The sequence below is a fragment of the Aulonocara sp. 'chitande type north' Nkhata Bay genome, linkage group LG9 (genome assembly GCF_057382095.1).
Source record: "Aulonocara sp. 'chitande type north' Nkhata Bay isolate Kocher_YH1m ecotype deep benthic linkage group LG9, A_spYH_male_GT1.1, whole genome shotgun sequence".
NCBI classification, from domain to species: Eukaryota; Metazoa; Chordata; class Actinopteri; order Cichliformes; family Cichlidae; genus Aulonocara; species Aulonocara sp. 'chitande type north' Nkhata Bay.
In genome coordinates this window covers 21373433-21583026 of record NC_141352.1, presented here as the reverse complement: position 1 = coordinate 21583026, position 209594 = coordinate 21373433, and the positions used below count along the sequence as shown (strand labels likewise).

Genomic DNA, 209594 nt, shown 5'->3' with positions numbered 1-209594 from the left:
TCGTCTGCAGCAAATATGCAAAAACAAATGCCAGGATGGTTACAGCCTGGTTAAGGGAACTATTTTTGGGAATGCCATGCTGTCAAAATATGTTTGGTGTCCTTTTGATATTAATAAAAGAATAGCAAAGTAATTTTATTTAAACGTAAACACGGCAAAGCTCAAAATTAGAATGCACTGATGTACCAGATTTCCCTCCAACCTTTGGACAGCTAGTTGCTTACTGTAGAGTTGTCCGCAGTGCAAAAGTGTTACTGCAATTCATTGACAGTGTTTTGATGTCAGTGGAGGAGGGACTTCTTTCCGTTGTTCCACTTTAAAATACCCTAAAAGTTTCTGCTGAATTTTAGTCAGGCAACATCTTTGTCCACCTCATAGTTTTCTTTTTGCCGTCTTTAGAAGCTCTTGGGAGATTTTGGCCGTGTGCTGTGGATCATTATCATGCTGGAATTTTCCTCTTCGGCCGAGCTTCTGGAATCTCTGAGTCATTTTCTCAGCCTGTATTTTGGTATATCAGCAGACATTCATGGTGCTAAGTGTAAATGTCATCCCCCACCCACAGCTGCTCTAATGGAGCGGCGTAACACAGCATCTAATTGCTCCATCTGACCAAAACAACAACAAAAAAAAGGGAGCTTCTTTTTGTGTACTGTGAGTTTAACCCTGTGATGAAACCCCACCCTAACTCTATGCTTTGGAGAAAGACCGTTAGATTATTTAGTCTTTTGACTAAAACATCATTTAGCCAGGTGTACCGTTTCTCAGGAGGAGAACAAATGTGTGTGTCTAACCTTGCTGCATGAGGAGATTACGTCTGATTGGATCACTTCAAAACTTGTCCCGCCTTTCAAGACATCGTTAATTAGTTCTGATTGGATCTCATCTTTCCAGAATATTTGCATCTCATTTTTATTCATTCGTAAAAGTTTTTGTTGTCTTGTTTTCATAAAAAAAAGGCAGTTGAACTATGACTAACGTCATTAGTCAATGAAATTAACACCGCTACAAAACAAATATGACATTTTCTGATAGCAAAGCGTTTGTCAAGGTTAGTAAAAATGGAGGACTCCAAATTCAGAGTCTGAGGCAGAAAGATTAAACTCATACGTGGGGAAAAACCAGAAGGCAGGGCAAACTGAAAGAAGTAATATGATAAATACAGTAGTAACTGCAACAGAAGATACCATAAACAACCTAAGAAAGAAACAGAAAACAAAGTCCAAAGAAAACCTAACATGTTAGGTCAATAAAAACCTCGACCCATGACGGCGTTAAGGTTATGGTCATCAGTCATGTTGACCTCACAGGCCTAATCTTTCTGGGTTTTGTACCAAAAAGCAAGCAGAGTGATAACCCGCGTGTCGGTTTGAAGCACTCACCCCGTCTGTTTATGAGCTCGATTGTGCGAGTGCTCCGAGGTGGAGAATAGCCACTGCAGCTCTGATTGGTGCCACTATGCTTGTTCTATACCTCCTGATTACAGTTTCCACTGATTTTTAGTTGGCCACAAGTCTTCCTCAATGCTTTTTCATCTTTATGAAGTCTCAAAATCACATTTTTCTATTTCCTTTGGCAATTACTTTCAATGCAGAAGCCACGACACAGACATGCAGCCCAGGGGCCCTGTATTAAGACAGCCCACGGACTTCACAGACTATTTTTGAGCCATGTGTAGGTATTCACACTTACTGGAATTGACAGGCGATCTTACTTTTATTGCATTAAGTTTCTTCCTCTGAACCTCTGTTTTAAATATCTTTTTAAAAGTGTTTGTTTTTGATTGTTTATCAGAAGAAATATTCCACTGTCAGCTCAGAATTATACCAGGTCTCAATCATGACGTTGCACCGGGTTGTACTCACTCCTGGTGTATACTGTAAATGTGCCTGCAACTGTTCTGACTGCATTAGTCCTTGTTTTGTTTTTTTGTGTGTTTTTCTTTTTTGAGAAAACATTAGAGCCTCATTCACATCGAGTTCATTTTAAGATTCTGTTCAGCTGCTCTCCGAGCCCTGTCAGCACTCCGTGTCAGTGAAGGCTAATGGCAGATGGACGGATGGACGACTCCATCCATATTCATTCACAGGATACCTCATGTCTCACATGTGAAGATCTGTCTGTCAGCAAGCAGCATGTGTCAGTGAGTCAATGGAAAGGTGAAGAAAAAAAAAAGGAATGTTTGAATATCCGGACATGAGGAACGAGTCCAAAACAGTCACTGAAGGAGAAAAAAGGAGGGATATTAACAATTTAGGTGTCAAAATGGCTGACAGGTGGATGGCAGCAGGCAGGAAATCACTCTTTGCCAGATTTACAAATCTTTTGGCTTTGTTGAGCAGAAAGATTCATGACAGCTCTCTTTTCTTACCCCCCTCCCGCTGTTTTAGTCCTTCTTTTCGATTTATAAACTTCATAACACACTACACTAGGAGACTCGCACTGGCTCATGGAAGCAAGGTTCATTTGAGACAACTTTCACTAAGGATTGCTTTACATATCTTGATATTTTATTCAGAAGCTTTTCTTAAATTTTTTCGTGGTGCATGCTCAGTCATCCAGGTAAGGAAATCCCAAAAAGTAGATTTCAGATGAACAGAATCTACTTTTTGGGATTTCTGAAATGTTATTTCTGTGTCAGCGATGGGTCATGTTGCAGCAGACCGGATAAACTGCTGCAGGGAACTGCACTGTGAGAGGAGTAAACAAAATTATGGACTTTTGTAACTCTGTGGGAGGATGTTCAAATCATTGCGATGCCAACGGCAGCTGTTTAATACAGACGATAGTCGAGACTCATTGTGCGGGTGAAAACAGATGAAGTAGACATTGTTTGATTGTAAAGCTCAATGTTCTAGAGAGTCTTTGTGCTAAAATAATGATTTGTTAGAAAGCGAAGTGGAACTTCTCTGCTGAATTAACACTAACGAAAGGAATGGAGTAACTTAAAGATGCACAGTATAGATTTAAACAAGTGCAGTACCCCATTAATTGAGTGTGGCAGTATTTCCCTGTTAAATCTGGATCAGGATAGTGTTTTGTTTCATGTTTCATGTTGTGTCTCACACAGTGTACAGTACCCCTGTATCAGTATTTGAAATTTCACCCTTGAACAGTCACATTCGGCAACAACAATGGTTGGAGACTGTAGTGCGACCAAAGTTATTGCAACAGCGTTCAGTGAAGTTGCAATCTTGTTGCCTTTGAAATCATTCCTTTGAAGATAGGAAGAAGTCTTGGATTCAGTTGCTGTCTTCAAAGCAACTTTGGTGTGTCAATATGGCAATTAAGTCTGCAAGTTGGAAATGATACTGTCTGTTTGTGACACCACTAATTAACTCTGATAAAGTGTCAAAAATCACAAAGAAATTCATTCCGAGTCCAGCCAAAACAAATTTAATTGTTTATTTATGAGAGTTCAGATAGGTCACACATAAAATGTTGCACAGTGAAACTGAATTACTCACTGTGGTTCACCATTATATATTATTATTATTACCTTTTATTGATTGAAGTGAACTGGTTATTGAAAATATAGTATATGCAGTCTTTATATACTGAGTCATAAATCAGAATTTGTGCATGTAGATCTCCATGCCTGGTTGGTTTGTGAATCTTCTGTATTTTCTGGAAGAAGGGAGGCATGTTATCAGTTTCACCAGCAGAATACCAATCAGCAAACTCCACTGAGCAAAGGTCAGCAGTGGTAGTAACATGACGCAGACCATTCGTCTCTTCAACTTGCCACATTTTGCATTAAGATCCTTCTACCTTTGTTGTGTTTGTAGAAGGCAGAGGGAAGAAAACCAGATAAATGAATGCAACATTTCAGCAGATAACTGGACTGAACTGAATTGTTGCTGACTGTACAAAGTCTTGCTGCGTAGCTAAATAATAAAAAAGCTGTGCTCCTTACAAAAGTAAAACTATCCAACTGTGTGACAAACATTGTCACACTTAAATGTTTCCGATTATCAAACAAATTAAAATATTAGATAAAGATAACACAAGTAAACACCAAATGCAGTTTCTAAATTAAGGTCCAAACCTTCACAAAGTGATTGTCCATAAGCCTAATGACTGATTGGGCAACCCTTAGCAGCACAACTGTAAAGTGTCATCTTTGCAGAATTGTTGTAATCTAGCCACATTGGAGGTTAAGCTGTGGCATGACCTTTTTAATGTCATGCCACAGCATCTCAATCGGATTCAGGTCAGGACATCGACTAGGCCACTCCAAAGTTTTCATTCTCTTTTTCTTAAGCATTTCAAAGGTGGGTTTGCTGGTGTGGACAGGTCATTGTCCTGCTGCAGAACCCAAGTGTGCTTCAGCTCGAGGTCATGACCAAAAGGAAGGACATTCTCCTTCAGGATGTTTTGGTCGACGGTGGAATTCATGGTTCCGTTCACCACAGCGAGTCTTTCAGGTCCTGAGGCAGAAAAACAGCCCCACATCATCACACTACCACCATATTTTACTGTTGGTATGATGTCCATTTTCTGAAATGATGTGCTAGTTTTATGCCAAAAGTAACAAGACTCAAACCTTCCAACAAGTTAAACCTTTTTCTTGTCAGTCCACAGAGTTTTGGGGATCATCAAGATGTTTTTGGCAAATGTGAGACGAGCCTTTCAGTTCTTTTTGGTCAGCAGTGGCTTTCTCCTTGAACTCTCCCACGGATTCCATTTTTGCCCAGTCTCTTTCTTATTGCTGAATCATGAACTCTGACCTTAACTGAGACATGTGAAGCCTGCGGTTCTTTAATGTTGTTCTGGGTTCTTTTGAGACCTGGATGAGTTGTCGATGTGCTCTGGTTCACCACTGCTCCAAGTTTTCTACATTTGTGTAGAACGGTCAGATAGGGTCTATTTAAGTGAGTCAACTGGTCTGCCAGTAATCAGACCTGACTGTATCAAGTGAAACTGAACTTGGCTTTCCAAGAAAATATGATAAATCACAGTTAACTAACTTAATTGAACAACAGAAGATCAGAAAAATATCGGCTTCTCTAATAAGTTTAATTTCTGCTGTACCATTTGTCTCTTAGAGTCAGAGTTTAGTGTAAACAACATGAAAACATGCATCCATTCTGTCTTGTGTTAACAGTTTGGGATATTGTTGTTGGTGTAACTCGAGGAAGAAACGTGGGGAATGTTTTCTTGGCACACTTTAGTGCCATTAGTACCAACTGGGGTAGATTTAGACTCTGAGGAAAAAAGTTACCAGTTTTTCATCTAATTAAGAAATGCAAAGAATAATTCTGCAGAATTGTTCAGTCTTTCAAGCACTAGACCCCACACCCTGCTTCTTGCCCAAAGCCAGCTGATGCAGGCTTCAACACCTCTGTGACCCTAGTTGGATAAGCAGTTGAAAAAGTGGCTGCAAGAGGGATAGGTGGATAAATATCATTCTTTTCCTCCTCATGTAACAGGACCAGTCATGCAGGCCATCTTGCACACTTCAGTAAGTGTAAGTGAATCATGCAGAGAGCTTTGAACACATAAGGATGAGTGGTATCCTTTGGCCCTGCCCACTGCCTTGACATTGCTGGAAACAGATTTCCGTGCATGTGGCTGGGGAAAACCCAGGAGAGAACACACCTGGAGTATTTTTTATGAGGATTATAAATAGAGCAGAAGAAGATGAGAGAAAAAATTGCTTCAGTCGTAATACCCATGAAATATTAACAGGGTATCAAGAGAAATAATGACGACTATCTCTGTGGCACTGGGAGTTTGGGAAACAGTAAATTCGTGAGTGTAGGATGTGGGTCTGTGTTGATGAGGCTGCAGTGCTGGCAGATTGCTGCCGGTGAGAGCCAGCTTCCCAGTCCTTTAGAGGAGCTTCCATCAATCACAGTCCAACTGGCGTGTCTGCAGCTGCCTAAAGTCCCACCTCTACGACACAGAAACAACAGCCTCTATTTCTTTTTATCTTGACCATCAAGGAATACATAGGCACAGAGAAACACGGGCGAGATTTAAATAAGAAAAGAGTGATATGTAGTTTGAGATCAAAACACATTATAATCATAACAAAACATTTATAAATGTGTTATAGTCAGCCTATGCCTCAAAGGTGGAGTGAATAACTTTTGGGGACATAAAAATAACTTCAGTTCAATAAACCGTTGCACAAACAAAGCCAGCAGTAGGCAGAGTGTTTAAACAGGCTAGTCATACAGAGGTATGGATCGGAGCTCTATGGAAGAGACTATGATGGCTAACCTTTGTTGAGTATTGACTTGGGCTCTCGGTTATTGAACTGACTGCTTGGAAAATGATAAAATAGAAGTACAGTAGGGCTAAATGAGTTTTTTATTTGTTCAAAGGAGACTTAAAACCACACTGGACAAAAATGTACAGCAAACAAAACAGCTTTTTCCTGTGTTACGATGCATGCCTTATTTTTAAGTATACACTCATTGGCCCATATGGCATGACAACATCACATAGTTGGTGCACATTTTTCAGCCCCACATTCATGATGTGGATATCCAGTTTCACCATATCTGGTGACTGTAGAAGCCATTTGAGTACAGTGAACTCATTATCATATTCAAGAAACCAGTTTTAGATGCTTTGAGCTTTGTGACATGGTGTTATCCTGCTCGAAGCAGCCATCAGAAGATGGGGTACACTGTGGTCATAAAGGGACAGACATGATCACCAGTAATACTTGGGTAGGCTGTCACTGTGAAACAATGCCCAAAGTTTTCCAAGAAAACATCCCCCACACTAGTACACCTCTACCACCTTCCTGAACTGTTGCTATAATGCAGGATGGATCCATGCTTTCATGTTGTTGAGGTCAGATTCTGGCCCAACCATCTGAATGTTACAGCTGAAACTGAGACTGAATAGATCAGCCAATGCTTTTTCAATTTTGTGCTGTCCTGTTTTGGCAGACACCCTCTCTTCTACGTACCTTGGTTGTAACCAGTAATTATTCAAGTTGCTGTTGCCTTACTATCAACTTGAGACAGCCTGGCCATCCTCCTCTGACCTCTAAATGCTAATTACAGTCCATTCTCTGTAAACTATAGAGATGGTTATGTGTGAAAACTATAGTATACCTATAATTGCTTCTGAAATACTCAGACCAGAACATCTGGAACCAACAGCCATGCCACATTCAAGTCACTTAAATCACCTTTCTTTCCCATTCTGTTGTTCAGTTTGAACTTCAGCAGGGCATCTTAATCATGATGACATGCTTAACTACGTGTAGTTCCTGACTTATAATTGGCTGATTAGTTACTTTCATCAACAAGAATTTGAACTGGTGTACCATTGAGTGTACTTTTGTCTTTTTTAAAATGTCTTTACATAAAGCAATAAGCAGAAGTCCCAAGTGCGCAGAAGTGTGTGTGTGAGAGAGACAGGGCTTCAGTTGAAATCATGAAATCTGAATTCATAATTATATTTTGATATTTTGAGGGGAAAAAAAGATTCATTGAGTAAAACGAAGATAGCTTTTGAGACACTGTTTCCTCCCTGTGTAAAATGATTGCAGTTTTTCTAAATATGCCTCTTTGCTTCTTTCATGGTTTTATTGCATGCCCCATTCATCTACTCTGAATTCTACACCTGTGCTTAAATCATTAATTGCTATCCTGTTTTATTAAAGTAAGTTAGACAGCTATTCATATTCCTACATTAAAGCCACGGGTACGTTAATTAATCATAATCCTACATTTTACAACAATCAAAATGTTCAGGAGTTTAGAAATATCTCTTTAATCTGTGTTAAAGTTATCACCAATAAAAACATCTCCACCCAGGAGAATAGCTGAGGACACACTGCTCTCATCTTTAAAAAGACTTGAAGAAAAAAAAAACCTGTAACTATTGCCATTTATAATGCCAAGGGATGATGAATACTCCACAGTGAATTTAGTGAGATGCAATGTAGTGTGTATCTTGAATAGCAATGAATAGCTAACAACACTGCTGAGATAGTCTTTTATGCTATCCAATGCAACTGCTCCGCCATAAAGATAACTTTTATGGTGACTACAATGATCAGGCTTTTCTGATCTGCTCCTTTCATGAGCATAAATAAAGACGAAAATAAATTAGAAACACATCTCAGTATAATTGTGTCTAGTACAACACCTTTTAACTATGACGTCAAGTAATAAACGTCCAGCGGCGTCAACAAAAACGGAATATTACAGCTTTGTAAAGTAAAAATTTATTGCAAAGCTGTTGTATTGAATTGCAATAGATTCCTAGGGTGTACTTAATGTGCTCATTGGCACAGTGTGTCGATTTCAGAACTGAAGAATGAATGATCCTCTGAAGTTTAACACAATTCTTCATTCCTTTTAAATTAATTAAATCCAAGACAAGAGGTTTATACAGAATCATAGTCTGAGTTCAAAGAAGTCGATGTAGCTTCTGGGTGAAACCAAATCAGCCTTAAACCTACATTACTATTCACCAGCAGGGGGCGACTTCACTAACACAGCAGAGGTTTATGTGAAATTGCTTTTACATTTCACTTTTTTTTGTTACCTTAGTAAACATTTACCTAATGCACTTTTAATCATAATTGCTAGTTTCTGGTCTCCTTAAATACAGCATGACTGACAAGCTATACATGGGTGTGCATAGTGTCCTTGGGTCCCACCTCTTTAGCTGCAAAGCACTTGCAGTTTTGAGATTTCAGAACAACAGTGGACAAACCAATGAGGGGTTCATTCTGTGTTTTTATTAAAGTGTGTGTTTCTCGTCTAAAATCTAACAGTTCCGAGGTCTAAGGTTAACATGTTCATAAATCAGTAGTTTTAGTTTTTGGAGTGAGAGTTTAAAAACTTAAAAAGAACATTTGAGAAAGAACATTGACTATAGAAACATTACAGTTAGTAATGCTGGTTTTGTTCTGTGTTATCTTTTGTGTTTTTCATACATTCAAATAAAGAAATGGAACAAAATTATATGTTTTTGTGATTGGCTGTTTGTAACACAATACCTGAAGATACTAATTCTCCTCTGTTATCTGTTATGGGCACAACACTGGTCCATCCCTTGAGTTTGGTGCCTTTTTCATACTTCCACAGGTCACTGTTAAGTGGCCTAACAAACCTTTGCTTCAGACCACTTTCAGAAAGTTAAAGACAGTCTGGTTCCTCAGAAGCAAGACATAAATAAATGATGGGTAGCTAAAGACTTTTGCACAGTACTGTTATTTTACTCTCTTTGATATCCATGAAAAAGCAATAATGGCAAGAAGTAAATGTACTTGTGTAAACTTGAACACAACAAACAGTGAGTTACACCTATTACTCACGTTTTGAGTATCAGACATATAACAGCATCCAATAATATGTGAAGGATCTTAAAGCTAATGCAAAAGGTTACATTAAATTAAATTGTTGCTGCTTTGTAAATTGTGGAAAATCTAAATTTCTATAGCAGATGGTGAAAAACTGTTTTTTTTTTCTGTCATTTAATTCTTTACCATTACTTAATTACATTGGAGTACTATGAATGTTCACTCTATGTTGTGAAAATTTCCATCACTGCACAGCCTCCCACAGCCTCTTTTGTGTGTTCTATTAACATGAATTACCATTTCAAATATTTTGTTTTGGGGTCCAGATGCCCTGCAGTATCTGCCAAAACACATAAAGCTTTTCTTAATTTGGCTTACTTACATTTTTCACTTGCCTCCTTATTCCTTTATTCCTGACAGCTTGCAGATCTGTTATAATTAGTTTCCTCTAATGATGTAACATTGCTTCCAGCAGTTTAGGGAAATCCACCTCTTGGACTTTTGCAATTAGTCACTCGGGCTTGGAGGTCATATTGGCATGAACACATTGTATTTGGTGAAGGCTTGTGGTGAAAGGATGCTCAAAGTGACATCAGGAAAGACACAGATATTTTCAAGGTCAAACTTTCTCAGGTGAGGTGTGGTTTTTTTTCCTTTAAGCTGGTGTTAACAACAGTGAGGTGGTTAGACATCACGCTGCCACCCGGTCCACAAGAGAGAGCGACAGGCCGGTGACAGGCCGGGGCACACGGGCCTCAGTGAGTCATTGATATGGGACAGCGATGACATGCCGTCAGTTCAGCATTCGCTCTCCAGGGCTCTGGAGCTCTGAGAGGAGGGACTTGCGTAGAAACTGACGACCATAGCAGGGTTAAGCATGAGAGGGACAAGGGAGGGCAAAAGGATACAGGAAAAGTTATATTTACATGTTAAAAAAGGGAGCTCTGAAAATAAAATAAAGATGGGGTAATACTAGAAAAGTGAAAGTCATGCATCTGAAATTACAACATCAAAATTTTAGCAAAGCGCTGTACACCTCAAAAGAGGAGGAACTGTATGATGTTACTCTAAATTTACAAAGTTCACAAACAGATGGGTTACTATTTGTTTTCAAATTGCTGTTGACAGTCAGCGTTGCCAAAACTACTGTTAATATTGTAAATGCATCACAATGAAGGTCAAGCTGTCATAACAAGAAGTTAAATCTTGCCAGTTATATCATATTTCCAACAACATAAACCTCGGATGAGAGGTGAAACATCTTCAAGCAACTTAAACAAGTCCAGATGCTTTTCTTTCCAAGCTCCTTAGACTACAATGACCTGGATGACTGAGAACAGACAACAACATAAACATGTTTTTTCTAAAACTGTGAAAACTTTCACTATAGGCCATGCATCTGATCAGATCAATAATCCCTGTACTGGGTGGAGCATTGGCTATTGATATGTTTGGTGCACAGATTATGTCTGCCATTGTGGTTGTGTCTGTGGGGATACGGACATGTGTTGCTGCTGTTAGTATTAGCGTGTATTTGAATTTAGAAAGTCGTGGCTGCAGAGTGATTCTATGATTCAGTCATGACATCACAGTCATGTGAAAAAGGAATTTTTCACAGGAAAAGCCAAGTTCACACCATGATCCATGGTGTGTAGTACCACCTTTAAAAGCAATAACATGAAGCAGCGGTTTCTGTACGACTTTATCAGTCCCTCATGTCATTGTGGAGGAGCTGTGGTCCAGTCTTCTTTATCACTTTACCTGAGTTCATTAATGTTTGTGGACATTCATTTATGCACAGCTCTCTTAATATTATCCACAGTATTTTAGTCAGGTTAAAGTCTGGACTTTGACTGGGCCACTGCAGCACCTTCGTGCTGTTAGTTGAGATTTTTGTGCTGATATGCTGTTGTTTCAGAAGTATTTCCGAAGTCTTGCAAAACTTACACGATGCTGACGTGTCCTCTTTTAGAGACAAGAGGTTTTCTTTTGCCGACCCTTAATGAAATTTAAGATTTAAGAGCTCTGTAGAGGCTGAGATGTACCTCTTGAGTTTTTTGAAACTTCTCTGAGCACTGCACAGTCTGAGCCTCAGGTGAATTTGCAGGAACATCCACTTCTGGGAAGATTGTGTCTTTGTGTTAATACACACCTGAATGCTCCAGGCCACCAAACTGCCAAAGTTTTTGCCTTTATAAAGCTGCTCACGCTCGCTGGTGATCAATTAGTTTATCAAGTTCATCTGATTATCAGCACCTAGCTGCTACTTACACTCTTAATTCCTATGAATGCAGTAAGGATGTTCTTAGACTTTTACAGGCCTTTTTATTTTACTTTTACTTAAATTCATACTTATTTACTTTATAGTTTTGATTTTAAATGACTCTTTACCTCATTTAGCTATTTACTTTATCACTGTTACATTGTATTGTATTTTCACATAGTCTGTGTTGAACTACTCTAACAAATGAATTTCCTACTGTTTGGGATATATTTTTATAGAAGTCACATTTCCTTCACAGCTGTAAAAACCATGCCTCCTCACACACAGATGACGGGTCTGTAAAAAAAAAAAATCACCTGGATCGGCTTCATTGTTCTATAAGAGCAACACACAGGGTATTTTTTTTTTCAAATGCCAGCAGCAGTTTATACTGGAAACATAATGACTCTAAGCCAGATGGTAACACGCAGCTGTTATGACTCAGTAAATAATTTACATTCAGCAAAGTGATCCTCGGGAGTTCTCGACAATCAAAGCCACGTTAATGAATGACTTGATTTGTGCTAAATAGTTTACAAAAATAATTAAATGAGTCAGACAGGAGCTGGCTCGAATCCAGGCTATCATGAATAAGCAGGAGCTGAATCTGCTCGGTGGCTTTGCTCCTCATTACACGAAACATGTTTAATATCAAATATCACCTATTTGAGTTCATTTTCATTCTAATAAGCTTACAAATTCCTCTTGTGCTGAGATCTGAAACCACAAAGCGCACCGTGACCACTCCTGGCAATGGCCAGTACACTGTTCATAATGTGTAAATGATATGTAGTCATTTAAATATGTTACTTTCAGTGTTGGTCAAGTTACTTGAAAAAAGTAATCAGTAACTAATTACTGATTACTTCCCCCAAAAGTAATCCAGTTACTTTACTGCTTACTTATTTTCCAAAGTAATTAATTACTTAGTTACTTTTTAAAAACACGATTTACAACCTGAAGAGGTGATAAAGCGATAGATCAATTCTACTTTTTCTGCATAATCCATCATACAAAATGTAATCAAATGGAAAAGTCTCTTTTTTTAACTTGTTTTATTAGTTTTCATCTTTTAACTTTATGCATCAAGCAAACATTAAATTATATGCAACATTCGCTGACTGGAAGAAATTTGTTTAACATTTAAACCTATTTTCTGCACATTCCAGCACATAAAATAAAATATTTTTTGTGTTTACACTCAGTCTTTCAAATAGATGCAAGTAAAACACAGCAGAAAATAAATAAAATCAAAGACTAGCGGTCCTGTTGCTCTATTTTCACCTGTAAAGCAGGACTGCGGTAGGCGGAGGTTTACCCTGGTGCAGGTGTGCCGCGGCGGTCAGTGGAAGAATCTGTGTTTCTCTGTGAATTTCCCATTACATGGTAGCGCACTCGGTGCTTGCTTGGAAGTTTAGGGATTTTTTTCGCTGTAAAAAGACGTTTTCTTCCCACGCACAACGGACGCTAATTTTTTTGTCACTTTTTATGGAATCAAACTCAAAATAAGGTCAGTACTTCCACGCTTTAAACGCTGCACGCTCATACTCTCTCCGCACTCGATATATTATCCATTGTTGATCTGCACACAGCTGTTGCCACGAATGTTGCACTCGCTTATGTCACTGTCATGAGACATTCTCGCAAAAAAAAAATCACGGGTTTAGTAACGCAGGAACGCAGCATGCTTACGGGAAAGTAACGGTAATCTAATTACCGATTTTGCAATAGTAATCCCTTACTTTACTCGTTACTTGAAAAAAGTAATCGGATTACGCGTTACTGCCCATCTCTGGTTACTTTCAAATGCAAATAACCTGCTTGTTCTGTATGGAAGTGTATTTATCTACATATTTATTAGCGGAACAGACAGAGAAATACTTAGGCCAGCTGGACCTTATATACTTTTATACAAATACCAGTTTATTAAAATACTTATAGCATGTGTGTGTGTGTGTGTGTGTGTGTGTTTGAATGCACATAAAATATAAAAGTTTGACTATTTTCCTTAAGCAAATAAGACTGAAAAACATCTCAGCATCATAACTATAATATTCTAACAGATTGTAACTAGTTTGATCCGAGATTTCAGGTTTTTCACGGACATGCTGAAGCCTCCCATCTTTGGACAAACTCGGTCGATACATGATTGATGATGAACATGGTGGGGTATTTCCTCAAGGACTCATCCATAACCTTTTGGTAATCATTCCAGTCTTGCTCTCACACCAAAGGGGGGATCAAGTGAAAGGTGATGATATAATGGTTTGACCAATATGCTCTCTTTGCAGCCAGTCAGGGCCTTAATTAGACACCTTTTGGGCCACATTGGCATTTACTCTTTCCTTAAATAAAGTCTCGTCCAACAGGAACAACTGCCTAGAAAGTGCACACAGACACACACACACACACCTCCAACACCTGTCTCTCTTTGATTTTCCAGACAGCAAAGTCTAAACCTGTTTGTGCAAGCTAATGGGATGGGGAATTTGTTCACCCCATTAATGGGGATCTGCATTAATGTTTAACTAATTCCTCCATCAGCCACTGAAAGTTTGTTAGGAACTTCACTGATTACCTTTATACTAATTTTTAATCTTCCCATGGATCGGAGATCTCATTTACCAGCATATTAAGGTCAGGCTCACATTAATATGTTTGTGTTTTAAGACAAGGTGCATTTTATTTGAAATATACTCACCAGACACTTTATTAGGAACACCTGTTGTACCCCTCGTTAATGAAAACATCTAATCAGCTAATCACATGGCAGCAGCTCAGTGTATATCAGCATGCAGACATGGCGAAGATGACCTGCCAAAGGTAAAACCGAGCATACAAATGTTTTGTGGATGTTGATGTCAGAGGTCAAAGAAGAATGGCCAGATTGCTTCAAGCTCATAGGAAGGCAACCATAACTCAAATAACCACTTGCTACAAACAAGTTATGCAGAAGAGCATGTCTGAACAGACATGGTTACCCTTGAAGCAGATGGGCTACAACATCATACAACACCACTCCTCCCAAATAAGAACATGAAACTGAGGCTATGATTCCCATTGGCCCACCAACACTGAACAACAGAAGATTGGAAAGACTGCCTCAAGTTGATAAGAAGGCAACAGCAACTAAAATAATCACTGGTTACAACCAAGGTATGCAGAAGAGGGGGCTCACCAAAACTGGACAAGATAAGATTGAAAAGATTGAAATATTTATTTCTGGCAACATTCAGATGTTGGGTCAGAATTTGGAGTAAACAGCTTGAAAGCATGAATCCATTCTGCCATTCAGTATCAAGGTAAAGATGATGTTTTCCTTGCAAGTTCTGGGCCCCTTTGGGTACCAACTGACCAACCTTCAAGCCTACCTGAGTGTGATTCGGCATCCATCCCACTTTGGATGGAGCAGCTCTCATTTCTAGAAATATGGACAAATTTATTAAACCCCCCAAAATATGACTATCCAGAGTTGGGACCAGGAAGCAGAGTTGCAGTCTTACACGCTTCTCTGCAGCTTCTCTCCTCCTGCTACCCCCCCAAAAACCCATCTCCATAGAGACTGTGTCAGCTTCCAAAAAGACAAAAAACAAACTAAAAACCAGCAACAAACAACTTAAACATAAACAATCACAAAGAAAGAACAATACAGTATCCACATCTGAACCAAAGAGTAAAACAGTGAAATGTGGATTATTAAATATTAGGTCTCTCTCCTCCAAGTCTCTGTTAGTACATGACTTAATAATTGATCAACAAATTGATTTACTCTGCCTTACAGAAACCTGGTTGCAGCAGGATGATTATGTTAGTTTAAATGAATCAACACCCCCGAGCCATTCTAACTACCAGAAATCTCGAAGCACAGGCCGAGGGGGCGGTGTGGCAGCAATTTTTCACACCAGCCTATTAATTAATGAAAGACCAAGACAGACTTTTAATTCATTTGAAAGCCTGATGCTTAACATTGTCCACCCCAGCTGTGAAACTCAGAAACCAGTCTTACTTGTTATCATCTATCGTCCACCTGGGCCTTACACAGAGTTTCTGTCTGATTTCTCAGACTTTATATCTAATTTAGTTCTGAGCTCAGATAAAATAATTATTGTGGGTGATTTTAACATCCATGTAGATGCTAAAAATGACAGCCTCAACATGGCATTTAATCTGTTATTAGACTCAATTGGTTTCTCTCAAAATGTAAAAGAACCCACCCACCACTTTAATCACACTCTAGATCTTGTTTTAACATATGGCATAGAAACTGAACATTTAACAGTGTTTCCTGAAAACCCTCTCCTGTCTGATCATTTCCTGATAACATTTACATTTACAATAATTGATTACACAGCGGTGAAGAGTAGACTTTATCAAAGTAGATGTCTTTCTGAAAGCACTGTAACTAAGTTTAAGAATATAATCCACCCACTGTTATCATCTCCAATGCCCTGTACCAACACAGAGCAAAGCAGCTATCTGAACGCTACCCCAACAGAGGTCGATTATCTTGTTAATAATTTCACCTCCTCACTACGTACGACTCTGGATACTGTAGCTCCTGTGAAAACTAAGGCCTCAAATCAGAAGTACCTGACTCCGTGGTATAATTCTCAAACACGTACCCTAAAGCAGATGACTCGTAATCTGGAGAGGAAATGGCGTGTCACAAATCTAGAGGATCATCATTTAGCCTGGAGAAATAGTTTGCTGCTTTATAAGAAAGCCCTCCGCAAAGCCAGAACATCTTACTATTCATCACTGATTGAAGAAAATAAGAACAACCCTAGGTTTCTCTTCAGCACTGTAGCCAGGCTGACAAAAAGTCAGAGCTCTTTTGAGCCAACCATCCCTTTAACGTTAACTAGTAATGACTTCATGAACTTCTTCACAAATAAAATTTTTATCATTAGAGAAAAAATTACCAATAATCATCCCACAGATGTAATATTATCTACAGCTACTCTTAGTACCATTGATATTAAGTTAGACTCTTTTTCTCCAATTGATCTTTCTGAGTTAACTTCAATAATTACTTCCTCCAAACCATCAACGTGTCTTTTAGACCCCATTCCTACAAAACTGCTCAAAGAAGTCCTGCCATTAATTAATTCTTCGATCTTAAATATGATCAACCTATCTCTAATAATCGGCTATGTACCACAGGCCTTCAAGCTGGCTGTAGTTAAACCTTTACTCAAAAAGCCATCTCTAGACCCAGCAGTCTTAGCTAATTATAGGCCAATCTCCAACCTTCCTTTCATATCAAAAATCCTTGAAAGAGTAGTTGTCAAACAGCTAACAGATCATCTGCAGAGGAATGGTTTATTTGAAGAGTTTCAGTCAGGTTTCAGAGCTCAGCACAGCACAGAAACAGCTTTAGTGAAGGTTGCAAATGATCTTCTTATGGCCTCTGACAGTGGACTCATCTCTGTGCTTGTCCTGCTAGACCTCAGTGCAGCGTTCGATACTGTTGATCATAATATCCTATTAGAGCGATTAGAACATGCTGTAGGTATTACAAGTACTGCGCTGCAGTGGTTTGTATCATATCTATCTAATAGACTCCAATTCGTGCATGTAAATGGAGAGTCCTCTTCACACACTGAGGTTAATTATGGAGTTCCACAGGGTTCAGTGCTAGGACCAATTCTGTTTACATTATACATGCTTCCCTTAGGCAGTATCATTAGAAGACATAGCATACATTTTCACTGCTATGCAGATGACACCCAGCTCTATCTGTCCATGAAGCCAGATAACACACACCAATTAGTTAAACTGCAGGAATGTCTTAAAGACATAAAGACCTGGATGGCCGCTAACTTTCTGCTTCTTAATTCAGATAAAACTGAGGTTATTGTACTCGGCCCTGAAAATCTTAGAAATATGGTATCTAATCAGATTCTTACTCTGGATGGCATTACCTTGGCCTCCAGTAACGCGGTGAGGAACCTTGGAGTCATTTTTGACCAGGACATGTCCTTCAACGCACATATTAAACAAATATGTAAGACTGCTTTCTTCCATTTGCGCAACATCTCTAAAATTAGAAATATCCTGTCTCAGAGTGACGCTGAAAAACTAGTTCATGCATTTATTACTTCCAGGCTGGACTACTGTAATTCATTATTATCAGGATGTCCAAAAAACTCACTGAAAAGCCTTCAGCTAATCCAAAATGCTGCAGCAAGAGTCCTGACAGGGACTAGAAAGAGAGAGCATATTTCTCCTGTTTTGGCTTCCCTTCATTGGCTTCCTGTTAAATCCAGAATTGAATTCAAAATCCTGCTCCTCACATACAAGGTCTTAAATAATCAGGCCCCATCTTATCTTAATGACCTTGTAGTACCATATCACCCTATTAGAGCGCTCCGCTCTCGCTCTGCAGGCCTACTTGTTGTTCCTAGAGTATTTAAAAGTAGAATGGGAGGGAGAGCCTTCAGTTTTCAGGCCCCTCTTCTGTGGAACCAGCTTCCAGTTTGGATTCGGGAGACAGACACTATCTCTACTTTTAAGATTAGGCTTAAAACTTTCCTTTTTTCTAAAGCATATAGTTAGGGCTGGACCAGGTGACCCTGAATCCTCCCTTTGTTATGCTGCAATAGATGTAGGCTGCCGGGGGATTCCCATGATGCATTGAGTTTTTCCTTTCCAGTCACCTTTCTCACTCACTATGTATTAATAGACCTCTCTGCATTGAATCATATCTGTTATTAACCTCTGTCTCTCTTCCACAGCATGTCTTTATCCTGTCTTCCTTCTCTCACCCCAACCGGTCGCAGCAGATGGCCGCCCCTCCCTGAGCCTGGTTCTGCCGGAGGTTTCTTCCTGTTAAAAGGGAGTTTTTCCTTCCCACTGTCGCCAAAGTGCTTGCTCATAGGGGGTCATATGATTGTTGGGTTTTTCTCTGTATCTATGAAGCGCCTTGAGGCGACTTTTGTTGTGATTTGGCGCTATATAAATAAAATTGAATTGAATTGAATTGAATTGAATTGAATTGATTGCTGACCATGTCCATCCCTTTATGACCCCAGTGTACTGATCTTCTGATGGCTACTTCCAACTGGATAACGTACCATGTGTCAAAGCTCAAATAATCTCAAACTTGTTTTTTCAACATGACATAGTTCACTCTACTCAAATAGAAATCTAATTTAACAAGCCCCTAGGTGGCTGCCTGAAGAGATTCACCCATAAGTCAAGAAAATTTTCAAATAACAAAACAAATAAGTAAATAAATAAAATCAAATAAAATTATTACATTTACCTAATTACACTTTTAATTTTCATATAAGGTAGACAAAAAATCAGTATGCCATGTCACGGTGTAGTGGTTTTCCTTTACATTATAGTCTACTTGTGATACTGAGATTGAATTATGTGCAGTGTCCTTAATGAGCAGTATATTATTTTCGTCAGGTTCAATAAACACTTCATTTTTAAAAAGGCAATTATGTCATGGTTCAGGGGTTAAATGGTTGCTGAATACTTTTGAATAGAGCCTTTTTAATACCCACAATAAACAGGACCAATAGAAGCTTTTTCTTCCAGTGGCAGAAAGTCTGGAAAGTATCTAAATTCCATGTAGAGGATTTTAATTGTCAATTTTGTATCTTCTTTGGTGCTTTAAAAAGGGAAGCTCAGCCCATTACTCTAGTTTGTTTGTTTTTATCCAAAAGATGTCTGAACAAAACAAGAGGCTCCCGCATCAAATGAGAAAATGATTAGTTAGCCCAGAGGAAACACCACAGCCGACAGCGCTGCGTGGGATTTCATAATGTGTTGAATTATCATGAACTACAAAATGTGGTGTACAAAAAGCAAACATGCCAGAGTCAATTTAAATGTGGAGAAAAAAATAGTTTGGATGAAATCTGTGCAGAGCCTACAGCTAAATCTGAAGATCTCCACGATGTTTCATATTGATCAAGATCAGACTTTAGCGAGAGAAGGGTGTGCATGATAACATGACTTATCGGCCTTTAAAAGAAAGCCCTCAAACAGATTTATCTGATAATGTGAGTTAGCAGCAGTCGGGGACCTGCAGAGAGCAGCGTCTCGTGCCCTACTTAACCTGTCAAGGCCAGTCTGAGAACTACTCAATCAAGTCTCTGTAGGTGTAAAAAGCAACACAGTGCAGAGGGGAATGAAACACTGAGGCATTTGTATATATTTTTACCAAGAGGTATTTACCATTTTTGCTCGAGTCATCAATTAGAATGCAAGAGGTTTTCATGTGGACTATTTCACTAACGCTTTAGAGAAAGGACTAACGTGGACGGCAGCAGGAAATGACAAATCCTCTTCTGAACTGTGCTGGGGCTGATGCGAAGTTGGAAAGAAAAGAAGAAAGTGCTCTCAGAATAGCTGCACCCATGGGAAAGCGTGTGGGTGATGTTTGATCCTGGCTGCTAAGTGGTTATTTCTGGAAAGTATTTCATAACGTTTCGAGGGTATCCCTTTGATAACAACTAGAGATGGACCGATCCGATATCACGTATCGGTATCGGTCCGATACTGACCTAAATTACTGGATCGGATATCGGAGAAAAATAAAAAATGTAATCCGATCCATTAAATATCACGAAAGCACCTCACAAAACTTGCAACACGCCGTAACTCACCTCAGAAAGTTAGCACGTCGGAGCAGTATGCATCACGTGATAGAGCGGCTGTGGCATGCGGGACCTGTCGGTGGTCTGGATAGCATTTGGAGCTTCGCTAGCAACCCGGCATTTCATCTCCGACAAAGTTATCCCGAGAGAAGTAAAGCAAGTGTGTAAGTCCATCTCTGAATGTTTGTAAAGCATTCCTGCGTTAAGCTTAACAAGCGACTGCCTCTCCGGCTGCTACTTCAATCATGAAACTGATTAATGATCAGCTGATCGGCTTTTCTGTCGCGAGTCCGTCTCTCTGGTTTGTTTTTGGCCCACTTTGCACCAGAAAGAGGAAACCAGCGGCTGAACAACAGCAGCACGTTTAAGCTTGATCAGCTATTGTTAGAATGTATTTAATATTACTTTCTACACCAGGATCTTTTTCTACGTAGCTGACGCTGGTAACTGTGCAGGGGCGGATCTAGCAAAGTTTAGCCAGGGGGGCCGATAGGGCATTAACAGGGAAAAGGGGGCACAAAGACATAGTTTTCTTTCTTATTCTCATTTAAAATGTCTAGCTTTTAATAAATAATTATCCGAATCTTACACCCAAAGTTTTAATTTGATGTAAAATGAATAGAAGTCAATTACTGTATATAGTGACTATTAAGTCTAATATATATACCCTAGTAAGCTATAGCACTTTTTCCTTTGGGAAGGTACCATCTGTGCAGTCTGCAATTTTGTTGAAGAAAGATGTTGAATCTATTTAATATTTCTTGAAAAATAATTGATTTCTGTGCATTTTTTTTTACACTGCATCAAATTAAGGTTGATTACGTCGATTAAGCATCATGAGGTGGAGCGTGAGGGGTGGTTCCCTATTTTTTATTTATTTATTTTTGTTGTTGCTGGGAGTTGGAACCCTATTAGTTAGGTTGCTCAATATTTACGCTAAGTACTCTTTAAAATACCAGAATAGGGAGGATGGTGTAGGCTTAAGTTTATTAGATTGATCAGTATTGCTGAACTATGAAACATTTTTTTTTGCATACAGGTATAACAGAATAGCTTTAGTGTAGTTGTTGTTTTAAACTTGAGTATGAACTTATACAAAATGCAGCAAGATATTTAAAAAAACAGTTTTGTTGATTAAAAAACATTATATCGGATTCATATCGGTATCGGCAGATATCCAAATTTATGATATCGGTATCGGTATCGGACATAAAAAAGTGGTATCGTGCCATCTCTAATAACAACAATCACAGTAAAACAGCAACATCAGCCTGAAACCTGTAACTCTTTACTTGTTTTTTGGAACAGTGCTCGTTTCTTATTGCTCCTTCTATTAAAATCAAGCTGATGTTTGTTGCCACTGAAACTGATGCTATGAAAGCTGTTAAGACATTTAAACTGAATAATGATCTGAAACTATAAGGACACAAAGAACCAGAAATTAGTTAACAATACTCTACAGGTGCAAGCACCTCTTTCATACTGTATTTATGATGGAAATATGGATTATGGCCATTACAGAGGTTAAAAGGCATCAACAGGACACATTAATTCAATAGGGAATGCAATAGATTTTACACAGTTTTAGAGAAGAACTAAAGTTATTTTCTCTTGCTAAACTCAGTCAAAGTGGAGATGGAGAAATGTATTTCCATAGAGTTGATGACTCACAAGAGACAGATGTTCTTTTTATCCTTTTTATTATATTTAAATATCCATCCATCCATCCATCCAGTTCAGGCTCATGGGATGCTGGAGCCTATCCCAGCTGACACAGGGCTCTGGACTGGATGCAAAGTTATGGATCTACAGGGACAGCACACAAAAACCGGCAAATAAGCATGTACTTAGAGTTTGAAGTAAGAGTACCCAGAAGGAACCCATGCAGGCACTGGGAGAACCTACAAACTCTCCAATGAAACGTCCCAGCTGATCAGAAACCATGAACCCTTTTGCTATGAGGTAACAGTCCTAACCATTGTGACACGTGCTGAATAATACATTTTGAAATTCTCAGGGTTATTGTTTTACACTCTTGCTCGCACTCACGTTCATAACTATGGCCATTTTAGAATACCTAGTTACAGTAACTTGACATGCATATCTTTGGATATAAGGGAGAAAGCAAGCAGCAAAGGAAAGGCCCTCGGGCCTTCTTCCTGTGAGGCGACCACTGTACCAACTCGCTATGTAAGTCTCCAGACCCCACAACCCTGACATGGTTAAGAGGAAGAAACTGATAGATAGATAAATGGATGAATGTGTGGATGGGTGGATAGATACTGGAAAACTTCTTTTTGTTGGGTAATAAAAGTGAAGCCAGTGCAGAAGGTTCTTAACTTCTTGACATTTGCAATAGTGGTCTAGCTTCGTCTCTTACTGAATATCACATCATATAAACCATATAAACCTAAATTATGGAACCTATTAGAGTCAAAAGTAAATTAAAACAGGGTATGCTTTGCAGTGGGAGTGCCTTGTGATGTGATGTGAGTCCCCTACCAATGACAATGCAGCGCAGTCCTCTGTATCACAGTCAGATCTGCTCCTACTACTGTTTGGGCCAGATCTGGATCCTCCCCTGAGTTTTTCCCTATCTGTGAAAAGTCTGTCAGGCTACTGCTTACCTATTAATGCTGGAAGAGAAGCGTCCACCCTTATTTACTCTGGTAAAGGCTATAAAACTTTGTGAAAGTAGTCAGACATGAGCCAGTGAGTCAGAGTAACTCGATTCCGACTGATGACAGACATACTGTGGTGAGTTGTTGAGGATATGCTACATTTTACTGCCGGTAAACACTGCTGTTTTTGCTGCTGTCGGCTGCTGGCATAATGTTAGCTTATAACCAGCTGTTGTTGTTTTTTCGGCTCTTGTCAGCTGTCTGGAGGGTCATGTTGTCTCTTTCCTTCATATTTCCTTTCTCTGGTGAATAGGACCTGTTCTCTAACTATAAAACATGGGTACCATCCTTCATATTTTGAGTCTGAAGTCATGATTTTAAATCACACATCTAAGAGTTCTCTTCTATGTGCCTGGTCACACTATTCTGTGTATAAGGACTGACTGTACCTTTAAAGTAATTAAAGGCTTGTGGGTTTTTGTGGCACACCTGTTCAGGTAGGTATTGTGCCTACACAGATTTGTGTGCGTTCTCTGTTCCCCTTGAAGCTTTTCATGTTGGTTAGAGTACATGGAGGAGGAGAAATGGAGGTTTATATGGTACTATGTATACTATATTAACTCTGGATATGGCAGGACTATATAACAACATCCCAAAACAAATCCAATCACGTGTTATCTTCTGATTACCATTGTGATTACCACGGCAGAATGTGATGATCAACAAAGATTTTTAAAAGTTGCCCAAAACACCACATAAATGTTCTGATACTTATTCACACAAATACATCACCAGAAGCTGTTTGCACTTTGATAACCATTTTTTCTTGTACATTTTTCCAAAAGGGATAAGAGTTACCCACAGTCATCGCAGTGGGCAGCGACAAAAGAATGACACTCAAATGCTTCAATGTCTGGAGGTGTAACCTGACACAGAGCTGGCATCACTCGGTGAGGGGGTCTAGGTGACATTTGACTACAGCTCCAGGAGGGCCAGACGTGCCGTTTTGATGGGAAGGAGACGTGTCAGCTCAGAATACCAGCATGACAGAGATGACACGTATGAGGGGAAGACCCAGCGTTGGGATGCCGCTGTCTTTTTCTAAAAGCCAGAGGAGAGTTTAAAATGAAAGCACTCCCTGAAAACTCTTCATACAATTTCACGAGGCCTATAGTTGTATTTAATACACTGTTAAATCTGCACTGGAGAATCTTCCATTGTAGGAGACGATATAAAAGGAGGAAATAAATAAAGGCAGCCTTATCACTTGCTTGCTGACAATTAAAGCAGCGTCTTATCAAAGCCCTTCAGCTTTATTAAAATGCCATGCACTGACAGGCCAATAACCTCTGACAAATTAATTGATTTTTGACAGACAGTTCATGGTAAGAGGAGGGCGGTGGAAAAGATCAAAAAGACATCGATAAGCTCAGCTGTTTGATGGCTATAAAACACATTACACACGTATGTTTTCGCACATTTTGCATTTATTATGTTATAAATTCCAATAATAAGATGAGGTTTATGAGTCAAAGGAGATACTGCATATTATGCTCACTCCAAGGGCTGTTTTTTACTTATAGTTTTACTTAGAAGTGTTGCTGTGCATAATAGGTATTCTAAATTAATTTTTAGTTTTAGCTCAGTGTGATGACCCTCTTTAGTTTATCCAGGTAGTTTCTCACATGACCCAAGGATGTAGCTGAGGAGGTCTAGCCAGCTGGTATCTCCCAGTCTGTCCTCTTCTCTCCTCTGAATCATGTGACCTACTGTACCAAGAAAAACTGATGAGGGTTATCACAGCAACTTCAGTTACTTTCTACGGTGGTTGTGCTCATTTCAGTTTAGCGTTTAGTGTTTATTTAATGTTTAATTTTGGTTTACTTTTTATTGTTTTTTTGTTATTAGAAATTGGGTGGAAATTGAAAACCTTCAGAATAGTGAAATTCTCTCTGTTTCATATAGACATCCAAAGTCCCAATAAAAACTATTAGGACAAAATATATCTTATTTTATTTTAAGCCGTTTTAGGGGTGATTGTCAGTCAGTTATTACTTTTTTCTCCCAAAATATATTTTTTTATTTCAGTTAACTGCAACTTGGATCTGTTATGAACCTTCTCAGGAGTGACAGGCCAATCAAAATTACTTCACAAGTTCATCAACAGCCTTTAGGGGCGATCGTGGCTCAAGAGTTGGGAGTTCGCCTTGTAATCGGAAGGTTGCCGGTTCGAGCCCCGGCTTGGACAGTCTCTTGCCTACTGGTGGTGGTCAGAGGGCCCGGTGGCGCCAGTGTCTGGCGGCCTCGCCTCTGTCAGCATGCCCCAGGGTGGCTGTAGCTCCAATGTAGCTTGGATGACTGTTTGTGTAAAGCACTTTGGGGTCCTTAGAGACTAGAAAAGCGCTATATAAATCCAGGCCATTTAAAAAAAAGTACATTTTGTATTTTTTTTTTTTTGTCTAAAATTAAAAATCTAAAAAATCAGAAGCAGAGTAAATACTTTCTCACAGCACTATAGATATGTGAATGGTTGCTGTGATTGCAGACAAATTGAAATATCTCATTTTCTCCAGCTCTTATAACTCGTATCCTGTGAATAGGTGCTGTGAATTAAGGCTCTCACGCCATTTCCTTGGATACAGCTTCAGCCGCATCAATACCTTCAGACACACTGGGTTATCTTGTCTGTCCTGTCACCCAGCTGTCTCCAGAACATTTTACAATCCTCACTCTGAATGTGCTCATCCTCTTAAAAGAAGGATTGAATGGCACTAGTGCATAATTAAAAACACCCTTCTAACTTTATTTTAAAAGGCAGGTCTCAATACTTCTGTAAATGAGAGTTCATATGGAGGCTTGTGTTTCTCACCTTGTAAAAGAAATGCTGTCTTTAATTCATTCACTTCGACCGAACAAACTTTCAACGCGTTCTCATTTCCTGAGACAACCTTTTTTTTAGCCCTCAGGGAGACCTACGGCCATGTTTTCGTCCTCAGCGTTTTTTAATATTAGGCCATTTTCACTGTGTTGAATAGAATATAGCCAAACCTTCCAACCCTTTTTTTTTTCCTTTTTTCTTTAGAATTGCAGTCTCCGTTTATTCGATTAGCTTAAAGTGGCTAAGCTACAAACCGCCATCCACTTGAGGTCCTAGAGCCATAAATCGCCCCATTGACTTCCATTATAAACGCTATTTTTCACTGCAGAATTATTACCGTTAACATCTGGGTGATGGCTTAGGTTTCATTTTTGTTTTGGACAAGAGGCCTTAGAATTGTAATTTTTTTATTTGTCCACCGGGTGGCGCCCTTGCTCCACATTTGACCCGGGGCTGGAAAACAGCGGGCCGCTTGGACAGACCTGCGGGGAATGAAGCCTCATTTCCGGCGTGCAGCAGCGGCTTCACCCGCTGATCGGACGGGACCATTTTCGGCCCCTAGGACCGTATGAGGGTGCTTTTTTTTTGTAGTCAACAGGAAATGACGTATTTGTTGTCACGTGGTATCGGATGTGTGTGCTGCAAAAATGAGTCCCCGGTGATCGTGCCCCGGTAATCGTCGCGACTTACCCCGGCAAGAATGCACTTATTTCGACCTAGAGGAGGAGCATTTGCCGCCTGGAGACCATTTTCTGGTCCTGAAAAAAAAATAAAAGGCGATCGAAATGACTGTTGGTGCCAATCTTTAGTCCATCTAAAGGCCTAATTATAATAACAATTGAATATTACCTCAAATGGTTTTTTTGGAAAATATTCAAGTTTTATGTTTTTGGGGCAAAAAAAGCAGTGCGCTCATGTGACGAAACCGGGATATAAAGGGTTAAAATCCGCGAAATGTAATTAAAACTTGACATGAATATTTCAAGGAGAAGTAGGTCTAAAAGATTGGCTAATTTAAAGTGGAATAAAATATTAATATATAAATTTTTTATAGCACTTTTTTGGGCGTGGTCGATTGGGACCGATAGTGTATGCATTTTATGAAATGCGCTCCTGCAAAAAAAATAAAAGGCGATCGAAATGACTGTTGGTGCCAATCTTTGGTCCATCCAAAGGCCTAATTAAAAGTACAATAAAATATAACTTTCAAATGTATTTTATGGAAAATATTTCATTTTTTCATTTTTTTCGCCAAAAACGGCCGTGCGCTCATGTGACAAAACCGGGATATAAAGGGTTAAAATCCGCGAAATATAATTAAAACTTTATATGAATATTTCAAGGAGAAGTAGGTCTAAAATATTGGCTAATTTAAAGTGGAAAAAAATATTAATGTATAATCTTTTTATAGCACTTTTTATGGCAAGGTCGATTTTTGGCTCTAGGACCTCATAAGGGGTACTTTTTTTAGGACCCCCCCCAAGGGTTAATATCTCTTTTCACTTGAACATATAAGAAAGAAGAGGTGTTATTGTAGCAGCGTAACACTCTCCTATTATTCTCTGCATCACTCTACTATGGGTGTCAGAGAGATTTCTTTTGTTATGGAGGGTGGAGGCTAGAAAAAGACACTTTATTTCATTTATTAAGTAACAACAGCAAAAAAGTGAATTTAAAAAAAATTGCCCCTCTTTATGCAGTCCAACAATTGTGCTATTAACTCTGATTATGGAGATATTTATAGTGACACCAAAGGACAATGGAGTAAAATAACAAGTGATTGCACTGCATATCACAGAAAGACAGGAGACAAAAGCAGGGTAAGTGTGTTTTTAGGAAAAAGAAAGACTAGGAAAAAGAAAGACTATCTAATTTCTGCTTTTGAATAAAATACTTGATGTAGGGGTATTATGGTGAGAAGTACCTGACTGGTTAACCTTTTAAACAATTCCTTACGATGGATCTTGTTTTCCCATGTATTACATCTCTAACTATTACTTTCTGCATCAGTCTTCACCCTTAACTTCAGTTTCCATCTGTAAATGTGCTTCCAAAACTTAAGAAGCACCTTTTCTGTGTCTTTAAAGGCCCCTAAAGGCACATGATTTCTAACCCTGTGTGAAGGTGTGGATTTGAAACATGTGGGCGGAGTGTCCTTGCAGCCATGTTTGTTTGTTTGTGAAGGTACAAATAATCGTGAGTTACCTGCCTTGAGGGCTGTGATGTTACCTGCACTGACCTTTTACCCCTGCAGGTGACAGGATGTGGATTGGCGGGAGAGCGCGGCGGTGGCTCCATGATTAGACCAGATCAGAACCGCAGGGTGTGGTGTTCCCGATACCACTGTCGCACACATCAAACAGTCGGGCGTCCCCATCAGGTAAGAAGGAACAGCAGGACACAGAGAGAGTGGAGGTGGAGAGTGACTCAAAGCTTCGCTCCTCCGTTTTTCCTGTGTGTGTGTGTGCTATCCCTATCACCTCGCAGCTTGTTTATATCCTTTGCTGTATGTGTGTAGGGGAGTAGGCGTGTAAGCATATGCAGGTGTGTGTGTGTGTGTGAAAACTCGTGGGAGGTAGGGGTGAAAAATGAATGAGTGTGAATTAATTAACCCTGAGCGCGAGCACTTGCACCAGCAGAAAAATATTTTTACACCCTTTTCACACTAACCTGGATACATGAACTTCTCTCATAAGAGACAGACATTTCTATTAAAGCTGTAATTTACATGGAGTAACTCGTTACTCCAGATAAAAGTGATGCTGTTTTGTGAAACACATTCACAGTGCTGAACCGTGCTTCACGTACACTACATCCCAAAGATGCTCCGTTGAATTGAAATGCGGTAACTGTGAAAACCATTTACACTGTCATGTTCAAGAAACCAATTTGAGATGATCTGACCTTTGTGACATGATGGGTTATCCTGCTGGAAGCAGCCATCAGAAGATGGATACACTGTGGTCATAAAGGGAAAGGCGTGGTCAGCAACAACACTCAGGTAGGCTGTTGTTTTTAAACAACGCTCGGGTGGTACTAAGGGGCCCACACTGTGCCAAGAAAATACCCAGCACACTATTACATCACCACGAGCCTGAACTGTTGATACAAAACAGAATGATTCATGCTTCATGTTGTTTATACTAAATTCTGACATTACCGTCTAAATGTCATAGTAAATATTCTAAACTCATGAGACCAGGGAACCTTTAGCCACTCTGCTGTTAGTCAGTTTTGGTGAGACTGTGTGAATTATAGCTTCAGTTTCCTGTTCTTGGCTCACAAAAGTGTCACCCAGAAGGCCGGCTGCTTCAACGATCGACATGTTCATTCAGAGATGCTGTTCAGCACACCTTGGTTTTAACAAGTTGTTTAATTACCCTTTCCCTCCTATCAGCTTGAAGCCGTCTGACCTTTATCTGACCTCTAACATCAACAAGGCTTTTTCGCCTTTTTCTGATCATTCTCTGTAAACCCCAGAGATAGTAGTGAGGTAGAAACCCAGTGAATCAGTAGATCAGTTTCTAAAATACTCAGACAAACATGCCACAATCAGAGTCGCTTAAAATCACTTTTTTCCCCGATCTGATGCTCAGTTTAAACTTCAGCAGCTCACCTTGATCATGTCTGCAAAACTAAGTGCACTGAGTTGCCTCTATATGATTGGCTGATTAAAACAAGTTGAACATGTGTACCTAATAAAGTGGTCATCAGTGTACAGGCAGTAGCAGGACTTTTCTTTCTTTTTTTAAAAAAATGAACCCAAACAAATCAAACGTCATTTAAACTAAGAGTTCTATAGCAGTAAATGTGTGAAGTCAAAAGGAGGACCCAAAGAGGTTTTAGCTTGTTAACCAGAGATAAATGGCTAACAGCATTTGCCAAGATGGCTGCAGAGCGGCAATATTTCTGTGTCCACTTCGACTTTGGTGTAACATCAGGAAAGTGGGAGGACTACTCCTAGAATGAAAGGAGATACTGTAATACCACTGGCAGGCACAATTAATTAGCAGAAACCCAACTGAGATGAAGCTGAATCCGTGACAGATTGTCCACCTTTTCCTTGACAGCTTCTCTCTCCCTCTCAAAAAAAAAGAGTCTTAGATGAGAATTAAACAAAGCATTCCAGGAAGTGTTAGTTAGACAGTTGGTGTTGACTTTGTCAGGACAAATGGATGAATTGATATCACAGGAGGTGTTAAAAGAGATTATCTTACTTATCGTGTGAAGTCTGAATATTTGAGCTACACTGTTTCTGAAGTGGAATTTAAAACTCAAATCCTGCTTTCAGTTTTCTTCCATATTTTGGTGAGTCATGTTGCTAGGCTGACCTAAGTCCATTTTCTATTTGAATCAACATCCTAATGAAAGTTCCCAATGTTCATTTTGCATGCACCATAATTCCAGTCTGCCCTCAAGCAGCATGTTTTCTCTCTATTGTTCCCTTTGTTTCTTTTGATTACCGGACGGCAAACAATCTGCCTTTTTTGTATACGACACTAATCGTGTCGAGAGTGAAAGCAATGAGAATAAAATATTAGTGAGAATATGAGAGGAAGGCATTTTTATTCACACATGCAAATCCTGGTTCATTAAGTGTGAAGGGTGAGGTGAAGAGAATTTCATTTTCAGACATTCAGAGCCCATCAGGAGTTTTCCTCTGCATGCGAGTATGTGGGTGTGTCCCCGAGTGAGACTCAGCATCTTCTGGCCAGCAGAGTGTCGTGCCAGAGCTCATCTGTTACACCACAAATGTGAGACAGTCACAGGAACATCTGGTCACACTGTCAAGTCGTGAAATTTTAAGCCGCCGGTCTCTGCTTGGATCACCGCGGGCTCCGTCTGTGCCAGACAATGAGAGCTGTCACAAAGTGTTTGCTTTAACAGGCTGAAATAAATGACTTAATGCTCTGTCCAACTCTGAATAAAGAATTAACATTTGTCTGAGCTGCACGGTGCTTGGAGGTGCGGGGAGGTAAAGGAAGACGTCATTTGGGAGGGGCTTAACACAAATCACGCTGCCCTCTTAGTCACAGTTCACACAGTGTTTACAGAAAGGCTCGGCCAAGCTACTCCCAGGTGAGAAACAACTGATTCTCTATTACAGAGAACAAAAAAATGAACATTTATAGAGAAGAGAGTTTGGTAGTGTGGCTTTGATTAAATGTCTCTGAAAAAGTGGATGAAGATAACAAAAAGATTAAAATTGAGAGTGCATTATCTTTTGCCAGATTCCTGTCCTCATTTAATAATCCAACTAAATGTCTCAAGCCGTGTTTTGGAAAGGGATAAAGATACAGCATAAAAACAGTCTGGGGACAAAGAGACACAGAGCTGCCTCACTAAAGTTCATCCAAATTCCTGGAAAAGGCATACTCTCTTACCCACTCTCCATTGAATCTAATGGCACAGGTAATTTTTGTTTTATTTTTACAGCTAAAATTGAGTTAAAAACAACAACAACAAATTAGTGCAGCTGAACCAGAGATATCCTTGTTTTTATTCAACTCATGCTTTATATTTGTCGAAATTTTGGCTACATAACACAAAGAAGCTTGAACACTGACATGCTAAAGATTTCACTTTATTATGCCGGAAGGAAGATATGACAGAGATGAGAAGCAGTTTATACAGGGAGGTACCACAGACGCTATAAAGGTACTATAAGAATATCAGGTTTACTAATCAATGTGTATGTGATCCTTCTGTAATTCCTGGTTGCTGGAGGTTACTCACAGTTGCTTGGGGAAGTTGGTCACAAAGAGATGAAAACCTCTTTGTGATGGCTTTGGTCGAGGTTGCCCATAGTTTGCACAGAAGACAATGGCAAACATTCTCTGTCTTTGGATTCGTGTTGCGCTTTTTTCAAGTTTTACTAGCTAGTAGTTTGCAAGTGTTTGCTTACAAGTTGGTTTTGTCCCTGCAAACTATGGGAACTGTGGAAATATGTTAGTGACCAAAGCATAAACCACAAGCTTTTTGGTGCAGCCCTTTTTGGGACCAGCTTTAGCTAGTGACATTCAGCAACCACCTGCTGACCAGTCCGGGAGTCCAAATTTTTAAATAATGACCAGAGGTTGCCAAGGAATCACTGACTGTGTCCAGTTCTGTGTGACTGAGGTCTTACTCTGTTTATCATCACTCCTCTTTGGTAGAAGTGGCTGGATGTTGAAGAACAATAAAAAAAGATTTTTAAAAATGAACAATCACCTCAACTTTATTGATATCTACAGAATGGACACACGGCGTAGGAGAAAACAGGAAAAGGATAGGAACCACCACTCTCTTATACAGTCAGTAATTTCTTCCCCATACTCAGGACAATGTGTGGGGAAACAGGACCAGGCGTCTAGCACGTGTGCCAGGAGGAAGTGCTAACATGGTTAGCAGGATTGAGTAGGCAGATTAAATTATCTTACACATGCTCAATGGATCCTTTCAGCTCCTTAGTACAGAAATCTACATAAAAACCTTAATGTTAAATTTGTTCTGTTATTAGATTTGTGTTCTCACTTACACCACAGCCAGGCATGAAAGGTGGTTCAAGGCTGCAGTGAATGTTTTTGAAAACACCGTATGTTACTAAAGAGTCAACAGTCAAAGCCATCAACAGCACCAGTCACCGGGACATGTGTCAAGCAGCTCATCTGCATTTGAAGAATGCCCGTTAAGCTCCAATCGCATGCGACCAGCTGAGGCCCTGACTTTATCTGACGGGTGAGTGGACGAGACGTGACGAAGTGGGAGCTCAGACACAATCGCTGCCCTGTGATGTGCGGTGTGCCCTCTCCCTGTTCTCATTATCCTCTCTCTGGGTGTTAAGGAGGAGTGGAGATGGGAGGGAGGAGGGTTGTGGTGGTGGAGACTGGTTGGCTGGCCCAACATCCCCCGTGGACAGGGAACAGATGGGACCTGACTCCCTCCACACAAATCACTGCCAAGAAAGCTTCGGCCTGCTCCAGTGACCGTTTCAAAATGACGACAACTGTTTAGTCAAACAAGGGGAGAGTCCAGGGTTGAGGGAATGAGGGGAAAAATAGAGAGATTACAGTCCAATACAGGAAAAATAAACTCAAAGTTGGCATTATCCAAGGAGTATTACCCAGTTTGGCATTTAGGCTTGAACTGAAATTTGTTTTTGCACTGTTTGTGAAAGGGAGTAAAATGTCATGTTAAGGAAATAGGAGCTTGTTGGTACATTTTTAGTGATCATGGCTGGCATTTGAGAGCTGTTAAGATGCACTGTCATCTTCTGCGGTGCACTATTGTGAGGAAAAAATAAACATATAAATGTGTCCACAAATACATCTTGCTGTGAAGTTAGTGTCAAATTATATCAACCATGTGTCATTAATTAAGCATCATTAAAGTAGGCTTTTCTAGCCCTTGGTTACTAATGATTCATTGTCTTTCTCAAGGCAGAAATTTGTAGAGACAAGGAGTTGCATTGCCCAGGATATGAACCTTGAACAATATCATGGTTCAGTGTAATTAGTACAACAGTAATAAAGCAATAGGAAACGTATATTGGGAAATTTGATTTGCCAGCCACTGTCCCAGTTGGGGCACTAATAGTCTTTCTACTAAAAACAGCCTCAAATTCTGTATCATACACTGTGATACAAACAGGCTGAGGTGAACCCCGAGTCCCTAATTTTTTTTTTCCAGCCAGCCTTTTCACCTTGTAGTCTCAACATTTTACACTAAAGGAAGAATGTGAGCCTATTAAGAGAGAGGAAACCCAAAAACGAGGCAATAAAAACGATGTAAGGTTCATCAAATAGATGTTTGGACACTGTAAAATGTAGACAGGACCACACATGTTAGTGCGAAGTACAGTTCGACTGATATATCAGCCAATATTAGCTATTTATCGATATATCGGTATTGGCAAAAACATTTCATTTAAATGAAAAAAGTGAAGATTATAGGTGTTGTATGATGTTTCATAGTTTGTCCACCAGAGGGCACTGTGTAACCTCCCTGCTGGCACCATGTAGTTGGAATGCCACAAACACAACATCCAGCTGATGAGAGCACAGTCAAGCAAACTGGAAACAAGTGATCTGCAACTTTTTGTAACAACAATAGAAGTTTGTTTTTGTTATCTGAGTAAGGACTTATAAATAACTACACATAACTAATGTTTGCTTTGTTTGGCGGAAAGAAAAAATATTGGCTCATATATCGGCTTTTTAAAAATCACCAAATGTCGGTATTGGTCTTAAACATCCCATATCAGTTGGGCTCTAATGCAGAGTATTACAAGATTCACCTAAGCAGTTTTTTTGTCTTTTTGAACAAGAACATTGACAGAATTGGTGATAATTATGGAGCTGTTGTGGTTATGATTTATGGTCAAGCTGCACCTCTCTTCTGTTTGACACAGCAAAAGATGCAGCTTCACATCAGGGATGGCGAGGTCACAAAACATGGGAGATAACATTTTCTAGAAATGACAACTCATTATACTCATTACTGCATTACCTTTAAAGGTTAAAATACAATAAGAGCCCTTCAGCCACAGTAAAAACAAGCAAAATCAAAAGCTTCACCTTTATCAGATTCTTACAGGTAGCTGCAGTTTCTGTTTCTCTGTAGCAATGATACCTGCTACATGCAGGCATGTGCCTGAAAAGTGGACAGGATGTAATCCTGATGGATTTGAAAGCTTATTGGAGGATTCATCGCACTGCATTTGTGTCCAGTATTTGGCTACTCAAAGCAAAGGAGTTTTGCTGCACAACCTATTTAGACATGCTTGTGTGCAGTCCTCTAAAAACACCAACAGCACTTAACGCGATGTTGATGACAATGTGTGTAAGTTGAACAGTGATTGGTTGAAATGTGGGACTCAAGAGGAAAAGGAGTGACAGGAGTGTTCACATAAAGTTAGAGGTGAAATACAAATACAAATGAATACTCCTCTTGAATGTTTAGCTTTACAGGTGATTCTTTCCCCACAAATGTGTTTTAATATTGTTGTCCTATATAACCCACCATCACATAGTATCTCATTTTATGATCAGTTACAAGATGCAGTAAAATAATTGAATTGTTGTAGAGAAACAATATTTTATGGTGACTTTAACATCAACTGGCTGGATAAAACTAATAACCAAAAATTAAAAATTATTATGCCAAAATTTCAATTTAAGCAAATAATTAAAGAAGAGTCACCAAAAATAGTAGAACTCTAATTGATATGGTATTCACTAACATAATAGATCAGATAACAAAAACATATAATTTATTAACTGGTCTGTCTGATCATAATATGATTTCAACTGTTAGGAAATTGACTAAAAAACGATTGCAGTCTTATAGTACAAATAGCCCTGACCACGTAAAGACATTTATTCCCTGAAGTCTGAAATTGTAAAGTTTGAACAGGAGCTTGCAAATTGCAACTGGGATCATCTTATAAAAATAGATGATTTGGAGTTGTGTTGCAATTCCATGACTAGCTCTTCGACTGAAGTAATATCTAAATCTACCATGGTTAAATAGTGAAATACATAAACTTATGAAAAAACGAGATTTGGCTTTAAAAAGAGCCTTAACTACTAAAGGTAATATGGATTATATGATCTATAGAGGCTTAAGAAATAAAGTATGGAATTGTGTAAAGCTAAGGCTTTATATTACACTCACATTATAGAAAATGCTAAAGGTCATAATGTCTCCCTCTGGAAGCATTTAAACGATTTAATTAACAGATCATCTAGCAGGAAGGAAATTGAGCAAGTCAATATAAATGGCACAATTATTATCGACAAGGGTTCCATGGCATACGAATTTAACAAATATTTTATACAATCTGTAGAAGAACTAATGCAAAATTTCAGCTCTCCAGTTGTAACTATTAAAAATAGCTCATTTTTTATTCAAGAGGTTAAGAAATTATCAGATTCTAGGGCAAAGGATATTTATGGCTTGGATACTTGTTTTATTAAAAAATAGAGAGTTTTATTGACAAAACCATTAACACATCTTATAAATTTATCGATAAGAAATAGGACGTTCCCAAATGACTGGAAAAGGGCTGTAGTTACTCCAGTCTTTAAAGGAGGCGAGCGTGATTTGATATGTAATTATCGTCCAATTTTCATTCTCCCTGTTCTTTCGAAGGTGCTTGAGAAGGTTGTGGCAGCACAGTTAATTGATTATTTAGAGACTAATCAACTGCTTCATCCAATGCAGTTTGGTTTCAGACCAAAATTTTCCACAGAATTGGCAAATTGCTATTTTGTTGAAAATATTAAGTGTAATTTGGATAATGGTAATGTTGTGGGTGCAGTGTTCCTTGACCTAAAAAAGGCTTTTGACACTGTCAGCCATGACATACTTCTTTCCAAGTTGATAAAATTTGACTTTTCAAAGCAAGCAGTTGATTGGTTTGAGTCCTATCTTCACAAAAGAGAACAGTGTGTGAGGGTTGATAAAGACAAGTCGTCTATGTTGGAAAACAGAATTGGTATTCCCCAAGGATCTGTTCTTGGCCCATTGCTATTTAGTTTGTTTATAAATGACCTGCCAGTTGTCCAAAAGCTAACTGCCAACTTTATGCAGATGATGCAGTTATACACGTACCAGCTAAGTCACCTGGTGAAGCAGCAGACACCTTAACGGTACATCTAAATGATGTCCAAAAATGGCTGGAACAACATCATCTTGTATTGAACTAAAAAAAAAACCCTGTTTCTATGTGTTTTTCGATTAGGAAACAAAGTTCATCTGATAATTTTAAAATCAACCTAGGGAACGAAGAAATAAAGGAGGTCAAAGATTTTAAGTTTTTAGGAATAATCTTAGATTCACATCTTAAATTTGACAAGCATGTAAAGAAGATCTCTAAGACGGTCAAGGCTAATCTGAATTGTTTTAAGTTAATTCGGCACTATATACCCACTTCAGTAGCTCAGTTATTTATGCATTCTGATATTTTCTCATTTTTCATATTGTATGACAGTTTGGACCCAAGCAGCACCATCTACAATTCAGCCTGTGGTATCCTTATATAATCAATCTTTAAAAATAATGGATAAAAAATCTGTTCGGTGGCATCACTGTCACGTTTTAAAGAAATATAAACTTAGTTTTAAGAGTTTTAATCATCTGTGTTTTCTTAAATTAGTTTTTAAATGTATATATAGGATGGCCCCAGAGTGTCTCAATAGATACATCCAGAGACAAGTTAGTATTCGTATTACTAGGAGTAAGGTGAACGGCAACTGCAAGATATTATATCGCAGATCTACATTCGGTCAGTCAGCTTTTTCTATAAAGGCTTGCCATCTGTGGAACACACTTCCAACCGATATCAAAATGATTACAGACATTAGATCTTTTATATTGAAGTGTTGTTAAAGGGAAATCAAAGATGTAGTCATTTTAACTAATGATTTTAATTTTATTTAAAATTATTGTCGAGTAACTGTGATTGTATTTATGATGTAATTTGGTTTTATGAAAATGTATGTTTTATTGTAAAATGTATCTATTTAGATTGTAAGCCCAACAAGGGACAATTGTTGATGATGGTGAGGTAAGTGGCCTCCAAATGTAGACGATGGTCTGCAGGCTCCACATTGGACCAATGCACAACCGATATAGATACATTTGAGAAGTTATTAATTAATTAAATAAAAATCTACTCATACAGTATGCTACATTATTACTATCCAGCATATATAAAATAAACAAAATTTGATTTTTTTTAAAATAAGATTCCAGTAAATTGGTGGCTTAGTAGCCTTTAGGGAATAATATTATGCTGGACACAAGCACACAACGAGTAACCATCTGTGTCTGTGCATCATTAAGCATATGAGAGGACAAACTGTGCTCTTAAGTTTTTATTCCACAAGCAAGGAAACTTCAGCACTGACTCTGTTACTTTTTGTTAGTGGATTTTTTTTAACACCTACTTTGTTGTTGTTGTTTCCCTCCCACAGCCTTCAAAGGTGTACGTTCTAGTTAGCGTTTCCATCTCTGTTGTGGGTCCAGATGTTGATTCAAATCACAAATAGTTCACACAAAGCATTGCAGTGAGCACTTTCTTCACAGGTGAGACTAAACAACAGCTAACAATGCCAGTCAGCTGTCGGATGGACCTGAAGTGATATTAGAGCCATTTCACAGCCTACCCACGCAGATACTGGATAACTCAATACCAGTATAAATTATATAAAAAAAGACTGCTTCCCAATGATTTTTGTTTCAGCTCTGCAGAGAAGACAAAAGCACAAAGTGATAAAAATTTCTGTTGCAATTAACAGAGGAGAAGCAATGGCCCACGCCCTTCCCTAATGAAATAACTGAGAAAATGAATCATTAAGATTGTCATTCAACCCACTGATTGTGCATCTCCCATCCACCCACACCTGTCACAGGCCTGGGGTACCTGGGTAATGTAGTCATCCACTTGGGACATAATTAGAGAGCTGCCACCTGTACTTCCTTTTCTTTCTCCTCCTCCAGAACTAGACAAGCCTCATTAGAGAGACCACAGCTTATCTGTGTGTGGGGAGAAATGTAAATTAATCTACAGTGGGAACCTGACACTAATTAGTATTTTTGGCCAAAATGCTTTAAAGGTCCACAGACACAATAGCATCGAATGACTGAATACATTTTAATTGTGCTTGTTGAGTGCAAAAAGCAAAAACACTTCAAGACAGAGCAACTGGATTTTAATGAACATCTATTAACAGGACAAAACTGCCAGAACAGTGAAACCCCTAAATCTCCTGAGGGCAGCAAATCTCACACCAGTGTAGTCCATAAATAAAACATCAACTGTGCACATAAATAATATACATACAGTAGGCTTCCAGTTTAAAATTATCCCATCTTCACTGAAAAGTTAGAGGGTTATGCCAGTCTGTTGCCAGACATTCCCAGTTCATCTAATTTGTATCAGTTCTGAGAGAAAACAAAAGCCATGTATTATATTTCATGATGTGTTTCCTGTTAGGTTATGACGCGTGTCATGGCACATGGCTGCCCCTCTCTGAGCGTGGTTCTGAGAGGTCTCTTCCTGTTGAAAGGGAGTTCTTCCTTCCTACTTTTATCAAGTGTTGCTAGAGTAAAAGGTGATTTCCTGATTATTGGGGTTTTCATCACATTACATGACAGCTGTTGTTGTGAACTGGAGCTATATGGATAAAACTGAAATGAAATGAATTCACATCTCCATGATTGGTTTAAGTTCTTAGATGCACCCTGGTGGTAATTTATTTAGGATGTCCACTTATGATCAGATCAACCAAAATCCTAATGAAGTCTGGATCCTCTGAATTTAAGTTTAAACTTCCCATAGTGCGATGTACATGTGACTCATCACAAGTTGAGAAATGCATGATTTAATGCGTCTCAGTCTGTATGAGGCGCAGTGCTCCTCCTCGCGGGTGAAGTTGCTTTCTACGTCACAGCTCCACAACTGTTTTCCACTGAGGAATTTTCCATCACAAGCGCAAGCTGCTGATCTGCTTCTTTAAACCTGTCATGGAAAAAAAGAAAGTTCTTTACAAAAGATTTCAAATGTTGCAGGTTGAGTGCCCGGTTTAAAAATATACAGTAACCAAACACCGTAGTAGGATATTGGGCACAATCAGAGACATCAATGGCGTCATGACAGCTCTAAGTTTAGCTCCGGCGAGAAGCCACAAATCACCTCCTATGCTGTCAGAATATTTTATCAGAGATGAAAAAGGCTGAAGAGTGATGATTCCTTTCATGAGAGCTGTTAAATGATGGTGTAATCGGTGCATTGTGGTACAGTCTATAGACAAGATGTTTAATAAACGAACTCCACAACAATACAGTGTTGACAGATGATTCAAATGTCTCAGGGCTTACTGGATTTGTTGTCTATATTACACAGCCAAGACAAATCTGGTAACTGTTTCTTTATTCATCAACCAGTAAACCAGCAGTGATGGAACAGATGCTGCAAACATGCACACAGAGATGGAGACAGACTTTGCTCTGTCTGTTTGGTATCTCCTGCGAGAAACAGAGATCATGTTGTAGCTTATTGTAGTCCTGAGAGCAGAAATGGAGAAACAGTGAGAGCATTACTGAAAAATAATTAAAGAGCAAAAGGAAATGGCATCTCATAATTAATTTAATAACCACAGAGTAGAAGCACTGCCCATCATATAGTGCATATGGACTGATTCTCTCCATTGTCTGACCCGCAGCAACATAAAGCCAGCTGCATGCTGGTTTGAATTAGCTGTGCAGGGTTACTGTACTGCGGCATGAGAATATCAACAGTAAGTTAATCGATCTAAAAAGAAGTGATTATTTCAACTTCCGGTGAAACTCCCTAAACATTAACCCAAAAAATAATATTTACCTTGACAACCCATCAGTCAAATGAAAAGTTCAAGTTCAGTTCATACAAATTAATAACAGTAATATTAACATGATACGGTTTCTGAGTGGATTAGAATATAAAAATAATTCTTAAAGATCCATCCATCCATTTTCTTCCACTTTTCAGGGTAGCTGGGTGCTGGAATCTATCCAAGCTGTGATGATGACAGGTTACCAGTCCATCACAGAGCTCTGTCATTCAAACCTAGGACCAAATTACAATCAGCAATTTAAGTTAATGTGTATGTCTTTGGCTTGGGGAGGAAACTTGAGAGAAATCACATGCAAACCACGCAGAAAGGTCTCAGCAAATCAGGAGGTTTTGAACCCAGAGCAATCTCACTGTGAGGCAAAGGTGCCGATCCGTCCACCACTGTGTGTGAGGCTGAGACTGGGACTGTGGTCCGGCTGCCTTGGATGAATTCATGCCACACTTTTTTTCCATCAACACAAATATTTGCACAAGTTCAACAAATATCAAACTGTGGCACTGGTATTTTGGTTGGGTTAGGGCTAGCTGACAAACTGTGATGGGACAAAGGATAGCTAGGAAACAGAGTTGCTAGGCAACAATTAATCAGCATGCCACATTAAAAGAACAAAAATAAACATCTTTAGTTCATAAAAGTGGGAAGACTGTGAAAATTTGTCGTAAATTTAATCAGCGATACTTAGTCTGCATATGACAAGAATAATTTATGCACATTATTGGATACATTTACATTACAGACTTCCAGATATTTAATACCACGAGATCACTGGCAGAGTATGAGGCAGGCGTCTGCTCTGGGTGACACAAACAAATCAAACTGCAAGAACAACCAGAGCAGGAGTGAGCGCTTGGTTAATTAACACTCTAAATTTAGTTTCGGCTCACACAATGCAGTTGTCAGCAACATTATGAATGCTCAAATGATGTGAATGAACTGCAAACTCAATGAAGACGTGAACAAAAAAGAAAGCGTGCTTGATAAAGTGTCCCCAAAACACTGCGTGTTCCACAAAATGGCCTGAAGAGTTGATTTATGGTGCGTTAGGATAGTTTCCATCTTTTGTACACACGCGAGCAGCTGTCTCTTTCTTGTTGTGGCATCTGGAGGTTGAGGAGGGGGCACGGAGAAAAACAGCCATCATGCCAGCGAGAGGAGAGAGGCAGCAGGGTGGCTGAGCCACTACAAAGAGAGCTAAAGATGTGGGAGGGGAGCAGGAGGTTTAGCCGAGGTTAAACAAATGTGTGAAGTAAGATGAGTTACATCAAGATGTCCACGTTATTTTTCCAACAGCAAAGAGACAATCCCAGTGAGTCTGCCAAAAAGTTGTGACAGAGTGTGAAACAGGGTGACTAAGTCTACATCTCAAGAGGAACACACTAATGATTTTTTGTTCTTGTGTAAAGATTTATATCTACAACGAGAGTGAACACACACACAGTCCTTAATATCCTGCACACTAGGACGCTGTCTGTTCTATTTCAATGCTGTTTATTCAACAAAATGTCAGTGGATGACTTCTTGTTGGCATTCTGCATAACTGCTATCAGTCCTTCAGTTCCAGGTTGTCTAAAGCTATATTTCCATATCCTTTTTGTTTTGTTCCTCTCATAACTATTACCAAGATGACAACTAAGCCCAGCAATATATTGAGCCATGAAATATCACTGCCTGCAATTCTATTGAGCTTAAAATGTTTTGGAGTCAAGCAAAGAGATCTTGAACATGATTCAAAAGGATCTCCCCTGAAACTCAGTAACTCAGTTTGAAGTGTGTTCACGGGGTGTTACCACATGAGGGAATGTCCCACTTCCCAGCACTGAGAGTGCAGGATGGATGATTGACAAGCCCGCTCCCCACACTGTGCAAACACCTGATTGGACAAACCCCTTACATGGGTTTTTTGCAAAATGTTGGAAATAAGAAATTTAAGCCAGCACAGTTAACGACAGCAGCTAGCTGCAAAGTTGTTTCTAAATTAGTTGAGCTAGATCCTCCTGATTTTTTTAGGCCCCGTGTTCAAATCCACTATCTAGCTGGAGCATGTGTGGAATTTGCACGTTCTCCCCGTGTCTGTGGGACTTCCTTCTAAGTATTCCACCTTCCTCCCACAATCCAAAGACATGTAGTTAGTGGCCTTAGGTTAACTGCTGATGCTAAACTGCTCATAGGTATGAATATGAGTACAAATTGTTGTCTTTCTCTCTGTGTTAGCTAATTGACAACCTGACGACCTGTCCAGGGTGTAACCTGCCTCTCATCCTATGGCAGCTGGATAAGCTCTAGCCCCCTGTGACTGAATTTTGAACTTCTAGACTTCATGCCAATCCGGTGCAAGAATTATTGACAATATTTCAGTAAAGAGAGATGATTTGAAAGAACTGATCACAATTTACTGAAGTAAGAGTTTAAGTAATAAACTATTTGTTATTTTTTCAACTCTGATGAAGCTCCATAGCAGAGTTGCAGGAAGTAGGACAAGACACTCTGGAGTCTGGTGTTGGCACAGATGAAGCAGGTGGAGACTTGAACGAAGATCTTTAACTGGTCAGGGAGAGCCAGGCATGAATGAAGAGTCTGATATGCAAAATGACATGAATGATGAAGAGCACATGGAACAGAAATGATTGGCTCATAGAAGGCAGACAGAAATGAATTACTAGTGACCATAACACCCAGGACAGATGAATACAAATCCTCCTAGCTACACTAAAGCTTCAGTTACACAGACAATAACTGGGAAAAGTGGAACAAGTGGACTGTAGAATTACACACCTATCCACTATCCTTACCTCCATACCTTTTCCTCTTCTCAGCTCTCTCATGGATCACTAAGTTGGACAAGATTCAAACAGGTTCTCAGTTGACCAGGACGAAAAGGAGCAGCATAGTTTAACGCCATGCATTCAGAGGAGAAAACATAAGTTGCATTTGAACATTACTTTTTATTCTGATGCTTCCATCACGTTTAGTGCAAGAAAGTGCAACACTATGGGTGCCCCTGAGGACACACAGTCTAAAGGTTTGTGTTGTTTTGAGTATTCATCTTTAGTGTAAACAGAAGGCTCAGTGGTAAAAGGAAAAAGACGTTTCAGATTTTTGTTGGTTAACTGTTGACATAGTCTGGGGGCAATGTAATATTACAAATCTTAAAAAAAGAATTTTGTTTTGAGTCTGAATATTTTCCTGTTTCCTGCTCTTGCAGCGCTGCTTCCACCCACGAGCGGGGGGCTTCCTTTCTCATTTCACATGTTCTGAATCCCTAGCTTGAGGTCAACACCAGGCTCCAGATCTTATTAATCCCCTCTCCTCTCTGTTTCCCCAAGTGCATCACTGAGCTGTGTGTGTTAACAGCCCAAGAGCAGAAAACCAGAAGATAAATTGGCAGGTGAAAGGTGCTTTAAAAGGTGTGTGGAGCAGCACAAAACTACGTCATTGTACTGGGTTTTTTTCTCTCATGCTGAGGGCTCCATGTCTCTAAGGGTTAAAAATGGGCCAAGTCGTGAGTACAGGGTATGACTGGACTTTCTTGCGTCACTGTTGTTGTATGCCATTTAGACAGTGTTTATTTCGGGTAAAATAAATATTGAACGCATCACAAATTTTCTAAGTAGATTTATTTCTAAAGGTTCTGTTGACATGAAATTCTCACCTGGTGTTGGTAAGAACCCATCCAGTCCACATATGCAAAGAAATCAAACCATAGATGTCCATAAATTAAGTTATGTGTAATATAACTTAAGGTAGACCTGCACTGCCCATACTTATTAACATTAATGTTTGGACACCTAAAAAATGAAGTAAGCAACATTAAATACACATAAAATCAAATTTCTCATAATCCTGTTCTACTCACTGCCACTCATGCCCTGAATCATAATTCATTCTCTTTTAATCAAAACTTAATATTTCTCATTTTTTATATTCCTGCACATCAAAAAACGAAATTGCTTTTTCACTGAAAGACTTGTATGGACAATCAAAGAGATCGGACTCGCTCTGGTGCCTGGCGGGGACATGCTCATACATGCAATAAACAGGATTATGGAGTCTGAGATGGTCTGGTCTTTGGAGAACAGAGGGTATTTAAGAGGGATACTCACAGACATGCAAAGACTGCCATAAATGGCACTCTGTTAATGGATGGTATAGGAGTCAGGCTACAGTGACACTAATGTCCTTACGCCTGATTTAGACTTGCTGTGACGTAACCTATGTAAGTGGCTAACATTATTACCGGCATTTGTTCTTGTAGCGTGTTCGGTGTGTGTGGTGCATTTGGTGTTAAATAACTTGTGGTTGTATCCTGATGTTTTACATGTGGTACCAGCCATAACAGAAACAAATAAAATATCAGGACTTTGTTTCCTCCTGGGTCACCCACTCCTTTGTTTGTTATGATCAGTATTTCCTCAATTTTTTGAGTCCGGTACCTAAAGGTTTGCTTTGCTTAGTTTTAAGAAATAACATATAAGAGTGGACATTGTTTACTAAAGTTGCTCCCATGGTTACAGTTTCTTGCACCTGAATTGCCCTCCGTTTGAGTCACAACCAGACCGATTAGCATTTATTCATGAGGCTGTGTAGAGTACCACGGTCCCCTTTTTTTTTAACCATATGAGATCATTAGCATGTCTTTGGATCCAACACTTCCCTGAAAGATGAAGTGACAATCCAGCACAATGAGCCTCACAGTAAAGTAATTAAAGCTTAACTGAGGTGGTGTGTGCAATTAACAACAACTAGGCTCAGTCGTATCCCTGGGTGGTTCCTGACATGAAAGATAAACAAAAATAGACTCCCCCAGCCTCCCGGCTAGTACCTAGTTCTTGAAAAGAGCGCTGCTGAGGCTGCTTGACGTTCTCTGCAGGTTTCCCTGATGTAAGGTCAGCTCTGCGCTCTGACAGCCTGTGCCTAGACCACAAAGCTTTAGCGAGCCCTCTGCCTCCACAACATGTCAGCAATCAACGACAGGTTTGAAACTCTGTACACACATATGGTAAGGTGTGTTTACCTGGAAAGTCAAATGCAATATCCAAGTGTTTTTGATTGAAGAAAAACATGCCAGATCTTGAATGGGGAAGACACTGTGCATGTCTTAAAATCATCTCATAGATAGAGCTATTTACAGTATATGAAAAGTCTTCAGTTTAACAATGTCTGTGGACTCATGGACTGTGACCAACCCATGAGTAATTACATATCTCCCAACAATACAGTTGCTTTCAGTTCAGTCTGTTACAGCTTATTTTTCAGTTTTATTGCTCTCAAACCTTTTTTAGTCAAATGATCAAAGTGATCTTATTGAGTTAACTCCTACATAGCCAGACCTTTCACTAGGGAGTAGGTGGAAACTAATGGTTTGAATACTGGTAGAAAAAAGTACCAAATGAAAAGTAATAGTGCTCTGTGTCTACCAAATGTATAATTAAGCAAATATTTGATAAGATGACTGTCCTTCACAAGAAAACAACCCCCACAGGTCATTTGTGCAAGCTCTTTCATGGCCTAAAGGTACCCATTCACTATCAACGTAACCTGTCATGGTTCGGAACTGGTCTGGAGGTCCTGTGCATGTTCTCACTAACCTTTTCCTTTAAGTAAACCAGCTGCAACATGCACGCTGGTAGAATTTTGAGAGATAGGCTGTTGAGCTGACCATGTTATATTTACATAAACTTACTTAGATGTTAATTAGATGTAGCACGACTGCATAAGTTCATCTGAATCCTGACTTAAGTCGTGTCCGACAGTAGGAGTCAATAACTGATATGATCGTTTAGTTGGAGGACTTCAATATGTGGTAGCTCCAGCTGTGACTTTGAAGTTTAACTCTGAAGTCATTGCTGCCATATCCAATAAGAGCTTTGCACAGATAATTGCTTCAGTAGACCTAAAATTGTGCCATTATGTACCCATGAGATTCTCAATGACAATATGTGGATTTATTAAATCAATATCCTTCTGATGAGATTTGCGAGAAGCGTTGTATAAGACAGTTGCCGTTTTGAGAACCACTCAGCCAGCATGACTTTTAGAAATCAATTCTGTGGCTTAAATGTTTCCGGAACTTAATAAATATTGTAAATAAGTAATTGACCCCACATACTAAGTATTTAGTAAGCTTTCACTATATGGCCACACATCACTGAACAGATTCATTTTCAGTAAAAGATCTATCAAGTTCTGTGTTGAACTGACCATCAAGTATTTTCCATTTATTATGTTTTAGTGACTCAACAATCAGAACAGTGAGTTTGTGAAGTTCAAGAAGTTCAAGCTGGATCAAACAGAAACATTGTCATCCTAACGAACTCTTAAGAATGTGTGAAATAAATATGAATTTTCTTTTCCTCCTGAGACCACGCATCCTCATATAGTGCAAGAGAAGCACATCACATTGTGGCTTTGCTGCCGCTAATTATAATTCATGCTATTTTCATATGTTGTAACTTTCATAATACGCAGCTTTACTGTGTTATGCTATAACATGAACCTGTTGTTGCCATGTGAGTTTTTTTATGTATGTAAAAATGATGTAATTAGGTAAAACTAATCCCAAGAAATTAAAAATGTACCCCAAACAAGAGGTAGGTCTAAGAAAGATTAGATTATCTTTATATTAAACATGGCTAAAATTAAAAAAGCTTAGTTATCAGGCCACTCTTGGCTCTTTATTACATCAATGAAAGCGCTCATTTCCTTATCATGGTCCTCTCAGACATACCAACCTTCTGGTGTTCAAACATTCTGTTTGTTATAGGCAGCCAATCAGAATAAGGGAAAGATAGGGAAAGAGAGAGGTCTTAAAACAATTTGTGCCATATTCACATATTCACTAAACCCAGGTAACTAGTTTCTCAACGACAGACAATTAACCTAACATCCATGTTTTTGGACTGTGGAAGGAAGCTGGAGTACTTGGAGGAATCCACAGTAAGAAAGGCTTCACCCAAAAAGCATGTTTGAACTCAGAGCCTTCTTGCTGTGAAGTGAGAGTGTTAACAACGGCACTAATGTGCCCCCAAATCTCCTCACCTTAAAGTTTAAAGTACTATAAAACCTTTCCAGTCTCTCGCTGATTCAAATGCCTCTTTCTAATAAAGTCAAAATGCAAGAAAATAAATATTTCATTCACAATTTTTATAGTGTTATTTGTTGCAGTTGAAGTGTTGACAACTGGGTTTCAGTTCATATCATCACTGCATAATAATACCGTAGATAATTCACAAAGAAACAACACAGATATTTGTTTTTTGTATGGTTTTCCAACCCCACCCAAGTGAGCTGTGAAACTGCAGACACTTTTGATATGGTAATTGAACAGCTAATTTGGTCATATATTTTAGTCCTGCGAGATTTTACCCCACTATTCAGTGGTCACGTTGAAAAGATGAAATATTTAGTAAACACTGACATTTCTGCCATGCAGCTCTTTGATCTGCGTTGAAATGCCAGAGGCAACACTGGTAGGGTACTCTTTCTTATTACGGAGTACTTGTATAAACTATATTTGGATGTGAATGACGGATGCAGAGTTCTGGTCTCATCTTGCACTTGGAAAGTGTCTGATTTCAGAAAGAGTAGATGTGATGACGAGTTTTTTGTCAAACAGAGACATCCAACAAAGCCCAACCAATCAAGAGAAAAAAAAACCTCCAACCCTGACAATTTTATACACAAACCTTCAACAGCCTCATTGTGACACTAATAGCAGCAATTAAATTTATATTACTGGAGTTAGCCACATTATGTTTGCTATTCAGGCCAACGGAAAATAAAGGGATTATGGGGACACTTTCAAATTTCCTGTTGTGCTTTGTGTGGCTTATTTGAGCCACTGAAAACCCAATAAACTTTGGTGATATGATTGCTTATTTGATCCCCAGGATTAGCACACATCTTTATCAGTGATGGAAAGTAAATACATTTACTCCTGTGCTGTGGATGAGGTCATTATGAGGAACACTGAATTTCCAGTTCCCCTCAGCTCTGAAGAGCTTTTTAATACCTCCCAGCTAATACTGTCGCTATAGCCAAGTGTCTGAAAAGTGAAGCCAATGTAGAAATTATAAAAGCTACAATTCTTTGAATGGCCAACATATAAGACTGTCTCTGGCCCTCACAGAGCTCAAAGTAAATTGCACAACTTTACGGTAGAAATAAGTATGCCTACCATGGTTTGGTATCTATAGCCGATTTCCCCTCATGACAACTGTATGGGGTATTTTTTTAAAATATATTTATATAATATTTTTCTGATAACACACCAATTTAAATGTTATTTAGGCCAAAAGTTAGAAGTATGTAAGCTTTGACTGAAGGTTGATGAAGATACAGGTGGTGCAGCTACCTGCTACCTGTAGATCACCAGAATGCAGCTTGCTACACTCAGCTGCTATCCTTGGCTAATAACTTAACAGTTTACCCTCATCCCAATATGACCACTTGTGCCTCCATGAAACTAAAACTCAGTAAAGTTTCCTCAGTCCAAACACAATTGCCCTTCGTCCCCAGGCCAGGGTACTCATCAGTTTGTCACAGCTCAGCTCCTCTTTGCGTTGCATTCCCTTTCAAACATGTTCTTAATAAGTACCCTTGTAGAGCACAAAAACATTCACAGTTTTATCCATTCTGCGGCTTAACTTGGGAAACAGTGACATAGTGTTCTCTAAGACAGTGTATCCCAACCACATTTCACATTAGAAAAATCATACAGCACACCACCAAACAAAAATGTCACAAAAAGCATATTGATAGTTTTTCCCCACACACCAGAATTGGTTCAGTTTGTCCCTAGTATACCTTTCTTGCTTTCTTCTGATCACTACTCATGCTACGGCCTTCATCTGGTTCAGAATCTTTCTCCAGGACCCAGGTCACGTTGACTACTTTTTTCCCCCAAATATTTGTTGTCTTACTCACAGCATGACTTTTATGTAATTTCCTTCTTCGTCTTCTTCTGTTTTACTCGCAGTTGGCAACCCTTTTAATTAGAGCAGGTAGTTGTACTGCCCTCTAGTGGAAGAGAATGTAATTGTTCTGCCCGTTACTCAGCCAGTCGCTTAGAGCAGCGGTTCCCAACCCCCGGGCCACGAACCGGTTTGGTACCGGGCCACGAGAGTTGAGACTCGGGTGTGAAATGTATGGTTTTCAGGGTTTTTATCGGTTTTCAGCATTATTTTGTTATCGTTTTTTTCCCCCCCGTTAACTCTGTTTTCCTGGGTCTTTTCACGTGTGTTATGAATAAATCTTCTTTTTTTCGGTCCTGGTACTAGTTTCATTTTGTTGTATTTATCTGCAAAACCTTAAAGGCCGGTCCGTGAAAATATTGTCGGGCACAAATTAGGTTGGGGACCGCTGGCTTAGAGTAATCAGGTGGAACCAGATAATCTTCCACACCTGATCATTTCTCACGGAACACCTATGTGGTGGGGAAACACTGCTCTAAGATATCTATTCAATTTTAGAAATCATACTCAAACTAACCGAATGTTGGTGGCCCAGTGCACTTGGGTAGAATGTGCATTGCTATAGTATAACAATTTCATAGACAGCTGTGACAAATACACTACTTCATATCACTATATCATAGCACTTCTCCTTGTCAAAAATAACATGAATAATATGCTGCTGTGTTTGGAACTTCGCTTGTATTGATCATTTTGGGGTGAAAATGGGCAATTTATTTTCTTCTGTGCAGTTTTTTTCTCATAACATCTGTGGTCTGACAGTGACCACTGCATCAAGCTGCTGATGGACTTGTGAATTTCATTAGCTGAGTGAGTGCTCCCTCGCTGCACAGAGAGTGCCTCAGTGGCGAGGGAGTTCTTAACCTTTGGGGTCATTATAGACAAATAAAAGCTCATTTTGATCCTATAAGTAATGTCTCATATGAAATATTCAAGGATCCAAGCCTTTTCCAATTAGTCAGACTGTAGGTGGTCGATAATGCTGGTATGACTGCATTCATTGTGGATAAATGTGACCATCATCCCGTCAAGTACAAGGCTGCTGTCTGTGTTTGTGACAGGGTAGGAGGGAGCCTTTAGTGTAAAGTACATCTAACAAATGGGCCAATGAGTCAGTCACTGATGCAAAAGTACCATTTCATTCTGTGCAATTTAAGGTTTTTAGAGTCACATATGAACATATTTAATAGTTTTGAATTTTCATTTCAAAGTGACACATTGCTAAAAAAAACAAAACTAAACAAATAAAATAGCAGCTGAAAAACATTCCTGAACTGTAGCGATTACCTGACTAAAGTGTTGAGTCAAATGTCTCATGTAGTTGGATTTGATATTCAGTCTTTAACTTCCCAGGTCTCTAGTACAAAGTCCAGTTGATGTGTCACTGTGAACACAGGAAAGGTTAATTGTTGGGTAGTTGCACGGCTAATGAGTGCTTGTCCTAGGTTTTCAGGGAGTTCCTCATCTATAACAAGTGGCTTATTCCCAGTAGTGAGAACTCAACTGCTCTGCTGGAAAACTTTTAACAATGTCCTCCCAACATTTTCTGGAGTTTGTGTCTGAAAATGGCTTTAGTGATCATCCATTTGGAATCTTTTTTTTATGCCCCAGTCACACAGGCTCAGTAACTCACTGGCAACCACTGGTTGCCCAAAACCTCCTTGCAATTGCTTTGGTTGCTAGCAGATTGCCATCGTCACCTATAGTTTGTGTGGAAGACACTGACTCCCATGAAAACACTGGCCAACTACTTCCAAGCGGCAGTAAAACTGTAACCATAAACTGACTGTTTTCCTTTAAGGTAAAAGGTGCTGTGTTGAAAACATATTGGCTGCAGCAGTAAGGGAACTTTTACTTTAAAGGCAGATGTTCTTCAGTCCCAATATGCAATGCGCTTTATTGACTTTCGCTACTGCTTGGGGAGTAGTTAGCCAGTGTTTAACAACACAACAACATTTAGAAAAATCTGCATCAACTGGTTGGGGAATACAATTTTTTCTCAGTAGAAGTTTTCAGTAGTTACCAGAAGTGTTTGGCTGCTGCTTCACAGATCATGCATTAAAATGTACATCTTCAACAGTGCCTGGTGCACCTAAAACCCTCACAGATTTGCAGTTACCTAAAAACTCTTAAAAATACCATAAAGTCAAAAGGAGCTGTAAAACCAAATGGTTTAAAACATGATTTATAGCTTTTCGTTAAATGAACAGTTTAGAATTATAGTATTTGTACGATAACGTTATAACGACATAGATATATGAAAGGTTAGTGGGATCAGTGTAAGTGGCTTCTAACACCAGTTATACAAGTGCACAGTTTCGCATGTTTTCCTAGAAATTTAATGCTTTTGCATGCTTTATTCTACATTACACTATGTCAAACTTTTCTCTCCCCTCCCAAAACAGTTGGTGCTTATTACTTCATAAACTGAAATAGAAGTAATACATTAAAAAACATTTTTTTAGATGCCCTTCACAGACTAATCCTGTAATATACTTTGCTCAAGTTCTTCTGGCTGTGAAAGTCGCACTTGCTATTGTTAAGAAAAGTGTCTAATCTTCCCACCGTATCCCTGAAGTCACCTCAGTTGGTGCAGGGTGGAGCAGGTGACAGCTGAAGCCGAGGGATTGGTGACGGTGACTTTGACGTGGGAAAATATCGTGCCACTGCTGAGATTAAACAGCAGCTGAATCAATGGGGAGTTTGCCTTATGAATATTGCATGAGGGGCGTGTTCCCGACAACTCTCTTCAAAGCCCTGAAAGAGGAAGCACAAACAAGGTATATTCAGCTGGAGGTCAGCTTGTTGGCCTTTGGACACGAGCATAAAGAGTGAAATAGATGAGGGATTGATGCAAGGACACAAAGAGTTGCAAACTTGCGATCAGCGTGACATGGGTATGGATTATAAAAGTTGAAATAGATCATTTACTTCACTTTTCTCTATTGAAGACAACATTTCAAAACTCTCATTTTCTACACTTGTAATATCTAAACTGAATTCAGCGTCTGTGGACCTTTCAAGGTGATGGTTAAATAAAAGAAACAAAAGGAAAAACCTCAAAAGTGACAAAGAAAACTTTTGTTCAAACAGAGGCAGTTTTCATGACGGATTTATGGCACTACAGGTCTAATAATCAATTATCTATCCACAGTGCGGTCTCTGCAAAAAGTTTTCATCCCTGCCCACAATTCCACAATTATCCATTATAATCGCAGTGTACCAATACAGACTGAAGTTTATGAAATACATCACATCAGGAATGTGAGAAGGCAAACCAGTCAAGGTCAGCAAAAACAAGATTCTCCCATGTAGTTTATTTTCATTTAAACCACAAAACATGCAACAAATATTTGATAAAAATTAACTTTGATAAGTTATTCAAACTATAACGGGACCACGGTAAGTTGTGAATGGTAAATTGTGACTGAACAGGCAATCCATAACATATGTCATGGATAGTATTTTTTCTGGTTGAATGAGGACAGATTTTTGGACATTTTTCACCTTTAAAAAAAAGTCACAGTAAATGTAATTGTCACTGTCTGATGTATGAGTTAGGCTGCCTACAATATGCTTTAAGCAGAGTCCCCCAGAACAAAGAAACAAATGTAAAAAAATATGGGATCTGCTGTTGCCTCTGGGGCAAGGGTTTTTTGGGCTGAGCCCAGACCTGCCTTGTGCCTCGCCACATTGGTCATGGCAATGCGGGGAACAGAGAGGTAACTGACCCTAGGCTTGTGGCTTTGAGTTTTTTGTATTAATTTTTGGGTTTGGGACAAGTTTAATTGTTTTGCTTTATATGTAGCAGATATTTTCTGGATGGCTTCTTTGTTTATGATTAGAGACTCAGTTTAGGCTTTAGGTTTCATAGTTTTTGTTTTTGCTACCTTTCACAGTCTAGTTCCCGTTTGTGGTTACAGTTGTAGTTTATATTTAATTTTTTGATTTTCAGTTTATCCTGACTTCCATGTGTTTTTCTGCGTCTTGTATTTAAGTCTCTGTCTGTTTTAGTCTTTATGTCTCTGTTATGTTACTTCCTGTTTTATTTCAGTTTTTGTCTAACAGTGTTATCATCTTATCATCTAAGTTCATATCCAAACATCCTTGGACAAAATATTGATAACAAGTTGCTCTCCAATGCATCTGTTGCAGTGTGAATGTAAGATATGATGCACACAACAAATGTTTGTATGAATAGGTGTGAATGGGTGAATAAGGTATGTTATATAAAGTGTTTTGAGTTCTCAGGCAGTGCAGAACAGCTCTATAGAAGAACCAGTCCATTTACCACTTTTATGCTTGATTAGTTTCAGCCGTGTCTGGTTAACCTTATGTTTCCAATCTTCTTGATTGCCTCTAGAGAGTTGGATTCGGTGACTTTGCTTTTTCATAAAGACTTGGATTTGGATTTTTTGTAACTCTCTGGACAATTAAACATTAAATGTTTACTTTGTATTTGACTCCTTATCTCTTAGGTCTGCAAAAGCAATCACCATTCTACATTTTTAAAGCGTGATGATCTGCTGCCAGTGCAATATGGCAAAAGTCTGTGGCTCAGAATCATTATTTTTATTATTATTATTATTATTATTCAGATTATTATTTTTTGTGTGTGTGTTTTAACATTTGCTTTCACGTTAAGTTTGGACACCCAAACCTAAAAGTTAAAGAAAATTGTGGTTTATGTTACAATATACTGCTACAGCTGCAGTTATAATTTCTCCTTGTGGCACCACCTGAAATGACTAGTGGTATCATTCTTCTTAAAAGCACCTAGACAGAATAAAAGTCAAAGGTTAAAATGAGGAGGCCAATATTCTAATATAGTAATTAATTTAAAAATTGTTAATCAATGCAGTCTTCTGAGCAACTGACCAACACTGCAAACTGTCATTCAATTTTTCCACACTCACCTTTTGAGTAGATTTTTTTCTCCTGTGATAACACTCCAATCAACGACTGATTTACTGTTTTACGTTTTACTAGAGCGGGTGGAGCCTGTCACCTCTGGGTGGCCGTTTTCATGGTGAGAGGTTGCTAGCAGTTTTCTGGCATGACTGTTCAAAAGCTACAGTACTGATGGGACTGATCTTTAAAAAGAAAATCCAGCGTGCACCCCATTATTCTTTTCTTTTATCCATTGGCTTCACCAAGTTCAGCTTAATAGATTTTGTCTAATTCTGTCAGTAGACTAACATCATGTGATAATGTGTTAACCTTAAACAGCTTCAGTTAAAACACAAGTATCCAAAGAATTTAATGAGAGAAGAAAAAGAGTCCCTAAACTTGAACCCTGTACAACATCCTTAAGGATTTATTAATGTTATGTGTTTTTCCTCAGAAATGTTTTTAACTTAGCTGAAACTAGTTTCTATGGTAACGTGTAAATACTTCCAATGGAAGCTGAGGGAGGTTGTCTGTGTCTTGGAGACATCCCTCTCAGCACATAACAACAGGTTCACTATGTCATTGTGAAAACCACTAACAAGCAGCCTGTTCATTAACACCTAATTCCAGTTTAAGAGCTCTGATACCAAATGCAAATGCCTCCTATTTAATAAGAGGACGAATATTTATGATGCCAGAGTTCCTGAGTACGTATAAAATAAAACACGTCACTGTTTCTTTTTCAGAATCCAGAAATCTTTGGTTTTTCCAAAGTAAATCTGGCATTAATTGTATTGATTCAGCTGAGCAAAGTGCATTTAATGAGGCTACATGTCTTTCTCTTTTTTTAACTGATGTGTTTTGGGTTTGTTTTTTTTCCTGGATAAAGCTAACCATTAGCCTACTTTGGTTTTCAAGCTTCAAGCCGCTTGAGGTCTATTAAGTAATAATAGCTTCTTGCAATTGGTTTCAAATTCAGAAGTCTCTGAAGTGGGAAACTTTAGTTGTAGGTATGTGGCAATGATAGCAAGTGCTAAGTTACCACAATTTATGAATTAAAAAGTGGGAAAGCACTGACTCGCTACCTTTAGCTCTACAGACGTTTTAAGGCCTTTACACAAGAACAGCTTTTTCCTGAAGCGGGCGAATCTTACAATATTTCTCAACACTGGAGTTATATTACTTTGGTGAAGCACCACAGATAATATACTAAGAAAACACACACATGCACAAAAACCCACTGTAATATTGTTTTATACAGGCACAGTTTCACAATTACATGCATGATAGAGGAGCTCATTGAATGTACATACTCATTGTCAGGAGCAACTTGCTCTAAAGGTAGTCCAACGCTTAATGGGTGTTCTGATTTCCTCCTTTTTTAAAATTTGAAGGGTTAAAAGTTTAGTCCTTAGTTGACAAACAGACTAACCACAAAACCCAGTGAAACTGCCACTGAAAGCTAAAAGCTTTCAGTTCCATGGCATGCAATTAAAATGTCTCAGACTGCTTAGTCTTATTTATTATTTAGGCTCATCTTCTCCCACAAGTGCTCAATTCATACATGTAGTTTTCCATCATAAAATGCTAAAGTGTCGGTGATACTCACAAACCACATCGTATTCAGGCTGCATTACAGCACAGCCTTTGTTCTCACGCACATTTTTGTAACTGAAGCCAGTCGTGTTACAGGACCCATCAAAAGACCCTCGATGCAGCAGTAGTTTAGCAAGTTTAACGTCCTGTCCACGTAGAGCTGGAACACCTGCTTAGTTTGGACCTGGTGATATAATTCTGTCCTCCAGTCAAGTCTGTTGGGAGCTTGATTTCTGAATACCATGGCATATGCACACAGTTATTTTTCATTCAGAATGACACCAACAAAGGGCTGACCCTGAGCTTCTATTGATTTCAGCTGAATCATATTCAGCCAGTTTTATATAATTTCTATTCAGCTTTGTTTGGTGCTTTCTTTCAATGTTGACTGCTGGTATTTAAACCCACCGTTTCACAATCAATGTTTTATTATCAGGCAGATGAATATTTCTGGCCACAAAAACCTGAAGTTGAGACCTTTATAAATAAGCCTTGTATGTCCTATTGACAGCCCTGTGTGATTTTTACATGCGTGTGTTTCTTTCCCCCCATTTAATCATTAAAAACCCTCCCTTGGATGTTCCCATTTGGTAGGCAGATCCATTCTCTGCTGATTAGATTCCACTTGCCTTCAACTTAAAAGAACAGGGAAGCATGGGAATTCATTGCCGCTCTGGCCTCGATCAGGGAGCTCAGCTGTTGCTTGTTAATAATCACTGAGCACACCTGAGCTCCATCTCAGTGATCACCCAACGTAATTTAAAGACTCTAAATGCGACCAGTTTGTTTTTAATTATGTCCCTTCTGCTCAGATTAATTAAATCTTCATGTGCCTCCACAATATTTTCTCAGACTGAATGTTTTGCGTGGTTCTGCAAGTGTATAATCAACTGAAGATGAAGGGAGTATTAAACACAGCTCCACCCACCTCTTACTGCACCACCACACACACACACACACACACACACACACACACACACACACACACACACACACACACTTTATTGAGCTTGTTCCAATTTGTTCTGTTAATTTACGAGGCAGTATTATGATGTAGAAACAAAACTAACATGGTGATACAGTATCATACTCACATACAGCCATTCCAACTAATCTGTGCCCCTTAACTAGCAAACATGTTAACATGGTCAATACTGTTATACAGTTGGCCAGCTCGGGTGGAACTGTGGTGCCATGCTCTCTGGCTCTTGTGGTCCAAAGACAAATATCAGGTTAACTGGTGATTCTAAATTGGCTGTAGGAGTGAAGTGGAACTAGACTTGTCCAGGGTGTATCCCAACTTTTGCCCTTTGACAGGTCATATGGGTCTTCATCTCTCCCATGACCCTGAATTTGATAAGTTCTTAAGAAAATGGATAGATGCAAGGAGTAGATGAGTTTAAATACCTGATTTGAACCATGAAGAAGGATAGCAGCAAGGTTTGCACGATGGTAGTGAGACCTGCTGCGATGTTTAGTTTGGTACTAGCAAATGTATAGGAGGCCAAGCCTGAGTTCGCAGGGTGGAAGATTTTCATTGGGAGTGATTATGGTCTGGACATGTGCAGAGGATGCACACTGTATATACTGGACAATAGATGTTGAAGTTGGAACTACTAGGCAGGAGGAAAAAGACGACCACAGAAAAGGTTTATAGATGCAGTGAAAGAGGACTTGCAGAGGGTTGGCGTGACACTAGAGCAGAGGTAGGCAACTCCAGCCCTCGAGTGTCGGTGTCCTGCAGGTTTTAGATGTGTCCTTGATCCACTACAGCTGATTCAAATTGCTAATGATCTCCTCAACATGTCTTGAAGTCTCCAGAGGCCTGGTAATGAACTAATCATTTAATTCAGGTGTGTTGACCAAGGGTGAGATCTAAAATCTGCAGGAGGCCTGGAGTTCCCACAAGAGAATAACAGGGAGAGTAAGATAGAGGCAGATGATCCGTTGTGGCGACCCCTAAAAGGAGCGCCTGAAAGAACAATGATAACTATAGCCACCTTACAAAGGTGGCTAGAATGATTGGTCAGTTGCGATGTTAACCTTGAAGCAACAATATGATGTTACTAGAATGTTAAGATCATATCAGGTGGCTAGCTCAGTTACGTCCTCATTTAGCGTTATCTCTATATACCAAACTGAGGCAATTTTATACACCACACTAAGCAGTACAGAGTACAGAGTTTGTTTGGACATTTTGGGGTGTGCACCATTGCTCCTTCTTGTAATAGCCACCACCCCAAAGCGATACACCTGCATAGAGACAGCTATACCCGAGCATCACCTCCTACGAGCACCTATTTACGTTATTTCTCCCACAGCGTTTTAGTTTTTTTTTTTTTTTCAGTGACGATGAATAATAGTGAGCTCAAAGCCGTATAATGCACAACATTCTTTACCGGTCTGATCAATAGAGAGCGGTACGTCTCGGTTGAATGGATGAGTGTGTGTGGGTTCAGTGGGATGATGCTGTCATTACAGAATGCATGTTAATTGACTGTGCTGCATCTTCTTTTCTTCTCAGGGTTGATGAAAATTGCTGCCATCTACTTCTTTCCTAATTGGTTGTTTCTAATGTCTTCCTTGAGAGGTTGTTGAAACTCAAGACTGAGCCTGACACTGACTAAGAGGTTAGCCAGCCTGGAAAAAGATAGGAATAGCAATGATAGGTATTAAATATGTATGCAAGTAGGGCTTACTCATGAACTTGAGTACTTTGACGCATTAATTTGTATTTATCTTTTTTACAGATACTTGAGATTTTGAATAGCTCTATTGTGGTCCATTAAGATGCTCCTGCATATGTGCTATTTTGTATTCATCCATAAGCAACAATGTCTACTTTGCAGGGGCCAACTGGTCACACGTTCTCCCATGAGGCCACAGTGCTATGCTTATTGCAAGCTAAGTAGCAAGTCGAAATAACAAGCTGCTAATGAGCCAGAAAATGTAGCAGGTGGACACAGATTAATAAGACAAAATTATTAATAACAGATTAATAAGACAAAATACGAGGAAAGCACTGAAGATTGTTCTGGATACCTTCTTGAATTTAATAACTGATGATTAGAACGGCGCAGTTTTAGTTTCTAAATCTAACTCATATTAAAAAATAATGTATATTATTGAAAGGAAACATATATATAATTACTAACAATGCTTGCAGCACTTTGCGAACTTTAATTTGAGAAATGCCCTTTAATACTGCATGTATTACTTGTTTATATGACTCAGAATGCCTTATAGTTTGCCCGTATTAAGTTATTCAACAGGTTTCATGGTGTTGTGATGTGCATTAATCTCCAGGTCTTAGTGCCACCATCCGAATAACTTGATCCTTTAATTAAAGATGTTGGTATTTGAACTTTAGAAAGGACAGGCTGACATCCAGCTTAGCTCATCTATTCCTCTTCACCCATAATGAGGCATGATGTATATTCTGCTACAGCCTTTTTAAATCGCTGTTATGAGATAGTTTTATTTGGTTTTAGATAAAACTATCGGTGTTTTATCAACATATGTATGTGAGTATCATGCAATAAATATTTTGGTATGAGCAAAGCGTCACGATGGTCTATAAATCTTAGAGATCAGTGGATTTTTATGAGGAGAAAAAAGAAAAATAGTTGGGGTGGAAAAAAAAAATGAAACAAAATGCAGCATGAAAATACTTCGGGGTGTCCAGCTTGTCATCTCGATGATTTTGACTTCACTCTAAACTAGCAAGCCTGTCTGTTAGTGTTTCAATATTTGATGAGCCCTGTAGTAAATGATGAAACGATCCAAAAGAGATTTTATGAGAGAAACAGCCCTAACGAATTTATTGACAATCACTGTGATGAAATAAGGCAAACTCAGATGAAATAGTGCATGATGGGTGATGAGGACTGAATTAAAGTGAGGATTTAAGATTCAAGAATGAATATTTCTTTTTGCTCCGACTCGTTTATCAAAGGTTTGAATAGCAAAAGTGAGCATACCCCCCAACTCTCTCTGTACCAAGACTCTATTCAACATGTAAGACTTGTCCTTGGTCTGCAGTTGCTCACATACGGTGTGGTATGCTTTGCGCTGCATTTGCAGAATACATAATACTTTTAAAAATAATTGCATTTAGCTTTAGGGTCTATATTCACAGTGTATTATTGCACACAGTCATGAAATGTAGGAGCTTACATCCAAGAGAGGATTTCTTAAAGCATTGCAATTAATGTTACCATATATTTAAAGAATACACTCAGTGTTGATGTCACAATGGGTTCTTTGCTACCTTTCTGTTAGCATGCTGTCTGTGCATATGTTTGCAAAGATGCAGTTGTTTCAATCCTGGATGCAGTCTGCCCTTTTCAATCATACTAATGCCATTTTATGCAATAAAAATAAAAGTAATGTCCACATTTCCACTGCTAAAAAGCTGTCATTTTCCTCCTCCCTACACACAAGTTTAAATCAGCTGATTGTTGTGCAAGTGGGCAGGAAAAGAAAAAGGCATGCTTGATGTTTTTTCTGTCTATGTATGTGTTATATATGTTCCTTCTTCCTGATGTTGCTGTCATTCGGAACCGCTACATCGATGACTACGGCCGTCTTCTTCCGTTTGTCTACCACCACTATGTCCGGTTGGTTAGCCACCACCATTTTGTCCATCTGTATCTCGAAGTCCCACAGGATCTTAGCTCGGTCATTCTCCATCACCCTTGGGGGCATCTCCCATTTTGACCCCGGGACTTCCAGGTTATACTTGGCACAGATGTTCCTGTACACTATGCCGGTCACTTGGTTATGGCGTTCCATGTATGCCTTGCCTGCTAGCATCTTGCACCCTGCTGTTATGTGCTGGATTGTCTCTGGAGCATCTTTACACAGCCTGCACCTGGGGTTTTGCCTGGTGTGATAGACCCCAGCCTCAATGGATCTTGTGCTTAGTGCTTGTTCCTGTGCTGCCATGATTAGTGCTTCCGTGCTGTCTTTCAGTCCAGCTTTGTCCAGCCACTGTTAGGATTTCTGGATATCAGCCACCTCCTCTATCTGCCGGTGGTACATACTGTGCAGGGGCCTGTCCTTCCATGATGGTTCCTCGCCTTCCTCCACTTTCCCGAACGACATTCCGATGTCATGTCCAGTGTTGTCCGCCACATCCCCATTGAGTTCCTGATGAAGGCTCTCAGGGTCCTGTTGATCTTATAGTTCTAGGCATCCCAGGATCCAGGTGTGGGGCATTGAGTCATAGGCCTTCTTGTAATCAATCCAGGCAGTGCACAGGTTGGTCAGTCAGAGACAGCCATTCCAGGTGTCTCTCGTCAACTAGCAGCTGGTTCATTTGTGCTGCCAGGTGCTCGTGGAGTGAAGTCAGCTTCTTCAACCAGTAGTCCAACTCTTCATACTGGAGACCCTTTCTTGAATATCTGCCACTGTGATGGCCTCAGGTATGGACAGCTTCCTGTACTTCTTAGGCACCTTCCTCATCGCGCCTTTCAGCAACTCCGATAGTTGGCTAACCTCCCTCCGTGCTACCTTGATCTTAGCCTCTAGCCTCCTTGTGGCTGTTCAACTTGTAGCATCTCCAAGCATCTCACTGATCACTCCTGCCGTATTGTAGATCAGCTTGTTAGTGTCGGTAATCATGGCTGTAGGTATCGTCCGTAGTGCTGCATTAACGTCATCTAGCAGACCTTCTGAGGGTACTTCACGTAATCTTGGTAACCGGCTACGGGGGGGTCCAGGTTTCAAACTTGGCCATGATCCTATCTTTCAGGTCAGTTCCTCTCGCACTCAACGATCCTTCTCCTATCGCACTTGGGGCTTGGTACCCAATCTCGGGTGGGGGTGATGATATCTCCCCCCTGACCTGGCGTCCTGGCTCCCCCTTGCCGTAGCATTTATGTTGTACCTCGTCAATCTCTAGCTGTGAGAGCAGTCCCTTCTTTCGAATGTTGGAACACTGAGATACTAGTTGTTTCGCCGTCATTGTGGATGTTGGGTATCGAAGAATCCATAGGTCCCTCATCCTATTCATGTAGCCCCTTCCGCCAGGGTTACTTGCGTAGTAGCATTCCAACAACACCCTGTTTTCGTCTCTTATTATATTATTGTAATGGTCTTTTTACTTGTTTCACCAAATCAGCTTTGGATTGCCTTCAGACTGTACAGAATGCTGCGGCAAGAATTTTAACTGGCACTAACAAAATGTCACATATTACTCCAGTTTTGGTTTCTCGTCATTGGTTGCCTGTAAATTTTAGGTTTCATTTTAAAATCTTAGTTTTAACTTTTAGAGCTCTACATGTCATGTCTGTGTGTAGGCAGGCAGGAAGAGAGGACCCAAAACGCAGGACTCACGGAGGCAGAAGTAACTCAAAGCACACAGCTTTATTGCTGGTATGAAACTGAACAGGAAAAACACTAACTAAACTGGGTGAAGAGAATAACTATAGACAGGCTGGCAAATGAACACACAGAGGACGTGAGGGTGAACAGACGTTAACGACGCAACACTGACACAAAGACACACTGGGCTTAAATACACTGAGGGAGTCATCAAGGAATTAGAGATCTGTTGAAACCTCACGCTTCTTCCCGAGCACTTAGGTCTTCAGGTCAGAAGTTACTGTTAGTTCCATGTACTAGGATCAAAACACGTGGGGATCTGGCTTTTCAGGCACCAAGGCTGTGGAATTCTCTTCCATTTTCTTTACGCTGTGTAGACTCCATTGATTCTTAAAAGCAGCTGAAGACATTTCTATACAAAAGAGCTTTTAATTAATTTTTTCATTGTTTTATAATATTATTTTATTTATATTTCTGGCTTTATTGTGAAGCACTTTGTGATTTTTTTTCGATAAAAAGTGCTATATAAATACATTTTACTTACTTACTTACTCTTTTTAAAAATACATTAAAAAGTTTGTAGTGCAGTGAAAATAACACATTTTGGGATAAAAGTCAAGGTGCAAAATATAAATCAGAGATAAAATGTGACGTGATATTTGAATTCAAACTATAATGTGACATTTAAATTCCCCTTATACCAGTATCATTTCCTACTTGAGGCCAATACAGCCAAAGACAGCAGAACTGAAGAGACATTTTGTAAAAGTTTGACTTTATCTTTTGGACCTTTAAGGTCCAAAACATGATAGAATCCCCACTTATCATTCCCTATATACCTATATGCTGTCAAAATATAACATTATTATCATTATGACCTTCAGATCATTATATTGACCTTGAAGGAAAGGTCAGAGGTCAAATGTGACACGACATTTTAAATCCTTATAGCCATACTCTCTATATGTTGACACTACACACACACACCAAGCACCAAGGCTTTTTGTCAATATTTGACTGATATATCATGAAGCTGACCTTGAAGACCTTGGTGGATGTAAGCCAAATTTTAATGGCTTGTGAACATGACCCTACTCTACACCTCTACAAAGTTTTATCAGAATTCATTCAAAACTTTTCAAGCTGACGTGTTTACAGACAGAATGGCCAAAAGACATGGAAATGCTACCAAAACCATAACCTCGCTGGTGGAGGTAAAAATGTAACAGGATTGTAGCAAAGTGTTACAACCAAAACTTTAGTTCTTCAGAGGCAAGAAATGTTTTATGTCACTTGTGATCGCCAGTTTGTTTGTTGCAGAACAATTTAAGAGCTACCAAACAGCAGACTGATAAACTAGCTGCCAAGCAGCTATTATGGAAATGTGTTACACAGTTACGTAGATAATTATCATTAGAGAGGCTGCCTAGGAACAGTGGTTCTAGTGAGAAAATGCTTCCAGGCCTTTAAATGCTAAACAAACAAAGAAAACCCTAAACTATTAAACACACACAAAAAAAACTATGATATGGGCTTGTTAATGATCCCAGTAACACTGAGCTGATTAAAGAGACTCTGTGGAAAGTGGTGACACTGAGGGAAACTACAGTCCAGACACACATGACTCAGTGAGATCCCTGGTGCCCAGCATGGGAGGCTGCAAAGAGCTGATCTCTTCTGCTCTGCCTCCATGAATACCAGCAGGTCAAGCCAAACGGCACTGAAATCTTGTGTGATATGTGCACTGTGAAAGAAGAAAGGTACTCATCGTACAAGCTGTGTGTTGTTGCTTTAGCTTGAGATGAGTAGAATTCAAAAATATAGTCAAAGTGGCCACCGATTGTCCTTTTGCCATTATCTCTTTTTGGCTTCGTTAAGAAAATACATATCTTGACTGTTTGGGATTAAAATTTAAAAACGCATTTTTGTGACACTTTCCAGCTTCATGCATTAAGAGTTTTTAATAGCTTTGAAAATTAGTAAATAAAAACTTTAGCAGCTTATGAGGTGGTCCTTATCAAAATCAATCTTTCGCTTCTTTCAACATAAAAAAAACCCACAGCTACTTCAGCAATGCATAACAATGAATGGTTAATAAGATCAAGTATATGTGTATAGGTCCGGTGTCCTCTAATTGCCCTGGTTGGGATGTATAAATTACACTCCTCTTTTCATGCTGTTCTCTGCTATTTTATGCAAACCTGCAAGTCAAAGCACACGGGGCAATGTGTCTGTTCACTTCAACCGACAATGTGCTAAATGCCAAAGACCAATTAGCCTCCTGTGGCCGTCACCGCTGGGTCTTCCAGCAGAGCCTTAATTCCAATCAAGCTCTCCGCCTGACATCCAGCTCAGTATCAAGGCCATCGGACACAAAAGTGCTACTGTGCTGTGTGTTGGGTGAGTTTCTGCAATGTGTTTGTATTTCTATTCTTCACAGTATTATGCTTACATGGAAGAAGAATTTAATGGAAGAAGTATTACTCAACAGGGCACACGGCATTCATCAGAAACTGTGTGCTCATACACTATGAGTGTTTTCTACAGAAAGATAACTGAGGTTGCAGTGTTATGTTAAAAGGATCTGGCTGCTGATGGACACGTAAGAAAAGTGAGATGTCTTTCATACAACAATATCCATAAAACAGAACAAGGACAAAAAAATGAGGCGGTGCCTTTAAAAAAAAAAAAATCGTAGCTCATCTTCTAACACAGCGCTGCTGAATCAACAATTAAAGCACTGAAATATGTCAGGCAGAAGAAGTCAAAGCAGACCCAAAGTTTATGGGATACCCTGTTGCATAAATGAGTCAGTGATCTAGACTCTGATTGGAGGAGGGACTGTCCGATCATTACCATGATTGACAGAATAAATAAATCAGAGAGTCGGCATGTACCTAATGAACGGACACGAGCAAATTATCCCGCCCCTCTCGTGTTGTTGCCCTCTTTGCTCAATCACCCCTTTCCCTCCATCTCCATCAGGGAAATTCACTATAACATGTGAACCTCTGCAAGCACCTGATCCATAAGTTACATCAGTCATCGCCCGGGGGACTTTGCGAACATGCAGAACGTGAACAGCTATGCTGCCCATAAAAGTTTCAAGTAGTTTTTACAATCTATATTTGGATTTTTGATATGCAGTTCACATAATCATTGCTTTTCACTCTGTCAATTTCTTATACAAATCACACCTTCCAAAGGTAATTTAACTGCCTTAAATACATTATAATATACACTATAATACATTTTTTAACTAACAAGTTTTAAGTAAGGAGAAAAATGTTTAAGCCAGGGCAAGAAAACAACATGATGCTATATCATTGCCCAGTTGGCCGTTACTGTAATTAAATCTTTCTCTGAGAAAGACTTCTATTAACATAATTTAAGATAATGAACAACGCTGATGCATAATTTCATGTCACGTTTAGAAAATTAGCAAACCTCCCAATTGCTAAATTCTTTAACACAGATTCAAAGATTTCAAGACAACCAGCCTAGGAGCTAGATTTTAAAAATAAGAGCATGGTGAATGATATACAGGATGAGTCTGTTCTCTTGATAGTGAGTGGCTTGTTCCTGTGGTTAGCTTTGCATAAATAACAGACAAAACTGTCGTTCACGGCGCAGAAATAAACTTGTGTCTTCATGTTTCACGTTATATTTGCCAACGTCCACCTATAGTAGCCTCTAAAATAGAATTGAACAACAGAGCAGCAGAAGTCAGCACTTATCAGCATATTCTTCTCTTTTTATAACAAGTTCATGTTTTACAAACCACAACCTATTTAAAACAGTTTCTAAACATTATATTCCCAAGCCCGCTTCTCTGTATGAAGCTGTTCCTGAAATGCTGCAAGGTCATGGCATAAGTAAACCTCATTGTTAGATGCCTGCCAAATTATTTCACAAGGTGAAGGACGAATGTCATGAGGACAGGAACATTTTTATCGCTAAATCATTTGTGACATTTTTATTCAAATTCTATCCCTAAGCTAAAAATTTGTGAGGCATGTATAACCAGGACACTGCTAGCAGACAGTGAAGGACTCTGATGTGAGTCAAGGCTATCAATATACCATGAGGGCCTGTTTCCTTTGTGGCTCGCTGCCAGGTGAGCTACAATTTTCTGTGCTGCCTATAGAGAATGTAGTTTAACAAGTTGGAGGCACAAGGCAAAATACCTTATAGAAAACGAACCTTTTAAGCAGTGGCAACAAGCAACCCTATAAATACCAATTTTACAGATTTTTTTTATTATTATTATTAAACTGCTCTCTAATGATGGGTAAAACAATAAGTGAGCTGGCACAACTCCTAGAAATAATTGTTATTTGATGATAGGTCTAAGAACAGTTTCAGCTCTGGCACCAGATGTCAGCCTAATGTGCACCTTAATCAAGCCATGTAATAACAACATGTGCATAATAGTGCAAAAGTAACATGACAAAACTCTGTTCAGACAGGGAATGGACTGATTCGTATATAATGCTTTTCACTATCCCAGATTACTGTAAGTGCTCTATACAGCATGCCATATTCACCCAATCACACACTTTCTCTAAACTGAGTGCTTCCTACCCATATGGAAAAGATATATATAAATCTTATAAAGTTTGTATCTGTCTTGTGTGAAACTTGTATGAAAAGCATATAAGAGTGAAAACAGATGTAAGATCCCTTGAAAAATTATATAATGACACTTGTATGTTTTGGATACTTACTAAAACAATGTATGAAAGTAATGAGAAAGTGGCCACTTTCATGAGTAATCACATATAAGTTTTTACTATTTCTTTTCTGTATGGGTAACTACATTCATACAGTTGCCATGCAGATTGGAGGAGCCAAGGATTGAATCACTAACCTTCTGATTAGTAGGTGACCTGCTCTACCTCCTGAGCTACAGCCACCCGGTGACAGTGAGTAAACCCTCACTAGGTTTTGGATAAAGTGTACACTCACAAATCTGTCAAACCTGCATTTGAAATGTTGGCTACCATAGCAGTATAGTATTGAAACATGCCATTTGGTTGCTCTAACTAAAATAGGAAAATAGGAACATAAATAGTGCCATTACTGCCAGACCTGGCCCACATCTGGTTGACATACACCCTGCTATGACACCAGTCAGTCAGAAGTGCCAGCTTGATACCAGATCCAGGAAAGACCTGTTTTCTATGGGCCTGGGCCATATACACCAAACCACAATCGAGCCAGATGTGGCATGCCATCACATAAACATGGCCATCTACGCCAGGCCCAATCTATATCTGGATGACATACATATTATCATGCCAGAAGTCAGCCAGCAGTGCCGGCTTGATACCAGATCCAGGCCAGACCTGCTTGCTATGTGGGGAATATTGAAGATGGAGCTGCCAGGCAGGAGGAAAAGAGGGAAAACCACAGAGGATATTCATGGATGTGGTGAAGGAGAACAGGCAGAGACTGGTGTGACACAGGAGGATGCTAGGGACTGGGTGAGATGGAGGCAGATGATCCCCTGTGACGACCTCGAAAAAGAAGAGTTTCACTGAAAACTTGGGGTTATTTATTGAGTTACGTGCCTCTATGCTGTCCACTGTGTCCCACTAATCAAATTCAGCATTGAATTCTTGGTCAAAATGAGATGCTTTCCAGCTCACCATTAAATCAGTAGCAACAGATTAGTTATTTTAATGTGCTACTTTTTGAGCAGAATAAAAATAGTCCGTATGAACTGAAAAAGTTATATCTATTTATAGGATTGTGGGTCCTCTAATCCTTTTCTCTCTCTGAATGACCCTGAAAATGACAAAGGTTTTAATTTTGGGTTCAAATATTATAAGTTTGTGATTTACTGTAACAACCCACATGGTGATAAATGATGATCTCCAGACGAGAAGAAACCGCATAAATATATTTTCCATTTTAATATGGCTCACATCACCTCATCAGTATACAGTGATGTTATTCAAGCGGGCTCTATGGGGGGGGAAGTACTGTGGCTCTATATTATTAAAATGTCTGTGCGCCTGTGTTACCCATAGTGCTGTGAGGTTGTCTTATGAAAACATTATGGCCATTAAATGAGATTGTGGAATCATTCCCCTTCATTGTTTATCACCAAGAGGCTGCGCTGCGGTTTGGGAGTTGCCTTCATGAACACAAACTCGCCAGAAGTGAAGTTTGATTTCAGATAATATCCTGGCAGAGCGCATTCGAAACCAGCATCAATCCTTATTACCACATCAAATATTTACTAGTTTGTGACGTTTGCTTTTATACCTGCAAGCATTCCTACTGACAAATAAACAAAGTTTGTAAAAAGCAACGACAAAAAAAAACAATTCTAAAGAGATTCGGCCGCAAACAAGACATCACTACATATCAAAACAGATGAGAATTTGAGCGCTGTGGTTTGAGGATGGTTGTCCCTTCAGCTGCAGGGGTCCGTGCTCATGTTGCCTGTAACAGTTGTGAGCCAGACAGGAGCAATTATTCACCATAAAGCAAAGTAGCGCTGGCTGGGAGTAAATTACTGAGAGAGCCTCGGCCAATTACTTCTTGTAATGGTGAGAGACAAATCTCATTTGACACTAAAACAGCCTTGCATTGAAAAGACCAATAATGAGCAAAGCCCTTGTATTCCTCTAAAACAAGAGGAGGAAACACTCATCCTTGCGATGCAGCCTCTCAATTAATAATCACTTCAAGAAAGGGTTTTGATATAATTTAGCTCAGTGAGATTTTTTTTCCTCCAAAAGCCGTTTAATGACATTTTCCCATGGTCCTTTTTGAACCATTATAATGCAGAGCAATTTATACCACAGGTCAACACGACAGCTGGTGGTTAAATGGGCTTTTCCTGGGGAGGTAGATTTTTGTTTGACTGGATACCCTCGGGGTGTATGAGACGATGAAATTCAGGGTGGGTTCAGCCGCCGTGCCCCGACTGTCATAAGAGAAGCGTCAGCACGCTCAAATGAAAATGTGTCCCCAAGAACACACAGACCCTGATGAGCACTATTATTAGCACGTCCACCTTTCTGATCATGGCACATCACCTGTGGGGGGGGGGGCTTTACTGTGATATGAACGTTACCTTTATGTGATGATAATTATTTGTTAAAGCTCAAAAATTACAACAGAGCTGCAGTTAAAGGGAGACTATTTATAACCGATCACTTAAGCTTCATCGTACTTTTAAGAGAGTGGCTTTTTCATGCTTTCTTGTTGCCAGAGGTTAATTGTTTAACACCTCAGCTTTGAGTAAAGTGTTAGATCTGCATTCCACTTTATTTTAATTATCATGCTTTGATATATAAATATATTTAGGAAAATGTGTGTCTTTTTAAAATATTTGTGTACATATATTAATATACTTGCTTATATATGACCTCAAATTCTACTTCCAGTAATAGTTAGTAACTAAGTTTATAATAATGATATCACTGATTAGTATCACCTATCTATATTTACATGTTATGTGTTATAAATGCATTGCCCCCTCGTCCCAGCCCTGGATAAGCAGAAGAAGACGGATGGATGGATGTCCAATTTAATACTATATGATTATTTATTAGTTTTTGCTTCTTTCCTAAAATCTCCCTGTCCTACTGTTTTACCACGTTGTCTTGTTTCTGTACGTATTAACTCTGTCTTCTCTCCTAATGTCTTGTTCCATTCTTAGTTTTCTTGTGAGCTACTGTTTTATACTCACAAGTAGCTAAAGGGCAAGAAACACAGAGCCACTGGTTCCTGAAAAGAAAACACGGGACCTGTAGATATTATCCAAAAACACCTTAACCAGTATCTATGGCTAAGCATTAGTTCAGTTTGAGTTAGTTGCTTTTTTAAATAATCTTACTTTTGGGAACTAGACAAGCTTTACCTTTTGACATTTTATAAAAGAACCATATATCTGTTGAGAACTTGCTAAGCTCTTGGACAGATAACTAACCTGTGAGAGTTTCACACCAGCCCAAGCAGATCACTCATTCTGGGAACCTATTAGCTAGTCTGCTGACTTACCTGTAGGGCTTTTCATGTAGTCAGCAGATATCAGCACAAGTTTTCTTGATACCAAAAATATGTTCCTTGCATACAGCTTCTGCATATTCATGTGCAGAATGTGTTTAAGGACGTTCATAGTTAACATCGAAGTGCTGCAGTAGTCATACAAAGGGCAGAGGTTTCAATATTAAATGAAACCAATACATATATTTGGCAGAAATGATATAAAATGATGAAATTCTTTAACCTCAGGGGCCACAAGGGGCTATAGCGTGCCCTCCTGCATTCTCACTGAATAATATTTAATGCTGATATTAATTCAGTGTGAATACATAAGTAAAAGGTGAACTGCAGGCTCCATATTAGCATGTGTTGAGCAACTGTGAAACTTTCACGCTTAGAGGTACATTTAGTGCACCTTTTACAAAGAAGGAGAAAAAAACATGTCACAGTTGGTGGACTTTAGATTTCAGTTTCAAGTTCATTTTAGTAATATTTCTAAAACAGTGTAAGCCCAACAAACCAGAGCTCCTCCAGAGACCCATTAATGTCCACTATAATGGAACCATTAGCAATTGTTGTACACTCTGTCCTGATATATGAACTGCAGGAACAGGCTCATAATTACTGACACTCTGTTTCATCCTCTGCAACATTTTGAAAATCAGCTCAGACATGTCATATAATCCGTTATTTATCCATCCATTTTCTTAACTATGTATCCAGCTGAGGGTCATGCTGGGAATTGAGATTACCCACCTGTTTTAGGGCAAGAGGCAGGTTGTCTGTCCACCGCAGGGTTATAATCTGTTACATTATTGTTCACAAATATAACTGATCGGCTATTAATGTGACTTTTGAGTGTGAAATAATTATTTGGAAGTTGGATTGAGGCTTGTTCGGAACTCTGTGTAGTGAAACACACACAGACATAAACAGTGATAAAGACAAAGGAAAGAAACTAGTGAGGCCTCTCACATCCACTGATTGTGTTTACATCGTTTATGTGAAGCTGTTTTACTTGATATAACTGTGAGTAATACAGTACAGTAAGTCCTGAGCCCTTTGTAATTTCTTTTTATTTAAATTCCAGGAGTCAGACTTTCTTGTCAGCTTTTTAAAACTAAATATTCTTGTGCAACACTTCTCCAGTTTTTCTGAAGGTCTTTCAGAGGTTTTTTTTTTTCACAGCAGCAATTTCAAATTTTGTTTTGAGGACTTTTGTTACTTGCAGCCTGTCACAAAACATATGGTTTGTTCCCATTTCTTTAGATGAATGTTAAAAATCACAAAAATAACAGTTTATATAGTATAGTATTTTAGCAAAGAAATATTAGCTGAAAACATGGCATATTTGGTCCTTGAAGAAGCCTGAAGAACTATTTCTAAAGACTACTTAAAGAAAGACAAGAAAGAACTGAACTAGGAGAGTTTAGTATGTTTTGAGCAATAAAGGTGGTCGTACTCTACCAATAATTGACTTCCAAGCTTGTTAGAATTTGTGTTTCTATGTATTTTTGAACATATTCCAATTTTCCTTGCAAAATATAAAGAAATGAGGCTTGGCTCAAGCTGATACATATACCTAAAAGCAACATGAAACAAGCATGTAGCATGTGACGTACACACTTTTTGTCCTAGTTAAGAATAATTTGTTGGATTTCCTAACGCTCAGTGTGGTTGATGATGTTATTGGATAAAATACCTAATGACATAATTCAATTCCTTCAAAGAGGACACCAACAAAGACATAAGGGCCAATGAAAGACCAGAATGTACACTGGATGACACCCAGGTGCACAGCCCCTTCATGTGTTCCTAAACACTAAGAAAAATGAAGGATTCTGGGCTGTCTGAAGATGCGGTGTGCTCAGTCTTTTTTAATAAGCTCTGAGCTTAACACTACAGTTCACTGTTAGACAGTAATGGTGCTGATTCTGACAGAGGAGGCTGTTTGCTGCTCAGCAGAGATTTTTCAGCATGTGCAAGGGACAAATAAACAAGTATCATGCATTTTTCAAGACACGAGGAAGACCGTAGACCGTAACTTTTTCCATCCTTGCACATTTTAAAGTTTACAGCAGCTGTGTTGCTGTGTTTTTTGCATTTTCTTCCTTTTCTATTTTCTTACTCTGGAATTATTAAACAGCTACAAAATGATGATGTCATTGTTTTTCAGTTCCTGAAAGTCTTCTGGTTTTTCTAAGGAGACTAACAGGGACGAGAGAGAGATCACATTTCTCCCAGGCTTCACTGGCTCCCTGTTAAATCCAGAATCAAATTTAAAGTCCTTCTCCTCACATACAAATATTGAATAATCCCCATCTTATCTTAAAGACCTCATCGTACCGTATTATCTTAATAGAGCTCTTCTCTCTCAGACGGCAGTCTTAGCTGTGGTTCCTAGAGTTTCTTAAATTAAAATGGGAATTTTATCTTTTCAATTTTCTCTTTCCCTTCAGGTTTCTTCCTGTTACAAGGGAGTTTTTCCTTCCCACTTTTCAGTGTTGGGATTTTCTCTATATAATTTTGAGGCTCTTTACCTTACAGTAGAAAGCAGCTTGAGTCGACTGCTGTTGTGATTTGGTGTTGTATAAATAAACCTGAATTGAATTGAATTTCTGTGATTCGCTCCCTGCTGCTTCATCAACACTTCCACCCGGCAGCGTTACCTCGGGAGGAGTCTGACTAGACAGGACGCTTTATTTCAGGAGCAGTCACTGTCTGCTAAGATGAACTGTGAACAGCTAAAGATAGAGGCTCTATTTTAGTAACTGAAGATATTAAAGATACATATGAAACAGGGAGCAGAAAAGACAAGAATGATAGTGAGCTCATTCTTGTAGTAGCTAACTCTAATGAACCACCCAAAGGTTATCTTCAGTCAGTGACCACCAGCGTAATTAAGGTATTTAACTTACCGTGGTTACTAAGTTGCAGATTAGGGATCAGGTGAAAATTAGGTCAACCTCTGTTTTAGGTCATTAACCTACTTACTCTTTATGTAAGGACATCAAACAACTTGGCATGTTGTGAATAAGACCTCTAAAACCTGCACGGCCCAAGAAATGTACTCTAAAGGACTGTAAAATATATTAAAACAAATGTTTGGCAACATTTTAAAAAGAATGTTGATGGTCTATAAAATCCAAACACGATGAATGAATCATTTACTCAAGCGTAAACAGGATAACATCCAAAGCAAGCTGTCTAATCGCATATGACAGAAAATTAATTTCTTCCGCAAACCAGATTGAAATGGTCACGCAGCGAATGCTCAGCTAATTTACAAACATGTTTCAGCTGGAGTCACATCTAATTACCTTTCCTATTCATCACCTGTTTATCTGTGTGTCATAAAGAAGGTGGTCACTAAATGGTTTAAAGGAATCCATTAAATCTTATTAGGCTGCCCCGCAACCAGGAAGACCGATGAAGGAAATTTCCAGTAAAGATGGATAAGAGGAAGTTGATATATATATATATATATATATATATATATATATATATATATATATATCCAAGAAAGGGTCTCCAGTATGAAGAGTTGGACAGCACCAGGGCCCGACATGGTTCACGCCTACTGGCTGAAGAAGCTGACTGCACTCCACGAGCGTCTGGCAGCACTAATGAACCAGCTGCTAGTTAACGAGAGACACCCGGAATGGCTAACTGAAGGCCGGACGGTCCTGATCCCCAAGGACCCCAAGAAGGGACCGGTCCCCTCCAACTACCGACCAATAACCTGCCTCAGTACTACATGGAAGCTCCTGTCAGGCATCATATCGGCTAAGATGAACAGGCACATGGGTCAATACATGAGCGGGACACAGAAAGGAATTGGCAAGAATACCAGAGGCGCAAAACACCAGCTACTGGTAGACAGAACAATCAGCCGAGACTGCAAGACCAGACTGACCAACCTGTGCACTGCCTGGATTGATTACAAGAAGGCCTATGACTCAATGCCCCACAGCTGGATACTGGAATGCCTAGAATTGTACAAGATCAATGGGACCCTAAGAGCCTTCATCAGGAACTCAATGGGGATGTGGCGTACAACACTAGAGGCCAACTCCAAGCCCATAGCACAAGTCACCATCAAGTGCGGGATCTACCAAGGAGATGCTCTGTCCCCACTGCTGTTCTGCATAGGCCTGAACCCCCTCAGTGAGATCATTAACAAGACTGGCTACGGATACCGACTACGGAACGGAGCAGTTGTCAGCCACCTCCTGTACATGGATGACATCAAGCTGTATGCCAAGAGTGAACGAGACATCGATTCACTGATCCACACTACCAGGCTATACAGCAATGACATTGGAATGTCGTTCGGACTGGAGAAGTGTAGTCGGATGGTATCAAAGAGAGGGAAGGTAGTCAGAACTGAGGGGATTGAACTACCAGAAGGCAACATTGCAGACATAGAGGACAGTTACAAGTACCTGGGGATCCCGCAGGCAAATGGGAACCATGAAGAGGCCGCTAGAAAGGCTGCAACCACCAAGTACCTGCAGAGGGTCAGGCAAGTCCTGAGGAGTCAGCTGAATGGTAAGAACAAGATCCGGGCCATCAACACATACGCCCTGCCCGTGATCAGGTACCCTGCTGGGGTAATAGGCTGGCCAAAGGAGGAGATAGAAGCCACTGACATAAAGACAAGAAAGCTCCTTACCATGCATGGAGGGTTTCACCCCAAGTCCAGCACCCTGAGGCTGTACGCTAAGCGGAAGGAAGGGGGCCGGGGACTGGTGAGTGTTAGCACCACAGTCCAGGATGAGACAAGAAACATCCAAGAATACATTGGGAAGATGGCCCCAACTGACCGAGTGCTCAGTGAATACCTCAGGCAGCAGAAACCCAAGAAAGAGGAGGGAAACGAGGAACCATCATGGAAGGACAGGCCCCTGCACGGTATGTACCACCGGCAGATAGAGGAGGTGGCTGATATCCAGAAATCCTACCAGTGGCTGGACAAAGCTGGACTGAAAGACAGCACAGAGGCACTAATCATGGCAGCACAAGAACAAGCTCTGAGTACAAGATCCATAGAGGCTGGGGTCTATCACACCAGGCAAGACCCCAGGTGCAGGCTGTGTAAAGATGCCCCAGAGACAATCCAGCACATAACAGCAGGGTGCAAGATGCTAGCAGGCAAGGCATACATAGAACGCCATAACCAAGTGGCCGGCATAGTGTACAGGAACATCTGTGCCAAGTATAACCTGGAAGTCCCGAGGTCAAAATGGGAGATGCCCCCAAGGGTGGTGGAGAATGACCGAGCTAAGATCCTGTGGGACTTCCAGATACAGACGGACAAAATGGTGGTGGCTAACCAACCGGACATAGTGGTGGTAGACAAACAGAAGAAGACGGCCGTAGTGATCGATGTAGCGGTTCCGAATGACAGCAATATCAGGAAGAAGGAACACGAGAAGCTGGAGAAATACCAAGGGCTCAGAGAAGAGCTCGAGAGGATGTGGAGGGTGAAGGTAGTGGTGGTCCCCGTGGTAATCGGAGCACTAGGTGCGGTGACTCCCAAGCTAGGCGAGTGGCTCCAGCAGATCCCGGGAATAACATCGGAGATCTCTGTCCAGAAGAGCGCAGTCCTGGGAACAGCTAAGATACTGCGCAGGACCCTCAAGCTCCCAGGCCTCTGGTAGAGGACCCGAGCTTGAAGGATAAACCGCCCGCAGGGGCGTGCTGGGTGTATATATATGACAGCCCTGAGCATCTGCTGCTGTGGAGCAAAATGAATGAATCATAGTGAAAATACAAACATTGCACAAATTAAATTTTGATGATGAAAGCTGCATTCTACCATTAAAGCTCTAATCAATATTTTTATATTTACAGTAGTGATTCTACTACTACATATTTTGAGTCCAGCAGCAATAGGCAGATATTTTCTGATAAAGAACATACAGTCAAAGAATATAACAAATCTCTCAAATAATTTATATAGAACTTCTTCAGTTCAGTAGTTCTTTCTTTTATGTTTTGGGTATCTAGGACATGTTTATCTATATTTCAACACAACTTAGCTCAGCAAATATGTTGTGATAGATGTGAGCGTAGCACCAAGAGCAGAGTTATAGTTTCTGTGTCGGTGAGTTTATGAGGTTCTACTTGGATTTGAATGATGTAAAAGTTAGTAAATACGAGGCTCTGTGCAGTCAACACTATGACCTGCAGGATTTTGCAAATTAGTAAGTTGTTCCTGACTGGTTCTCTTTTCCCCTCGGACACCTCAGCTCTGCAAATCAGATCAATGCGTACTGATGTTAGAACCTATTACATTTTAAAAGATATCTAGCTAATAGTGTAGGTTTGACATGAATGACAGGAACAAAATTCTCGTTATATTCTAGTTGCTGTCTGTATAAACTTTTCTAACTTTCCTTCATAGCTTCATTGGTCCTGTAGGACAGAGCTTAAAGTGTTTCACTTGAAATTCCTCATGAATGATATATCATTGAAGACTCTTCTTCGCTCCTTTTATCTTTGTTCTTTTGTGTGGTGCATCACCAAGAAAGCCAAAATAAAGCAGACAAGAAGCTCCAAATACACACAAAGTGTGGCAAGCTTTAACTTTCTATTTACTATTTTAAGTTGATACTAGGGGTGCAACGATATTCGTATCGATATTGAACCGTTCGATACAGTGCTTTCGGTTCGGTACGCATATGTATCGAACAATACAACATTTGTAATTTATTGTATCAACTTTCCTTCTGACGATGCTGTCTGTGTTGAGCGCTCAGTGAATCTGCGTTCGACTACTCCGCCTAGGCTGCACTGTCGAGCGCAGATCCACTGAGCGCTCAACACAGACAGCATAGTCAGAAGGAAGAGCGCAGGGCAAGCTAGCGAGACAGAAGTTAAGCTCTCAGCAACATGGACCTCCCCCACCCTCATTCAGATCTGGCGTTTGGAATTATTTTGGTTTTCATGTGACGTATGACCCTGAAGGTAAGCGAGTCATGGACTAAAGTAAAACAGTATGTTGGATGTGCCACGCAATGCTCAATTACATGGGTGGGAACTAGTGTGTTAGCGCAGTTAGCTCGTTAACGTGTTGGCCGTCTAGCCCCATGCACGGGGCGATCGGTAGCTCGTTAACGGAGATTTGCCGTGTTGTGGCGTTAAGGTCATTTCAACGAGATTAACCTGAAAGCACTAGTGGGAACACAACGAATATGACTGCACATTTACGCCGACATCATCCTAGTGCAAAGACAAAAACAACAAGCATGCTACTAACTTTAGCCGAGTCATTTAGACAGCTGTTAGCACATGATTCTCCTTATGCTGCTGAGAATATAGCCCAGAAGAAGCAGATAGTATAGCTTTTATTTTGGAAAGAGACATTTCTCTGTAATAAACTCTCTTTTCCAAAGATGAGTGATTCCTCAATCAAATACAGGGCTCGCAAAATCGCTAGCCCGACGTCCCGGGGCTAGCGATTTTTTTCAGTCGGGCTACCAAAATCTATCTCTTCCCTGCCCGTCGGGCTATTGTAGGAAGGAAAAATATATGTCAATGCTTTTGCATTCTTTCAGAAATGTAGCTGGGTAATTATGTCATTGGCATCGGTGAGCTACTGTCAATATGTGACATATTGAAATCGCGTTTGAATTTGCGCTTGTTTTTTTGCTTTCACTTTGCAATCGTGCGAACTGTGTATAGAGAGCGACAGCACTGATCTGTGAGTGATGATAATTTGTGCACCAATTCCTCTGACATCGTCTTATTAATCGTTAGCTTACTATGCAAACATGACAAGTGAAATCTCCCGCAGCAAGCTTAAACATGTGAGAGGTTGATCGCGCAGAGAATCGCTGAGCTTATGTGAGTGCGTGTGTAAAAGCAGCAGGATATATATTTTAGTTCTGCTGAGCCAAATAAGACAGGTCAGGGTGAAGAAGTGACAGCCAAAGAAAAGCTTACCACAAAACGGAGAAGTTATGACAAATCAGACTATAAGGCAAAAAGAAAGTGCAGCTTTATGGTTTCATGGACAAAAGAATTTCTGTGGCTGCAATATGACGAGCTAAATAACCAGGGGTGCACATAAGTGGTCCGCAGGTGCGCATTCGCTGTCAAAATAAAAAACACACACAAGGGTTAGGGTTAAATTTAAAAACTGTACTTTTGAGTTAAAATATATATTTATAATTTTAATAAATGACAAATTAAAAAGGCATGAACATTTTTTTTGTATCGAAAAAATATCGAACCGTGACACCAAAGTATCGAACCGAACCGAACCGTGAATTTTGTGTATCGTTGCACCCCTAGTTGATACATAAGTACATTTTTTTGTATTTCTATTCATTATACATGTTAAGAAACAAACTGACTCAAAGTTGCATCTACAAAGTAAAACCTTATTTTCTCTTGCACCCTTTTCTCTGATTATTTATTTCTTTGAGTAAAAATGTGTTTTCATTGAGCTGCAGGAGGAAAAAAAAGAGCAAGGCTAAAATAGCTTGTGTACGTAAGTATTTGATGTTGCTTTTCTAAAAGATGACTGGATGTACTATTCTGGTAGTGAATGATTTATATATGCTCACCAGGTACATTTTTTTTGCAACAACAGAATACGGGTACATCCACGTCAGCACAAGTGAGATAAATTAACTCTCCCTCTATCTTTAGCAGGATTTAGAGAAACTGATTTATTACCACTATCTTTCTGGTGGTGGATGAATTATGAGCATCCAGATATGAAAACTACTACAAAAAGGACTTTTATCGCTTTCATCGTTGTCAATGACCTCCCAACACAAGGTTGAATCACCATAGTAGGATGGAATTGTTAATTGTGTACACATTTGCCCAGTGTCTGCAACCTCCTTCACCCTGTCTGCTTGCAAAGTTACAACCACTGTCCTGCACACGGATGACTTCATGAGGTTATACTGTCTTCTAATACATAGATCGATAGCGTGACGGCAGTAGATAATGGCGCTGTGACGTGAGTGTGGATAAGTCCGGTTTAGCTCTGAGATCTGCAGCATCTCTAATGATGTGAGGAAAATCACATCAGAGGTCAGCTGACAAGTCCAGTAATGAGTACAGCGTTCAGTCCAAATCCAGGGAACATGCTGTCCAACCTCCAGCCTCTGAACCTAGACTGCCATGACGTCTGAGGCAGAAGAACGCTAATTGGGCTGTGATGTACTGTAAGGGTCTGTGGAGAGTTAGTGAGGTGGAGGGTAGGGAGAAACGTGGGAAATGGGCTGGGTGCGTGCTCCAGATGCAGGTTTAAATTAACAATATGGACGTAAAATATTGTGAAGTTGTGATTGCGATATGAATCTTTGTTCTGACGGGTTCTTATAGATACAGTGGTTAGTAAAAAATGACTTGCCTCCAGCACTTAATGCTTCTGCTAGAAAGGTGGGATGAAAAGCAGAAATTCCAACCACTTAACAAGGTGAGCTGTGAACTGCTGTCAGTGCTGTCTATTCCTTCGTTACTACACACAGAGCGGAACTAAGATACCACACAGACACCCATATGCATGCACACTGGGACTCAACGCAAACAAATTCCTACCTTTGCTTCTCCTACCTTTGCTTCTATCAGAAATAACATGTTCACAACCCAATTTCACAGAAGAGAAATTAGTCTTGAGACTGGAAAGTTAATTCAATCTCAAGTTAATCATCATCTGTCTTTTGAAGGGAGGAGAACGAGAAGCTCATAAAGTGAGTAGCACTAGTTTTTGAGGGTGCTCCTATTTATAAACTTCACAGAAAAAATATATTTTTGTTGGTGGTACTGTGGTAAGAACACTCTCCAACCGCCTTATATGGGTATATGTGTTCAACTACTCATGGCAGGAACTTTAAAAGAAAGGTGATTTTAAGTGATGTTCAATGTGGAATGCTTGTTGGTGCCACACGGGCTGGTGTGAGTATGTCAGAAACTGTTGATGTGCTGGGAATTTCCCAAGCAACTAAGTCTAGGGTTAACAAAGAATGGCCCGAAGACGAGAAAATATCCAGTGAGGATTAGTTCTCTGAGAGAAAATACCTTGTTGATGTCAGAGGTCATCGAAGAATGGCCAGACTGTTTGAAGCCAACAGTAACTCAAAAACTGAGGCTACAATTTTAATGAATTCACCAAAATTAGACAATAAAAGATCAGAAATGTTACTTGGTCTGATGAGTCTTGATTTCTGCTTCAACATTCAGATGGTAGGGTCAGAATTTTGTGTGAACAATATGAAGGAATGGATACTGCCTTGTATCAGTGGGCTGCTGGTGTATGTGTGTGTGTATATATATATATATACATATATATATATATATGTGTGTATATATATATGTGTGTATATATATATATATATATATATATATATGTATATATATATATATATATATATATATATATATATGTTTATTGTTCTGGATTCTTCATCTGGAAGAGTAGAGTATAGCACAGCTTGCAATCACACTTTCCTTAACCCTGACAAACAAGCACAGTTGCCAAAACATCTTGACCAAACATCTTGGGTTGGTCTTCTGTCCAAAGAACATTGGTCCAGAAGTCTTGTGATTTACTCAGATGCAACTTTGCAAACCCAAGCTGTGCTGCCATGTTTGTTTCAGAGAGAAGAGAATTTCCCTTGACAAGCCATACATGTTGAGGAGTTTTAACATGCTAATTGAGGCCTGTAGAGTCTGAGATAGAGCTCTTGGGTTTTTGCAGTTTCACTATTAGACATTCTGACCTCGGGGTGAAAAGTTTCTTTTTCACATGACTCAAAGTGTTAATTAGATTTATGTCAAAAAGACTTCAAAAATATTACTCCTATTACTACTGCCCCAGAACACTGCCAACAATGACCCTGAAAACTAACAGCTGATAGATCAGTGTTCCATAGCAAGCTATCTCACCTTTGCTTTGACAAAATGAAAGCTAGTTTCTAAACTGGATGCACTAACAAGTCTCTCAGTTTTTTGACAGCTACTAGCATAACATAGATTCAAGGATTACATGCAAAAACACTTCTTTAAACCCTCATATATACAAGTAGACAATACAGAAATGCATAGGCTTATTTGTTCTTCTGAACATTTTCCTTGCACTTTCCTGACTTGGTTGTTTTTTGTCTCTTTTGAGAGAGGAGCTCAGTTTTCATAGCTTGAAACCAAAGACAGTGTGAAAGATGGATGTCGTAAGGTTGATGCTACCCATTGCTTTCATGAATCTCAGTCACCAAAACTTTTTGGATGGTCAGTACCACACAACACAAGCGTCTACACTGTGAACAGACTCAGTTCAACAACTTGAAATAGTGGATGAAGCCTAGCAAACTACAATCAGCTCCATGTGTCTGTGTGGGACGTGTGTCCATTAATGTGTCCACACGCCTAACTCAACTATCCAAGTGGATGACTTATAAAAATATATAAATAACCCCACGTAGAGTAATCACGAATGACAAAACTAATCATAGAAGACAGGCTGTAGATGTCCTTTTTAATGCTGTAAAGTTGGACATTTTAATGCGTAACACAATAGGGATTAACTGTTTGGAGGCAGCCTCAAGTGGTCACTAGAGGAACTGCAGTTTCTGCCACTTATCTTTTGGCTCCCTTTCAGCTCTGGAGGTTGCCTGTTGCTTGAAACAGATGGAAAGTGGCAGTCGTGTACTGACGTTCTATGTTCAGGATATTTAAATTATGTTTTGCCCTCCAGAGCTTTGCACTGGTAACATGACTGACTGTTAAGAATGCAGTTTATCTCCCTGGTGCTATCGCCCTCTCCATTATGCCAACATCTTCTTCAAAATCAAATGCCAAGAGTAGTAGGAGTCCACTGACCAGTGAGTGACAGTGACTTTCTTACACAATTAAATACAACCACACAGAGTCTTAGTATGGCTGCAAACTTATTCCTGGTGCTTTATTCTTATTACCCGTCATATCCTTAACTTATTCAGGACTCAAGTTTTTCATATAAGATGCATTTTCACTTTCATTTTCTTATTTGCTCCTACAGTGATGCTACTTTACCACATATTTACGTGTTTTGCTTTTGTGATTTATTTGTGTGAGTGCCCATTATGGATCACTACCCATTACTCAACCTCTGCTCGCCTATATGAGAGCCTGTTTATCAGCCCCTCCCTGCGCCTTGCAATTTCAGCCTGTAGAAGACAACATAGCTGAGACTGGTGCCATTTGAGTGAAATATATCCACTGTGATCTTTTGGTACTCAGGAAAGCCACTGGCACCCCACCCACTTGCAACGCATCCTCCTGGGACTGGTTGCCTGGCAACACTGGCTGATTGGGTTAGCAGGGTTAAGAAAGGGTCTGGCACGGGCCAAAGGAATCAGATCACTCCCATTGATCATCCTCTCTCTGCGCTCCGCTGAGAGCTGAGGCCGCAGCCATGAAAATCAAAGCCCTGCCTTCATGTCTGAGAGGGGGTTATTACGCACACAAGGGAGCCGAGAGAGACACAGCAGGCTTTGTGTGGTCGCACTGTCTAACATCCCATAACGCGCAAGGCGGTGTCCTGCTGCAACTACTCACTGTCGCAAGTGATGTGATTGTAATTGATGCCCTTTAAAGAGATTTCAGGCAATACAGAGGGCCGGTCTGGAGAGCGGGGGACGTGCAGACAAGCCTTCAATCTATAGAAAAGGTCCTTCTCTCTTCTGCGCTATTATCAGGTATTATGAAATATGGGGATCTATTTAAGGTCATTAGCTGGCATTGAGACAGACACACAAGTTTTAAAAGGTGTCACTTGTGAGGAAAAGACGAGAGATGAGGACGACAGGGTGGGTGGTGGTATTCCAAATGCCATCGGCTGCTCCAACAACGCAGGAGTCTCAGCGGGAGTGAGACACACTGGGCTGATAGAGATTCACATCGTACTATTTTTATCATTCATGCATGTAGTGGTTATAGTGATAGTCACCACATAGATCATAAACATGGGCATTCTGTAGATTTACAGTAGCATCCTGCTGACGCCTTTATTAAAGTTTACCGGAAACAACAGACGTCTTTTGCAGCAGATATTGAAAACTTTAACAACTCAAACTGCACTTTGCAAAGCTCAGAAAAAGTGTTAGGACCCAAACAAGGTCTACATTTGGCCAGGAAGGGGTACTGAAGATAAACTGTGAAGTCCACATCTGCTAACATGTATAGCTACTGGAAAATGTGAGCAAGTATTGGAAGAGTTGTTAGCAATGTTTAACCAAAAGCACTGGTCCATATACATTCTAATGATACACTGTGTGAATATATATGCATATCAAATGCCATATAATTGTGCAAATTTTATGTTGGAGTCTCATTTTGGGTTTTTTTTAAATAGTCTTTTACATATTGAAAATTGTTGCATCACCCTGGCCTGCAGCTATTTCGAGGATTCCTTCACCTTTATCTTACAAGGAAGAAGATTTTTAGGGATATAAAAGGAAGCACCTCCCATATAGGTTTGGACATTTCATTTTTTAAAAAAACATGTGGATGTATGCATGTACCCTGTACTTTCTGTTCAAAACCAGCCCACACCAGTTCTTCCTTTCACAGAGTGCCAGTACCAGTGTTCAGACAGCCCAACTGTTCCACCAGTCCTGCAGGCCTTTGGTCGCAACTGCTGAAGTCCCAGAGAGGTGTAAAGTGCAGCGAAGCAGTGTGTGGCGCAGGCTGGGTGATCCCTCCCACGTCTCTTTACTCATGCTCTCCCAAGGGGAGGTAGTCACCCGGCCAACTGGTGTCACAGTTCCTCCGCCAAACTGACTGAGTCACGGTGAAAATGGGGCAGAGACTTGGATCTTTTGGTCTCCCTTTCACCAGCTTTCCTTTGTTTCTGCAGTTTGGTGGGGTTTTTCACAACAAAATTAAACCCACTGTTGATAAAGAAGCAATGTCTGTTTCCTATTTTGGTTATTCCAACATAAATTCCACTCTTTGGTTCATTTGCATGATGTCGTTTTGTCTTATCTGGCTATGTGCAGTTTATTTGATATTTCATGCTGTTAATATTTCACCATTGTTCTTTGACCAGATTTTTTCTTTTAATTTGTATGTCCTTTCTCATGTACCGTAACATCCCTTCAAAACTGTCGAGCGGATAGTCTCTTTCCTTTGAAAGAATGTGGTGATTTAGGTTTTCATCACTAGTTAGGGTCCTCTCAAACGTTATGAGTTCTGTTGATACTGGCTTCAAAGATTAGACGAAATTTTTTGTTGTTTACAAAAATTTATTCATACAAATCTTACAACACGTTTTTTTTTTTTAAACATTTATTGACTTGACCCTTGCAGACGGCCATTCGAAGAAGTAGTCTAATATTCACTTTCCACACAGTAAATATATATATATATATATATATATATATTTATATATATTTATATATATATCTTTGAAGATTATTTCATTTTCGTAAGGCTATTGGCGCTTTGAATTACCATACATATAATGTTTTATGGAGTGCGGAAAACTGCTTCTTCGCTTTATTTTCACAAAAATCCACATCTAGTGCTCTAAACACAAAGTACAAAAAGAAAGCAGCGCAAGCAACAGTGCTTGACGTCTAAGATGAATGATGCTTAAGACTATATCAAACATCTGTGCAACACAAAAACAACAGCAACAACAACAACAACAAAAGGGTGAAATGTAAGCTGATGATGTGCAGCATTGTAGGGCCACTAAATAGCCATCTAGGATTCATGGCGATTTTAAAGTCGATGCAAGGCACCACAGCCGCAAACTGCTTCCTGCGTCACAAACCCTAGAGGGGAATGCAAAATTAAAGAAAGATTGATACAGTAAACACAAATTGGAAACGTTTACCCTGCTGTTATTCCTTCCTAACACATTTGGTAAGAAGTGTGCAGATTGTAGGGGCGGCGGGGGACCACTAAGACTTTGAGTTTTTGGTCTAACCATGCTGGTTGTATAAACTTGCCCTGATCCCTTTCAAAATCAGCATGTTCTTTGTCATTTGACCCACCCCTGCTTCCCTTACTTCAGTTCTCTTTGTGTGTTTCTAACCCTGCTTACATCATATCCTCACTCTCTCTTTTTTTAATATAATCAATCATTGTGGCTTTTGCCGTATAAAGATACTAGAAAATGAATCGTCCACAGTTATTTTTTCTCGCACACAATTCAACAGTAGATTACAAAAATCTCCCTTGCCTAAGTAACAAACCCATAAAGTATGACATTAGATTGGGAAACTCTCGCCAGTGCATTCAGAGAGGACATACAGCTTTGTGTAGAAATGTGAGGGAAAAGTGAAGAGAAAAGAACACAAAACAACATCCAGAAATGAAAGGCGTGTATGTTTGTAGTAGTCAGAAAGCAAGCAAAACCATCTAGTTGGAGTCGTCTGCACAGATGCGGTGGCTAGTGCAATTACTTTAATCATGCAATCTACTGTAGTTTTTACATCGGTTCACATGACAGAGAATGGAAGCACAATAGACCCAGAAGGTTCAAACACAAAGCTTCAAACTGCCTTGTTATGTCTCTCACAAAGAACAAACTGATGAATAAGTTACCATGTAACAAGTATCATTTCTTTTTTTTTTTCTTTTAAATTTGCCTGATGGTGCTTGAGATGTTCGTGATACTTATTAAATGGGCAGAGAGGCGTGAGAAAACCTTTAGCAGGATAAGAGGTTTCCAAAACACAGAATCCAGAAAACACAAGATTGGCACTTTACACGAGTCAAAGGTGTGTGTGTGTGTGTGTGTGTGTGTGTGTGTGTGTGTGTGTGTGTGTGTGTGTGTGTGTGTGTGTGCTCACTTTGTAAACACCAAGGAAGAAAAAGGGCAAGAAAAACCTCAAAAGTACTCTGGTCTTCATCTCAGATTTGGAGGCTTTTATTTTGACAAGCCTCTCAAATTTACTTAAACAAAACTGGCATTTTTTCCAGCCAACTAAAATTACTTTTTTTCCATCTCTCCACACTTTTTTGTGGATAGATGGGTTAATTAAAAGTAAAAATCTGTGAGAGTCTAGAGAGACAGGAGCACAGATGAGGTGGAAGAAGAGGTTGAGTTTTGAGTGTTTGAAACGAGAGCTGAAGGTGAGGAGGGGGAAAAAGGAGGGGCGTAAGAAGCCCCTTGCAAGGACACGGCCTCAGGAAAGAGCCTGAAACTCACCGGGATTTCGGGAGAGAACTGTTTCAGCCATTCTCCCAAAAAAGCCTCAAACTCTTCCCCGTCCGGGAGGGCATCAAAGTCTATTTCTTGTAGGATATGGTGAAAACCTATGTCTTCAAGGCTGTTGTGAATAAAGACAACTAAACTCTTAATGTCACGTCACAAAAAGCAGCATTCAATACATTGATTGTCTTTTAAACTATTTATTTTCCTCACATTCATGTCTCTTTGCTAATTTTTTAAAAGACAGGGCTGTTGGAGCATATGAGTCACGTCAGACAACTGTGTCCCCTCAATAAATTAGCCTAAAATAAGTAAATCAATGAATACAGAAATAGAGGCTAAATTTTCTTAAATCAACAACAACAAAACAAACAAACAAAGAAAGAAAAATTGGTCCACAAAGTAGATATGTGCGTTCTCAAGTGCTTTAAGTACAAAATAAAAAACAATATTATTATCAAAATATTCATTTTAATGGCTTACTTCATACATAAATACATGTTTAAGAACACAAAAGCGATCCACTGATTGGTCAGATTTCAAAATGACTTCATCTGGGGCTGCACACACTTTGATTTTGGTTTTTTTTTGTTTTTGTTTTGTTTTTCAGGAGAGGAGGAGGAAGATGCTACAAATATGCCAGCCGCCGTCCTTTGTTTCTAATTCTCTGTCTATACCTTTTCCCAAGGACCGCCGCCAGGTATTTCTTGACTGCCATTTGCTTTCTGTAGCGGCTGTAGCTGTCTGTGAAGATCCCATCTGAGTGTCGCTTGGAGAGGGGCTCTGAGCTGTCATCCAACATTTTCCCCCCGCTGTGGGAGAGACGAGAGGCGGGTCTCACTACCAGCACACGGATACATGATGCATTCACAAGACCCACCCATATGTACAGCCTGTGGTGCTAAATCTATTTTGTTTGTGTTTTTCCTTAAAAAGGAAAATCATTGTATAACCACATTCCTCCTTTTTTATCACCAGCCAGGAGAGCTGTGGATACACTCACTCTGCATCCTCAGTTTAAAACATTTGTTGGAGATTTACTGACAAAAACAGGCAGCATGGTAGTGAGCACAATAGTGATCTCACAAAGGCTTTTTCCACACTGATTCATGTTCCCTCTGCTTAACATTTAACCCACCCCTTCACTATTTTTCATGCCTGCACTGAGATGTGATGGGCCTGCTCATAAGGCTATAGAGGAACTGCAACCCCCTCCATCACACCCCACCCCTCCTTCCACCGGGAACCACTGGGACTCAGTCCCCATAAATAATTCATTTGGAGATAAATTTAAACTTGTGCGGCTTAATTCTTCCCTTTGCGCCTTTAGATTGCAGCCAGCTCAGAAAACGACACTTCCCAAATCAATCAAGTGCCCATTTGTGTTCCCCCTGACGATTTTTTTTATAGCATTAATAAAGGCTGATTCAGAGGGCGATTTATTTAGCAGCACGCTGGGAGATAATGGGACCACAGACATATACAATACGTGTAACAGCGTGAATTATGAGTTTTTAAAGAAAACCAACGGGGGAAAAACACACATAGGACAGACCACATTTAATATAAGAAAAGAAGAGGTGACAACCAAGAAGAAGCTCTTACCCTACACGTTTTGCCATCAGAGAATGAAGGTATTTCCTTGCTGATAACTGACCCAGCGCTTTCCTGTAGGCTTTATTAAACATGCCGTCTGCATGTCTTTCCGTTCTGGGATGATAGATAGCCACACAGTAAAATCACCACACAATGTCAAGTCGCTACACTGCAAAAATATCCACCTTAAATCGATTATTTAGGCCTAAAACGGGCTTTTTTTTAAACCTCCCTCCACCCTTTAAGTAAAAACTCTACGAGTCACTATGAGATCATTTCCTTTGTGATTTACAGTGAATCCGTAAAAAGCATTATTTTCCCCAAGACATTCCTCTTGATTCAAAATAACTAATTTTTTTTAGCTTATTTAAAGAAAAACAAGCTTTTGAGTCTTCACGGGAGATAAATTCAGCGCATCCTGACGCAGAGAGACGTTGCTGATCCCCCCCCCCCCCCCCCCCCCCCCCCTTTTTCTTGGAAAGTGAAGATATTCATCATCGTCTCTATTCTTTCATTAAATTTTAATGACTTTAATCGATGACTTTTCCCTCGTTTCAAAGCAGACTGATTTTTTTGTTTTGTTTTTGTTAAAGCTTCAAAACAAAAAAAATGATTAAAATAAAACCTTCGTGTTTGAAGTTACAAAATCTCGACAATACATTGATTAACACGTAACATACACATACATGGACATAAATAGGGACTGTACGGCGATGAGATGTTCAACATGGATGTCTGCAACGTTGAGCGAGAGAGAGAGAGAAAAGAGAGAAGGGGGGGGGGGGAGTTTTTCGTAGCCGACATGAAAGTCACCTTTTTTCCGGAGGGTAGTATAAAGTGTAGACGTCGTCAGCGACAGACGGAGCGCTCCTCGCCTCAATTTGATCTCTGTCGTAATCCAGGGACGGTAAGGAATTGCCGTCCTCATCATAAACATCGCCATCAAGTCTGAATAAAAGTAAGAATGGACAGTTTTTCCCAGTTTCTCTTCACATCTGCACTTCATGTAGCATATTATTCGCATATTCACATGAAATTCTAACTCAGAAAGAAGATCAGACATCAGGAGTTTCAGGAACTCTTTTCACAACATTTGTTTTTTAAATGTTGGAATTATAAGGATTAGTCACACGAAATTCTCTTAACTAATTGGGATTTAAACTTGTTTAAACCCAGTAAACTCGTTTCTATTAATCATTCAATCACATACATCTGGTGTATTAATGGCTGCAGGTCAGGTTGAGACGCCGTAGTTCACTGCCTCAGTAGCTTAAATTTCATTACCGCCGCTCCCTGGTGAATGTTTCTCAGCCCTATGGATTGGCTGTCAGATGATGTTATCCAGTAATCCAATCGGCTATTATACTCCCAGACATAACTAACTCTAAAGCAGATAAGCTCGTTAGCCTGTGCCCTGCGGGTGCTCGGTGCCCACCAGGAGCTGCACATGAACCACAAATCAGCGACTGAAAAGGGAAACTTAAAGACGGATAAGAGCATACATACCTAAGACTGGGAAAGCTAAGCCCCACAGGTGAGCTGTTGACGCTGTAATGCATTATGATTCCATAGATGAATAGTGCTAAAGTCGCTTTACTAGACATTGTCCTGCTGCAAAAGAAAAAAAAAAAGCGGCATCAAGTCAGGCAACAGTTAAACGAATCTACTCACAGCACAGCTCTACGATCAGGTAGGTTCACTTTAGCTGCTTTCACACCACACCTGAGTTTCAAAGCAAACAGACAACCACACACCAGGACTTTCATCTAAACTCGCCTCACTTTTACCCAGAATAAAAAGAAAGAAAAGAAGAAGAAAAAACTCCCCAAAAGTGGCTCCTCTTACCAGTTGCGAGACGCTGGACGCGATCCGCTGAAAACCTCAACTGGGAGAGTGAGATAGGATCTCTATCTCAGTCTCTCTCTCTCACACACACACGCACTCTCTCTCCCTTCCTCCTCTCTTCCTCTGTTACTCAGCGAAGAGCTTCTTCGGTGCCCTTGTGCTTGGTCGGAGTGTGCGTAGCCCGCTGTGCACCTGCGGCTCAGTTTTGGGGAGTTTCTAAGCGGACTCGGTCGCGGTGGAGAAGAAAAGCGGCAAACATTTGTCTGCAGAAAACTTTCCTGCGTCCTGCGAACTGTACTCCCTTTGGTTTTTTTATGCATAATTCCGAAAGCATGCCTTTTTCACTTGTCGCGTAGGTAAGGGGGGGTAAGGGGGGAGTGGTGGGGGTAGGTGGGCGGCTGCGTCATCCCCCCCACCCACCTCACCAGTCCCATTAGAGTACATCCCTCTTTCGCGTCAATGAAAGACACCCCCCCCCCCCCCCCCCAAGCCACGCCATAAAAAAAGAAGTTTGAATTCAAACATTATAATTCATTAAACAGTGAATTAATGTCAATATTTGACGTCATGCCATAAATAGGATCACATGACGGGCCTAGTGGAGGTGGAGGTGGTGGGGAGCTGTCCAGTGCTGAAGTTTGTGTTGGGGGTGCTGAAATATGAGTCATGCTTTCTTCTAGAAAAAAAATGGATCGTTTCTCTAGAGGCAACAAAGAGATGTTTCAAGGACTTAAAAAGCTGCAATGTGCTAATCGTTTTTCCTTCCTGTTTTTCAAATGTCCGCCTCTGCAGAGGAGATGAGGTTCAGTTACACAACCACATATCTAAGTATTGTTCAGAGCCTGAACGTGAACTTGCTGAAGGATCCATACTGAATGGACGTTTTGGGTTGTACTCATAATTTTAGCTTTTTGCCCCACAATCTGACCTCTACAGAATAATAGCACAATTCTATTGATAGATAGATAGATTTTTGTGACAGTGTTTCTTATTTTTACTCATAAACTTTCTAAAAGGGGTTATTTAACACATATTACAGATAATCAATTGGAAGTTTCCTCAACCACAAATAAACCATTGGTGCAAAGACACGGGATATCTGAAAACTTACAATTCAGGGACCCTTAATGACAACTTGGGGTTTCACTGATGAGCAAAACTGTGTACTATGAGTACTTTTTATACATGTTACATTAAGTTTCATTAACTATTGTCTTTGGGAGCTATCCGGTGCTGAAATATGGTTTCACGACTCTGTTGAGAAAGCTACCTAACTGCACAGAAAATAATGCTTAACTCTTTACTTATTTCACTTTGCACTCACAATATCAGACATTTTATTAAGCATTTGAGTCAGAGTCACATTGTTGAAGCAGAGCTTTGGCTTTGCTTGATACAGTTACTTGAAATTGTTTAAGTCATAAGTGAAAAACCTGATTGTGGAGAGAAAATAAACTGCTTATATTCTCCACTTAAAAATATAATTACAAAACAACAATATTGATGCAACACCATACTGTTGAAGCTTGTCAGCGTGGAGCTACTCTGTGTAAAGGAATTTGGTTGAGTGGTTCTCAGCCTAGAGGAAAAGACACTCCAAAAGGTCAGAAGATAATGAGGCAGGAAAGAAGAAAATACAGAGTTCTGCTCTGCTTTATTCTAACTGGTCCTTTTGTGGTCACACATTTGATCCTTTTATCTATTTAGGGCTTTAAGGGTTATTTTAATGAGATCATCTGACAAACATACACCCTAAAAATGTCTTTCTGATATACTGTATTCAATCTGTATTCAATGAATGAGAAACGTGTGACATAAAGAGGGTGAATCTACAACAGTATCTGAATTTTAAAGAGAAAAACATTACTTTTTTGGGTAAAGTCTTGATCTGAAAATTTAAAACTGACTACAGCTGTCAGAGAATTAAAAATTTAGAATAATTTTCTGTGAAATGTAAAGTTGCTGAAGTGTTAAAAGTCCTTAAATGTGCAACTCTATAAGAGATTTGTGGTTTTCTTCTCATTGAGACTACTTTTACCGTTTGGGCACTATTCATTTAGAGTCAGCTGTGTCCGCTGTCCGCAGAGGAATCAGAAACATGTTGAATCTGTATTGGGTGATTCGGACCAGTTGATGCTCTTGACGTCATGTGACGGTGGGCTTAGTGCAAAAATAACACAATGAATACATAAAATTTATAGCAAAAAAATCCCCATTTTATCTGAAAATACCTATTGGATTCGGGTTTTCTTCTTGTTCTTGGTGAGCACTGCGCCCCAGTGGCTATGAAAAGACAGTGCACTGTGTCATATTAGGGGCCCCAGTGATTGTAGATTGGCACAAAAAGTCAAATGCACAAGAAATCTCAACATAAATGCAGACGTGTCATTGCAATTATTTGTAATGTTGTTTCAATCATACTTTAAGCAATTGTTTTACTGTATTCCTGTTTGCTTTTGAGGGGTTTAAGAGTGGATCACCTGCCTTTCTAACCTTTAACAGTTAAGATCCTTTGAAGCTCCTTCCTGTCATAAACACGGTGGAATATTAATAAACTTGCTACCCTGAACAGTCATTTAATTCTTTACTGTCTGTATTTTATGTTCAACTGTAAACTGTTTAAAATTATTGTTTTCTTTTGGTCCAGATTTTATTGTAGCAAACAATCATTAAACCCAGTTTCCAGTATTCAGATAGCACATATTATATTTTATATACTGTAAGTAGCGAACGAAGTTACAGTAAAAGAAAATATGCTCTTGTTTGATTAGAAGGGTCAGCAAACAGGAGCTTCCCTTCACACTGTTTAATATCTCCTGCTTGGAAAGAGAGATCTGAACAATCACAGCGGACCACGATGAGCTTTATCACCCCAAACAAGACAAGAGAGGAACATATGACTCATTCTAATTTTAGCACTGTTAGCTTTTTATAGCACCTTCTGGTGCTGACATGTTGTGTTGAAAGAGTTTTATTAATGTTACAGTCTCACAGTTCAAGTAGGCAGTACTCAGCTTTTACAATGACAAGTGTTGACAGAATGTGGCAGACGTGGATTTTGAAAATCTTATTTGTAAGGTGTACATGTCTGTATCAACAGACACACTGTACAAATTCAGCTTCCTTATGTTAACAAAAGCTGATCCTAATACTGTAAACCATAAAGATGTAAGGTTCATTCCTTGGACATGTCCTTATGCATGGGCTATAGTTCCAACTAAAGGGGTAATGAGTTATCCCTCATTTCTTTATTTTTTGCAAGGAAAATGGGAAATGGGTGCAGAGATGTGCCACTCTACATGGAAATATAGTATATAATGCAAAAAAAAGATATTACACAGTTCTAATGAGCTTGGAAGTCAATTACCACTTTTATTCTTCAGTACAGCCTGAACTCTGAAAAAGAAAGCTTTAAATCAGAAGTACTTGACTCCATTAGCAAACCCTAGCTACTAGAATAGAAAAAGTTTTAATCCACCCAGACCGATCCGGTTTCATCAAAACCAGAAAACTTAGTAAGTCTCACCTCTAAACACCATATAAAAAATTCTATCATCAGAGGCAGAAAAGGCATCTGATAAAGTTAACTGGACATTTCTATTCAGCACTCTACACAGACTGGGTTTTGGAGAGTAGTTCATCGACTGGATAAAAATATTTACACTTCACCCAAAAGAACAATCGCTACAAATGGGGTCACATCACAAATTTCACTCTTCACCGGGGAACCAGACAAGGTTGTCCACTCTCTCCATCTTTATTCACCATTTTCATTGATCCATTAATGCAGCAATATGCCAAAATATCCCAATATGCCAAAATTACTCTATCTACAAGACCCACATAACTCATTACAGGAAACTTTCAAAATAATTATCAACTTCTCAAAAATCTCTAACTACACAATAAACTGGGATAAATCGTCCATTCTGATGCTTTTTGAGGAGGCCTGGGATTCTGCAGCTCAGCACCCCTCCCTCCCGCTTCATACTGGCAATATTAAATATTTAGGTATTAACATTTCAAACATTTTAAAAAATTACATTTCTTTATTTTTTTTAAATTTTTTTTTTTTTTTTTTGCCTGTCCCGTTTGGCTCTTTTGCCATCAGAATTATTGTCTAAAGGCAAAGAAAGATGCCCAACGGATTTACTTTACCAAATCGACCAAACCCAGCCTTGCCGTATTGGTCTATTTGATTCGCCTTTTATTGTTTATTTTATTTGAACCTGCTAAATACGGGAAAGACTTGACTGGGGAAAAGAAAGGGGAGAAAGAAAGGGGGAAAGAAAAACAGCGGGGAAGAGGGACGAGGATAAAGGTCAAAAAACAAAAACCAACAAAATAAGAAGACAAAAAATACATATATCAATCACGTGGATCACCTGTTGAGAAAGAAAAAAGAGAAAACAAGCAGAAAAAAAGAGCAACATAATAAACAACATCACGATGATCTATGGGAATATGACAGTAAATACTAAATATTAAACATTATTGTGCAGCACGTAAGATCGACAGCACACAGTGTGCTTTGAGGTAGGAGCCAAAAAGGGTGTAGTTTGTGTGTGTGAGCACCCGTGTGTACACCTGTGAGCATGAGCGTGCTTGTATTTAAAAGGTTCCTTCATGTAATGATCTGCTAGAGGGTGTGGGGAGCCACAGCCCCGTCCTTACTTACTATTCATCACTGATTAAGATAATAACAGCCCTAGGTTTCTCTTCAGCACTATAGCCGGGCTGACAAAAAAGTATATCTTTATTTTTTTGATCATAGAGGGTTTGTTGAACCTTTAGACAAAATATATGAAAATATATCAAATTTTAATCCGCATATACAAGTTTTAATTTGTATCCCATTTGCTACATAAGCCATATTTTTGCAATTTAGTCATTAAAAATGTGTCATGCAATTTATTTCATTTTTTGAGGGTAAAAAAAAGTCACAATGATGATGTAGAAGACTCAAAAACTCACAAAAACACATGTATCAAATACGATACGCTTGGCTTTAATGGTTTAACCATAACCATAACTAGTAACGACATGAATTTCATCACAAATAAAAATGTAACCATTAGAGAAAAAAAATATTCATATCCATCTCACAGATTTATAATTAGATGATTACATGCCTCCCTTAGCCTGGTTCTACCAGTGGTTTCTTCCTGTTAAAAGGGAGTTTTTCCTTTCCACTGTCCCCAAATGCTTGCTCATATAGGGTCGCTTGATTGCTAGGGGTTCTCTTGATTATTGTAGGGTCTTGACCTTGTGACGGGTGTTGTTGTGATTAGGTGCTATATTAATAAAATGGAATTAAACAGAATTTTTCTAATCAGGTTTATTTTTACTGCAACCGCAGTGTTTTGGGGATCAAGAGGTCAGGAAGTTCAGGCTAATAGTAGTTAAATGCAGGATCAAGTCAATTTCCCATGAAGGAAATGGAAATTTTCCAGCTTCCATAGGGCAAGAGGTGTTATACACGTTCACACTTATGAGCAGTTCAGAATCACAAGTTAACCTAACCTAACCTCATTAACTCCATATCTTTGGACTGTGGGAGGAAACCAGAGTACCCACGTAAACACGAGGAGAACATGTAAACTCCTCACAGACAGGCTCCGGCCTGCTGGTGGAGTTGAACTCGGGATCTTCTTGCTGTGAGACAGCAGCGCTAATCACTGTGTGGTTTACATACACGAAACAACATTTTGATTTATTTTTATAATTTCTGAACCAAAAATTAAATAGAAATCATAACTTTCACTACTTCAGGAGAAACATCTGTGTCGCTTCATAGCAAAGAACAGCGATGCTTGTGAGCAGACACGAGTATAATTTATGCACCATCTATTTCCAGTTGCACTTATCAGGAACAGCTATGTTTACTTTTACTTTTTAAGCAGAAAATCAGGTATCGAGTTGCTTGTTTTCACACACAGTAGTGTGATAATCTTGGAAACAGTTAATGAATAATGGTGGTAGTTCTACTACTGCTGAATGTCTTCCTCTACGCCTAAATGAGTTCAAAAACTATCTGCCTCAACTGACTTCCAGTAAAAACAATAACAACAACAAAAAAACATTTAACTGAAGTAGCTGAGTGATATAATGAATTTACAAAGTGTGACGAGGAAGCAATTTCAGGACTGGGAACCTGTGTGAGGCGTGAATCATCAACCCTCTAATGAACCAGTGATAATAAGACTTAAAATAGGAACATATAGAGAGTTAGGTTTGATTTGAATACTATCAACACTTGTAATTTTTCTCACACAAAAAGATATATTTTGGGTTATTAAGATAGAATGACTATAGACTAACCAAAGCAGGATGGTTTGTATTCCTTGTATTAACCACCAAAAAGCAGTAATTAGAAGGTTCAACATGAAATAACTCAAAAAGTAAAGCTGTTATGCAGAAAAAGACATTCATAAGTATCATTACTAATTAAGTATATTAATATTTAATCACCTTATCTTTAGGTTAATCGCAAGGTGCTGTTGCTTTTCTTGCCAAACCTAATTAATATAGGATTTGTACCACATTATAAAAGTGTTAAAAATAGGAATGTACCATATGTAGGAGGCAAAGATAGAGGAGTCCAAAACTGAAGAGAAAGGACATCCTGTGGTTAATTTAATGGTGTAAAAAAGGAGGCAGGAGTGTTCATTATAATAACAATCAATGTTCCCTCTAATTTTTCATGTGTCACAGAGCGAATACACAAACTCCCTGAGCGGTCCCTTGGACCACTGTGAGCAACAGCAGACATGTGCACTGTGGTCACGCCAGCATCACATCCATCCAAGTCACATGGTTTATTAAAATAATCAGATTACAGTATTTACATTTATGTTAGACTTTTAATTAACTGCTTTAGCCCACTTACAATGAAAATGTAAAAAAAAAATGAAAATTTTGAAAACAAAACTTTATTTTTTTTTATTTTTATTTTTTTTTATAAAGCTCTGACTTGTATTATGAGGTTGAGTCTGTGGGTCTGGGAGAGAGTCCTGTAACTCTCTGTCTGCAAAATACAGTAAATAATGACCAATGTTGGGCAATTAATTATATAGTTACTTCTTCAAAAAAGTTACTGAGTTTTGCAAACAACAACGTTTTTTGCAGCTGTTTACCTAAAAATGCAGCCAAGGCGTTTTTTAAATAAACATTTCAAACTATTTACAGAACAATCAGCTGTTCTGCATCAAATTTGATGCCACACAAATTATTTGTGTCACTCCAAAAAATAATTTCTGTCCACTATGAGATAAAGGAGAACAACGGCCTGGTACCTGCAGGCCTGACAACAGGAGATGTATCACTCCTGTAACATTCAGCAGTTGCCTCATTGTTCTGACACACACAACAAAACTATTGACTACACTACACACTAACTACACAAGATTCGTGCTAAACGTTGCAAATCTGTCACAGCTCAAAACACCGCTGTCACTCCTAAAACTTCCCCCCTTCCTAATCAACTAAATACCATGTTGCCATATCATTTTTTGATTGGTCGACATGGTACATTTTTCCACCAATAGGAAAGGCTGAGGGCAGGGGTTTGCTCACAGGCGGAGAGTGCTTTCGAGGTTTTCCTTATAAAACGCCGTTTTTACCGTTTCTTCCTGCAGTAAATATAAACAACGATAGTATTCAAGAAGGAAACCAAACATTGCATTTATTTTTATCATAACTCTGGTTTTACGTGGCCTATCAACACAATTTAAAAACTGGTATAAAGTCCACACTTTTTCTGTCAATTGTTCCGTCTGTCCTGCTCACATCTCCAATGGTTCTACACGTCATCAACGTGGCTTCACTCCACATCAGCCGCTTTGCCAGCTAAAACACCGGTGTCAGCACATAAGGACGCTGTCATAGCCTGTCAACGACGTTGATTAGCTGCGTATAGATGAACGTGAATCGCATTATTGGCTGGACTATGGGATAAGGTGGCACCGTTCTAATCCCATAAGGGAGCAGCCAGTCACTTACTGACTAACACTGCAAAACAGAATTGTTAAAGTTTTAATTTTAATTTCAAGTCAAGTTAGATTTTTTTTTCTGTGCGCAACGCAGATTTTCTGTGCGCAGAGACCGTGCCAGCAGTGCGCAATTGCGCACGCGCGCAGTTTAGAGGAAACATTGATAACAATAGTCCATTAAAGTGGATAGAATTACCACTGCAATACAAGAGCTTCACATTTTACAGACAAACCATGTGAAAATCACAAACGTATGCCGAAATGTTTCACTAAGTACTGTTAAAAGGATTCAAATAAACAGAAACATTTCACCTTAAAAACTTTTTTTTTAATCAGTAGGAATGTAACAAATAAGATCCTGTTTCCGCAGATTAAATGTAGCTAATTTTATTATTTGAATTACAACACACGAATTAATCAACATCCTCACTTCTGTCTTTGGTATAAACTGAGTTATATTAACATTTTAAACCTAGATCATATAAATGTGGCAAGGTTGAGTGCAACACTGCACAGAACCACGTAGAATATTTCTATTAGCCATACTGGCACTGTAGTTTTGCATTGACGATTGTAAGAAAAGAATATAAAGAACAAAATGCAATTAATTAAAAAAAACACATTCAGTAAAACGTTGAGCGAACTTTAAACGATAAATGTTTTTAGGGTTAAAGCGTAAACATGGTGGGAGGCAAGTGATACAAATTAGCTTATCGTAACACCATATTATGTGAAATGCATCCCTGTGAAAGTTAAGCGTGATACAACGGGTGCGATACAGCAGTTCTCCCCCTGAACTGTAATAAGAGATGATCAACCAGCAGGGGGCGTCCAAGACCTGTATTTGTGATTGAAAGCGCTGCACATTTAGTCCCTTTTGTAAAGGAAGCCTTCCTTCACTTCACGGACCGGTCTGTTCTTAGTCGCCTGATTTTGTTTCTTTCTTTTCTTTCTATTCTTATTTCCTCTCTCCCTCAGTCATCATCTCTTGTCTTGGCTGATCTCAGACCAGCTGCAGCAGACGGATCTCTGTCTGTAACTCCAGCTGTGTGGCTCCAGTCCCGCAGGCTGGGTCGGCCATGTTGTTGTGTGGGGGTTGATGGAAGTTTAGTAGTAGGAAGTGGAGGCTACAAAGCGCTGGGATACTTCAGGGTCTCACTTTTTTTTTTCTTTGCTTTTTTTTTTTAAATCACTGTCATGCCGATGCAGGACTCATCCTCGCTGACCCGTCCGCTCTGACAACAATGACCGTCTCCTCCATCGCCCCCGCCATCCTCTCCAAGACTGCAACACTTAAGCTGCTTTGATTTAACTTCACAAAAAAAAGAAAAAGAAAAAAATCTGACCACAGTTGACTCTGCTGGATGCGTAAAGTGGGGATGAAGGCGACTCGGTTCCGTTTGAAATAACTCGGATATTTTTCTTTTGCTTTTTGCTGATCTGACTCGAGGGGAACAGAGGGGGGAAAGAGAAAACACCCACCGAGGACTCGGATTTGAGAAGGTAAATGAAAAGGGAAAAAAAGAAAAGTGGTCTTTGTCAGAGCAGCGGGATCAGATAAAGATGGGCCGAAGCGCAGCTGCTCGCCTGTCTGGGCTGTCAACAAAGGAAATTAGATGTCCAATAATAACACAGACATGCTTGTAGATTTTCTATGTAGTGTGTGAATGTTCCTTTATCCTGCAAACCAGCCGCTTTGTGTCATTTTATAGGACATCAGCGAGCAGTCGGCATGCTTTCAGTCCCAGAGGAATACGGTATAAGTATACTGGATTGCAGATGAATAATCAAAGTAACACAAGCTGAGTGTTCTGCAGTTTGATAAAATAGCAGGGGTCTAATTATCATTTCACGGTTTAATTATCATAAACACGAGTCTTAAATTGTCATCGTGGGATTATAGTGGTAAATTAGAGATTAATTGCCAAAAACCCGTGTGAGAAAAAATGGATTAAATCCTTATTTTCTCCCATTTTCTATGTGTTCACTTGTCAGCGTGTTAATTAGATTAAATAACTGAGAAAAGTTGATTCCACAGTGCTGGATTCGGATAAAGATGGGTTGAAAGAGAAAGAAGAAGAAGAGGAGGAAGAGGTTCGGGTTCTTTTTGTGATGCAGAGTCACTCATTTAACAGCTGAGTCACACTTTGAGGGGTTGCTTATTCTTCTCTCACTCCAACCTTTCAGTCTCCACTTTTAGGACACGGGCTTTACTTGCACACATGTTCTTTGAAGTCTGTAAACTGTTAAGACTTCAAGTGACTCGGTGTGGTGTCATATCCTGAACAGCTCTGCACTTTTGCACAACTATGTAAGTGAATCATAGCAGCTCTGAATCCTTATAAGGTCTGGCGAGGTTGGAGAGAAGGCAGTTGTGTTGTTATTCGGGCTTTGGAGTGTGATCTTTCACCCCTGGAAGGTTCCTGTGAAGACATTAAAAAGTTACAGCTTTTAATGTTACCACCGAAGCTGCTAGAAGTACTTATTGAATTGATTCATTTGTTGAAGTTTGCAGCTGTTGTTTTGATGTTTTTAATGCACAATTCCTACAGTTTGATGGTCTGAGTCATCAGTGGTGATGCAACAGCATCAGCGTTCTGGGAACACCTATGATGGGTTGGATGTCAGAGGGTTAAAAAGACAGTTGACAGTTTCCAGGCTGATCTGTTTGTAGAGAATATACTCAGTGGATCATTTAGTTTGTGTGTTTTTAGACTGATGTTGGGCTTAACAGCAAAATATTATTTTCTTTATAGCTCAGGATACCTGAAGTGATGCCATTTCTTCTTTCGACTGACATGAAACTTCCCCTTCTTTAAGGTCTTCACTGAACGAAGATACTAATAGTAGAAGATGTGAAATTTTGGAATTTCATCACATGATTGGTTAATAAGGTCATCTTCTAGCATATTAAATCAGTTCACCACTCTAAGAATGTTTCTTTTCATTATTTTTTTCTTTTTCAAACTCAGGACTTCACTCGCTTCTTTCTCCAGCATGTGAGGGAGTGAAATCAGAGCAGTGCTCTCCATGCGTGAAAAAAGAAGGCGCATGAACAAATATCTAAGAGTTGCCCTCTTATCAGCAGTCTGTAAGGGAGAGTTAGTTCTGATATTGCGAACAAAGCGCTCCAGTGTTTCCTAAACTCTGCTAATGCCACAGTCCACATGTCAAATACAGCTTTTGTTTCTATCTCAGTGAAGAAGACTCTAATCTAGGCTGTATTGGGGGTTTTGGAGTCACCTTTTGTTTTTCGATGTTGACACTTAAAACAATCGGTCCTGTTATGTGCTGGCAAAAGGATGATTCCCAAAAATAGCACGCCATTCAGGATTTCTCATGAGAGCTTTTATTCTGAAAAATGTGTGATGTCTATTCTCTGGCAGCACAGTAACTGACATGAGCACAACCACAAGCTCTTCATTGAAGTTTTGAGACAGGTTAAATAAAGTCAGTTATGATAATAATGTAAATAACCAAAACTGATCTTTTTCCTTTTTTCTGTTGGACTGAAGTCGAACACTGATGAGCGAGGAGGCTCTTCAAGCTAAACTTGTTCTCAGATCGATGTCAAAGTGTTGTAAGCCTCAGGATCAGCTTACTGTGAGCACGCTTGCAACAGAACTCAACACCCAGTGCAGAGTAAATCTCATTATGAACCATTTATTGATGTTTCTCTTGATGCTGCGGGGCTTCAGATCTCCACCGTCACATGACGTTTCTCCAGACCCAGATTTAACTCTTTGGCATCAGAGGAATGTCGCAGGCTGCATCTCTTGAAGATCTGAAGCCCATTAAAGCTCCACAGACCCGCCCAGTCTGCATCCGCAGCGACAGCAGCTAACAGCTGCCCGGCAAGATGCTGGGCAGTATTTCAGTAAGACCTCTGATGACTGATGGAGGAGGAAAACACCACCATACTACCCTTCAGCTAAGCTGCCAAGCTCTCACCCAGCCAACTATCAAGATCTAGTTAATCTAAATCTCAGAAGATTTGAGCCTGTTCAAACTACTGAGAGTCTTACTGTATCTTAGAATATCTTAGAATCAGGCTTCAATTCATGTATAATGCATGGCATGCAAAAGGAAGATGTAATAATTTATACTTCACTAGCACAGCTTTATCTTGGGTAACTTATCAGGCTAGCAACACTTTCATGTATCATATCTGCATATGCAAATACTTCAAAAAGTTGAAAATTAAAAGTTAAAAACATCTAATGAAAGAGGTAAATCCAGATTTATTTCTATTTATTGCCACGGTAGCAGGCAGACACTCCTTTTGTAGCCATATATTAAATATGCATGCAGTGGTTTGAGGATTCCTCTTTTGAGTTTCAGCATTTTGACTCCCACCATATTGTTTGTTTGCTTTTTGGAGTCAGAAGTGACCATATTTAGATGGGAATCTTGAGTGTTAGGTTATCAGCAAACATTATCTATTCATACTCAGAGGTACTGGCTGCTAAACTACTAGTATCACTCAAAGACTACAACACACACTTCTTGGACGGACTCTTTGTTAAATAAACACACGCAGTCATGTTACGGTAAGATAATGGCTTTAAACATAATCCAAAAGATGAAACACCAACACAGTTGTGAGGTCTGTACTACAAAGCAAGATTAGTGTGATAGCGAGCTATGTCGGGGTTAAAGTCGGAGTTTTCTGTGTCACTAAAGTGGCTAAATCACCATGGTAACCTAACCTAACCTGGTTGGTTATGTGTTTGGTTTAAAATGTTTTAAAATTCACTAGAAGCGCCGTGTTTTCACTGAATTTTATTTACAGCATGTTTTATGTTCAATGTGTTTTATATGTGCAAGTTGTTAAGCTGTACCTTATTATCATACCGGTTGCTTCAGGAATGTGCATATAACAGTGAATTGAATTAGCATGGGTAAAAACTAGCAACAACTGCAGCTCTCACATTAAATAAAATTTAAAAAAAACATGAAACAATTTGTCCAATTATAAGTTCTGAATTGGATTTTTGATGGGGATGTCTCATAAAAGTTTGTGTAATGCTGCAGGTTATTCTTTGCAAGCAATCAGTTCTTTTCAAAGTGACTCTTTGGTCTATTTAACAATACAAAAACCAAAAGAAACAAGTTAAAATTCATATAAAAGCATAAAAAAACAGCAAATCCAGGCATTACTATAGCAGTAATAGGTAAAAATCAGATTTTGTTCTGGTTTCTGATCATGGGACTCCTCCACATTCAGCTTACTCATCTAAACATTGTCTCTGCAGCCTTCTTAAACACTCTGAACTGTGATCCCTGTAAAACTCTTCAGTATAATCCAAGAGAGTGACGGAAAAATGCTCTCCTCTCTGTCTTATCAGCGTTTTGTGAAGCCTCTGTGGAATTATCACTTTGTGGTCAGAGTCAGGGAAGGAAGCCAAAAGAAGGTCGCTGATAAGAAGTGTTCAGGTTTGAATTATCAGTCTTACAAGAGATCATGGAAAAAACAGGAGATGGGTTTTAACTGAAACTCAGATCACGTTAGCTTACGTAAATACACAAATGAAACAAAGCAGGCAAAAGAGTTCTTCGAGAAAAGAGTGAAAGCTTGAAAACGCTAAATACAAAAGGTTAAGGGTCTGAGTTGCTGTCTGAATCTCAGATGTTTATGGAGGGATGCAGTCCCTCGGGGGAACATCTGGAGCTGCCTCAGATGTCCAAAAATAGTCGTTTTTTTGGTTTATTATGTATTTCCTGTAATACTTGACAGTCTAAGGGAGCGCCAAGAAGCTCTCACATGCAGGCAGGCAGGTTTCGGCAAGTATCAGCTTTGTTGATGTGTCCTTGAGCAACTCACTGAATCCCCTGTCAGCTGTCTGTGCCACAGTAGCTCACTTGGCAATCTGACCTCGCTGGAAGAGGAATATTAAACAGAGATAGTGTCTAGTCTTTGGGTCTTTTGAGACTCTGTGGAAACAGAAGGAAGCTCAGCAGTGATGGAAAACATATTTATGTTTCTGTGTTGCAGGTATTTTTCACCTCTCTGTCGTTCACGCTACAGAAAAGGCTTCTGCTGGTGATATACAAGTGATATATAGATAATTTCTCAGTTTGTTGGGCTGGAAAATGACAATCTTTAATCTGAGCAGAGCATTTTAGATTAGATTAAATTAGATTAGATAGAACTTTATTAATCCCTCGGGTGGGTTCCTCTGGGAAATTCGATTTCCAAAAAAGCACAGCACCGACAGAAGTTACAGAGTTACAGAATATTATATATATATATATATATATATATATATATATATATATATATATATAATACACACACACACACACACACACACACACACACACACACACACATATATATATATATAAAAAAAAAACACCCAGCACGCCCCTGCGGGCGGTTTATCCTTCAAGCTCGGGTCCTCTACCAGAGGCCTGGGAGCTTGAGGGTCCTGCGCAGTATCTTAGCTGTTCCCAGGACTGCGCTCTTCTGGACAGAGATCTCCGATGTTGTTCCCGGGATCTGCTGGAGCCACTCGCCTATCTTGGGAGTCACCGCACCTAGTGCTCCGATTACCACGGGGACCACCGTTACCTTCACCCTCCACATCCTCTCGAGCTCTTCTCTGAGCCCTTGGTATTTCTCCAGCTTCTCGTGTTCCTTCTTCCTGATATTGCTGTCATTGGGAACCGCTACATCGATCACTACGGCCGTCTTCTTCTGTTTGTCTACCACCACTATGTCCGGTTGGTTAGCCACCACCATTTTGTCCGTCTGTATCTGGAAGTCCCACAGGATCTTAGCTCGGTCATTCTCCACCACCCTTGGGGGCATCTCCCATTTTGACCTCGGGACTTCCAGGTTATACTCGGCACAGATGTTCCTGTACACTATGCCGGCCACTTGGTTATGGCGTTCCATGTATGCCTTGCCTGCTAGCATCTTGCACCCTGCTGTTATGTGCTGGATTGTCTCTGGGGCATCTTTACACAGCCTGCACCTGGGGTCTTGCCTGGTGTGATAGACCCCAGCCTCTATGGATCTTGTGCTCAGAGCTTGTTCTTGTGCTGCCATGATTAGTGCCTCTGTGCTGTCTTTCAGTCCAGCTTTGTCCAGCCACTGGTAGGATTTCTGGATATCAGCCACCTCCTCTATCTGCCGGTGGTACATACCGTGCAGGGCTCTGTCCTTCCATGATGGTTCCTCATCTCCCTCCTCTTTCTTGGGTTTCTGCTGCCTGAGGTATTCACTGAGCACTCGGTCAGTTGGGGCCATCTTCCCAATGTATTCTTGGATGTTCGTTGTCTCATCCTGGACTGTGGTGCTGACACTCACCAGTCCCCGGCCCCCTTCCTTCCGCTTAGCGTACAGCCTCAGGGTGCTGGACTTGGGGTGAAACCCTCCATGCATGGTAAGGAGCTTTCTTGTCTTTATGTCAGTGGCTTCTATCTCCTCCTTTGGCCAGCCTATTACCCCAGCAGGGTACCTGATCACGGGCAGGGCGTACGTGTTGATGGCCCGGATCTTGTTCTTACCATTCAGCTGACTCCTCAGGACTTGCCTGACCCTCTGCAGGTACTTGGTGGTTGCAGCTTTTCTAGCGGCCTCTTCATGGTTCCCATTCGCCTGCGGGATCCCCAAGTACTTGTAACTGTCCTCTATGTCTGCAATGTTGCCTTCTGGTAGTTCAATCCCCTCAGTTCTGACTACCTTCCCTCTCTTTGTTACCATCCGACTACACTTCTCCAGTCCGAACGACATTCCAATGTCATTGCTGTATAGCCTGGTAGTGTGGATCAGTGAATCGATGTCTCGTTCACTCTTGGCATACAGCTTGATGTCATCCATGTACAGGAGGTGGCTGACAACTGCTCCGTTCCGTAGTCGGTATCCGTAGCCAGTCTTGTTAATGATCTCACTGAGGGGGTTCAGGCCTATGCAGAACAGCAGTGGGGACAGAGCATCTCCTTGGTAGATCCCGCACTTGATGGTGACTTGTGCTATGGGCTTGGAGTTGGCCTCTAGTGTTGTACGCCACATCCCCATTGAGTTCCTGATGAAGGCTCTTAGGGTCCCATTGATCTTGTACAATTCTAGGCATTCCAGTATCCAGCTGTGGGGCATTGAGTCATAGGCCTTCTTGTAATCAATCCAGGCAGTGCACAGGTTGGTCAGTCTGGTCTTGCAGTCTCATATATATATATATATATATATATATATATATATATATATATATATATATGTATATATATATGTATATATATGTATATATATATATATATATATATATATATATATATATATATATATATAAATACAGAGACAATATAAATAAAATATACAAAGGGGATAAATAGAATAAATAGGAATAAAAAATAGAAATACAAGTGAATGAATTGCACATTTCAAGTATTGAGTCTATTGCACCGTTGACTATTTACAAAAGTATTGCACAAAAGGTATTGCACAGTGAGGTGAAGAGGCACTACAGCTTAGTTGTTCCCCCCTCCTTTGTCCTCCTGTTTCCCCTCCCTCTCCCCTCCAGGGAGGAGTTAAACAGTCTGATGGCGTGTGGGACAAAGGAGTTTTTAAGTCTGTTAGTTCTTGTCTTTGGGAGAAGCAACCTGTCACTGAACAGACTCTTCTGGTTGTTTATGGCCGTGTGCAGAGGATGTCTGGCATTGTCCATAATGTCCATCAGTTTCTTTAATGTCCTTTTCTCTGCCACTGTCACCAGAGTGTCCAGCTTCATGCCGACCACAGAGCTAGCTTTTTGTACCAAATGAAAAAGCTTTTATTCCATATCAACACCAATAGTGACACTGATACTTTTTACTAATAAAGCCAGGTTAACGTGGCTGTCTCTGAAGCACTTTGGGTCAGCTTCTGTTGTTTAAATGTGTACATGCTGTAAATAAAATAGATGTGAAAGTCAACGCAAAAAGGTTCTGACGTGTTTTCGAGGTGCATTTTTTTTATTTCTCACTTATTTAGCACAATTCAGTCAGCTAGATATTGAACTCAGAGGATAAAAACAAAGTATCAGTCCTATCGTACTAGTATCAATCCAGTACCAGCATTGGTATCGATACTGTCGATATTTGGGTCTATCCGCCCGCATCTAGTGATATGTCAAGCTTTCTTACTTACTGATCTTCTGTCTGTCTGTCAGAACATAGCAGTTCTTAGACAATAGCACCAAACCTTTCCAATCAGATAGTAAAAGAGGCCTTGGTTTATATGTGCATGTGCTGACATGTAAGCTTCCCCATTTTTAAACCCTTCACCTTCCTCTCTCATTGTTCCTTTATGGCTCCGACTGGTGCTACTGGGAGTCTTCTCGTGTTTGCATGCTGTTGTAGGTCATGTTAGCATCCTGGGGGCAGTGGGATGTTGTCCGCAATTAGAGTAAGTTACTATAATTAGCAGCAAGGCAGATTTTCCTTCTGGCTTCATGATTCTGCTACAGATCTTGTGTTGCGCTGAGTGCAAAAGAGAGTGAGGCATTTTGATGTTAGAGTGTGATTTTTCTTGTGATTGTGGAGGTTTGGGGGGGGTTCATGACAGCTATGCATGCTCACTGGCCTTAACATTGTTGCTGTTGCATCTTTTATTTTTGTGCCATATTTTCTCCTAAAGCTCTCGATTTTCAGTGTAGACAAAGCCTGTGGTGTCAGTATGTGATGACTGGCAGACTGACAGAGAGCTAACTGAGCTGATTTAGAGGCTTCAGGCAAAGCCAGTCCTCTTTGTATCGTCACAGCAAAGAGCCCTTAAGAGCCTCCTCTTCAGCTGATAGCCCTCATAATTCTGCTCATGTAAGAAGCCCATGAACACAACAAATATTTAATAGGCCAAAGTGACTGTAGAGTCAGAAGTCTTCTGTGTTTCAGCTACTGCCACCGGTGGTCACTCCTCTTTTTTTGTTTTCTGTTATTATCCTCTTAAGTTAAATCCACCATCCTCATAATCCTAGTAATTTAAGCTGGTAAAGCTGGCTATGAGCCCGTTTGGCCCCCTCCTCATTCAGCACAAGCATTCAGCAAAACTCTCCCTGTACCCTACATTTCATAACATTTCTTTCTTCACACAACCAGTAACAGGAATCGTATCTGAGTTTTTATCATTGGGGTTTTGGAAGGATATTGTGACACTGAGATAGGAATCTATCTGTTTAGTATGCTCCACTGCAGTTATAGCCCAGCCTTCAGTTAAACACCATATATCATAGTTATTGCTTCTGTATTAATACAAATAGGATGAGGAAGTGAGTGTGTGCTGACAGATAAACTCCTTTCAGTATCCGATGGGAATTTCAGTGAATTTAACTTGCTAGCTTAAAGTACAGAACCTTAAATGTACTGTCAACAGGCTGATAGCTTTGTTGTTAAACTTTTAACAGCATAAATCAAATTTAGGATTATTGTTAACACTTTTCATTTTTGATCAGCTTATTGATCATTGTATCGAAAAGCAAACAGCATGCTAACTTTAACAATTACCTAATGAACTCAGTATCTTTCTTTTTATGAAGACTAAAGCACTGTGAAGCCATGCTTATCAACCACTGTGATTTAATCTAATTGCTAACCAAATAGTCCATGTTGGTATTTTGCAAGAAATATTTTCTATGTTTGGTATCTTAGTTTATTGTTAAAGCATGCTAATGTTTCCTAACCCTTAACAAAAAACAAGAAAGTGCATACTTACCAAACTTGGCTGCCACAATGCCGGATTTGAGTCAGTATTTGTGCTATATTAATAAAAAAGAAAATGAAATGAATATGCTATATTTAAAAAAACTAATTTTTGACTTTGTTTATTGTGAGTTTTGTCTCATTTTTGACAAATTAATTTCACTCAAAATCCAGGTTCAGGAAGGTGTAGGTTTTTTTTCCCAATATTGTGTAAAATCCTACAAAAAGAACAATTATATGATATTATCATATGAGAATATCATATATCATACGTGTGTGCAACAATGTAGTTTAAAATATCCAGTTTATCATCAAAGCCCAAATACAAAAGCTGTGACCACTTTCACGCATGAACTGTGGCGTAAACAGCATCTGTGAGACATCTGACAGCTGTTGAATTTGTCTTTCAGTTGCTGGGCAGATGCTTTGATCTCTCTGACTACATCTGATCAGATATCTGATCAGATGTAGTCAGAGAGATCAAAGCATCCACCCAGCAACTGAAAGACAAATTCAACAGCTGTCAGACCAGCACTGAAACCCTTCATTGCTAAAAATAAGTCTTGTAGCATTGATTAAAAAGACTAAACTTTGAACACACTGATTTTTTTAAAATCACTTTTAGGAGCATTTTTTGTAGCTTTATCAGAGGGATGGTGAAAATGTTAAACAAAGATCACATGTGAACTGAAGGCATCGCGTTTATGGCCGATTCTTGGTTCCTCTTTCCTTCTACAAGATTGATTTTTCCAAAGCAGAAAAGAAATCATCTTAACAAATAAGTTATTAATCCATTATCTCACTACATTACTACACTGACCAAAAAAACTGTGTGATGTGTAATTATTTAACAGCATTCTGGTATAGTATAAAAATAAAAGAGACATACTTTATTTTTAAATCTCTTAACTTCAGTATTTATGATGATTTTGGGAGACTGACGTCACTTTTATGAAATGACTGAGGCCTTATTTTTGGAAGGAAAAACATTTCTAAAGTGCAAATATTCCCGGGATGCCGGCCAGTGTTTTACAGTCTGATAGCTTCACTGCTGACCAGGCGGGCCAGGCACCCATCTGTCTAAATGTGAAATACAAGGCCACCCGAGTCGACCACTGAGCAAAGCCCTCTGCTTTCCGTGACACTGGTTTTGTCTCGAGGTTAAAGGAAAGTTTGGTTCAGAAAAGTGTTTTTTTTTTCCATGCCAACATTCTCAGCATGTCAGCTGCAGATCTAAAATCTGAGATCAGATTTACCGACATATTCATTTGAAGCTGTTTTTAAGAAATCCGTCTTTCTGACACAACTCCACTAACTGACCACCCATAAAAAATGTTTTGTGGAAGACGACCAGTACCCAGCATGACTTGCAACCTGCAATTTGCACAGTTTTATTTAAGCAAAGTGTTCTGAATCTTTGGAAGGTTTCTGCGGTTTGTCCCCGTTTTGTTGATTTCTTTGGCAGTTTAGCTGAAGAACTCGATGAACTCTTGATTATGAACCTCCCTCTACGATGAGGACAAATCCCTCCCACCTCCCAACATCAAGGCCACTGTTACAAAATCAAAGAGAGATGTATTACTGCACCAGTAGATCCTCTTTCACTGATGATTGTACGATCACTGCCCTGTAATTCAGTGCGCTGCTGTAACCAACTGTGCCGCCGTATTGCTCAGTAGCGCTGTGTTTAGTCTACTTCCACGCTGAACATATCAGCTCTTTATAAAAATCTTTTACCTCTTTTGTTTTACTGTCTTGGAGTGTCAGTAAACCAGCTCCTACTCTGCGTTCAGCCGTTGTTCTTGGCAAATGAAACCGTTCTGATCTCCCAGCGCTCAGACTTCTTTACGAGCGTATCTGATTGTCTCCACATTTTCCAGGCCTTCACTCCACAAAAGAATGCCTCAGTGTGACTCCATCCAAATTATGTTAGGAAGAGGAATGACAACCACGCCGATAGAGACACATCAATGCTTTAAATCTTCCAGCGTGGTCAGGCTGAGGCATTGATAGATTGTGAAATGGTAGACGACTTGGCAGAGACGTGTAAAAAGCAGAGGACTAAGATGCCCGGACAAAGACACAAAATCCAGGAATCTCAGGCTCGGACACAAAAATGACTCACAGTTTTGTCCGACACCGATTATTGTGTCGCTCATTTATAATCAAATTTGTAGTCATTTCCTTTTGCTGTCATTTTGTATCACTTTGTAATATGATTGTGTGGCTTTGAGTGTTTCTTAGTGGTTTTGTTGCATTTTGTTTCTGGTCAGTTTATGCTGTTTTCTGTGTCGCTGTAAGTATTTGTTGGTTGCTTTTTCTCTTTGCAATCATTTTATTCTTTTAATTATTACGTCTGTTTTGTGATTATCCGACGATGTCTCTTTATGGTTTCTTTAATTTTCTTTATAGTGGCTATTGGGCCTCCAACAAGGCTGCCTTTATCTGTACGTAGCTTTTATGAACATAATCTGTGACATAGCCAAGTAGCAGAAGATTTCCACTTTCCCTATCTGGCCTCAAGGTCACATCTCAGCTTTTTGCGCATGATGTGGTTCTGTTGGCTTCATCAGGTGGTGACCTCCAACTTGCTCTGGAGTAGTTCATAGCCAAGTGTGAGCCCGCGGGAATGGAAATCAGCACCTCCAAGTCTAAGGCCATGTTTCTTGGCCAGAAAAGATTTAAGTGCCCACTGCAAGTCAGGGACAAGTTGTTGCCACAAATATCTTGGTTCAGAAGTGAGGGGTTTGATTAACCCAAAGCTATGATATGTCAGTCTACATTCTTAACCTCAATTAATCAAAAAGTGAGATTGCAGATACACGGGGCAGAAATGAGTTTCCACCAAGGGTTGATTGGGGACTCAGAGTAGAGACTTTACTCCACATCGAAACGAAAAATATCAGGTGGTTCGGGCCAGAAACGGCCCTAACCAATCTGGCGCCCTAGGCAAGATTTTAGGTGGCGCCCCCCTACATCAGCAGTGTAGTGTAATGTTGTAACAAATAATATTTCTATTAAATAAGCTTTACTTTGCATTTTAATTAACGTGGGATTATTTTTTGTATTTAGAAATAATAGTACCAACTTTTCTTTTTTTTTTTTCAACATTTGTGGCACTGGCGTGGCGCCCCCTGATGGACGGCGCCCTTAGCATTTGCCTATACGGCCTATCACAGCTGCTATCCAGGCTGGACGCCTTCGTTTGCTAACATCGATACACGAGCTGCCTCATGTTGCTTCCAGGTTGGGAAAGAATGAAAAGATAAACCATTTTCAAGCTTATTCTCTTGCCGGTCGTGTGATCGAACATTGCAGCGGACCACACAGCAAATACGAACCATGGCTATGCTTTCGCTCCTTTTTCACTTAGACCCCCAAAATGGCGGATCGGGCCAAAATCCTTTCCACGCCCACCCCCGTGACATCACGCTCCAAAGCCCTATGCCACGGGCCGGCCCTGGTTCGGGCACCCAATTAGGATGCCTGAGGGCTTATGTGGTCATTTTGTGTCTTATGATACTTCTGCTACTCTTTGCTGTAATTTGATTGATTTTTAATAAAAGGCATGAACTGTCACTTCATAGAAATGGACTGTGACACTTTGGCCCTCTGGATCTTTGGCATGTTGAACCCATTTGGTAACCATCCATGGATGGAGGGCCCCATACAGACTTGTCTGAATTGCAGCAAGGCATAAATGTAGATACTCCAAAGAAATATGCATTTCCCTATATAATGTGGAGTAGATTTAAATAGCATAAAATCTGTTATTTGTTTACAGAGTCTCTTGATGGAACAGGACCGTCAAGTAATAGATGGTAATAGTGAAAATGACAGAACTGCACAGTTTTATCTACATGGCCTTGTTTGAGTGATTCAAATCGGATTTTACATTTATCCATATGTCCCAGTTACCACATGGCTTATAGTCTTAGAGGTTTTAACAACAATAAAATGATTCACATAATCATATCAGGTCAATACATTTTTATTTCATAATGCTTGTTCCAGTTCCTGCAGACCTTATGTTGTAGTCAGTAATCCTATATGCCCCTCAGCCCCTCCATCTATACCGTCTCATCCTCTTCCTCTGTTTACACTGAAATAATATCTTCTTGTTGTGTGTTCTTTCTCAAGGGTGAGAAGATGGGGTGCATAAAGAGCAAAGAGGACAAAGGCCAGACAATGAAGTATCAGCCAGAGAACTCCCAGGCATCTGACACCAATACCGCCACCACGCCTCACGTCGGTCACTACGGACCAGAACCCACCCAGCTGCAGCAGAGTCAAATTCCCTCATCTTCCTCTGGCTCGGGGGCAGTAAATTTCAACCACACCCTCACGCCGTTTGGTGGCTCTTCATCTGCCATTACTCCCTTTGGAGGAACGTCATCTTCTTTCTCCGGTCCTGTGTCCAACTCATTCTCTGGTTCCGTCCCCAGTGAGTAGAGTTTTACTGCGTGATGTCAATACTGCACTGATAATGGTGTTCATGCAAAATGAAACCACTGTTTACTTATTTCTTTATTATTTAAAGCTCAACATGTACATCCTATGGAGAGCTTTGCAGACAGATGTCTACATGTTGCTTCTGTCTAACACCAACTGCAGACATTCATTTGATGTCATGCGCACATCAAAATGTGTCCACTGTATTAGACCCGGTTGCTAGGGAAATATTTATTGGTATAGAAGCACATTTTGGTGATCGCATTTCTCTGCAAATGCTCGCTAACTACTAGCCGAGTGTTAGAAAAACTCAAAAAAGTGCACCACAAACCAAAAATGAAGAAAATTAACCTTAAAAATAAAAGTTGTGCCTCAACACTAAAGCTAGCGTATTTCAAAAGGTGCAAGCTTTACTTTGAAGCAAAATGATCCACGTTTGCAGTTTGTGTTGCACTTATTCACTTGATCCTACATTGTCACTATGATTGCTATGTGTCCAAAATGGTGGACAAGTTAATGTCATGTGGTTAGCAGTCACGTGTCTGCAAACCTCAATAGGACTGGAAGTCTTTTTATGGCCTGTCACCATCTAGTGATCTTCAGATAGAGTGCAGTTTTAAGTAATTCCTGCATTGACTCAATTTTTCCAATTCAGAACCAGTTTCCATGTTTTATACTGTCTGTAGTGGCTCTTGCCTATGTTGATGTTGGTCCTTCTGCTTATTCCCTGCAGAAGAGAAGATAGAAATCCTGATGTTTTCAGTTCAGTCCACCTTCAATCAATCAGCTTTTGACATGTATATAGATATATGTATATGTATATTCTCGTAAATGGAGAACAAATCTTTCACTGTTGGCTTTTTGGTAGATGCGTCTCATAATCCTTGACTGTGTAACTGAAGAGTTAAGCAAACAGACACCAACATGGGCTCATAAATCTGCCTTAAATCAGGCTTTAGTTTTATTTCATCAACATTACGTCCTCTTTGTTTTGTACTAATGCAGTCCACTTTTAACTGTCACATCACTGGCCCAAGTTTGATGTCCTGAATATTGATTTGAATGTTACAGTGACATAAACTGAAAGAGCTTTATGAAATAGAAAATTCCCATCACATATGCTGAGACGGTCAGGAGCAGAAATGCAAAGTAAACATAATTTGTATTACAGTAAAACATAAATGGGATAAAACATGCAAACATTATTAATATTAGGCTTAGCCTGGTCAGCATGCTGATCTGGCTTTACGGTGTGACAGCTAATGCCGGTCGTTGTTATAACAACTATCGGCTCTGATCACACAGCTTACAGCGATCCTGAGAGCCCTCCTGTTTAGGTGGGATTTAGGTTGTAATCCTCCTCCATGATGGATTATCTGCTCTCAGAGGGGGATAAAGGTGGCACTGCCATGGTATTTGCTTTCTGCAGGTGATAATAGAATTACTGTTGACAGCATTGTTGTCAGTGGTAGGTATATGAATATCATGTCTGGGCATATGGCTACACAGTAGGCAAAATATTGCATGGAAAGATAGAGCACCTGTGTTCTCAAAAGTGATATACTAATAAACTTTATTATTACATGGAAAGCAACACTATCAAATAAAACCAGTTTTATACGGTGGCAGTTGTTTATCATGTGTGTAAATTTCACTGTCTGTCTTGACAGCATCTATTCTCAGTCATATTTCCATGCTGTTAAGACACAAACATTGCCGCATCGCTGTGATGTTATTCTTTTCAGTTCTTTGTCTCTTTTTATGTTGTTAGGTGGCGTTACATTCTTTGTGGCCTTGTACGACTACGAAGCCAGAACGTCAGATGACCTCACCTTTAAAAAAGGAGATCGTTTCCAGATCATCAACAATACGTAAGAATCGCTCCAGTTTCTCTCTCAGTTTATGAAGCGCCTGTATGAAAATGCTTCCTCGTGAGTACTGCTGCGATTACCAGATGCCTTTCTTTGTCGCAGCAATGCACAGCTGCACCTGTTCGCCGTGTGTCGGCCTCAATGAATGACTTAGATTGCCACTTGTCTCCTAATGCCAGCTTTCTACTGGGAACTGTGCACGTCTGCTCTGGCAGAAATGTTGCCCCGGGTTATATTATTGTAATGTAAAATAGATTAGTCTCATTCAGTCCCATTTAGATGTTAGCATTTAGTGTTAAACACATTTTAAAGACTGATTTTGAATCAAATAATGAGGTTTACAAGTGCAAACAAGATTGAAAAGAATTTCGAAGTATTTCCACAGGGCTTACCCAAAAATTATAAGCAATCATTTACAGTTTTTTTCCATTCCAGGTATCAGTGACACTATTATTTGATGATCAGTCTTTGGTTGAGTGTTAACTGAACAAGTCATTTATCTCATCTCCTGTGTCGCTGTCACACTGCAGAGAAGGAGACTGGTGGGAGGCTCGCTCCATCAACACAGGAAAGAAAGGCTACATCCCAAGTAATTATGTGGCTCCTGCTGACTCCATCCAGGCTGAAGAGTAAGACCTTGTTGCTGCTTCTTATAACCTCATTACTCCAGCTATGACAGCTGCACCAAGAAGCTATGACCTCATATTGCACAAAGCACGCTATCCAACATTAACAGCCTTTAAAAAGCTTTATGATGTGATTGTGACATTCAAAAGAAGGGAATGCATTAAATGCGTTCCTGCTTTTTTGTTTTTTGTGTTTTTAACCATTCAAGTCCTTAGTCACGTCTGAGCATTTTATTCAAGTGCTCTTTCTTTGCAGGTGGTACTTTGGTAAAATGGGACGCAAAGATGCTGAGAGGTTGCTGCTGAATCCAGGGAATCATCGAGGAACTTTCTTGGTGCGAGAAAGTGAAACTACTAAAGGTGATTATATTCAGCAAAGTGGGAGGAGTCGTTTCCGGGCGTGCATGGATTACAATCTAGCATGGTCACTGCAGATGTATCATTTCAGGTTCATTGTTATTTCTATTGTCATTGATCTCTGTCGTGCTGGGGTTTTGCTTCTTGCTGCTTTTTTCCCCCACCTTCAGCTTTCCACATGTAAGTGGGGAAAAGCAGGGAAGACCCAAGACAGATACTTATCGCCAAATATAAACTACTGCAAATGGAAATAGAAATGTTCTTTTGACTAAAGTGGTCCAGGCTGAAAATCCTGTTGCTGCATGGATCATGCTAGTCCATAGCAACTGAAGCACTTTCATGACTTCGTGGCAAATATAAACAACGACATAAGTAATAATTTTGCAATGCTAAAAAAAAGTGTTTATATGAAATACATTCACCACGTTAAATCACTCCACTTTCAGATTCTGGGTGGAAGGTGAGTAGGTCAACTATAATGACATGATACAATGAGACTGTTATAGTTGTTAGTGTTAGTATTAGTGAGTCTTTAAAAAAAGATGGACGTATCTCTATCAATGTTACCTGTTGATTTTAGCATTTTAAAGCTTCAACATTAGCATTTAGGTTGCTACCATGGCCTCTACTGACTCCAAAAGCCCCTTAGTAGTACCTCAGCCAGATGCCTTTAGTATCCTTGTATAAACCTGGTTGGATATTTGACCACTCTTTATTTAAATTGGTTGATTTGCTGGCACGGACCCATCTTTTAAATATAGTCCATAAATTATTGTTTGGAGTGAAGTTGGGGTTTTGAGATAGTCTAAGAACACAGCTGTCAGTGTTCTTAGATCTGAAAGCCTTACCTTTACCCCTCCAAAGATACCTCTAGTTATTGTTGTCAAATAGCTAATTCTTTGTCTCGTCTGACTATAAGATTTTTCTTCCAAAGGCATTTGGTTTGTCCCTGTGCACAGGTGTACATTTCAGTCATGCACGAAGGTGCTGATTTTGGTCAGGGGCAATGTAAAACTGGCTTCACTGTGGACAGTGATGCAGGTGTTATAGCAGTTTTCAGTTCATGGCATGCTCAGGAATTGCAACGGAGGTCACTTACTGATGACTTTGACTATAGTACATTTGAATTCATGCTGTCACATTAATGGATGCACAAGTTTAACACTGCTTGTGTCACAGCTAAATCTTTAAAAAAAATTCTTCTCACCAACTCTAATTTGCAATAAGATTAAAGTATGCTTCATATTTGCTGTTCCTCGTCTAGATGAGTGAGCTTTCTCTTAGCCTGTGTGTGAGAAGGGTGTGGGGGCAGCAATCATTTTCTGCAGCACCCTGTAGCGCGTACGGATGCATAGATCCTGGTACTGTTAAAATAGTAAAGAGAACAAAACCTACAACAGTTACACAATTGGATCTGCATAAAGCCATGAGGAAGACTAATAACAGCATGCAGCTGCTTTAAAAGAATGAAGCAGCCAGCAATGGTAAGAACTCTCTGTAAAAAATAATTGCCCTGTGTTTGACTTCAGTGTTCAGGCTGTTGTGGTATTGATGTATTTAGCATCAGAAACTGATGGAAGAAACATAAGTCTCCAAAGCAGTGGAGGATACTTTTTTGTGCTAAGAATAACAACTTTGTAAGAAAAACATAAATTCACAGCTGTAAAAAAGGAAAATAAAAGTCTGAGGGAACCAGAGCTTTATCCTAGTTTGGAAGCCATGTTTTTTAACCACAACAAAGCCAAATCACTCACAGTTGTGCTTAAAAAAATGAAAACCACTTCCTGTATGTCCTCCAGGTGCTTATTCTCTTTCCATACGGGACTGGGACGAATCCAAAGGAGATAATGTGAAACACTACAAGATCCGCAAGCTTGATAATGGGGGGTACTACATCACTACCAGAGCACAATTTGACACATTACAGAAGCTTGTGAAACATTATACAGGTATGTACACAGGCAGCACTCCCTGCTCACTCGCTTTTTCTGTGTCATCTCATTCATTATTCATCACAGTCGTTCTTCATACCTCGAGGAATTATCCTGAAAATTACTCTTACTCACAGCTGCTGCTCTGTGCCACGCAGTTTGCCGTGCTTCCTTTAGGGTTACCACAGGAGATGAATGGCCTTTAATTTTAATAACAATTGATGGTGCTGTTATAATTTTGAAACTCACACCTCCTCCTTAGCCCGAAGAGAGCTGAGGTTAAGTCTCTGTGATCCCACTCCATTTCAGCTTGGCTCTCGAGAGCGCTCTGGTGTGTTAAAAAGCCACTTCATCTCATTTATATTTCATCGCAGCTGGGATGAGTGCATCTAAAGTCATCCACATCAAATGGAACGAATGATGGATGAAACTTTACGACACTGAATCCTGCTGGTTAAAAGACTTGTGTGTATTGGTGTGTGGCACTGCTGGGTGTAATGTGTCATTTTGATTTCTCTCGGTGTCTCTGTCACAGAGCATGCTGACGGGCTCTGCCACAAGCTGACCACAGTTTGCCCCACAGTCAAGCCTCAGACCCAGGGCCTTGCTAAAGATGCCTGGGAGATTCCCCGGGAGTCACTGCAGCTGGAGCTCAAACTGGGCCAGGGCTGCTTTGGAGAGGTTTGGATGGGTAAGGCCAAAGCAGCCACATGTTGTTTAGTAATTATCTATATTTATGTACATTGGGAAATACAGAATAAGCCCCAGTTTATATAGAAAATGTCATTGTCCATCTATGTTTATTGTCTCTGTCAGAGCTGGGGACTTATCCACTTCCTTCAGTTGCTTCCTCTTTTTGTTATATCATCTTTATCTCTAGAGATCGTATCTCTCAGGAGGAGAGAGCGAGCTGGATTTGTTTGCCGTGAGCCCGTATCCGCTCATCCCAGGGATATTTTGCGAGAATCGCATGCATGACAGCACATGTCTGAGCAATTACAAGACCTAATTAATGATATTGTCTCGCTCCCAGCCCATTAACAACACTGATTACCCCTGTTGCCTGTGGGCTTTTCTCTCTCCCGCATCTCCATCTCTGCAGGCACGTGGAATGGTACAACTAAGGTAGCCATAAAGACGCTGAAGCCGGGGACCATGTCACCTGAGGCCTTCCTCCAAGAGGCTCAGATTATGAAGAAGCTCAGGCATGACAAACTGGTGCCTCTGTATGCAGTGGTGTCTGAGGAACCCATCTATATTGTCACAGAGTACATGTCCAAAGGTACCGCCAATCCCTGGAGAATAACAGTACTCAGCTGTTTTCCTGTTACACGACACTCCTGAGGTCTATTTTTAGAGAGAAGGAAAAACAACATCAGGTGTGAGCCTCTAGATTTTTCAGGTGGATCACATGCCCTTGCTTTTTTTCCTCTTTAATTTACACATGGTGATTTCCTTGAAGGAAAAATGTAAATTTTATAGGCTTTTTAATTAATATGCTTTAAAAATTGAAAGTCCCTCAGGGTCCCTGGTGGGTCCCTGATGCGGGAAAGTGGAATGGGTAATTGAAAGCTGCAGCAGGTTTTCATAGAAAAAATTTTTCTGAGGTTACTCGGTGACAGATGCATGCCTACGTGTCTGCAGTCTTTGATGCACTTGGGTGCAGTGATTTCACAAAGACACTGACACTGACCTTTCCATACTTTAACTCCAAACAAGAAACATGGATCAGCTAACACTGTGAATCGCAAAATTAATTACTGTCCAACTTAATGCATTATTCACTTTAAGCTATTATTCCACACTCTGTAGCAGTATGTCGTTATGCAGCTCCCTCACATCCATTATGACTTCTCACACTTGCTTTTAATAGGAAGCCTGCTGGACTTCCTCAAAGAAGGAGATGGCAGACATTTGAATCTTGTCATGCTGGTGGACATGGCTGCAAAGGTGAGACCAGCACCTGTATCTTTTTTTTCTCCACTAGTGCAGAATTCACCTCAGTGCACTGCCAAGTATAGAGCTCTATTTTAAGCTTCTGACATTTAAAAAAAAAAGAAGAAAGAAGAAGAAGAAGAATCACAGCCTCAGGTAAACAAGTCCTCCTCTCCCAGATTTGGCACACTTTGCTTTTATTCTTACTCTTTGAAAATCAATCAGACATGAAGAGGTGATGGAAAGTACGAGAAGCTGAAAATTATTAGCTGAAGTGGCGAACGTGAGATGCTGTCTAACCATTTTGGGTTTCTTTTTTTGTGTGTTTATTTTAAAGATCGCTGATGGCATGGCTTTCATCGAGAGGATGAACTACATTCACAGGGACCTGCGTGCCGCCAACATCCTCGTGGGCGAGAACCTGGTGTGTAAGATTGCCGACTTCGGTTTGGCCAGGCTGATAGAGGACAACGAGTACACGGCGAGGCAAGGTGGGTACACGCACACTTAAACACAGGCTGTGTGAGTCACAGGTGAATGAGGTGTCAGGGCAGAAACAGAGAGAGCCTTACAGCTATGACGACTCCCGGTTGTCTCACCTCATGATGAATTAGGCTAACATAAGAAAAACCAGATGCTTCTTTTGATCTCTTATTAGCTTTGCCCTTCACATGTTGGAAGAATTTATCTCTGCTATTTCTGCTTCGCAAGCAGTGCCTTACCCTCATGAGAAAGTGGAGCAAGCTTTAGATGCTTCCAGTGAAGGCTGAAGACTGCAGTTTCCTTCTGAAGCTTGTTTTAGAAGCATCTGTGAAACTTAGGGAACAGTACTGCTCTACAAATTTAATTACAGTCTGAAGACTGAAGGCGTAGAAACAAGAGACAGTTGCCAGTGATGCTATAAAGAAAGAAAGGACTTAAATACTAAATATGCTCACATTTTTAGTTTGAGATTTAGTAATTTATCACTAAAGTAGAGCTGAAGCTAATCGATATATCATGAGATGGATGAAAAAATAATCTTATAAACACACAGTCCTCAAAAATATGCTAAAAATGTTGCATTATCAGCATATTAGCTGAGGGAAGTGGGGCACAGTTGATGGCCTGCTTAGGAGCAGAAAAACTAAATACCTGGGACAGAAGACTAAAAAGATACCTGTGAGCATCTGCTTGGTCAAAGATCTGAAAACTTGGTGGCTGTAAAAAATTCACTTAATCTCATAGACTGTATATAAAAGATGTAACTCCCGTGCCTGGAGAAACTGCGCTGGGTTCTCTATGACCTCAGTAAACACTTTTCAGATGGGTTTATTCTGTTAACAGCTACTTTTAAGACACTTGAATACAACATTACATTCATTTGTTAAATTATAGTCCTGTTTACAGTGAAATAAACAATAGAGCATACTGTTCTTAATAACACATAAGAGGGCAGTGTTTGTTTTTGTTTCTCTGTCACATCCATGTGTTTTAAAACACTGTGATGGTGACAGGGAAACATCACATTGAGACTTTGCTACACTAGATGATGCTACCATGTCTGTGTCCATCTTTTATTTACAGTCTATATATGAGTTCGTGACTGTGGCAGAGATCAATGAACTTTTGTTTGTGGTGCACATGACACTATTTCCATAAGGACTGTTTCTCAGGTAGAGAGTAGTTCAAATGAAACTGCTTTTTGAAATATATATTAATAAATACTTTTAATACTTTAGATATCTTTTTTTAATTATTCAAATGCAGCGTTCTTTATTGTATTGTTTATATCCGTTGTTACCCCTTAAACCTGTTTTCTCTGAGGTCTATTTAAAAAATCTGTATGACTGAGTAGGAAAATATAATGTGCTCCAAATTATATAACTATGGTTAACTGACCTTCCTGTGACTTCCTGGAAATGAAGACAGAAATTAGCCCATATGCCCTCTAGTGGCAGCACTTCACCTAACCCTCTCTCCTGTCTCCTCCATCACACGCAGGAGCCAAATTCCCTATTAAATGGACGGCCCCAGAAGCTGCGCTGTACGGCCGTTTCACCATCAAGTCAGACGTCTGGTCCTTTGGCATCCTGCTCACTGAGCTTGTCACCAAAGGCAGAGTGCCCTATCCAGGTAAGTGACAGGGTCAACACTAGCACACAGATATACACATACCTGGTGTGAAGAAAAGGTGTAGTGCACCAACAGTGCGCAGTGATTAATGACCAGAGCGATCAGCCTGCAGTCTGTCAGCAGACGTTGAGCTGGTGTGCTTGTTAATATCAGAGGATGAAGTGAAGCTGTCTGACATTGTCTGCACTGGTTGTTTATGGCTCTGTAGGGGGAGTATTGACATGTACACGCATGCACACACAGATAGCCTTACACACACACATACACAGACTCTGTGGCACATTTGAGATTAGATGAGACCATCTGGTGGGGGACGATCAGGAGATTGAACACAACTCTTGTTTATAACCATCTGCCAGACCGATTCTGCCCCAGGGAGCAGTGCCCGTAGCCTTCTGTGCTACCTTCACACAGATCAGGTTTATATGTGATGTAGCCTTGAAACTAATATTAGAGGTGTGTGGCTGAAGAGAATCTGATAATTGATTATAGAAGTAAGTTGACATTTTGAGAAATAGACACATATTTATGGTAAACCTGGGGAAACAGCTCACTGGGCTCTGTGAACAAACACCACTGGATTTTATACATTTGCATTTATATGTTTGAAATTGCAGGTATGGTAGCAGCTCAAGGTAGCCATATTCTTACCTCACAGGAACAATTCTCAAATTTAACAATATATTCTGTTGAGGTTTTTGCAAACACACATTTACTAACCATTTGATGTTCATTTGTCTGCCATTGTGGATGTGTTACACCCTTGGTGAGCATGTAGGATCAAGTAAATAAGGCCCAAGTCATCCACTGCCCGACTGTTGTATCACGTTTAAAAGGGCGGACAACTCTCAAGCAATCTGTACATGACATGGATTAATAAACAGTTTAGACCATAAAACAATCAGTAACATGTTTGTTGTCACTGAGAAAGACTCAGACCCGGCTCGGTGTTAGAAAAAATATGTAAAATTAGGATCCTTCCAAGGTGGCTTCACGTTTTCAACCTGGTCAGGCCACATCCATCTTTTATATACAGTTGTTGTTTTATTACTTTTGGACAAAATCTATAAGCTAAGCTTAACTAACAGGTTGGTGTCTTTAGTAATAAATCAAACAAAAAGATTGTATTTCATTTCAAATGAATTATATGAAGCCTTTTAATTTGAGCAAATGTGCAGCTTCAGTAATATTGGGATTGAAAAATTAGGGATGGAAATTTGTGACTGATTTTTCTCAGTTTAAAGGTGCTAAATGATTACATGATTGGCAGGTCTGTCACAATATTCTTTATCTATTCTGTTTTAAATACACTTTTATGATAGGCAAATCAATTCACAAGTCTATAGGACAAACTCCCATGGAGCCTAAGCAATCCCAAATCTTGTCTTGAAATCAAAATGTAAAAGAGTGAGTGATATGTTTCCTTAAAATGTTTATTTAAAAACATAAACCACATGGACTGTTGGCTATAAATTACTAATGCTACCCAGTCATGTGCAAAGTGTTAAGGCCTCCTGCTACTGGGATCCAATGCGTCAATACAAGAGCAGTAAATTTAGGTCAGCGTAAAGAGTAATATCACAAAGTGGTAACAGAAGGTGCTTAGTTTTAATTATTAACATAAATAAATCAATTAATATTAAAATGCAAGTGAAGAATTTCAAGCTGAATTTCTTATATTATTGGGGTCCACCTGCAGTACAGATATATGATTTGCCTATTACTACTTTATTTATTTATTTATTTTACATGCAGCATGGATATCATCAGCACCATTATATTGTGACACTCAAATAGTTTTTTTTTAATCACAACTTGCTGCTGTAGATTGATATTCAGCAGGGAGGGGATTTGCTAGGCTTTCAATCCTTTCTGTTGATGGTGGCTGTGATTTTAATGATGCACTCTGGATTTTCTGTGGAACATGCAGCCTCCTGAGCCCTCTTATCTCTTCTTTTTCCATTTGGAAAAAAAAAGGCTTGAACAAAAGCTCTTACAGCCCTCTCTGTCTCCACTCCATCTCCACCTCAGGTATGGTGAACCGGGAGGTGTTGGAGCAGGTGGAGAGAGGCTACCGCATGCCCTGCCCGCAGGGTTGTCCCGAGTCCCTTCATGAGATGATGAAGCTGTGCTGGAAGAAGGAGCCCGACGAGAGGCCAACCTTCGAGTACCTGCAGTCCTTTCTGGAGGACTATTTCACCGCCACAGAGCCACAGTATCAACCTGGAGAAAACCTATAGCCAGACTGGACTCTTCTGTGTATCCCTACGCCCAGAGGAAGCTTGTTTAATGACAAGTCCAGAAAAAGTTGACCGGAAACTGCCAGTCACACAAACCACTACTTGCTCTACATTTTCTCTCTTCCTTTTTTTCTGTTTCCAGTGTCCACACAAGATTTTGTTGCATTTCATAATTTTGTGTTAACCTACGGTACTACTCAAGTCTTAGATGTGTGAATTTCTGAATATGACTGTGGTTTCCGATTTCAGAGAAATGTTTCAGATACACTCCACGTGGGATTCTTACTCCTGTGAAATAAGCTGTGACGAAGCCTCGCGGACGAAAAACCCACTGAGAAAAGCCGGCCGTCGCACTCATTTGCCTCCAAATTTGTGCTGTAACAATAAATTATGCAACATAATGATTAATTGTTGATAAGAAATAATATATTTTCCTAACGGGGAGACATTCTCAGGGTGAGGTTGATGGTCCAAATTCCACACGGCTTATCTTTATTCACGTCATCAGTTGCAGTAGACATGATTAAGATTGTGATAAACTCTGTCTTTTTTAAAAAAGAACAAATATGTTCCTAGAATTTATAATCTCACGGACATTGATTTAAAGCTTCATTTGAAGACTTCCCCTCGCTGTCCATCATCCTCCAGAAGAGACTTTGTGATTACAATGCCATAATTCTTTGTGTCCCTCACTGCCCCGGTTACTATAATCCCACTGTAATCGCTGCAGAGACATGCTTACATGAAAGACGTTTGTATAGTGTGTCACTGGGTCTATTTAACGGTTTAAACAGGGATGGGATGAAACTCAGACTCTCGTGTTTTATGGTGACTCTGCAAAAACTGTTGTTTGTATGGCAGTGATGTGTATGATAGCTCTTCTCTTTGCTCCTGTATGGACTCGACAGGACAATATTATATTGTTATTAATTCCAGTTGATGACCGAGCTTGTAATGAAGGGCTTTATAAACTCCTCATTTTGTATGATTATTGATAAAATTGACAAGACTGCAAAGTTTACCGGGGAGGCAGGTTGTGGGTGGAGACTCACCTGGGGAATTTGTACAATAAAACGCGATTTTACACAGTGTATTTTTATATTTTTATTATTCACTTAGAGACCAGACGCTTTGATTTGTCTCTTTAAGCCTCATCTTTAATGTTTAAACCGGCACGACACGGTGAAGTGGGTGGGGTAAGCTTACAGAGGTCACAACAGCAGAAACCGCTTCGATCACATGACAGATTTAATCTGTGCGCAGAGATGTCGCACAAAATTGTTAATTTGAGAGTGAGGGATGTGAGGTTCCCGACGTCCCTGGAGCAGCACGGCTCAGACGCGATGGTAAGAAGTTGGTGCAGCTCGTTCTCCACGCGCGTGCATGTTCGCATTCACAGACACAGTCACAAGAATGAGACCTTTCCCCCCTCCCTCTCATGTCCACGCTGCAGCACACCGACCCGGACTACTCGGCCGCCTATGTGGTCCTCGACACGGACAGCGGCCTCAAAGGTTTCGGCCTCACGTTCACGTTGGGAAAAGGCACCGAGATCGGTAAGATCCACGCGGGGCGGCCTTAAAGACCCACTTTGACGAAGCCACCACAACAAACTTGCTGTTGCATTCAAGTGCACGCAGTGAGCTCGGAATTTCTGGTTCTTGAACAGTGTGAATTTTATCAAAAGGTTTTCGGTAGGGGAAAAAAATCTCAGCTATATAGAGTAAATGTGAAAACGCTGCTGTTTTTTATTGAGCAAAATTACAACTGCGATGTAGATTTTTACATGAATACAACGTCTCATAACTTACACCACCAAATTGTTTAAAAAAACATTAACAATGCAGAAATCAGCCACATTATGGTTTATTGTCGGTGTTTCTATGGCCTACATGCTCCTTAATGATTAAAAAGTTGCAGAGAAAATGTCCGATCTTGGATGATTTTTCTCTTTTTAATTTCCAAGCCCTGCACTGCCATCTTGTGGTAGTTTTAGTCAATGGATTTCAGTTACATTACAGAGAATACTGACATGATATGAACATGACAAAAACGATAACATTTATAACATGTATGGTGGTTCATAGATGCTGGAATAAGGATGGATTACTAGTTAATATGCACACAGTAAATACATGAGGATTGACTATAAAAATGTGTATATGGTGTATATATATGGCATTAGTTATCTTAAATAAAACAAGAAGATAAAAAAACAAACAAAAGCAAAACAAAGATATATTTCTCCCCCTTCCCAGGTTTGGTTTTAAATCCTGATTTGTATCAACTACCGCTTAACCTATATTAGTTCCTTTCAGGTTAATCTAAGTTTATTTTAGTTGTTCTAACTCTGATCAATACGAATTCACTCAGGTCTAATAGCTCGATTTAATTTCGCCTCATTCGGTTCACCCAATGCTTTCACTCGCTGTACGTGCAAAGTAGCTGGTTATAAAGCATCAAGAGCACTTGAGTTCATGACTCAAGTCCTCTTGACGCTGCAGCAACAGAAAATATTGTCAAGGCAAGAGACTATCAAAATAAAACAGGAAACTACTGTTGAAACTGAAAAATATTCATTAGTAATTATTCATCTCTGTCTAACATAGTGTAACTGTTACTCTGTCTCTCTCTGTTCTCTTCTCTTCCCACTCACCCTCAATTAGTCACAGTGGATATCAAAGAGTGCAGGCTTATGAGCGAGACGCCTTTGTGTAGGGTGGCACAGAGCAACAGGGAGATAAACTGGACAAAACACCGAACATCATAACTTGGCTGTTGCAGGGCTGTCTTCTCAGACTCCACAGTCCCTGTATCTGTTTAAATGAGGTTTATTAAAATTATAGATCTTTGTTGAAGTTTTGATCTTCATCCAGTTTTTCTTTGTTTTTGTTGCTGGTTGAAACCCCACAGTGCTGTGCGCTGTCAAGGCCCTTGCAGGACTAGTTATCGGCAAATCTTTGCAGGAGATTGTGAGTAACTTCCGTGGATTTTACCGCCTCCTGACCAGTGATGGCCAGATGAGATGGGTGAGAGTACAAACATAACATAACAAACATGACCAGATTACAGTCATTTCTTTAGATTTCAAGCTAATATCAGTTTCACTTGACTGATGGAATCTGCTGATATTCACTCGGTGTTTAACACTTATGGGTTAATATCAATATGATTATTGAATAAATGTTAAATGACATATTTTATATTTATAAAATATGTCATTTATCTAGCGGTGCCCACACTTTTGTATCCATACGAGACAGCTTATTCAGACTGGTGGCTTTGCCAGTGTTGTTGAATAATGTATGCTTGTTTTTTCATGCCAAAAAAGCCTCCAACAATAATTAACTATAAAAAGAGACCTAGTTAATAAATGCATGATGAAAAATGTGTCTATTAACAAACGGCGGTGTACTCTCCAGTTTTGCTAGATGTAATTATGACTCTCGTCTGGTACAGTTAGGCCCAGAGAAAGGAGTGATCCACCTGGCCACTGCTGCAGTCCTGAATGCTGTGTGGGACCTCTGGGCAAGAGCTGAAGGCAAGGTGGGGAAATCTCAGATGAAGCTTAATAAGTAAAACTTTGTTTCTTTCATAAAGCATGACACATCATGGCTCACAGACTTTTTCCACAGCCGCTGTGGAAGCTGCTCGTGGACATGGTGAGTCAGAGATAATTTACTCCACCGATTTATATCCGAGATGTAATCACAAGGGAAATATCATGCCATGTATTTGTCAATTCAGGACCCGAAGCAGATTGTGTCGTGCATCGACTTCAGATACATCACTGATGTGCTTACAGAGGAAGAAGCTCTGGGTGAGACTGGTTTTTGACGTCATTGAGTGTGTCCAGTACAGTTTGAGAAATGCAGTGTTACCAAAACGCTGTGTCACACTCCTTCTGTCTTCATTCTTTTCTTAGACATACTTGTGAAAGCACAGGAGGGCAAGAAGCAGAGAGGTGAGCACACTAATTACTGCCTCTTTAGAAATCAACCAGAGCCCTTTCAGCCACCATAAAAGGCCAGTTTATTCCATTTAAACACAATTTAATTCAGTACATATCTTTTTTCCATCAGAGGATCAGATGCTGAAAGAGGGTTATCCTGCATATACCACCTCCTGTGCTTGGCTCGGATACTCAGACCAGCAGCTCAAGCAGGTCTCTGTTGTATAAATCGCTCAGCAAACAGTGTGCCTAGTTAGGCATACTACTAACTATAATGACAGTCATGTTTCTGTTAAGCTCTGCTCGGATGGTCTTAAAAGTGGATGGACCAGATTTAAGGTGAAGGTTGGCGCTGATCTAGAGGACGACATACGCCGGTGCCGCCTCATAAGGAAAATGATTGGACCCAGCAGCACATTGGTAAGCCTGTTCTTGCCCCTGCATGTGTAATGGCATTAGGAAATTATACCAAAGGGGTTTATTTTCCTGTTAGATGATCGACGCCAACCAGAGATGGGACGTAGCCGAGGCCATAAGTTGGGTGTCCAGACTGGCTGAGGTCAAACCCCTTTGGATCGAGGAGCCCACGTCTCCAGATGACATCCTGGGTCATGCTGCTATTTCCAAGGTAAGAGAATAATTTCTAGTTTTCAGCTTGTTTATGTGTATGAAAGGCATTTCTGTGATACAGTATGTATATGGGACAACAGAAAGGTTGAAAAATCATCAAAACAAAGCAACCATCAGATACATTTTATGTCTTTCTGTGGCTATTTTGCATCCCTTGGCAGTCGTTTTAAACCTCTATATGGTTGTATCATTGATTTCTAATGAATAATATTAAGGGTAACAATAAACACAAGAACAGGACCCTCTTTCTGTCTCTTAGGTACATTCAGTCATCCATCCAGGGCTGTTGAGTTATAAACAACTTTCTTGTTGCAGGCTTTGGCTCCACTGGGGATTGGAGTGGCAACAGGCGAGCAGGTCAGAGCTCAGGTCTGTTCCAACAAGCATATCTTTGATGGGTTATATTTTTAGTTGAGTTGAGTTGAGTTTTCTCTCCAGTGTCACAACAGGGTGATGTTTAAGCAGTTCCTGCAGGCCTCTGCACTGCAGTTTGTCCAGATAGACAGCTGTAGGCTGGGCAGTGTCAACGAGAACCTGGCCGTGCTGCTGATGGCTTACAAGTTCCAAGGTAAAAGTTCAAGGAATAACAATCATGAATCATACAGATCCCCAAGGCATGTTTTTTAAAAGTTGCCAAAGGCCCTCAAAGGTTATTAGACAAATACTGCCTACACAGAGGAAACTCGTGGGTTTGCGTTTCTTCTTTCTCAGTGCCTGTGTGTCCTCATGCCGGTGGAGTCGGGCTCTGTGAGCTCGTCCAGCATCTGATTCTGTTTGATTACATCTGCGTGTCTGCGGATCTCAGGAACCGGTAGGAGCAGCGTTTATTTTTATCAACAGTTTGATCTCAGTGATTATAACCAAACACTGACTTTTTGATTTGTTTTCCCCCCAGAATGTGTGAATATGTAGACCACCTCCACGAGCACTTCACTAGTCCTGTAGTGATTCAAGACGCCCACTATATGCCACCGAAGGCAAGAAACTGATTAGGAAGTCAATCTGCATTACTCTGAAAAAAAAAACAAAACTTTGCGTTGTTTACAGCTGCTGGTATAGATCGTTCTGCTCTTTGATTTCAGGATCCAGGCTATTCTTGTGAGATGCTGGAGGAATCTGTGAACCGACATGAGTACCCTGAAGGAGACATATGGAAACAGGAAATAAAGAAATAGGGACTGTATTTTAAACATTTTACATTTGTACAGTACAAACATTGGAGGGGAAAAAACATTCTGAAATTGTCACATAAAAGGACTGGACTGAAAATGTCCAAAGAAAAAGTCTTTCAGAAAGCCTGGGGAACTGAAATTAACTTTCTCCAGAGCTCTTTTTCTGTTACCGTAAATAGAATATTTTTCTTCTTACTGATCAAAGTGCCAAGCTTTAGTGAATCATTTGATTTTTTTTTAATACTCTTTGGTCTTTCCTTTATAATGTAAAGTGCTGTGAGAAAACTGCTGCTGTGAAATAGAACTATATTAATGAAACTTGAAAAATTACAAGTCAAGCTGTAAACCTTGTATTAAGTCCTCTTAAGTCATCAGATTGTGGTCATCTTTCCTTCATAAGCACTTGTCATGTAAATCCTCTAAATTCTGTCTTCTGAAGAATTTCCCTCCTATGCAGTGCTTTGCAGCAGAAACCCATTAACAAGATATCTGAAGGCTGCTACCCTGTTTAAGCCAAACAGTTCATGGGTGTACAACTCCAGTTCATCAGTTAGCATATAGGAAGTTGCAAATACATGGAATTAAAGACTTGTGGACAAAGCTGTAAAGTAGGCAACCTGGGCTCACTGTATGTGACACCCTTTACTTAGTTTTAATTGGTAAACCCGTCCTTTATTAGGATATATGAACACATCTTTTAACTTTTGTGACGTCTTGCAAAGTCACAACTAGCATCTTCAAACTCTTTAAATAAACTAAAAATCAAAGCAAACTCTCCACTTACCCACCAGTGTCATATTTTGTACTGAATGTACAACTAGATTGCGCTCAAGCTGACAAAGTTAACATCTTTATTTACAGACTTAGATAATTATTCATTTAAAACACAAAACAAAGAACTTGAGAGAGAAAAAAACACTTTGAAGTGCTTAAGGCTTAAAAGAGAGTTCACCCAAACCAGACAGAAAAAAACTGAACTTTTAGCATGAGTGAAGCAGGCACACATTACAGTGGAGAGCATACTGTTCATTCAGAACAACGTTGTGACTTGAGTTTACACAGCCATCTTCATTTTGATTGTGGGATGTGGGTTGTAGTCGTAGATCTCAAAGTCCTCCATGCGGAAATCATCGATTTTCTCCACTTTTCTCAGGATCCTCAGTTTGGGGAATGGTCGGATCTCTCGCTGAAGCTGCACATGAAACACAAACAAACGTGTAAGTTTGAAATTAAAAAAAAAAAAAAGCAATGAGACATGCAAGAAGCACATTTAACTAACCCACCTGCCCTTTGAGAGGTTCAGTATGGTTGAGGTAAACATGAGCATCTCCCAGGGTGTGAACAAAGTCGCCCGGCTGAATGGACAGATTAAAAAAATATATATCAGGTGATGCGATAGAGGGGACACTGCTGGACCAAACAGGTATCAAATATGACAAGAATGCACTGGCCATACCTTGAGTCCTGTAATGTGTGCAATCATGTAGGTAAGAAGTGAATAGCTGGCGATGTTGAAAGGCACCCCTAATCCCATATCAGCTGAGCGCTGGTACAGCTGACACGACAGCTCGCCGTCGCACACGTAGAACTGGCAGAGTGCGTGGCAGGGGGGCAGCGCCATCCTAGGAAGGTCTGCAACACCACAAGACACGACAAAGATTTACCTTTTGTATAATTCTTCACCAAATGCGACTTAAAGCAAAAGGTCTCCGTTGGCCTCACCTTTGGGGTTCCAGGCACACATGATGATGCGCCGGTCCTCTGGATTCGTTTTGATGGTGTCAATGACTTTCTGCAGCTGGTCAACACCTTGTCCTGTGTAATCTGTCCAAAGATGAAACCAGGAAAAAACATGAAAACTCGACATCTCTACAAATGATTTTCATTTACAGCAGCATTTCCATATAAGATAACACCTGTAAAAACCCACAGCCTGCTGTATGTTTTACAGAATTTCTGTGCATCTTTATGAAATATTCAGAATGACTAAATAAAGGGTGGCCCTCAAATACCTTTGAGTGAACAAATTAACTATAAAGTCCAAAGGTGGATGTTTCCTCATGCACTTCCAGTTATATGTAGTAATTCAGACAGTTACTTGTATAGCTGCCGCACCAACCACAAACAAACCTGCATTGCTTTTCTTCTACTGGGATAAAAATATGGACAAATAAAGGAAAAATTATATGCATGGCTACAGTTTGGTGAGCAGATCTGATCCTGACAAATGACTTCACAGCTTCATTCAACTGGGTGAAAACTGTACCTGCATGCATGTCTGTGTACTCTGCACCAAAGTGCCTCCACTGGAAACCATACACAGGTCCTAGGTCACCCTCTTCTCTGTCAGTGAACCCAAGGTTGTCCAGAAAGTCCCGAGACCCGTTGGCATCCCAGATCTTCACTCCTTTTTCTGACAGCTCCTTGGAATTTGTTGATCCCTGTGACAGATTGCAAAAATATCAGATCTAATTTATACACTGGCAAGATTTTCATTGACTTGTGTTTCTTTTGTTTTCCTGCCAGGCTCACCCTGATGAACCACAGCAGCTCCTCAAGGATCCCTCTCCAGAACACTCTCTTTGTTGTCAACAGGGGAAACTGGTCTGTGAAAGATTGCGCAAAAAAAAAACAAACAAACCAAAAACGTTACGTGATGTTGCTGAGGAAGTAGGAAGCAGCTGTCATTTGCAGATGGGTATTTATGCAACGACTACCTTTATTTTATATTTTAATGTTATGCCACTTTATACTTGTAAGTCAATTACAGTGGTTAGCAGACTAAAAGGTGCAGATTACTTTGTTTTAGGAAGACTTTTTCATATTACTTCATGCAGTCCTTCTGTTTTCAGTACTTTTAACACACAGATACAATGCCATGCTAGCTGTAAACTGTACCTCTCAGGCTGTATCTGACTTGAGCGCCGAACAGGGACAGGACTCCAGTGTTGGTTCGGTCCCCCTTTAAGCGGCCGTTCTCCAAGATGTGCTCCACCAGACTCAGATATCCTTGTTCATCACAGAAAAATCCAGAGTTTTTCTGCTTCTCGGCCGCCGTCGTCAGCCGCTGCTTTTCCTCTTTCTCACAGCTGCCCTGCTTCGGCAGCTCCCCGGCGTGTATTTCAGAAGTTGCGGGCATTTTTGTAAATAAACTGTTTCAGTGTTTCCAGCCTCAGAATCAACTGAAGAACTCCCGCTCATTTTTTGCATTTTGTTGCGCTCCCAGTCAAACTGCTTCTCTGGTTGGCTGTTCTGGGTACAGCGATAGAACGGCCAATCATAGAAGGAGAAGATTTTTCTTATATGGACCTCTTCCGCATGTGCAACAAAGCAAGGTTCACGTGGGCAAAACACCACTGCGCCCCTTTACCGCCAAATTAGTGAGTCGATCACGTGATTGAAAACTATGAATTGATAAGAGAAATGCATACGAACAAAAGTCACCCTTTCACTGTTCTTACAGATTTACGAGATGCAAACCACGGTTTGCATTTATTTAAAACTGTAAACAAAACATACTATGAAGTACGATTCAAAAACTAAATTCAAAAGTACTCGTGACATAAATAACAAACAAAATAGAGGTTGAGGAGTGTACACTGTTTTATTGCGTAGACGTTTAAAAATCTAAGCATCAAAATACATGAATAAGAACAACATAAACTGTGCATATGAAGGTTTAGAGGTCTATGCGGTGCATTTTCAAGTATTATACAGATCAGCTTAATTGTGCACGAGAAAACCTGAATGTCCTGGACTCTTCACTCTGCATGAAGAAACTGTTCCCATGGTGGTATGATCACATTACTCCATTCCTGTGCAGAAAAAAACTATTAAGTTTTACATTATGTAAGTGTACAGACCATTAAAAAGCAAAAAATATAATATAATTAGAGATTGATTTCATGTAGATCCAATTAATCTTTTTAAACAAGTCAATAAAAAGAGGAATGTATGATTGTTTTTCTAGTCACATTATCATCTTGGATTGCAACATACTATCCAATCTGTAGCGATCGCAGTGTAAAGCGCTTTCAAATGATCGCAGTTCATCTGGGTTAAATTCAATTTGGAACTCTGCCAGGTGATGCTGGTAGCCAAATACTGCACTAAGGGACCACAATCGTGGGATCAATACCTTTTATCTTCCGTTTATATAGTGTCAGAGCCTCTAGAGCAACATTTTGGATGAAAGCAGGGTCATCCACCTCCAGATCTGCTGGGACCAGTATGGTTACTGGGGCTGAATCCATTATGGAGACAGTGACACTGCTGTCTGCTTTAGGCTTGTTATTCTTTATCTGTTGCTGTGGACTCACCTAAAAGATGAGAAGAGATGAAAATGAAAGTAGCCGTCTGACTCAAAATTGCAACCTTGGCTTGTTGCAACCTTAATAAAAGCTTCCCAATTTATACAGCAAAGATAATGTCTACAGATGCAGCATCACTAGCCACATACCAATATCACACTGAAGATGCTGTGTGGGTCCACTGTGCTGTTGGACAGCTGGCTGACCCAGCCATACTTGTCATGCATGCTGCTGAGCCACATCTGAGTGTCTGCTGTGTGTCTGTGGACCAGCTGCAGCCTGCCGTCATACTGCTGACGGGAGGCGTTCAGCAGCATGTACATCTCCTCCATCTCAGAGTGCAACTGCTGCATGCTGGGGCATGCTGTATGAGGAGGCAGAAATCCAGATGTTCATGTTGAACTAAAGGACTTTTTTTTTTTTGCATTATTCCTGATGAAAGAATTTTAAGCATCTATCTAAAAAGCGTTAAAACCATTTTTTAAAATCCTCTCAGTCAAGAGAAAATTAATCAACAACTATTTTAACAAGTAAAGCCTCAAAAATGCCCTAAACAAGTTGATTCCCATTTCTCAGATGTGAATGTTCTGTTTTTGTGTCTGCTAAATCATTTTAATCTGACCACATTGTTGGGTTTGGACAGTTTTTCAGACCCAACAAGCTATGTGGCATTGAGACTCTAGGAAATTGTGACAGACATTTTTTGTTTTCCATAGTTTTCCTTCTTTTTAACGTCAAATAAAACCAGTTTTAAACTGTTTATATGTGTCTGTGTGGGAAGAGCGGCAAAATAAATCTGGATTTACCCTTTAACAGATAATCCCTGCATGTCTCACACAGGTCTTGAAGCTTCCAGCACTCTGATGCTTGTCTGCGGAGTCTTCTGCACATATATCTGCTCTGCAGCGGTCCCATTGCAGAAAACAAGCCTGTATCTTTGTAGGTGGACATGAATTATGTTACACACAAACAACCATTGTCTACAAACACACACATTTAAGAGTGCAGCGTTGTGCATCAGATACCTCGACTTGATTGCTGAACGTACTCTTCAGCTTCTTTTATTTCCTCAAACAAATCAGCCACTGGGGCACTGAAGCCTTCCAGCACGCTCTTCCCAAAGTCAAGCACTGAGTGAAGAACGTGCTCCAAACCCACCGACCCAAGGAAGCCAGAGCTTGACCCTCTGGTCGAAAGCGTGCTGGACTGCAGCTCAGTGGCAAAGGTTTCTAGAAAGGCGTGACCAAACACGGGTTGCATCTTCTTGGCCAGACCAATGCTCTGGTTGTACAAAAGGCTGATGTTTGACAACAGGTCGCTGAACGATGCTTCAGCCTGCAGCAGCTCCATATTGGATTTGTCCTCTGTGACCTGCTTTTCAGCTGCGACATTTTCACCTGAATTCTCCTGATTTTTATTGTGGACCTGCTCGGCATCTTCCAACTTAGTGGCCATTTTCCTGAAAAACTCCTCTACCTGAAGGGAGGGAGAGAGATTCACAGAGATATGTTTGCACCTTAAACATCAGTCCTAAAGAGATTCCTTTTGTTGGAATGTGCTGAAGTCAAACCTTGAACGAGAAAGAGGCGAAGCCGCGGCGACACGTAGATGTATAGAAGGCCTTACAAGAATCTTCCAAACATGGTTGGCACTCCCCAAAGGAAGATTTGGTTAAATCTTGACATTGTTGTTCGGCTTCCTCGACTTTTTGCTGTGTTTCTTTGGCCAGCTGCATCACCCCCTAAAACCCAACCCAAAAAACAGAAAACTCTGTCACAGATACATTCCCTTTTAATAAACCACAGAGGATAAGATGAAGTCTGAGGCTCTGGCACTCTGCCCTGCCCTGCGTTCTGAAAACACTCAGAAAATATAATAATCTAGAGACAGTTAATTTATCCTGACTGTAGTAAAACTACACCCCAGACTCACTTAACCAGCTGCACTCCCACACTCATTTTTCACTGTCTGCTTTGAGGTCTCTCCATGTGACTTTGTCTTTGTGAAGCAGAAAATATGTGGTGGGTTTCAGAAAAATGCACAAGGACTGGCATGAAACCGTTTAAACACGGTTTTAATTGCGGGTACATCTTAACCAGCCACAAATGCTGTGCAGGATTTTTGAAACTGGACGATCAGCACAGTGCAAAACGAACAGAATTCACCTTCTTCTTATCACTGCTGTGCCTCAGTGCATCCATCAGGTGCCTGTGCTTCTCTTCTTTCTTCTCCATCATTTCCTTCACCTGCTTCACTCCGAGCAAAGTTCCCTTTAGTTCCTCATCAACATACTGCTCTCCCGCTGCGGAAAGCCCTGCACACACCCGTGGAACACACAATACTTTAAGCTCTGCAACAGTAATCACTGGTGTCTTGTTTTTCGCTTTTCTTTTCCGTCAGCGAAGGCCTTACTTTTCAGTGTTTCCTCGCTGATCGGAGGAGAGTCGGCGGCACAGAGCATGACTTCAGCGATGAAGAGAATCTGAGCAAGAAACCTCCACATCGTGCCTCAAGCTTCAGAACAGGAGAAGAAATTTTTTTTCTAGCAAAAAGAAACAACGACCACATGGTGGTGCCAGCTCACAAGCAAATTTATATATAATATTTACAGGATGAAGGGGAGTGGATAAAATGTCAGTTCATTAGTATCCAATATGAAATCAATGTCAAACCAATAAACATGATGAGCTGAACAGATCCACTAAGGCAGCTGTCAGTTAATCTTTTTGGATTTGTTCATTAGTATCACATTAGGAAATATGATGGCTTGCTACCATAAAGTGCAGATGAATTATACATAAAGGTGAATATCCAAAAAATGTACACAACAAAACCTCAAATTACTACACAATTTTTTTCTTAAATGAGCTGAAAGCAACAGCAAGTAAATAGTAAATAACAGGAAACAACCATAACTGTGTGTTTTTGCTCTGAATACTGCATATTTATTTAGTTTATGGCGTCTTATCAATGCAAATTATTCCCATTAACCTTCAGTGAACACAGAGTAAGATGTCTTCCAGGTTGCAAACATTTAAAATATCTAGTTTAAAAAAAACAACAGCTGTATTGCAAGTCTCCTCCAATATCTCATCCAAGCCTGCTGTTGCACTGCAACTGTGCCATTCTGTGCAAAACACAAACCGAAGAAATGTAGAACAAGCTTTTACCTTGAGAGCTCTGAAATTATCCGACTCCCGAAAAAAAAAAAAGAAGCAGCTTGTGCTTATGGAAGAATGAGACTGACACAGTCTGGTTCCTCCGAGGATTGTTCTATTTTTATGGATCTACTCAGCAGTACAGATCCTATTAGTGTGTTTGCATTATTGGTTATTAAGCCTTATGCGCGCTGCATACCTGCAGATCAACTTTAATGCTCTGTAAATATAACGTGCTCAGTTGTTTGTCTGTCTCACGCACTTAATGGTCTCTAACATAGTCCAGAGCCCTCCTTAGGTAAAACTTTATGCTTTAATCTCTATCAGACTGACAGTAAGCCTGAGCCCCCTGCAGAGAATTGGCACACACACTGGCATGGTCTCAATCATGGGTTAAGCTCTGCACTGCAGGCCACAACAGGAGCAGGAGGACTGCACATGCACACGTGCACACTATACACAAAACAGGGTAACTGAAAAGAGGATATACGGCTGCTCTTAGTTTAAGCTTTAACAACAAACTGTGTAGACTTTCAGTTTATGTTGCTTGTTTTCCGTTTTTCTACCATTCCAGGCAGCCATTCATTTCTGTAGGGTATCAAAAAAAAAAATCAGTAGAAGACAGCTGTGTAATCCAGTCCAAGGAACACGAAATATGGTTTAGATCGATAAGAACCCTGACTCTACAATGTGCACTGTCATTTCAACTTCACGTAATACAGCTGTATGCCTGGTGATATGGTTACCTGTGCTGTAAATGTACTAGCTGGTGATAAACAGCCAAAAGAAACTGCATGTAATCCTTTAGGCTCTTGTGTCTTACTGAAACCCATCTGTCATCATGAGTAACCAGAACAGCTACAAAGCTTTCTGGCACTCTGTCTGAAACTCTTCCGGTTATGGAGAATGATATTGTGACTGTATGCATTATCACTTAGTAATTAACCATCTAACTTTACATACAACATTTTTATACTTAGTTTTCCTCATTGAAACATCAGTATTTGTGCGTTTCTCCACTTACGTATTCAGACTCTTCCTTTAGTTCGTTACCAATCTGTCTTCCATCCACACAGAGAAAACTGGAAACTATCTGATCCTGGAAGTCATCATACTTAGAAATAGTGTGTCATAAGACCGAAAGCTTGGTCCAAAAACTGGACTGTGTAGGAACCCAGAGCAGAGACAGCAGAACGTTTTACGGTGTTTATTGGTTAAACTCAAAATATGATAAGTAAGGACAGAGGCAATAAAACACAGGACTTGACGTGGCGAGGCCTAGTTTACGTGGCTAGCTTGACATGGATTGAGAGGGGGGAATTGATGTACACTGGAACGTAGCAGTTTAGCAGTCACACTGAGGAGAGAGGACAACTGAATTAGGGAAGGGTAGTGGAGAGGAGCTCTGTAGATGGTTAGTATGTTTTACAACTTTTCTTACTTGCAGGTGGAGTGAGTAAGCAATGAGGGAGGGGTGACGTGAATCCAGAGTGAGCTGGACGGTGTGGGATGGCTGACCTGAGATCTGAAGGTTTCTGATGATGTGCAATAGCGGAAGGGCAGGCAGATGAGGCACAGAGTGATTTCAAAGATTGGGTAAGGTATCCTGAGTCCAAAAGAGGAGCTTAAGCTTGAGGTTTGAGTCAAGGTGAGTCCTGGAACTGTGTCACAAGAAAACAAGGTTAGCAGAGTAAATCACAAGGAGAGCCTGAACCATGTAAGCTGGCTACCAACATGAGTTGATGATGAACTGGCGGTGAATGAATGTCAGCGTGAGGCCTAAATCACTCTGGCTTGATTGCCTGCAATCAGCTCCAGGTGTGTAGAACTGCAGAGGAGAAGATGGCCCTGCCCAGGGGCGATACCAGGTAGACTCAGGATCCTGATGGAAAATTCCAGCCGCACACCTGGAGCTGTATTAAAGACACTATTTTTTAATTAATCTTAAAAACTTTAACTGAAAACTTTACTACCAGTAGGCAGTGTTGGTCTAATGAGTTTGTTTAAATTTTTCCAGATGTTTGCAGCTGCTTCTTTTTTTTTTAAAGTATATATATTTATTTAAGATGCTTTGGAATTTGCAGGCTGCCATTCTAAATAAAAATGTTTAATCATTTACTGGTTGGATAAAGGTTACATTGACTCACTGCCCCCTCTTGTGGTACAATGTGGTATTACATAAAAGTACAGCCCAGCCCTCTTTCACCTTATTTTTATATCTCTTTTTCATGCATAAAGTCATAGTGGTTGCATTTTAAAATCCTGTTGGTAAGTTAAGCTGTGGAAGATTTAAGACTATTTTTAAAAACAGGATTTTACAGTAAGAATTCATCATTTTTTAGAGCTTGTCACTGCTGCCCCCAAGTGATCATAATTTTCTTTCTTTTTTTAGGGCATGAACGGTTATGTTAAGGTACAGTTTTAATAAACTAAAAAGTTATTAAACTATCTCAGCAGTCTATGGAAAAGTACTTTCTCTAGTCTGCCAACAGTGAATCTCTCCTGCAGCAATTGAATGATTTGAGTTGCCATTTTTCTAATCACTACATGGCGGCACCGTGGCAAATGTGGAATTCCTGTATGCTTTCTAAATCTCCTGCTAATCTGAACCCACTGCAGAAAGCCTTGACCCAGCAAATGAGGTCCCAACCCCTGAATAAGGACCAGCAGGAGCTTGGTAGTAAGCTACCTGACCCTCAGCTGCTTTTTATTAGCTCACCACGATCTCTCTCTGCGCCCCAATACTAGCCTGCTGCTCCAATCATAGCCGACAGTAAAATAACAGTTTTGAAGCCTTTAGTAAAACAAGTAATTAGTTGCTTGATCATCTCAACTTGGTCTGAAGTATGTTATGTGGCACACTGGGTCAAACTCAAGCTATTAGTGCTGAGCCAGAGTTAGAAGGCTGTGTTATCCAAAGAAAGAAGAACAAACAGATCTGAGCTGGACATGTGTGCTGCTTTCCTTCCAAGCCCAGAGGATTCCAGTGCTGAGACACTTGATGTTGTCTGCATCCGTTTCTGGAAAATTTACTGACATGAAGTGAACGAGTGTAAAAAGATTAGCATCATGTAACCCAGTGACACTAACCTGGACTGAAGATGCAAGAGTGGGCCTGTCTCATTTCTTTGATGTTCCTTGTTAGTCTGGGAGGATGCAGCTGGAGCTCTGTGTTTGATCAGTGATCTGAAGACTGTGGATACAGGAAGTGTCCAGGAATTATCACAACACCTGGAAGAGTTAAAGAAAAATGGCGCCCAGTGAACCTTACAGTCTAATATGGATAAACAGCGGACACTTCTCAGCAAAATAAGTTGTTTCTAGAGGAAGTGCAACCATCTATATAGCCATGTTGTCATGAGGATTTTATTGTGCTTTATCAAACAGAGCTCATTTAGACATCGTGGCAATAAAAATGCATAGTTATAGTTTTTCCACTAATTTATGCATGCAGCTGGATCATGCAAACTTTTTTTATACCTTTGAAGTACAGCTCTCACGCAGCCATAAGACTTTTTCTTGAATCTATAAGTTTTTGATTTTAGTTTTTGTATGCCTGCTACTTTTTCCTGCAGGATTCTCTCCTGTTCTGTGGAAGCAATGGAAAATACTCTGCAGTGTTTTGCAGAATTGTGGGGCTGCCGTGATAAATCAGACGATAACACGTCACCAAACAGCATATTTAATCTATTACCGCAGGGAGGCTGATATTAAAATGATTTTTAAATCCTTGAAGGACATGAGATATGAGCCTAAATATGCAAAACAGAAACTGGGCAGAAATGTCGCGGTGCTCCCTTCCACCTTCTCCAACCTTTGAAATTATCTCTAATGGGTACCAGATTTTTACCCGGGGGACGAGATTGCTATCAAACCCCTGTAACCTAATCTCATCTCCGGCTGGATTACTGCAGCGTCGGGCGACGTCTCGCGGTCTGTAGTGCTGAAAGCAGTCCGCACCTCCTCTGTCCCCACAGGAGGAGGCTCAGCAGGAGGGCCGGGGACCGTAACTGCTTTGAAAGGCTGTGCAGCACAGATGTAGTAACAAGTTTGGTTGTCAAGTTATGTATGAAAGTTATGCAGAAATTGAGTCCAGTGACGGAAATGAAGTATCTTAGCTTTCACAATAAAAGCGTGCCTAAATTAAATTTAGATACCTTAAAAGCGCTTAGAAAATCTAAAAGAGAGGACAGAAAATGTCATCTATATGTTGTTACAAATGACCAATAGATTAGTTTCCCCCCCTAAATGTGTCAAAGCAAAGATTTTGAGCTTGACACAGAAGTTGTTTTCTGATGTCTTGAAACCAAGAACTGTGCAAAAGACCCGAGGCATCCTTCATATCTTTATAGTTTACTAGGAAAATATGTGCAGTCACTTGTTGAAAAATATACACACACATGGAAATACAGTATATAAGGCAAAAACACAGCTTGTGCAAAAAGGTGAAAAGTCAATATTTAGTGTGATAATATATATATTTTTTATAAACACAGCCTGAACTCTCTTAGGCAGGGCTTCTTGTATTTTCTTTAAGCAGGCTTCAGGAAAATGTTGGCTGCCTTTTGTTCTGTTCCCTGTTAGGATGATCCAACACTGCTTCAATAATGTTGATGTTCGAGCTGTAGGAAAGCCAGTGAATGGCAGAGAGTGTTCTATTGCGTGTGTTTTTAATTCAGATATGCTTTTATTGCATCAGCAGTTTGTTTGGAACGAGTGCCATGCGAAATCCTATCCTGTAGATAGAATTTAGGGCTACCACTTGACAAGAGGTGCCAGGTTTTCAGTAATATCTTTTGATCATTTGCATTGTTACAGAGGTGGGACCAAGTCATTGTTTTGCAAGTCTCAAGTAAGTCTCAAGTCTTTATCCTCAAGTCTCAAGTCAAGTCTCAAGTAATGTCAGGCAAGTCAGAGTCGAGTCTCAAGTCACTGGTGTAAAAGTCCGAGTCAAGTCACAAGTCTGAAACTTTGAATTTCAAGTCCTTTCGAGTCTTTAAAAAAAAAAACAACGAAAAAAAGCATGTTGCAGTTATATGCTAAATGTAAATATTAGACCATGTAATTTTAAAATCTGTGTTTTTCTCAACACATGACAAAATAGTGAACTTAGAAAATATACACAAATTGTGAAATTGCACCTCTTTAAAATGCAGCTCAATTAAACTTAGCTCCAAGAATAATTTTCACCGACAGTTCTGAGATAAGCTGCATGTTATTCTTGGATGCGGTTGTAGGACCAGCTTTAAAATCGCATGACAAAAATATCATACATATTAAAAAAAACTGAATCACCAACGTAGCCTGGAAAACATTTGCTAGTTAGATGAAGTCAGCTATCTCATCTTAGCATATTTATATGCATATTTATAATCATACGGTTCTTGGAGTGAGTGCATACACTCATGAAGTTTAGTAACTTCCGGTCACTGCAACAAGCCCAGGTACAGTTTACCGACGGATGGGTGCAGGACCTTGAAACGCACCGTGTCGAACGAAAGACCATCGTACGTATCATAAGTTTACCAGTCTCACAAATCGTCGTCATAAATACACATTCCTTAACCGTTTATTAATAGGACCTTTGAGCTCAACGGTAATTAATTAGTAGTGGAAATAATTTCTGGTAGCATCACAGAAATGTAGCAGTGACAACAATATTGTATGCTGTAATCGTACTGGGCAATTAGTGATACAAAAAACCTGTTTTATCCTGTGAATAAAAGCATATGTTTTTGTCAATGTACCATAATAACAGAAGCGAAACGCAATATTGTCAGGACAATTCACTATTTATGCACAATAAATAAAGGAGCATAGCGCGACCATTTCTGTTCAGCGCCAGACTTGCTTGTAACCTATATCACCAATTATGTTATGAAAATGACGTATTAACTACTAAAAAACACTGACCTTCGTGTAAATGCTTGGAGCAGACTAACCTGTGAGCTGGATTGTTCTGGGACGTTATATTTGATCTTTGAATGGCTGCAATCCAGGCCATCCGTCGCATCTTTGTTACTTCGGAAACATGGCTTGAACAATTTCTCTTCAACGACGTAATCCGATAACAACCGATCTCTTTACCCGTCGGCTTCCCGTGGCTGTCATGCGACCGGCTATTGCAGTTAATAATACAACGGCTTCTTGACATTTTTGTGTTTCTTTTTATGCTGTATAACTGATTTTAATTGAAAGCCTCCGTGCGCTAGTACCGCTTGCCACGAGTTCCCAGAATCCTTTGCGGTTCTACCCGTGAATGACGTCACATTTTCAATCTCTATATAATATGCATGTTAAATTTTATATTTGGGGTAAAATATCAAGTCTTTTCAAGTAAACCGGTTCAAGTCCAATTCAAGTCCCAAGTCATTGGTGTAAAAGTCCAAGTCAAGTCACAAGTCTTAGAACATTTTTTCAAGTCAAGTCTAAAGTCATAAAATTAATGACTGGAGTCTGACTCGAGTCCAAGTCATGTGACTCGAGTCCACACCTCTGCATTGTTATATTTGATAAACTGAGATATGTTTGGTATTTTTTTCATAGAAAGAAGAAATGGGAACAAATTATGTGAAAGGCATCTTCATCTATTAGGTATCTATTTCATCTTCCGGAAATAAGTTGTATTTTCTGTGGTTTAAGGGGTGGAAAAGAGGTGGGGCGACCACAATTTATTCTGAAAGGACCACCGGAAACACAACTTGCTGCTTTGTGTAACTTAACACTGGTCTAAGTCTCAGCTCAACTCTCCTTTAGCTCAGCGCTCTGGGATCATCTGAGCTCTCCCGCAAACACTCTTCTGAGCCACAGCGAGCAAGAAAGCAGAAACGATGGGAATTTAAACTGAGAGTCATGAAAGTCAATGCAGACTTGTAGCTTTAAAAAAAATCCTTTAATTATAGTGTGTTGGAACAAGTTTACACTTCTGCACTGGATGGTGAGATGCGCATAAAGTGACAGCGGTCCTCATCTCTTCTACAGTTCTCAACGAGTGATAAAACGCCATGAAAGGTACGTAACTGTTGCTGCAGAAAGAAAAGTGCAAGACCTTTACTTTCATTCAAATATTGCATTGATTTAACATGTAAGTGTTTCTTTGTGTTCTGCGAGTGCGCACATCTGGATGACATTACGCTACTGCGCAGCAGAAGTTGTAAAATGCAGTTTTTTCCACCACCAGTTTCATCCCATTGAAAGAATTAAAACGCCAAATAATGTTTGCGCAATTTGGCCGCTAAACTGATAATGTGAGAATTTAAAAAAAGCCCAGATCTAACAAACGAGAGAAAAGAGAGGCTTTAGATTCACTTGATTTTAAGCATGAGAAAGAGAAGGGTATGACTGATGATGACCAGTGAGCACCACCTGCAGAGCTTCATCACTGACTGCTGTGTTTGTGCTTAAACTCCAACAAGTAGCCGATTAAAGACAACAATCTGCAGGCGTTCTAATTCATCAGCATCTTCCTCGTGTAGAGTGAACTGGAGGGGAATTAGCACTCAGGAATGTGTGATCCACTCTGCAACAGTAGCTCCTGATCTAGTCTAAACGCCCCCCCTTCGTGAAAGTCATCCCTCCCTGGCTCCCCCATCACTCCCCCTTACCCATGTCACCCTCCTCCTGGCCCCATCTGTTAACCATTACCAGCGATGTTCTCTGTGCTCCGCTCCAGTCTTCAGTGCAGTGTAGCAGTGTAATTAGGGTTTACTGTCAACAACCCAGAGAAACCGCAGCCTGTGGTTTTTACAGTTCTGTGGACCTCCTATCTCTAAACTCACACTCACACATACACAGAGGAGATGATACTCTATTATCTCTAGCATAAATCCTCATTGGCTGCCCTGATCTTTGTATTTAAAGATAACTTTATACATTTTTGACTCTACGCAGCAGCCCGGTAGTGTCTCTATCACTTTTATGTTATTTATGGAGTCCTAACAACTGTCTCAGATACAGTGTACCCCTAGTTGTGTGACCTATTTATGTCATATGTTTCTGATTATGTCACGCAGACGACTTTGCAGACGAGGAGGAAGTACAGTCTTTTGGATACAAGAGGTTCGGTGAGTGAGACGTGACCTTTTTTTCTTTTTAATCACAAAACTCCTTTTTTGTGTGAATAAAAAGCCATGAATTAAAGGGCCTTAGTGTGTGGGCCCACCTCCTTCTCTCTTTCTGTTGCTGCATACCTACAATTACCTGGATATTTACAAGCATGTTGCTCTAATTGAATCATTCTATGTCAGGACAGACAGCTGGCTGCCTGAACCTCATCTGTCCCGATAGTCATCGCTAATGGTTTTGCCTCTGATGGCAGGATTTTAGGCTGAACATAAATGTGGCTGACAGTCTGTGAGGTCCAGCTTGCCGCAGGCTCAACGACTGCCGACAGAGCTCTCCAGATCAAGAAGTTTCAAAACCTCCCCTTTATCCACTTAAACCGAGTCACTTAAACATGTTGACTCACACAAACATGCCGAGAACCTCAAAAATGTGGCTACTCAAACTCAGACTGTAGTCAATGCATGTCCGTCTGTTGTGGTACATGCATTTTTGTGTGTGTATAGAAGTGTGTTCATGCACAGGCAACATATGGTTTTTTTTTTGCCCAGTTTACAGAGGCTTTCTTTACAGATCTGTACATTATGAATTATTTGAAGGCCTCTTTTATCCTCATTTCCACTCTGCAAGAGAAGCTTTACATGACTTACACACTCTTTTATTTTCATGCTGGGCTCTGGTGCATACCTGCAACTTATTCACTGTCTGAAGCAAGCTTCTTCTTTTAGCTTCTTTCCCTTTAAGCCAACTTTGTGCTGATTGGCTGCCCCTGAAAAACAGATGGTTTAAATACCATGTGGGTGGGGTTTCTATGCTCACAGTCAGAGCTGTGTGCCTGAGATTTGGATCATTTGGATCAGTCTGAAGCCTGAATCTTAGGCTCAGAGGAATCACTTCAATATAGTCTGACCTCATTATTTAAAACTGTGGTCACAGATAATAAGCAAAAGCACAATAGAGCCACTTTAAAGCAAAAGTCATTAGTGATTAGACTTGCAACATCTTACAGTAACTAAAAAGGCTCAATAGAGATTAAAATACATGAAAGTAAACAGTGAAAAACTAGACGACAAAGCAGAACATCCAGTTGAGCTGTTGCAGCAGGATCTTGTTTCCACGATATGTCCTCCAGCTGTTATGACCACCGATGCGGTTGTAACCCAAAAGCAAACAGAGGAACAGCAGCTGACTATCCAGAAGGTTTTTACCAGTCTACAGTCTAAATACATCAAAGCTGGTATCCTACTGAAGTTAATCCATCACTGTCACCCTCTGTCTTATAAAATTTGGTTACAAATTGCTGAAATTTCAGTTTCCCGACACACTAAGTGTTTAACGCAGACTATTCTTGCCCTCTAAAGATTGCTCTCTGTAACAACAGGCAGTCCATTTCCACTTATCACTGCACTACATTCTGTAATGATTGTGAAAGTCAGCAGTAGCTTCGGGGAAAGTATCCTTGTGACTCTCTGCAGTTTTGAAGTGTTTTTCTGCCAAACAAATAGTTCCCATGACTAATGCATCCTAATTTTTAGTAATTTGGGCAAATTGAGTGTTTTACACAACACCTCTGCTCAGTGTTTTCCCTCAAAGCCAGCTTTAATACCATCCACTCTGCTCCAGTAATGCATTTTTTCCCCTCTTGCCCATACATAATATATGTTTAATGATGTACAGTCTCTCCATCACAAGCACTTTTTTAAAAACAGGATCTGCTTTCAGTTGTTTTTCTGTACTTGCTGCTGATGTGCTGTTGGGTTCACTGCTTCAGCATATTCGCTATTCATGCTTTTGGATAATGCTTAAAAACCAAACCAAGGGACCAACCCTCTGTCACACACGCTAAAGAGCATTATCATTATTATTCTCACTGCAGGCATGAGCACATGCCCCATAACTGCTCATCGAATTGCGATCAGGAGTCTCAGAGTCGCTGTATTCAGGGTGTTACTGGAGTATGACTCATTCACACACAGTTTGGCCGAAGTCCGTGAGAGTGAAAAGGAGGCAGCGGGCTACGCTGTCTAACTCAGGACCAGCGGAGACGAATTCAAGCTGCGTCCAAGCACACGGTCCCTTTCATCCCAGTCACCCGAGTAGAAGCATCCTGTTTGTCTTTCTCTGTGAGCGCGTGCAAGTCCCTGCTCATATATTACATTAGAGAGCCGTGGGGAGGGTGGGGAAGTCAAATCCAGCTCACTTTTAACTTTATTCAAATGAACTTTTGACATGTGGATGAGTAGGACAAGAAAGCCGCTGAACTTCTAACTGAGTGAAATTGGTCCTGCTGGGACACGGCAGCTGTTCTGAGGGGCCGGCTCCGGGGGTCTGCTTCACCCCTCCAGAGCCTTTGTTGTGCAATAGAGCCGCATTCATGCAAACCCTCCCGAGCCCTCATTCTACCACTATTAGTGCTATAATGTCAGTTCACAGAAGGGAACAAACAGTTATTTCCTCCCTGCATGTTTTGCTTTAATTCACTGCGGTCTCCCGGGAGACTGATAGTGTTTAAACTGTCGTGACATGTCAAAGCTGTGAATGTTGTGTGAATATCTGCCCAGTTTATAAAGTCACCACTGAGCTTAAAAAAAATAACACGGGGCGAGTTAACACGGGAAAGAAAGAACACTCAAACCCGCCGGTTTTTCAAAGTCACTGTGAACAAGAAACGACACCTATAATACGAGTGGGCTTTGGCATCCTTTCATATACACATTTCACATACTTTGCATTGCTACTGGCCAATTCCCAAAGTGCTCCAGAAGTTTTTGCAGAGAGCGATGGGCTCCCATAAAATTCCTGAACGCAAAGAAAATCATCTTAGGGAGACGTGAAACATAGAGATGTGAGGAATGAGCAGCTGTCAGCAGGTAGATCATGCTTTCCATATGTCGAGACCCACAGTTGGGCCAGAGCCTGGCATGGTAGCTCTCATCAGTGCGTTAGCATTTGTGAATGAATACATGAGAGGTGGCTGGTGGCTCCATATTTCTGGGTAGAAGCGATATTTCTTGTTGCATAAGAAATCAAACATGATTAGAACAAGATGCTTCACGCCCGTGCTGGTTGAAGAAATTAGTCTTAAAATAAATTGTCCGTGCTTTGAGTTAATTGTAAAAAATGCTTTTGAATGCAGTCCGCTGCACAACTGTAGGATAAAGGACCAAGGGGACCACTTTCTTGTGTGATTTGCTTTTCTCTCTCTATCAAGGAAGCAATAGAAAATATAACCAGTAAAATTCCACATGGTTTAATTTTTGGCTTCATCTTTCCAGATGGTTGTTTATGAAGCGCTCGTCCAATTCCTGAAATTCCAGGATTTGATGTGTTCACCTCGGTTTTGTGATAAAGTGCAGATATACAACTGTAAGGAAACTCCACACTGGTTTCATTCACTTTCTTCACTGTTTTGGCTGCAATTCATATACAAACCAGCAAAGTCCAGGCTCCCTCTTTTCTGCATATAAGTATATAAGGTTTGCATTAAAAAGTGCAATGTGTAATATGAACACATGTGAACCAGTAATGGGAAGTGACCACATGCTGAAATATCTTTAAAAGTACATTTGGTGATGTTTGTGCTTTTGCTGACGTGCAAAGTAAGAAGTAGGCTTTATACAAAGATACACACTTGCAAGCACAGACATACACTTTTTAAACAGAGTGAGCTTTTTCTAATTCTTTTCTTTACTTAAGCATCATCCATAAGGCATGGATATGTCATGTATATTTACACAAATACAAATATAGACATGCATTTTCCACTCGCTTGTATACAAGTGTAAATGTACACCACTCAGGCACACACACACACACAGTTATCAGCGCATACTCAAAGTAAATTCATATGGTGATCCCATCTCCCTCCCTGCCAAGCTGAAGCTGGGCCGGAATTGCTTTCACAGTGCTCAAGGTTTAAACATATTTATTTTACTGTGGGGGGCTGACACAAGAAGGCCATCAGAACAAAAACAAAATCTACCTGAGCTTTGGCTGAACTCTCACAGCCCCATTAGGACTAGTATAATCATCGGTCAATGGAAGTCAGCAGCTGCCCTTGGCCTGATTCAAAGCATGAACCTTCAAGTCACACAAAAAAAACATACAATTGTGAAAACAAAGAGAAAGAAGAACAGAGAAAGAGCCACCTTGTCACAAAGCTTCCATCTGTTGTAGATGAAAGAGTTTACTTCATATTTCTAAAAAGTTACCTTGTAGTTACCTTGTAAATAAATAACAACAACCTGTGCAAGTGCCAAATACTGCAGCTCTTCAGACTTGAAAACTCCTGTGTTAATATGCCAAGCACATTAACAGGGGTAGAAAAACCATCTTCTTTCAGTTGGATACAGAAAGGACTGCCCCTCTCTGAGCCTGGTTCTGCTGGAGGTTTTTTCCTGTTAAAAGGGAGTTTTTCCTTCCCACTCTCGCCAAGTGCCTACTCAAAGGGGTTTATTTGATTTTAGATTTTTTTTCTGTACTATTGTAGCATCTTTATCTTTACCTGCTTTTGTGATATGAAACGATATAAATAAGACTGAATTGAATTGAATATGTTCTCTGTAGCAAGTGTATGGATTTTTTATTCACCTGTTGCATCTAGCCTTAAAGGTATGCATTTTAACAACGTGGCTGCTTTGACTGCCAAGTTGATGCTGATAAAGCATTGTTGCCCAAGAAGTCTGTGCTCTAGTTTTCATGACTAGACTTCTTGTATATATTTGTATCTCACAGAACCAGACATTTATTAATTAGAAGGTATCATAATTAAGTTTCCCTCAAGAAAAAAGTTAACTATGGATAATTTGAACCAGTTTAAATGAGTGAATTAATGAGTAATTAATAATTACTAATTATTACTAATTATAATAATTAATGAGTGAATATAGAGACCAGAACTATATCAGACTGTAAACATTATTGCATGTATAAAATTGGGCATCTTAGCATGACAGTCAGTAGGACTGATTAGTTTTTGGAAGCAGCCTCAAGTGGTCATTGAGGGAACTGCAGCCTAAATAGCACCAACTGGAAACGGCGTAAGGAAACATACAAAACAGTGGAAATTATTTTGAAACATTATCTTTAGGTTATGTTGTAGCAATAACAAACTCTGACAGAATGTAACTGCACTACAATACATTGTGATATAGTCACGTACAATGAGTTTTATCCCAGCAGCACAGTATATCGATGAAAGAGGTAGAATTACATGAAACAGTGTGCAAAGTTAATACAACAAAAGCATAAAATGCAAGACTTCCTCCACGATAAAAAAAAAAGGGAGGACATCCTCTTGGGACAAGCACTGATATCTGGATGGGGGTCATACGCCCTGTGCTGCTGTGACTCCTGTTCCCACGCATGTGGGTTTGGAGAGGCCAGGCTCAAGAGGTTTGTGGCCGGTGTGGAACCCAGAATGCACTAATCCATTTCCTGCACTTGTTATGGTTTCTCCAGCAAAGGCCCAGAACGTTCCTGGCTGAGCATGGTGTCGGGGTATCTTTGCCTGGAAGCAGCTGTGTCAGCATGGGCAGGGCTCGGTTCAGTTCGGTGGGTTTCTCTGGCAGAGTATCCCCTGGCTTCTCAGCCACCTTTAGCTGTAGTCTTAATAACACCTCATCCATCCTGGTTAGCAGGGTATCAGACATCCTATGTTAACATGGGTGCTTGACACATTTAATATATACTGTCATGTGATACTTTGCAGTGCATTTGTCAGAATGTCTGATGGGGAATTTTATGAACTTTGCTGTGGTTTCTCCTCTTTTGCAGGGTTGTGTTGTGGGATTCTCAGATTCTGCTTCTTAGTTCTGTTTCAAAATGACGTGGCAGCTTTTGATCACTTAATACTTTTATGAAGTCTTAATGTTTTTTCATTGTCTGCCATACCACTTTCAGATTTTTCCTTTGGCCTTGATACTTTAGAGTCAGCTTGCCTTTGCAAACATTTATTATGCGTGTGGGTGAGCATCTGTGTTTGACTTTCCCTGTGCTTTTCTTTTTATTGCCATAATGTTTGCATTTTCTCTCATATGATGATCACCAGTTCACCAGTTTTCAGTGTTTTTTTTTCCTGTTGCCAAAATTCCACATTCACACTACATGGATCAAATGACTGTTTGCTTCTGTTTTGCAGAAGGCAACTGTTTCAAGCAATGAAACTACCTGCACAGCTCTGAAATACCAGCAGACACTAGCTGGTGAACATAATGGTGTATTTAGTATCTCATAAGGAGCAGAAAACTTGCGGATAGAAACAGGAGGTTCACATCATGGATGTGCAGCCAAAAAATCAGCAGCATATGTGTGATGCTATCATGTCAATATGGACCAAAATCTCTGAAGCATGTTTTAAGCGCCTTGTTGAATCTGTGCCATGAAGACAAAAGCAGGTCCAACTCAGTACTAGCAAGGTGTACCTAATAAAATGAGTGTATACAAACTTTGAAGCACCATATGTATCTGAACAACATATTTTTCAGGGAATGGCTGTGCCAAACAACATTCTGGCCTTATTCCAGTGCATGACTCCATTGTTAGAGTCCAGGTGCTAAACTGGCCTGCAATCCAGACCTGTGACCCACTAAAACATTTGGTGCATTACAACATGAAAAGTAGAAGAAAGTTGGCTCCAAACTGTCACGCTGCAGAAATCTAAATCAAGCCCGAGTGAAAACACTTCACTTTTAAAACTACAGCAGCTGTTGTTTGAAGAAAATGTGACCATCACAACTATTTTTACAGTGTATTTCTGCCATGAAGATCATAATGAGTAGGCCTATACTTTTTTCAAGAAACAAAACAACTTCTTAGTTTCAACATTTTTTTTTGTATGCTGTTTAAGTTCATTTAGTTTAAATGATTAGTAAATCAAACAAAAAAAGAGTGTGTTTACTGTGTTCCTTCAGCTTCTGAAAGACCAAAAACTACTCAAGCAGGTTAAGTGTGTTGTCAAGCATGCAGTGTGCTAACACCTGCTGTAGAGAGAAGACAAAGATGGGAAACTACTTACTTAGAGTGGGAAAACCAAGCTATAAGACACTGGGCTTTTCTTTGACTTTCAAGGGCTTGTCTAGTAAAAATCAGGAAGTCAGTATTGGCCTGTGTTTTAAAGCCAGCTTTGACTTCACAGATGTGAAATCACTCATTTTAAATTCCAGATTTCATATCCCAGACTGGAGGCAGACTGGCTCAGTATTAAAATAGAAAACATTTTTGAGAGTTTAAATCTCCCCCCAACCAGTTGTGGCAGATGACCGCAGCTCCCTGAGCTTGGTTCTGCTGGAGGTTTCTTCCTGTTAAAAGGGAGTTTTTCCTTTCCACTGTCACCAAAGTGCTTGCTAATAGGGGGTCATGTGATTGTTGGGTTTTTATCTCTATGTATTATTGTAAGGTCTACCTTAACATATAAAGCGCCTTGATGCGACTGTTGTTGTGATTTGGCGATAAAATTGAATTGAATTCTAATTCACATGATTTTTGCTACCTGTTTATGACTAATTGTGAAGTGCAGTGACACTGATACTGTTAGTTGGCTAATTTAGCTCATTCTTCATCATTATTTTAAGTGAGGTAGCCTCACTTCTTTATGTGTTTATACATGAAAGTTTTCAAGTTATTTTAAAAGTCCCAGATTGCCCCGAAAGCTTGAAAAGCTTTCAGAGAGAAATTCCTGTCGTGACAAGAAGGTGAGAATGAAGTGTTTGTGTTGTTCTAAGGCAGGGGTGTCAAACTCAAATACACAGTGGGCCAAAATTCAAAACTGGAATAAAGTCGCGGGCTAACGTTAATATTTATTGAAATATATTTATTCCTCCAGATATAAGAATGAATCTTTTCTTATGGACTCAAACACGTTTTGCTAAAAAACTGAATATGGAACAAGCAAAGCTTAATACTAAACAATATATATATTAGCTGTATAATACCAGTAGGCCAGCTCTGATAGTAATTTGGTATGGCTTCGTGGGCCAGAGTTTGACACCTATGTTCTAAGGGCAAGAAAAATAAAGGCAGATGCTACAAATTATGACTCCCAAAACAAAATCCATAAATAATCCCGTATAATGTGATTTTTTTTAAAGTCAAATGTCAGCCAGTGACTTTTAAAACAGAATTGGATCTCTGTTGCATTTGTTCTAATTTTCTTTGTGCAGGGAGAGGAGGGTGTAAACAGAGAGATGATTTATAGACCAGGGTAAGGGATTTCCTTGTATCTGGTTTAGGGAGAAACTCATACCACAGGACAGACGGGAGGAGGGATAACACTTAATGCTGACTAAGCGGCGAGAACAGCGGGTGCTGGAGGAAAAAAGGGAGGAGGGTGGAGGTGATGCAGCTGGTTGAAAGTGAAGCGCAGGAAGAGGATGGATGTGTTTGGAGAAGAATGAGAGGAGCTCTGTGTCTGGAGATAAGGGTTTGTTAGTATGTGATGGTAGTAGATAATAGAAGGGGTGGGAGTTGTGACAGTATGAGATCCATCTGGACCGTTTGTCTGTAACACACGCGCACCTTTTTGAAATAAAAGCGCAAAGTAAAATGAAAAAAAAATTGCTGTAGTTTTTTTCTACAAATCCACTCTCTGACATTTACACTTCATCTTATCTCTGTTATGATTCAAACCTTTCAACCTGGAAACTCACTGAACCATCTGAATTTGAAGAAAAGCAGCGGAAAGAGGGAATGGCAGCCAACCACAGAGGAATTTTATGAACACATCATTTTTCTTTTGCCTTGAGCTTTCAACAGTACATTTTCTCAAGACAGCAGTGCATTTACACACATGCCACAACTGAGTATGTCAGTTTTATGCTACTTATACTCCACTGCTACACCAGTATACTTTCTACCTACTTTCAGAATAGGATTTTACAAAAAAGAACTTGATTGTTTTTAAATGATTTAAGTGTTAAAAAATCATTTTAAATTAGTCACATTTAAACTACCTCTTCAACTACTGATATTACATCTTAATAAACATCTCATTAGCAGGACTACACAAGGATGTGCACTCACAGGTCATCTTGTTAACTCAAATATCTAATCAGCCAATCACATGGCAGCAACTGAAAGCATTCAAAATAACTGCTGAAGTTTAAACTGAGAATCAGGAAGAAAGGTGAATTAAGTGACTTGTGCCAGACAGCATGGTCTGAGTATTTCAGAAACTGCTGATCTGCTGGGATTTTCCTGCACAACCGGAGTGGTCTGACAAAGAGAAACTATCCAATGAGCGTCTTAATGAAAGAGGTCAGAGGAGAATGACTAGATGGCTTGATAGGAAGGCGACAGTAACTCAAACAATCAAATAACCACACCTGTTTACACCAGTGTAAGCAGATGGGCTACAGCAGCAGAAGACCACATTGGGTGTCACTCCTGTCTGCTAAGAACAGGAAACTGAGGCCACAATTCATAAACAAAACATTGGAAAAGCTTTGGCAGGTCTGACGAGTTTTGAATTGTGCTGCAACTTTCAGATGGTCGAGTCAGAATTTGGTGTAAAGAACATGAAAGCAAGCACCGATCCAGCCTCGTGCATTTAGGTTGTACAGCCTGCCACTTTTTCATTAAGCAGCTGTTTTAATGCCGCAAAACTCATTTGATCTAGTGCTAGCTTAGTGCCCAGCAACAACCTACAAAGTCAGGATCTAGCTGAGGAATATAGAATGAGTCAGAGAGCTCAAGGGCCAGCAGCCTCAAGTACTGATGGAAACCAAAAGAGAGCTAAAACAGAGAGTAACTGTTCAACAGATGTTGAATTGGAAGTTGCTTTGATTGAACTTGATGTGCTTTTCTGACACCTTAGTAGCTTACCACAGTGATAGTGAAATAGTGATCTCTGTGTTTTGTTTGCTGTTTTTATTTCTAAATATTAATTGGGCTCAATTCCTTTTTTAACATAACTAAAGGACCTTATTGCACCTTGTGTTATGTATTGATATGTCGCTTCTGTGCTGAAAATGGGTCAGATTCCCTCTAATTGCAGATTTGGCCCTCTGGGGTCTGTAAATGCAATACATATATTCGGTTTTGACTAAGCTGGTCAGACTTTGGTTGACCTGCCTCATCAGTTGATCCCCTGAACTGTGATTAAGGTCACAGTACCCTCAAAAAGCGTCTTGAATATCTTTTTCTAGAAATAACAATTGGTTCCAAGAGATCCTGTAAACTCTTGTTCCACCTCCTCTTTCTCTCTCTGTTGCACCTTCATTAGCTTGAATAAAACAGCAGTAACATGACTCAGTGCATTGGATATAAAGTGCAGGCGTCGATCTGTGATGTTTTTGCTAGAGCAACACATGTGCGGGTAGTTAGCTGCTATTTTCAATCTGGACTGTGATCATCTGAGTGTCAGTGACTTTTCTGACTCACCTTTAAGAGTGAGGAAAAGCAGCAAACCCCACCGTGTTCCCCTAGCTCCAGCTCTCACACACCATAATAAGCCTGGTGTCCTTGAGGTGACCCATACGCAGATGTCAAGGGAGGGTCTCTGGAGTCCAGCACGGCCTGTTTTCTGTGCCTTTAAGGGGTATTTATACTGAGGGTCTGAGTCACAAATTTTGTAATTAAATAAAAAAGCGCAGAGAGATGGCTTTCCAAAACACCTGTGTGTTCCTATAACGCCTCCAGTGAAAAGACTTATGTTAAAATTTGGCACGCTGCAGTTCTTTGTTCTGCAAGAGCCGTACTTGTACATAAGGTTTTACATTCGTATTCCCTTTCGTGTGCGTGTGTGTGCATTAGTCTGTGCATATGTGATTTCACTCCTAGAATAACACACAATATCTCACTTTTGCACTACAAACTGTTTTATGTGCTCCAGTCCCCTGTGTCCACAAACACTAAGATTTCTCCAGCACCTCCGGCAGCAGAACACACAGGCACACTTTTACAATGAATTTGGGAATTCTAATTTCTCCTCTTTTAGTGTAAGTAATAAAGCCCCCTAAAGCTCTTACTCTCAGTCCAAAATGTTAATGAAAGGAGGGAGAAATGACTGTGAAGGGTGCCAAGATCAACCCACAGCTTCCTGGTTTGCAAAAGGGAGTTGAAGCAGAGAGGAACAGTGTTCAGCTCCAAAGCCCTGTCAGATCCATAATGGCTTTCACATTTTCCATGTGTGAAGAAGACTGCAGACAGATGGAATTCACTAAATTCATTTTCTGGCACCTTTGCCAAATGCTTATCATGCATGCATCTTTGAATACATTATGGATGTATGGTGTGTGCTATATGCTGCAGTGCGTTTTCTGTTATTCTACAGATCACACAGCTGATACAGTTGAGTGTACTTAGATTGGCTTAGTTGAAAACAAAGCCAATCTAGGTATGTCTCTGAGTGTGCAGAAATGATGTTTGTAGTACTGTGAAAAAGTCTTGAGCTGTCCCCTCATTTCTTCATATTTTGACAGAAAAAATGGGAAATTGAAACCTGTGAAAACATAGAATGTAAGGCAAAAAAGGCATTTTTATAATATTTGGTATGACCATCTTAATTCTTCAGCACAGTCTGAACTCCTTTAGGTAGGTCTTCTTGTCATTTCTTTAAGTCGTCTTCAGGAAAAGTTCTCCAGGCTTCTTGAAGGACATTCAAAGCTCTTCTTTGGATGCTGGCTCCCTTTTGCTCAGTCCATGACTGATAGTGCTCCATTGTGTGTTTTTCGATCCAGGTTTGCTTTTACTGTATTGGCAGTGGGTTTGGGATCATTGTCATGTTAAAAAAATGGAGCTGTTGCCAATCAGACACTTTCCAGATGGTATTTCGTGGTGGATCAAAATTTGACATTACTTTTCTGTGTTCGTAATTCAGTCAATTTTTGGCAAGATCGCCAATGGCTGAAATGCAACCTCAAAATATGACAGGACCTCCACCATGTTTTACAGATGGCTGTAAACACTGTGTTGTACTTCTTTCCTGAGCTCCTCCTCAATCACTGGATTCATCACTCAATAAAACATTTTGGCACTGATTGTCTGTCCAGTTCTAGTGTAATTTGGCAAACCTCAGCCTTTTCTTCCCATCTCTCTACTTTAAGAATGGCTTCTAGATTTCCACCTTTCCACTGAAGAGTCATTCGAACTGTCAACTATTGAAGATGATCTGTCTGAATCAGTAAAAATGGCGAACCTTCAAGATACTTGCTGACTATGATGGAAACCCCACCAAAAGAGAAACAGCACAAATACTCAATGGACCAGTGTAAGAAGATGGTCTGTTCTGATATAAAATCACATTGACATCCTGATGTGTGAGCTGAGGTAACTGCTGGATGGGAAGATGGCAAACTGGTGGAGGTGGGTTGATGCTCTGAGTCACATTCTGCTTGAGTTTGACACATGCTGCCTATCTATGTATTGTTGCAGACCTCATGTACCCCTTCATGGCAGCAGGCGATGGGCCTCTTTCAGCAGGTGAATTTTATCACCATCAAATAATTGTATTTAAGATCCTTCAGATTTTCCACATCTTACTAGAAATGGGTGCTTCAAAAGCAAGTTGAATCCAGACTTGACCTGTTAATTTTCAGCTGCTTCAAGGATCTCCAGCTCATGTCTGAATTGAATTTAACATCTATGCAATTTATTGCAACCCCAGGCAGTACATCCACCTAATATTCTAAACTTAGGAAGATTGTAATCTTCTCTTTGGCTTGACAGACAGGTGTTAGCTCAATTATACAGGCATTGCTGAGTGTTATACTGGTGTAGCTGGTAGCCACTGAGTATATATTACTCATGTATGCTTTTTGTGTTGAATATTTGACGTTTGTATTGCGGTATGAAAGGAGTGCCAGTTCCCCTCTAAGTCCAGCCAAGCAGTCTCTACAGAGACTGATAAATTCATCCAAATCATCTCTTGCTGCTACCAACTAAAGTCCTCTGAACTTGAAGTAGACCTATTATGCCGATTTTCATTTCTGTATTTTCATTCTTGGATTCTGGAGGATCCTCGCATGATTTAAAGTTTAAAATAACCCTTAATTATCTTACATTTGGCTTAAGTGTCGTATACCTTGATGCAGCCCCTCTGTATATCCAGTTGTCTGAAACAAGATGTTTTAGCTCTCTAGATTTTTGCTGATTGTCTGCACCTCGCATTACAATCACTAGCATGTATCAAATACTGTCTAAGACCAGTACATGAGGGAAATGTAATGTTACTTGCAGCTGGACAGTGTCTGCAAGCATAGACCAAGGATTTATGCGTAAAGGGCTTGCTGGATGAAAGACTCCTCTGTCAAGTGGTGAGGCAAAAAACAAATGTTTGCTTGTAGCTGTTTAGTGCACAGAAAAGAAATAATATCAATGTCATGTGTCATATGTTGAAGGATTTAGAAAATGTAACTTTCCTACAAAACGGAAAACTGCACTTTTGGTCAACTTCAAAACTTGTTGAGTACTCAGCTTCAGTTTCAGCTTCAGGACACACTATGAGTCAAACAGGTGGGTAGAGCTTGCCCGCTTAAAGTCATACCGTGTGGCCATATTGAGGATTAACATCTCTTTACGATAATACAGATCGAGCAGTCTGAAACCGGTCTGAAACCTGAGGGTGAAAGCACTTGTATATAATATGTGAAAATTTAGCCAACATTGACCACTGTAATTGAACTGGACATGTGTGTGCTTAATAGACTGGCAAATTACAGCAGGATTTTCCTATCCTCGGTCAGAAGGCACAGGTGACTTATATGATGAAAGAGAGGGTCCACAGCAATGATAATTAGGGTTCTTTTAATCCAAACATCTCCAGAAGTGAATTCGTGTGAGTATATGTATATGTGTGTGTGGTTCTGTAAAATAACAGAAATTACAATTAGCAAACAATTAAAGTCAACCAAACTGGTCTAAATAATACAGAAAGGGTTGAACAGAAATGACTAAACACCACCCCCTGGTGGACACAAATGGGCTGCTGCACAGGGATAGACTCCATCTTTACTTTGGGCAGCTCAGTTCACAAGGGTAGCGCCATTTTGGTCAAATCAGCGTGAATATACAGTGTCTCGTGGCTATACAAACCGCTGGAAAACTCTATAAAGGCATCACACAATGTAGATAGGCAAGTGTATGATAAGTTACAACCATAGAACAAACAAATACAAGGCACTTACTTATCATTCACGCACACGCACGACACATGTTCAGTACAACAGCCCAGCTCCACCAGCGCTATCACGGTGAACCAGCGCAAACACAAACAAAGGATGGGAGGAATGTACCATCTTAGCAGTGGTTAGAGGGGGTCCGTGGAACAGTCTATATACACAAATCACAGGGGTTTTCTACAGTAATAGTAAAAAAATTAAAATTAAAATCATCCAGTGAGAAGCAGTTCAGTGGACAAAAATGTGTTGTTGATATCAGTTCAGAGGCAAATGACAAACTTTCTTCAAGCTGATGGTAACAATACAACAATATACAACCAAGGTATGCAGAAGAATGCATGACATGTTGAACTTTGAAGACAAATGGGCTACAGCAGCAGAAGACCATGCCAGGCACTGCTCCTGTCAGTTTAGAACAGCAAATTGAGGCTACAGTTCACCCAGGATTGGAACTTATCCTACTTTTTATCTGCGGTTCAGGCTGCTGGTGGTAATGTCATCATATTGGCACACTTTCTACCCCTTAGTACCAACTGAGCATTGTTGCTGGCCATGTCCATTATTGTGTGATCACAGTGTATCCATCTTGTGATAGCTGCTTCCATCGAGGTATAATGCCAAGTCATAAAGCTCAGATTATCTCAAACTGGTTTCTTAAACATGACAATGAATTCACTGTACTTAGATGGTCTCCACAGTCATCTAATTACCAGGCAGTCAATTCAGTCCAGCACAGATTTGGTAAAACAGAAAATTCACATCATGGATGTGCAGCTGACAAATCTGCAACAACTGTGTGATGCAATCATGTCAACATGATCCAAAAACTCTGAGGAATGTTTCCAGCACCTTGTTGAATCTGAGCCAATCTGAACGTAAAGGGAGGTCCAACCCATTGCTAGCAGGCAAAACAGAGAAAAGGGAAAAGAATAATAGGCTTAGTTTAAAAGAATGGATGACACTCAAAACCCTGGAAGCATTAGCATTGTCTGCTGCTGGAACTCAAAAAGATTAAATGATTAGGTAGGTTGATTATAAATTGCTTTTGGTCATCACATTTTACTGTTTGGAGTAATAAAATAGACACTTTGGTTCCTGGGGATCGGTTCCTTTATCCTACAGAGTAGACATTGCTCGCAGCACTTCTTCTTAATTGCTCTAAACAAACAGTTTTGTCAAGCAATTTAAAACCATTGTCTGGTGTTGATTACTGCATTCAGCAAATGGTATCACCCAGATGTCAGACAGCTCCTCCTGCCTCGTGATGTTTCGTCATAACTGCAGGCTACTCAGAATTAAAAGAGTGCCACCCTCATGTCTGGAGTGTGTCTGTCTAAACAGGGTTCAGCAGAAAAAAAGTAGCTCTTCCTCCTGACCAGGATGGCTTGCTGTCATTCGGATTGACATACCACACACCAGCATCCGACCACAGATGTTGCAGGCCACCCAGAAGACACTCCAACACTCACGAAGCAGCATTAACAGAAGGCATTTCCATTCCATTTCCACTTCTCATAGCAAACTATCAGTTCTTAGACCGACTCCTCTTTGAAATGTTGACTTTGGAGCTTTGTCAGGCTTTGGAGTAAAAGTGTACAACCATGTAATTGATCATTCAGCTTGTGGTTTTCTCTTTCTCTTATAAATTAACTGTTGTGGTGAGAAGTTCACATATGTGATTGTAATTGTGAGTTTTCCATTTGGGAAATTCATATTTTGATCAGGTATTCTTTTGTCCTCAGATACTGCTTAATATAATTGTAATACTAGTTTAAAATATATTAAACTAAAAGATAACATAACCATCAACTACATGACAAACTCACTTCTTTTTTGCCTGTTCACAAAATTTGCATGCAAGTCAAACTATACCTATATTTGCTTCTGAATTAAAACAATGGAAGTTCCTTTAAGCTCTAACCACCTGACAATACACAGACCACAGATCAGCTTATATTTTACAGCCCCCCCATGTTCCCTCAAAGCCACTGTTAAATGATAGAGATTCTAGTTACACAAAACCCTACAATCACAGAGCAGCTTCTTCCACGAGGACCATAATGTTATACAGACGTTACCCACAAGCAACACTAGTGGCTGCAAGCAGAAACCATCTGGATAGAAAATCTGAGTCCAGCGGGAGAGGAAGCATGACATGTGTCAATTAAAACCTGTCCTCTGTACGTATGGTGAAGTCAGTGGTGGATGTGGCCAGTGTGGTGATGAGCATGGCTTATGTATGTAATAAAACTGTCCCAGAGAGATTTTCCCTCAAATGCAGTTTCTGTCAAGTGTCCAGAATTCAGTCCTTTAAAGTTTGGTCTGTCAGTGCCCCAGCAGAAAAGGAAGTGTAGTTCAGTGCATTTATAGGTGGATGAACATAAAGCACAACATCATGGTGATTATTTTTAGCTGTCTGTTAAGCTGTGTCATACACTGGTTAATATTATTGTGCTGCAGCGCATTTATCTATTACTCTATCACCTGTTTTTAATACTGCTGCTTGCACATGCTGCAGTATTGTTCAACCTGTTTGTGCTGCTGGCCATGAAATGAAAAAACAAGCAACAGGCAAACGTTTGGTGTTCCAGATGTCCTTCTTCCTTAAAAAAACCTTCCAGTTAGTCCTGGGTAATCCAGAAGTGTTTCCTGGCTAAATGAGATATATAATCTCTCATGTGGGTGTTGGATATATATTCTGGGGCCTCCTACAATGGGAGGCACCCAAGAGCCTTGTGGCATCCTAACCAAATGCCATGTCAACAGGCTCCTGTCAACATGCAGGAATAGTGGGGCATAGTGGGTTTACTCAGAGATCCCTCCAGATGTTTCATCTCTTCACCAGGCCTTCACCAGGCTGAGAAACACCACAGAGGAAACTCATTTTGGCCACTTGTATTCACAGCCTTCTTTCAGTAATTACCCAGACTTGATGATCACAGGTGAGGATTGGGATCATCTGATTAATCGAAAGCTTTGCCTTTTAGCTCAGCTCTCTCTTCATTTTGTTGCCGCAACTTCCTCATGAATAAAATCCTAAGATATTTGAACTCCCTTGCTAAATGTGATGTTACTGTCATGAAATTAAATGCTTTGAGAACGCTTTCAGATTTTCTTTGAAGGCAAAAAAAGAACTGAATATTTTAGCCCATTGATGGATGGTTGCCAAGCAACCTGATGGCGTACTTGTATAATTAAAGTTTTGCTAATATAAATTAAATGTAACTGTTGCTAAATACAAATGATGCTTTAAAAGGGTGTTAGACATGCATAAAAACGAATTATTTTAGCCAGCTGTGTGCGGTTGCTAGGCAATGTGACATCATAATGTCTGATATAAACAACATAGTTGTTTTGGGTTATTTTTTTAGTATTTTGTGTGGAGTGTAATTCACTTTCCCGTTGTTGTTATTACCATTATCATTAAGGTGGGATGAGCAGCCACAGCACAATGGCACAAATTCTTCTTCTACTTTGAAGAAAAGATTTATTCCAAATATTTTTTGACTCTTCTCTGAAAGAGGGCATCTAGTGCCCATTAGAGGAATCGCATCTTTAAGCCACAGTAAGGCTGTGAAGGTTGCAGCTTAATTTGTTTTAATGCCCTGTGGAGTTTTGTTCTTATGACATTTTTAGTGTAACTCTCTTTGTGTGCATCCTTTGGGTCTAAATTTGCTTTTTTCCTCATGAAATATTTGCAAAGCTGATTTTTGATGATTTAGGAACCTGCATTGTTTATAATAATATTAAGTTTCATATAAACATGTATGTTTTGATATCAAGTAAATGTATCATGTCTAAACAACAAAGAGAATACATAGTTAAAAAAGAGAGAGTAGATTTAAATATATAGACGTATTAAAGTAGTAAATGTGCTGTGTAAGATGCTTTTATATCCCATGCCAAAAACTCTGTCCACAAAAACCACCAGGGCATGCCACAAATACCATGTCGTGGTTTATTATCCCAGCTGCTCATGAGAGGAACACCATTGTGTTATTTATTTTATTTCGGTTTTTCTCAGACTCGTGACATTTAGCTGTGTATTTTTCTTTGAAGCGCTTGCCAGCGCTCCGTCAGCACGGAGGGTCTTTGTAGTGGGGTTTTGAGTGGCACCTGAATCAGCCAGCAGGGGACCTCAGCATTGATCGATGAGGATTTTGCAGGCAGAAATTGAGTTCCTAGTCTTTGCAGCTGAGGGCAACTCAGATCTACAAACTTCCATCAAAATGGAAAATGCTGACTGAAAGTGAATAACAGATTCTCAGTTTTTCCTCTATTGCAAAAGGGAATATGATGCAGAAATAAATGCTTCATGGTGATATTAATTACTTCACTTCTGACAGCTGAATGGCAGCTGACTGAACACAGACAGCCTTTGAATCTTTCGCTGAATAAAGTGATTCCTGTGTTATTCTTGTCCTGCTTTCCTGCATTCATACTTTGAAGTCGCTCCTCTTTTTGCTGATCGTGTTGTATTTCTTTCAAAGTTGAGCGTAGGAAGGCTATCAAATTCTGGATGCTAATGTGATGATCATTAACCAGTGGGCCACACACACAGACACACACTCATAAAACTTACTAGTGAGTTGCAGTGTTTGGAGTGCTTAAGCTCTGATGTTTTGCTTTGTAACTAGAACCCAAGTCACTCCGTGGGCCCCAAATCCTGGAGCCGAGTAAGTCCATACCCACTCCCCACTCCATTGTTGATGAAATTTCTGGAAAGACAACCTGTTTGTGTAACTGCAGCGAGTGCTGAGTCTCTGCAGAGCTGAGTGGGGCCTCTGGGTTCGTGGGAGGGGGTGAGTAGGAGAGGCCGTGGATGGTGCCGCAGCCTGCGTGCCTGTCTGACCGCAGCTCATCTGAAAACATTTTGGAAGTGTTTATTTCTCTACCTTTACTATCAGTTGGTGAGGCATCATTATCGTAGGATGGGTAAAGACCAGTTTGGCATGCTCATTTTTTAAGCTCTGTTGAGTGAATGAGCTTACTTTTGCACTGAAGTTGCACTAATGAGTATTTTTGGATTATAAATTAGTCTATATGTACTGGCAGAGAAGTCACTTATAATAATAAACTCAGCTCCGGCAGGGATTTTGATGCCTTTTACCTCTATACGCTTGTAAGACTGGGTCTGAAAGGGAAGTCTTAAAACTGCATTCCTTTTAATAGCCAGCAGAGGGGGCTTCTCTGGGAGTTTGATGGAAAATCACTGCTCACTTCATCTATGACCTGGGGAAACCCTTTCCTGAGGATTTTATCATCTCAATCTCTGATTTTAAGTCTCACAGAATAGAGCACGATGTTCATTTTGGTAATTATGGCCTCTTCTAGGGTTAAATAAACAACAAAGGAGGGTATAATTTAGGGAAGACCTACCTGGTCATTGGCAAGTTCTACCATATAAGTGTACAGCGGTATTCTGCTTTCTTTAGATCCACCTCTTGCTTGTGACATCAGGTTTTAAAATATCAAGTTCTGTACTAACCAGTGGGTGACATTAATCTTGTATACGTAGTCTATGACCTCACTAGACACTCATCATCAGGCAGACAGAGGTAGAACAAGCAAACACTGTTGCCACTCACAAGCTCTTGTACAGTTTTTTAATCTAAATGTGGCTCTTGCTCTGTAAAGAACTTGCAATAAAAGAAAAAGAAGCAGCAATAAAGTTGAGCTGAAATATGTTTCATAGGGACAGCTGTCCTAAAATATCAGACAAGCATTTAGTGAAATCTCCAATTTGACTAATATTGAATATATTCAAATGCCGACCGTGTTAAACATGCAAAGCATTACTCCAGATATTGCTGTTATTAAGCTGTATTAAACCAAGCCAACAACCAAAGTAGCAACCACACAAGGTGAGTTTCTATCTCGTGAACACTGATGACCATCTAGCGGCTAATGCTAATGTCACTTAAAAGAAAAACAGTGGGTGGAGACCTTGGCACAACCAAAATGATTGCAAAACTGACTTCTCATTGCCTTTAGAATGGTTGCTTCAAAAACAGGGACCAGGTCTGCAACCACTCGTATTCAGTCACTGTCTTGCATGCATGAAGATGGCGATAAAATGGCTAAAAGTCTGCAATCAGTTTGTGATTAAATGGGGTCAAATTGGAAATTGCATGGAATCTGCTTGTGATCAATCAGCAAATATCACACAATTTTTGCCATTGATTGTAAATCTGTTGTTGTGTACATACAGCAGTAATTCAAAAATCCCACCACAAATAGTTGCATACATTTAACTACAAAACGGCATGGATCTTTTTGCCTTTACAGGAATATAACAAGAATGCAACTAGTCAAGTCGAGTCTCCTGTTGCACAACGATACATCACAGACAAGTTGCATTATTTGGTGCAGACTGACCTTAACTATACTTGCAACATGTTGCCCATCTGTTTGTGTGTATAAACTCCAGCCGATTGCTGCAACTGCTTGCTTTTGGTTGCCAAAAGTGGAAAAAATTCATTGCAATTACCGAGCAACCATCAATTTTTCACTTTCTTTGAGTGTGACTTTCGGGAGTAGGTAAAGATCAAAGTAGATTGTTGAGCACCGATGCTCTTATTCCGTGTCCGTCGAGTGTGTAAACACTTCTACATAGCAACTTTCAAATTGGATAATTTCAGATTTTATTGTTTTCAGCTGCCACCAAATGGCCAGAAAATCAATCATTTCAGCTGCATGAAATGATTCTGCTTTTCATTCTGTCTCGCAGTCCCTTGAGACACGTTTCTTTCAGACACATTGAGACATTTTCTGAAACTGAAATGTTTTCTCTCAAAAGCGTGGACTTGATGTTATTGGTATTTTTCTCATATTAAGCCAAAATACAACTAGCTATCAGCAAAATGCATCGTGTCTGTTTCCTTTTAAATACGTCTCTGCATAACAGCAGGTCTGACAGATGAATTAGATGATTATGTGGAAAAAAATAGTTCCCTGTCACACCCCCATGGTGAGGCAACAGACTGATGGAGCCTCAGAGAGCTGCTGGGTGATGTAATCTTGGTTGCCTCATATTTTGACAGTGTTTTTTGTTAGATTTGAAACAAAGCTCAGTGAGCGATATCCTGCCACAAAGGCACCACTTTTTCCCCTCTCCTCCAGTTTTTACGTGGATGATGTGGCCGGTGTCATGGTCCCTGAGAGGTTCTTGGCTCATGGTGGTTGAATCTAACACGGATTTATTGGCTTTTAAAGGCCATCCATCAGTGCTTTCTCTCCACCTCTCAAATCTTTAAATCATCTGCCTCCTCTCTCACTCTCTCTCTTGCTCTTTTTTCCCCTCACATTTCACCTTTTCTCCAATTTCAGCCTCTCGTGACGAAGCGTTGGCCTTGTCCTCATTGTCTTTACTCCTCCTTTTGCTGTTGACCCAGTCACTGACAACTGTCAGCGCCTTTCCCGTATGGTTTCCATCACATGTAATAAAAGAGATGGAGCCTAAATCAGGCCACACATGAAGCTGGGATGGTGTTGGTTTCCTGCTGGGCCCCAGAGCCATCCCATGAACTCACAACCCTTTGGCCCTAATTCTGCACTTCCTCTGATTGCATCATTGGCAGGTAAAGCCTCAAAGTACGCACAGTGGACATGTTGGAGGACATAAGGTGTTCTCTGTGCCTTTAACAGTGTGGTATTAGGTGTAGAAACAAAAGGAAAAAAGCTTTTTGTGAATATTCTTTTGTTTGGTAGCTCATTAAACCCCTCCAAAATCTCCAAAGTTGAAGGCAACTGTTTAAAGCTGATTTGTTTATATGCAAGTATGTACATCAAGCAGGGATTCTTCTGCAGCTAAAAGTACCTGAAAGTCAGTTATGGCTACAAAAGCTGAAAGTCATGCACCAGTGCACTTGTTAGCGCGTGCACACACACACACACACACACAAACACACATTACACACATGATTCAGTCCAGGCCCCCTCACTTTGCCACTGAGAAATCTGAGCAGTGCATGACTCATTCATTGGGCCATCATCTCCCTCCTGACTGTAAAACAACTTGGCTTAGATTACAGTGTATCAGAGATCTTGTAAAACATCTTATTTCTGTTTGAGTAATGAAGGGCAGATTAGAAGAAACAAAAAAACCAGGAAACACACGTATTGGCACGCAGTGAAAAATATTTTACAGTTTTTCATGGCTCATCAGTAAATTGAAATCATGTGTGTGTGTGTGTGCGTGTGCGTGTGTGTGTGTGTGTGTGTGTGTGTGTGTGTGTGTGTGTGGAAAAGGAGTGAATTGTCTTAGTTAGCGGTGTGTTTAAAATATAACGACCATGGAGCTTGAACAAGCATCTGTATATAAAAAGTTGGTAGTGAAAACACTCTTGAGAAGTGGCTTTGTCATTTAAGTTTGAATTTATCCAACATCCACTGGTGTCCATGCAAACTTTTAACTAGCAGAAGCAATATTGTACTCATAGATATACATTGGTTAGTGTGTATTTATGTCCTCTAACAAACTGATGCATTGTCCTAAACTAAGAGTTAATCCATTAAATCCGTTGTTTTAGAGGTCTTGTGGTGTGTACAGATGCAGCTTTGCAAAACTAACCTGTGATGCCATATTCTCCTGGCACCCCTTCCAAATAAACTGCCCTTGCTTTGTCTTTTCTAGTTGTATCTTTATGAACTTTAACATTTAACATGCTAACTGAGGCCTGTAGAATATGAAGCTTCTGCGTAAGCTGCTTTTCTGTTCTTTACACGTCTACTGCTTTCCCATGCTGCCAATCTCAGTACTGACATCATTGCTCTAGTCTAATCATCTTCTTGCCTGCCTTCTTTGAGCCAATCAGCCTATGCTTTACATGGTTTAAAATCTGTGCTCTCCATCATTCTCCCTTTCAGACTCTCCTTCGTGCAACCCACCAACTCCCCATTTCAATCTCAGACACCTCAGCCAGAGCTCCATTTGAGGCTCAGTCTTTATCTTCACCACAATTTCCAGCAAACTGCCAAAACCTCTGCTTTTATTGAGGTGGTCACACTTACAGATGATATGTTAATCAAGTGCATTTGACTGTCCTCTTAATTCCTTTGGAAGAAGTAAGGATGCACTTAGTTTTTCACAGGACTCTATGCAGTCTTGTGAAAAAACTCCTTTTTTCTTTGAAGGCTTCTTCCACTGAAGCTGAAGTTTGTCTTGAACTCCTTTCTTTGTCTTTGGTGCCAGGTATAATTCACTGATTACCATTTTGGAGTAGATCTGCACTCTGGTTCCTGGAAAGGGCTTGAGAGCATGTTAAGCAAGGCAAGGATCCAAATCACAGTTTGTGTGACCTCAGCTCACAGCTTTGTGTTCTCAGCCGTTACTATAGCGTCCCTGCTGCTATTTACAGTAAATAAACATGGTGTTTTAATGAACAAGGCACATGCATCAGCTGTGGCCTCCTGGACATTATTTTGTCATTTCAGAGCCCATGTTGAGATGAAAAAGACGATGTTTGTGTAATCCTTTGTTTCAGGAAATGAGGCTGATGAAAGATGCAGGCTTGGATACATTTTTTATCACCAAGGTGGACACTGTCTGGACATTGTTCCAATTCAGAGGTTTTACAGAAACAATGGATGACTTTGTTGGAAACATACAGGATGACAAAGGGAATCCTTTCTCATTGAAAACCCACTAGTGTATTTTTCCTGTTTTGGTAAGGCCCTTTGTGTTTGGAGCATCATTCTTTATATTTTGCTATGAGCAGTAAAAGTGTTGGTGTCAGCCTGTGGTCTGAGCATCCTGGCCGATGGTTGTTTTTGTGGTTGTGGTCAGTATGATCCGACTGCGTCTAACTGTGTAGGCGAGTGGGAAAGATGACGAACTGGTGTCCGCTTTAATGATGAGGAACCAAACTAAAGGAGTCTCTGATGGTAAACTGTGGTCAAGGAGCCTGACGCTCGTGGTGTTTTTCCACTGTCTCGTGAAAGTTCATCTTCCTCTCATACTGAGAAATTTGTCACTCCAGAAACTTTTCTATTTATCAGGTCTGATCCGACTATATGCACAGACAAGCTTGCTGAGCTGCAAACCTCTCCATATTTTATTTATTTGTTAGGTTTCGTGCATCTGGGCTGTGTTAGTGTGTCAGACATTTGAGAATGTGTGAAAGCTTGTTTGTAGTGACTGACTCATTTCCCTGTGTCTGCTTGTCACACAAACAGACAGTTGTTATACTTTAGACTTTATTCATTTGGGTAAAGTGTGGATATGACTCTTTGTCTTTAGGAAACCTTTTACGCTAAATTGCAAGATCTTTCAATATTGTGGAGCAAAAATCAACAATTCCGTTTTGTTTTTTTTTAAATCAGGAATAAGACCCCAAAAGAACCCATGGAGGGTGGCTTTTTGCCTTGATGGTTGGGCTATGTACAGACTATATACACAGCTTCTATCGCGCTATATTAGGTCTGTTACTGGCTGTCGCTGTCCCATGATTAATTAAACACAAAACCATCAAACTGAACTGAATAGACTAGCAATATCTGATCGATACCTGGATCAGATATCATCACCGATATCAGTCAGAAATATCGATATGTAATCGTTATCTGATCCAGCCTTTAGATCAGTATCGGTATCAGTATTAATATCTGATCCAAATATCAGATTGCCACATACTTAGCATATACAGTCCTTTTTGTTTTGTCACTTGTGACCATTGCAAAAATGCCTCCAGGCAGTTATTTGTAGTTAACAAAACAATGCCTTTTCTAAAGGAAACCGAGTTTTCTTGTCCTTGATTTGACTATTGTAAAAACCCTAACATCTACCTCGATTCAAGGAGCGGTATGCCTCAGAAAACTTCACAAAGAGCTGCTGTGAGGTGAAGAGCTGGTTTTATTTGCTTGCAATAGTAAGACAACACACGCATTATCTTCAGAGAAAATAAATGAAAGAAAGCGGAGCTCTTTAATTAATAAGAAACTTGTCCTTGCATTTATTTGGAATTATCCAATTAAATGCTTCTTCAAATTGTCCTGATCTCATAAAGTGTGCAAAGTGGCCATGACCTCTGAGGACACAGAGCTGGCGTGCAATGTGACCAATTTATGTGCAGGCCCAATGGAAACTGTGACAATAGAAACTAGATATGTTATGGTGGACACACCTTGGTGGTGATGTTGCAGCTGGCCAATGTAGTCATAGCCTTTGGAGGGAAAGTGGATACTGATGGTAGGATTTGTGTTTCACATTAAACATAGCCTGTCACAAGGTAAACTTGTAATTTTTTCTCAGTTGCACGTTGGCCATTTGGTTGGGTTGAACTAAAAAAATGTGAAATCTCTGAGTTCTTAGGAAAGTGAAAGATTTTACTTCTAGCCCCGAGGGTAATGTAGCTTCTGCTACTGAGTCAACACAAGCCAGTTAGAAGTGTATCTGCTTTAGTTTGTCCTGTGCTGATGATTCACGTTTATGGAATCCAGCTGTAAAAAAAGATGGACAGTTGACACACAAATAAAAAGAAAAAAACAAGCCGATTATCCAGGAAGTGACCCACTGGAAAATAATCAGCAGGCACGCTATGACCTCTGAACTGGACAGTTCACTCATGTGTGGACACTCAGGTTTAAGCTTTTCCATCTGATGTCTTTTCTCTTTGTTCTTGTAAATTAGCTGTGAAACCGAAGTCTCTCCTTTCCTATTGTGATGTTTGCCACGTGTTTTGTGTCACGGCAGCTGTCAAATTTGAAATTCTCCACTTAATCCACGGAGCATCTGAAGCTCATCAATCAGGGGTGCACTGAGATGGAAAAGAGTTTAGCCTGTGCAATAGTTCATACACTTACAAAGTGTTTTGGTATCATTTCAGCGCAGCAGATTTGTAAACACTGTCAGCTTGTTTGGATTGGAACAGCAGCACTTTGATTACTGTGAGCTGATGAACTGATGTGCTCACTTCATTGGGGAAGTTTGCACGAGCTGACACTTCAAACATGCCAGCAGTTATGAATGATTCAGAAAAGGCAATCATTTATCATGGCCATATTCCCAGAGTGCACTTCTCTGCTTACAGTTAAACCAAGCCGAGGAAAGACTTTGGTAACTCCTGATGCGGTAATCACTTTCGCTCCGTGCCCTGAACCGGACCTGTGTTTTTGAAAAGATTAACATGTTCCAGGCATGAAAACCTGCTAATACACATAAGAAGGCAAACAAGGCTCTTAACCTGCCTGAGTACTGCAGTTTCCACAGTTTTCTCTCATTTCTTTGACTCATGTCACACTTTCCTAATCTTTCTGTGGCCACAGAATGAAAAGAAGTGAATATTTTGGCAAGACGAGAGTCACAAGTTACTGATTTTTCTTAAAAACGTCTTGCTTTGAAACACTTCGACAAGATTTATGGGCTTCTGTGTTGTCATCGTTGGAAACAAATGCTCAAGGCCATTTTTTTATGGTACAGTTTTGAGTTGAAAACATAAATCTTCTCTGTTTAAGTTGAGAGAGTAAAGTTTGGATCAGGAACAAAAGCATTTTAAAAACTGCCAAATCTCTATAGTTTGCTTCACATTTACAGACTCTTCTGTGTTAGCAGTTTTACTATGATGCAACTTAACTGATTTTATTCAGACTAATTGTTCTCACCTGTATCGTTTCCTGCAAAAAAAAAAAAATCCAAAAGCTACCGCATGAAATCAGACAGATGCTTTCTTAGAAGTTGGTGGTGAGCAAAGAATGTTTTTAGGTGTGAAGTTAATTGGAAGAAATTGGAAGAAGTCAATTAACTGCTTCAGGATCCTGCAAATAAATAAATAAATACTCATAAACAGTTCTTAAAATTGAGTGTTTTTTAATCTCTTCACATTTAGTAAAGACAAAGTGCAATTCAAATAAAAACCTTTTTGTTTAAATTATAATTTCCTCAGAAAGAAGATCACCACAGGTATGGCCATAAACTTTAAAATTTGAACATTAATATCTGTGCAACAAAAGAAAAAATCCCAGTGGTAAAATTATATATCTATAGCTCAGGGATTGTCTTTCCCTTAAGGAAAAAGTAAATGAAAAAAGGATATTGGTAATGTTGATGCTTATTACTTATAATCGTCGTCAAGAGCACCAAATTCCTTGGTGTCCACCTGGCGGAGAACCTCTCCTGGTCTCTCAACACCAGCTCCATAACTAAGAAGGCCCAACTGCGCCTCTACTTCCTGCTGAAGCTGAGATAAGCCCATCTCCCTCCATCCATTCTCACCACGTTCAACAGAGAGACTATCGAGAGCGTCCTGAGCAGCTGCATCACTGTCTGATATGGTAAAGGTGGATTGCAGTACCCTCTCTTCCCTCCATCACGGACACTTACAGCATTCACGCCATCATCCTGTTCGGTCTAGTGTTGCACTGTCTTGTCTTTTTTTTTTTGCAATTTTTGCACATTGCACTTTTACGTAGTCCCGTGTTGATTGTCTGTTATATGTCATGTGTAACACCAGGCTCTCAGAGGAATGCTGTCTCGTTTCACTCTGTACTGTACCACTGTACATGGTTGAAATGACAATGTATGATAAGTCATACACCAGTCAGCCTCTTACTTTTTAATGTATAAGTCACCTTGTACTGCCTAAACAGCCCTGACTCAGAAAGGAGATCTCTGTGGGTGTTCTCTGGTATTAGGTACCAGGATGTTGGCAGTGGATCCTGGTTGCTGTAGGTTGCTACGTGAGGCCTCAGTGCTATGTGAGTACATTGTGATGTGGGAAATGTGGAGGCTGTATGAATACTTGGCTTCTTTGATCCGTCCCTCAAACCTTTCCTGAGCAGATTTTACAGTGGGAAGGGGTCCTGCTAGGGGAGGCCTTCATTAAGGGCCACTGGGGGTGGCAATTTTTTGGTAGGTGGCATGTGTCATTGTATCATTACATCATCATAAATGCCAGAACCCAAAGGTTTGTAATAGTTGACAAATTCCAGTCAAGTCCAATTCATGGACCTCCCAATTTGCAACCACCGGGATCCAAAAGATCTACCGCGAACATCCCAAACTCTACAACAGGTTAAAACAGCTTGGCTGATTTGTTGGTTTACCTCCACTGAAGATATGCTTTTAACAGTGTGGGTACTGGCCCGATACACTGAGTGCACCTTAAGGCATATGAAGTAAAGTAGGTCTTCTTGCTGGTCAGTGAGGTAATGGAGGTGTCATTTGAGTTTGCACAGAATCAATCGCATGGAACGATTACATCTAGAACCCCCTTTTTCAGTTTCATCCATCACTTGCTTGTACTCTTTACAGTAAATCTCCTGTTGAGGTTGACCAGGTGTTCTACCTCCTCTCCAACTTGACACGGTCTTTGACTGAGGTCTAACAATCAGTGATCTTACAAAAAATCCCTTCACACCAATAAGAATAAATGATGTTGTTAACTTTGGCATCGAAACTCCCAGTGGGACACTGAGGATCCAATCGGAGCTGGATTTTTAGTTTATTTAAGAATTACCTCACCATATAAAACACACTCGAGCGCAATGTGTGGTTAAACCTTTGGCACTAAGTGATTCTTGCACTTTACAGATCCACGTATGATGGGAACTGACTGGCTCCTGTTAATCTGAATATATCTTGTATTCCTTTATAAAAAATTTTATTCCAGGTACATGAAAAGCAAATACACCCCCCCCCCCCCCACCCCCCAAAACACAAAATTCACACACACTCACACGCTACATTCCCAACCTTTACACACACACACACTCCCTGAACTGAAAATGAAAACAGCTGTGTTCCCGTCAGCACTGTAGAGCTCACCACTCATCTGTCATGAAAAATATCCTTGAAAAGGAATATTCCAAAAGTGTCCCCACACGCTAAGGGCCCCTAATTTCATTCCACAGTCCTGACACTGCATTAAAAAAAAACAAACCTACACACCGTTTGCCTCCGTTTCTCTGGGAAGAAATCTTTTCACACAAGGCGACTGAAAGAGAGGCAGTTTGCTGAGAGAAGACTAAGTTCAGGAAAATAAGCATGTCGCTGAGTCTAAACAAGTCAGTGGGGGGGATTGTTTTTGTGTCGCTTCTCCACCAGGACCCCCGAGGGAAGAGCTGGCCTCTTTAATGTAGTCTCCAGTGCTGTTTATCCAGATGTGGGCCTCCTGGAGTCCTTAGCGAACACCAAACTCCACCTACACACTTTAGGCATTTCTGATTCAGAAAAATGCTCCATAGGAAGCAAAGTGTATTGACTCATTTGGTATTCTTTCATGTTTTTACGCAGGAATCCAGGAGGGCACCCAGTGCACGAAGTGTAAGAATGAATGGGCACTGAAGACCTCCATAGCTCTGCTCTATGTGCTGTGTACACTCCTCACCATCGCTGTTGCTATACTTGGATATAAAGGTAAAACAAGCTGCCCGCCACGCTCCTTTCCACTATCACTGTAATCTAACAGAATAAATTAGAGGATGGCAAACACTTCTACAATGACGCCCTTTGTTTTCTGAAATGTTGAAATGATTCACTTACATTATGTTGATGGAGTAACCATCCAAACATATCATTAGTTTTCTCTTTGTGCTGCCAAGAGCTTCACTGTTTCATGACCGTATGAGACCTCCTGTGTGTGAGGCAAGCAGCTCTCTGTCCCTTGAGTGGACTTCAGCATGCTCAAGTATGACATGAATGTTCTTTTGCAATGCTTCATTGTCATTATTCAATGTTTCAGTAATGGAAAGTATGACAACACTTCTGCCACATCCACGAGGAAAACTTAGCAGTTTTACCCTCAATTTACTCTCTCTACATTTCCTGTTACAGATAAACACCCTGTTAAACCAAATCCCCCCCCCCCACCCCCGCCAAAAAAACCCAAAAACATTACTCAAGGAGTTTTAGATTTTAAAAAAATGCGTGTTTACTTTCTTGCAGAGTCACGTGAGAGATTTCACCTTCATGTGTAAATATGAAGTCACCAAAAACAAACAGTGATTGAACTCAAGAGAAACAGCTAACAAAACAAATATGCCTGGCAGTGCATTTCACATGCGGGGTTGACTCCAAATACTCTATATATTGTGAATGGAAACGGGAAATAGCCAGAGAAGATGATACAGTACTGTGAAAGGCTTTAGCCAATCCCCATTCCTTTATATTTTGATAGGAAAACAGGAAATAGGTGCATATAGAAATCAAAACATATATAAATGTACAAACATACACAGTATATAAAACAAAAATGAGCTTGAAAGTCAATATTTAGTGTGACCATCTTTATTCTTCAACATAGCCTGAACTCTCTTAATCAGCTTTCTTGTCATTTCTTTAAGTCGTCTTCAGGAATAGTTTTGCAGACTTCTTGAAGGACATCCAAAGCTTTCAATGTTTCTGCCTTTTGTATTGTTTGTTGTCAAGACGATCCCACCTGCTTTAATAATGTTGAGATCTAGGTTACGGGGAGGCTAATCCATGACTAGGGATGGGTATCGTTTAGGTTTTATCCGATACCGGTGCCAAACCGGTACTTTTGAAACGGTGCTGGTGCTTAAACGGTGCTTAAACCGGTGCTTAAAGAATGGAGAACGCAAAAATTGGTCCAAAAACCTCTTGTGTTCAGCTGTTTTTTTGTAAAAAGATAACAATGCTAGCCTTTTCTGCCGCTATGGGGCATATATGGTATCACTCTTGGCTGGAAGCAGTGCTTAAACAATGGAAAAAACACAAACTTTGTCCAAAAACCTCTCATGTTTAACTGTTTTCCACTTTTTCTTTGGTCATTTTAGCCTTTTTGGCCAGGGTGAAGGGACTATCTGCCATTAAACAAGAAGACAGCCGCATGTAGCTATGATGATGTTTGCTAGTTCACCTTACATGCATTAATGTAATAACATGGTTAGCCTACTCAACGTAAATTACACACGAACAACATTAAGCTACTCACGCAGAGAAGAACGGCTGCTGCTGCCATCATCATCCGTCATCATTTCTGCTACACTGGCAGGGCTAGGGGCCAGGACTCTCCTCTTCGGGTTTTTGGGGGATGTTGCTAACTCCGCGTCCGATAACAGGCACCACACCCGCAGTAGATGTGCACGTTGTGAGGTCTCGCAGCAAGCTATCAAAATACGGCGCATTTTGCGGCTTTTAAAAAAAAACCTATGCGTCGCCAGGTGTTTCATCGGATTTGAGGTGTTACCTCCTTTGACAGTATCACAGTATCAGCTTAAAGCACTTGTTGCAGGCTGCTGAGTTTGCATATTTTGCTGTGAAGTACAGCCAGACTTTGACCGCTTCGCATTTTTAATCTGTAGCTCTGCGCTAAAAGAACGTACGAACCTGGACCCGCCTACTATCCTCGGAAACGTAAAATGATTGGCTAGAATCTAAAGTGTATCACAGCTCACAAAAAAAAGCACCAAAATAAAGCACCGAAATGTGCGCTACTTTTCGGTCTGGTTACTACCGTTTATGTCAGAACCGGTGCCATGATGGCACCGGATACCGGTACCCATCCCTATCCATGACTGATAGTATATGACTGTAACAGTAACACACTCTCTCCTGATCTCCTCTGTATATACTGATGATTTAAACCAAAAAATTTACATTTGGATTCATCATTCCATAAGACCTGTTGCCACTGATTTTCAATCCAGTTCTTGTGTAATTTGGCAGACCTTAGTCTTTTCTCTCTGTTTCCCTTCCTTACCAATGGCTGTTTGACAGCCACCCTTCCACTGAGACCATTTCTGATGAGGCTTCAGCAAACCGTTGATGGATCAACTGAAGGGCCAGATGTAACTGATGTAACTTTTGCATACTGTTCATGTAGATACTGTGGGGGTTTTTTTTTTTTAGGTTTTTCGTCCTCCAGTAGTCCTAAAATTCCTCTGAAAAATATTGCTCAAGATCCTGTTAAAGAAATATCTAAAGAAATAATGGGTAGCTGAAGACTTTTCAACAGTACTATACTGTACTAATATCCATTGGTTTCTTCAACAAGCAATTCGAAACATTGTCATTGTCATAATATGTGTTTTTTTTCCTAAATTGGATTTTCTTTCTTTACCTTTCGGCAAACACTGTCTTTGTCTCAATTTCCTTGTGCTGACAGATCTCTGTTCGTGAGATTCTGGTTGTTGGTTCAATGAAGTTGGAGATTGGCCTATAATTAGCTAAGACTGCTGGGTCTAGAGATGGCTTTTTAAGTAAAGGTTTAACTACAGCTAGCTTGAAGGCCTGTGGTACATAGCCGATTATTAGAGATAGGTTGATCATATTTAAGATCGAAGAATTAATTAATGGCAGGACTTCTTTGATCAGTTTTGTAGGAATGGGGTCAAAAAGACACGTTGATGGTTTGGAGAAAGTAATTATTGAAGTTAACTCAGAAAGATCAATTGGAGAAAAAGAGTCGAACTTAACATCAATGGTACTAAGAGTAGCTGGAGATGATATTACATCTGTGGGATGATTATTGGTAATTTTTTCTCTAATGATAAAAATTTTATTTGTGAAGAAGTTCATGAAGTCATTACTAGTTAACGATGGTTGGCTCAATAGAGCTCTGACTTTTTGTCAGCCTGGCTACAGTGCTGAAGAGAAACCTGGGGTTGTTCTTATTTTCTTCAATCAGTGACGAATAGTAAGGTGTTCTGGCTTTGCAGAGGACTTTCTTATAAAGCAACAAACTATTTCTCCAGGTTAAATGATGATCCTCTAAATTTGTGACACGCCATTTCCTCTCCAGATTGCGAGTCATCTGCTTTAGGGTACTTGTTTGAGAATTATACCACGGAGTCAGGAACTTCTGATTAGAAACCTTAGTTTTCACAGGAGCTACAGTATCCAGAGTCGTACGTAGTGAGGAGGTAAAATTATTAACAAGATAATCGACCTCTGTTGGGGTAGCGTTCAGATAGCTGCTCTGCTCTATGTTGGTACAGGGCATTGAAGATGATAACAGTGGGTGGACTATATTCTTAAACTTAGTTACAGTGCTTTCAGAAAGACATCTACTTTGATAAAGTCTACTCTCCACTGCTGTGTAATCAATTATTGTAAATGTAAATGTTATCAGGAAATGATCAGACAGGAGAGGGTTTTCAGGAAACACTGTTAAATGTTCAGTTTCTATGCCATATGTTAAAACAAGCTCTAGAGTGTGATTAAAGTGGTGGGTGGGTTCTTTTACATTTTGAGAGAAGCCAATTGAGTCTAATAACAGATTAAATGCCATGTTGAGGCTGTCATTCTTAGCATCTACATGGATGTTAAAATCACCCACAATAATTATTTTATCTGAGCTCAGAACTAAATCAGATAAAAAGTCTGAGAAATCAGAGAGAAACTCTGTGTAAGGCCCAGGTGGACGATAGATGATAACAAGTAAGACTGGTTTCTGAGTTTTACAGCTGGGGTGGACAAGGCTAAGCATCAGGCTTTCAAATGAATTAAAAGTCTGTCTTGGTCTTTCGTTAATTAATAGGCCAGAAGGTTTGCCAATTATCTATGAAGCCCACATCGTTTCTGGGACACCACTCAGACAGCCACCAATTTAAGGAGAACATGCGGCTAAACATGTCACTCCTGGTCTGATTGGGGAGGGGACCAGAGAAAACTACAGAGTCCGACATTGTTTTGGCAAAGTTGCACACCAATTCAATATTGATTTTAGTGACCTCCGATTGGTGTATCCGGGTGTCATTACTGCCGACGTGAATTATGATTTTACTGAATTTACGTTTACCCTTAGCCAGCAGTTTTAAATTTCCTTCAATGTCGCCTGCTCTGGCCCCTGGAAGACAATTGACTATGGTTGCTGGTGTCTCTAGCTTCAAATGTCTGAGAACAGAATCACCAATTACCAGAGTTTGACCCCCGGCGGGTGTGTCGCCAAGTGGGGAAAAACGGGTGTCCCTGGGGCTTCTGTTTAGGACTATGCTTCCTCCTCACCGTCACCCAGCCGCCCTCTTTCCCCAGCTGCTTGGGGTCTGCCGGGGAAAGCCTAGCGGGGCCTACGCTATCTTCGGCTGCACCAGCTACAGGGGCCTGGCTAGCTACGCGTGAATGAAGGGTGCGAAGCCGAGTCCCCAATTCAGTAATCCTGGCCTCCAGAGCTGCAAATATGCTACATTTGTTACAAGTATCATTACTGCTAAAGGAGGCCGAGGAGTAACTAAACATCTGACACAATGAGCAAGAAAGTGCAGGAGGGACAGGTGAAGTAGCCATGGTATGCATGACTACAAACATCAGTCGTGAGCATGTACAGTATTTGTCTATGTAATTTGGGTGAAAATACCCTTTAAATTTCAACTTCATCTGACTGTCTGTCTGCCTTCTCTCTTTTCTCTCTCCACCCCACAACCTTCTCTCAGTTTATTTTACCAACTCCCCCAAAGCTCACACCTCCGGAGAAGTTCTTCAGGCTTTGTGGAGCTGAACTTCCTGGTTGGCTTTTTTTTTCTAATTTTTTCCAGGTCGGGAAGCAGTCCCGCCGTCTTTTGGAGGATTGAACTCTGAATGTTCCTGCTATAATTGTCTTAAACATTCCCATATGTGACTGCTCTATGTCCCCGTCTTATTTTCAATTGGTGAAAATGGCGTGAAGTTAACATGTTCGGGGCTTATCTGTGTGCCTTGAGTACACGAACAATGATGTCCCCCTACGCTGTGAGCTCAGCCGGTCTTTCTTGTTCCTCGCTGCATGTTTTCAGGCAGGCCTAATTGATCCCAGATGAGAAGTGAGTGAACTCAGTGCAACTCCAGCAGAACCCACTGAAACTGGGTTTTTACTGGCACTGAAGCACTCCTCTGTCAAGGGAACCACAGCTCAGCCTAAACACACTCCCAGCTCCAGATGGTTATGTAGTGAGACCCAGAGTCTTCTACGCAATAAACTTGTGTGTCTCTCCATCACTGACCCACAGAAACGTCCTGTATGTGGCTCTTTTGTTCTGATGCAGTTTAATCACAGAAGTGTAATTGGGAGGGAGTGACCCCACTCTTTTCTCCTGCAGCTTGTTTTCTCAATTGACAGGACCAAAAGCAAAATGAGGTTATTCTCAGAGCTCATGGGTTCACGTCCCATTAATTTTCCTCAAAGAAAAAGGACCAGAAGCCTGCGACTCTCTTTCTGAATTCCAAGCATAAAACACCAAAGAGTGAAATACTGACATTTCTCTATAAATTAACTTTAAATAACTTTCGGTTCATGAGCAAAAAACATTTCAGTGATCAATTCATCATTTCTGCTGCAGACAGAGTCCCTATGCAGATGTGTTTTTTGTTTCCTGTTCTACCTGTTTTAACTAGTGAAATTTACTGCAGTTGACAGCTAATGCTAAACTGTCGCTGTCCTTTTAGCTAATGTGCTGGCCTTCTTAGATTCAGCGCAATCCCACACAGGAGTTTGAAGTTCACTCACTTCATTAAAAAGTTGCATAAGAGAGTTTGATTTTACAAGACAGCCCGGACAGAGCCGACACACAGTTTCAGAACCCGTCCACACAAAATCTTGGAAAGAGTTCAAACTGAGTACAAAACAGCTCATTTCTACAACATTTGGGCCTATGAGGCAAAATAATGCTTTACTCTGCAGCCCTGTTGTAATTTCAGCTTTTTGCATGTGTGTTTTATGGTTAATTTTACCACTGTGTGATGCAATGATCCTCTCCCGAGGCCAGCCCATGAACAGAACATGTGGAAAAGTTCCAGAAGCTTCTACTCATGTTTAGCTTTAGTTTCGAGGTTAGTGTGTGTGTGTGTGTGTGTGTGTGTGTGTGTGTGTGTGTGTGTGTGTGTGTGTGTGTGTGTGTGTGTGTGTTTGCTAATGAAACAATGTGCCATAGGTGTAGATTATGATAGGTCTGCAGAGCTTAAAGTTTATATGCTTTTTTTAGGTGTTTGTGCTTCATTGTACATCTGGTTACTGGAAATGCGTTACATTTAATTTTCTGTGTGTGCAGTATTTCCTATCCAACTGACCTTTTAGATTCATAACTAAAAAATTATGTGGTACAGTTGCATCGCAAGACAGTTTTACTGGTTTGCTTATTCCCAGAAACAAGTTTAGGTGGAGAGGGTTAAAAAGCCAAAGACGGGAAACATTTTCAGAATTAAATTTCCAGACGTTTTTTTTTAGCATACAATCTGAAAACAGATGAAAACAGCTATTGTAACTCAGTTCAAACCACAAAATCAGCCTACCACGATTTCTAGAACTCACCAATTAAAAAAAGTTGTATGTCCTAGTTTAGTCTGTACATTTTTTTTTTAAAAATATTCAAAACTAAACAGAGACACACTTCATGCTAACATTAATCTAAAGCATTTTGATGCTTGCTCCCATTCAGGGGAAAATATATATTTAGTTTCTGGTCAATAATTAAACCCCTTGGATTCAGCCGTTATCCTGAAGTAAACAGTTCAGATGCAGCTTCACAGCAGAGGAGCCAATGCTGTTCCCACTTACAGGATGTGTCCCCCTGGTGAGACTGGAGGTAGAAGCGGGATGCATCCCTGGAATCCCAGACACATTCCAGAGGAAATGAATGCCTGTGTCGCCTGTGGGGGCGTGAAGAGCCTCCCTGCCACAGAGTCTGTCTCCACTGGTCATCTTTGATCCGCTTGTTTACTGAAGCCCCCCCCCCCTCAGGTCACTTCCTGTCCCCTAAGGCCCTCTGCAATGTCCTCCTATGCACCTAACATCTAAGCATTGGTCAGTGACCACCCACACCATCATTGCTGAATCAGTGTGTCTTCCTCCCTCTCTCTCGCTCTTTATTAATGCCTTTTTCCTTTTCAATGCACAGCAACTCCATATCACTTTACGTCTGAATCTGGTGTAACCCAAGGGATTACATTACTGAGGGTTTGTCATTATTACATGCCTCCAAGACATGTGGACACATCTCCCCTATAGTGTATGTCAGAGACTTTAATTGGTTTCCTCTCTGATCCCATTTATATACGGTGTCTGTGGTTGCAGGCAGTTCTGTCATACCTGTTTTGTCTGTTAATGAAAGACAGAGCCTGTGAAGCTAACCTTTGTCTTGCCTGCCCTGTTTTCTTTACAGTGGTGCAAAGAGTTGACAGTGTGTCTGAAGGTATTGCAAACTATGGAGGAAAGATCATTGCTGTTGAGACTGATTTGAAAAAGCTAGGTATGTATCTAGGCTCACACGTTGAAGTCAAAAGCTGTAACTAAAAGCTACAGTAAATCATCGACATATTTTTTTTTTTATCATTTACTGTACAAATCTTCATCTTCAGATGATCAGACCGGAGAGAAGTCGGAGAATACCACCACAGAGATCCAGGCTTTTAAGAACAACATCTGGACCCTCCAGAGGCAGCTGACTGCGGTGGAAGAGCGCATCCGCAGTGATCAAGTTAAGCTGAATCAGCTGCAGAACATTGGCTCAGACATCCAGAGCAGCCAGGGCTCCATTCAAGGACTGCTGAACATTAACACAGCCACCTTGCGCTCTGTAAATGGCAGTCTGCAGTCGTACGGCAGCATCATTGGGGGTCTACAGGAAGACACAGCTAGGTTGCAAAGAGAACTCCAACAGCAGGTAAAACTCCAAAATCAGGCGCTGCTCAGCATTAGCAGTCTCAACCTCACTCAGGACCAGCAGAGAGGTCTCATTGCTGCTCTGCAACGCTCAGTCGATGACACCAGCCAGGCTATTCATAAGATGCGCAATGACTTTCAGAGCCTTGAACAGAACACCCGACAGACCCGCTCTGATGCAGAGTGGCTTCGTAGCAAAGTGGAAAACCTGCAGATCTTGGCCAGTAATACCTCAGCTCTAGCAAAGTCCAACAATGACAGCCTGGAGGATGTGGGGACACAGCTCACTTTTATTGCTAACCAGCTCCAGAACACCAGCAGCCTGGCAGAGGTTCATGACCAGACTCTGAGAGAGATCATGGATCAGCAGAGGGACTTCGGCAACCTCACATCTACAAAGTTTGACCGCCTAGAGGTGCGACTGGATGAGTCGGAGCAGAGTATTGATCGTGTGACTGGCAACATCAGCTTCACCACACAGCTTCTTGGTGCAATCAATCTAAACCTGAATGATTTACGCACTTGTTCAGAGACAGTTGGCCGTCATTCAGACTTCCTGCTACACCTCAACAACAGTATGGCTGACGTGAGGACAGACGCAACGAGTCTGAGGTCACAGCAGGAAGAGCTGGCAGCGCGTATGGACAAGGAGGTCACAAGCCTCTCTATTGTCATGGAGGAGATGAAGCTGGTGGACACCAAGCATTCACAACTAATAACCAACTTTACTATTTTAAAGGGTATGAGAAGTGTGCCTGCAAAATTTATTATATGAATCAATGCGTGTTATAAATGTTACATTTTATTTTAACTTTCTTGCTAAGATTAAATTGAGAAAGTTAGAGAATGTTCTTTTGTTTCAGGTCCCCCTGGTCCCAGAGGGCCAAGAGGGGACAAAGGACCTCAGGGACTACCTGGTCAGTCAGGCCAGAAAGGAGAGAAAGGAGACAAGGGAGCTCCTGGGATCCGAGGACCTAGAGGAGAGCAGGGTAGTCCAGGACCACCGGGCCTTCCAGGGTTAAAGGGTCTCCCAGGCATACCTGGCAGCCCCGGGTCAAAGGGCCCTAGAGGGTCAGGAGGCAGAGCTGGACCACCTGGTACTAAAGGAGAACCAGGTAGTGCTGGTTTGCCTGGAAGAGATGGACAACCTGGTCCTCAGGGTGTACAGGGCCCACCAGGTATCCGTGGCCCAATTGGACCACCTGGGGAGCAAGGACCAAGGGGACTGCCAGGACCAGTAGGGCCCTCAGGGCCAGTAGGACCACCCGGACAACCAGGACTACCAATCCGGGTCCCTGCAGTTCCTTTTGGACCTGTGTCTCTGCAGGATGAGGCAGTGGGTCCTACCATATGGGCTCCAGGTATGACTTCATAATCAGTTTCAGAATGATTATTTTGACTTAGTCAGATAGCATATATTTACTTTGGTTGGTAACTAGAATATCACCATATTAGTATCATGTTTAGCTTGTTACCAATTTTCATGCCTCCATGCAAAATATAAAGCAACTGCTAGCAGCTGGTTAGTGTAGCTAACTAGGGTCTGCAAGGGGTGTCAAACTCCAGGCCTCGAGGGCAGGTGTCCTGCAGGTTTTAGATATAACCCTGTTTCAACACACCTGAATCAAATGATTAGTTCATTACCAGACTTCTGGAGAACTTGAAGACATGTTGGTAATTTAGCCATTTAAATCAGCTGTGTTGGATCAAGGACACATCTAAAACCTGCAGGACACCGGCCCTCGGGCCTGGATTCCGACACCTGTGGTCTAAAGGCTAAAAAAGCACCAACTAGCCATTTGCGTACTAGCCAATTTAGTCACAGGAGACCTGTTAGATTCCTTTACAGCTCTGTATTTTTATTCTGGGACTCAACTAGAGTGGTCTAGTTTGCTGTCTCTTCATACTTTTTCTTGATAGATATAGATATATAACTATGTGGTTAAAACTACATGTTTTACAGGAATGCTAGGCAGAGCCAGGTTTGTGGTACTTTCTGCTAAACTGAGCTTTTTTTTTTCTTCATCTCACATCACTTTAGAAAAAACAAATTGTACAATGCTTTTTCAATATCTTGCAGGATGCCCTGCGGAATGGCTAAACTACAAAGACAAGTGCTATTTTTTCTCCAAAGACCTGCAGAGCTTTGATCATGCAAAGACAACCTGTGAATCAATGTCTGGTTCATTATTAATCATCAACGACATGGAGGAACAGGTGAGTCGCACATCTTGTAATCTGACATTGCTCTCTAGTATTTGTGAGTTTTGACTGAGTTTTCTTTCTGTCCTCATGTGACCTCAGAAATGGCTGAAGAGGCAGATCTTTGGCAAAGGTTACTTCTGGATGGGTCTGACCGACAGGGAAAAGGAGCGCACGTGGCGCTGGCTGGATGGGACTGAACCTACTTTTACGTCAGTATGACAGTAAATTAGGAAATGCTCAGGAGGGATATTTGTTTCAGAGAAGAACTTCTTTCCAATAAAAATGCCAACAATAATAACAACTGTAGGTTTTCAGTTACATGAAACATTACAAAATAAACTTTGAAAACCCTGTGAAAATCTTATGAAAAGTTTGTGATTGCACAGAGTTGAATGTAGACCTCCAGTGCTCAAGTCTCGTTGCTGCCTATTTAAACAAAAGAAACGCATTCAAATTCATTCTAACATTGTTTATAGAGGCACGTCCAGTGAGAGCATTTCACTGCTTTTCGGGAACAGTGAGATAAACACTAAAGTGTACAAAACTGCAAACAGAACAATGAGACGAACAGTGAAAAAGTTTAATGCAGCATTACTGAGAAAAGTTAACCACAGGGATCTGCCTTCAGATCTAACCACCGAAAATAAAGGCATATTCAATGGAAAATTGTTGGATGCGATTTATTTTATTTGCTTTTCTCCTAGGCTCTTAGATCAAACACAGTAAATCTAACATGTGATCGCCCTCTGTTGTTCGCCTGCAGGAAATGGAAGCCAGGTCAGCCCGACAACTGGGGCCACGGCCATGAAGAAGGAGAAGACTGCGCGGGTCTCACCCACGAGGCGCTATGGAACGATTTCTCCTGTGAAGATCTCATAAGCTACATCTGCGAGAAGGAAATGGAGACCTGTGCGTCATCATCTGTCTTGCCCGTTTTCGCTCCACAGTAATTGTAATCATATTTTGCTCACTACCTTAATGCTGATCCCTTTTCTTTTCTTTCTTTCCCTCAGCAAGATCACCTGGATCATAGTGACGTGTTCAGTCTGAGTGCACAGTGAGCAGCTAGACTACACCCGTGTGGCACTGGTCCAACTGACGCAGCACATGGGACAGTCCGTATGGAGAGAGCAAAGGGACAATTTTGAAATGAGCCCACGGCTGCAACAGTAAACATCTCTCCAGTGCTGATGAGATGCCTTTCTCCTCCAAAGTAAAGCCAGTCCAACATTACCAGGAGTGCAATACAGCAGGGTGACCAAGATAGGAAGAGAATCTTTTTTTTAATAACCAAATCAACTGATTTATATATATATATATATATATATATATAAATATTTTTATATTTTTTTGGAATACATTTTATAGAACAGTACTCAATGTACAACCGAATATCTGAATGTATATTTCATTATGCAATTTTTGTAGGAAAATATGAAATCTATGAAGCCAAATGGACTTTGGTAATGCTTCTCTTTATATAATTCCAAAAGAAAAAAGAAAAAAAAGGAATAAGGTGTGCAAAATGATGCGCAAAAAACATAATGTCGCTGATATGCTATCTTGAAACTGTTATCTAACCTCATGACCATCTATATAACACGAGTAGGAAATAAAAAATATAGTACTCACGTATAAACTTAGAAAAATGCCACAATCAGCTTGAGTTTTAGTAAACGAATTTACAGAGTAAGACTTTATGTATGATTTACTTTCTGCTATTACATACATAACTATGTTCATGAATAAAACTGTGGATCCTTCATGCATTTTCTGCACTTGGATATTTTCCTGCAAAACAAAGAACTATGAAAGAAATGACGGAATAACTCACAAATAAACAGATAAAATCCACAGGGTGGTTGTACTCAGTGGCTGAGTTCTAGATCCAGAGTGAAGTTCATCACAAAACTCTTCAGTACTGTAGAATTTAGTTTATTGAATTTGCACATAAAGGTATTTTCACATTTTTATAGTTTTTTTCCCTTAAATAACTTTCTTTTATTGTTTTCCCACTAACCCAGATTACAAGCAAAAAGGTTTTTTTCTTTGATAACCATGGGCTATGCAGTTCTTCGCTAACATTTCCTCTCAGTCATTTCACATCCTGATTTCCTGCTTTAGGTCATCTCCAATCACAGTCACTCCTTCAGCTGCACAGAAGACTAAAATGATCTCACAATAGCACCTTTGGTAGGAGGGAGTCTAACTACTGTCCAATCGATGTAGACACCGGATATTTTCAAAAACAAACAAGACAGAGACTGAAGACTGAAGTGCTCACATAAATTTGAATCGTAGTCTCATACCTACAGCGGCCTATAGAGAAAAAAAGAAGTTACTACTTTTGTGAAGACTCGAATTTGGTTTAAGATGCACTCTTGTAAATTAATTTGACATAGTAAACATCAGAACAACATAAAAGAAAGCACGAGCTGAGCCAAGCGGACACAATGTTAAGTCGGAGCTGTGCTTGCTCACAGTATGCGAATAAATTACTGTTAAGAAATATGATTAACTGCTCATTTCACATTGCATCGTTTACACATAGGGTTACACACATACACACAAGAAGCAGCATATTGTCCAAATGTAGATTTATTGTTGAGGTATGAATAATCTCGCTTTGAAAGCTTATTTTATATATGAAATACTTAATATACACTTAATCTGCCAATTGCATGGGCTGAATGATGAATTTAATTGAGGCGACTAATTTAACACCCCCCTCCCCCTCATTTGGCTCTTCCTTCTTCGGGGTGCAGTGTTGTGGCTCAGTGCTCGTTTCTCTCAGGCTGCGATGCTTCAGTGCAACAAGATGCAGTAAGGCTGGTGGGTGAATAAAGGACTCGTGATCTCTGAGTGCTGAGATGTGACGCCACAGGCTTCTGTCTCTAGCTCCAGCAACACTGGGACTGTAAACATGTTTCCAATATTACCATTCAGATAGGAATGAATCCTGCAAAGAAACACTCCAGATGTGGTATTACTACTGTGGTTTTACTCCGTGGCTTTGTCGTTATTACTGATTGTCACTGGGTGGTAACCATCGTCAGCTGTGTGGTTCTTTAGGTCCCGTGCAATGAAGAATGTAATGGCTGATGGTGCTAAAAGGTGAGACAGAGATGAAGATGAAGCGGTGGTGGAGGTGAGGGTGAAGTGGAGGGCAGGCTGGCTCAAATGAAGGTGGGAGGTGGTGCTCGTCTAGTCGTCCTTCTCCACTATGACCTCCCCGTGAAGCATCCTTCTTCTCTGCCGCAGCATGTGGAAGTAGAGCTGAGGAAACACTGTGAGAAAGACGAGAGCGTGTTCAGGGTGACTGTGACTATGATGAACACAAACGAAAGCAAGTTAGAGTGAAATACAAATTCACAACTCTCAACTTGGTCTCAATTCTGAATAAGAAGCAGCACAGTGGGAAGACATGCATTCACAGACATAAGCCACTGGGGTGGTCTGGCAAAGCCTGGAGCCTATTACAGCTGACAACTTTTCCATATATTCCATGACATTTGGTCCGTATTTTTTTGAACAAAGGCTATTTTTGTCGTTTTGTATCAAATAATCAACATCGGATTTAAGTAAAAACTTTCAGCTTTAATTCAAAGGATTTGACACGCATTTTGCATGAACTGTTGAGCAGTTACAGCCATTTTCATACAGTGCAGTATGTTTTCAGGGGCTCAAAAGTACATGAACAAGTGAGTCTTACTCCCTCCCATCATTTCATGACAAATTATGCAGGCAAGAGACCTGGAGTTGCTTCCAGGTGTTGAACTTGCATTCAGTATCTTTTCACTGGAACTCTCAACCTGAGGACCAAAGACATGTCAGTGGGAGTGAAGTAGGGCTGCCACGATTTGTCGACTAGTCACGATTACGTCGACTATCAAAATCGTCGACGACTGATTTAATAGTCGACGCGTCGTTTGAAACTTTGTACGATCACAAAAGACGCAGGAATAAGTGGCAGGATTTAAGAGTGTAATAACGGACTGAAACAGAAGATGGCAGCATTGCATGTACAAGGATGTCAGCTACCGTTAAACCCCGAAGAAGAAGAAGAAGAAGAAGAAGAAGAAGAAGAAGAAGCAGCTGTGTCCCAGAATTCATAGCGCGGCCCAGCGCAGTTTCCAACAATGGCGGCAGCTAGTTAGTTTTAATGTTACTCTTATTATTCTTTCTGGGTCACAAAATAAACGTTTAACATATTTTCAGGTGAGAATGTAGCTGTGTAAACCTCAAATATCTGCTCAGTTTATCAGGACACCACATATTTTCAAAAGCGCTCCGACGTTTTCGGAGACATCTGTTACCCACTAGCTCGTTAGCGAGCCGGGGGCAAGGCTAACTAGCGCCGTGAGAACACCGGACTCCCCGCAAATCGTTTTCAAACCCACCGCCGTCTTTCGCTACTCAGGTTAAATATATATGAGTCACTTAGATAACTTAAATGTTATTGTTTGGCTTTTTTTTTTTGTATTTTATTTGTTCCTGATAGGGCTGCTCGATTATGGCAAAAATGATAATCACGATTATTTTCACTGAAATTGAGATCACGATTATTTGACGATATTTATTTAACCCTTTAAGACCTACTATAGAACCAAGTCCACCAGAGCTTATATTATTTTTTTTACATGCTGTAGTGCCATTTGTGGGAGCATTTCAAGTTGCTATACATCAATACAACTGTTATAGCCCATATTTTAATAATATGTATGCATTAAGTCCATAGTAATTACATAAATTGCAAAAAAGTGCAATAAACTACAAAAAAAATTGAAAATCGCTTTTGTTTTGTTTACATATATTTCTACTTGGAGAAATTTAAGAGGTTTATCCCTCAAAACTTTAAATACAATAAAGTTGCAAAAAATAGTTTACAACAACAGGAAATTTATTTTGAGTGTCTTCATAGTTTTATTTTGGAGATACAGCAATTTTTATATACTGCAGGAAAAACAAAAAACAATCCTATGATGCAGATTTGCAAAGAAAACAGCATGTGCATCATTTCACTGTGGGAAGTGTTACGAACAGCTGATAGTGTTTCTGGAATATTATGTTTTTGTTCCTGCAAGCGCTTTTTATGCAATTTTTGCAAAGCTATATGTGGAACGAAACCGTGACCGAGGACAAGCTGATGGCATCAGATGTAAGTACAACTCCTCCGGTTTCATATGCAAAACAAATTATTGCGCTAGCTTACATGGTTCAGGTTCTACAGGGATTTAAAAATTGTTACACAAAACGGAGCGTGCTGCTCTGACCGGCTTTAAAGGGTTAACAATGACTTTAAAAAAATAATATAAAATAGTGTGCAACACCACTGAAGTTTGTTTTTTTTAAACTCTCTTTTCAACCAACGGCAGTCACTCTCCAAATAACTTCTGCTTAGCTTTCCGAGCTTCCCTCGGGTCCTCTTAATCAGCGGTCTCCAACCTTTTTTGCGCCACGGACCGGTTTATGCCCGACAATATTTTCACGGACCGGCCTTTAAGGTGTCGCGGACAAATGAGGGAGGGGCTAATAATCGGCTCAGTCATTTTTAATGATCGTTGAAAGCCCAGATCGTAATCGTGATTAAAATTCGATTAATTGAGCAGCCCTAGTTCCTGAGTAAATCAGTTTGTCTGAGATTAAAGTTATAGTTTTTACACAGCTGAATAAACGTCAAGCAGACAGCTGATTATCAGAAGTGTGAGATGCTCCAGAATATACTCCAGTGTCCTGTTATATTTTAGATAGCAAGGAGTTTATTAAACTTCACCGAAACAATCTGCAAATTTCATTAAAATTTAATAAACTATCATCTTGTCTTTATTTTTAGTTAGCACAGACCTTAAACACTTAAAGCTGTAAGCTAATGATAGTTATATAAGAGCAGATGCTGCTGGTGCAATAAGCTGTAGTTTTACGTCTAATGGATGATGATCTGATTAGTCGACTAATCGCAAAAATAATCGGTGACTAGTCGACTATCAAAATAATCGTTTGTGGCAGCCCTAGAGTGAAGTAGGCCATCATTAGTGAGACAGCAAAAACTTGTGGCCGAATCAAGAATGTGGTTAATTCTTAAAAAGAATAAATGAATTGGTTAGCTCATTAACATCAAAAGGTCCAGAAGACCACAAGAAACAACTAAACGGGATGATCGCAGAATTATTTCCATGGTTAAGAAAAACCCTTTACAACACTGAGCTCAGTCAAGAGTGTGGAGAAAGTAGGAGTACTATCAAAGTCGATGAACAAGAGATGGCTTCATGGATGGAAACACAGAGTTTACAACAAGTTGCAACCCACTTGTTATAATCATGAATGAGAAGACCAGATTGGACTAGATTAAAATTTAAATCTAATCTGTGACTTGTGACAGTGCTGTGAATAATAAGTGTACAGGACTACACTCTCTGCTCAGATTCAGCCAAATACTGCAAAACCGATCAGACAGAGCTTCACTGTGCAAATTGAGAACAAGCCAAAGCAAACTGCAAAAGCAAGCCAAGAGTTTCTCAAGCCCAAGAAAAGGGATATTCTTCAGTGGCCAAGTCAGTCACCCAATCTCAGATCAATAGTTATTAAATGAATGCAGAAAGACAAAAACCAGCAACTGAAGGTAGCATCACAAATCAATGAGAGAAAACAACATCTGGTGAAGTCTATGGATTCTAGACTTCAAGGAGTCATTGACAGCTGTGTTATGAAAAACGACCTTTATATTCAAAATTATGTACGACATGTGAACACACAGTATATTCCAAATAAAATTGGATATACCACAACAGATGATTCTATTCAAATTATAAAATGCCACCAAACATTGCACCACAGGACAGAAAAGCTGCTTTTGAGCAGAACAGGCAGAATTATTTGTACCACAACAGGAGAAAATACAGTTTAAAAATCATGCAGGATTTTGACCTACATGCCAAAACTGAAAGTGCACAATGTAGGCATGAAATTTGCTTCTTACATGGGATGTAGGACAGCATGACGATGATGAGGCAGTAGTAGTAGTCAAACGACACGTTATACTTGTTTGGGAGCCTCATGGAGTACATTCCAGACCTGCGTACGAACGGCAGCGCAGCATAAATGGTGAGCAGCTCACCAACGACTCCCACCGGGTACAAGACAATGAAGAGGTTGTATCTGGGGGAAGAAGAAAGAGCAGGATGGATGTCTTCAAATCCAGCAGCGTGATCACTTTAGCACTCACACAGTTAGGACAGTTGACAGTCAGAGGATGTTAATACACTCACATGCATATTGAAAACACAGGAAGATGACTGACACAGGGGCCAGACACTGTAACAAAAGCTGCCTTGAGTTGTGGACATAAAACTTCCCTCGAGGTATTCCAGAGATATGGTGGTCAAGCAGCACATTGTAAAAAAGTAATATTTTCACATTTTTTCCATCTTCAGGAACTCTGAGTGATTTTGGTTCTGGATAACTCCAAGGTATCATTTTCTTTTTACACTTTCATGCTGTTCACATGCAAAAGTTTAAAAAAAAATTCAACCTTTTTGTTCATGCAGTTCATTTTAATTGAGAGAAAGTCAAGAATAAGATCATATTCCAGCATTAAGTAATAAGCTGATTTGTTGTTACAATAATGTTTCATTGCCTGCTGGATATAAAATATGCATTATTACTTTCCAGCAGCTCCTCACCTTATTTCATGCCAGTGCACAGTTTTGCAACTGAAGGCATAATTACATTGGTCCACTGAACTGGCATGTGTGCAAAAACCTTCTGACATCTGAGACTTTAATGTTCCCAAACTATAATTTGTGAACTGGTATGTTAAGAACAACCAGGAACACAGCATCTTTTGCCTCACTGTTTGTTTGCAGTGGGCACATTACCAAACAAAAATGACCAAAATATTGAACTGAATCCAATTTTCTAAGATTAGAAAGCCCACACAAATATGTCGGAATACACTGCATGAATTCCCACAGATCTGATTTATAGTAAATAAAAGAAACCAATTGAAGTTCTTTAAAGCAACTCAAAAGACAAGAATAAGAAATACTAGGTTCAATTTTAGTGGTTAGACTGGTCATCAAAGAACAGAGGGTATACAAAAGAAGTCACTTAAACCTCTCCAATAAATAATCTTAAATAAAATGTCAAAAACTGCATTGTTTCAAGCTCACTGTCAATATACCTGAATATACCTGCAATCACTGCTAAACGCTTAAAACTACTTATTACTAAAACAGTCCTGATTAAATCTGATGTTTGACAATCTAAGCACCAGAACGTTCTCTTTGTTGGATGGGCTGTGTCTATCTACATCCTAGAATTACATGAGGGAATTGTCAAAACAATTGTGCAAGAAACATATGAGATTTCACAAAGATGGAAAATGATGCAAGATGACTAATCAACTAAAATCAACTCGAAATTGCAAGATTAACGATTAAAGACCTCTTATGCTCCACATTTTTGTTTCTAGCTTTGCATGGCTCACAGTTGTTGTTTATCTTATAGTAGGACTTCCAGTTTATCCACCAAAATAGCAAATAAGTCATTTTACCTCTTAAGCAACTCTTTTAACCAACTTTCTTCTGATTGGGTTCCCCTCACAAACAGCAGTTTAAGCAGCATGAGGGTGGGGCTGCTGCACTCACAGTCAGAGGCAAATCAGGGATATCCCCTCTCATAAAGAAGCAAGAAGAGAAAAGCTTCCTAAATTGCTTGTTTGAAACAGTTTGAAACATGTATCTGGCAGAAAATAAGGAAAGGGTAACAGGTCAACTTTAAACAACGTTAAACATCATCAAAGTCTGACGATTACTGGGAGCATGTTCTATGGTCAAACAAGGCCAAGACAAATTTGTTGGGCTCCAATATGGTCCAGCATATATGGACTGAACTGCACCCAGAAAGTAGTCCTGAAATAAAAAGTTGCTGGAATGAACAGATGTATAGATTCGGTATATCCACAGGAACATATGGTGCAAACACTGGCAGACAAGATGAAGCTTGGCAGAAGAGAAATATGGAAACGATACAAACAACGCTCACGCCTCAAATCACACAAATGTCTGTTTTCTCTACAGGAGGTGAAAAAGGAAAACTTTAAAGTGGAGAAGGATATCATCAGACTTAAATAACATGCAATACTTTGGGGGTATATTAAAGAGAAAGGAATAGCCCAAGAAATCTGTTCAATGCCGACACTGTCCACGCTCAGTAGGACTGAATCTATCACCAGAAAATGTACATGGATACACAACACAAAAATACATTAATTAAATAATGAATCAATCTCTGTAATGTACTGATCTTTGGGGCCTGTTAACAGGTTATCTGAAATAAATGTAAATTTCAGATTCAAAGCAATTAATAAGGTAGTCCAATTCTGATTTTGTATCAGGGAGTTTTTCGGAAAGCCTGATAATAACGAATTACAATTGTCCAGCCTAGAAGTAATAAATGCATGAACTAGCTTTTTAGCGCTACTCTGAGACGGGACGTTTCTAATTTTAGAGATGTTGTGCAGATGACACAAAGCAGTCCTGCATATTTCTTTAATATGCTCAGTGAAGGACATATCCTGTTCAAAAACGACTCCAAGATTCCTCACAGTGTTATTAGAGGTCAAGCTAACAGCATCCAGAGTAAACATCTGTTTTTTTCTAAGATATTTCTAAGATTTTTAGAACAGAATACAATAACCTCAGGTTTTTATGAATTTGGAAGCAGGAAATCAGAGGTCATCAGTCTTTATGTGTTTAAGTCAGAGTGTTTCATCTGGCTTCATGTATCAATAAAGCTGGGTATCATCTTCATAGCAATAAAAATGTATTCTATGCCGTCCAATTACAACTTCAGTTGCATACCGTATACAGAACTGTGACCTTATGAAGCAAAGCAGCCAATCAGGAAGAGGCTACAGTAGTGATGATATAGTAACTAAGAACTGAAAAAGTGCGAGGATGTTTTTAGCAACACTGACATTAAATCTATGCACAGGAAAAAAAAATAGTAACCACATCAATATGTGGTGACAAATTGGTCATAATATATTGGAAATTGAGAAAAAAAAGATATTAGTGCCTAAGAAAGAGGCTGTTTGTATTTTATTACTTAATAGTCCTTTATTTATCCAGGTAAAATCTCAATGAGATTAAAAATCTCATTTCCAAGAGAGACCTGACATCATGGCAACAAAAGTCAAAATACATGTATATAAGTATATAACATAAAAAAATACAATATCCCATATGAACATGTGAAAAATATACAAAAACAGATCAAATTAAGAGCGACATTAAAAACAATTACACTGAGTAAAAGAGTTATTCTCTCGATAATTTCAGTTCCTTCTGCAGATTATTCCAGCAAGCAGGGGCAACGTATTTCAAAGCCTTTTTCCCCAATTCTGTTCTGATTTTTGGGACAATCAATTGTATTAAATTGTGAGAATGAAGGCTGCACTGGTTGTGGTTTTTACACATATAAACACATAAATAAGAGGGAACTAGCCCAAGCAAAGATTTATAGATAAAGATCAGCTAATGGGAGAGTCTGCGAATATACAAAGTCTATGTCTCTTAGGAGACGTAGCTAACAACTCTTTGCCATTTGAGAATAACATGAACTTGGATTTCTCTGGATTTAACACCAACTTAAGTTGAGTTAAATGGGACTGAACAACATCAAAGGCAGACTGCAGAATTATAGGGTTTGTGCTACTGAAGGAGATGAACAACAGATAATTGTATCATCTGCATAAAGATGGAAAGCAGCATTTGATAAATTATCACAAAGGTTCTTTATGTAACGAGAAAAGAGCAATGGACCTAATGTGGAGCCCTGCAGAACTCCTTTGGATAATGGGAGAAAAGAGGAAGAAGACCCAGCAGCAAGGAAACACTGTGTTCTTGAAAAACCAACGGTAGAACTCCTGCACACAACTAAGTTAATCACAAAGTACCAACTTAATTTCTCGTCACCGCCCCAAATAACAGTGAGACAGCATGCCTCTTCCTATGATGGCAGCTCTCTCCAGGACCAAATGATATGCCATGACTCAGGACTATAGAGTTCCTGTATTTAGTGGGGACCACAGCAAAGGCTCGGGGGAGCGTCTCAGCGGATGAGAGAAATGTTGGGTGAACATTCCGTGACCAAAACAGATGGTCTTAAAAACAGGAGCAGCTGAACATGAGCCCCTTGCCAGGGGCCTGTCGTCTCCTCCGTGCTTAAAGAAAGACGTGAAGGGTGGGGGCGGGGAGGCGAAGGGTGCCATTCAAGAGCACAAGAATCCAGAGCAGAAACAAAAGAGTGGCTGGCATTAGATGGACCGCCTGAAGAATCACGTGACACAGCGAAGCAGAAAGAATAAATAAAATTAAGATGCCGAGCCTGCGCGCTGGACAGCCTTCAGTGGGGACGGCTCACGTTTCTACTAACGACTCCAGTTTCAGGTGAGCTGCTTCGAGGCCAGAACGACACATCACAAGTACTCTGCCTTCAACACAAGACAGGTATTATATTTCACTACAGCTGAGAATATTTCTTTCACAAAAAATGCCTGGTTTCAGCCTCTTTCAGCAACTAACTAAACTTATTCAGAAATTCTTTATGTTTTAGGCAGAAGTTAAAACCAAAAGATAAACAAGCATTTCACCTTTTCCTGTTTCCTCAGAGTGCTGTGTTAGTGGTTAGATCACTGACCACAAACAGAATGGCTAATGAGGTGCTAATCAATAAACACACACATGCGACTCCTCTTTGTATTAGACGACAGATACTTAATACACACGCGGCGCTACAAGGCCAAGAAAGCATGCCAGAGGTGAATTCACCGGATTAGGCCGACATGCTCAGACAGTGTCCCGAAACAGGAAAGACAATTCAAACTCATCCCAGCCCCAGCTAACGGTGTCTCCACCTGGCCCATTTGATGAAGTACGGCAGGTGGTTGAGCAGTTTGAATGTGTAGTAGGAATATCTGATAATCTCTGTCATCGTCCACACAACCAGAAATAGGATTACGCTTTCTTCACTCTGGATCTTTAAGTCAGGAAAATGGCAAAAAATAAAGAGTTAAAAGAAGCTTCAAACCTGACAGGTGCAGCTCTTACAGGCAAAAAGATGAGAAAAGTACGATTTTTATGTGGGGGAAAAAAAGCAACTGGACAGACTGTGTTCCAGAATAGTTGTGACAATACATACAGTGTGTGGAGGTTAAGAGTACTGTGGTGAAATCTGTCAACTAAAGACTGATCAATTGTAAAAAGTCACCTGTCTGATGCTGTTGGTGATGAACCAAACCATAAAAATCCGCGAACACACTTGAACCCCAGTTACAATCACAGAAGTCCTCACGATTCCTGCAACACAGCCAAAGTAAGAAACAAAAATCACCAATAAATACATGGCCAGATGAGGGAATTTATCTGAATCTGTACAAATTAGCCAAATATTTTCATGTAAGTTGTCACATACCAATGGCACAATGTCCCACCTGTAAGACAAGCAACACAAACAGCAGTAAAAATGACTGCCTTGTTAAAGTCTAAGAAAAAAGTATTTGTTTTTTAAATTCACTAATTCACTAAAGTCCCACTTGTGACAGGAAACGCTATAGACTGTAAATCAAAGATGGACATGGCACCATTGTGTCACCCAATGGTCTGTGGACTAATTCTGAAACTTTCCATTTGCTATTTCGGCTATTTAAAACCAGACAAGAACATCTTTGAACAAAAGATGGTAAACTGTCCAGCTAAAGCATTGTTAGCAAAGTGCATCCTTCACTAACTTTCATCCTACTGGGATGATAGTTTTGGCTAGCGAAAAACAGGCTTACGACAAAATACACTTGCCATTATATAAAAAAGAACACTGCACACCTATTAGGTAGCTATTTGTCAAGGACAATAAAGCTACACCCTCCTGCTCTATTGTCTATTTATTATAGCTCAGCTGATTTATTGGCAGGATAATATTATCAGCCAAAATAAGCTACTTACTAATCTATCTTTACTGGCATTTATAACAGAGAAATTTTAAAGCAAAGAAAATAGTGAGAAACACCCTTCAATTATCTTAAGAATGTTGTCATTTCATAGTTTGTCCACCAGGGGGCATCTTCCCTTTTTGAACGCCACAAACGCAACAACAAGTGTGAACAAATAAATAACTGCATATAACAACTGTTAGAGTAATCCGTTAATGTATAAAATATCAATTGAAATATCAAAATAACCAAATATTAACATCAGAGCTAGCATCGGTCTTAATATCCCTGTTGACAAGCCTTAAAACTGATGATTACAACCATAAAAATCAAGATATAAATGTTTAAGTAGGTCATTTTAAAAAAAATTGAGTAGTATGGTTGTTTTCTCATAGACTTATATACTGACCGATAGCTTTTTACCACCTGTTGCCCCCTGCTGGCCATTAACTATAAAGTTATGCATTTTCTTCAATTTTCAGGCCGAAATTCTTTTTTTTTTTTCCACACAGTCTCTAAGACTTAAAAGTCTTACCTCAACTAATGCAAAGGTCTGGAAAAACTTGAGTGTCCTTGCTATACTTCTGTACAGACCCTTGTGTGTGCCTTTCTGTATGTAGAAGCGTGTCATTGCCATGGCCAAAACCAGCCACCTGCAGACAAATAAAAATCACACAACCGCTCAGTGCAACTGAAATGTGAAAGGAGAAAATTAGTGTAAAGGACAGACATTTTTCTGCAATGGAAAAAACAAACAAAAATAACTGTGACACAACTGGAAATATAATCTTTTAAACCTAATTTAAGTCATTTAGTCACCTCATAATAACATCAAACTGAGGATGACAATATGAATAGAACAGGAAACTTATAATAACACATTTGAGATGTAAATTTAAAGGGAAAAAACTTGGGAATTTAAACAACATAAATACTGAATGAAACTAAAAAAAATTATTAACATTTTCTAACCTTGTCACTGAAACCAAGGAATTCCCAGTACATGCTGACATACTGGGCTACAAAGCTGATAAAAATTCTCTCACTAAATGCTGCTTTTCACTATATCAATCACTATGTCATGTAATAAAGTAAAATAAATACTTTTCTTCAAAGGTATTCTGTAACAGACAGACATTACTGCCTCTATTTATCTGGTGTTACCTGTTTATTCCACTGAGACACCAGACAAATACAAAAAACCTAACATTGTCATAAAACTGGTCTGTTTGTGTTTTTCACTAGGCCACAACCACGGTTCAACAGCTATGCCACAATTTCTGATGGTAGACAAATTTACATTATGTTTATAAGTATACATGTATCAGACAGTTATCCATACATAAAGTGAGCACTGGAATAAATAAACTGGCAACTAAAATCAAAATAATAAAGAGGGCAAAATGGAATAGCTTGAGAAAGCAAACCAAAGCTGCAGCATTTTACATCAGGCAATTGTAACGGCACTTTCAGTGAAATATTAAAGAATAGCAGCAGCTACAAACTCTCTCTGCAACACACCAGCTTTACTCTATGTGTAAGTAAAACCACAGAAAAACAGGATTTTCCTTTTGATTGATCCCTTCTCTCCTTCTTGCATGTTCTGAGTCTGCCCCAGGGCATCCTCCCAGTTGGACAAGACCCCAACAGCTCGACCAGGACCAGCAAGCATCCTAGCCAGATGCTCAAACCACCCCAACTGTCTCCTTTCTGATGTGAGGGAGTAGAAGATTTTCCCTGACAAATAAAATTTGAAATAAAGAAAAACATCTAAAAAAAAAAAATTGGATTAAATCTTTGAATTCAGTCAAGGGTTAGGGCATTTAAAAAAACAAAAACAAAAAACAAACAGGATACACACTTTAATGAGCTTTGTTTTTTGTTAATTTAGGAATGAGACAACTGTAGAACACAATAGCTCTATTAATACATGTTCTAATAATAGTTATGAATAAAAAACCTCTAAGAACTCACAAGTCTTGCATGTGCATGTTAAAAAAAACAACATATTATAAAAAATAAATCCAGCTGCAATGTTATATAAAAAAACTTTAAAAAATCCTGCACAGTAGATAGGATGAGCAGCCAAGAAGCATCCTCACTCAGCTGTTTATAGCCACCAGTGAGTCCATTTAAGTTGATTTATAAAAAGGATCTCATACTGATAAGCGGAGCGCAAGTGAAGCTTTCTTAATGCATATTGTCGCTAAATGTCCTCATAAGGAAAACCTATGTTTGTGTGTACACGTCTTTCCCTGATGTCATGCACCTTTCACTGAGGACGCACCAGCTGTGACGTTCTAGACCAACACCAGTGCTGTGAAAAAGAATTCACCCCATTTCCCGATTTCCTATTTTTTGCATATTTGTCACAAATTTTAATATTAGACAAGGAAACACAGAGAAGATGCAAAATACAGTTTTTAAATGATGACATTTTATTTATTACGAGGGGGGAAAGCTATCCAAATCTGCTCGGCCCTATGTGAAAAAGTAACTGGACCCTAAACCGTGTATCATAATGATCCCAAACTATCTCAAACTGATTTCAGTTCAGGCTTTGACTAGACCACACCAAAACCAGGATCATTTTTCTGCTGTATAACCCGAGGGAGCTTGAGCTTCCAGCCATGAACTAATGGTTGGAGATTCTCATTCTGGATTTTCTAATAGAAAGCATCAATTACACCAAGTCGTCCTGGTGCTGAAACAACAGAGCAGCACCAGACCATCACACTACCACCACCTGTTGCTATGATGTTCTTTTTATGCAAAGCACTGTTACTTTAGGCAAGATGAGCCTTTCTTTGTCGTCAGTGGTTTTCTCCTTGAACTCTCCCATGGATGCCATTTTTGACCAGCCTCTTTGTTATTGTTCAGTCGTGAACTCTGACCCTAACTGAAGTGAGGCCTGCAGTTCTGTAGATGTTCTGGGTTCTTTTGTGACCTAATGGATGAGTCACTTGTGCGCTCTTAGAGTAATATTGGTAGGCCGACCTCTACTGGGAAGGTTTGCAACTGTTTCAAGTTTTCTCCATTTGCGTATAATGGCTCTCACGCCGAAGGCCTTAGAAATTACTTTGTATCCCAGACTGATGGATGTCAATTACTTTGTTTGTCAGTCGTTTCTGTAGATTGTGGCTTTACTCGTTGCTATCTGAGATCTTTTAGCCTATTTCCCTTTGTCAGACAGCTTATAGTTAAGTGATTTCTTGATCCAACACATCTAGCAGTAATCAGGCCTGGGTTTGGGTAGTGAAACTGAACTCAGATTTTCTTTTTTAAATGGGGTTATTCACAGTTAATTCATAATGTATCAAGAGGATAATAGAGGGAGGAGGGGTGTATATAATGTTTTCCACATAGGGCCAAGTAGATTTGGACAGCTGCAATTTTACTTATCTTTGACTAACACATGAAAAACAAGTTACTAAGTTGGACAGAGTCACAACGATGTGCACAAATATATTCTTGTTTTATTTCGTGTTATAATTATTATTATTATTATTAAAGTGATCAGTACCTGAAGCCATGCGCCAAACTGGAAGCGCTTAGTCTCCACTGATCCAGTGACCCCAACACCTCCGCTATTCTCAAGTTCTCATATGTTTGTCCTTTATCACAACACAAGAAGCTCTCTTCACACAAACGTTGTTGTTATTAAAAATGTGCCCATTGAGCACTTCACTGTCCCAGACCTGAGCTCCAGTGTCAGCGCGGTCCGGCTATACTTATCACTGCAACTGTCGGACGCACTGTGGGCCTTGACGCTGACACCATGCAGCCAGCCCTATTTGGACACGGCTGTTGCGCCAGCCTGCCACTTTCACCAAACACCATTCATTCATTTTCCAACACTCGAGACAAATAACGGTCGCTCGTTTCTTCGTAGAAACTACCAAACTGACCGCTAAAGCTTGCTCAAACTCAATTGCGACGACGAACTGCTAAATCCAAGCGAGCTGAACAGGCACTTTCGGCGGAGACGCAGTCCTATAAACAGCAACACACGCTTACGGTTTTTTAGGGAGCGGCTATAACTTCACTGCCTTTCTTATTAATAGGCGACAGGGGCGGAATAACGCACGTACCCGGCGGTCATGGCGATGTTGTAGAAAGTGAGCCATGCGGTAGCGAGGGTGCTTTTCGTTCTCTTTTTGTTGTTGTTTTCCTTCTCCTCAACCGTGCCGTCCTCCTCGCTGGACGCCATGGTACCGGGGGCAGGGTGGGGAAGTCAGGAAGGGAGCTGACAGCTGGGGCTAGTAGGGAGGGGAGCAGCGGGGTTATCCATCCATCCATCCATCTATCTAGCTATCCGCCCATGGATCCCCCTCTCGCGGGACTAGTGAAACAAGTGCGTGGCCTGCCGGTGAGGCAAAGACTAGTGAAATAAAGCCGGCTTGTCACGGCTCAGTTGGTGCAACTATAGAAATTCAGGCTTATTTTCACCCCAATCTTCAGCTCAGCGTGAACAAGTTTAGGTATAACTTTTATAAATTAGATAACATCACATAAGACAAAGAAGAGCAGTTTTTCTACACGATGAAGAAATGTTGTAGCAAATGACAAAGACCTGTCAGGATGATTGTTTGGACTTAAACTGCAAGAAGTAAAGGTGTAAAATTGCAGACATAGATAATGTAATTATAAATGTGTTGTAAATGGCCATGGCCAAAGTGTTTATCAGTAGAAAAAGCTGTAAAACCTGTGAAAATATAGGAAAACCTATGAAAAATATAAGTCCGAAATTTATGAACTGATGGTTACTTTTTCCCCAAGCCTTCCCATTGGCTGGATTGGAGGCCTTGCTTGGCTGATTCTGGCCCCCAGGCCTTATGTTTCACACCCCTTGCTCTACGTATATATCCCATTGAATTCTGTTCAGTATACCTCAAATTAGTTTATTAGTTTTATTAACTAATTATTGATGTAATAAATCAAAGTGATTTAGTGGTAATTAAAATGTGATCAGAAGTTAAAAACTGATGATGATTCATGTCATCATAACACACTGTTCACCCCTACATAACCCCTACATGAGTCTCAGTAACACTATTGGTATCGGCAACACTGGCCTTGTATTTACTTGGTATTACCAAAGTATGGATACCAAAATTTGCAGTATCATACATTTGGCCTTGACTGACAGGCCACAGTTTCACCACATGTCAAGCACATTTTGACATACTCCAATGGGGCAAGTTGCCAAAACCAGCCCTGATTAGATAGCGACTGTATCTGCTATCTGCTATGTGAGCCTTGATCTTCAGGATTTTAAGAAAATCCTATACAAATGCAAATAAAAAACAGTTTTACTGACTTTGAGCTCTGGGGTCTGTACTTTCAGTCTAGTCTTTTCACAGTTTCTTTATTTATTGTTGATAATCAATAATTTGATGAAGTACTTAAATTATTAAGATACAACATTTTGAATCGTTTCAAATTTCGTTGGTATTGCACAGGACTGTAATTGCTTGGGAGTATACAGGTATCAGCCTGTACTGGACTGAGTTGTGCTCTCATGAAGGAACTGCTTCAGAAACCGCGTCGATGCAGAATCTAAAATTAGCTCTTCTAATGACACCACGTAGAAATGTGTGCAAACCGAAGACAGCACTGAATATAGTCCAGATTATCTAATCCTGATCCAGTTACTTGATCAAGTGTTCACACGTCTGAAGACAGCAATGGCACAATGTCCAGCTGTGTGGCTTTTGCAGACACAAGTCTAAACAATTCAGCAACATTTTTACTCCGTCGTCACTTTTATGCAGCGATATTGGTCTGTGGCATAGCAGATACTGTGGCTTGATGGCTTTAGAACCAAAGACAGATAAAATTACTTCATGAATGCTTTTGACTGGTAAAGTTCTAGCTGGGCTTTGGTGGGGAAAAAAGTCTCATGTCGCTTATTATTATGATGCAACAAATCATAATCAAGCGCCTGAATTTGATGAACAATAACATGTTGAACTGACAGCAATTTCAAAGCACGAATGCATTTGCAATTGTTACAAAACAGTGTGGATTCCAAAATTTTGCAGTTAGAACACTTTGCCACTAGATGGTGATATATAAGCATGAGAGGAGTCGATGTGTTTTTAGTGGTATCTTGTTTCTTGGGTTACAGCCAGTAGTCCTGGGATGCTGATTATACTGTGGGAGTAATTAACTTGTGTTTCTTATATTTGGAGAATTCCCAGGAAGAATACAAGGTACACATCATTAAAGCTGTGTGGACTGTGATGTGATAAGCCTGAAAAACACTGGCTGAGATGCTGTTTTTACCTCGGATTGCCCCAAAGCGATTGCTGTGTCACATGCATGTCCTTCAGGGTGTAAAGTTAGACGAACTTTGTTTGTACGTTGTATCAAAAGAGAGCAAAGGGCCGGTCACATCACCGCCACGCCAAGGCACACAATGCCTAGTGCAGTGTAAGCAGTTGGGTGAGCAGAGAGCCAGGGCTGTGGTGTGTGGAAAATGCTAGTGGAGGCAGACAATGCAGAGGTCCGAGGCCTGACCAGCCCTCAGAGGGACAGGGGTCGCCTCACTGCGACAACAGCCCCTGTCTCCCTCCCTTCTTTTTCTTTTTGTGAGCTGCCACAGGATGGGCTCAGGGAGGACGGTGAAGTTTGCCCTGTGCGAGGTGCTGCAGTTTGCAGGCCTGTGCGTGCCACTCTTCATCGTCATGCAGAGGTTTGCTGTCATCGTTGCAAAGGTCAAAACATCAGCACAACCCCCCGGAGACGGCAGCACTGCCTACTGGTTGATCGTGGCCTCCTCTATTGCCTATGTGACCTCCACTGCCCTGCTGGTCTGGGTACCCCTGAAGTATATGGTCTTCATGAAGAAGAAATTTCTCATAGGGAGGAAGAAGTGGTGAGTTTCTCAGACATGAAGATTGAGAACTGGTCCGAGTTGTGTATGCTCAGCAGCTGGGATCCCAGTGCTGTCCTACGGGACCGAGACATGATCAGCTGGTTTGAGGCTGAACTGGCCTGTGACTGGTTTGGACAGAACTTGGCTGGTTAATACCAGGCTTTAGCAATTCCTGTCACTGACTTTAACTTCCTCCCTTGTTTTCTTTCTTGCCCTTTTTTTGTCTTTATATCAGGAGGCCAGTGACCCTTGTTTATGTGATCCTATCCACATTACCCTGCTTTGCCTTTCTCATTGCCAGCTCTGAGGTACAACACCCAACAGATTGTTTCTCACTGCTTTCATTTGTCATATCAGGTTTATCTCTGCTCTGATCATGAACTTTGACCTGTATGTTGCTATACTTGTAACATGACTCAACCTGTAATTGTAGATCCTTTGTAGTCATGTTGGGTGATTGTGTTTATACTCCAAAGAAGTTGCTATTAACTTAAACATATATCTATTACAACATTGTGTTTGGGAACATGGTGTATGACAGGATTCACAGTATCACTGAAACAAATGTGATGAGCTGTGAGAATCCTTATGGATCTCAGGAGAGGACTATCTAGCCTTATGGATAAGGAGCTACTGATAAGCAGCTTGGTTCCTCTTCCTGTCCATGCTGTCCTTGTCAAATCATGTCCACGAGGCACATTTTCACTTCCTAACTGGCTACAGCCCAGACCTTATTTGCCCTTTTTTGTGGCATTCTTTAAAGCTTAAGCAAACCTTTTGACCTTTGCTTATCTAGTGGCTTCAACATAAGAGCCATAAATTCTGCTAAGATGAGCAACTCGTCTGTTTAGGGCTGTGTCAAATGCCCTCGCTGCAAGTGACAAATCCCAAAATGTTTATTACCATTGAGGTGAACCAGTGGGCTCTGTAAAGATTAAAAGTGAGTAAATAATTACAGTACTCAGTCAGGCTAACAATTTTACGGTTGTTTATCCAGGTTCAGATAAATAACAACCTGAAACACGATACATTCACTGAGCTCCCCGTGTCACTAGTCCTCTTCTCGCTCATCTGCATTGACGTTGTGGAGAGGATACGACACTGCAGGCTGACCGGCCAGGGTGAGCGCAGCTCTCTCAACACATTACACAAATCACTCTTTGACTGCTGTAGATCCTGAACTTTCTGCTGCAGACTTGTATAGTAAAGTATGCTGGGTTTTGCATTGCAGGAGCTTGGAGGCAACTGCAAACACACTGTGAACATTTCTATACATCACTCGAGCAAAATGAAGAAATGAGCAGGATATTTCTTTGGACTGCTTCATTTCTCACTTATCCAAAATGAGGAAATGAGCAGGATATTTCTTTGGACTGCTTCATTTCTCACTTATCCAAAATGAGGAAATGAGCAGGATATATTTTTAAATTTTTCTGAATCTGACATGGCAGAAGTAGGGAAATATATTTTCTTAAAAACCACATGATAAAACAGTTCATATGAATTTCTTCAAAGCCCAAATCGTTTGAATGAGCGATCTCTTGATTTATTGCCTCTGTCTAAACAGCAGATTAATGTTTATATCTGTGAGCCACATTATTTGTCTGATAGCCTTCAGCTGTCTCTTTGTAAATCTGGGCCGACACCACTTGATGATAAACAGCTTAAGTAAATATAATCCAAGATATTGTGTTTTCTTTTTCTTCTCTCCAGCTAATGACACCGAAAGAGATGCTGACATCCCTTCCACTGTCCTCACACATGTGGAACAAGTAGCACCAGTAACACCTATCACTCCAGCTGTGCCAGGGCCAGCTGTGCACAGGCAAGGTGTGCCCACTCCTATGCAACCAGGAGCAAACCAGCTCAATGACAGGAGCCAGAACGGAGCAGGAGCTCGACCAGAGACCAATGGGACGCTACCGGGCATACCAGGTAACAATGGGAGGCCATATGGCATGTCTGGATTGAGTGAACCATCAGGAAGCACCACACCGTACCACATATCTCCCTATGCATACACTGGGCCTCTGAGATTCCTGTGCGCCACTGATGCCCGTGCAGACGTGTTTGTGGACAGCTTTATGTTCTGGATGGATACGGTGGAGATGGTGAGAGTGGCAGGACATCCTCTGGTCTACTACTCAGGCTGGGTGTTTCCCATCTATATCTTCAGCTACCTATCATGCTTGCGTGTGGTGGTCATGCCCCACAGCCCCCTGCTTTCCTCCCTAGGAGTAGCCCTGCAGGATTTACCCTTCTTCTTTGTGCGCGTTGGCCTCATTGCCTTCTTCGGCTTTGTTACGCCCATCCTCTATCTGATGAAGAACTTGTTGGTCTCGCTGGCCTTCATCTACTTCAACTTTATGACCAAGTTGAAGGTCTTCAACACAGAGAGGATGTTTTTTTGAGACCAGCATTCAAGGGCAAACAAGCTTTTCCTTATTTTCTGTCATATATACATTAAATACTGTCACGACAGTGGGTGCTCATTTTAAACAGCCAAATTTGTAGATGATGGCTTCAGACTGCTCTAAACACTCTGTTTCAGACAGCTTTATGTCTTCTATGGCTCTCCATGGCATTATAGAGAGTCCATATCACTTATATGATCATCTCAGGCACTTAGCTTTGCCTGTGAGCACAGAAGCCCCACCTACATGCTGTTTAAACCTTTGGTTTATAAAGGGCAGCCAATCAAAAGGAAACTGGCTAAACAAAGACTGAAATGAGATTTGTTTTTGAACCATGTGTCATGCACAGCTACTCAACTGCCTTAAAAGAGGTGGTTAAAGCAAAGGTTTGACACAAACACAGAATGTATTGATTCAGATGGTGGCTGCACCGGCACTTCTTAAAACGAGTCAAGTAATAGGTTAAGTACTAAAAGAACAAAAGGACTTCTCAAGTAGTTATTGCCAAGAGAGTTCATACCAGATGTTTACACCAAATAACAGGCCGAGCATTGAATATATGATGTTTTAGTGAGGAGTAGAAGAACAATATGTAATATGTTCATCAAATCTGGCATCACGCTAAATAAAAACCTGTTTAACTAGAAGACAATTATTGAAAAAGCTAAGAAAAAAATCTAGCTCAAATGTTCAAATTTATAAGACTGGGATTAATATATTGTAATTTTCAAGCATTTTTCTAGATTGTGATGCCACAGTGATTTTCTGTTATTACACCTAAGTTTTAATGGTACAAATGGCACTTAAACCCTGGTATTTTTTAAGATAACGTAATATTGAATAACTTACGAAAAAGTTCATTCTCAGACTTCATGATGGATTCACAATTCACAGCTGGTGCAGTCAAACCAAGTATGAATTTGTGCATGTGACAAAATGCATGATGGTAATTTTCACAGGCCAAAAGGGAGCTCTTAGGCAATGGAAACTACATGTCGAGTGACTGTTGTCATGTTATGTCCAAATATACTTTTTTTAAACCAAGAATGGCACTTTGGAAATGTACCTGTAATGTAATGATTTTTCTACAATCATAAAGTGCGGTGAATATGTAAAAGCATAAATTCATGTTGTTTATATTAGGTTGTTTTTTTGGCTAAGTTTCTATACAAAAAGAAAAACTGGTGTGAGATTGTGTCACTGATACATATATTTTGGTCAACTTAATAAAGAAACTCATAAAATATGTTGCAACTTTGACTTGTGAAATATTTTTTATGCAGACAAAATTCACTGGCACTGACCTCCCATGTATGTTTTTAGGAATTTAAAAAAAAACTCTGCTTAAATGTTTTTCCTTGTAATTCATCTGATCTTTTTCTAAATCCTCAAGAGCAGGGGTTTCCTGTTATTCTTCTGCAAAAACAACTTCATCACACACAAGAACAATGACAGGGCAGTCATTGTTCACTGAAACAATGACTACACTGAAAAGTGTAAAGTAAATTAATACAGCACTGACACAGCACTTTTGTGACAATTATCATTTTCTGAATAGACAAAGTTGCAGAACCAAAACAAATTAAATAAAGTAACACAAGACATTAACGTGAAAAAATACCAATAGCATACAGTAGGTACTATATTTTAATGACATAATGCCCACTGCAGTTTACACTCAGGTACTTGGACAATAGCAGGTTTTGTAATTTTGCTTCCAATCATTAGTATCGTGAGTTTTAACTCAACCAATCAAGATGTGACTACAGTGCACACATAAAGAAAAATAATGTAACATTTTTATTAAACCCTCTATTTGTTGTTTAGGGTTTAAATCCCATAACATATGTTTTCGTCTCTTATATCCACTCCTTTGATATTTCTATCTAGAAGATAGTAAGGACATTTACCCACTACACATATATGGGGCATATATTTGACTTTTTGTGTTCATCTTCCTAAAGTTGTAGTGGTATCGGGGTTAGCACCATTGCCTCACAACAAATGGGTTTGAAGCCACTGGCCACCTAGGTCCTTCCAAGATTGAATTCACTCACTGTTCCTGCAATCCGCATTGCAACCCACCTCCATTATATGCTCTTCACGCTACTTATAACTTACCGTGTAAGTTAATAAGTATTAACGGGAATTCTTGCAGTTTGAGGCCAAAGTGGCCATATTGTCCCTCATTTCCCTGAATAGGGAGCAGGATTTCCTCTTGTCATATAAGTATGCTGAAACATATCATCGCTGTACTGTTCACCCAAAGCCTCATGAGAAGTGCTATCCTGCAAAACCCATCACATCAGCAAAGTCCAACAAACCTCATTATACCCTTGTTTCCTCATATCTGTTCTGCCAAATCTTCTGACATATGAAAGATCTTCAAATTTAGTCTTGTATAACACAGTCTGTGTTTCTTTAACCATAATGCAATGGCTACTTCAGAACAGTTACAAAACAATGACAACGGCAATATCTTTACCCTTGAAAAATGTAATCTCTCTTTCTTTTCTTTTTTTTTTTTTATAAACATTTAAACTTCTACCTGACCTTCAAAGTT

The 209594-nt window shown here is 40.1% G+C and overlaps 8 protein-coding genes and 1 long non-coding RNA gene across 15 annotated transcripts; 4 read left to right on the top strand and 5 right to left on the bottom strand.

The window, feature by feature from the left end:
* Positions 1-84219: 84219 nt before the first annotated feature.
* adcyap1a (adenylate cyclase activating polypeptide 1a) lies at positions 84220-89737 on the bottom strand. 3 transcript variants are annotated; one of them, XM_086306495.1, is made up of 7 exons: positions 89425-89737; positions 89086-89190; positions 88393-88527; positions 87589-87693; positions 86661-86795; positions 85981-86101; positions 84220-84598 (listed from the first exon to the last, which is right to left on the bottom strand). In XM_086306495.1, exons 2-7 carry the CDS (start codon positions 89181-89183, stop codon positions 84590-84592), a joined length of 603 nt encoding a protein of 200 aa, XP_086162621.1. In that variant the 5' UTR covers positions 89184-89190; positions 89425-89737; the 3' UTR covers positions 84220-84589. The 3 variants fall into 3 exon arrangements, with proteins under 3 accessions (XP_086162621.1, XP_086162619.1, XP_086162620.1); XM_086306493.1 differs by having other exon boundaries at positions 84220-86101; XM_086306494.1 differs by lacking the exon at positions 87589-87693 and having other exon boundaries at positions 84220-86101.
* Positions 89738-98337: 8600 nt separating this feature from the next.
* On the top strand, positions 98338-124710 carry LOC147322114 (tyrosine-protein kinase yes-like). The gene is made up of 12 exons (XM_086306485.1): positions 98338-98918; positions 112233-112536; positions 114316-114415; positions 114946-115044; positions 115298-115401; positions 117198-117347; positions 117865-118020; positions 118432-118611; positions 119203-119279; positions 119602-119755; positions 121248-121379; positions 123411-124710. The coding sequence occupies exons 2-12, from the start codon at positions 112242-112244 to the stop codon at positions 123617-123619; spliced, it is 1656 nt and encodes a 551-aa protein (XP_086162611.1). The 5' UTR covers positions 98338-98918; positions 112233-112241; the 3' UTR covers positions 123620-124710.
* A 51-nt stretch (positions 124711-124761) lies between these two features.
* On the top strand, positions 124762-134443 carry enosf1 (enolase superfamily member 1). 2 transcript variants are annotated; one of them, XM_086306487.1, is made up of 17 exons: positions 124762-124965; positions 125073-125175; positions 126533-126648; positions 127079-127165; positions 127255-127281; positions 127367-127439; positions 127545-127583; positions 127702-127784; positions 127869-127991; positions 128065-128199; positions 128517-128558; positions 128640-128769; positions 128913-129012; positions 129097-129178; positions 129284-130590; positions 131900-132071; positions 132226-134443. In XM_086306487.1, exons 1-15 carry the CDS (start codon positions 124780-124782, stop codon positions 129374-129376), a joined length of 1419 nt encoding a protein of 472 aa, XP_086162613.1. In that variant the 5' UTR covers positions 124762-124779; the 3' UTR covers positions 129377-130590; positions 131900-132071; positions 132226-134443. The 2 variants fall into 2 exon arrangements, with proteins under 2 accessions (XP_086162613.1, XP_086162612.1); XM_086306486.1 differs by having other exon boundaries at positions 131900-134443.
* Positions 130202-132880, bottom strand: tyms (thymidylate synthetase). The gene is made up of 7 exons (XM_086306492.1): positions 132272-132880; positions 131906-131979; positions 131640-131814; positions 131096-131197; positions 130830-131005; positions 130657-130728; positions 130202-130565 (listed from the first exon to the last, which is right to left on the bottom strand). The coding sequence occupies exons 1-7, from the start codon at positions 132510-132512 to the stop codon at positions 130428-130430; spliced, it is 978 nt and encodes a 325-aa protein (XP_086162618.1). The 5' UTR covers positions 132513-132880; the 3' UTR covers positions 130202-130427.
* On the bottom strand, positions 132959-137057 carry LOC147322111 (clusterin-like protein 1). Of its 3 annotated transcripts, XM_086306491.1 has the most exons (9): positions 136854-137047; positions 136096-136197; positions 135849-135997; positions 135254-135424; positions 134709-135159; positions 134490-134618; positions 133833-134047; positions 133512-133692; positions 132959-133188 (listed from the first exon to the last, which is right to left on the bottom strand). In XM_086306491.1, exons 2-9 carry the CDS (start codon positions 136184-136186, stop codon positions 133178-133180), a joined length of 1398 nt encoding a protein of 465 aa, XP_086162617.1. In that variant the 5' UTR covers positions 136187-136197; positions 136854-137047; the 3' UTR covers positions 132959-133177. The 3 variants fall into 3 exon arrangements, with proteins under 3 accessions (XP_086162617.1, XP_086162616.1, XP_086162614.1); XM_086306490.1 differs by lacking the exon at positions 132959-133188 and having other exon boundaries at positions 133468-133692; positions 136096-136225; positions 136854-137057; XM_086306488.1 differs by lacking the exon at positions 132959-133188 and having other exon boundaries at positions 133468-133692; positions 136854-137055.
* A 916-nt stretch (positions 137058-137973) lies between these two features.
* LOC147322110 (uncharacterized) lies at positions 137974-138759 on the bottom strand. Its single transcript, XR_015131052.1, has 3 exons — positions 138576-138759; positions 138283-138502; positions 137974-138198 (listed from the first exon to the last, which is right to left on the bottom strand). It is a non-coding gene; the product is annotated as an uncharacterized LOC147322110 (long non-coding RNA).
* Positions 138760-143558: 4799 nt separating this feature from the next.
* On the top strand, positions 143559-186597 carry LOC147322109 (collectin-12-like). Its single transcript, XM_086306484.1, has 10 exons — positions 143559-143852; positions 144854-144904; positions 174246-174368; positions 182045-182131; positions 182241-183284; positions 183408-183905; positions 184625-184761; positions 184849-184958; positions 185513-185658; positions 185763-186597. Exons 1-10 carry the CDS (start codon positions 143846-143848, stop codon positions 185780-185782), a joined length of 2223 nt encoding a protein of 740 aa, XP_086162610.1. The 5' UTR covers positions 143559-143845; the 3' UTR covers positions 185783-186597.
* Positions 186598-186658: 61 nt separating this feature from the next.
* hacd1 (3-hydroxyacyl-CoA dehydratase 1) lies at positions 186659-202053 on the bottom strand. 2 transcript variants are annotated; one of them, XM_086306483.1, is made up of 7 exons: positions 201829-202049; positions 198273-198390; positions 197224-197242; positions 197020-197108; positions 196667-196788; positions 191726-191904; positions 186659-188036 (listed from the first exon to the last, which is right to left on the bottom strand). In XM_086306483.1, the coding sequence occupies exons 1-7, from the start codon at positions 201945-201947 to the stop codon at positions 187954-187956; spliced, it is 729 nt and encodes a 242-aa protein (XP_086162609.1). In that variant the 5' UTR covers positions 201948-202049; the 3' UTR covers positions 186659-187953. The 2 variants fall into 2 exon arrangements, with proteins under 2 accessions (XP_086162609.1, XP_086162608.1); XM_086306482.1 differs by lacking the exon at positions 186659-188036 and having other exon boundaries at positions 191604-191904; positions 201829-202053.
* A 2292-nt stretch (positions 202054-204345) lies between these two features.
* On the top strand, positions 204346-208226 carry LOC147322107 (transmembrane protein 236). The gene is made up of 4 exons (XM_086305164.1): positions 204346-204617; positions 204853-204925; positions 205615-205738; positions 206331-208226. Exons 1-4 carry the CDS (start codon positions 204346-204348, stop codon positions 207026-207028), a joined length of 1167 nt encoding a protein of 388 aa, XP_086161290.1. The 3' UTR covers positions 207029-208226.
* The last annotated feature ends 1368 nt before the right edge of the window (positions 208227-209594 follow it).

What these genes read in the sequence shown, in the direction of transcription:
- LOC147322107 (XM_086305164.1), top strand. Translation starts at nt 204,346, where the DNA reads ATGGGCTCAGGGAGGACGGTGAAGTTTGCCCTGTGCGAGGTGCTGCAG. An exon ending in TTCTCATTGCCAGCTCTGAG is followed by an intron (nt 204,926 to 205,614) that starts GTACAACACCCA and finishes TTGTTTATCCAG; the next exon opens with GTTCAGATAAATAACAACCT. An exon ending in CTGCAGGCTGACCGGCCAGG is followed by an intron (nt 205,739 to 206,330) that starts GTGAGCGCAGCT and finishes TCTTCTCTCCAG; the next exon opens with CTAATGACACCGAAAGAGAT.
- adcyap1a (XM_086306493.1), bottom strand. Translation starts at nt 89,183, where the DNA reads ATGTCTAGTAAAGCGACTTTAGCACTATTCATCTATGGAATCATAATG. An exon ending in TACTACCCTCCGGAAAAAAG is followed by an intron (nt 87,694 to 88,392) that starts GTGACTTTCATG and finishes CTATCATCCCAG; the next exon opens with AACGGAAAGACATGCAGACG. An exon ending in CTGATGGCAAAACGTGTAGG is followed by an intron (nt 86,796 to 87,588) that starts GTAAGAGCTTCT and finishes TCTCTCCCACAG; the next exon opens with CGGGGGGAAAATGTTGGATG.
- enosf1 (XM_086306487.1), top strand. Translation starts at nt 124,780, where the DNA reads ATGTTTAAACCGGCACGACACGGTGAAGTGGGTGGGGTAAGCTTACAG. An exon ending in GTGATGGCCAGATGAGATGG is followed by an intron (nt 126,649 to 127,078) that starts GTGAGAGTACAA and finishes CGTCTGGTACAG; the next exon opens with TTAGGCCCAGAGAAAGGAGT. An exon ending in GTCATGCTGCTATTTCCAAG is followed by an intron (nt 128,200 to 128,516) that starts GTAAGAGAATAA and finishes TTCTTGTTGCAG; the next exon opens with GCTTTGGCTCCACTGGGGAT.
- hacd1 (XM_086306482.1), bottom strand. Translation starts at nt 201,947, where the DNA reads ATGGCGTCCAGCGAGGAGGACGGCACGGTTGAGGAGAAGGAAAACAAC. An exon ending in TCACCAACAGCATCAGACAG is followed by an intron (nt 196,789 to 197,019) that starts GTGACTTTTTAC and finishes CCTGACTTAAAG; the next exon opens with ATCCAGAGTGAAGAAAGCGT. An exon ending in TACTTCATCAAATGGGCCAG is followed by an intron (nt 191,905 to 196,666) that starts GTGGAGACACCG and finishes TTCTTCCCCCAG; the next exon opens with ATACAACCTCTTCATTGTCT.
- LOC147322111 (XM_086306490.1), bottom strand. Translation starts at nt 136,186, where the DNA reads ATGTGGAGGTTTCTTGCTCAGATTCTCTTCATCGCTGAAGTCATGCTC. An exon ending in CAGGGATTATCTGTTAAAGG is followed by an intron (nt 134,048 to 134,489) that starts GTAAATCCAGAT and finishes CTCCTCATACAG; the next exon opens with CATGCCCCAGCATGCAGCAG. An exon ending in GCATCTTCAGTGTGATATTG is followed by an intron (nt 133,693 to 133,832) that starts GTATGTGGCTAG and finishes CTCATCTTTTAG; the next exon opens with GTGAGTCCACAGCAACAGAT.
- LOC147322109 (XM_086306484.1), top strand. An exon ending in TGCTATACTTGGATATAAAG is followed by an intron (nt 174,369 to 182,044) that starts GTAAAACAAGCT and finishes TTTTCTTTACAG; the next exon opens with TGGTGCAAAGAGTTGACAGT. An exon ending in GACTGATTTGAAAAAGCTAG is followed by an intron (nt 182,132 to 182,240) that starts GTATGTATCTAG and finishes CTTCATCTTCAG; the next exon opens with ATGATCAGACCGGAGAGAAG.
- tyms (XM_086306492.1), bottom strand. Translation starts at nt 132,512, where the DNA reads ATGCCCGCAACTTCTGAAATACACGCCGGGGAGCTGCCGAAGCAGGGC. An exon ending in AGCTGCTGTGGTTCATCAGG is followed by an intron (nt 131,815 to 131,905) that starts GTGAGCCTGGCA and finishes AATCTGTCACAG; the next exon opens with GGATCAACAAATTCCAAGGA. An exon ending in GTACACAGACATGCATGCAG is followed by an intron (nt 131,198 to 131,639) that starts GTACAGTTTTCA and finishes ATCTTTGGACAG; the next exon opens with ATTACACAGGACAAGGTGTT.
- LOC147322114 (XM_086306485.1), top strand. Translation starts at nt 112,242, where the DNA reads ATGGGGTGCATAAAGAGCAAAGAGGACAAAGGCCAGACAATGAAGTAT. An exon ending in ATTCTCTGGTTCCGTCCCCA is followed by an intron (nt 112,537 to 114,315) that starts GTGAGTAGAGTT and finishes TTATGTTGTTAG; the next exon opens with GTGGCGTTACATTCTTTGTG. An exon ending in GCTTGTGAAACATTATACAG is followed by an intron (nt 117,348 to 117,864) that starts GTATGTACACAG and finishes TCTCTGTCACAG; the next exon opens with AGCATGCTGACGGGCTCTGC.